The sequence below is a fragment of the Limanda limanda genome, chromosome 23 (genome assembly GCF_963576545.1).
Source record: "Limanda limanda chromosome 23, fLimLim1.1, whole genome shotgun sequence".
Classification (NCBI taxonomy): domain Eukaryota; kingdom Metazoa; phylum Chordata; class Actinopteri; order Pleuronectiformes; family Pleuronectidae; genus Limanda; species Limanda limanda.
The window spans coordinates 6,906,234-7,192,730 of record NC_083658.1 but is presented as its reverse complement, the minus strand read 5'-3'; the positions used below and the strand labels follow the sequence as shown (position 1 = coordinate 7,192,730).

The 286,497-nt window shown below is 42.8% G+C and overlaps 13 protein-coding genes, 1 long non-coding RNA gene and 1 pseudogene across 20 annotated transcripts in view; 6 read left to right on the top strand and 9 right to left on the bottom strand.

Annotated features, from left to right (window-relative positions):
• Positions 1-115,650: 115,650 nt before the first annotated feature.
• LOC132996584 (uncharacterized) lies at positions 115,651-118,636 on the bottom strand. Its single transcript, XR_009677121.1, has 5 exons — positions 118,589-118,636; positions 118,249-118,320; positions 117,397-117,460; positions 117,189-117,318; positions 115,651-116,703 (listed from the first exon to the last, which is right to left on the bottom strand). It is a non-coding gene; the product is annotated as an uncharacterized LOC132996584 (long non-coding RNA).
• A 1,665-nt stretch (positions 118,637-120,301) lies between these two features.
• Positions 120,302-125,935, bottom strand: kynu (kynureninase). 2 transcript variants are annotated; one of them, XM_061066892.1, is made up of 14 exons: positions 125,868-125,935; positions 124,916-125,097; positions 124,713-124,833; positions 124,539-124,621; positions 123,856-123,917; positions 123,440-123,511; positions 123,035-123,109; positions 122,675-122,821; positions 122,224-122,322; positions 122,071-122,144; positions 121,654-121,706; positions 121,402-121,487; positions 121,068-121,298; positions 120,302-120,789 (listed from the first exon to the last, which is right to left on the bottom strand). In XM_061066892.1, exons 2-14 carry the CDS (start codon positions 125,082-125,084, stop codon positions 120,670-120,672), a joined length of 1,392 nt encoding a protein of 463 aa, XP_060922875.1. In that variant the 5' UTR covers positions 125,085-125,097; positions 125,868-125,935; the 3' UTR covers positions 120,302-120,669. The 2 variants fall into 2 exon arrangements, with proteins under 2 accessions (XP_060922875.1, XP_060922874.1); XM_061066891.1 differs by having other exon boundaries at positions 125,854-125,916.
• A 5,868-nt stretch (positions 125,936-131,803) lies between these two features.
• On the top strand, positions 131,804-154,981 carry si:ch211-246m6.5 (von Willebrand factor D and EGF domain-containing protein). Its single transcript, XM_061067381.1, has 33 exons — positions 131,804-131,945; positions 135,237-135,421; positions 135,656-135,884; positions 136,022-136,087; positions 136,172-136,404; positions 137,698-137,787; positions 137,929-138,070; positions 138,710-138,924; positions 139,800-139,873; positions 139,969-140,245; positions 140,369-140,571; positions 140,659-141,560; positions 141,656-141,792; positions 141,890-142,051; positions 142,135-142,239; positions 143,544-143,658; positions 144,908-145,179; positions 145,488-145,707; positions 145,792-145,929; positions 147,988-148,425; positions 148,659-148,829; positions 149,635-150,011; positions 150,116-150,614; positions 150,778-150,873; positions 150,966-151,061; positions 151,298-151,393; positions 151,514-151,609; positions 151,701-151,796; positions 151,922-152,017; positions 152,249-152,344; positions 153,748-153,843; positions 153,940-154,037; positions 154,546-154,981. The coding sequence occupies exons 1-33, from the start codon at positions 131,849-131,851 to the stop codon at positions 154,564-154,566; spliced, it is 6,234 nt and encodes a 2,077-aa protein (XP_060923364.1). The 5' UTR covers positions 131,804-131,848; the 3' UTR covers positions 154,567-154,981.
• Positions 154,982-160,417: 5,436 nt separating this feature from the next.
• Positions 160,418-162,256, top strand: si:ch211-246m6.4 (transcription factor 15). The gene is made up of 2 exons (XM_061066780.1): positions 160,418-160,984; positions 162,221-162,256. The coding sequence occupies exons 1-2, from the start codon at positions 160,418-160,420 to the stop codon at positions 162,254-162,256; spliced, it is 603 nt and encodes a 200-aa protein (XP_060922763.1).
• Positions 162,257-163,828: 1,572 nt separating this feature from the next.
• Positions 163,829-171,153, bottom strand: bzw1a (basic leucine zipper and W2 domains 1a). The gene is made up of 12 exons (XM_061066779.1): positions 171,047-171,153; positions 169,525-169,598; positions 169,245-169,421; positions 168,715-168,809; positions 168,546-168,611; positions 168,131-168,266; positions 167,901-168,010; positions 167,582-167,752; positions 166,853-166,999; positions 166,254-166,392; positions 165,546-165,668; positions 163,829-164,469 (listed from the first exon to the last, which is right to left on the bottom strand). Exons 2-12 carry the CDS (start codon positions 169,586-169,588, stop codon positions 164,438-164,440), a joined length of 1,260 nt encoding a protein of 419 aa, XP_060922762.1. The 5' UTR covers positions 169,589-169,598; positions 171,047-171,153; the 3' UTR covers positions 163,829-164,437.
• Positions 171,154-172,574: 1,421 nt separating this feature from the next.
• Positions 172,575-184,228, top strand: aox5 (aldehyde oxidase 5). Its single transcript, XM_061067380.1, has 35 exons — positions 172,575-172,619; positions 173,287-173,344; positions 173,470-173,566; positions 173,763-173,871; positions 173,965-174,091; positions 174,377-174,444; positions 174,524-174,622; positions 174,709-174,789; positions 174,879-175,023; positions 175,193-175,285; positions 175,563-175,714; positions 176,679-176,772; positions 177,084-177,193; positions 177,731-177,915; positions 177,990-178,152; positions 178,246-178,335; positions 178,726-178,895; positions 178,989-179,115; positions 179,379-179,501; positions 179,589-179,685; positions 179,770-179,894; positions 179,980-180,113; positions 180,248-180,335; positions 180,435-180,521; positions 180,611-180,802; positions 180,916-181,146; positions 181,323-181,418; positions 181,511-181,639; positions 181,804-181,878; positions 181,965-182,017; positions 182,478-182,592; positions 182,732-182,797; positions 183,132-183,320; positions 183,462-183,629; positions 184,178-184,228. Exons 1-35 carry the CDS (start codon positions 172,575-172,577, stop codon positions 184,226-184,228), a joined length of 4,032 nt encoding a protein of 1,343 aa, XP_060923363.1.
• A 168-nt stretch (positions 184,229-184,396) lies between these two features.
• LOC132996489 (aldehyde oxidase 1-like) lies at positions 184,397-196,192 on the bottom strand. Of its 2 annotated transcripts, none has more exons than XM_061066777.1 (36): positions 196,094-196,192; positions 195,268-195,325; positions 195,025-195,121; positions 194,310-194,418; positions 194,093-194,219; positions 193,865-193,926; positions 192,731-192,811; positions 192,485-192,562; positions 192,173-192,253; positions 191,945-192,089; positions 191,401-191,493; positions 191,166-191,317; positions 190,972-191,065; positions 190,778-190,887; positions 190,495-190,679; positions 190,249-190,411; positions 190,102-190,179; positions 189,846-190,015; positions 189,637-189,763; positions 189,382-189,504; positions 189,129-189,225; positions 188,921-189,045; positions 188,492-188,625; positions 188,312-188,399; positions 187,912-187,998; positions 187,625-187,816; positions 187,131-187,358; positions 186,919-187,014; positions 186,575-186,703; positions 186,380-186,454; positions 186,248-186,300; positions 185,994-186,108; positions 185,834-185,899; positions 185,561-185,749; positions 185,263-185,430; positions 184,397-184,693 (listed from the first exon to the last, which is right to left on the bottom strand). In XM_061066777.1, the coding sequence occupies exons 1-36, from the start codon at positions 196,145-196,147 to the stop codon at positions 184,643-184,645; spliced, it is 4,080 nt and encodes a 1,359-aa protein (XP_060922760.1). In that variant the 5' UTR covers positions 196,148-196,192; the 3' UTR covers positions 184,397-184,642. The 2 variants fall into 2 exon arrangements, with proteins under 2 accessions (XP_060922760.1, XP_060922761.1); XM_061066778.1 differs by having other exon boundaries at positions 190,249-190,434; positions 190,533-190,679.
• Positions 196,193-197,698: 1,506 nt separating this feature from the next.
• LOC132996488 (aldehyde oxidase 1-like) lies at positions 197,699-208,957 on the bottom strand. Its single transcript, XM_061066776.1, has 36 exons — positions 208,832-208,957; positions 207,863-207,920; positions 207,624-207,720; positions 206,865-206,973; positions 206,649-206,775; positions 206,413-206,474; positions 206,111-206,191; positions 205,865-205,942; positions 205,635-205,715; positions 205,233-205,377; positions 204,685-204,777; positions 204,451-204,602; positions 204,230-204,323; positions 204,025-204,134; positions 203,748-203,932; positions 203,475-203,637; positions 203,328-203,405; positions 203,072-203,241; positions 202,670-202,796; positions 202,328-202,450; positions 202,141-202,237; positions 201,936-202,060; positions 201,603-201,736; positions 201,398-201,485; positions 201,002-201,088; positions 200,727-200,918; positions 200,239-200,466; positions 200,028-200,123; positions 199,659-199,787; positions 199,485-199,559; positions 199,337-199,389; positions 199,104-199,218; positions 198,944-199,009; positions 198,676-198,864; positions 198,400-198,567; positions 197,699-197,993 (listed from the first exon to the last, which is right to left on the bottom strand). The coding sequence occupies exons 1-36, from the start codon at positions 208,883-208,885 to the stop codon at positions 197,943-197,945; spliced, it is 4,080 nt and encodes a 1,359-aa protein (XP_060922759.1). The 5' UTR covers positions 208,886-208,957; the 3' UTR covers positions 197,699-197,942.
• Positions 208,958-214,853: 5,896 nt separating this feature from the next.
• On the bottom strand, positions 214,854-218,286 carry arl4ca (ADP-ribosylation factor-like 4Ca). The gene has a single exon (XM_061066849.1). The coding sequence runs from the start codon at positions 217,905-217,907 to the stop codon at positions 217,323-217,325; it is 585 nt and encodes a 194-aa protein (XP_060922832.1). The 5' UTR covers positions 217,908-218,286; the 3' UTR covers positions 214,854-217,322.
• Positions 218,287-218,835: 549 nt separating this feature from the next.
• On the bottom strand, positions 218,836-226,383 carry LOC132996458 (protein NLRC3-like). Of its 3 annotated transcripts, none has more exons than XM_061066738.1 (8): positions 226,043-226,383; positions 225,294-225,431; positions 224,709-224,923; positions 222,634-224,494; positions 222,103-222,276; positions 221,466-221,639; positions 220,920-221,093; positions 218,836-220,251 (listed from the first exon to the last, which is right to left on the bottom strand). In XM_061066738.1, the coding sequence occupies exons 1-8, from the start codon at positions 226,171-226,173 to the stop codon at positions 220,230-220,232; spliced, it is 2,889 nt and encodes a 962-aa protein (XP_060922721.1). In that variant the 5' UTR covers positions 226,174-226,383; the 3' UTR covers positions 218,836-220,229. The 3 variants fall into 3 exon arrangements, with proteins under 3 accessions (XP_060922721.1, XP_060922722.1, XP_060922723.1); XM_061066739.1 differs by having other exon boundaries at positions 222,634-224,491; XM_061066740.1 differs by lacking the exons at positions 218,836-220,251; positions 220,920-221,093; positions 221,466-221,639; positions 222,103-222,276 and having other exon boundaries at positions 222,630-224,494.
• A 1,655-nt stretch (positions 226,384-228,038) lies between these two features.
• LOC132996459 (NLR family CARD domain-containing protein 3-like) lies at positions 228,039-238,630 on the bottom strand (annotated as a pseudogene).
• Positions 238,631-243,719: 5,089 nt separating this feature from the next.
• On the bottom strand, positions 243,720-255,774 carry sh3bp4a (SH3-domain binding protein 4a). The gene is made up of 4 exons (XM_061067255.1): positions 255,651-255,774; positions 252,882-255,229; positions 244,123-244,311; positions 243,720-243,944 (listed from the first exon to the last, which is right to left on the bottom strand). Exons 1-4 carry the CDS (start codon positions 255,772-255,774, stop codon positions 243,720-243,722), a joined length of 2,886 nt encoding a protein of 961 aa, XP_060923238.1.
• A 21,891-nt stretch (positions 255,775-277,665) lies between these two features.
• On the top strand, positions 277,666-278,371 carry s100b (S100 calcium binding protein, beta (neural)). Its single transcript, XM_061067254.1, has 2 exons — positions 277,666-277,809; positions 278,222-278,371. The coding sequence occupies exons 1-2, from the start codon at positions 277,666-277,668 to the stop codon at positions 278,369-278,371; spliced, it is 294 nt and encodes a 97-aa protein (XP_060923237.1).
• Positions 278,372-280,426: 2,055 nt separating this feature from the next.
• LOC132996799 (small cell adhesion glycoprotein homolog) lies at positions 280,427-283,252 on the top strand. Of its 3 annotated transcripts, none has more exons than XM_061067162.1 (5): positions 280,427-280,502; positions 280,586-280,655; positions 281,132-281,237; positions 282,171-282,212; positions 282,411-283,252. In XM_061067162.1, exons 3-5 carry the CDS (start codon positions 281,144-281,146, stop codon positions 282,623-282,625), a joined length of 351 nt encoding a protein of 116 aa, XP_060923145.1. In that variant the 5' UTR covers positions 280,427-280,502; positions 280,586-280,655; positions 281,132-281,143; the 3' UTR covers positions 282,626-283,252. The 3 variants fall into 3 exon arrangements, with proteins under 3 accessions (XP_060923145.1, XP_060923143.1, XP_060923142.1); XM_061067160.1 differs by having other exon boundaries at positions 280,586-280,683; XM_061067159.1 differs by lacking the exon at positions 280,586-280,655.
• Positions 283,253-284,362: 1,110 nt separating this feature from the next.
• The window catches only part of gucy1b2 (guanylate cyclase 1, soluble, beta 2), a 5,789-nt gene continuing 3,654 nt past the window's right edge, over positions 284,363-286,497 (top strand). The window contains exons 1-4 of the mRNA XM_061067379.1: positions 284,363-284,371; positions 285,264-285,337; positions 285,431-285,525; positions 286,429-286,497. The exon at positions 286,429-286,497 is cut by the window's right edge and continues 92 nt beyond it. Coding sequence (XP_060923362.1) covers positions 284,363-284,371; positions 285,264-285,337; positions 285,431-285,525; positions 286,429-286,497 — 247 coding nt within the window. The remainder of the gene's footprint in view (positions 284,372-285,263; positions 285,338-285,430; positions 285,526-286,428) is intronic.

Below are 286,497 nucleotides of genomic sequence, written 5' to 3'. Positions count from 1 at the left end.
CATTTTTCGTAATAAAAGCTAAAATGTAAGCTAAATAAATACATCTAAGGGAAGTCCTTTAGATTTAAAACATACTTTCCCTCTGATTTATGAGTTTAAAGATCAAAACCTGCACCGTATAGTACATCTTTTCTACAGGTGGAGTGTTTTTTCATTCTCGCAGTAAAAACGTAGAAATACATTAGATTTCTTTTTTCGGGGGGTATGTTAAGGAGATGAAAGTGTAGGTAAAGTCGCTGTTAATAAGCCCTCAGACTCTCTGCGAGTATTTCTCATGGTGGCATTAAAGAGTCTTTAAAGAGTCTCGCTCACGTCCCCGGGGGAACTTTAAAGTCACATCAACCGCTCCTTTTATGAGCCCTTCACAGAGCAAAACGGATGACATAGAGCACGTTAAGATCCAATATTCTGCCGAGCTGAGTGTACATAAAGACCGACGCTCATCTGCTCCTGCTTATTTGCTCTTACAAGCATTGTTTTTCTGTATTAGATTCCCCGGCACAATATGGGCTCGTTTCGGAGTCTCCACTTTCTTTCCCGAAGAGCCAGAAAAAGTTGAAACAAAAGCAGATACAGGGTGGGTTTCTTTTTTCTTTCTCTCTTCCCTTTCACAGATCCATAGAGTTCATTAGCTCCCTCATAATCTGCCGATGTGGCAATAAAAAATGTGCACCAACAAAAAAAGCACCAGGCCTTTTCCTGACACGTCATTAAACCGTGATGCATGACTGTTGCTCGGAGTACTCCATCTAAGTTTTTCCAGTTGAAAGGTCAACAGGGAGACATGACAGCGCCACGGAATGGTGCGCTGTACGTTTTCTTATTCCCCTTGCAGTTAATATTTGTCAGTTTGAGCAAGGTGTAGAGATTTGGGTTTGATGTGACAAAGACTTTTACGGCGCCGCTTGTAGGACGAGAGCCGGAGCCGTCCTCCTCCTCCTCCTCCTCTCCTCCTCCTCCTCCTCCTCCTCTCACGGTGGCAGGAGCAGTGGGGTTATTGAGCAACTATGTGCAGCCATTTTAATAGACGTAACCTGTTTATCTGTAATAGTCCTTGAGCTCCTGTAACCTCGCTATAAAACACCCTGCACATTTTTCCACCCTCTTATCTGCAAAAAAACAAGTTGTTATCACAACATATGAGGCGTCAGCTGCTATCTTCCATCATGACGACTTCTAATGGCTTTTAAAGTAGTTACCTGCGAAGTCCTGACATTTATTACGATCATTTTAGAGGACCAACACGGCACAAAGGTCTGCTGCTTTCAGGAGGCGACATCATTATGAATTATTGTTTGCGACCAAGGTAGAAAATTGTACTTTGTGGCTCAGTTTCCCCCCCATGATAAATCAACCACTCACTGTTCACATCTCGGACTCTCAAAGCTGCTGAGCGTAGGACTTTTCACCCCCCCCCTTACACTCTGTTTACCCATTTCCTTCTCCCGCCGTGAAAAAGCTTCCTGCAGGTTCTTTGCTGCAACAGCCTCTTTCGACCATTTCTCAACCGCAGATCTTTGCTCTTCCCTGATTATTAGCGCCGCCTGAGCTGCTACTTCTCAAAATGTTTATCCTAACTACACATTGCCACTTCCCAGGAGTGAAAGGGAATAAGTGACAGGGAAATAACTAGAGAAAGGAGAGTGTATTTGTCAGTCGCTATCAGATGACTGTTAACATAGTCCCTGGATGTTTCTGTTAGCTCTGGGAGAATGAGAGGTGAAGCAGCACAACTTTATCCCTGACTGCATCTCCTCCGCTAAAGTAATCCTCTGTGTGGCGGCGGCGAGATAAGGCCCGCACACTCGCTCACGGCCCAGACGCAGCAGAGTCAGGAAGAAGTTGGCCGTCACAGCGGTGATGCTGGGTAAACAGAGGTGATCATTGCTCAAAGGAGGGAGCTGGAGTCTCCGAATAGCACACTGATCTTCTGTCAAGAGCCAGGGTCATGGAGCCGGAGAGAAATATGAACAAGCGAAGAAGAAGAGGAGAGAGGACGATAGGAGGGAGAGAAAATGGATGAGGGAAGGAATCGACGAAGAGGGAAGGGAGAAGAGAAGGTGACAAGAAAGATGGAAAACTGAAGGAAGGAGGAGAGAGAGAAGAAATGAAGACACGGAGAAGCAACAATGAGCGAAAGAATAAGAGAAAAGAGATCAAATTAAGATGGCGAGAAGTAAAGGAAACCAAAGAAAAGTTGGAGAGAGGAGAGGAGGGGAAGAGGACAAATTAGAGCTGAGAAAAGGAGAAAGTGGGAACGAAGATGGATGATGCACGAGGCAAAGGAAAGTAGGGAGGAGGTGGTGAGGGAAATTAATTTGAAGAAGAGAAAATGGAGTGGAAACAAGAAGTGAGCTGAACAAAGTTTCACGGGGAGAGGAAGAAACAATATTAAAAGTGGATGAAGTTACGCAGAAAGGAAAGAAAATGGAGAAGGAGGAAGAGGACTGCGGAAGGAAGAGAGGATCAGGAGGAGGAAGGAGAAGAAAGACAGGAAGACGTGCAGGGAAAGTGAAAGAGACAGGAGGGGAGGCCTCTTCTACCACAAAGAGTGTAATTAACAATAACAAAATCCTGCCTTCCCTTTACCTACTTCAGATAGTCGGCTGCGGGTTACGACAAAGCGTTACCTTGATGTACTGCAGCGCGCTCGCCTGCCGAGTCGGCGCCCGCGGTGCCCAGCTTTACCTTCTATTGCATTTTGATCACTCCGCCGCTCTCCAGCCCGATTAGGACGATTAATATTAATGGCTTGGCAGCTTCTCTCTGCTGATCAGAGCTCTCGACTGACTGGTTCCCAGCGTGGCGCCACACCTTGCTGTAGGTGACTGTCAGGTTTGATTATAGGCAGATTAAGGGCTCTCTTTCCTGCTGCCGCTGTTCGACATCCTCAGATAAGCAGCATAAGTGCCGGTCGGTTATTCACCGTCACAGAGGTGATTCACCGAGGTCTGACACTCGTGTGATTGCACGGGGCTACACCGTGAAAAGTGTTACATCTGCATACAGAAGGGTGACGTCTGCAGGGGTCAGGGAACCAGGTGGAACGTGACACTTTTAAAATACCTCAAGCACATTTTGTCCCTGGATCAAAACCATGCAGCACGTTTTGCTTGCGGTCCCAGTTGGTGATGTCACAGCAGGTAGATCCCATCAGCGTTAAGGCCAGTGACCTGCTGGGACCTCATTAATTTAGTTGCGGCCAGATGTGCTAATTCAAACTGGATAACAATGTAGCAGCAGGAGTTCTCCAGCTCCTGTGCTTCGGTGCGTATTTCACTTTAAAGGCATTTTTTTATAAGGATTTGATATGAAAAAACAAAACGTAATATGTTTCTCATCCCACTGATTGTTTTACCAGTGCAACTGGAGCTTTTACGATGTTATACTTTTATGCAAGCTAAGCATCAACCAAGATGGAGTTTTTATAAGCTTTGGATATAATAACGATGTCATGTCTCGTGGAGGTAGAGCGGAAATATGGTCGTTTTTTTTCAGTGTTTATTTCTTCTAGTGTGGAACAAAGGTTTTGTCTAAATGTAAAAAGTTCTGCAGCGGTAAAAAGGCCAAAGTCAACATCACAATGATATCACAGTTCCCAACATTTGCATGATGAAAGCCTAGCAGTTAGCCGACCCCTCACAAAGCCAGGTAAGGTGCAGCGAAATAATCATCCTGAATATTAGCAGCATATGTCTCGTTTAACTTCTCATTATGTTCAATTGTTCTTGCCAGTGAATGAATCGTTCCTTAAGCTATGGACAGAAACCTCTCGAATTTAAGCTTATTTAAAATATGAAAAAATAAATGCATAACAAAGCAGGGGTTGTTAATCAGTATTTAAATAGTTTGAACATATTTCATGTGAGAATCAGATTTCGTTAATGAAAGGTTAAAGTTACATTGAACGTTCCTAACGATCTACTTCATTTTGTACAAACAATTTAAAAATGGCGTGCGTCCAGCACCTGCCGTCCAAATCATTTGTAACACGTTGGCTGCTGACTCAGCGATTCCTCAGCCTCAGACAGACGGATATTTCCTTTTCACATGTTGCCGCTGCAGCTTCTGTGATTGGTGGATCTTTCTCTCAGTGGATCTTCCCTGAGATGAATGAGAAGTTGATCCATCTCGTCGTCAGGGTGTTTACATGTACGCAGGGTTTCTGATTCTTGGGTTTGAAGTGTGTCATGAAAAGTTGTCTGGATGTACACTATATAACTCGGGGTCTCCTAATCAAAACATCTAGTTCTATGACGTCGTGAAACAGTATAGAACCATTAAACACTGCTCCCCAAAGTCAGTTGTAGGGCTGCATAATTAGTTGCGTTTAAAAAAAGTTAACTTCTCTATGATTTGTGCTTTTTTCATCCATTTATAAAGACCTCAAATATCTTGTTTCCTTGTTTTCCAGGAAATAACTCCAAGTGAAAAAATCTGCCATTAACTGGAAACATGTTGGATCCCTGTTTCCTGATGTTAATCTGAAGTAGATCTGAGCGTAATGTGTGAAACACACCCCGCATTATCAAGTTAATACTCATTTCTGAGCCGAATTAGCTCGACTTCGGTCTGAGCCGGACCAGTAATTACTGTAACGGTGTCGGGTTGTGTTGCGGCGCTTGGCGTTAATCATGTGCCATCAAACCCCGAGCTCCTTTGAGAGCCAATCAGGTATCAGATTGCTTTGGGCATAAAGAAAACAAGGCTGAGTGAGCGAAGTGTCTGGCCGCTGTACACAACCTCATCTGTCTTCCTCTTGGCGGGGGGGCTGCCTGACCCTTGACCCCGGCAGAGAGCTGCAGCATTCATCACGACATGTTAGGTAATGTGGTTAACTACCTACTTCCCCTGTGGGGACCGGGGCTGTTCTGGGGGCTCGTGGGGCGGTTTTGTCTCCAGGTGGACGATCCCTCTTTCTGCCGGCTCCGACAAAGAGATCGGAACGTTAGGAAGCGATCTGCAGCGGTCGCAGGTGACAAATGAGTGTAGTCCATCATCTGGTGCTTTGGCGTGTGAGATGTTTTCTCCTCCCTCCGATTCTGTTGCGCTGCTGCTGCTGCCGTAAGAGGTGTTAAATGGCCTGTCGGGTGTCCCTCAAAAACTGAGCCATGACTGTGTGTCTGTGCAGAGTTTTTGAATCTGTGTTATAATAACTTCCTGCTCAATAGTTGACAAAAGCATCTCAAAGTGCAGGTCACGCTAAAGTAAGTCTACTTAAAATTTAGGGTAATTCTTGACACATACCATCACATTTCTTTGAATACAGTACCTGTATTTATAGTATTTATATCAAAACTACCACTTCCAAGATCAACAATGATTTTTCATGCTCATTCAAAAGCAACTTTTCCATTATAAAACAAACCCTGTGAGTCTTTTCTGATCTCCTGCCCCTATCTGCAGAATTGCATCATTATCTTGTGTCTTCCAAAGCTTTAGGCAACTTAATCCACTCAGTTCAAGATTGTGTTCATGGTCAAAATAAACGAATGTTGTCTATTGGTAGGAAAATGGATGCCAATTGCTGGTCTCTGGCAACCACCTCTAACTTCATCTTAAAAGGTTAATACACTATAACAAGTAAATTAACTTCAAATAACGATGACAAACAACCGTTTTTTACCAAATAATACAACTTGGTAGAAAATAATTCCTTTGTTCAGGGTGCGAAGGCCTAAAACGGCTATTCTGAGAGAAAGACTCTAATTTCCAACTGTCTCTTCCTGTTGTTTGTTTCCTCTACTTTACCAACTCCTATGTCATACCTGGCATAAGTTTTAAATTTCAGTTATTTTGGTCTGCAACCTGCTTGACAGCCCTGATCAGTGAATCAGCCTGTTTTCATAATCTGCACACACACAAAAACACATCCACAGATCAGTCAGAGTCTGTAGATGCAGGCGAGCTGATATCCAACTTTCCTCTTCATGTTGGGGAGTGAGCTAAGTGACTCAGATGCAGCGTGATGCTACTGTACGCACCAAGGACTTAATTGATTGTGTGCAGTTTCAGTGGCTTAGCATCTGGCGCTCGTGATAATCCCCCTTCTGTCCTGCATCAGTCGGACGTATTGATGAAGCACTCAGGTCTGTAGTGCTACATTTACTCGGCACATTAGCCCATTACAGTTATGGGCAGACAAGTAAGTAGAGACTCTTTACCTGAAGAGGGATCGTTTGTGTGCAGAGAAGCAAATCAGGCTGCGTGTTAATGCTCAAACCTTCCTCTCGGTACCTGTATTGAAATATAACTGTAAGAGACGCACATTGATCTTTGAGCTCTTCACATATTTAACGCTATCATCTTTTTTATAAATGAACATTTGAAGAGACAAAATGGAGCATGGGACCATCCTGCTCTTATGCTGTGAATCTAAACCAAAGCACAGAGGAGAAGGAAATGCTTCTCACACTGTAATGTTTGCAGATATATGGATATTGATTTACTAAATAGGATTAAGTGATACTTGACATGCACAGTTTGTATAATTGAAACAAAACCTACGTTCCCTTTCTGCCGAAGCAGAAAATATCTCCCTGTGGAACAAAATCAAATAAGAGGGATGTCTTCTTTTCTCCTTCTATGTATGAAAACTACCAATTACCAGTCTATAGATAAAATAGTTCTGTCTGACCCCATCATGACCCCTTTTAGTTTGTGTGGGATCACATATACTATTTTGCGTTCTCGAGATGTAAACATTATAATTCAAATGATTTCTGACAAATAGCTTTGTTAAGGAAATAATTAACATCTCACCCTTCACTTCTGTGTCAAAATTAGAATTTAGAGAGTAAATTCATATTACAACCGGTTTCTTTCAATGAGAAAATAGTGGAAATGCAGCGCTCTAAGTAGATCCAAAATATAGTTTCTGATTTCTTAAATTGCTAAAGGATAAAAACAGTAATACTTTCTTCTTCCAAGAACAAATAAACACACTGCACTGCACATAGTTAACAACCTAATCTTTTCACAGATTTCTATACGTCGCCACTTTGATGTATGAACATGTGCACTCGGGGGCATCTTGTGCTGAAATGTAGTGCAAGTACAGTCCATTCCGTCTGGGGAGTCCGTTTGTTGTCAATAAACAGCCACCTCAGGCCCTTTGGAATCTGACAAACACCACTTGATCTGTGGTGCGAAGACCATTAGGGCCCAGGTATATTGATGGCGGCGCGCTGCTGCACCCCGGCTGCTTCCATGCCGAGAGGACACTTGTTCACTGTGTGTTTCCAATCACACGCCGGCCGTGCAGCGGTGCCTAATGGCCTCGCGCCCAGCCGGTGGCTCGGCGCATGCGCCACCCGATCAGCCTCCCAGTGGGTGCAGTTTGGGGGGCTCGGGCAGATGGGAGACAGGGATGGAGAACAGGGAAAGGGGGGGCGGGATATGAAGGGGAGAGTGAGGGCGAAGGGACAGCGTATACGTGTGTGTGTGTGTGGTGTGTGTGTGTGTGTGTGTGTGTGTGTGTGTGCTGCCTCTGCCCATCCGTGCATTCAACATGCCATCCAGAGACCCCCTTTTGCGTACTGCCCATGCTTCATTAGGATGCCAGGATAATGGCCAACAAGCACGCGCCGTGACACCCCATTTCCCGAGCACCGAGCTCTCCAACCACGACAGATGTCGACAGTGCCGCCGCCGCCACTACTAGGGGCCTCTTTACTTCCTGCCCGCTTGGCCGTCCCAACGCCAGGGAAGCAGGGGTGGCTGGGGCCGTCTCACACACCAAAATATGGCGCCGTTGCCAATCTGAGGTGCTTAAGGTGTTTTATTTCAATTTATTTATTTCTTAGAATCTCCTTTTGTTGCATTAATAGCTTATTTGCTACTCAAGCACTTGGGAATAGAACCCCGCGAAGGATCATTATGTTTTGCATTCCCTGCCTCACCACTGGCGCCCCCTCCAAAAGCCAAATGATGTATCTGTAGACAAAACATAAACAGATGTTCCAGTGGCTGTTAGGTGTCCTCACCGGGGATGTGGATAAGGAGGAGGGGGGGCGATCATTCGACATGTGTGCTCGCGAGCATCAGGGACAATGTTGTTTTAAAAGGTGTTATTATGCCCGTGCAGCGGCGGCGGCGGCATGGCATGTGCACCGGTAATAATGTCGGGGCCGGATTTAGAGTGCTGTCACAGACGCATCAGGAGAGGGAGCAGGGGCCGCGGACCGAGGCTAATGGAGGCAAAACAACCTCCAGCTCCTGCCCCTGCTGTCCAAAAATCCGCTTTTAGAGGGAAAACACGGGCGCCCTCTCAGCGCTCGCACAACACGATACGTCAATATGAGAGGCAATTTAATCCCCTCATTTGAATATGCATCCTCCCTCCCTCTCCTCTTTGGCGTTTTTGAACCCCGACCAGATTTCAGGACCACGGGGGGAGGAAATTGTTGTACATTTCCTGGCAAATTGAGTTAAACGGACATTAAGTAGGGCTTTAAGAAAACAAATGGTCGTCTTTATCACAGGTGGACACTGATGGCTTAATGGGGGCCTGTGAGCTGATCGTATCACCGGCTAATGGCTTGACAGGATGCATTAAGGTTTTTGTGTAAAGAACTGGCGAGCAGGGGCCAGGCTGGATGGCGAAACGCAGACCTGTCAAGTGCTGCGTGTCCCTGTGTTTCTGTTTTTTTCCCTCCTGTGCGAGGAAGCAGATGTTTGTGTGTATACGGTGGACTGGCAGAGGGGAGGCCGGCAGCAGATGCCTGTACCGGTGCCAAGGTTCAGGATTGTACAGACGGTGCATGTTCAGAGACAGAAAGCTGCCGTCCCTCTGCCATAGGTGGCTCCCCAGCTGAACGTGCCCCCCCTCCTCCTCTGCCCCCCCCCCCCTTCTGCTTAACCACCGCAACGTCCGACCCCTTTTTATTTATTCATCTATTTGTTGAATTATTTACATTCCATCGCTCGTTTGGCCGTTTAACGACCCGCCTGGAGGCATGGGAGAGATGGAGCGTTTACTTCAGGGACAGATGACCGTTCACTTCATTTATTGGGGAAATAAAAGCAAAATGCTATAACACTATGGGCCTTTACAGTGTGTGCTAAAGCGCTAAAGAGCTTTGTTCCCAAATATGACACCCTTCATATGAATAGCTTCCCATGCTGAAGGTAGGTCCACCCTTTGAAACTACTCCTCACAGAGCATCTCCAGTCACCTTAACAGCCTAATCCACCAGAAAGCTAAACTAAACTACTCAAATTTCAAGTAGCATCTGAGCTTTAATCCAAAATGTGATATTATTCCGTTGAAACTCACATTGGAGTTGGTGGAGATTTGTAGTTCCGTGCCAAAATTATGTCAACCATCCCAATATGTGACGTGTGAACACTTCATTTGCACTTGAATGGAGTTCTTGAACAGACCGAAGCCTCTCACTGCTGAATCGTGAATGTCACACAATCACTTCTCTTCCCCCCCCCCCCCAAGGCACACGGTGAAAATAAAGGCCTTTTGTTCAGGTACGAAATCGTCACCCGGACCAATATTATCCTTTGCAGCGGAGGTTCATCTCATCTTCTAATTCTTTTATGATTAACATCTATTGAATGAATACACCAAAGTGTCAGAGCAATAATGGGGAACACCTCAGCCGTTCATTATGAGAGAGTCTGCATGTATAAGGTAGTGATGCGCTTCGTGGACATTAATAATCCCTGGGAGCACCTCAGCTGCTGCTCGCTCTCGCTCACCATCTCCCAACACGGCGAAGGATCACAGCCTCTCCTCTGACACCTCCCTGTAGTTTTGACTTGGAAGAGGAAACTTTTTTTTTCTTTTCTGCCTTTCCTCCTCCCCCCCCCCCCGGCCTCACCCCCACGGCTCTTTGGAAGGAGAGCTCTTCTTTGCTAAGGTACAGCTTGTTTTATTAACATCAAAAGCGCCCGTGGGAGACGGCAGTGATCAAATTCCCCTCTAATTAAAATGAACCTGGGTTGAGATTGTTGCGCTGTTTAATATGTACAGAACGCCGCTGATTGCACAAAGCACTCCTCCTTTTGTTGGCGCGGATAAAGCCGGCCCCGCCGAGGCGCCGACGTGGGCGGAATGATCGTACCTACGGAGCATCCTCGCGATCTGGGTGATGTCCTCATTGCCGTCTGATGTGAGACTGATGTCAAATGTGGCTGGTGAAACCTAAGCCTCACCTCGCCTTTAATTCGGAGGGTGATTGATGGACCTGGAGGCGATATTGCAGAACGCTCAGCTCACGTCTAGGTTGCCTCCTCCACCCTTTCCCAAGCCAGCGCTGGTTGGCAGCCCTTCCCTCGTCCTTGCTTCCCAGGATGCCTTCAACTTTCTCAGAGTTCAAGTTCACGTTGCACTTCGTCCTCCGCTCGCAGCGCGGGCGTCATCCTAATGGATTTGTTGCAACTGCGAAAGTTTTGCATCCTTTGGGGTCAAAGAGGGGGCACATCAAATTTGGCATATGTGTACGATTCAGGAACGGACAGCAACTTTTAAATGGAAAAGGAGAAAACTATATCCGTATTTTGTCAAGAGAGATTAACACAAGAAACCAGCAGAACGTTGATAGATGATGTTTGTTATCGCTACTCAGTGGCTACTTGAGGAGGTGAGATGGTTCTCTAATATTCAAACAATATCGGTAGTAGACAGTATGATGAGTAGTTTTTTAATCTCTAAATTAGCTATTGCTGAACTCTGATTGTTGGCTTTATGTTGTAAAAACTCTCCAGCGCACGAGGGTCAACATTCACCGACGGGACATCGCGGCTCCACCTGCGTTCTGCATGTTGCCTCCTGCTCGGGGGCTTAAGATTTAGGTTTGGGCTCAGGTTGCGACAGTGCGGGGTTTCGCAGAGAGGTGAGATGAGGGATACAAATTCAATTTAGGTGTTTCTGCCGATCAATGCCAGCAATCCAACCTTGATCTCAGGTTATGAATACCTGAGCAGAGGTTCCATGTCAGGCATACAGATGACACAGCCACAACAACAACTCCAGAAAATATAAATCCAATTCTTGGTTTGGTGATTTAGTTCAGCGAAGGTTTGAAGGTTTAATCCCTGTTGTTATATTTGGATTTGAGGACAGGTGCAGATTGAGGGTACGGTGTGACCTTTGACCCCTGCAAAGCTAACTACAAAGAAACCTCAAAGCTGCAATGAAAGACTATTTGTTTTCTAGCCTTGTTCTATCATTTGTCAGTGAACTCACCTTTTACTCGTAGTATTACATATTTGCAAAGTACCAAATCATCTGCAAACACAGTAAGTTAAATTATGGGATCTCCAAAAACAGGAGTAAACTTTCGAGTTCTCTTACGCAAGTGAGCACACAAATCGGTGAAAACCTGCTCCAGTCCTTACATGAAAAGAGTTGGATACACATCGAAGATATGTTCTGATAGGAATACCAACGCGTAATGATTCCGAGGTACAGCTTCACTCCTCTAACATCATTTCACAAACTTGTTTTTAATGATTGATTCGACCCAAATCCTTCGAGGCGTATGAGAAGCATAGAAATGCGACATGGATTTACAACAACAATAACACTGCTCAAAATCTCTCCTTTAGATTTACATTCAACTCATTTTACTAACTTTATCTTGAGAGGAAGCAGCAACACTGAGATCACAGAGCCACAGATTGGATATTCTTTATTTAGTCAGAACTGAAAGATCACGTCCTCGTCGCGGTCTTGCTCCAGAATGGACACCCAGAGTTGTTTTTTGGAAGACAACACTGGGTTAGTGTTTGTGAACATTTGTTAAATGTGCAGCACATAATCAGCACACTGCACCACATTCAGTCTGTGTGGATTCCCGCGGATTTGAATCCAGCCTTTGCTTTTTTACAGCCTTCCCACCCTGCTGTCAGACTCCGGAGCAGGTAGCTTGCACTCCATTAAACAAACACTGTGGCCCCTCACTTTTATTTGACATTTTATTTGGCTGTGACAAACGAGCAGCAGTTGGATTATAACATAATTTGTCTCCTCTTTATTACCGGCACAAAGGACACCATTCATTAATTATTCTGCCGTTGCCGCTCAACACTAACTGGAAAGGTCCCTCTTTGGACAGATGGTGAGGACAATGTTATTTATATCAATCAGTCCAAAATGTTCAGCGAGGATTACTATTCCTTGGACTGCTTTGATTTATGTCTCTGCACCTCACCCCGTACCCAACCTCACCAGCTCCTGCAGGGACACTTTAATCGAATGGGAATTGAAAACAGACTGGTGAGGCGAGCAATGTGTTTCGGCATGTTTATTTATACATCTTGCTCCTCTGTTTTTCTCCCCTCTTCGACACAAAAGTTGTTTTGCTGTTGTCTTAGCGGTGGGTTTAAGGTATGGTTGGTTAACAGAAGAGGCATGACAAAACCCACTTTTCCTCTAGTAATTATAAGTGTCTACCTGAGGCTGTATATACATATATATATGTAATAAGCACTTGCACCAGCAAGTCATAATGTTGTCATAATATAATTGACTAGCAGGGGTGGCACTAGTCTTTTAGGGGGCTGTAAACACGGGATCCCCAGGGGACACTATGACATTTTAGAACAATTACATCCTTTTAATACTACAAATCTCCTGTAAATGAACATGAACATGTGACACATACTGGTGGTAATTGTCTTGGTTTGAACATTTCATTGTTATATTTCCTGAAATCTCCTAGTAAGTGCCCTCATAACAAGAAAATATATTTATTATTTTATATATATAGAGTAAGTATATCATGGACATTTTTTTTATATATTCCCAGACATCTTTTTTGATCCTTTTGTTTACATCTGTAATATATAACATATATGTGATAATACTTACTCTACACCATTAAATATGAATGCAACAACCTGATTGTTGTATAGGTTTTTTTGTTTTATCCTGGTTTCTCTGTACAATAAGTAGCATAGTAAACAACGAATGCATGAGAGATTCCACATTGTTAAACGCCTGCATTTCTGCTGGTTTTCCTCCCGTCTCTGCCTCTAATGATGTACCTGCGTGAGGCAGGATGGAGAGTAAACTCACTTCAGTCACACCGGTTTGTAGGATTTAGAATAATGAATCTAAAGCTGCATAACGTGCTCGGTTAGTACAAACAGAGACAGGCAGGTTTGCCCCTGACACCGCCTCTAACAACTCATCATTACCTTTCTTCTCTGCATGCTAACCAGTCCCAGAGCAACACTTGGTAGCTGGGCGCCGTGATGTACGCGTCTGTGTGGAAAGAGAGAAAATATATTTTGTAATGAATGCCATTTACGAAGTAATTAGTTTTATGCAAACTAGTGAAGATGAAAGCAAAAATCTTTATAAATTATGAATCATGTTATAAGTTATCAGGGGTGCTTATCATCGAGTTAACGCACCTCCCCGTTAATTAAAAATGTTCACACGGAGTCAAAGGAGGGAGATAGTTCGCCGGCAGACTCATCAGGTAGCCGTGTCTCCGAGAAAACTGATTCTGAACCAAGCCTTTGTTCTCGCTGCTCACGCTTCAAATCTCAGATCAGGGCCGGCACTCAGGCGAGAGAGGTAAACAACAATAAGGTGGCAAGACAGGCAGAGAGGGGAAGGGAAACAAACGCCGACAGGTGTAAGAACATCATTAAACGCTGGCAGGAGTCGCGCTGCAGACAGTGGACAAAAATCACCCTGACAGAAGACATGAGCTCTATGTAAAAACCACTCTGGTTCCCCCTCTTTTCCCTTTGCCCAACCTACATTCTTCCAAACATTTGCCCATTGACTAGAAAATCCTCCCCGGGCCCCTGATGGTCCCTGGCTCGGTGCGAGGATGCCCAGGCGCTACAGCAACGCTCATAAAAACTCAATTCATCAAGACGAGCGTAATTTGCTCCGAACGGGAAGCGCCACAAAAGGGGGCGAGCTTGTCAGCGAGACAGGTGGCTGGAGATCTCGCTCTGATACTGAGCGATATGAATAATAGATTCTGCTAAATGTACGCCAGGACCCGGGCTGTAAACACAGCTGCCTCCTTTCCCTTCCAAAAGAACAGCTTGGCTGGATGAGAAGCCCGAGCGCTCTGTCTCCACCTGAGGACTGGGGGGGGTAGGAAAGGGAGGACGGGTGGGGGGGTGGTGGGGGGGTGATTAACTAATCAAATGCTCGGGCTAAATAGGAGGCAAGGAGAGAAAGAGGAGACAGACAAAATGAGGGGGGAGAGGTGTAAGTCAGAAGGTTTTGCTGAAGCGCTGAGCTCCACAAAGGAAGTTGATTAGGAAACTGATGTCAGTTTAAACATTTGAAGAATGAGCTTTCACTGGTTGAGCCGTGACATAAACAAGGACGGTCCCTAACTGGGTTACTTGCTAAATAAAAGTTTAAATTTTGACGTAGAAGCCATTATTAGCTTTCAAGTTTTGTGTTTGGATAAAATGCGGAATCAGTAAAGTCCATTTTATACATATATAATATATAAGTATCCTAAAATGTGTCCCGGACAGTGTCATAATCTGTACAGCATCTAACAGATATAGAACTACAGCTAAAAAAATATTTGGACTTGATCAAAACAAGGAGATACATGAGAGCAGTCCATCTTTCTTTTGTACAGACAAACATGCAGGAGGCGTTTGATATTCTGCAAAAAAGCTGCAATATTGTGATTATAATGTCCAATTCAGAGAGTGGAAATTTCTTTCCCCACCTTTTCTCACAGATTAGATTAACTGGTAATACCTTAAATAGATTCCTTATATTGTTAATATGTACAGAACGGTGCTGACTGCACAAAGCGATCCTATTTTGTAGTCGTGGATATTTATTTTACTTTTTGACAGAGGTGTGTGTGTGTAGAGAGAACTTTTATCATCCAAAATGAATTTGTTTTAATGCTCAGCTCAGTGTTGTTTGAGGTTCATGAAGCCGTTTTAGTATTGGATGCAGAATATTTAGTTTTTGTTTTAAGTTGAACTCAAATATACGCTATGCATCCCATAATATCAACTTTATCACATATGCAAGTAACAAAGGTAAAACTCTAAGAAAAGGAAACCCTGAACTTGTTTTCAATCAAACAAGCTCATGACAGCATCATCATCAGCAGCAGAAGTTTCAACACACAAAACCAGAAAAAAGGTTGTTTTTGTTATTTAGGGGAACTTCCCCTTTAAAATTGAGAGGCCCATCCTCGTCTTAATAATAATGAAGGCATCACATTCATTGCTTCAAGGAAGACTTTCTCTATGTTGGGGAGTATTTGCGGAGAATAAGGGATGATTAAAGTATTTATTCAAGGGGAAAAAGTAAATCTTTAATTTCTCCCTCCTGTCCCTGTTTTCGTGCGTTCTAAGTCAAACCCGGTGAATAATGCAGAGGCAGTGACTGGTGTTTGTCTTGGCTGCGACTTTGCGAGCTACAGTTCTGCGGGATGAAGTCACATGTTGCCAGGAACATCGTAGCAGTTTACTCACCGACGTGTGTACTCATGAATTATCACGTGCGTCTCGCCGTTGACTCACAATGGACTACGTTTCCTTGCTGATGTAATTTTCCCGCGCCAACCACCACCACCACCACCACCACCCACTCCCTGACACTTCATCGATGGCTGCTCCTCTGCACATTTGATGACTCCCCAGATGAAATTTAGGAGGGTTTTGCCCAGCCGAAGGTAATTAATTCTTCAATTAAAATGTTGTTAAACATTTTTAATGAGTAATTGGCACCGGGGAATCGGATACAAAACTATGTTTAACCAAAGACAGACAGACAACACGGATGTTTCAAAGTTGGTTTCTGCAAATCTGTTCGTTGACCCACTTTTTTTCCTCCCCAAGTATCGCACGGTGCAGAAATATAAATAAAAAATCAAATGTGAAGGGTCTCCTGGCACCGAGGATGTGTCCTTCATCTCAGGTGACTACTGCTTCATTTGGCCCTCTTTCTTCTTTTCTTTCCAGTGCTCCCTAATTAGGGCACGAGACGGCACACAACAACCTGAGATACACGGAGCGGCTGTGAAATATGACATCACAGCGCAGATCCACTTAACCTGATTTCACTTCAGTGTGAACAAAGACAAGGACACATAGACGGAGCAGAGCATGTTTCATTAATCACCACCAAGTGACACAAATAAAAACACTTTGGAAACTTGTCTTTTTAAACACACCAGTTTTCCTTCCCGACTAAAAGAACAATTGATATTAAAAGAAGCATTTAAATATCATACTGCATGTCACACTGCTGGATTATTATCTCCTTTAACTTACATATTCCAATCACTGAGCGGTTCCTACAATTTGCTGGAGGAGGAATGTTTGAATAAAAATACAAAGTCATGGGGGGAAATGTCGTCAAGTCAAAGAGACAGAAAAACAGCATTTAATCATACGATTTACTGACTTGTTTTAGCTTCTTCTTCACTGATTCACTTTAATATTCCTTTACTGAAGTTTAATAGGGCTCATAAGACTGATTTCACAGAACTCCCTGCTCAAAAACTCTCAAGACTGTGTTGTAGTTTGAATGATAGTTTGGAAATGCATTTGCCTCCTGATTGGTTCTTATCAGTCATATCTCGACTATCAGCATAAAGACAAAGCTAGCTAACACTTCTTGTTTGTAACGATTCCAACGTGTTGTACAGCTGTCCCTTGCCCCAAAAATCGAGTCTGAAGGAATTTTCCATGACATGCAATTCGTTCAAATATTTTCAAGAGGGGATGCAATAGGTCAAGCTCAAAGTGAGCGCCCTCTGCTGGATCACAAGGCAAAGGAAAAATTAACTTTATAATTAAAAACGAAACCTGAAAAAATACTAAAACACGTAGCAGTTCTGTAGCTTCTACCACCGGTGGCAGCACTGAGCTCACTCTTACTTTGTCTTTCTCCCTAATTTGCTCTGGTGACAGTAAATCGTGTTTGTTTTTCTTTTTTGTTACTTTGCACTTGACTAACATTTGAACGTTTTCATCGCCAGGATAAGTGGTGAGCAGATTTCAAACCGTCTGATCGTCATCAATATGGGCCCTGTAGTGAAAATCCTGAGATTCATTTGTTGCATTCCATCACTTCATCTTTCAGCTGCTTGAACAAATCTACTCTCGTCATCTCCCTCTTTAGCTCTGTTTCTTCCCCCTTCCCTACCCTTCTTGAAATCGACTCCAACACATCAGTATCTGGAGGAGTCCCTCTCCGTCTGCAGCAGGTGGAAACCATTTTGCTGCGTAGTCACGAGCTGCAACGTTAGCTAATCATGAAAAGCTAGATTGGGGAGCCTCAGTTCATTACAGCTCTGCACTCTGTAGGTTTTTGGCATTGTTCTCTCAATTAGAGACTTGTAAATGTGTTGCTTGCTTAATCACCCAAAAACTGGCCCCTAGGACTTCCCCCTAATGCAACCCCATTAAGAGGGGCCATCAAAACAAAAGATCGGCCTCTAATGGCAATAATCCCTCACTTCTGTCACAGTCAAAGCCAAACTTGTATCTTAAATGAGCGATGATGGATGAGAGCAGGCCTCCGTGTCAAAGACCTTTATTACTGGTGATGGATGCGCCCGGCAACGCCGCGCAGCAAACTTCGGCTGGGGCCCATCGCCCGTCAGAACCAGTCCATCCCAAGTGTGTCTCACTTAACCCGGCGTCTCTGGAAGTCAGATGGCCGCTCGTGGCGCTGAGGGGGAACGGAGGGAGAAATAAGGGCTTATCCAAACAAGCTCATTAGCACAATTAGCACTCGTTTCCTGCCGACGGACCCCTGGAGCTCTCCTAAAGTTTGACTACACACTGCGGCGACTCGGCTGACGAGTCGCTGGGCCGGGGAGAGGCGACGAGCAGCTGCTTTTACGGGCAAAGATATGATCTCGGGGCAGGTGGTGCTACTTGAAGTGTTTGCGGCGTCTTTTCGATCTGATAGTGATCTGCGATAGTGAGTATTTCTTTTAAATGTATTATTATTTGTAGATATTTTTCCTGGCGTTGCCCTAAATGTCTGTGAACGGGTTTCCAGATGGACAGGCTTTGCCAGGAGAAGCAGATCTCATCAGAATTAATCAGATGTGATTCGGCCCATATCTGTCAGTCATTACATCAGCTGTCAAGGTTGACTCTGAGAAAGGGACACATTTTTTTTACCTTGTCAGTTAATTTCCAGGCCTTGATGTTCACCTTATTTCAATGTAGGTCGTGGAAAATACACTGTAATACACTTCTGGCCACTTTGGATTGACTCCTTCCTGAGTTTGTTCCTGTGTCTTTTATCTACCAGATATCAATGAATAAGTGGAAGTGATATTATTCTTCTCTTGTGGATGGAACTGCTGTAATTACAGAAACATTATTCCTGTAAGACAAATTTCTTATCAAGTATTTCAGCCTCACTTCTTTCCCCCTCCTGATACCTCCGTTCCCTACGACCTTTGACCTTTGAATTCTTCACCATCTCTTCCCCCCCTAACCCTGTCCCTCTAGGAACTGGAGGTTTCCTCTTGTGGTTCATCTCATGTTCTTCAAGCTTCTGTGTAATAGCATCCCAGAGGGAATACAATCTAAAATGTAAATGTTGTGCATGTGAATATTTCTAAATAAAGCTCCCCCCCCCGCTCGCTGTACACCGAGCTGCAGCAGCCATTAAGGTGAAGCACACAGACACATAAACCCTCTAACGTCGTATTCTTCTTAATTATATATGGAAACCATTATATTCCCAAGGCAGCCCGGTATATTTAAAGAAACCAGAGTCCTTCCAACACTTCTTCTCTCAGGGATCTCATACTTAACAGGAGATCTGCTCTTAAGGGAGCCTCCTCTGGGCACGCAGGCTGGAACCAGCCAATCACAACTGTGGTGTTGCTACGCTGTGCCAAGGCCGCCCCAGCTCATTACATATATTTGAAGAGCGACACGTGCAGATGTGCGTCTCGGCAGACAAACTCTGCTAACATTCAAAGCGGCAGCGATATTTGAATTGCAAACAATCCAGGAAATATGATTGTCTAGGATGTTTGTTACCTTGAAAATGACATTGTAATTTTTAAGGTATGTAAACAAATCATTTTTAATTAGACAGTGAGCAGTGGTGCAAGGAGAAGCCACTTTAGCGTGGGGAATAAATGATTACAGATATATTTAGCTACTGGCTTTAAAAGAGACATTTTCTGCTTATATTCAGGTTGGTAACTTTTATTTGTCTTAAAACTTGAAAATGTTTTTATTCTCTTATGCTCTGATCACTTTCCTCAAACGGTCCATTGCTCCATTTCCTCTTTTCAGCCTCTGTCTGAAACACAGTAGAGCCCAGTCTGCTCTGATTGGCCAGCTCATCCACTCTGGTGTGATTTGTCAACTGCTTCCAGTACATGTAGGAACTGTGTGCGTGCAAATGTGATTCCTTATGATGTCATTGTGACGTCACGATTCCCAGGAAGTATGTAGTCCGGCCCACAATGTGTTTTTCTCTTCATCACGGACTTTGGGCTTTTTAACTTCAACTTAACACCACAAAATAAAACATATATCCCACTAGTGGAAAGAAACTCTCCTTTATCAATAATTGTATCTAGTTGTATCAATAATAAATAATAATAATTTAAATGCAGGCAGCACTTTTTGCTCTAGGAGTTTTGTAAAAATTCAGGTGTAGAATAACTAAAGATTCACCTGAATAGTCTGAAAACTGACTTTTTCAGACTCTGGCACACGTTGAGAAACTATTTGTCCTTTTCACCTTAAAAAAAAAATCAGCGTTACAAACTTCGCAGGGAGACAGACACCAGAGAAAAAGTATGAAAAGCGCCTCCTTCCAGCAGGAAGTGCCTCCACACCTCAGACTCTAATTAAAGGCGTTGCAGCAGCGAGGCTTTCAGCTGCATTAGCAAGCGTTTCCAGTGACAGGTAATAAAGCAGATTGGTTAATTGCAAATGAATGCACGCACACACACCCCCGTTCCATTAGGCATAAATAATTTGGCCACTTGGGTATGTGCCTCCCAAATTACTAATTCTTTTTGTGTCTCAAATTACCTATTCTTTCTGATGTTGCCTTAAGTTGATTAGCGGCTGCGCGCGACTCGCCATTGGCTTTTCCCAGGTTTTCAGCCTGTTTTTCATTTTTTCATACGCCAAAGACGTGCTCACATCGGGCTGTGGATTTGTGTTGCTTTTGTTTGTGCACACGCACGGGGGCAAGACACTTTCATCACTGGCACAGATGATAATTAATGCAGTTATTCCCAACTTGTGCATTTTTGGTGTGATTCTGCACAGGCTTCTCTTCTCACACCTTGCGTAGTTTTTGCTTGGGGATGTAGGATGAATATTTAATACAGTGGCAGCGGGCCACTTGCTTTGTTTTCCTCCGTCACACACAAACACACACATATCCAGTATAGATATTATACATTTTTTGTTTGTCTCTTAAATACATAAACATTAGACAAGTGGTTCCTTGTTGTCTGTGTTTCCTGGCAGCTGATTGTTCGTGATCCTGCTGATCAAAGTTTCTTTCTCTCCTGATCTTTTCAGAAGTCATTCTCTGGGTGTGAGTCTGATCTAAGAGGCGTGTGAATGTAGGGCAAGATGGGTCATATCATGTAAATTCCCAATGAAATAATCAATTTTTAATATTCAGCAGCCCTATTTCTGGCGTTGGTTGGAATTTTCTTCTGTTCTTCGTCTTGCATCCACAAAAAATGATCTGATCTCTAATGAGTTTCATTTTCAAAAACTTCGTCCCTTTCTGCGGGCGTTTTCCGTGCAGATTTCATATTGCGTTAGAGAAATGCAACATATGAGTTTTGCCCTCTTGATTTTTTTTTCATCACTTGATTTCACAATGCACAAATAATGACCTGCAGGCATGGCAGGCGATTCTGGGGAGATGCTTGTCCACGCTGCGTGTCAGGAATTTGCACGGCTGTCATTTAGAGATGTTGGCGTTGGGCGTCTCTGCATTAATTAGTATTTAATGTGGAAAAATGTGTATTCCATTTTGAGCCCACCCCACAACAGTATGTTGGGTCAATCCACTCGCTTGTAAAAAGTTAATCTTCCTGTCACATGACAGCAGATTACCAAGAGGTTATTAAGAGTTGGTGGGTAAGCTGAGGGTCAGTGAAATGTCCAGGATATTCAGTAAGCGGCAAAATCAGCCTTTCACTTTAGTTTTTTTCTAAGTTGCTCAATGTGTATTTTTCCGAATGAACGCAGCATCACTCTAATGTCATTTGACTGTGTTCGTGTCGTAAGGGATGGAAATTAGAGATGGGACGGATTCTCGTTTATTTGCCTTGAAACCACTCACATAATTTACATGATTTGCCCTTTTTAAATTTAGGTTTGATAATGATGAATGACGGCCTTTGGATGACTTAATGCCTCCTGATTTCTACGTCTTTTTGGTGCTAAACATGGACGCTGTATAATATGCATTTCACCCTCCCACTTCCTCCCGTTATCTTATCCCGTTAACTTATCTTAATATTATCTTAATATCTTAAAAACAAAGCTGCCAACCTGCACTTTTAAGGTAATTTAAAGTCGGAGTCTGTACAGTAGTGATCAAGGAGTTGAGGTCCTATTGCAAGTTAGTCCCTGCTGTCAATCATTAATTAAAACTCAAAGCTCATCAGAAATATGAACACTTGAACATAGGACAGCAACGACCTAAAATGAAAAGTGATTTCATTTCTACTGCTCACTTTTAGTGTGGCTGATGTCCAATCTGCTAACATGGAGGAGGCAGGATAACAGTTGTAATTACAATCTGGACTTCGACATGAAGGCTATTTTAAAGTTAAAAACTGGTAAATGGATTTGCACTAAAGATTTACAGAAATCCATCCAGTCAGGTTCTTTGAGCAGGTTCAGCCAATGGGAGTTAGAGCGCGTGATGCCCAAACACCTAGAAGGCATTACAACTACTTAACATTATTTTACTTTACCCACTTTAATTCAACTTTACACTCAGTTTGCACTCGACAGTGCTCTTGTCTTAAGCTGAGAACATTTTAAGACAGAAACACAAATCATTACTCATCACAGTGGAGCACTCTATGCAGATTTCATTTCCCTCTAAAAATGCAGCGAGACTTTCACCCGTCAAACTCCCAGTAGGTGTGATGGTGACCAGACCCCCTCCCGCTCTCCCTCTTGCCCCCCCGCCGAGCGAAGCCCGCATGTCGTCTCCAGGTTGCGACAGCCCCTAATTAAAATATCCTTCCTCATTATCATCGATTGCCCCGGTGCATTTTGGAAAACAACTGCAGTGCTGAGTCCTGGCAGTGGCGGCGGCATTGGCCAAATATAGACATGTGACACTGGTCTTTAGCCCCGTCAGATGGTCCCGGTCTGACATGAGAGCGAGAAAGTGGGGCAGCAGCCGAGTTTCCCCAATGGACGCTGGACCACAGCTCTAACACACACACACACATATTTAATACACACACACAAGACCGCAGATGGCCGGTGCCCCATTCCAGGGTCCATCAGCTTTAGAAAAAAAACCCTCACAAAACTAAAACAAACTTCCAGTCATTAACGGTATGATTTATTCAGTATTCTATGTGTTGTCCAGAAAGTTTCTCATTTGTAAAACGTGTGACAACATTTATAAATATTACACACTGTCCCTATCGGACGTAGTTTTACTCTTCTGCGTCATCTTTTCAGTCATTTTAAGAAAAGAAACTCTGTGAGGGATCAAAACTAACAACTATTAATAATATGTAGACAGTTTCCTGCTATTTTCTACTGGGCAGGTAGTTTAGTAAGGATTTATTTTTTTTGTTAAAGTGTCAGGACCATTGACTGTAAACAAAGATATGTGATGCATCTCCAATTCCTCCCGCTATCTAGAAATGAAGCCAAAAATATCCCAGATACAAAGCTGCCATCTTCTGCTGATGACGTCATGGTGTGGAGCCGACACACAACCTCGACCAATCGTGAGTCAGTCTCTTCTGTTAATGATGGCGTTTCACTCAGAGTAATATCATCGTGTAACGTATGAAAACCAAGCTTATCCAAAACATAACCATTTCAACACACATCATACCTAAAAGGACAGAAACCATCTTTGAGAAAAACAATATTCGACGTTCACCTTTTCAATTTAATCCCTCCGCTTACATAAAACTTTATAGGAAAAACTTTGCAACCAGTAGAGTCACCCTCTGCTGGCCACTCCAGAGGGTTTCAGGCACTTCTGCATATGTTCTTTCACTAGTAAGTCTACGTCAATGTTTAAATACAGTATTAGCTCTCTATGTGTGACTCCTCACATATGACACTCAGCTTTTCAAGCAACATTTACAATCAAAAATTATTATCTGTGCAGCTTTAAGAATCTTTGAGGTGCAGTAGCCTGTAATCGACCCTAAACATTAAAGTTTTAGTTAAAATATCTAGAAACAGGAGCAGGGCTCAGCACTGCAACATGTTGCCATCAATCATTCATCAGCCAACCTGGCCACTGACAGTTAATAAATCATTCATGGGAACATATTGCCTTCCATGAATCCTCTTTTCCTAATTTTAGATATTATTTTCGAGAAGTGTATGGGATGGCAAATGCCCCTCTACAGCCCCCTTTTAAATTCCAGTGTGCGTTTTAATAATCACGGCTTATAATCAGGCTTCATCCGCTTGATGGACAGATGGACGGACGAATGGACAGACTGAGTCAGGCAGACAGACACGCAGGCATGTCAGAGGAGGCACGCTGCCGGCTGGCGAGGCAGGAGAGAGGGAGCATCTGCCGGAGGGTTTGAGGAGCAGCCATGGCTTCTGCGAATCAGGATCTCCCCTGATGCCGGTGGCGGGCCGCAGCGGTGCCAGCGGGTCAGAGGAATCACAAATGGTTCAAAATATCATCACCAGAAAAAGAAAAAAGGGCAGATTTATCGAAAAACCTTCTGAGGCCCAAAAACATTTTGAACTACGAGTGATTTTGTAAAATGAGTAAGACCCAGAAAGTGAGTTTGGGAAGTAAAAGAAAAATCTCAGCAGGAGACGTTGGCGCCGTCAGTATCGATCTACTGCTCCATCAGCAGATAAAATAATGTTTATTCTTTCCTTTTGGGGGCAACGGGAAATATTCAATTTTACTTACTTTACCAGGGGAGATTAAAGAAAGGCTTCAAGGGCAGAGTCACACTCGTTCGAATTCCCCGTGCCCGATTGCATGAGCTTGCCCACTGAGTGAGTCTCCTCCCTGCTGGTTATCTATGGAGAGCCACGGAAAACCCGAGCGGGGGCGAGGGGGGGGGTTACCAAACACAGCCATGGCCCATTTGACCACAGGGGAGGCCTGTCAATGGCCCAGATAGTTCTGGTAATTTCTCGGCGTTGACTCTGCTGCTGCTGCTGTGTTTTACATATTCAGAGAGGGAATGGAATATGGGGGGGGACTCCCTTTGTTCTGGCGTGTGTGTGCCGGATCGCCAGGGCAGGGGCCGCGCTCTCCTCCGCGGATACGCCTTGAAGTCGAGAAAAAGGCGTAAGGTATGTTTGAAATACCGAGGAGGGAGGCAAGGAGAAGTAAACAGGATTAGCGCTATCAGCTCCGCTTGCGAGGGGAATGCACGCTCACATGAGAACGCAGCACAGCCACTGGAAGTGTTCGAGGATGCAAACGCATACGCTCACACAAGGAATAGCAAATGCAACATGAATAAGTAAAGCAATAAAGCATTCTCCTGATACGCCGGTCTCAGTCAAAGAAACATCACTCTGCTCGGACCATGTGGGCAAATAAGTGTTTTTCTTAATCTAAGTAGTCGAGCGAGATTCTGAATGGAATGATAATTGACCTTAATGCCTCACTCCTGTGAAGGCAGTGACAGCAGCTCGTGGCTCATGGTGCCATGGAGGCGCGGGAGGTGAATATGAGGCAGGCGCCGGCGCTTCAGTTGCAACAAAACAGACGATCAGTTAAGATTAAAAAAAAAAAAAGGCGCACTCGCCACTCAAAACGTCAAGAAAATGAGCGCGGCGGCGTTTCCCCCCCGCAGCGCAGTGAAGAATGAGCGTGATTTTCTGAAACTTGTTTCTGCGTGTTTTCTGAATATAAGATATCAGAGAGGCCGTTATTTTGAAAATCAACACCCACCACGTTCACTCCATCCTCTTCTTCCCCTGTCCCTCCCCCTTCTACAATACACGCGGCGGATGGCGCTAATTTCACAAACATCATCTCCTCCACGCCGAGTTCAGGAAGTTGATTTATAGACGGTGCTCGCGGAGTTAATTGCGGTGCATGACACCAATCAGTCTTTGGGGAGCTTTCTAAGGCGAGCGGGGATTGAATCGACACCAAGCGCAAACAAACAAACAAACAAACACATTCATATATCCCATATTTATTTATCAATGTTTTAGATTGCGCTCTGCCTCGGAGATTGCCCCCTTTTTCTGCAGAAGATTCAATAAGTTGACAGAAACATTGTCAGCGTCGGGGGTGTCGCTTTATATGGGTGCTGCCAACAAATCTGTCTTTGAGAAAATGGAAATGTATGTGTTAGGAGACCCCCCCCCCCCCCTTGTTGGATCCTCGAGAGTTGCTCCTCCACAAAAATGATCATCGTTGTGTTTCGCGAGCATTCGTCTTGATTATACAGACAGCAACGCTTTGATAATGATCTGCGGGAGGCGGTCGTCAGAAGTTTGTCAAAAAACACTAAATGTCAAATCCCCGGCGGTGGTATCTAACTATCTGGTGGTGTGACACAGGCTGTCACACACACACACACACACACACACACACACACACACAGACACACACACACAACCATTTAAACACACGCTCCCTCCTCCACTCCCAGACTTGGCCTGTGAGACTTCTGCCCCGTGTTGCCTCCTGCGCCTCCTCACTGTACTGCACAGGGATGCAGTGGAGGGCACGCAGCTGCAGACCAACAACAGCAGCAGTGTGTTTGTGTGTGTGTGTGTGTGTGTGTATGTGTGTACATGTATGTTCAGGGACATAAAAACACTGCAGGGACAATTCAGCACGTGTTGCAAAGCGGTCACAGACCTATCTTTGTGTTTGCATTTGTTTCTTTCATAGTGACTCTAAAGATAATCACTCCAACGTTGATTTCAAGCTTCTTGTTTGGATTCAATAAACAAATGAAATGATGTACATGCTGTGTTTAAAAGATTAAGATTTAAAACACAATTTGATGTACAGAAGGGTCAGTTCCTTGAAAGTAGTGAGAGGGAAACTGAGCTTCTTTTAGATTGTTTCTTAGATTTTAGATTAGTTAGTAAGTCATAGTTTCATATCATAAAGAAATGATAATTAAAATGGCTTCAGTGGAGCTCTCACCTCTGCCCAGGCCCATCAGTCCCCTTAAATTCAAGCTTCACCAAATTTCAGATTCCTTCACCATTTCTCTTCTAAACTTCCCCTCTCCTAGTCAGAGCACATGGGAAAATGTACTATCTTAAAGTGATTATTATTTATTCACACATTGTTTAACACAACTCAATCAGCTTTTGTGGGCCTACACAATCACACTTGTCACGCGCGCACAAACACACACAAACACACACACACACACATGCAAGGAGCTGCTTTTATAATTTAAATGTTAATGACATTACAGGTTTCACTTCTTTAGAACGACTCGATCACGCTCACAAATGTGGACTGGCAGGTACTAAACGGTAAACGAGTGGATTTCCTCTTTAAAATGCTAATTAGGGTTGGCTCAAATCTGGGAGTGTGTGTCTGTGTGTGTGTGTGTGTGTGGAAATGAAAGCACTTCACAGCCAGGCAGCCCACTGTATATGCATGAATGCTTGTGTGTGTATTTGCAGCTTCTAAATGAACTGCTCGCTTTCACCACCCCAATGCGATGTGACCTTTAAATGGAACTGACATCATATACAGGATTAGGTTTATTATGACGCAACCCAGTGCGACGCCAGCCTTTACTTACTGGTTTAATGACAAAAATGTCACTGTTAGTCGTCAAGAAATCCTTTTTTCTAGTCGCATGAATGTGTGCCGGCGACCCTCCTGCCCCTCGTGTTTATCCCGTCCCTACATATGGCCGCAGTGGCCGTGCCCGCCCGCCGCCGCCCACCCGCCGCTGACATTGACAGCCCCCCCCCCAGCTTCCCAGCGAGCAGGCGGCTAACATCTTGAGTCGCTGCAGAAACGTGGACCGACCCTCCCTTTTGGCTGACGTCCAAACTCTGTCTCGCATCTTCTGGGAGAACAAGAGGAGAAATGGAACAACTGGTTTTAATGAAACAATTACAAGACACTAATTATTATGTTAATGTTTTGCTACTCATCAGCCACCGCTAACAGCCTCCTGCACCTAGAGGTTCAGAGCCTGCCGTGTGTGTGTGTCTGTGTGTGTGTGTGTGTGTGTGTGCTTTTCCGCTAGGTGGGAAGATGGACGTTTTTCAGCAGGCAGCCGTGTGTTAGGCAGGAATGTGTTGAAATGTAAAAAGGGCCACAAAGCGCCGGCTGTTGTCACTGAATGTCAGGTACATTAATTCCCATAATGCTCAGCGCAAATAAATTAGCAGCAGGGTTGCCAGTGATTCAAAGCCATCAGTTTTAGGTGTGTGTGTGTGTGTGTGTGTTTGTGTGTGTGAGGAGAAGGGGGGGGTGGGGGGGCTCAGGAGACAGGCCCGGAGGCGAGAACACACGTGTGCACAAAACACACACACAAATAAACGCATGCATCATGCAGACACATGAATACACTCATGTATCGCTCTCCTTTCACACACACACACACACGGTCATGACAGGCAGCGTAGCACTGTGGAGGCCTTTGTTAATGCAGCAGCACTCGTGCATGTGTTGTGCATTAAAGGATTATTCCGCAGCAGGTAAAAAGCGTTTGACAACAGCGCTCTGTAAATAAACGTAAAACAGCCGCAGCGAACTGTACGTGAACGTGCCTGTAAAGCGTTTCCGACCTGCAGAGCAGCTGACAAGTCACACGTTGCATTCGTTCGAGGCTGTCCTAGGTATGATAGCCAAGAAAGAACCGTTTCTTCCCCTTTGACAGGATCAGTCAGGGATTCAGAAAGTGATGTTCTCTGAAACGCCACTGATGCAATAGATACAACCATTTGTCAGCTGTTAAAAATAATGAATATTCTCCAGTTTTAACTTCTCAAAATGCTGCTTTTTGTGTTTTAAATATAATTTTGAATTAAATATCCTTGGGTCTCGGACTCTTAGTCTGTCCAAACAAGCAATTTGAAGATGAGACCTTGCGTTTGGCTCTTTTTATACATTTACATCAATGGATTAAGAAATAATTGTTCTTTGAAGCCGTTAAATCTCCATCTCATCAAGTCATTTTTTTTATCTATTATTAAGTACTGAGATTTTAGTTTGTCCTTTCATTGGTTGTTACTTTACACTTCATAAAGAAACCTCTATTCACCTCCATCTGATCTGAGTTGGCATCTCAATACTGAAACAGCTCAAAACCAAATTGTCCATATGGCCGGACCTATTCATAAGGTACTGTAGTGTTTTTTAATTTGGGTGAACTGAGGCTTTACTTTTAGACTCTGATCTTTAACACACAGATTTATTTTTCCTTTCTGTCTGTGATAGTTTTGGTTGTTGCTGTTGCCGCTCTCGGAGCCAGGTCTCCCTCTGGACGCCTGCTTTACTCTCGGTGGGACTACCTGGCTGAATGATGGGTCAATGAAAGCGGCAACAATGTCCCAGACTGTCTGCCACAAGTCAGTGAAAGAGGTGATTCATGAACAGTGGGCACCAGGTCTTGGCTCGGACTCTTTGATTGAAACCTGTTTAGCCAGAACTACTAATTTCATTACATGGTGTCAGCGCACACTGAGCGGCTCCTAAAGGGCCGGCTTTGAACTCTCGGGGCCCAAACAATGACACAGACCAGTGAGGGGCCTGATGGGAGTGTGATGGGTCGGTGGTGGGTTGAAAAACAAACCCCACCGCCACCACCAACAACAAAAAACAGGAGGGGGACGAAGGTTTTTTTTCATAATGGTGAAGTCTGTCAAATATTTTGATATGTCCCACACACCATGGTGCAGCTCCTCCTGGGCTTTTTGCCTTTCAGTGGGGGGAACAATTGACTTTCTCCACGTTCAAGTCGTTTGCCTCCCCGCCTCCAGGCAAAACCTTTCATGAGGAGCCATGGCTTGCCATTGCAGCTGTTCCGCTGGGGTTCTTCCCATGGACACCGTGGATAAAAACTCTTTGAGGAAGGAGCTTCACTTGTGCAGCCTCGCAGGTTTCTCTGCTTCTTTTTTCTACTCCAAAACTTGGCTCGCAAGAAACTTGTGTGCTGTTTCTTCTTTGTTGGGCCAGAGTTGGCTTGGGCCTCATCTTTTTTTATCTCTTTTGTCTTTGTTGGTGTGATGATACATTCACCAGTACAATGATTAGTTCAGTCCAGAAGTTGGCTTGTCATTTCTGTTCGCTCAAAACATGGGCGCATTGTAAACAAGCTGTTTTCAGACTCCGGACATTTTACTGAAATTCTCCGGTGGGGCTGCATTAAAGAAAACCAGATATTCTCTGGAACTTCTCCTGCCCCCTGGTTGAATGTCGAGGGAGCCGGAGCAGGAAAATTCACAGCAAGTGAGTTGATGACGTTTCTTGACGTTTCAAATTTCAGAGACGACGAGAGTCAAGCGCTTTTGGCGATTCGGGCCGACGCCACCGACAACGTGCTGTAAACCCAAATGTAATTTCAGCAGTGGAGTTCATACACTGTGTGCTCTACCCAGGCTCCTCCCCTCGGCTGAATGTTCCTGAAAACCAAACTTCGTACCCAATTTACCGGATATTTACCGGAGTTCATGTTCATTTTGACGCCTTTGCAGGGCTCCAGACATATACTTGACAAGAAAAAATATTATTGTTCAGTTCCTGTGCTCCAAAATAGCACAAGTGACCCTGTCAGATGGACATTTTTAGCCTGGTTTCACAGAGTGAACATCCCCACGAGCAGAGAGACAGCCAGAACATGCACCATGAAGGTAACTTTGTAAAGTCCACTGCAGATAGAGTGGGCACATGCATATTCATGAGAAATTACCCGAGCTTGCCTGGCCTGATAGCAGGCCCCTTTCTGCTGCGGTATTAGGCCTGTAAAAGAGATGAAAGGCTTGTGAACCATCCCCACTTCCTTGGCCTTATACTGGGACACAATAGCCAACCAGCCACTCAATTAGTCTGCCATCTTAGACTGACTGTTTGACAGGTCTAGCTAATTGTTAATCCCGCCATAACTGTTTCTCAGTGTAATTAATCATGTAACAAAAGGGCTCTCAGTGAAGCAACCCTACCAGTGTGGATGTGTGTCAAACCCAGAACCGCGAGCTGAGAGGGAAGAAAGAATCGGGGAAAGGTTGTTCCATTTACGGCGGAGGTTGATCAACACACATTTAATCTTCATTTGCAACACCTTAGCGGCGGAGAGCGTCCTCGGCGCTCGCTTTTTTTACCGGATGTAAACAAGTGCGTGCGTGAGATCTCCTGGCTTATGTAAATGCGTCTCCGTGTGAGCCCCACATGAACGGGTTCCAGGGGTCAAGTACCATTCATCATGAGATGGAGTGTCATTTTCCCCACTTCATACGCAGGCAGCTGCTTAAGAGGAGCAAGAGAAAAGGAGGTATTCTTTGAGGGAGGAAAGAAAAGGCAGAGCCGAGCACAATCCAGTCTTCAGAGAGAAGACGGTGGGGAGGTGGGGGGGTGAATAGGAACACAAGGTGCCACTGTGTCAGAATTTAAATGTGAACACAACCGGTGATGTCATTCACCTCCCCAACCCCACCTCAAGTCATAAGACGGGCCGCATTCCTGGGAACAGCGAAAGGACACAAAGAGCCACCGTGTTTTGCAGTTTAGCAATAATGACTCATTTCTCTGTGACCCTTAAGTGATTTTGCTTCCTCGGTGTGTCCAAATGATGATTAATATCTGTTTTCTATCTCCATGCCGGATGGTGGCAGCGGAAAACAAAAGCAACTCTTGTTTGAATGGAAAAAGGAATCCTAGGTTCCCAGGCTATGGGACCTCATAAAGGCCAAATTAGATAATTTGAGGGAAAATTGATGTAGGTCATGTCTCATCTCCATCTTTTTCTTTTTTTCTAAGATGTAATGATAGGGATCTGGTGACCATGTAAGGTTCAGAGACTGTCCCTCGGACGCTGGGACAAGATCAAAATCAGAAGTCGAGGCTGAACCACCTCATCCGTCGCCCTTTTGAAAGTCTTTCAAACATCCTGACGCCGCCCGACCTTCCTCTTCCCACTGTGACTGACAATCAGCCGTTCCAATACCAGCCGCCAAATATGATTTGCTGCGTTATTGCTCCGCCAAAAGGAAGAAAACCTGAGGATTTTGAGCAACAAAACAAAAGCCTTGCGGGAGCCGTCGGCTGTCCCACTGGCCGATCCACCTCCACCACCGCTGCAAAGGACCAAAGCACAATACCGCACACAAAAACCTGCAGACAATAAACAGAAACAGTAGGAATCCTTCCCTAATTTGACTTGCTCCACAGGTGGTCACCAGCTGCTTACGAACAGGTTAGCGGGGGCCACAATGGCGGAGCGGGGATTTTTTTCTTCATTTTAAGTCAGACAATGGGCAATTGCTCAGGTCCCAAAACCAGGAGGTTGTTTCTCGCTCTTTTTCCTTTTTCTTTTCATTTGGCAGTGCCCGGAGGTAGAGTCGCAGCTCCACGGCTGCAGACAGTGAGGCCTTTTGTCTCAACGTCTGTGAGCAGAAATGGGGGCTATCAGAAATTCCCCCTGTCTTAGTTCACATGATTCAATGAGAGCCCTGTGTGTCAGTCTGAGGACTGTTCTTTTCTTGTCTATTCATGTCATACACTGGATGGAAAGACCCGGCTACGCTGATGGCTGGAGGCCTGTTTTTACTCATCCAAGGAGACAACAAACTCTGCAGAGCCCCGGCTGAATTTAACTCGTAATTATATGGCTCTTCCTACTGAATGGTGCTTCAGTCCAACCCGGATGTTTGAGATATGCAACAGTCATTCACTTAAAGACCTTGAAATCCTTTAAATTTGCTACCATACCTTGGCAGAAAATCACTGCTTCCAGATTAATCTTTTTCCATCTATAGCAGCTACCAAGGATCCTGATAAACAGATAAATACAGTCTTTTGTCTTTGACTGAAGAGGCAGAGGCAGACACGTGGTCAGATTCAGGGAATTTGTCTCCACAGAAAGATGATTTTAGGTAGAAGGATATCTCGAAGGCAGAGGGGCTTTTCCATAATCCCTGTCGAGATCTTGTGCTTGAAAACACAATCTGCAGTCCTGAGGCAAGCAGAGACACCTGACCACCCAATAAAAGGAAGTAAATCAGCGTAAATAACTGCAAAAAGGAAAATTCCACGTCCCTCTCGAGGGATCTGGGACATATATTTAGCACATCCCATAGTCTATATAAATATATATACATATATATATTTTTTTTTTAATTTAAGACATTAAACTCAATGGGCGACCACTGGGTTTGCAGCATTATTAGATCTCTGGTTTATAAAGCAAAATGTTAGTTTCATAAATTAGTTGTTTATGCAAATTGAGGATAATGTTGTCCAGAATTACAGCGACAATTGTTGAATTTGTCACTGAAACAGTCTTGGAAAGCAACAGTTTTTATTTTCTTGTTTTTCCTGGCAGTTGCTGGAAAACAAACGTAGTCGTTGGACTCCAGTAATGTCTATTCTGCCTGGTTCACAGCATATGAAACCACACATCTTCCAAACGTGTGTGAAAACAAAAGTGAAGTGTAGGAAGGATGACTTAATCTGGATCTGAGTTGGTTCATTTATCTGGAACAGTCCCACGAGAAAAGCAAAATGAATGTTTTTTAAATTTTGCATGAAAGCAGCAACAAATAAAAGCAGGAGGAGAAAAGTGTGGCCGGCCAAATCCACCAGTCCTCACACCTGCTTCAAGGCATCATTGAAGTTAACTCTAAAAATAACTCCTAAAACTTTTATTAAATATGCTCGACCAATAAATTGAGCTTCTATCAACTCTGTGGATTTTAACAGATAAGTTCTCAGGAAGAGATTTTCCCTTCAAAACAGTCAAATTAGGAAAAACACCATCAAATGTCCATATAAACAACAAAAGTAAATGTAAAGGAATTCTGATCATGCTTGTTACGACGTGAGTTCTGCAATTAGCAGATCACGTAATGTATATTTAATGTACTCTTATTATTTTTCACGTGGGACTTCAGCTGATGAGCTGTGGCAGCAGCGTGCCGTCCCTCCGGGTCACCTTAAGCCGCGGTCAGGGCGCCGAGCCTCTGCTCCCCCCGCGCTCTAAAATAAAACTTCCATCTCCCTCTCCGTCGCATCCTGAACTCGCCCCCACGTCCCTTCATTTAAATTCACACAGCTGATGTTTGTTGTGAGCAGGCGTTGTCAGAGAGGATAAAGAAAGGTTACCTGGTGTCTGAGAGCTAGATGCTTTACACCAGCAGATTTATCCACACTGATGTTTTGATGTCACCACCGACTCCTCGCGGCGCTTTGCTGTTGTAACGAACCAAACCCCAATCAAATCTTTGAAGTAGTCATGTATGCCTAAGTGCCGTCTACCTTAATGCTAAATAATTAGCAAGCGAGCACAGCTCACTGGGATTGCTACCTCAGGGCTAAACTTGCTTTTCCTGCTTTGATCATTACATTAATTAAATCTGGCTCCCTTGACAGGTCGGGGGCTAAAAAACAGGTAGGTGTCATAGGCACCTCGGCGGAGACAGAAGCACCTGGTGTGTGAGAGCGCTGCAGCTGTCAGCGGCGGTGCCTAAAGAGTCAGATGGCGGTGGCGTTAATTCGAACCGATGTCCCAAAAGGGGAGGAGAGCAACTCAATCGTAAGACACCCCGATTCTCCCGTCTGGAGGCGGGTGAGGCTGCAGCTTTGCGGCAGCTTTGGCCAGAGGAGGAAAGAAGTCATGTTGTCAGACCTCAGTGTCAGCTCGCGTCATAACCAGCGCCTGGGGGACAAATTAGAAGTGTGTTTCGAGAGATGTGTCAAAAGTGTTCTTGGTCCACATCACAGCAGAGGAATTGTGCGAAGAGGGACCTAAACCAAAGTCAAACGCCGAGGGGAGTCAGAGGGGGGACTCACCTATGATTTATTCTAATCAAAATGGCTGCAAACTGTGAATAGTAACACAACTGCATTCACGTGTGTCTTGTTTTTAATGCAATTATATATGTAGAGCTAGTTCAGGAGGTAAACATGAGACTGTGAACACCATATGGCAAAAAAAGACTTTAATTCTCACATGTTCACATTATAGTGACCAAATACTGAATCAAATGCCACAAGGGTGTAGCTTTGGTTCTGTGGTGTCTTTATGTGAATTGCCAATGTGGAATTTTGTCGTTGTACCTTCCACGTGTCTGACTAAAGAATTTGCAGTCTGTCAAAAGTCCCTGGCTCGTCAGGACGGCCTGGTATGTGGCCTGAGAGGCAAAACCGAGGGCAAACAACCGAGGCAAGAACACAAACCTCCTTTTTCGAGAAGTGTTTATCTTCCCATAACCCTCAAACTCGCTGAAAGTGGATCTCTCCTCCACAGAAGCCGACTCGGGCTGCAGGGCAGAGAAATCTCATCGTCCGTGATGAAAATGAGACAAATGACATTAATTTCATATGAAATAATGTAGATTTGTGGTTGTTGGATCCGCTCGATTTCAAAACAACGTCTCTTCTGCCTTCGCCCAGAGGCCTCTCCTCCACATCCTCATCCAGCGCCCCACACCACCGAGTGTTCAGTAGTAATTAGTGTCTTCAATATGTTTAACCATCCCACATACCTGTTTAATCAAACCGTTTTCTGGGCATGTAGTCAACCTTCAAAGGCAGCGTTTGAAAAGGACTCGCGGAACACAAAAGCAAGTCGTCTCTGAAGCTCCTTTTGATCTAGATCATTAACGTTTTGGAATCAGAAGTTGACATAAGGCCCGGTTTTGTTGCCGCACTCCTGGATCCGTTTCTGTGCAGTGGAAGTTGAAGATGTTTGGAAAATTGCTCCGATTATAGTGTTCATGTGCCATTTGATACCGGTTCCAAGAACAAGGGGAGCCGCAGCCAAACCAGACTACACCAATAAGAGCTGGCGGAACTGGCCGTCCTTTCATAGACCACATGGTCCCTTTACAGAGTGGACACATTTTATTATCATGGTAATCGACTTTGTAATTTCGGTGTGAAACAGCCCCACCCTGCCCCGTTCACAATGAAGGGATCTCAACACCAATTAAAGCAAAGTGTATCAAGGAACAATAGTTTCCGAAAAAGGACAATTGTAGTGGATTGAAAAGGTTAGAAGTTCGTCCTTGTCCGTCTTTAATGTCATGTTCTCGAGTAGATTTATTCTTGTTCTCCTATAGCAGCTCATTACAGCTCAAGCAAACCTAATACAACTTGCCACCAACATACATTAGCTGTTGGTTTGGCTGCGCGCATCAAAGATTGATTCCATTGTGGAAAAGTTGTTGCATTTCGGGATGTGTTCAAAGCAAGCGCATGGGCGTTCTTCATCGCTCTCCAGCAGGGACATCAAATGACGACACAATACGTCCTTGGACTTCACAGAGACGGTTTGGAGAGAGGGAAGCGCCTCCCACACTGAAGCCCACTCCATCTCCAAACCTTTTCAACACGAGCCCATCCTCGTCCAGCCTCTTTGAGATCGATCCTCTCGCTCATCATCAAAAATCACCACCGTGGACTCGCTCTCCTGTCTTCTCCGGGCGGTTTCTCCCGGAGCCTCCACGCGGCGACGCCTGCGCCCACGGGCAGCATTTCTGAAAAATCACAAGAAATTCATTTCCTCCCTGGATGGAAAATAACAAAGGCATTCCTCATGACAGGCCCCTCTTCCTGTCATCTGCAGGCCACAAGTCTACTGATCTATTAATAGAGACCCCTTCCTCTTTGCTTCTTTATCACAACCAGACTGCAGATCTCTCATCAGGTGATTCGATTAACAAATTACAGACGGGCAGGAAGTCTTCGTAGAGCTTAGGCAAAGGTAAAAAAACAGATATTTGGATGCTGTGCAGTGTGTGTCTGTGTGTTTGTGTGTGTGTGTGAAGGGGGGGTTGTGTTAGTATACACTATTAAATATTCAGTTTGATTACTCTTTACTCAGTAGCAGATTTCTGACCTAGTTCAGAGTAATTAGGTTTACACTGTTCAGCCACTTCAGTAAACAAGGCTCTTCTCCTGGTGAGATAACTTCTCGGCAGCTATCGATATCTTGACGCTAAGTCTCAGGGAGGATTATCTCCGATCTTAAGGAGATACCTATCTGCTATGTTGATACTTCTGTTTTAATAACATGCACTGTGTCCCACCGGAGAGGCACGGCAAGAGCTCGGTGCGCTGAGATGTTTCATCACATATTTGAGTGTCTTTATTCGCGTGTGCTTCATTCTCCTGGTTTCTTCAAACAAGAATCCACATTTGGCTAATTAATTAAACCCTGAACGACACTGTTCAACACATGTTTGCATGTTAGGGTTAAAGAAGACTGTCAACATTGAGTTTCCAAACTCCTCTTTCCTCTTATCCTCCGTTTGTGTCTTTCTATCTTTGGCAATTTGACCCGACGCATGATTTATTACGTTCAGATTACAAGGAAAAAACATGGTTTTCTTTGGAAAGCTTTTTTTTACAAGGGGATTTCAAATAGTTCTTCAGCCAAACACACTGCTGTTGCATTATTAATGTTATTTTCAAGGGAAATCTCCCTTCACCTTAATTCTATTATGGCAAGGTCTGAAATGATATAGCTATATATAGACAGATGCATCACATAATTGTGTGTCAAACTCTCTCTTGAACTTAGAGTTAAATATTAAATGAACAATTAACAAAACACCTTTCCCTAATTTTAGCACTTTGTCAGTTTGGAAAAGTTAATCGTCGATAAAATAATTTATGCAAATGTACATTTCTGCAGAGTGACAGACATTCGCTCCAGCGTCAACACACGAACACGACAAAATCTGCATTGGGAGATGCTGCAGTTCATCCGTCACCCATCAGCGAGCGCGTGCAAACTCTCAGACAGACGGTCGGTCGGTCGGTCCGTCACAACACTCCATCGTACACTAATATCTCGGGGCATCAGCAGCTATTCCAGAAGCAGAACTAACAAGTTAAGCCCAAACATTGGGCTTGGATGGCGGTGGGGGAGTTTATGAATGTGTGTGCGTGTGTGGGTGTGGGTGTGGGGGGGGGGCGAGGGGCATGCATACATCAAACAGAGACGGTCGGTCAATATTGGGGTATGGAGAATCAACACGCTTTTTTTTTTTTTTTTTTTTAAAGGAGAGGCTTATGCTCAAACATCACAGTGCCAGTTGCCGGGCCCGAGCGTTTCCCGAGGCCCGGATCGCCATTTCTCATTTGTTGCATTAGCGGCAAAGACGGCGTACAAATAAAAAATTTCCCTGAGCAAGGGAGGTATCTTTGCATACAAAACAAGGCTGTGTGTAATTTTCAACGGGGGTTGCGAGGGGGGAAATGAGAGCGTACAAGGGGAAGGGGGGGGAGGAAATATGCACCTTCATCAGCGCTGTGGACGCAGACAGGAAAACACATTTAGGGAATTAGCATTTTTGGAATAGTGCGTTTTTTTGGAGGCAAACTGATGAGACTGAGCAGTGTATGAGGACGGGATGAGAAAGTAACATTGTTCACGTGATTCAATTGCACTTTCCTTCCTTTTATTTTTGAATCACACCTAAACTAATAGGTGTCCTGGATACGCATTACAGATAAGTGATTCTCGGCATGAACAGCAACTGGTGCCATCAGGATTTAAAGAGAAAAGAATAAAACCCCCTCGTCCAATCTTTTCTGCCGCAAAAACAGACTCTTACTTTAGCTCACACTTCATTTTTAGAAGCCCAGTTGAGCTTTATTGGCTATTCTCCGCAGCAGCGACGCACACAAACAGCCATTCCTCTTCAAAATATTAGAGCTGGGACTAATTGCCACCACCTGCGTTATCACACAGGCTACTAAGCAGATGTGGGAGAACGATCTCGGTGCGGAAATCACAGCTGAGATGTGGAGTCGGGATCTGGCAGAGTGCTCAAAGAATCTGTTTGTCGAGCAGCATGGAGAAGAATTCAGCAGCGACTGCAAAAAAAAAACAGGAAAGAGAAAGAAATAAAATGCTGGGGAGAGTGAGTCCCTGCCCGCGATGTCAGATGACAGAAGACACCTATAACCACGGCATGTGGTCTGCCCACTAAATAGTACGCTGCCGGTCAAATATAGTGCCGGAGCTGGGGAGTATTTTTGGTGCCGGGTGTGTTGTGAGGCCTTCAGTAAACTCAAGGTTTTTTCCTTATGGGAAGATGTTGTCTGACATGTTATAGTTATGTAAAGGAAAGAAAAAGAACATATACCTTCTTCTTTAACCTCTCTTCATTCAAAACACATGGAAGCTCTCTGTGTAGGTCAGAGGTCGGTTTAAGAATTTATTGATCAATACATTTCACACCTGCATGCTCTCTTTGTGTGAGAGCAAGAAATGCAGCAATTTGGATAATCGACCTAAGAATTGTTAATAGGAAATAAAGTATTTTTACATGTTTATAATAACTGTGCACTGACTTTACTTCAGTAGGAGCTTGTTGAAGTTTTTCTTTATATCTGCAGCAAAAATATGAACAATTCAACGAATCAAATAACTAAATCTAAATTGTGTAAATAGCTTCTGTTAGACTAGGAGGGAGCTTGAAGAGTGTATTCCTCTGTCAGGGCGAACACACTATCTCTCCATGTTAAAGAAAGTGAAGAATATATATCCTGTATCCGGCCCTTTAAAAAGATCCAATTAGAAAATGTAATGGGTTCTTCCTTGGTTCATACCTAACCATTCTATAAAATGTCATAGGTTTTGTAGTTTTTTGCGTAAACATGGTAAAAGCCAAATAGCAACGAGCAAAAGTTTCAAAAAACCTTGGTTGCTCAGCTGAATCAAGCCAAAGATACAGTGACCAGATGAAAGAGTCGGTACCTAGAGCCCCCCCCCTCTCTGTGTCTGTTTTCCTTCCCCCTAGCTCTTTAAACACTTGTCACCTCACGTTCAGGATTTCTTGAGTAAAAAGGAACCAGTCCTGACGTACAGATTCTCTCTGGTTGGAGCTCCACTGCCCAGCAACACGCCGCCGTCGGTGCAACACTCTCCCTCCACCTCTCCTTCTTGTCATGCCAAATAGTGTTTTACAGCATCTGTTCATTATAGATGGCCGACATGATGGATATGGTCATAATATTAATGTAAGACTGACACAGCAGAGACATGAATCATGGCCGACTTTATTTCAAAGCCGGCGTTTCATTGGCCCATCACTAAAAAGTGATATATAAATGTCAGCGAATGGCAGTCGTAAAGCATTATGAAGTACATTTGATGGTGCATTTTCACCGTTATCAACCCGCTGTTATTTACTAATGTGTCTTCTTCATTTGACAGCCGCTGGGGACGGCCACGTCAGTGTCATTTGCGGATCGTGGACTTAAAGAGCCTCCATTTTTTTATTTAATTCTTCAGGTGTAGGTTTGGCGGTGACAGGATAAAAAACGTAAGAGCAGGATTAAAAAATAAAAAAAGGATGTTCTCATATGCAGCGTTGGCCTTTGGGTACGGAAGCCCGGGACAGACGTTAAATTGAAAGCATTCAATCAAATTGAAATTTCATTTCCCGTGTGTGTGTGTGTGTATGACGTACGACAAGAGGTCATCATTCTTTTCCAACCATTGTTTATTTTTATCATCAAAAAGGTGAATATTGTTTAAGAAAAGATCAATTACATTAAAATGAAGATGACAATAAGATATGATTCTTTCTCATTTTCAGACATATTTATCATTGCTTTCTAATTTAACATATATATATATATATAAATATATATACAGAATCTAAATTACTGCAGACTTCAGGGATCATCTTAGTTTTGCAAAACAACATATAATACTTTAGATTAAAAATATGTCGGGGCTTCCTGCTGGCCATCCAGCTGCAAAATGACCTCATGACCTATGCTGCAGCCAGCCACCAGGGGGCCATCAAGGCGCTTTGGCTTCACTTTTCCTAGTTATAATGTCGTCCATATTTTAATACTTATACTTATATGATGCTGCACATGTAACTCTACTGGAGGTTTACTCTGATGCTGTAGGGTTGAGGTCAGAATGTGCACAGAATGGATTATGAATTATTATGAATGTTTTGCTTCATATCGTGGTTTAAAATGGACTCGTCACACTTAGAGGCGTCCACACGAGGCTGTGAGTGGAAGGAAAAGGAAGAGGTTAGGTTTATTTTAATGTCTGTGTGACACCGAGTTTCTATGTGAATTAAGACATTTGTGTTCTGTGAAATCTTCTGTGAACAAGTGAAGTCAGTTTGGACATTTCTCCTCTCTGAGAACATCGAGCGGCAGATCACACTTCACAACTGAACAGCCTCAGTCCCAAATATTTGGCAGCAGCCTCCCAAAATCCATCCCCTCAGGCCCACTTGAACTTTGCATCTCTGCTGCGAGGGTCCCGTGGTCTCGTTCTCAGCCCTGATCACTGACTGATAATCGAGCAGTGCGAAACCTTTACAGCAAACTCCCCCAAAGCAATTTTTTACTGCTGTGTTCAGCATGAATCAGCACAGATTAACCTCTACCTGCTGGTAATTGTAAGCAGACGTGTGTTCCTGGGAAATACCGACACAGCCATGGAATGTATTTTCCGTTATTCATCTCCCCCAAAAAAAACAAATGTAACACACAGACAAACCTGGTATAAATCAATTCCTCAAACATGGATTTCATCAACGCTTAAATTCCTTGTTCATGAACCATTTCTAATGTGTCATATCTCCTGTAACGCCTTTTAAAAGCATCCAAATTGGGCCAAATTGATTCATCATCAAACTATTCCGCAAGAATTCAGACTTTTCTTGGATATTTATTAAAAATATCACCTTGAGCACTTTTCCCTTTGCTATTTTCTGACATTCTATTCACTGCAAATCAGCCCCACTCCTGCAAACCATACGTCTGAACCTAAAAGGGTTTTTGTAAGTGTTTCAGTGCACAGCCTGGATCTCCACCCTCATATAAATATAGATCTGCGCTGAGCTACTGAGTTCATGTCATTAAAACAGAGAACCAACATAAAGATATTGAAAGTCAACACAAAAACCACTGCTAAAAAAATATATATCGGTTAAAAAACAAGTTGTAAATAATGATGCTGCGTGTCAGTTGCACCACATAAAGAAAACCATAAATGTAGATAAGCAGTTTAAAAGTAAGGCACATAAAAAAATACAAAAAAGGGAACTAATAGAAATGACAAATGACGTGACAGGAAAGAAAGAAAAAAAAGTGAGGAAACAACGGCGGCACGTTGAATGAGCCATTAATCGCCTCATCCGGCAGACTGTATGTGAAACGCAGGAGGTTCCGTCTCGTCCTGTGATTGGCCGGCTCGTCGGTGACGCTCTGAATTTGGCGGAAGGTTCGTGTCAGTTAATGGCATAATCACTGCAACTTAAGTGGTCAAGTGGCCTGTGAGATGTGTGTGTGTGTGTGCGTGTGTGTGTGTGTGTGTTTATGAAAGAGAGAGAACAATCTCCCATACTGGATTCCCTCTGTCGAGTTACTGACTGCGGATAAAAACAATCTTCGTCTAATATTTTTTCCATGACATCAAGTAATGTAAATTACGATGGGGTGTTGCTATGTAGTCTGTAATTACACATCAACACCCCCCCTTTCTCCTCGTGATCCTCCTCCTCTTCTTCTTTTTCGGAGCGTCAGTGGTTCTTGTGTTGGGGCCTCAGTCTGCTCTGCCTCCTCCAGCTCCAGCTCCGTGCTCGGCTCCGCTCGGCTCTGCTGCTGCTGCTGCTGCTGCTTGTCGTGTTTGAAAGACGACTGCTGCACCCTACAGTTTAAAACCCGTCTCTCACTGTGGCTGCTCAGCCTCCGCACGCTGCTCGCCTCCTCTTCCTCTCCACGCTGCAAACTGACCAGGGCCGATTTCTCATTAAATAACACATGCAAAAAAAGTAGCCTTCATAGAAAAACAAAGATTTAAAAAAAATAAAAAATCCCAGCTCTTTGATTAGATTTTCTTGTGTTAAGCTTTTAACTGCATCCAGCTCTTAAATAATTTCTCCAATCTGGTTTCACTGGAGAGTTTGTGTCCTATAATGGTCTAACTGAAATATCAAGGCTCTTCTCTCTTAATGAGCAGAAAAATCTGGGTTAAACAGAAGAGATTTGGAATATTTTGGCAAGGACATGATCGAATTTAACAATATTTAACATCGGCACAAAAAATTGATGAATATTTGCAGCGCATATGCTCATTTTGGCCAAATTTATGACCGAATTTATGGTTTCTCCTCAATTAAAGACATTGAAATATGCTTTAATGTTAAATTTAATATGACTGTGTCCTTATAAAGTTTAAAATTCACAACAAAAACAAAATTAAACCCACATTTTTTATGTTTACCATGTTATAAATACACATTTATATACACATATTTGTAAAATTGCTTCACAACTCAGCACAAATACATATTCACATAATTCAATATCTTGAAATCCAATAGATAAAAGCTATGGAAAATATTTGCAGAGAAAATATAAAATTTTGATATAATTGACCATGCGGTTTCCCCCGATCATTTTCATTTCTGTCTCGATAAATGTTTATATTTGTCTTTAACCCCAGAGAAAGTCATATTTTTTAACAACCTTCTGACGCTTTCACAGCGTTCAAGTAAAACTCAATAGAAAAACAATTTAATCCTTCATCATCTTCATCATTTCTCTTCCTCTCGAAGTGACTTATATGTTGAATATATTATTTATATGTTGTAATAAGAGCTGTCGTTTCATGATGCTGCTAAAATATTTATCTTAAATGCTGAGTTACAACACAATTACACAAATTTGAGTGTGAAAATTACAGTACACACATATATTCACACACACAGCCTGATTTGGTCCAAATTGTTCTATTTCGATATGTTTGTTTCCTTTCCTCCAGGTTTGACTGGACTTCAGACGATGAATGAATCCTGTTTTCTTCAGGTTCACAACATTTTACCTTTTTTCTCTTCAGGTGAAATAATGAAATCAGATTGCGGAGAACTTGAACACACGTGTTTGTTTTTTTCTTCTTTTTTCTTCTAACGCACAAACAACACAACACCCAAACACTGGTCAGTCCATACAGTCTGGATGCCCCCCCCCCCCTCCAAACAGGGCATCAACAAGAGGCTTTGGCTTGTGAATCCTACTTGATTTAGAGGAACCCACACTACACACACACACACACACACACACACACACTCACACACACACTCTCTCTCTCTCTCTCTCTCTCTCTCTCTCTCTCTCTCTCTCTCTCTCTCTCTCTCTCTCTCTCTCTCTCTCTCTCTCTCTCTCTCTCTCTCTCTCTCTCTCTCTCTCTTCCTGACTGCCAGTATTTCTGAAGCTCTAATTGTACAGTTTGTCTACGAAAATGTAAATAATATGTTATGTTAGTTACCACAAACTTCGCACTGGAATACTTGAAGGTTTTCTTTTTATGAGGGGAGCTCAGTCCTTTTTATTTATTTTTATTTTCAGTTTTTTTCATAGATGTCAAGTTAAAACAACATTCATGTAAAATAAAATAAATGTCTCAACTGATTCCATCTGTAGTTTCTTTTCCAAAATGTTAATATTCCCACATCTGTCTTTTTCTGACTAGATTCAGTGAAACCTATGGATCCAAAAGACGACCACGGTTCTGCCGCTGTCCATCAAACTGCACCACAACCAGCGCGATGACCTATTTCTGACATGTGAGTTAAAGTGTGAAACATCAGCTGAGTGACTCGAAAAGTAAATGAAAGTATCGGCCACAAGCACTGGGCTTAACTTAAAAAAGAAAAAAATGTATCAATAACTTCTGAATTCAAATAGAAAGTTTTAAAATGTTCGAAAACACATTTTTACTGCAAATATTAGTTTTCGAAATGTTGAGTTCCGGTTTACAACCCTATCTTGTCAATTTACTTTTATACATTTGACTCTTTATTATGTAAAATTATCCATTCATCTCAAATATGCATTTATTCCAACATGAGCGTTACTATCTGCTTTCCCATCTAATCACATCACACCATTAACACATGTCAGATATAGATACAAAATATGCACAGATATACCATATTTCTTAATGACTGATGTTCAATCTGTTTCAATCTCTATGATCAATCTATTATCAACATATGTATAAATGACGTATACTAATCACATTATTATCATATAATATTAATAAAGCAGTGACACTAACATCTACACACATAATCACTTTATGTCTTCATTAGCACATAGCTGTAAAAATATGCACTCATTTGCATATATATATATATACACATGTGTTTTAACATCATATGTAAATCCATATACGCATACATATATTACTTCATATATGTATGATATGAGGTCACTGAGTCCACACTCAACAAGCTTTAAAATAACAATTAAAAAATAATTAAATATGAAATATAGCCAACAAAGAGTCAAACCTCTGCTCTTATAAAACAAAGATCAATATAGGATAGAATTTAGCAGCTTACCAGTCCAGGTCACACCAGAACTATGAGTCTGATTAAAAACATCTTGAGCCAAAATGGAAACGCTGCACACACAACTGCTGCAGATTCGGAAAACAACACAACGCAGAGATAGCACTGTTTCTCTGTTCTGGTGAAAAACCAGCCGTCAATCATGTGGGGAAAAGGTGACTTAGGAGAAATCGACCTCACAAAATTGAAATGACCGATCGTAAAAAAAAGATTTGCTACATATTTAAACAAAGTTGTCAGAGTCATAAATCAAGAGATTAATAAAAACTAAATGTATCACTTTGGAATTAAGTGTGACCTATCACATCTTTTTAAACACCTAAAAACATGTGTGGAGAATTTCAGTGATGCAGTTATGATGTGATAGTTGTTTATCTAGCTTGTAGTTATTATTTATGTATATTATCATTTTTTTTGTCAAATCTTGCAATCTAACAATAATATATGAGGAGCCCTGGAGATAAAGATAAGAAGCTCACTTACATTTTTTTTTTTTATTGTTTCAATCTGCTATAGAGCATTGATTTCACATTGAGTTATCATTACTGTAAGTGGATTTTCTGAGTGAATTTAGCTGCTGATCACTTTCCCAGTGACCTTTTTTGTGATGGCAGGTTCCTGGAGTGGTGGCTACAGTGTTTTCGCCGTCATTAGAAAACCACATCGGATGTTATTTTAAAGACGTGCAGGTGTCTGTTATCAGAGCTGGACACACGTCACAGGACTTGATTTATTGTTGATGTAGCTACTGAAAGAGCAAGATGGACAAAAAACTGTCTCTTTTACAAAAATGTGCTAAATAAAACAAAGCAGTTTAAATTATTGAAGAATAAACATGGACTTTAGGACTTTAGATGATTTTAAATAGACATTATCATAACTAAATACAGATTAAATGGGCTTGGGCCTTGTAGTTTTACTTCCTTCTAACCTGACCGTCATGTAAAGCTGCAGAATGCCCTTATTTTGTTGACAGGACTTAATTCACGCGATGTCCCCTCATTTGTCTCCATTTTGTGTCTCAAATCGTTCCCCGAGATTACCTGTCACTCGTGTCAGCGGTCGAAGTTTGGGATTAAGAACCCCGCGCTCACAAGGATATCTGATTGTGCAAAAGTTTGAATTTAATCCGGCTTTAGTGCACAACTGTGCAAACCAAATCTACGCGAGCGAAGATGAAGAGTCGGGGCGGAGGGGGGGAGGTAAAAGTTGAGGAACCGAGATGGAGACTTGACTTATCTGCGGCCGCCTTAAGTGAAGCCGTTTGGAGATAGACGGAGTAAATAGAAAACAGCGATTGTCGTCTCGCTCTGCCTCCCTCTCCGTAATCTGATTGGGCACGTTCCCCCGAATCGAGGGCAACGCCAAAACAAAAGATCACCAATCAGATAGAAGGGGCTCCCACTGAAGTTCTTGGCATGGTATGAATGCTTTGCCCTCTCATGTGCACTAGTATCTAGCAGTGAGATTCCCCGTGTCGCTTTTATGTGTTAATCGTCACCGCTCAGTGAGACTATTGTGCTGTGTGCATCGCCGGGGGAGGAAACTGCAAAAAAAGAGGAGTTTATGTGGGGAATGAATGCGAGCGGCGGAGACTGCCAGCACCATTTCACACGAGCAGAGAATTGCCTCATCCCCCCGTTGACGGAGGTCCAAGAGTGCAATGTGGTGCTCTGCCACCACAGACATCTCTAATTGGTGAGAAGGAAGATGGAGAGCAAATGATTTCTATATCGTTTATATGTCCAGGGCGGAAGGACAATTATCACCTGAAGCATCGGTCTTTTCTTTCACACCTCGGAGATAAAGACGAGACAGGTGTTAGAAGGCCCTGACCCTTCTGACTGGATTTACCTGTGATCCCCTGAAAAGTTCCTTAATCACTTTCACGTGCCCTTCTAAGCACCTTTTCAAACTCTGCATGTTTGAGGGAAAATTTGAGGGTGAAATCAGGGTTGAATTGGCCCGAGAATCCCTTAAGTTTATACATTAAAGCCTCAGTAAAGTCTTTGCATCTATTTTTAAAAGTATACACAGATGCTTTAGTTCAAATTCTACCTTATGTTTCAAAGTATAAAGTGATGCAATGCAAAACCAAAAGAGTGCATCTTGGGATGTAATATTTAAATTGATAAGCATAATTAAATGGTTCTAATTATGCTTTTTTAAGGGGAAATGTGAGGGTTAAATCAGGGTCTGAAGCACTCTTAACTCCATACCCTGAAAGATAACATCATGTTGTAAAAGGTAAATAAAACTAAGTATAAAGATGACGTGATTACATTTCATTTAAATGGTATTTAGGGATTAAATGTTAAACTCCACATATGTACTGTTAAAAGCAGATACAGATTATTCTGCATCAGTGATATCTAGGATTTAACACTGGGGAATCTAACAGTGCATCTATTGGATGACCTTGATATGTCACTTCTCTTCGAGGGGAACTCCACTGATTTAGTGTTGATTTGCCCCGAAGAGACAGAGTTAAAAAAGTTAAAATCATCCTCCATCATGCATAACAGTATTACTTCCACAGTGAGTGACACAGGAGAGCAAACAAAAAACATATTGTCTCGTTAGTGCTATTTTCTCAGATGTTAGGAAGCGTTATCTTTATTAATCTAATTTCTCAACGTCACAGAAACACAGATGCATCATTTTTGAATAGTTTAATTATCAGAAAACCTGTCCTGTCTGGTCACAGCTCTTCTATATCTGCATGTTCAGCGTAAAACAGTGACCTGACCGTTTTTTAAAGCTGTGTCATTGCTTCAAATGAAGAAATCAGGAATTTCTGTAAAAAACTCAGACTTTTCCATTTGTTTTATTGGAAACTTTGACAGTATATGAAGTAGTTTGAGTTTGGACGCTGGTTTGTTGTAAACTGTGAGTTTGCACTGATGGAACTAGTGCAGTTACTTAAAGGGGTTTAACTTGTGCTTAGAAAAGAATTCCTAGCTGCTGGAAAAAAACAAGAGAAAAGCTCCTCTGTTCAAGCTCTGCTCTGAATGCTGAAATCTCGTGTGAGTGTGTGTGTGTGAGCGTGTGTGTGTGAGTGTGAGTGGGTGTGTAAAGCAGATGCCATTCTGCTGATCTCAGTCCACATCCATCCGTCTACAAACCAAATCTTCCCGAGGGCCGACGGGACGAGCGGCCCTCCCTCGCTGCCTCTCTCTCTCTCGCAGGTCAAACGGCGTCCACACCGTTTCATCTCGTCTCGCGGGTCGGCCGGCGTCTGACGGAGAACATCTGCCCGCCAAAATATTCACAGGCTGCCGCAGAAGCAACATCAACAGTCGGTTTGTTTCCGCTGCCGCGCGGTGTCACCGACAGTGTTGAATGTTGACGCATCTGTTGTGCTGCTGACTGAGCTGCGTTTCAACAAGTTTCCATCTGATCTGCAGCGATTGATACGACCAGAGAATCACGTTTAGACCCAGATGCAAATCAGTGGCTGCGGATGTGTTCATAATAAAATAAAACATTTGACTCTTGTTTCTGTGGCAAAAAAAACATTTGCAATTTACAACCAAAATATAAAAATAACAATCACAAATATGTTATGATAAAATGTGAAATTAAAATAACCAACAAAACTATATAACATGTAAAAATATCATAAGTAAACCTTGTGACAGCCAAGAGATAAAATATGTGAAAGACAGTAAACAAATATTAAGGAAAACATATATTGAATACAGAGCTGTATTAAACATGTACAACATATGCAAATTAATATTATTAAATATTATTTAACAATGCTATAATGTATTTAAAAAATATAAGAAAGTATTTTAGGCTTGTAGAAAACATTTCTAAAGAAGAATATATTTAATATAATATGAGGCAAAATATGGAAATACAAAAGAATGTATATAGAAAATAAGTAAAAATATATTGCATGAAATACAATTCTAAATAAAATATAGGAGTATATTGCATGTAAAGACAAAATAAAGAAAAACACATAAATAGCAATTTAATGATCTTTGAAAGAAATCATTTGCTATCCAAACTTTTGAATTTGCAATTGCTCTGTGGTGCTTTGCACATGAACCTTGTAAGTGTCCGCAGCAGCAGAGCCGAGCGGAGTTTGTAAAAGGTTGAAAGGTTGCGTGGAAAGTACATCTCGTTACGTCTCGAGCTGCGAGAGACCTCGCTCGGACCAAACTAGTGTGCGGGAGGTTTAGAGGTTGCCCACAGTGAGCAGAAAAACTGGGAAACCATTTGACTTCACTGGAAATATACAGTCAATATTGTGCGAGGCTTTAATGGTCAAACATATGCATATTCTCTGCTTGAGCCCTCCTGCTTTGATAAGGCTGAAATGTATTCTGTATCATCTATCAAACAGGGAGGAGGAGAGAGGCGGAGACAGGGGGGGGAGGCGGGAGAACAGAAGTTAGGTTCTGCCACGGTACCGAGCGGTTATTTTATTGACGTGGGAAGACACAGGAAACGAGCTGCTTTCACTCTTGCATGTCGAGTCCTTCTGTTGGCGCGCGAATCCAAAACAATTTCAGATTTTGAGAAATACGGGGGCAGCTGGCGTTCCCACAGCCGCGCTGGAATTAGCCGTTTACGCGCTGCAACCCTATCTGCTCTGCACCTGGGCGACTAGCATGCAGGCCTGCACCTTTGACTCGGGCACACAGGGCACCGCTGCAGTGTGTGTCTGTGCGTGTGTGTGTATGTGTGTGTGTGCATGAGAGAGAGAGAGAGAGAGAGAGAGGGAGAGGGAGAATGCAGTGTGTCATTACAGGAGAAACTGTCTTCCTGCATGTTTGACATTTCTGTTTTAGCTGGATGTTAGTGTCAGTTCCATAAACATCGTGGACTTAAAAACTTTGAATTGATATTTCCTCCTGAATCTGGTGTTTCATTGTATGAGCTGTGTGTTGAACCGGAAAAAACTGATGATTTGACATAATAATCAAGAATAACATAGGTGAGAAACCTCGCAGATCTGCAGTAAACATGAGATTATCTAATTGGTAGGATAATGTTTAACAAAGGGACCACCTTTTTCTTTTTGGACAATTAAAATTAGTTTAACAGCCACAAAATTCCACTGCATTTTCAAATCATTTTCTCTAAAAATTTGTATTTAAATCATAACCTTCCTTTTGAAGGATTCAGATTCATATAAGTGCTGCAGCCTCCTGGCTGCGTGCGTTCTATACGTGTTACGACACCTGTTGTGCTAAAAAAGATTTTACTGCTCCTTCCACAAAGTTAACGACGACTTAGACTTTTACCCGACTACCGGGTTCAAGATTTTAAAACTCAGAGTACAGGAAGCCAAGCAAACAGATGTAACATAGCTTTTCTTACAAGATATATTTCTCTATCCGAAGCATGGTGCTCATTCCTATACCTGTAAATATAGATTATTTTAGTGTATAAGATTATGTAATGTATAAAAAAGGTTAAACACACTCACTAAAACAAAGGTCAAATCCACATCTTACAGGTTAATGAGCACAAATGGAATCTTTGGAAAGTCTCTAGTCTTTGGAAAAGTTGATCTAATCTCATCTGTTCTCCCTTTTTTAATGTAGATTTGAAAATAGCTTTGAAATACGGCAAATCCAAACTAGTCCCAACTCCTTTTAGCGCCACACAGTTATCATGGAGGAATCCTCCCGGACTGCAGCGACGCTGGAAGTCCATAAAACCTGTAATGAATGAATGTTTCATTAGCAGGACTTCATTAGTTTGGGTTTTAGTGGAACGGCTTTTTTCCTTTTTTTTTGTCGTAAAAGCACATTTCCTCCGTCATGCCAAAAGCCAAACTCGCTCAAATTCATTCTCGGTGACTTTGTCCTGAAAAGAACGCGCATTGGACCTTTATCGTATTGGCGAGGGAGAGGGGGGGCGGCGGCATTACAGCCAGGCGTGGTAAACAGCGGTGAGGAGGGGAACATGTTGTCGCCCGTGTTGAACATCTGACCTGGCTGGAACCTGCGGCGAGCGGCACAGCTGAACAGGAGGCCGTCTGGATGGGAGAGGAAGGGGTGGGAGGTGGAGGGGGGGAGGAGGAGGAGGAGGGAGGGAGGCTTGGCTGTACATGCTTGGCGACGTGCCCCGGTCCCATTGACCAGACAGCTGAACTAGCGAGGGAGGAAAGAAGGGAGCGAGGGAGAAGAGCAGGAAATGGATGGAGCCTCTGTTGTTGTTGTTGTTGTTGTTTTACAGGACAAAGTAATAATGTGAACAGTTATCTTTATTGAAACCTCCAGGTTTGTTGATCTGATCTAATGTGTGTGTGCACTCAGTCGAGTCCTCAGTGGAGATCAACAACTACGACCTAGATGTTTTATGTCTTTGGTTTCAACATCTTTGTGTTTTAGATGCTTTGAATTAAACTTTGACAGACTTGGCTTCTATCTCCTCTTCAACCCCTCGGCCTCACGACCTGCTTCGGATCATCCGCAACATACAACTCTGCGTCTGTCTGAAAACCTTGCGTCATATGTGTGATTATGCAAAGATGAGAGATTATTTTTCACCCAAGGCCGTGTCTTTATTTGTTTGTTTGTCTGCAGGACTTTGCAAAAACTTGTTGTAGGATTGGAAAATGGAACAAAGAAGAACCTTTCTAATATCAGGGAGGATTCAGGACATTTTAACAAATTTCTTGATTGAATTTAAAGGGGACTGTCTGGCCCTTGGTAAAGATGTGCGCTCTACTGAGTGTCATTCTAGTTCAAATATACTATTGTGCATTGAAATTTACCAGCGGCACATGAAACCTCACTGAAACGTGCACAGACAGTGTAGTAGAAGTTAACACAGCTAGCACTACGTCCCACCTTGTCCTCAGGAAATTACATTTGTTGAGTTTATGGCTGTTTTCCCATTTAAGAAACATAATAATGTGTGTGTCTGTGTGTGTGAGAGTAGAGAGTGAGAGAACATGAAGTATGAGGGAAAAAGTCCCTCCACATGTTTGTATTGGCTGGAAGTTTCCGTACTGTCACCCAGAAACTATCAATATTGTTTTAGTTGCAACGGGCAGATATGTTATTGCAGATGGGTGTTTCAATATTAGCATTCTGGGACTTGCCAGATCCATGAATTAGCAACGTTTCCTCATGGCGCTAACAGAACAGAACGTGGGTGGTGTTACGTTTCCTTTAAAAAAAGAAAAACGTATTTTAACGTTTGCAAACCAGACGTATGTATGTAAACATACAATCTAATAAGAGACGGGGTTGTAAAGTCCAACCTGTGTCCACTGACTAACTGACCACTGCTGCTTCTGGCACATCTCGGATTTAAGTCCCTATTTTATGCATTTTTTTATTTCTTTATTCCACAAAAACATTTTAACATATTGTCCGAAACCTGAAATATCTTTGTGTTGCGATTTTAGCTGCTTTCTACACACGTGCATCTGCGTTCACTAGTGTGTGTGTGTCCGTGCTCGTGTGTGTTTGTGCAGTGCGTACCACAGCATGGGCACATGTGTTGTCTCTTTCCTCGTCTGCGACTGTCAGTGTGCCCGCATGTGACTGCCTCCGCTGGGTCCCCGCGGGGGGCCGCTGGTGGCCCCGCCCACCCGGGGCCGGTTCCAGCCAATCAGGTGCTAATGTGCGGGAACAGGAGAGGGCTGCGCTGACAGATGGCGGGCTGACCTGGAAAACCTGCCCCCTTTTCAGGGTTCAGCGGTCGGCAGATGACAGGTATTATTTCATAACCCGAAGACTAAAGAGGGGTTGGTGGTGGCACACACACACTCACAGGCAGACACGCACACGCTCACTATTAGTTTGAATCATTAACTAGTTGCTGGCGGATTTCCTGTTGAGTCTTTGCATTCATTAGAGATGTTACAAATGTTTTACTGTGTTTTTAGATTCTAATTTAGTCTTAAAAACCCAAGAATCTCATGTTATAAATTAGAGGGAATATCTTTTAATGGGATTCATGCTTGGAAACCTTTGTTTTGATTCACCAATTAAACAAAATAGATATATTTTCCACGTATCTCTTTCTTTGACACCTGAAATACCTTTTTTTGAATAAAAAAATTAAGTTAAAGACAAAAGTATTCACATCTCCTAAATAAAGTAAGAATAAGTTATTATGCTTGTTTTTTTGTATGTGTAGTGCCTCTGATACCTGCTTTGCACACAGGCTTATTGGATGGATGATATTTTGAAATTTTTCATATTTATCTTTTGAGAAAATACTAGTTTGATAAGGATGCAGCAGTCAAGCCTAACACACACACACACACACTATGCACAGATTACACACTGTACTCGCACACGGTACAGATAATTTCACACTTAGCCATCCACACACACACACACACACACATTTATCTGAGGCTCCAACCAGCCTTGTAAGTGTGATGTCAGGGCAAATCTGTCTGGCAGAAAGTGCTTTTTGATGAAGTCATTCATAAATTTTAATACAACATGTCAGCGAACATGATGTATAGACTGGCTGCTCATTCATATTTCAAACAGTCTGCTGTTGAGAAAACAGCGGGGTTGTACCTTGCTCTACCTTAAAGTGCTGTGTGGTTGCGGCTGTCAGAGTGTGAGCCTAAGAGCCGACTCTGTTAGACTTTTATCACATATCAGCTGTCGACCATGTCTGACTGCAGTGGAAGAATTGACAGCTTGTTTACATGTAACCCCCCCCATTAAGGACCAAGATTCTATACATGCTTGGTAAAATGTGTTTTAAATTAAATCATTTATTTGCACTTAGAAATCCAAGTCATTTGCATCATAATTCACTCAACGTTGCCGAATGCTGGCTACCTTAGCTTGTGTTTGTGTCTCAATTCAGAAGAGGGCTTGTGTCACAGCAGCGTCACAAGGCTGTGCCATTTCGAATTTCGAATTTAGCTGGAGACTATTTGCAGCAGTGGATGACTACATTGTGGATGTTGTAGTTGCTGTATTTAAGTCACAATAGTGGTCATGGTCACAATAATGAGGGAAAGTTCCATTCTGTAAAACACTGAAGTTGTTGAAAACCTTCAAATTCCTCAATTCCCAACATTCAATGTGGGGTCAAAAGGTCAAGTAGACGCCAGAACAAAACCTATTCACCGTGTGCCGACGCCCTGAGCAGCTGAGCCTCGTATTGAATTCCCTTCCACATAACTCCGACTGATGCTCGCCATGCTGAGTCCAAGGTGGCTGATATCTGATTTTCCCAACCTAAGACGCTCGCCTTGTACGAATATGAGACACATTACCGGGCCATTAATTGATCCGGGCGCCGCTTTGAAATGTGGACCTCCCTGAGAATCAGGAATTAGGGCCGACTCCGGGGCCAATTAGGTGAGCGTCAGCCCGGCTCCTCTGTCGCATCTCAATCAGGCTGGACCGTCCACAGGTGAAATGCCAGACGGAGCCGCGGGTCGCCGCTGTGAATGCTAACGCCAGGCTGGGCGGTAATGCTATTCACGTTCCAAGCCACGGCATGCATACAGCGCAGGGGGCAGAAGCTAATCGTCTCTCATTTGCAGGTTTTACCTTTCATGAACCTGCCGCTGCTGCTAAACGCCATCGACTGATCAGAAACAGGTTCTCCTCTCAGTGTGCCATGCCGGCGTTTACCTTGCTCTTTCATCTCTGCCGATAACAGACGCAGCACGTCTGTGAGTTGCACAGAAGCAGAGATGAGGAGATAATTATCCCTCTGGGAGGATCCCCGCTCTCTCTGTCATTTTAGAGATTTTACTTTGTAATACACAGTTACTGAAAAGCTCAGGCTTTGATAAGAGTTATGAGAGACTGTATTGATTCCTGTGGGGGATTCTTCACTTTGGCTACTTGCACAGGGAGGTCAGGAGGTAGCATTTCTCTGTCTTGTTCAGTCTCTCATCAGTGAAAACAGTCTGAAGTTTAAGTTCTGACTTAGATGTCTCTCGTGCACTTCTGTCAGTCCTGAGAGAGGGATCCCTCACATGTGGCTCTCAGAGGTTTTTATGTTTTTTCCCCCCGGTGGTTTCTCCTTACTCCTGTTGAGGGTTAAGGACAGAGGATGTAGCACCTTGTGAAGCCCTATGAGAAAACTTGTGATTTCTGAATATGGGCTTTATAAATATTACTTGATTGATTGAGATCTGTCATATATTTGAGCTCACGTTATGTATATGAATTCTAGCCATTTGTCAATAATTCAACAATATCAATCGTTAGCATATTCACCTCCAATGAGGTGGGTGAGTTTAATAACAAATCACTTCTGCAGCTAATTGTTGATTTACATTACATTACATTACATGTCATTTAGCTGACGCTTTTGTCCAAAGCGACTTACATTTTTAATACACTCAACATTTTATGAGGGGCCATTTAGGGGTTCAGTATCTTGCCAAGGACACTTCGGCATGCAGATGGGGAAGAGTGGGGATTGAACCAGCAACCGTCTTGTTGGAGAACGCCCACTCTACCCCTAGGCCACACCGCCCCATTTGGTAGTTTGAATGGAGCAAGTCCTTATATCCACGTGTCAGAGTGTTCATACCATGCAATGTATCAACTATTTGAGAAGATGGTGTTAACAATATAAAAGTTTCCTTATCAAAATAAACTTTACCAGCAAAATATAGTATATTTGTTACTGCTAATTACAATATTCAGTTAATTTCCATTATACTGTGTTTCAGTGCAGAGAAAAGTGAGATGCATGTAGACATACAAGGTCAGATACACATAGTACAAGGACGGACTGAGGTGTGATTTCCTGTTCAGTTTCAGGGCAGCAAAAAATATGAAAGTATATAGTTATTTTATTTTTTTTATTAAAATTGTTCTCAGTGGAACAAAGATGGTTGTCAAATATGCAGGTTTTTAAAAAATTCATGACTTTATCATATCGGACTCATATTCTCCTAGATCAGTACTAATTACGACTGCCTGTCTGTCATGTTTCAGCCATATAATCTCTGGGAGCTGCCTGGACGACCATGTGCTGTGTTCAGATGTGTCCTGCATCTCTAAACCCTGTTGTAATCCCGCGTACAGCCAGCGTGAGCCTTAATTGAAATAATCCCTGCCGATGAGCGCGGCCTGTGCTGCACAAACCCCGCAGCCCGAGCCAGTTTCGTGATGGGTCCAGTTTAACCCACTGTGTGACTCTGACCTTTCCCTCGCTGCTCGCTGAGACCATCTGAACCCGTCCCAGTGTGGACATCTGGTCGGATACTGGGGAGGTCGTTTGATCCGCCTGGCTGGTCCCAGAGGCCTTTCAGACCCTCATAGACTTACAGTAGAGAGCTGATTGCTGCTGGAGGGCCGAGTGACAGCAGCACAGTTTCATATCGGGGAGGGAAAGTTATGACTGGGAACAGATTAATCATGCTTCCCCACATTTTGAAAATGCAGCTCAGTCCCTACTTCAGAATGAAATAAAAATAATCTACACATAAAACATGGAGTTTATCATGTGAACAGTGAATAATGTTTTGGATACACTTTTTTAAACTCTACGGGCCTTTGTTTAAAAAGGTTTATGTTCATAAAAAGGTTAACATAGTTTTAATCTCTATTTTTGTATAACATCAGTGTATGGACCAGCTGTCAGTTTTTCAAACAGTGAAGCAGTTGAACCAAATCCAACAATGTCGGTCTGTTATTTTGGGATGGTTTCTAATAATTTATACAAAATGGTATGGTACGATACAACACTGTGAGATGATAGGTTATGATATGTATATGTTATGATATATATATGTATACAGTGTGGTATGATATTATGACAGTGTGCTACAGTACGATACAGTAGGATATGATGCAGTACGATACGATAAGGCACAACTTGTTACGATACAATATATTATATTATGATACAATATGATATTTACAATATAAATGATACAATATAGCACAATACGATATGATATGATACCTACATCAAAAAGAGGTCGACAAGGGGGCAAGTTAAGTAAGTAGAGAAATAAAATAAGACAATAAAATAAAATAAAACAAAACAAATATTTACAAAATAACAGTGACATGCACATGATTTAAACTGTTCACTACAGACAGAATATTAGGGAAACGATTGGTGTAATTGTATTTTCCTGATATAATGACCATTCTAACATACAAATAATGTATGAGGATGGATGCTTTTGGTAGATTACAAGACAACTCTAAGAGAATAATATATTTATTATAAAATAAATCATTTGTTATTAGATTAAATGAAACTTTGAGATAAGATGTCGCACAAAAACTGTCTTTAGCTCCAAAAAATCCTCCACTGACTCCGAAGCTTCTCAAGACAGAATGTTGAGCTAATAAACTACGTGAGGACGAGTAAAAACAAGTAAAAACCGACACGTTGTCTGTTATTTTAAAGAGTTTAGACATGCCCACTGTGTTTAAACAGCACTGTTTATAATGCATTACCTCGGACTCATCATCCGCCGTGTGTTCCTCACTAATGAATGTGTTTCTCTCTCTGTATTTAGTTATTCTTCCTCCGAATGGGTTCGTCTCTGCCTCTCTTTCCTGCCACTGTATCTAAAACAGTGCATTAACATCTGCAGCCCATTTAGTGCTGCTGACACCAGGCTAATAACAGTGTGTGTGCGTGTGTGAGAGTGTGTGTGTGTGTGTGTGTGTGTGTGTGTGTTAGTGCGTAGCTTAAGCACCAGCCAACAAGCACAGCTGAAAGGTGTCACCGAGGCTCCTACGCCTCCTCTAACAGTTACTGATTCAGGGGGCGCTTGTGTTTTTTCTTTTTTTCTTCTTCTTCTTCTCCTTCTTCCACTTCTGTCTTTTAAATGACCTAAAGCTGCTCGCTCTAAAGGGACATTCAACTCAAATGCTTTGTGTGCTCAGCAGCCAGTTTCCAGTCTGGTTCTGTGGCTGTAAAGGCGGAGTCAATAGACCTGAGGTTGCCGCCGCCAACACCTGAGGGACTACTTTCTCGTATCCGTAGGTGAAATTGGTGTGCAGATGGAGAGGAGGGGCGGGTGTTAAAACCCGAAAATAAAACGAGTGTAACGCGGCGTCCACGCCCCTCGCGTATTCTCCCGTGCTCTCTCTTTGTCTGCATTGTTTTGTGTTTTCGTCCATTTGAAATTATTGATCTTTTACAAATATTTTTCAAGGTATCTTAATTACTCGCCAAAGAAGCGGTGCCTTGGCCGGCGGACAACACAAATAAGTTAATTTGCATTTCTGTGTTGTGAGTGTTTTGGCAGGCGCCGCGCCGGTCCAGATTGTAACCCCTATTTCTGCCTCCAAAAACCTGCCTTGGAGGAGCGTCCACGGAGGGATTAGGGATTTAGTGGGGAAGGTAAGTGTGACTACAAGCTTTGGCTCGCCATCTGCTCCCCAGCAGAGTTGAGGCCAACCTGTGCAGCCTGCAGCAAAGACCTGGGCACTGTGCTAACTCTGGCTCGAGCCAACCTGGCGCCCGCGGCCCCAATCACCAACAGTCTGCTGATTAGTTGTAAGAAGCACTCCATATGTAGCAAAGTTTTTTTTCCTCCTCTCTATCTGTGTGTCTGCCTCCCTTCCTTCCTCTCCTGCTTATGTATTCTCTCGCCGCATTAAATAAATATGGACGTATGCATGGGGGCTGGGTTTTTTTTAGCAAATGGCGGATCGCCTTGGGTTGTCTGGCACCGTAGAAACGAGCCTGTTCTTCTTCTCTCTTTCTCCCTCTCACCTCTGACAGAATACCAAGCCAGGGAAGGAAAGGAAGATGAAGAAGAAGAAATCCTGGCTGTTCTCCTCTCTTCTTCTCCTTTCCTCACTTGCTCTCTTTTGCCTGGCAGCGCCGGAAGACAGATGACAAGGGCTTGTGGCCGTCTGATCACCCCTGGGTGGGTATTTTCTAATTTATTTAACGGCAGCTTATTAACAAACAAAAAAACACAATGAAGAAGGAGAAAAAGTGGAGGAGGAGGCAGGATAAAGAACACAGGGGGAAGGCAGGTCTCTCACCCCAGCGGCCGGGCGAGTCAACCCAGCAGAGGAAGAACCAACGAAGAAGAAGGGAGAGGATGCGCCTGCTCCCCTGGTAGAGATACCCGAGAAGATCAAACGACACCGGAGGAGGTGGAGACACACACAAAAAGGAGGGAAAAAACACAAGAAACATAATGCTCATTATTAAATTGCAGCCATTCCTGTTGCCAGGAACCTATTTCTCAGTATTAATTATTCATATTTTATTTCAGTAATCCAATACTCAGGTGAGAGCGGCTGCTCATGATAGAACATGTAATTTCGAAGCTTAATGGCAGCAGGGCGGCCTGAGCAAGGGATTAGCAGCAGAGGATAAATCACTAATGGTTGTGAACGTACGGAGGCTTGAATCCGTCTTGCTTTGTGTTTACTTGTGTTTTATTGCACTATGTTGCTCCGAGGGAAACACTTTGTGATGACCTTTCTACAGAACTTGAGAAATACAACTGCAAGGGGGGGAGAGAAATAAAAAATCACACTTTCCAGGCGGAATAAGTAATTTCCTGATTTGTCTAAACAAAGACTTCATCAGCATCTTTTCTCTCCCGCTCTCTGGCTGACAATGAATATACAAACGCACAGAGCGCGGGACGCCTGACATGTTTGCAAATGCACAGACGGCCTGATTCATACAAATTATGTTTTTCAAGGAGAATAGCACCATCACTTACTCGTGATCCGATTAGCTGGATTCTCCTCTGCGCTTGAAATTCATCTCGGCTTCACCCCAACACCTCGATTTGTCTGCTCGATGAAACACTTCGCGATAATAACAATTTATGGACTCGCAGGAATTTGGAGAAGAGTATAAACATTCAGCGTTTATGTCAGATAACTGTAAACCCTGAGGCTCGGCCTTCTTTTTTATTTTATGCATCCAACATAAATGTCTCTGTTTGGGTCCCCATCGTTCTCAGACAGGCTGACAGAATTCACGCCTTCTTCTCCGTCCGTATTATTCACGGGGGGGTTCCAGAGTAAGTTGACCTTTTCTTATCGTGATGCTGGTTTTAATCCTGAAAATAAGGTTTCACATTTCCCACAAAATAAACTTCTATTCTATAAATGTATTTCCGCAGGGTTTGATTAAAACATTAGCATCATTGTTAGTCGAACAATTTTTATTAAAGGTAAATTTTGCTATAAAGGAACAACTGTATATGTCTGTGTGTGTGTCTTAGTCTTTTCCTTTTTTTCCTGTTTCAGTCCATTCAGCTCCTCCTGCTCCATCAGTGGCCGCTCCTTCAGGCCCTTGATGTTTTTGACCTGTGATTATGATGAGCAGTTACAACCAGCATCTCCCCCCAGAAAGAAGACATCAATAGATATGTTTCTTGTAAGGTAGTGATAATTATCTCTATTGCTTTATAAAGGTTTTTTATTTACTTAAAAGTTCTGCAAAGTTAAAAAGCCCAAAGTCTGCAGTTAAGGGAGCTGCTCTCCCCCACAGAACACACCTTGTCAGTGGTCCAGCTGATTCTTCCGCCTCCTAGTGATGTTACATTGGTTGTGGACAAATGTTAATGATGCATTATGGGAAACAATAGGGGCACTACATAGGAAAAATTCCACATACAGTCAGACACCTCTACATGGACATATAATGTCCTCCAATGTTGAGTGAATATCACCATTGCTGCAGCTCCTCGTTTCAGCCTCTGTCTGAAACCCTGTCTCTTAAAGGCCCCCCTCCTGATAAAGCCCACTCTGTTGTGATTGGTCCACTGCTTCCAGCACATGTAGGAAATACCAGCCTCAGCTCCTTCCTGGCTTTGGTAGGAGGCGTGTCAGACAAGCTAGACTGGCCTTATGCAAATGTGCGGCCTTGTGAAGTCACGCAGACTTGGATGTATAGGCTGGTCTACTGACGAGGTGTTCTTTAACTACAAGCACATCAAGGGTCAGAGGTCCATCCACAGGGAGCAGTAACGCCCGGGACTGTAAACACACTGTAGATGTCCCGTTGCTTTACAAATGCACGTGATGTTATGTGTGTTTGATGTCCTACTTTGTTTATATTTTTCATTTGTAGAGGCAGCGGGGAAGGTACTGGGCAGCCTCACAAGAAAAAAAGGCAATTAGGTCCTGGAATATGCACACATCTTGCATGCTCTCTGGTCTCCCACAAATTTGGGCAAAAAAAAAAAAAAGTAAAGGTCAGCCACGTTAGTCAGATTGCACTCGACAAATTCTAAAAAGGCTCGCTGGTCACGCTGAATGTATTCCCTGCAACATAATTAGCCCCCTCGATTCCCTGTTGTGCCGGGCTACCGGGTGTCTCAAAGCCCCACCCGTTCCCCCAAAATGCCTTTCACCTCTGCTTGCTCTGCGGTGATGCCCCCCCCCCATTCACCCCTTCCTCCTCATCCCTTCCTCTCCCATCTCACTGCTCTATCACACATTGTTGCTACCCTCAACTTGCTGCAGATGCAGTCGGCTGGTGCATAAATTAGTCATCAACATTAGCATTAGCCGGCGCATGGCACCCGGTGCCAACTGCTCTCCGAACGGCCATAAAAGGTCATGTTTTGATGACTGAATGCCACACAGGCACCTTGGCTCCCTGGAGGAGGGTTCCCCAGGTGCACGTGAAAGGTTAAAAATTACCTACCCGCCGCCGCCTGTCTCTGGCGAAGGAAATAATTAGGGGGTTTTTAGGGAGCGGCAGAATGGCTCGCTGTCAGATGACAGAGCGTTACCTAATGGTCGTATCTGGGGAAGAGTCAACCGGCCTGTCATTCTCTTGACAGGACAAATGAGCATAATGGTGGCAGGGAAATGGGCGCCTGTTCCCCCCTTTTTTTTTCAGCCAGGGAAGTGGGGAGGTGGAGGAGGCGGGGGGGGGTAAAATGGCAGCGCCTGAGCAGAATAACACAAGGATGTTAACCTTTTACATAAATCTGTTAACACGTGTATGAGTGCTGTTTAAAAGTGAGGCGTGATGCTGGACTCCGCCAAGCTGGGGTGAGCCTGGCAGAATCTGTACTGCTACTTTCTTCTTGAATTTATTGAAATGTACTATTAGGTTGTTGATGTTATTTTTTTAATATTGTTATTATTATTGTTGTCGTTGTTGTTATTCTAGAATATATATTGTATAAATAATAATAATGAAAAAAGCAGGATTTTTCAATTTGAGAAAATAAATTAATCAATTCAACATATAACATCAAGCGTCACATGAATGGAAGTACAGTCTTCGGTACCGCAGTGCTTTTAGTAAAGGCTTACTAATAAAAATATATATTAATTAATATATTAAATTATATTTGGCTGACGCTTTTGTCCAAAGCAACTTACAATTAGTACACTCAACATTTATAAGGGGTTAAGTATCTTGCCAAGCACTCTTCGGCATGCAGATGGGGATTGAACAGGCAACCTTCTTGTTGAACAGCCACTCTACCCCCTAGGCCACACCGTCAATATTTTGATTACTAGTAATAATAACTATAAATTAATTATTATTACGTGTGTATTATAATGACCCAGGGTGACCAATAGCAGCAGATCTACCAGCCAATCACAAGTGACTTTTCGTTTCAAAGCTCTGTGGTTTCCTCCAATGGTGAATCGAGAGATGTTCTCACGAGCGATTGCGCTGAGATTCATATGCTAATCCCCCCCCCCCCCCCGGTCCCCAGCGGCACGCCCCCCTCCCTAGCCCCCACCACTGCGATGTCGATTCGCTCCAATCTCTGGTTCACACGACAAACCACTAGGTGGCGGCAGAGCAGGTCGTGGCCTTAACACTCCTCCAGCCAACAGGAGAAGAAGAAATCCCAGGAAGTTGGAGTCCCAGCGGCTCAGGTTTGTCCAACTTTAACGTTTTTAATGGTTTTTACAACAACATGAGAACATTTCTGAAACTGGAGTTTATTGAATTCCCTCCTGTGACTGTTGGTTCCAGTTTTGCAGAGTCACAAACACAAGGAAGTGACTAAACACTTTCCCTTCAAACATGTGTGTTGATCCACCTGCATGAAAACAGCTGTGAGTTTGACCAGAGAAGAGAAACAAACAACAACAACAACAACTTTGTTTGTGTTATTGTGTGAAATGGAGCAAACTGGAGATTCATATTTCACTGTTGTCACTGTTTGTTTGTTTTGAAACCTGATTATTATTATTTTAGACAGTTTCCTGCTTTAATATTTGTGTTTGCTGTGTTTTGAATATGACATAAATCAGAAAGTTAAAATCAAAGTGATTTAGACCCATGTTACTCTTGTTTGAAGCAGTTTTGGCTGAATGAGCTTAATTTAATTATTTTGCAACCTGATTGATTTCATGTGATGAACATCGGTAGCTTAACTGTGGATGCAGAGTTGTTTTGTCTAATCTGGCAATTCAATTTTTAAATTAATAGTTTTGACCTAAGAAGGAAACCAAAATATGTATAGACACCATTATTATTTATCTTCACATCCTAAAATACATTATTTTTTTATTATTTGTACAAAGGGTCACATCGTGACACTTTTGGGCTGTAGCATCTGCAGATCCTAATGAAATGTATCGTCCCTGTTTGGTCACAAGAGAAACGCATGAAACCAGAATTTCATGCATCTCAAATGCTAATTAGGTGCGATATGGTCTGTGACCCCCCCCCCCCCATTTCAGCAGCATACCAATTCAACGTGCTGTTACATGAAATATAAAATGCATCGTGACAGTTTGTCAAAGCAAAATATCAACAAACAAATAGAGAATCAAAAGTTACATATACAAAATATTAAAAGGATGAAATAAGAATTAGGAGAAAGTGAGAAAGTAAAAGTCTGAATGCTTTACTTAAGCACCAAGCAAGGCACCAACTTCCTTCCAGTAAATATCAGGGTTGCAAGTTCAATTCCTCACAGTGATGTATGAACCCTAGAGCAAGGCACTACATATACAACTAGACTTTTTCTGGTCTTACCGAGGCTGTTTGTGTTCAAAATACATATTTTGTCTTGAAGATTTATGATGATCTTGTCCTGCTTTTACAGAGCGGAGGTTCGGGTTCACCACTGTCCACTGTGCACTGGGTAATCCAACCTACCTGAGGTCCCACCACTCAACTGCTGTAACGGTAAGATCTCTCTTTGAATACTTCATCGCATTCAGACACTGGAGTTTTTACTGATCTGTGTATTTTATATGAAGGTTACAATGAACTTTAGCTAATTATTCTTAAACAAAAACTTTGAGCACTTGTGAGAAGTTTCTAATCAAAATCATTATTATTAAAAACATTTACAAATATAGCACACAATGTCTAACTTTATTTTTAGAAATTATTATTAAAAAAAAAATCTATATTTTTAGTAAATTCTCCACCAACTTGTGTGCATTAAATTAAAGTGAGCAGCTCTGGTCTTTTGGAGGTGGGATTTGAACCCTGCTGTTACATCTGGCGTTAAATCCCTTTCTATATTTTTTCTAAATATGCTGAAATATGATTGAGTCTTAATTTGAGATCATTGTGTGGTCAACACCAAAATGCAGTTGGATGCTGGATTAGTCTCTAGCATGTTGGTCTTCTGTGGAGCCTGCTGTGTTTAGTCTCCTCTAAACTGATCTCCTGTCAGCTCTTCACACCTCTGATCAGCCTCAGAGGTTCCACCAAGCCTCTGAGGTGCAGTTAACACACACACACACACACACACACATAGCGGCGTCATCTCTGTATTCTTCCTGTGTCACATCCTGCATGCTAACAGAGGGGTTATTAACATAACAAACTTAAATGTCCTATATAGATAATACGTTTGCAGAAATGCAAACCGGCTCAGCTGACACTGTTTAGGCAGCGCCTCCAACATCTGTTTATGAGCACTTTGCCTAATGATATCATCCGATATCATTAACTGTGGCAGTGCGCGCCGCAGCAGCAGGTGCAGCTGTTTATGCCCCCCCGACACCTCCCCAACACACACACACTCTCTAAGAGAAAAGACTTTCACAGTCTCCTCCAGCACCAACACCAGTCCTTCCCTCCCTTCCACCCTATGAATCGCCAAACCGCTCATTAGGACAATTTTCCTCAGCAAAAAAAAGCGGCCCCTATGATTTCAATCTGTATATCACCTGTAATTGTAGTTTTTAGCAGGAGCTTGATTCCATACATTTATCAGGAGTAAACTGCGGCTGCGGGTGCGGGTACTGAGAGCACGCCTCTCGCCGCTGCCGCCAGCTGCACAGGCTGTTTTTAGATGCTAGCCGCTTTCCTCCGGGAGGCTCTCGTCGGCCTCCGAGTACGTGTTTGTGCGTGTGATTTTTCTGGGGGAGGTGGACTCGGAGCTTGGCGGCTCCCAGCTTTGTTTCATGACTTGATTCGCTCTGTTTAGATGCTCGAAATTATAGAAAATTGTTGAAATTATAATTTCTGGCAGCGGCAATGAAGCTGCCGCCTCTTCCTGACCGGAAGGCCAGGTTCAGGGTCTTCACAGGTTCTGTGGAGCCTGATTCGATCGCACGCGGCTGTAATTAGTCAGATGGTCCATTCAAATGTTGTGCGACACAGAGTTATCTGTTGCATTAGCACTTTACCCGAGGCAATTACAGTATTTATAGATCCAAAACAAACAAGGCATATGGCAAAATGATAACTGGCTCCTTCCCTTTCATCTCAGGGAAAGAAAGAAGGTATAAAAAGAAGAAATCAGCTCTCTGTTTTCAGGTGATTTGGTTTCAGTGTTGAATGAATACAGCAATTATTGTTCATGTTTTCCCACAGTTTGCATCTTAGACGTCGAATACTCGGGGAGGATTCTGCTCTTTTGCCACTGATCTCAGGTCTGTGCGTCTATGTGGTTTTGCAATTGGCTCAGATCAATTGATTCGTAATTGTAGGCGAATTAGTTATTTGATGTCGGGTTCTGATTTGACCTGGTGCAGTTGTGAATAGCCCCTTTACCTGTATTCTTTCTTTCTAGCCCAGTGAAGTGGGCTTGTCTGCGTTCCCACCTATCTTATTTTTTATTTCTGAAGCTATTAAAGCGTGAGACTTTTATTAAAAGCTGTGACATCAAGTGGAGAAGAGGCCAAACTTTTATTCCAGTATGTTCCTTTAATAGATCCCAAGCAAACAAAGATCAAAAATCCTACGATATATTTTGCATTTGTTATAATTCTCACTTCCTCTGTGATACTTTGAAACTGCTCACATCTCCGTCCGTCTCTCGCTTCATCTCCTCAAAATTTTAAATTTCTTGCTCTGACAGTTCTACCCCAAGATGAGCATATTGGCACCCAGAGGAGGAGTTTTATTTGCAGGCAAAGACCCCGACACTGAACCCGCTCTGAGCACTGAGGCCCAGCAGGGAATACACACCGACCACACACACACACACACACACACACACAAACATAACCATGTTGTTCACAACCTCATATCTGAGCTTGTTAATGCTATAGTAGCCGCTTACATGAACACACACCAAACGAAAACACACACACACGACAGATCAGATCTATCTGAACGTGAGAAAACACACATGCACACAACAAACACACACACACACTGCTGCTCCTCCTCCCAGCTGTTCTCTAAATGTTGATTACACAAGACACCGGGGGGAGCCCCCTCCTTCCTCCCCACTCCTCCTCAATCCGGTAGCCGGGCGATTACCCCACAAGGAGGCTGTGCAGGACCGGCTGACCCGAGGTGCTCGGTGACCCGGGGTTGGGAGTCCAGAGAGGGCCGTGGCCCCGGGGCCTCTTGGCTGGGCTCCTCTTCCCCCTTTCCCTTTCCCTTCCCTCAGCTCCGTGAGCAGCACATCTCAGGATGGGAGACATGGGCAGAGACAGCAACTGCCCGGGGACAACCGGCCGTGGAGCAGAACACAGAAATAAAGAATTTAAATCATAAAACTCCTCCACTGTCGAGACGCTCGGGTAACTTTGTGTCAAGTGAAACGGAGATGAGGCGGGGGGAGGGGGGGGGTGGGGGCGGAATTAAAGTGAGATGATCTTTATCCTACGTGATTTTTGTTCAGAGGAAATTTGTACATTTTCAGGCATTTAGCTGCAGCTTTTATCCTGCAGGAAAATAAGATTAAAGTACAAGAGGCAGCATGCTTATATGAAAATACTTTTTTATCAGTCTAAATCACCATGTGCTGCTTTAACAGAGTTTGGATTCATGTGTTGGCCTCGTAATCAACTTCTGTTAGCGACCACTGGGAGCTGCGGCAACGAAATCTAAACGTGAATGATCAGTAACGTCGGCGAGCAAATTTCAAAGTGCAGTTTAATGCAGTCATCTGAGTTTGAAGTCAATAACCTCGGCTGAGTTTGTTCTACAACAGGTTAGAAGGTCGGACTGTGAAGCAGACTGTTAGTGAGGCAGGTCTGCTTCTGTTGTTTAAATGCACATGGCCACTTTACACTAGTTTCAGCGCTTGATGCTTCTAAAGAGCTGGCAGAGTTTGTCTTTTTGTAACGGCTGTGAGCTTAATTTTCACTTCACAAATTTCCTAATGGGGGAACCTAAAGAAGTCTCTGTGCTTTAGAACCCCTAGGCATGAAACAGTGGAGCCAACATTGAAGTTAATGATCAACCCGAGTGCTGTCGTCAGAGTGCACGGCGGGAAAAAAATAGAAAAGGGAAGAGAGAAAAAAAGAAAAGCAGCCACCAGAGTGCAGAGGAAGTGTTGGTCTTTAATCCTGCAGAGAGTCTGCAACTTTGTTTTTTGGAGCTGAGACATGTGTGAGTGCGTTATTGTGGTGAAACTGAACTAATGAACAACAAGGCTGAAAACGAGTTCATTAAAAAATAGGCCAAAGTTTCCAAAGAAATTCCCGTTACAATTATTTCAAAGAAGGCTTTTCTGTACCATGGCTTTTTATGTTCTGTTGATTTCAGGACGATTTCACACCTGAAAGTCCGAACCAGGCTTCATGTCTTTGTTCCATTATTACCTTTGATTATTACCTTGCATGCGTACGTGTTGTTGTCATTACCTATGTGACCTGCATCTACACATACTTGACATCGATTGGTTTATAGCGTGTCTGATGTTGTGTTGTCAGTTGGGCTTGTAGTACTTTTTGTTGTTGTTCGAATGAACCAGTTAATTTGGTTGCCGGTTTGAAATTGTTACAGTTTGTCAAAGGCTGCAAGAAATCCTGGGAACTGCTTAATTTTCTTCTTCTATTGTTTGAGACTTAATTAATTAAGTCTCAAATCCTCGCAATTTGTCTGACAGTCTGAACAATTCCCAATTTTTCGGTTCTAAACTGAAATGTCAGATAAACCGGACCAAACAAGGTGTGATCGTGTTACATGATTTTAACCTCTCTTAATTTGGAATCATTACTTGTCACAGTTCACCATCATCACCTACAATGTATAAGATCATTGTAAGAGGACAGTTAGACGTCGGGTTCTGAACTGTCTGAATCTCTAACAGGAAGGAATATGTTCTGTAGTAATATCTCGCTTTCCCATTTTGGACTCGACACGCTGCACCGTATAAAACAGTCGCATTTTTACGCCTGGTCGTCCTCGTATGGTGAGATGAAACCGTTCTTCACGCTCTGCAGGAGCAGGCTGCAAATTCACTTAACAATGCAGGAAGTATGAATATTAAAACCCGCTCGACAGTGACTGTAAACCTTGGGTATGTTTGTGGCCCCCCCGGGGCTCTGGGGGGCCTCCACTGTCCAGCCGACTGGACGTCAACCAGGGCCGACAAGACAACCAGCAGCCGAAACCAACACGAGCTGGGAAGAGCACGTCCGGAGTAAAGTCAAATTAATGTTCTCGATTAAAAAACCCACTAAACTTGTTTTGAGTTGTCAGAATCTACATGTGTTCAGCATTCAGGCCCCGCATCAGCTGTCTCTGCGCCTCAACTTCCTGCCTGTTAATGTATGCTCGCTGTGCGTTTGCCCGACCTGTCTGAAGTGATTTCTGACGGCCTTGTTTAATTAGCTGCATGTGTGTGTACTTTTATACATATTCATCGGCCGCAGATTTCAGCCCGATTGATGTTGTAATTGATTCAGAGGGTTTTATAATTCCTGCAGAAGCCGACCAGGAATTTCAATGACTTTGCAATTTGGGGGAATGGAGACGTGGGGGAGGGAGGGAGGGAGGGAGGGAGGGGGGAGGGAGGGCATGGGGGGGGGTGAGGAGATCTGAAGGTGCTGCTTGTACACCTGAGGAAACGTGGGCACGCCTCGGTCGGTGTGATCTCTATCGTTTTACGGCGGAAAAGAGACGGAGAGGCGGCTTTGTTGTTCCTCTTCCACGAGTAAATTACACATTTAGGATTTATTAAGACAAGAAACAATTTTCAAATGGTGAATCTTTGGAAGCCTCCATGGAGATGTGCTCATTACTCTGTAGCCTCGGGCCGTGTTCACCGCCTCGAATGCATCCTTTTTCTTTTTTTTTCTGCCCACCCCCCCCTCCTCTTCCTCTTCCCCTCTGTCTGTATTTTTCGGCGCGGCGTTGCCATGCCTGACGCCGTAATGTCACAGTGGTTTGTTCAAAGCCGTGGCGATGATTTGGGCTCCCAGCAGGTGCCGCCCCGATGTCTGTTCAATTATTAAAGTGAGGGCCACATGGATGCATTACAGCTGCCGCACCCATTAGATAAAAAGACGATGGCTTTTGACACGGCGCATATTTCCTCTCTGCCTCACAAAGACGACGACGCCGCCGCCACGGCCCTTTCGAGTTGCTTCTTTTTGTTTTATTCATCACCGTTGAATAAAACTGTTTTCTTCTTTTGGTATGCGTGGAAATATTAAAGAGCCATTTGTTCCCTTTCAGTGTTGTGGGCACAAGAGCTGTTGTGATCTTTCTGATTCCCTCTCATCACACTGAGGTCATGTCAGCTCCTCGTCGTTCCCGCTACTCTTTCAAACCGCCCAGCAGCCCCCCCCCCCGTCGCCCAAGTCTGTCCATGAAAAACGGCTGCCGTGGCGATAAATAAATCATGTGGTGGACACAAAGTTAAACCTTGTCACAGTCGCTTCCAGCAGCTTCTTTCCTTCAGCTCAGATGTTTGTACTCTGATGACGAGCTAATGACCAATCAAAGTCCTCTGCGGCAGAATCGGGCAAAAGCCTGAAGCTAAAAGATGGCACCTATAAATTCTTTATTGGTTATTTCTTCCCGCTCCTTCATTCAGCAAAAAGAATCGCTTAAACTTTTCCTTTTGTGTTTAAAACTGAAAAGCAGGGTCAGGGGCACATGAGTAGAGCGTTTATAAGCAGAAGGATTCAAGTGGTTGTCTATACGGGCGTGAAGGCGGCGTGTTTTCAGAGGAAGATTGACAAAGACAAAAACGCTTGAGCAGGCTTTGTGTTGTGCTATCGGAGGTGGGGGGGGGGTGGCAGGTTCCATGTCCAATCTCTCAATAGACTGATAAAGAGTCGCCACAGCCTGGTCAAGAGGTCAAGGCTTTAAAAAAAGAATTACAATCACATGCAGTTGATGCTGTGGCCCAGTTCCTACTTATGGACCACTTGCTGTCAGGCTATTTGAAAACTGATGAATAGATCAATTTATCAATAGTTACCTTTCACATGCCACTAGTTTGTCTGTTCTGCTTTTTTTCCTCATCAATCCCAATGACACCTCTAAGAGTAAATATTGTTAATATCGTTAAAAAATCACCAAACAACTATTTAAAATCTCAGGTCCCTTCACATTTGTCATGTCAACCCCGAGGTTTTAAACCCACAACCATCCACCTCCACCTACTTCAACATTTCTGTATCTGTTTTATCAATAAGTACTTTTGATACTTAACCTTTTGCTTGTAATAAATACATATATCAGCAGTGAATTTTACGACAAAACATGAAACTTACAGTAGACGAGTGAATTGGCAGATTCGCTTCAGCTGAACTTCAGTCATCGTGTTTTTTTTGGACAGTTGGATTGTGGTTAGTTTGCTAAAGGTTTTCTCATGTGCAGTTATTTGGATTTCACTTTGTTTTCACGTGAAACCTCCAGAGACGTTCTGATATTTCATGATTCAAATTCAAACCAGGAGACAATCTGACATTGTCTCCGCTTGTTTTTGATATTCTCGTGCTTCTTGTGTATTTTTTAGTAAAAAGAAAATTAGTTGTGGAGTAGTATCAGGCCACACATGCAAACCTTAACTCCCACTCCAACGCACCCCAACCTCTCCTCCTCTTCCTCCTCCTCCTCCTCCACCTCCTCCTCCTCCTCCTCGTTTGATTCTTCACTGTGTGTTCTGTACATGCCAACAAATCCTAATTGCACCCCGCACTCTTTTCTTCCCACCGATGCTGCGCGCTTCGTGCCACCAAATTCCTTGTGTGCTAATTAGGCACGCAACCACGGTGGATACACTCCTGACAGGTGCTGCTGGCCTGCCGAGGTCACACACACATACACTCAAAAACACACAAACGGCGAAAGACAGAGCGAGAGAGAGAGAGAGAGAGAGAGAGAGAGAGAGTGAGAGAGACGCTCGTGCTCACAGCATTAAAAATAAATGGAGAGAGGAGAATAACGAGAGAGGCAAGACGTGTTAATTTCTAGCTTCCATCTGTTATTACATAAGCACTGCCAACAACGACGCATCTCTGGAAGAACGACGAAAGGGGAAGAGAGGAGGAGAGGAAGAAGGAGAGCTGAAAAAGCAAAACAACAGCCATCACTGAAGTCCTCCTGCATGGAGGAAGAATCCCTGGGGGAGGCCCACGGAGAGGAAATCAAATTGATCGAGCAAATGCAAACTTAAAGTTTAATCGGAAGGGTTTTGCTTCCAAAACACATAACCTGGTGTTCTTTCCTCGAAATGTGGCAGACAAAAAAAGCGGCGTCTAAAATGTTTGTTTTATAAGTTAAGGCCTCCAGAGAGTTGGAATCTTCATAAATGTTTAAAAGTGAGTTTTAACTTTTTCTTGCCCACAATTTAGTTTCTACAACTGGCTGAAAGGCAGAAGTAAAGTAAAGTTTAATTCCAGCCAGATTTTGTGAGAAATGCCGAGACAAAAGAACAGCTTCAGGAAAATGTTTCAGGAAACACGGAAACTAAAATACTAAAAAGGCCTTCAGGTAACTTAAACGTCAAACCTTGAGTTGTGATGCTTGAAGAAAAAACTCAACATTTCAGAAAATATAATAAAGTTAGATGATATAACTGTTAGCGCTCCGTTATTTGATTGATTGATTGATTGATAAGAGGATCCTACACTCATTTAGTTTGCGTAGTTAGTTTCAATCTACTTCTAATCTCCTCTTACTGGATGTAAACATTCTGTTTCCGTCATGTCCAAAATCTTTCATCATTTTGTCTCAAATCATCTCCTTCAGCTGTGACTCTGTGCTGTTTTCTCAAAGCTCCACATTTTCCAACCGGCTCTCTCCCACCGAAGCTGCCCTGTGAGAATAGTCCAGTGACTGTGAAGACATGGCGTTTGTCCTCTAAGAAAAACATTTTCCCCGGCTGAGGAACAATGGGACGAGCTGAAAACAAAGAGCTCCGAGGAGTGACGAGCACCTCCAAGGGTTGCTCGGGTCTCCTCTGCATGTTTGGCTTCGGGATCTGTTTCCACCGACGAGGCACTGGAGCCCGGGACGTGTTGATGTCCCGAGGTGGCGTTTGTTTCCTGTCAGCGACGGTGAGCGAGATGCAGCGGACGAGAACCCTGCCTCTGTCTTTGTGTTCGGGGGGGGAAAGACACCAGGAGAGGCTGTGAATGTCTCACATGTTTACAGCGGACGGTGCGGATTCTTTCCCAGGGCGGAGGGACGGTACTGTCAAGATTCTCGCTGCCAGAATATACACAAGCCCACCGTAGATCTTTGGAGCATTTCAACACTCCTATGGTGATGCTTTTGGACTGGAGGGAAGCTAAACAGCGCAGAAGCCTGTAATCTGCTCTGTCTCCAACCTGCAGTGTGGGAACGCACATTATAATTGTTTGTTCAATTATTTTTCTTGGACGCTGCACCTGCACTTCAATAAGTGAACTCCTGGGACGCGGATGCAATTAAAGCCCCGCAGAGCAGCGCTGACGCCTGTTTAAACAGCGGACACGGAGTCAGATAAATACCTTTTAGTGCTCAAGGTAACAAGCTGAGGGTGACAGTGAGAAGGCTCACAGGGAGCAATTTCCTATTTATTTGTCTTCTGATCTGACCTCTCCCTTGACAAGATTCCAGGGCTTTTTACCGTATCTGTCCCGCGCTCTAATCGAGGCCCATTACAAAAGTTCAGTGGACTGGAAGTGCCAGATGTGGGCGAAGGATGAAGGGGAGGCCGCTTCTCGGGCTGACCGCTGCTGATGCCCTTTCAAAACGTTACGTGAGCTTTTGAAATTTCACGGATAGGCAGCTCAGATGTGTGCAGAAATTTTAAATTGTGTTTTCTGACCTGCACTGGCCACTTTAATGAGATGGTTTTTTTGCAAAGTGAAGTGCATGAGGTGGGAGAAGTAGGTTTACACACGTTCTGAGTCCTGTAAAGATTAAAGCGCAAACAAAACATGGAGTTTGTCACCTTCACCGTCACTGTATGTGTCAGCATGTATCGGCAAATACTTCAATAAAATTGATAATAGATAAATAGATAGATTGGAGAGAGCTTTGCTCCTCATGAATGTTGGAGTGAGGCACCTTTTTAAAGACTTGTCATTACTGCGAGTCCCAGACAAGTGCCGTATTTGAAGCTTCACGTTTGGCATTTTGTTCAGCGCCATCTTGTATTTTGTTTTTATTATATTTGTAGGAGCGGGGGGGGGGTACTAGCTGTCAATAAGACGGTATCTATGACCTAATGTATTCTCTGCTTTATCATCTATTTGACTCTAAATGGCACCGTAATTTAGAAAATGATTATCATATATTTCAGAAGACTCAAAACTAGAGAGTAAGATTATTATCTCCTTAGGCTAATGTTGAGACTATTGTAAAACAAGTGGAGTCGCCTTCTGCTGGTCATTAGAGAGACTGCAGGTTTCAGGCACTTCCGGATTTGGCTTAGCTTTCTGCAACCAAGGTCTGCGTTTTTGTACACAGTCTGATTTCGTTCCATCAGTTTTCTTATGCGAGACCTTTTTTCTGGTTTATGGCCATATTTCTGGCACATCACTGCCACCTGCTGTAGGTTAGTGGCATAGCAGTGCTAGCATGTAGCATTGGAACCAACTGCAGTCAGCAGGGGCTCGTATGTGTGTGATGATCAATAAATCATTAATGAATTGCTCGATAGCATCCCCAGTGGTGAAAACCTTTACTGTTTATGAATATCGTTCCAATTTGACCTTTTGACCTTTGCCTTAAAACCCAATGACATCACGGCTGATGTCTAAACTTAGTCTTAAGTCGTTGGGAATGACCATTTACATTCACAGCATATTGACTGTTGGTAGGCGACTCGTTCAGCCCAGTTGCCGGTGAGTGTTTTACAGCTTGTTCTGCTCCACCCAGACTCACACAGCTATCATCCCAGCCATGCATACCTCTCCTGTAGCATTTCCATGCTCGCCGCCCCCCCATGCATTATTCACAGATACATTAAAATACCGGGCCAAGAGTGAGAGTTGCATGTTAAGGCAGCTGAATGAGGGGAGGTGCTGTCACAACAGCTGAAAGTGTCTGTCACAGAGTTATAACTTTTTTTTTTTTCCCATAGTTCCCCGGCAGTGCAGCTGCCTAAATGAGAGGGATTAAGTTAACTCCCTGCTTAGAGGAAGAGCAGGCCCTGGATTAGGGCACTGGGCATGGACACAGAGAGCATTCAAGCAAGAGCCACAGCTCCTTTTCTTTTTTTTGTAATACGTGGGGGAGAGAGGAGGCAGCGGTGCACAGCCCTCACAGGGACCCACGGCCGAGTCGCCTGAACAAATACATTGACAAGTGCAACGGCGCATCCACAACATGGAAAAGTGTGTCGGAGCAGGGAGGGAGAACACTGGCGGACACGCCGACAATCACAAATGCTTTTTTTTCCCTTTTCCCCTCCTTCAGTCCCACCCCTCAATCTTCTTCTATCATATCCTTAAATAACCTTGTTATTTGTCTTCTCTCCTCGAGAGAATGGCAATCGATGATATCCAAACCTATGTCCCAAAATTTATAACATTAAAATATAGTACAACATTTTACCTGAAATTATATTCTTTGCTATCCAAGCTTTATGGTTCAAACAATTTATACCAAGACCAAAGAAATTATCCTTTAATTGGACATTTCTTCTCAAATTGTTGTATTAAATCCTTATTTCAGATGTAAAACAGATCTCTTCCTCCATCTCCTCCACTGGTTGCATGATGTCTGAATATTCAGAGGTAAACGTGTGCACACTGCGTTTCTTTTTTTTATCCTGAGCAAGGAAGGGAGAAAAAAAAAACCTGGGAAGGACTGGAGATGAGAACAGGTGGCGAAACAGTGTGAGAAACACGAGGGAGAGAAACGACCGGCACCTGCTCATGAAACCCAACCTGGTTCCTCCATCGCATTCCAGCAGAGTTCAGCTGACTGAGCTGCTCAGACAGGAGGCATTCAATCCACTACACTAAATTATACTGCTGACAGTGTGACCGTACGAGAGAAACGGCTTTTATATCGCTGAATTGTCTGTATATCCGTTCCTATCTTCTAATTGCTTTTCGAGCGGTGTGTTTGTGGGATTAACTTAAACCTGCAGCTACTCAAACAGTTTCCAAACCTGCATTGTTCAGATACATGTTGACCAGCTTGCAGTTGTTTTATTCCTTTTCCTTTGCCACCTTTCTTGGCACATTCCAGCCACCAGCTGTGAATGGAACTGCATGAGCATGTAGAGGACGCTGACCTGTCTGATCCCATGCATGTGCATCCTCATAAGGATGGAAAACACTGCTCCACAGCCTACTAGTGGTGAAAAACCTTCACGGATTGCGTTTAACTTAATGAAATAATCAATGAATTAACACGTATCAATATTATCACATCTCAAGATCTAAATTTGACCCTTTACATCCCTAAGTTGAGTAAATAACTACATTGGGAATTCATTTTAAGTTATGTATGTCAATTTTTAAGGCAAGTCGATACACTAATGTTTTTTAACTCACGACTTAGAATCCCCCACACTGTTACTTTAACTTGAATCACTCAACTTTATTAATAATGTTTTAGTCCTCAGTCGTCATCTAAACGTTATTAAATCAATCCGCACATTCACTTATTCTATAGATAAGGGGCTAGAGGCCAGAAAGCCAAGATTCCAGCAATACCTCCCAATATCCACGTAAAATAAATTATTATTTACATAAATTTAAAAAATGGAACATATTGTAAAATAGACACATTCATCAAAGTCTGTATTAGGGTCTATGGTTGAAATGGGAATCAGTTTTTATCGTGTTTAACTTTAGCATCTCCAGTTCTCCTCACAGGTATTCAAAAATACATGTAGCATGAAATTTGTCATCAGCAGTATCACAGCCTCAAGTGGACGTGGCAGATTTCAGTGTCACTCACCTTAAAAAAGCTGACATGTTGTCTCAGTGTCATTGGGACCTGGTGATTTGAGTAAATAATTAACCAGCGCTGATCTTCTCTGTCTCCTCCTCGCTGCAGGGAGAGAGAGAGGACCGGGCCTCAGCCACGTCAGCCCCTGAGACATCCAAGCGGCCATGACACCGCGGCAAACCGGTGATGACGGATGCCTTTTTGTCTTGTGCAGTCAGGCCGGGTCGCAGGGACGGCGGACGACCGTAATTGCGCCGACAGGTGACACATCTGTAGAAACCAGAAGATGATGGGGAGACTACTTAGATCATGTGACCTGCACCTCACATGTCCCCTCCAAGTGCGGGTAAGTGTGTGAAGAGTTTCCCCGTGACATTAGATGACATTTAGGAAACATAGCGGTCTCCTTAAATTGATCAAAAGCCACAGTTTACATGGCAAATTCAATTTAAGGTTAAGATTAACTACAGATGAAGGAAGTCGTTGTTTCCTGAGACGGTTCTAACATTTTAGAAATAGTTATTTCACTTTTTAATACAACTCTTGTTAATGCAAGACTTTCACTTTAACACTGTGATCCAGTCTTACTATCAAATGCTCTTATCAAATCTTCAATTGCAGCAAATAGTCATTTAAAGAAATGTTGCATTAGAGTCCACAGATATAATATTACAAGTACAGTTTACCTAACAGGACAGAAACCAACTTTGGACACATTTCTTTGAGGTGTATCTTGACTTCTTTGTTTGGCCTGTAAAGACGAAGTTTATGACCTGTGCTGCAACCAGCCACCAGGGGGCAAAGACAATGCTCCGGCTCTCTTTTATGGTTTTTACATCCCTAAATGGGATATATAAACATATTAAAGTAGCTTTAGTTAGTAGAATAGATAGCGCCGCATGCAGATGGTCGTACAAATTATGGCTGAAAAATATGCAGACAACTGTGATTGTGGAATCATGGGCATTAATCTGCAGCTGCATCAACCTCCAGTGTCTTGATTTCAGTTTGCACTGTTGTCTTAAATATGATTGCATTGTTAAGATTTCCATTCTTTGGAGCTAAGAGGAAACTAAAACCTGCAAGCCAAAATTACCTTTAAGATTGTGGAAGGGGGTGTCTGCATACTTTTGGCCGTATATGCACATACTGTACAGTTATCAAGATTAAATCAGGTGGATTCAGCACATGTAGAAATAGAGGAAGTGCTGAACTCGAGGTGCATGAAGCTGTTCCGGCATCACTACACACTCAAGCTGCTTCTGACCTCTGAGGAGAACCTCCCTTATAGCGATCAATGAACTATCACATTTTAATATGTACATTAAGCCCAAGCTTCATTCAGTGCAAACTAATTATGACCAGTTTCCCTGAAATTATTCTTTGAACCCTGACACCAGGGCGGCGCTGTCATGTGAGCTGTTTGAAGCTGTTATTTGTGTTTTTACTTGACAAACTTCAGAGAAAGTGTGGAGCTCTGGAAATCTGCGGCACATTTAGCAAACAAATTTGCTGTTGAAAAAAAAAAATCTATATTCTTACATGTGGATCATTAGCTGGAAATAAATGACCCCCCCCCCCCCCCCCCCCCCAGTGCTGTTTTCTCACATCTCCACTGTTTCAAAGAGCAGCAGCTTATTTTGTGCCGTCAAATCCCCTCGTCGTTTATTAGTTGAGGGCGTCTGCCACGGAACCGAATCCCAAATCTTCGCCCCAGCTTCACGTCTCAAACACATCTAAGCCGGCGGAGCTTGTGATAGCCCTCTCCTCTGGATGGAGCGAGTAGACCCACAGGCCCAGGAACGAGATGCAGCTCGGTCCGAGCCCAGGGGAGGCGGGATCTTGTCCTATTTGTCAGAGCTTTCCATCGTCACTTTCCATCGCCGGGTGGGTGGGGAGGCGAACGGCTCTAATGTACTCGCTGTCTTCTTCCCCGCATGAGTGTTTTCTGTTTGGCTGCTGTCACTGAGAAAAGACACATAAGTACTCGCTCTGTGTTTCTCACACACACACACACTTTGTCTCTCAAACACACACTCTGCAGACGGAGCGATGTGCTCTCCAGGGCCGAGAATTCTCCCCTCTTTGTCTTTATCTGCTGGTAAATGTTGACAGACCACTGAACCTTGATGCCGGACTGTGACAGGCTTAGCTGTTTGTAAAGTGTTGGGGTGAGAAAAGAGAAAAACAAAGGGGCCTCTGGTGTGGTGGTTAGCCATCATGGCTGCTCAGCAGCTCGCAGTGAAAAGACCTCTAACTGCATCCCGGCTCCGCCGCGGAGGCGAGTGCTCGGCTGCGCCCGGGTCGGCCGGCTCGCAGACCATTAGGGAAATGGCTGAAGGGTTCTCGTGTTTCAAACCCGGCTGCACCGTTCAAATTAATGAGGGGATTGTCAACATATCAGAGTTGATGGCTGTGACGAGCGAGGCCCCAGCACGGATCCTGAAAACAAGAACGCTCAGGACCAAATTTACTGGAAACTATCTTGTCTTTGGCCTAGTTTGTGCTGCAGCCTCCAACTTTGGTTTTAAGTTTTGGATTCATTTATTCTAAATCATATCCTCTCTAAGTGATGAAAAGACTTGGTTTAGCCAACAAACTCAATTAACTGGTGTTAGACTTTGATTGGTTTCTTGTAGAGGTCTTAACTTCACCATCTAACTTGGTTTTTCAACCAAATTAAGTTATTAAGAAACTTTTAAAGAGCTGAATTTAAATCAGCTTTTAACTTGTATCTAGCCTTATACATTGTTTATTTATCAAAATCAAAACCAAGCATAACAGGACAGAAACATCTGATTTATTGACAGTAGGGAAAAGACTGAATCTATTTATTACTGTCAATAATGTTTCACATATTCAAGAATAAAGCTGCCGATATTTCTAATTACTTTGCTGAGCCAAAAGCTGCAAATAAATAGAAAACTCTCACATTTATCAGGGATTGAAGCACCAATGATACTCCATGAGGGTATATCTGACACGCATTTTATTTTTTGTCCATTAGGGCCCGAGGTTCTGTTTGAAATGGTGATGGGCAGAAACTGACAGACAGACAAGTGGGACTGGTGATGATGCAAACTCCTGGATCATCTAGCGTCGGGCGGACCACCATCGTTTACTGTGAGTAACCAAGTTTGCAGCCAAAACACACACACATTAATACCTGGTCACCAGACTGAGTTTGAGTGATATAACAAAACATTCTATGAAGAGTTAAAAAAGAAAGCTGAAGAAAAGGTTTATGCGGCTGAGTCAATGAGAGAGATGAATAATAATAAACCAATTTGTGCAGCCCTTTTTAAAACAGTTAGGTTTAAAATAGGATAAAAAAAAATGGACCAGATAAAATCAATTAAGTGTGCTAAGATCAATGAAAGGGTTTCGTAAAAAGAATAGTTTTGTCAACTGATTTAAAAGAAGAAATATCTTTGACTTCCCTACACACAGTCGTTGAACTTTTCAGTCCAGCTGTCCTTTATTCAGTTGTGTCACACTCTGCTTTTTGGCGATTCAACATGAAACGTGTGTGAAGGACGTCGGACAGTTTTTTTCCTTTTACCTTTTAAACCCGCCAGCTGCAGATCTGCCCGCTAAGAGTGTCACAGGCCGCCACCTCTGCTTGTTTGATATGCTTCCTCTACATTTCCTTTCCCAACTTCCTGTGGGAGCCGCGCTTGTCGAGCGGCGTTTCCCCTGTCGGGAATCACGTCTGAACGACCCCCCCGACGTGACAGTTCACGAAGACACAAAGACATAAAGGTGAGGATAGACAATGAGGTGCGGGGGATCGACCTACCGAGGGAGAGGCCACCCAGCTTTGACGATGACACCTTCTTCCGTCTAGGATGTCGCCCTGACACATCAGGGGGGAACAATGGAGGCCGGGCCCGGGAGGATGTAACTGAGCAAATCAAATCAGAGTCATCGGGGTTACTTTGAATGAAGATGAGAGTGTGTCGCACACACCTCTGTGCTGCAGCTCTGTGGCTCAAACGCGTTCTGCAGGGACCGAGGAGAGACAATTGGATTTCAGCTCAGGGAAAAGTGAAATGTGTCCATGAGTAAAGCACTGCCTCTCTGACCTTTGGGTGAAATGCACATGTAGTTTTTGGGTGAAACAATAAATTCCGGAGCTCAGAAGAAAGGAATCTTGAGAATCGAACAAACCAAACCGACTGGAACTCTTCTCTAAATGTTCAACCAAGTTTCAAGCATCATCCACGACATTCCCCTGGAAGAAAGTGTTGAAGAAAGGCCGGAATGGAAAAGAAGACAAAGTGTGGATCTGCCTCTTCCTTTTGGATTTAGTTGAGTTTTCTTGATCCTGGGGAGGAATCGTATGATTTACTTTTCAGATCGCTCCAGTCTCAACTGTTATTCTTCTTCCGCCTTATTTGTCAGGGTGCATATATCTGGCTTCTGCCGTCAGCAACTCCTACAATCGATTTTAACTGTTCATTCGTCTTCTTACTTTTTTAAATATTCAGCTTTTTCTGCAATTTTTGGATTCTATGATTGTAACTGGTGTGGTGACATCACACAAGTACCTGATGACATCATCACAAGACTTCGAGCTGTATTTTTAGCTGAATATAACTTTGTAGTTTATATTTAAACATAGATAAATACAAAATATCAACTGAAGCAAATAAATAACTATGTAAATAATGCTAGTAATGCTGACACGAATTTGACATGACATGCATTTTGTTCGGATTTCAATTTTTGTTCAATTTGTTACATTTCCAAACCCGAAATGTTTTTACCTTGCACTTCTCAGACGTCTTGGTGTCGTGATTGTCTTATTTTACTGATCGGTCACTTGGCTGTGCAGCAGGTCAAGCTCCCCCTGCGACCCTCTAAAGATGAGCAGTACAGATGGATGAATGGATGGAGATATATGGGATGGTCACAGTTCAAATTCTGCAGCCCCCATGACAGATATCATAATAGTTATATAGAAGCTTTACATGTCTCTTTATCAGTTAACGCTCTCAGGAGGAAGTGAGTTGCCGTGTGTCTGTTTTTACATCGGACTGATTAGTGACAGTGAGCCGCAGGGTTACACATACAGGAACGACCCCTCGCTCTGTTTGATCTAAACTCAGCTCCCGCTGGTGAAAACATCCAGGTCTTTAGATAACTCTCCCACCGCTGGTTTTACTGAGCTCATGGTTTCTCCTCCACATCCTGGAGGAAACTGTTTTCTCTGCACATTTCCAGGCCGGTCCACTTGTTTTCCCTTTTTCTCTCTTTCTCTCTCCATCTCGGGGAATTCACTTCACTTTAATTGTTTGACAGTCTTTTCCTGCCTTTATGACACGGCCGCTGAAGGTGCCGAGGATTTTTTCTTTCTTTTTTTGAGGCATTAATAACATTCCGCTCGACTGATTCCCCAGGGCACAACCTCATTATGGCTTATAGGCAGAAAAAATAAACTGTCTGTACCGCCTGGCAGCTTTTTTCCCCTCCTTTTCTCAGAGAAATGAGGAGTCGGTGTAAAGTGCCTGCTTATAAAACAGTCTTCTTGTTACTAACTAAAACACATGTCGGGGATTTTTATCTGTTTCCATGACAGGGGAGTGACTGGGTGGTGAGAGACGGCTGCTGTTGACGGCAGTCTGCACTGGGTGGCAGCACTGTGGGTGAGATCACAGAGGAGATGAGGCTCAGGGCTCAGAATATGTACAACAGACACATCAGAAAGGAACGATCTATATTTGAGTCCGTGATAATAATGTCATCCACCTTCTTTCCACAGTTTGCATTACAATTACTAAATAAACACACATTTAAAGGTTTAAAACACACTTTAATCTATATATAATCTAAGTAGAATCATTGAAATAACAATTTCAGGTCATTTTTATGATATCTTGAAAAGAAAATAGCATCAGTGTCAGTTAACTAATAAACCTGATTAAATAAAGCTTCCAGCGATGTACTCAAAAATTACCGAAAGCTTGATTGAGTCTTACAGATTTTAAATTTAATTGTGTTCAAAGATGTAGAGAGAGGAGGCTGAAGCGACACATTTCAGAGGCATGAAAGTAAACGAGCATGAATCATTAGTTTTATCATTAATTCACTCTATTTCTTCGCTGGTCCTTTGAACGCGTTTGCTTATATCCCTGTTGGGATTCGCGTTGCTCAGGATCTGCCGCCTTTATCTCTGTTTTACAACGTATAGTCGCCCATTTGTGTTTGCAGGAGATGCTAAAAAAAACTTGTTGTTAGTACTGAAACTAATTGAATTGAAGAAGCAGTCTATAAAATGTCAGAAAATGGTAAAAAATAGAAGGCTGCAGATGACGCCTTCAAATGTCCTGCTCTGTGGAACCAGCAGCTTGAACTGGGGAGTTCTGAAATTCAAAATACTCAGGGGATAAGGCATGTTATATCAAAAACATACGATCAAGTCCATATAACTCTATTGAACTGCTCTCAAACACACACTCAAAACGCCGAAACTTCATAAATATTACAGTCTTTATGTCTTAAAAAGTCTTAAATATGTTAAAATAATACATACTAGGTCTTAAATAAGTCTTAATTGCGACAACCCTCCTTATATTTCTGTAAGTTCTACCATGAGTTGGTTTTGAGGGAGTTTTTTCTCTCCAGTCACCGAAGTGCTTGCTCAATGTTGGGTTTGTCTATACATTTTACGGTCTCACCTTGCTATGTTAGGTGCCTTGAGATAATGTATATTATGATTTGTCGCTATACAGATAAATTTGAATCGAATATTGTTTTGTGAAACTTGTGTTTAATACAGTTAGACTATTATTTTGAAGGTCAGGGATGAACTTATGCATATCAGGACTGATACATAAATGATCTCCGGCTTCTCTCAGATGAATCTTAGGTTGTGTCAAATCAATAGTTTTTAAAAAGCATCGAATCAATTGTCAAACAGTCTTTTCATCTCACACAGTTTATTCAAACTGGAATCCGGCCAGTCCTGTGCTGCCGGACTCTCAGCAGACCGGGGGTCAAGTGCCTTGCCCACGGGCAACCGGGCAGCAGTAGGTTGGGTCAAAGAGTACGTCCTCATTGAGAGGGAGAGGGACTAGAAAGGGCAAACGTGCGGCCGACTGACAGCTGCTATGATTTTTACAAGTGAGATATTTCAACTTTCAAACAACTTTTCGGGAACCCGTGACCTTCTGGTCAAAAACTGGCTTCTTAACAAAGTCGATTTTTTGTTCTGGCACAAAAATCCGTGAAAGGTTACGAGACGGTCTCGGCAAAAGATGTTAATTTCTTAATTAAACATTTCATATGAATACTGTGGCCCCCAGTGAGTCTTCTCATGGAATAACATAATGAATGTGCAGGAGATGGAGCTGTTTATTCCTCCAAACTTTCAAAGCACTTTCTGGTTTCTTTCTTTAGTTCAAGACGACTTGTGGCAGGAAGAACATGTTTAAGGCACATTTACAAAAGAGTGCACAAAAAATAACATTAATTAGAATAAAATTGAATTATTTAAAGGTCGCAAAAATTGAGCGCATGTATCGGCAGGCCCTTGATAGCATGATCTCTACTGCGTCTAAATTACGTGTTTAATGCAAGATGATTTGGTTATTTTAACATCCCGTTAAAATGGGAGGAAGTGGTGACGCGTCGTCCATCTTTATTTACTGCCACTACTACTATTTACTTAGTACTACTACTGTTATTGTAAAATGTGGCTTAAAGGATATTACAAAATATCAAAAGTGGAATTAATCCACCGCTAGAACATGAAACAGAGTATTTCTCTCAAATGCTGTCTTCAAGTTTCCATGTGACAGCGCGAACAAAACGGCTGCACTCCACGAACCCTCTCCGCTCCTCCTGTTTGACAGCAGCAGCAGCCGGAGTTTGTCACTGCCTGAATGCACACAGTGATTGAATATTCAATGTAAAACAGATTTATCATATATATATATAGATAGATAGATATGTATACGACATGAGTCCTGTACACAGTGTCTCTTTTGCTGTCTGGGCTCTTTGTGCTGTCACTGTTTTAGTCGTCAGGATCCCTGCTTCTTCTTCACTGAGACAAATTCCTCTAAACTTAATGTCGACTCTGTTTCTAAAAGCTTTTCTTGCACTCAATTTATATTCATTCAGTGAAATTAAGGGTTTGGTTTGTCGGAGAGGAGTTAAGCGTCAATAAGACTTCAATCAACCAGCATGAATTTCAGGGAGGATCCCGGCAAGGTCTGCATCAAATCCCACTAATGTGCCTCCCACACAATTTTTAACATTACTGTTATTGAGTGAAGGGTTGTAATTAAAGGCAGGTTCACATCGATGAATATGGGTTATTTAGCTCAAAAGATAATTTCTGCTGATGCTTTACATAATCCTTCAAATATACAAGTAAGCCCTGCTCCTGAGGAAAAAATATAAATTAATGGAAAAGCTAATGGACATGTTGATGGCATTTCAGTAAACCTAATAAGAATTGATTCTTGGTTGTGAGAACATTTTCATTCCTCAAACCTCCCCCGTGCTTTACATGTGTAATGAACCTGCCCGAGCATTGATCAAAAACAAAAATTGGAGGAGTAAATCTGCTTAAAAAGCCCATCTCCCCCTCGCCTGCCTGGGCTTTGTCCTGGCAGCGAGCTGGCCGGCACTTACCGAGGTGCTATATGTCTCTTAAATGACTAAATTGCCTTCTGGCCCCCGTGCTTTTTTACCCCCCCTGCGATGGTTTGCGGGCATTAGTCGAAAGTTTTTCCCGCAAATATTTAATCCTCGCCGTGACTGACAATGTTGTCAGACCTCCGGACGGGTTTTACGCCGTTATTACAAGCGCTCCTCCGTCCGTGGCACTTTGGATTATTCAAGATTATGTTGTAATCCCTTTAATCCTCATTGCATTAAGATTTCAGTCAAAATACGGCAACAGTAAAGTAGCACTCAGAAGCAATGAGGTCTTAAGCGGGCGTCATGATTGGGCAGCTGCCTTCATTTCCTCCCTTTTTTCTCTTTATTTATTCTTCCGTCTCTCTACATTGTCAATAAGCTGAGCAACAGATACGTATTTGCTTTTCGGAAGCGACAATGATTTATTCCAGGCGGCGAAAGCCATCTCCAATCACCGTGGAGGAAAACACATATTTACCAGCTCGCGGCGTCAAGGCGAGGCAAAGACAAACCGAGGGCGGGGTGTGTTCACAAGAACACTGAGCATCCCGGTCTCCTCCAGTGTGTATCAGGGAACTTTTCTGATGAAATATTTGTCTCCGGCGGTGCGTCCTGTGGTTACTGTTCAACTCTTTCTCCCCCAACTGATGTTCTCCTGCTGCTCTATCCAGCCCTTATCTCTCCTCGCTCGACTTCCCGCCACGCCAGAGAGCCGCCAGCAGACTCCTGTCTCTGCATCTCGGAGTTGCATGAATAAAACAACCTCCAACTTTAAAACTATGGCTTGTTTTGCCATGTGTCTTCATGTGTGTATAAAAGACTAATCCACACGGTGCAGCTGCATGAGTCTTGACAGGATGCACGCAAATATGGAGCAGTTTTGGAATTTGCTCAAGCCAGTTTATTTAACTGGCTGTGGATCCTAATTTAATATTTGACCTGATGCAGCGTGAGACCTGATCAGATGTGTCCACACATTGTCACCTCCTGGCATCAAAAATAAACACCACAAACTGGTTTGAAAATAGTTCAAAGTTTGACAGGGAGGAAACTTAATACACTCAAAAGAATGATTTTGAACTCTATGTTCTCTGTCTGTCCAAAAATCCACTTACTGTCTTTTTCACATCACAGGGGGTTTCCTCCTCAGCAAAACAGAGAAAACAAAGTGAAAGAAAGAGGACGGTAACTCTTTATTAACTTTAAATTGATGTCAGGGTACAAAGGTTTCCATAGATACCATCTGTACAAGAGTATATGTCCATAGTCTTTCCCCCAAAAGTGTATAGATAGAGAACTTTATCAACTGTCCTTATATTGACAATGTATATATCAGGTAATAACTATTCACACAAATGTTCTATAACTTTAACAACAAATAGTACAAGTGCATCTCGGACTGGCTGTATAATTGTTGTTGTAACATTTACACTCAATCTTTTCCGTGTTTAGAAAATTGTAAATCAAATTTTGAGGATCAATTTTGTCTGACATTTTACTCCTGTATGAGTCAAAACTGTGGCGGAAGAAAACCTTAACTACATACGCTTTTTTAGCTTCACCACTAAAAGAAGTTTAAACTTATTTATTTGATTATATATAAAAGGTCACAGATTCTTATTCCTGATGTATGCAGAGAACCTAGAAAAAGATTTGTCCTGTTTTTTAGTTTCTTATCTGTACTGACGTGTTTTCACCGGTGTAAAGGGTACCATCAAGTCTGGGGGAGATTTTTAACAGCATCATCCTTAATGTGATCACTGACGCCCCACTGATCCTTACCAACCACAAAAGGAAACTGTCTTCGCCTCCTGGAGCTGTTCTGTGTTTTTCCTTCCCTTTTGCTTGATCTGGCAGATACTTGACGATTTTGCGCTGCTTTGTTTTGGGGGACAGAAATGCTGGGAGGTGAAAGGAGAAGCGGGTACTTGTCGGTGCCACGGCTCTCCCACTTCAAACCCTATAAGATCTGTAGTGCGCCTCAGAGTTAAACTTCAAACCAGCAGCGAGTGGTTGGGAGAAGATGAGCTGGATGATCCTGAGTGGAGCGGATCTTGTTGTTGGTGCTACGGGCCAGCCGCCTCTCTGTGTGTGTGCGCTCATGTTGGTGAGTTTGCATCGACATAATACTGCAGTGAGGTTAGCAGGAGGGTCGGCAGCCTGCGGGGGGGGAACAACCAGGCTGCACGCAGAACTGAATCAGAACAACCTTGTCTCTTGCAAACTGCTTTTATGCACCACTAATGTGCTTTGGAGAACTTGGGATGGCTGCCTGGATTTTAGGTTTCTTCCTAATCCAGGAGGTGTGACATTCTAACCCCTTTAAAAAGTTTGATGGAGCAGCCAGAGGTCAGTGTTGCATGTGCTAAGGTCAAGACTTTGACTTTGAGAAAAGAAGGTTCATGTCCTATCTGCCACATGTAGTTTAAGACCAGTAATAGTGTTCAGCTTTCGAACAAGTTTAAATTGTTGTGAAATTCATTGTGGGTTCCTTACAAATTTGGCACAAATGTTCACTTGGACTAAATGATGAACTGATTAGATTTTCTTAGATTTGTTCGGTGACGTGGTCTCAACAGGAGCTCTCTTCCACATATGGCTCTTGTTGTCTATGATGCCATGGCAACAAGTTATCAGTCACTTAATCTGTCACCTGATCAACTGGTTTGATTCCGGCGAGACAAAACCTAAAAATAATACTGCTGCGCCCCACGTATGGAGGCTTGTGTCCCAGTTGCCATGTGCTTTATTCTGTTCTCTCTCCATTTCACAATCCATTTCAGTGTCCTGTTAATAAAGGAAGAAAATGCCCCAAAATGTTAAAGAAAAAACCTATTCTTCATAATCTAAGGACAAAATTTGAAGGAGACATTGTTACGGCAGGGACAGGAAGCGTTGACTTTGCGTTGACTCGCACTCGAGAATAAAAGTCAGGAAAATCGGAGATAGTTTATGCCTCATTTCAAACTTAACAGTATAACACAAACATTTATATTTCATATACCATGCAGCACAGACACTGCAGGGCTTCGGGATCCGAACCACCCACACTGAAACCAATGGCACGCTAAGAACACACAGGCACATAAGTAGATGCCCCAAAGTTTGGCGAACTACCTCTTCCCTCTCGTGGCCTTTTGCCTTTGCAGAACATCAGGAGTGCACTCCGACAGGATGTCTGACTCGCTCGTTCTGTGTGTGTGTGTGTGTGTGTGTGTATAATGTGCGGTGGGTGAAAGTAGGTTACAGTTTGCTTTTAGGACATGTATCTCACCCCTTGACCCTGGCTTGGATCCTGCTCCCAGACCCCTTCAGCAGCAGCAAACGGTCGAGGCCTCCAGGACTCAGCTACTGGTGTCAGAGTGCACGGGCACCCCCGAGAAGCCTTCACATAGTGGCAACACTCAAATAGCCGCCCGCTCCTCCCTCCAATTCTCTCAGCCCACCACCCTACAGATGTTTATTTCTCCAGCTTGTCCCCGAACTCCGCTCTCGTAACGGCCGCCGTCCTCATCGTCGTCTCGGTTGTGTCACAGCAGATGAGCGCCCAATCGCCGCCGTTTGAGGCTGAAAAGGTTTGAGTCTCCATTGAGACAGCGCTCCGGCGGAGCCTCGGACGCCGCTGACATTTTGCCTTCGGACGACCCGTATCATGTTGACAAAAGCAACAGCGGCGGTTGAACCTCAGAGACTCATACTGTAAGACATGCTGAAAAATGTCCCCATCGTCACGCTCAAGGGTTAAAGTGACATGAAGCCGATTATAGAGTGTGTTTGTCCCCCATGTGTCCAACTGTATACAGTGGTGGCTCGTCCTGCCAGAGAATCTGCCAGTGCAGTTACATCATTTCAACTAGTTTTCAAAAGAATTTCCCGGATTTACTAATCAAGTTTTCAGTTGTTTTTTATTTTTATTTACTGTGACTGTGGTCACATGGTCTGTGTGGACGCTTTCAGGGACATGGATACAGAGAGGATCATTTGGGTGTTATTATCTCCGCCAAGGAATTTTATTTTTTGTCTATTTGTCTGTTACTTAGCAGGATTACAGAAAAACTAACAGCTTATAGTATCAGATGAGAAACGTCAACCTTTTTTTAACCTTTTTGGTTTGTATTGATTTTTTGTTTATTTTAAACTGCAAAAAGAAGAAGACATGTTTGTGATTTAGTCTTAAAAGTTGTTAAAATGAAGGGACTGGAAAGTAAAGTTACATCAGTTGATGTGTGAGGGAAATCTTGTAAGGTGAATGAATTATGTTTTTTTCCCCTGGAGACTGATGAAGTCTTAAGCAGACACATTTATTATCAATACCAGATGCTTCAGGGAGACCAGGCAGAAAGTATGAAGCCACTGTGACTTGGGGAGATTATAATACTCAAGGACAGCTCAGATTTGGTGATGGCAGTACAACTGTGACCTAGTCAACCATCAGTCTTCATGTAGAACAAATATACAATAATATCCAAACCTTTGCTCATCTTTCCAAACCGTTATTTTATTTTCTCGATCTGTCTCCAAGAAAGGTAGAGTTTCCTCTTACCTTACTGCATCTTTTTCTTCCTAACTCAAACTTGCATCCTGCAATAGAGAAATGCAACTTTTATCGAACGCTAGCTTCATGCATTCATCTTTAAATTCAATCATGACTTATTCTTCCTTGTATTCATTTCTCAACCACTACAGCCTGTGAGCGTTTAAATGGCCCCGAGCGTTGTTTTGGGAATTACAGCAAAGTTAGTGCAACAGGTTTGGAGAAAATGTGAAGTTTGAGTTCTGTCTGCGAGTTTGAGATTTGCAGTGCAGGGAAACGCAGGTCGTCAGTGTTTTTTAAGCCGGTTATCCGGAGAGCTTTCCAGGGAGCACTTTTGTGAAACGAGCGAGGTGTTCCCGCCAGCGCACTCGTGTTTCTTCCCCAGTTTATACGAGTCGCAGTATACACATGCCATAACACAGAAATATTTTGTCAATAGGCATATACAAAGCACTCTTTGGGCCACAGGAGAGCTATGAGAGTGTCCAATGTTTTTAAGAGGTCGATTCTGTGTTAAAAACAATGGGCAGTAAAAAAATCCCCTCGCTGAAGGAAAATAGCCACTTTTGCCGCGAGTGTTTACACATGCTCAGCTGGATCCGTCGGACCCCACCTCACTGCCGACCTGCGCCGCCGTACAAATAAACAGGAAGGCCACAGGCACTTGGACGGAGGCCACGCTCATAATTCACCAAAAGCAGTATATTTTACAGAGGGCCAGGGCGCTTTGGTGTGGCTCCAGCAAAAGGAATAAACTGTTAATCCTTAAACGGGCACGCTGGTTATGCGATACACCACTTAAGGTGCCATCTGAAAGCTCCGTACCCTTTTAGCACTGACCCTCCGCGCAGTGCCAGTCGATTGTGATGGAAGTTAAAAGAGAATTGTTGTCAATAGGGATTGTGTAACACGGATGTCTTAGTTGTTTGTTGCAGGCATAGTTGTGTGAAAGGGAGAAACTGAAGGTTTTGAAAGAAGGACACTTGAATTCAAAACTCTCCAAAAACAGCTGGATGCTAAATGAAGTTCTCTCCACAAAATGACTGTTTCCATCAACCACTGACTCCTACCACGTGTAATTCAGCACGACGTTGAAATGTGACACCTCTAGAGGGATCTCTGATTGACAGAAAGCGTTTATCTCGTTAGCGGGAAACAATACCAGGAAATTGCCTCTGAAGCCGCCGTTTTCAGACGCTTCAACTTGTCTCTGAGATGAGTGACTTCCTCTTTTTTTTTTTTGGTTCTTCATTCAAAAAGCCAAACTGTACCACAAAAGAGGAAAAAGCGTCCAGCTCTTCTCTCCTACACTCAGACGCTCAGATGAACGCGGAGAACATAAAAAGCAATCTTCAAACGCTATCTTTATCCCCCGCGGCAGTTTGAAGTGCTGAAATTAAAGTTGCATATGGATGCCATCGAGACGCGAGCCACTCGGGGAGATTAGGGACAACACAAGGCATCTGTGCATTTCTGCTCCATGTGTGTCCTGGTCGTCTGCACAGGCAGCTGACGGCATCGAGGGCCAACGCATCCACACAGATCAGGCCCCGATAATCTGAAATTGCCTCTTTTCAAAGATCTCTAAGTCCGGACGGAGCTACAGTGGAAAGCCACAGCAGCAGTGTCACATGGTTAATGTTACATGGAAGTTCTGAATTAACCCGCCAGTCAGCATCAAAACTAAATCCTCCTGAACGGTCAAGGCCTTCAAAAATAAATCCTCAGTATCAGTTTAATAAACTATCACTCTCTGAAACGAGTTTTTAAATTGTAATTTGTACCATATCTAATTTATTGATCATTTGTAGATCAGGATTATATATAAATAGATGATGTACATCCTGCAGCTTATGAATATGATAACTCCAGATGCTTTACTGTAGTGGGAGAGCTCTTTCTTAATGACCTGGGACTTGTATCATGGCATCAAGGCTCATTTTAAATTGAGAATTAAACCAAATGTAGAATTAAGAAACTTCTGAATATGACAAAGCACTTTGAAGTGCCTTGTTGAAATGTGCTATACAAATAAACATGTCTTGCCTAAATGACAAAATGTTTATAGAAAAGGGAATGTGATTTTTAGTGTGACAAATTCTTTTCAACTTTAAGTTCACAGGCCATCTCGATAAATACAAAAATACATCACTGCACCAAAGTCACTGGAATCAGTTTCATGTGATGTAAGACAAGGCCATAGATGGCAGAAGGTAGATTTATTAGCAGATATATATATATATAAATTCACAGATATATTACACTTTATGACGTTAAGTTGGAAACTCTAACATGTGAAGGTTCTGAATTTAAGCCAATTCAGAAATCCCTGAAACCTGTTTTCTCTATAATAACCAGCAGATATACAAGTTTTACTTCTCCATATTTCAGTCTAACAAATCCAAGTAGACCTGAGTATAATTGTGCATAATGTGTTATGCTCCGCAAGCAGCTGTGTCCCAAGCCCGGAAAAAACATTTCTACTCCTAAAAAATGTGACATGTTAAGGCAAAAAATGTACTTTCAAGACTTTGCATGACAAAAGTAGAACTTCCTTTGCAAATCAATAAAAACATATTGCTTTCTAAAAGCAAAAGTTATCTTAAAACATAATAAATTATTAAAAGAATCAAACAACAACATCCTTACGTGCAAAAAGTCCAAAATAATTAGAAGAAGTGATAAAAAGGTAGAAATTGCCCCAAATGGGTTCATTCAAATAGTTTATTCACCCGTCTTGCCCCAAAAGAAAGAGTTATGGATGTTCTGACTGATGAACCCACAGCTGAAGGTGCAGGTTCTGTGCTGCATTAGGTCAACACGGCCGGGCTGCAGGAAATATTTCACAATTAAATATACAACAGGACGTCGGAAAGGGGCTTACAAAATACACCTCTTTTGCAATATAAACAGGATTTTCATCTAAATTGTGTACACAGCCGCAATCGTTCAGCTGGAGCGCTTCAGGTCTTAGCTCACCAATATGGCAAACAGCATTGATGCGGCTATCAGTCACGCCGACCCCAAAGTAAATACAACCCTGCGATTCATCGAAGGTAACAATTGAGGTTATGTACGATATGAAGGAATGTAGAAGACTCCCCCCCCACCACCATTAAACGCTAGTTCAAATATTTATATTTCTTTTTGGTATAAATATAACAGAAAGTTTCACAGTTCTGGCATTGTTTGGAAGGACAAGGAACCCGCTCACGTTATAAATGAGGGCCCGGTGACAGGTGGTGATGCAAAAATGAAGAGTGTCTGGGCCTGGAGGTAAACAGAGCCCGTAACAATACGGGCCGACGTGTTTGGAAGCGAAGCTGTGGCATTTTTCACAGGACTGAGTTACAGCTTTATGGCCTCGGTGCGGCTGTGAAGGAGAAGTCCTCACACAGAACAAACGGCTCTTGTGTCCTGGATGGATTTCTTCTCGGCATCCACGTATTTAAACATTTCTGAAGGGATGGATGTGTGTGTGAGATCCTCAAAATTCACATTCTGTCCTGAGCAGAATCGCACAAACACACTTCTCCCCCATCAGCAACACAGACACACATTTTTACTTCCTCCACCTCATCAGTTCCCAACTTGTATCTGGACCTAATCCTGTTAATTTAACTAAAAAGTCAGCTAGTTCTGAACATTATTAATAACACAAATAATTGTGACCATAGTTCTTGAAATTCAGAGTTTGTGTTGTATGTAGTCTGCAAAGAAGATTGAATATTTTTAACTGGTTTTGGACCTCCCTTGTTTGGATGCCAATGTAGATTAGCAACGAGATGCTGTAGTCCACCATTGTTGATGCCGTGCTGTCGATGTTAGTGTTGCAGGGGATTCAGAAACGTAGAAAGTGATGTATACAGTGACGTGGTTGTATGATGGCTCTAGCTTGTGGGAAATCAAACTGGTTTGTTAATGGTTTGCAAGGTGAACCAGCCCGAGCATGGCTTTGATAATTGCTCAGCGCTTCATTAAAAGCGAGACGTTTTTCTTCCTCTCGCCGTAGACGGGGCCGGATCACATCAGAGGCCAGATTTGAAATCAAAAAGCACAAACCCCCCACACACACTTAGAACTTCTCCCTTTTCTCCGGCTGTGATGGTAAACATGTTCTGATTGGCTTTAGGAGGAGATGAGCGAGGAATCAAAGCCAGTTAATTTGCCCGGTTAGGAAAATCTGTCAGCGCTTAGAAGACCATAAGGAGGAGGCCGCTGTCGACTTAAATGTGACGTGATGTGTCCAAAAGCCACGACCGACCATCTCCATCCCATAGAGGAGCAGCCGCACTGGAGAAATTGTTCTTTTGTGGCACACAACCAACGGAATCGCTTTAATCAGCCGCAGTCTCTCGTATTCTTTATTTGCTCCAAAAGGAGAGAAACCTCCTAATACATGCTGCTCGTGAATCGAGGTTCATTAAGGTTTTGATGTGACTGGATAATCACCCTTCAAAATATAAGCAGAGCTGGTAAACATGAATTATCAGGGGAGGAGGAGGGGTGGAGGAACCAGGCAGCAGCAGCAGCAGGACCTCATTGGTAATGCAAAACTTTAATACTCGGGACTGAGGAGGCTTGACGTGCGGAGGTGTAATGTCAGCTATCGATTGATCGGCGGTCGGGTGTCTCGGTGTCAGGCCTCATTGACATTCTCTCGTCTTACGATGGAGGGAACTAGTTATATCTGTTTACGGCCACATGAATATTCCAGGAATTCCTCGTCCCAGCGGCTGCGGCTCGCTCTCCGTCTCTCCGGGAAGTTATCGTAACGGATCTTTTAGCCACGTGTGAGCCACCGGCTGTTGACTGTAAGTGCAAAGGCAATTGATCACCCTCCGTCCTCCCCCCCTCTGCGACACCTCAAACATGTCCCACTCTGCAACTTGTGTAGCATCCCTCACAGACCTTACTTTGAGGATGTCCCTCATGAGCAGCAATGTTTATGTAGCAACTCTTCAAACTTATCTTTTGACCCCAACACATTTGATTTTAGGATCATATATCCAAATAACAATCTTAATCCCTCTCCACCCAAACCTGCCTCTCCTCTGTCCTCCTTTCTGCGTCCTCCCCACCTCTCTCTCTCTCCCTCTTCCCCGCCCCCCCAAACGCTGACCTACAGTTTATCACATCACGTATCACACCTCCAAAACTTGCTCCTCATGCATGCACGCACGCCTGCACACGGCACATATGTATTTTCTCAAAACAAAATCCCAAACACCCGGAGCGAGTGTGTGTTGTTAGGTGACAAGTCAGCGCCACCTCCCCTCCCCGACATCCCCCCCCCTGTACAAAAATAAAAACACACAGTGAGGTGGCGGGGAGCGTCTACACCCCCCGGTCCATCGCTCACAGCAGGGGTTATTGATTGTGACGTGCGCTCGCAGTGCACCTTCCCAGTCGCCTGTCAGCCAGATGCATGCTGGCAGGTCCGCCCCCCACTTCCCCCCCCCTCCGCCCTTGACAGCTCTTGCACGGCAGGGAGGTTGTAGGGGTAGCTTTGGTGTTGGAGGGGTGGGGGGGGGGGGGGGGGGGGGATGGAGAAGGGAGGCGTTTGTCAGACAGAGGGAAAAAGACAGCTGGTGGGGCTTTGGCCCTCGATTCCTGCCCTCCCTGCTCTCCACGGGCCCTACAGAAGGTGAACCTCGACCCCTCGACCCTCCTGGACCCGGCTCTTGTTTGCGTCGTTGTCAGTGTTGCTACAAGGTGAGAGGAGCTGCCTGCACTGGTTAGCCTCTGTTTGAGGAAACCCAGGTCTGTCACAGTAGATCTTTTCTGGTTTTCCACCCTGGAAAAGCCCCTTAGGATAGTGATGAACCGTTTCAGTCTGTGCTCCACATTACTGTCGCTTTTCTCCGCCACGTTTAATACGACAGAACCCTCCCCTTCCTCCTCCTCTCACTGAAACACCCAACCAACCACCCACCCCCCACCTGCGCAGCTTGTTTAACGCCAGTGTCTCCAGAAGGTGCATCCCGTGCACACGCGGCGGCTGAGACAGGTAATGAGTTAGCTCGGGGGAGGCCGACATGACTGCACGCGTGCGAGAGTGTGAAATTACCTGACACAGCTTTCATCGACACAAGGTGCTTCCGCCGTCTGTGTGTTCGCAGCCGTGGGATTTGTACACACATGTTCACACAGAGAGAGAGAGAGAGAGAGAGAGAGAGAGAGAGAGAGAGAGAGAGAGAGAGAGGAAGGAGGAGGGAAGGAGGCGGGAGAATAGCATATGCCATTTGGTGAACACTTTAGTCCAAACGGCCTAATGGCACCGTGAGTGGATGATGAGACTCTTTTGGCAGCGTGAAAAAGTCCCTGTTTGCCCTCTGTGTCTAATGATAGCTACAAGGTTTGGGATATTTATTTATTCAGGAATTCCCTTTTAAAAAATCCTTTTAAATATCAATTGGACTTCAATAAATGTAGTTTTCAAAGTTTTCCAGCTGTGGCATCACAGCTAAATAAAGAGAGTACACGTGAGCGACAGAGTGCAGGTTGTGTGGTTCCTCCTCAGTCAGACTCGGGCTAAAATAAACAAAGTCATGCAGTATCACATCATGAAAAGAGCAGCACCTTTGATATCTCAGATTTGACAGATGTTGTGGATTGTAATTAATATATCTGTTTCTAAGCAGCGCTGTATCACACAATGTTAAATCCAGTCTATAGTATCAAAGTGTTTAACAGAAAGGTGGAGAAGCCGCAGTGGACCGTGATTAATAACCAGCACGTGCTGCATGGTACAACCCTGAAATACTAAATGGATCATAAGCAATAATCACCCCAGGGTTGCAGACAATAACACCCCCACCACCACCACAACCAGTATCTCCATCCATTCGTCTCGGAAAAGGAAATTACTAAATCCAATACAGTTCGATAAAAATCTGGCCTGTCTGGATCGGCTGCTGGAGGATAATGCAGCCTGATAAAGGCGCTCGTTTCCGGCCGCACGCCATCCGTCATCCGGGGGTTGCTCCCCTGGTCAAGCTGTCTGCTACTCCAATAGATGACTGCAGCAGTTCTGCAGCTCACTCCTCAGACTGGTGGCCTCAGCAGCAGCGGTTGCAAAGTTTATTTGTTTGTAAAGGACCACTCTGTATTGTACAAACTTTATGAATTATTAAGCTGCCTATTACAAGTCAGTCCAGGATCACAAGATAACCAGGTTCACTGAAACTTCCTGTTACTTTAGTCTTAGTCAGAAGCCTATTTCACTATTGTCAGCAAACTATATTTCAGTTTTTAAGTTTTTAAGCTACTTTTGTAATAAAAGTTACAATGTTAAGTAAAATCTATTTTGTACATTTTTAGTACACAAATTCAATTAACTTTTGCATCCCAGTTTAATTGAACTTATATTTTTCCTTATCAGTAAAATGTATATATTTTCATTCTGGTGTTTCACAGAAACTTTGTGGGTGGGCCTTACCCCCAGGTTGGCAGCCATTGGGTGATGTTGACATATTTTCAGGCTTTGGTTTCTCCCTTGAATCACGTTTTGTTCCTTTTTGGAAAAAATGTTGTCTCCAATTTGCCAGAATGAACTGTATGTGGTGGTACTGTGACCTCTGACCTTTTCCAGGTCTTACTACTGATGTTTTTTTTACGGTTTCCAGAAATGGGAGCATATTTCACTGTTGCGGCAGTTGTAAGTGGCTCAGGATGGGAGCTTCAGCTGAATAATCCAGATATAATCAACTCCACTGTTTGTCCTGCAGTCTGACCTCAAGCTCCTGTGTGAGCACAAACACAGAAGGGATGTACGCTCTCAAAAATACCGTTTAACAAGGGTTTCGAGAGCCTCTTAACAACTGAAGTTACTTAAGTAATCACTGAATGATTCCTTTAGGAAACTCAGTGTGTATTATTGAGACTTGTCTGTTTGTACAAAAGACCTGTAAATGTTGACATTCTTTTGTTTTAGAGTCTCGAAAAACCTAAAGGGCTATGAAGTTGCACGAGGATTCAGTGTGTAGAAATAGGACACAGATGAATACTAATTACCTATTACAATGCAGATTTACTTAACAACTCTTTCCATGCGGCCTGAGGGAGAACAGGATGTCGTCTTTTACTTAAGGTGCTGCCTGCCCTGTGCACGACCCGATGTTAAAGGGGGACAAATGTTGCCATGGTTAATGAGCAAAGAGAAGCAGAGCTCGTGTAAAGGTGTAAATATTAGGACTCCGAGACCAAAGGGAAATGGAAATGCAGGGTTATGAGTAAAGCAGAGTTTCACTGTGTAAAATTAAAAAGTGAAGGAACATGGGAAAGGTTGAAGGCGTTAAGCTAATCAACAATTGAATCAGTTAAGTCCCTAAATAAAATAAAAATTACTGTTAAACAATGACACCACATTTCTGGCATGTGTTTTGGAGATAGCTAATGATCACGAACTGCAAATTGGTAGGAATCAATTTTAGGTTGGGCCTGACATGAAAACTCCACTCAGGTTCATAGTAAAGCAGTTTTCAAACAACATGCTAGCCTAAGACTTTTTTTTACCATTTTTCTGAAATCACATAAAAATGTCTTGGAATAGAGAGTTTAGTTTGTTTGTTGCTGTGGGAATTAGTCTGGTTCAGAATGGGGATTATGGGTAATATCAGTTCAGTTGTTTTTCAGTTGAGTGATGGGGGGGGGGCTGCACAGTCAGAGCTCCGCTTAACAAAGTGATCAATTCTGTTTGGATGTGTGTACGAGAGATGAAGTGATTTCACGTAGAAAAAAAACCCAAAGTTCATCAAGGTCTGCTGCAGAGGGCGCTGTTGCTCAGTAAACTACATAGTGTTGCTTTAAAATGGATAGTCCATTATATAGTCTGGCATAATAACGTGAAAAAAGTCACATAGAATTTGTCTGGTATTTTACAGATTTACTCAATTTATCTTGGGCTTCAGATGGACAGTCTGTTCAAATCTGCATTTGCCCTGCAATCCTCTTTGTTTTTTCCAGCGCGGACCAACTTTGAGTGATTTGAGTTGAGAGGCCACTCTGGTCACCCGCCCACCCTTCTGAAGCCTGCCACCGCTGAATAATGTGAACGTCTCAATTCACTTCACGTCCCTGCCACAGCATTTCAAAAGACACTTAATTTCATACTTGTTTACGGCTCTCTCCAGAGATCTAAAGTTCAAAATCGCATGCATTTTTAATTCCAAATTAAGCCAGGGAAGGAGGAGGACAAAATCTTGTTCACTTTGCCACATTTTGACAAACATGACCTCCCCTTGCCGGGGTGGAGGGATTATGCGGAACAAAAGTTGGCCCACTCGCCCGTACCAGGGCTTAAGGCTATTGGGGCGACAGATTAGAATATCGTTCACCCTCTGGAGGAGATAAGAGAGACACAAGCATCTGAAAACGGTGCAAGAACATAATGAACTGGTGATCTCCCACCACCAAAGAGCACGTGTGAAGTTGAGATTCATAAAGCTTCAAAACAGTAATGCAGATTTGTGGATCGTCTCTGCCCTGGTATAAAAAGCTCTACTTATGCGTCTGCTAATGCTTAAAACATGATCTGGGTTATCAAAGGTTGGAGGAATCTTCCTGCTCATTGTCTTTTTCTGGAGGAGTCCACTTCCAGCCCCAACTCTCACCCTCGGCTGGGCTGTTTTGTTGCCACATCTCGTTTCTTATTATCCCAGATAATTACAAATATGTCAGACGTGTGGCCGTATGACGTCTGCTGACGCCGGCGAGCCGCGCGGCTGAAACGACACGGCGATGCATCTCACCCTCTCTCGCTCTCAATTAGCTCCCAGTGCTCCAGGTTAATGGAACTTTTGATTGGGGAAAACCCCTGGTTTCCTGGACGCCCGGCTTTCCTGCGGATGGGACGTATGGGGGGGTCGACCCCGTCCTTATCTTCTGCTGCACAAAGACGAGTGACTCTGCTGCTCCTGCTTCTCACTGTGGACAAGTACAGCACCAGGCTTTTTACTTGGCTTTCTTTGCATTTTGCACTAAATAATTACATTCAACACCAGTTGACCTGTCATCCTTTACCAATTGAGAAATGGCAGCAGGCAAACTTCTGTATGTTTGAAGAATCTAATTCTGGGATCAAACCAGTTCATCCATTGACCTGAACACACGTGGCGGCAATGTGTGTTTTCGATATAGCACCAACCCAACTGCAGATGATAGGAACTGAGCTGGCCTCAGGAAGCTTTCTTCCTGCTATAAATTTAGCGTTGAACATTTAAGTGGAACATGGAAGTTTAGGATTCAGCATGTGAGGGACTCACTTCTATCCTTGGCGTTGTTTCAGAACTAGAATCCGGTGTATTTGGGGAATGTTTGTTGCCAAATGTCTTTGTTGTTAAATGTAATGGCTCTTTAGGTTTGACCCAATTAATTTGATCCTTCAATAACTCTTTTCAATTGCTGTTGCCTGAATCCTGCATTTCTGGAGTCAGAGATACCTGCAGAAAGAGAGAGAGAGAGAGACTCAAAGATAACAGGCAATTCAAATTTTGTTAAAAATGACTATTAATGGAGTTGTTTTACCTCATTCGTGTCAAAACATGAGTTATAATTCATCGACTCTGAGTAATGACAGCATAGATTTTTGCCAAACTAGAAACTGAAGGTTGCAGCATTTAAATGTAATTTTTATTCTAGGTTTTTTTGGGAGACGTCAAACCGTCGTACATGAGTTATAAAAGTTTAGACAGCAGCTGGAACTGTGTCCGACTTTGTCCTGGATCCAGGTGGTGTCAGTGCACGCTGCAACACCCAGATTTCCAGGGTAAAACGTGGATTACAGCCGGTCCTGGCTCCTCAGTGGGCGGCAGCCTCGCACTGTTTCCTCCTCGGCGGCTGGGCAGCGAGGTCAGTGAGATTACTGGACACACAGTCAGCGCTCCAGTTCAGCATCGCTCCGCACAAACCTCCTCTGGCCAAACAAAATCCGCTATCAGAGGATGACATGAAACCCCGGCCCGCAGGGCATCCTCCTCCCTTTCTTCCTCCTTCCTCCACCGCTCTGAAGGAAACGCATCACTGGGTTTCACTTTGGTTTGTTTGCGGCCATGTTGGAGGCAAGGTGACAAGAGCAATACAAGAGAAACATTCCTGTAATTTCCAAAAAGAGCTTAAGGTGGAATTGTTCTCCATGGGGGAAAGCTGCCACCTCTCTTTCTTCTTCCCCTCCTTCCCTCTCAGTTTACCTAACTCGCCAAACCAAAAAAAAGGGGGAGATTTACCCACACACACAGAAACACACACACACACACCAACAACCCTCCTGAGGAGTGGCTGGCGAGCAGCGGAGAAATGCGCCCTGACAATCTCCCCTTCCCTCCGGCGGCTGGATGCCAGAAAGGAGCGCTGTTTCTTCTGAGAGATCTTTTACCGAAGATGCCAGGGATTAAGAAAGAAAAGACTGCAGGACACTGCTGTGTCACCTAGCATTAAACAGCCCTAAACTCTCCGGTTATGAGATACTCTGTGCAAAATAGGTCAGGCCAGGCAAAATAGGGATGGGGAAAAAAAGAGAAAAGAGGTTTTGATATCTTTTTTCTCCAGAGTTTTTAGCTTTTTCCTCTGAGCCCTGGTGTCTTGTGGACTCTTTTCTCAGTGGTTGGTGCCTGCAAACACACAAGAGGCGTTAGACACATTCGTTAGACACAGACGGATCAACTGTTATTTAGAGAGTATAACTCTTTGAATGTAAAAATATGAAAACAGGTCCAATTTAAGGAAAACTGTCAATTTAAAGTCAACAGTGAGAAAGGTTTTTTTTTGGAGTAGTTTGGAATTAATTTAAAGAGACATTAGTAAAATAAGTGAGATGTCAATCGAAAATTTGGTTAAGATTTTCAGATTCCAGGTTTAAGGCTGAGGTTCAGATCACACTCAACTTGTTAATATCAAATCTCTTTCAGAAGGTTATGTTATTGTGTCTTTTCTGTCAAAGTTCCACTCGTTGAGCCTGGAGCCAAATATACAAAATGAAATCGAACCAGTTGTTGATTCACTTTCTGTAAAGACGCGAACCACTCTAGAGTTGAGTTTAATTTGATCTTCACAGATGTGAAATGCATCTCGTGCAGATGACAAACTTTGAGTTTAGCTTTTTTGTATTTCTGATATTTCACGGAGGAGTGTTGCTGTTGTGTTAAACCAACGCAGGGTGGAGGTGCAGCTGACGTGTCTCAACTCTGACATCTACTATGTTTCTCTGCTACTTTAATTGAGACTCCCATGATGAGTTTTGACTTTGATTGCTTTCTGAATATTTTAGCTTTTACCAGAAAGCTGTTTGTTGACATACAGACCGGAGACATGGGGGGTGGTGGGGGGGATAAAGAGGAGAATATGTACATAGAAACAGTCTGATTGCAGCTGTTGTAGTTGTAGTTTACGCATCTTAATCACTAGGTCACCAGGATGCCCTATAAAGAAACTTGGTTGACAAAGCCACTGCTCCTCTTTCAAGTTGCGTCTGGTCTTGCATTTTGAAAGAAAAGCAGCCCAAAAGTTTCCCGTTGTCATCTCTGCAATCCGCTCGGCCCAGTCTGAATAATTCAGCGGCTGCCTGGTCGAATGCAAACAAACGGAATAAAACATAGATAGTTATGAGGCATAAATATGAACAAACAGCATCTCAAAGCATTAAGGAAACACGGAGCGTCGGGGGTTTGGAGCGACAGATGAGGACAGCGTGTTTGACTGGTTGGACGGAGCCGTTACCCCCCCACATCTCCTTCAGCCCCCTAATGATGTGTGGCCTGTCATAGAGACGTAGCCAAATTACATTCAGGACTACAAAGCCTTCATCCGAGGTTTGCTCTCTCTGAGCAACACCCTGCAAAACAATAACTGGGATTCAGCAGCTGCAAATTGCACTAAAATTTCCCAGTCTCTTTCTGTGAATTATTAATGAGAGCCAAACCAAAAAAGACAAAAAAAAAAAGAAGGAAAGAAAAGGAGGAGGGGGTCTATCTACAGCGTGCCCGAGCATTGGAGAATACTGTAATTATGCCAGGGAATGAGAAATGGAACAAAGTTGTTGGAGCCAGAAACTGAAACTAAGAGCTGGAAATTTGGAGCTGAGAGTGTGGAGAGAAAAGTAGATTTATTACATTAGCAAAAAAATGATCAACACACAATTAAAAATGGAGAACAGCGGCATTTGCATTTGTCCCCATCAGGTTTGCTTCTGTGTGAAAGTGAGGAGACGTGTGACGGGAGCCGGGATGTGTTTTATGTCGAGGTTTTAGAAGATTTTGAAAAAGCGTCTTGTTTTCACAGCAGGAGTTTGAACTCGAGGAAGTTAAACTCAAGTTTTGGCACAAAAAAGAATTCTCTTAACAGTGACAAAATGCCACCTGATGCTTAAAACCCCCAAATCTGAAAAGATCTTCAATGACGGTTTGTATCGTCTGTAGAGAAATCATTTTTAAAGTTTTACCATTTGGGGTTTGAACTTGGTAAAGTAGAATGAAGATGTGCTTGGATTTTGGAGACAAAACCGAAACGGAAATTGAACCTCAAAGTTTCTCATAGCAACTGCATTGCTATTTGATTGGATTGTGTTATCTTCTACATTATAGATCCGTGTTGCTTGTGAATGTTGTTCTGTGTTTTTTGCTGCTTATTTACCGTTAGCACTGTCACAACATGGATGCACATACTGAACGAGGTCCAGGGGACAGTGATTCTGAAAGGACCAAAAATTAAAAAGAGACAAAAGAAGATGCTGTTTCAGGGGGTCGTCTTCAACATGACGCGTCCATGCTGCTGAGTCAGCGGCAGCTTGAGTGACAGTTAACTACCTCTTAGCAAAAACCAAATTAAATCCCAGCACAATTAGAAGTCTGCTCAACTCGGAATATGTTGTTAAATACATATGTTGTGTTTCTTGAAAAGTCAGTGGGCTTACAAGATTCAAATTGTCAAGGGAACACCTTGAACACTCGTCACCTTCTGATTTCAAAATGTTCAGCTCAAATTTAGGTGTGTTCCTTTAAAAATTTGTTCCGTGCGACAGAAAAAAAAAAAATTCAGCGTGTTTGCATCCACACACAAACATACATCGTCGTCATCATGGTCGTGAGAAAATGCCAGCCAAAGTATCTCTCTCTCTCCAACACACACAGACGTTTCAACCGAGGGCCTGGCAAGAATCCTCTGCACACAGGAGGCAGCGTCGTCCCTCAGGGATCCATAACCAACCAAATACCTCCGAGAGAGAGAGAGAGAGAGCAGCTCGTTTACCCAGCTGGGCCACGACGCTCTCTCTCTCTGTGCATGTGTGTGTGGTGGGAGTAGGGGGGGCGAGGGTCGACCAGATGACACGGGCGACTCTCGGCATACTGGGGCTGAAATGAGGTTCACCACCTGATGAGGAGAGAGAGAGAGAGAGAGACAAATCTGGTCTAAAAAATGAGTGTTTAGATACAAGATATGGACAAAAACATTTGGACACCCAGACATTAGACACACAAGTGAAATCTGACCAAATAAAAATCAAATACTGTAAATAAATCATTACTGAGCAAAAAGTAGCTTGTTTTCTTTTAATGTTAAAATCAGGCTTCTTTGGAGGAAGTGTAGACATTTTTGGGGGGTTTAAAAATAACGTTCAAATCTGACTTATTTCTTTGTCACAATAATTAATAATGATATATTAATTGCGTACACTGCTGTCTTTGTTGTATTTAGACTTTTTGAGGCTTCTGATATTAAATTCCCTCTCTTTAATTTGTGTTGCAGTCGAGACAAGTTTCACCACGTCTGGGGATTTTCATGGTTTTCACCGAAATGAGGTGATTTTAATTTGTAGAAGATAGTTTACCTGACACAGTTCCTGTTAACTGCACCTGGTCGGGGTTAAAGGTCATCGTGTGTGTGTGTGTGTGACTCAGGATTTAAAAAAGCTTCGGTGTATTATGCTGCTTGGATTTCAGCTGTTTCCTGATGCTGTTCTGCCCTCTAGTGGCTACTTGGTGGAAGTGTCTCTGGTTGAATGATATGGTATTTTAAAGCATGAGATTTGACTTAATCTTTATTGCAGTACATTTTAACATTCATACTATTTAAATCATATTTTATTTATTTCAAGTCATATAAATAGATTGGGGGGGGGGTATTTCGATGCTCTGATTTGTAGGAAGATAAAATAACAAGAACATACTTAACTTTGCTCAACTGCAAATTTTAGAAAGATCCAACTGACCTGAAAACAATGCATAAATTTCAACTTTGAGAGGGTGAAGTCAAAAATGTCTTTGAATGTGCAGTAATCATTTATCAAAGAGGATTTATGATCTTAATGTTTTAATATAACCTGGCACGCAACCAGACTATAAAGCTGTTAACTAAATGTTTTGGAGTAGAACAATAAAAACTAGAATGTCTCTCAGATGAGCTCATACCTCACCAAGGCCCAACAGTCTCTTTAAATAAAATCAAACTGCGTCAAATTCCACATGCTCATAAATATCAGTCACATAAACATGTCAGATTTATTTCATCAAGACCCATGAATTATTCTCTGAGAAATCAACAAAAATGTGAGAAAATAAAGAGAGTTGCCCTTGATCCGATACAAAATGTGTTCTTCACTGACCCACATCACATCCCTCCACGGAAATCCATCTGCTAATTACAATATAATCACACAGGAGCGCAGTTCATTTGTATAGCCCATATGTAGAAATCCAATTTTTTCTCATGGGGCTTAATCCTGTTTAAAAACAGAGAGACCTGGGTGAAGCCGTAACTACCTTGGCAGAGGTAACTAAAGCAAAGTACCTCAAAACTAAACTTAAGTGCAGTATTTGAGTACAAAAGACACAAGTTACTCCATATGAAATGCAGTGCATCTATTTTACGCTTTGTTACACTTATTCCAGGGTACCTGTTCCGAATGAAACCTATTAATTTGTCTATCAAGGATAAGGTACTTTGTGTCAGATGAGTACAAAACATTTAACATTTATCAACAAATGATTCAGCAATTATGATTCCTGATTCATCTCAGCAGCAGATTAAGTAGTTGAGATAAGCTCCAGCTTTAGTGCAGCTAAACACTGACAATTGTATGTGTCAGTGTCTAAAACCAGTTTTAAAGTCAGAATCTGTGAAAAGTAAATATACGTGTTTGTGTTTTAAACCTGTCTCTCCCATTTCCTCCTCCTCGCAGAGTTCAAGGTCGCCGAGCGGCTATTTCCAGCTCGTCTTCGCTGTGATCTGTGTCGCAAAATGACAAGGTAACGCAACTCGGGGGGTCAGCTGTGTTACAGGAACGCTTCCACGGATCGGCAGAGAGGAAATCAATCCTGCCTGACAGTGTCTTCAGGATACTCTGACCTGACTGTGCCATGACAACTGCACACACACACACACGTGGGGTAAGAGAAGACACGTGCATAGATAAACACTCGAGCTCACAAACAAACACTTGTAGTATTATACACAAACATGAGCTGTAACCAAATATAGCTCCGTGCAGCTGTCTGTCTAACACACACACAACCTCTGTCAGCTCGGGTTTGTCGCCCGTCCTGTCAAGGTGCATCAGAGAGACGAGGTGTCTGCCGGAAAGTCCATCACCGACTGACTGCTTCTGAAAACTGGAGCCGACGTTGTCAGGGAGGAAGGAACCAATCGTTAAAGAACGGGGAACAACTTCAATGCGAAGGTAAGTTCAACTGACCAACAGCGAAACACATCCACAAAAGAGTTGGCCCGTCCTACAGACAAATACAGTTTGCTGCCTTAGATTTCCATTGTTTCATAGTTTTAGTTGGCAAGATTGGTGATAAATATCCTTTTTTTTTACTAATGTACAGTTCAGTATTACTAGCTTGCTGCACCTGATAATTCCAATTTAAATGTGCAATACGTAGCTTTGGCCACTTGGGGTCTCTCCATCAAAACAATAACTAAGACTGAAAGAGAAAACATTCTCCCTGTTCCAAATTGGTAGATCATCAAACTCATGTTCATCAAGCTGCTGTTGGTAGGTAGAGAGTGACTCGTTCCCTGCAGCTGCCAGGTGTCGTCCTACAACACGGAGCGAGATAACGAACCGCCCCTGTCCCTCGGAGGCTGTAATATCTGGTGTCTCTGTGGCCAAACAATGCCTGTAAGCGCTGGCAGCCATTAGACTCACTCCCAGGTCATTGAGCATTCCCTGCTAGCTAATTACAACAGGGCCCGGAGTTGTCTGCGCCCCCCCCATCTCCACCTCCTGTCTGGAAACACACGGGCATCTGTGGAGGACAGTGGGAGGGTCGCGCAGGGGTTGCAAAGGGGGACGCATTTCTGACAAATGTGCCATCTTCATAATTAGCTCGGAAGCAACATATGAAACATTAAACACGCCGGGCGCCGACGACAATCAAAACATTTCATTTGTTGTCAATTATTCATTACTTTGAAGGTTCTGAAGGGGTCGTTAATATGGAAATAAGCCTGCGATGCTAACAAGGTTGTAGTATCTGATTCCAAATCATCTGAGCACAGAGCCCCCGTCCTCCCTTTTTTCTTTTGGGCTAATATTTTGTCTTTCCTATTGTGACTTTGTCTGTTATTCATGAAGTCTGCTCTTCAAACAAAACCATTTTCTGACTTGAAAAACAAGCTGCTTTCATTTTTGAAGTTGAGCTCAACCTTAAAATGAAGTTAAACCACCTGAGACTGATGTACTCCGTTTTAAATGTTCTGGTTTTCTTTTGGACATGTCTTTTTTGTTGTGTTTTCTTCCCCCGGTGGCTGACGCGGGCAAAGTAAATTATATTGCAGCTAAACTATCAAATATGAAAGCGTTGTAAAGCCAGACATTCTTGCCAGGAGTTGAACCTGGTTCTTCTATCAGATCTGACAGATGTGTTAGCGATACACCACAGGAGTTCAGGAATGGCTTCAATCCAACGCTACTGTAACTTAACCAGTGTTTTTTAGGCACGTTAAATGGACATTAGACTGAAATTCACTCGTCATGTACTCTGCACTATGCCGACGGATGGGTTGTTTATATTGTTTCACTCCACCAAAGACTTCTGGAGTCTCAGGGATCAACGGCATTGCAACCAAATTCAATACAATAGCTGTAACTGGGGACTACGTCTTCAAACTTAAAATAACACAAAATGCCTCCATAAAAGCTCGTTGATTGGATCATAAATCCTTTGACAGACTTGTGTGGCGTTCACCAGGTCGAGTGGTCGGTGCACGAGAACCTGAGCCACACTCCTGTCGTCCTGAGGGTTTGTGAGTCAGGGTCATGTTGTGTGTCTTTGTGACTCATGTGTTTGTGGTTGTGTTGTCGTTGCAGCAGCACAGAGCCTCTTCCTCCATCAGCATCATCAGAGTCTGATTGCGGCATTTTCTGAGGCGGTGATGTGCCACGTTTGCCGCAGGAAGCTAGTGGGATTATCCTGAGAGACGGAGAATTTCTGGACCTTAAGGACGAGAAAGAGTGATTCAACGTTAAACACCAGAACTGTGGAGGACTTGGGTGACTGCTGCCCTCTGGTGGCTGAAGAAGGCTGCATCATGGGAACAACAGGAGTTTGGCTTCACCAGTCAAATATATTCATCTGATTCTCTGTTGTCGGCCGAGTCGTGATCCCCTCTGAGTTACCATCCAGACCCTGTGTGTGTGTGTGTGTGTGTGTGTGTGTGTGTGTGTGTGTGTGTGTGTGTGTGTGTGTGTGTGTGTGTGTGTGTGTGTGTGTGTGTGTGTGTGTGTGTGTGTGTGTGTGTGTGTGTGTGTGTGTGTGTGTGTGTGTGTGTGTGACGATTACTAATCTGTGGTTAATATTTATTTTCTAATTCATGCGCAATAGTTAGTTCACTCACTGTTTATCTGAGTGGATTGAGGATTTCTTCATCTGTGTATTGACAGTTATGGTGGAATTACAGTAGCAATTGTAGTAAATAGTGACTCACTTGTTATAAATAACTCCATCTGTGTCCGTGTTGAAAGTCTCATGTCTATACGATGGGTTATTTAACTGTAAATCAATGTGTTTCTGTTTGTTGACATGTGGTGTGTGACAGTGCGTGTTGTGGACAGCAGAGGACGCCAGATCTCTGATGTCTTAGTTTTACTTCAGAGACAGATATCTTACGTTTTACGTGAATGAAACGTTTATTTTGTGAATTTTAATCAGCAGGTTTATTGGTTCAGTTTGAGAACCAGGTTTCGTCTGCAGATTACTACATCATTGCTTACTTTTATTATATTGCTACTATAAGAGTATGATGCTTTATTATTCTGATAATAATACTTCCTGTATATATCATATATCTAAAGCCTATATATTCACAAGTGTTTGTTACTAAATATGATTTCAATAGTACATCAAATAATTGGAGAATTGTTAAGTCAACTTTATGTATTGGCCCATAAAAAAAGTAAATGTTTGTACGAAAAGCAGAATTAAAGGAGAAATGCATATTTGGCCTCGGCCACTGAGGTGCGGAGGTGGAGCGTGCCGCGTCACTTCCGGGGCTGAAATGTTTATAAACGGCCCCCCGCGGCTCCTCGTGTCTCCTCCACAGAAGTGACCTGCTCATCGGCTGAGGCGGGACTCGAACCTGTGTCACCTGTGATTGACTTGTAACGCGGTGTCTGGTGCTGGTTCCGCAGCTGCAGCTTCTCTCGCCTCCTTCAATGAATTCATTCAGATTCTGTGACTGAACCACGAAGACCATTGCTGAAGGTTTGGTGTCGTTTATTGTGAATCTGTGAAGTTTCTGAATATTGAACTGAGTCGAGGAGACAAAGGAGAAACTCTGCTGCTTTTCATTGTAGCATCGAGGAGTTGCTCCTGCTCAGCTGCTCAGTGAAATGTTTGTCACTTCTTTTATGGTAATATTTAATAGGAGCCGGTTGTAGATGCTTTAAAGTAAAAGTACCTGAATTAACCTTTTGTTTTTCTCTAACTTTCTACAGTGAAACTACCTGAAACCTGTCGCACAGATGGAGGAGCTCGTCCTGAACAATAGTTAAGTGATTTATCTTCGTCACCTCTAAATGATTTATTCTTTAAATACTACTCAACAAATAATTAGTGCTGTAATGTAGAAGCTGTCTTATTTCATTTGATTGTACTTGTTAATGTCTTGAGTGAAAAATAAAGCAAAGTTGAAAATTGACATGAACCTTTCAGCGTTTGTGCTTTTGACCCAAACTTCACTCCCACACCCGTTGATAAGTTTGTCAGTAGAATAGGAGATTAGCTCCATGGTGTGTTTCTCAACAGATTAATTTGATAAATGATAGGAAAGCAGTTGAAATGCCCGAGGCTGCATTTAATTATTGTTAATTGAAGGTGCGCTTCAGAGTCCCAGCTGGACGGATCCCCTCAGTGACGAGCAGTGATTGACACAGGTGCCCCCCCCCCCACACACACACACGGAGTCTGGTTCTGGAGATGTCTTCCACCTGATGAGGCGTCTTCTCTCCACAGTCCCCACAGTGTTGCTCATATGGTAAATCAATCTGTTCAAAGTGATTTAAAAATGTTAAAGAGTTATGATCTAAAATTGTAGCCGGTGATGTCGTCCTTGTCTAATTTTGAAGGGTGGACCTTTTATGTAAAGAACCTTGAGATAAGTTATTGTAAGTTGCTTAAGATAAAAGCATCAGCTAAATGAAATGTAATTAAATGTATTATTTGGAGTATATAAGTCAAATTGAATAGAATTCTAAATTAAACCTGAAATGAAAAACTGCAGTGTCTGTTTTTGATTTGTATTTCATGTGAATCTGAACAGCAGTGATTATAATTAATTAATTAATATATGTAATGATATAAAAACACTGTAAATATGTTTAAGGGCTTTTCATTCACTATATCAAAATAAATGTGTTGTGTTCTGCAGATGCAGAAGAGAGAGAGCGTCCCCGGAGGTGAAGGACTATGATGAAGACATCGTCCATCCCCTGAAGACGGACAGCGGCTGATTGAACAACAATAATCTACAAGTGGCATTTAATGCACATTAATGATAAGCCTGTTTGTTTGGCAGAGACTGATATAAACCAGCCTGTGATGAAGATAGAAAAGTTTGTGTTCATCCAATCTGGTGTTTTCTCATGAAACTGAATTTGTTTTTGTTAGTGATTATAGACGAGTTTGACAGATTTACTGAAGTGCTGTTAATGTTTCTATACATTCCAATGTAGAGTAACTCAGACGTCAAAATAAAAGCTGTTGTATTCTGCTCAGCACGACAGCAACAGCATGAATGTGCTGTTACTTTGAAGAGAACTTGCCAAACAGGAAGTGACTCCATGAGTTTTGTCATATTGAACTAACCATGTGTCCAAACGGCAAAAAAATAAACAATGAACCTTGTGTGAGCTCTGATGAAGCTGAAGCTATGAACAGTTGAGATGAGAAGTGTGAGAATTCTCAGGTATCTGAATGAAAGCTCTTAATATCGTACAAAGCTTGTTAATGTTATTTACCACAAATGGTCAAGGAAGTAAAGTACATTTACTCAACAACTGCAGTAGTTTAATGAATTTATTTATAATTTTCTTACAGTGAGACTCGAGGCTCAGTAGTGGACTCGATGTGAGAGAGAAACAAGACGTCGCTCTTCAGTACGACTTTGAGGTACTTACAACTCAGAAAACTACATTTATACTGCACCAAACTCTTATCAAGGTTTCCAAAGATTCAGATGAGTTCAAGTGATGTGGGACAGTGAAGCTCCAGTCTGTTTATTTCCTTTTCCATAATCATATAATCCTGTTTATTTAAATAAATTAAAAAACTCTCGTAGTTTTATACAAAATAAGAACACATAATTAAAAGAAAAAGAGTTGAGAAATTAAAAGAAATAACACAGAATGCAAACAGTAAGTCTTCATCCTCTGAAGCCTTTTCTGCCAAAGACATGAATAATGTTTTTTTTGCTTATCATACAACATTGTATGCAACAACAATACCCCTCGTGCATTTAAGATTGGTTAACTGGGTAAATGTCAATGTGTTGAGGTGTAGCCTACTCTCCAAATAAGAGTCGAGATTTTGCCAAAGTAGCCAAAGAGAAAACTGTTGGACTAATGTCAGCTTAAATAACTAAATTAGATCAACCGGGGTCCCCCTCAATAAGCCCCGGGGGTTTCCTGGCCAGCTCGACATCTCCACTAAATCCATCACCTCAGCTGCTCCATTGTAAACCAACATTAAATCATGGATGTAAATCAAGTCCCTCAAACTAAACAGTGACAAATTGGACACGATTGTCCTAATTGGTCCCAATTTCCTCACTAAAACCAGTCCCAACTTGTGCTTGACCATCATAGCTCCACTCTTTCTCCCTCCGCACACGTCCCCAACCTGTGGAGTCAAGTTTGAACCCCATGTGAACCAAATCAGCTACACCTGACTATTTTCACCTAAAAAACAAAGCCTGTTTTAAAGGTGAATGATTTTCCTATTGAATTGTGCTGGCATGTTTTTTTAAGTGAGGTTAAATCTGCATTTGTTGGAAATCACTGAAAATTTAAATGTAAGTCTTTAAACTAAAGAAAGAAAAACAAATGTACATTTTGAAGTCCCCAGATGCAGCACCTTGGGGTGCTTTTTCTTTTTAAACCTAGCCAAACATTACTGTCTTCATCTTTCCAATTTTAAAATACTGAGTCAAGCGCCAAAAATAAGCTTTGATCCCCTCCAGAATCGACTGTTGAAACAGTATTCTCTCATTCAAAGTACTTGATAAACTACATAACATCTAGAACTCTGCTCCTCTCCCCCCCCCCACAGACCTGCTCCACCACCACACTCCATCCTGTCCCATCCACTAAGCACCAACAACAACAGAGCCTTCTCCATAGCTGCCCCCCCCCGCCGAACCCCCTCCCAAAAGACACCTGAGACTGCACCAAATGTTCCAATCAAAACTCACGGTTTCAGAACTGCTTTGAATGTGTGATGTATGTTGTTTTATTATTATTACTCCTCTGGGAGAGGTGAGTGGAAAGAAAAGAGGGGGAACTGGGCTTCTATAGGCCTGGCGACCAATAGTGTTATAAAGTTGTGTCCAGGGGCAGGTTGAAAACCTTGGTGCATCCTGGGAGACCGAGTCCTTGATGTGTGGCCTGAGGGGAGCAGCAGCGCCCTCTGGTGGAAAAACAAGTGTCATCCACCAGCGTCTTCCAGTCGCATGAAGGTGGTCATGCACCAGAAGTGTGGGGCTGCCCTGAAGGTGGCTTTTGCCCCTTCACGGATGAAAGTGGCAGTTGTTTTGTTTTCCATGGTGGAGGCAAGGCTCTTGAGGAGTTGGTTGTGAGGCCAGGTGAAACCTCCTTGTGTGAGGCTGACTTTGCAGCCTGTCGGGACGTGTTGGAGGGAGGCGGCTTCTTCACCCAGCCACTGAAGAAGATTGCTTAGTGATGGAAGGATGTCATATTTAGCTCCACAAGTCCTTCCAGCTGATCTTCCTCCTCTCCACATAGTCCCAATGTGTCCACCCCACCTTGCTGCCTCCTCCTGTTGGTGTATTTCCTCCATCAGCATCTTCCTCCGTCCTGGTGCTGTGGCTGCAGCTAGTGGTTAGACCCGAGGCTCTTTTGTCATTCACCTTCCAAGTGTCTTGCCATAGGCCAACCTCATGGGCATTGTCATTGTTTTCCTCCACTTTCCCCAAAACTTTACCTCAACTTTGCCAGGGCTACCTGGCAAAGGTACCGCTATGTGACTGCTCCTAGAATGGGACCATGATTTTCTGGGGGGCAACTGTGGCCACGTGGGACACAAAACCTTTTGTGTCCCACGTTGGGGTTTGTCGTTACACCCGCATGCCTTTTGGCCACAGTCCCTCCCCCCCCCCCCATTGTAGGAGCAGTCATGTACCTGGATGACATAGTGCCTCAATGTCCTCGTCAGCCACAACTTCACACAGAAAAGTGTGTCTTTGATGTGCTGTATTGAGTCATTGGGGGGTTTTGCCTGAAAGTTGATGTTGTCAGCCCACGCCACTGTAATGTGGCGGCTGTGCAGCATCTCCCTGAACTGCCTTGAGCAGCTAAGGTGGCATAATTCCTTGGAAAGACAGCCTACTACTTGCGCTCCATTCCCCATTACTTTTAATTTGTGATGTATATTGTGTTGATATTATTATTCCTCCGGGAGATGTGAGTGGAAGAAAAGAGGAAGAACTGGGCTTGTATAGGCCTGGCGACTCCATCGACCAATAGTGTTAGAAAGTTGTGTGCAGGGCCACAGTGACCGATGGTGTTTGAAAGTTGTGTCCAGTTTAAAACCTTGGTGTGAAGTAGAAGCACCCTGGGAGACTGAGTCCTTGATGTGTGGCCTGAGGGGAGCAGTAGTGACCTCTGGTGGAAAAACAAGCGTCTTCCAGTCGCAGGCTACCGAGGTGCTCATGCACCAGGAGTGTGGGGCTGCCTGTGGTTGCTTTTGGCCCTTCACGGATGAAGGTGGCTTTCAATGGGTGGATTGCAAATTTCTGGTAGTCGTTTTGCATGGTTGAGGCAAGGCTCTTGAGGAGTTGGTTGCGAGGCTGACGTTGCAGCCTGTCAGAACGTGTTGGAGGGAGGCGGACCTGGAACAGAGGGCACCTCCTGGGCCTTCACCCAGCCAATGAAGAAGATTGCTTGGTGATGGAAGGATGTCATATTTAGGTCCATGCTCCACAAGTCCTTTCAGCTGATCTTCCTCCTCTCCACATAGACCCACCCCACCTTGCTGCCTCCTCCTGTGTATTTTCCTCCACCACCACCTTCCTCTGTCCTGGTGCTGTGGCTGCAGCTTAGTTGTTAGATCCGAGGCTCTTCCGTCAGTCATCTTCCAAGTATCTTTTTTCCTCCATGTTCTCCAAACTCAACCTTGCCAGGGTTACTTGCAGGTGCAGGTAACCCTGGCAAGGTCCAGGACGGAGGAAGATGCTGATGGCACTGCATCCTAGCAGCTGCAACGTTACAGCTTTTGTGTCCCACGTTGGGGTTTTGTGTTCCATCTGCATGCCTTTTGGCCACAGTTTCCCCCCCCCGAAAAAATCATGGTCCCCATCTTTGCTGGCATTCTAAGGGCACTCACATAGCGGTACATGGTGTGACACTGGCCATCCATGACGAGTGCCTCACTAGGGTCCTCGTCAGTCAGAACTTCACACGGAACGGGGGAAAGTGTGTCTTTGCTCTGCTCTATTGAGTCAGTGGGGGGTTTGCCTGAAAGTTGATGTCGTCAGTGCTGAAGTGCCTTGAGCAGCTAAGCTGGCATTGTTCCTGGGAAAGACAGCCTACTATTTGCTCTCCCATCCCCAATACTCCCCAGCCACTGGCCTGCTGCGAGAGATCCTGTAAAGGATGGCACTTGGACGTCTTCCTGCTGCTGTTTGTGAAGTGAAGGCAAAGCTCACCTTTGAGCTTGGCGAGAGCCACGATCCCGACCTGTAATCTGACCCATCTCCAGCTAGGCACTGAATGCTCTGAGGTGTTTGCCTGCTGGTCCCCTCACCTGCACAAAAGTAGTCATTGGGGGAGCTGGCTTTTGTACGTGTATGGATGATACTACCTATACCAGACGTGGCCCTGAAGTAGAGTTTATCCATTTACTCCCCCTTTGAGATGTCCAGCTTGCATCAGCTCAGGACCTTCATGTAAGACAGGTGGCCCTTGAGCCTGTGCTGTTCCATGGAGTCATGAATGAGCAGTCCTGCTGGAATGTTGTCTGTGTGGCTTGGGGGAGTCTGCATGGTTGTCACCTAGGCATTGGGAACGTGAAGCAATGCTGCAGGGATTTTGTGTGTTGGCAAGGTATTGACAAAGATGCACAGTCTATGGTAGAAGACTGCACAGCCTGCCTGCTTTGCCAGTGGGTAGACTGGCCTACTGTCAGTGGCCACCGCAGGGTCGGTTCCAGCTTGTGTGGTCACATACTTCCTTGCCTCTGATTTTGCGTGGTTGGGCATGTCTTACATCTTCCTTCCAGATAACGGTCTGCAGGCGACTCAGCTGAGTTTGCAATATTTGCCTTGCTCCACACCCTACTGCACTACTGGCAGCTCCCCAGCTTTGTGTGGATTGTCTTTGGCCATCCACAGTTGCAGCAGTGGTTAGGTTGGCGTCAAATGAAATGACAGGAGAGACCACCACCATTCACAGTTGGGACCACATCCTGGTTTCTAAGGTGACACTGCCCCCGTTACCTGTTTAGACTTTGACACTAGTCAAACTACCCAGAACACTCGGTTAGGGTACGAGTTCTGATGTGTGTTAGTTTCCTTATGGGGGGGAATGTTGTGGATCAGTTATTGTGTAGTTACTGCTTTATGTGAGAGTTCTGTGTGTATCAAGCAACCGATGGAGTGGAAAAACAATTCCTGTAGTCAAAGAGCAACTGGACAGCACAAGACGTGCAGAATTTTAATGGACTCGGCAGAGTTACACAGTACATTTCATTTGGCAGAACAACAAGAGTCAAGTAAGTACAAGTTGATGGCAAAGATCTGATGAAGGAGTTTGGTCTCGTCGAGTCAGTCGGACAGCTGCTGGAACCTGTGCCTGAGAGAAAAGACAGGATTAGTAGGGTGTCATTTGCAATAGAAAGGTCTAGGACATGGAGACTAAGTGTTAATGAGGTGGTTGGGGGCAGGTGAAAAGGAAAGCTAATTTGACATAAAAAGGGGAAGAGTAGGTCCCCAGGGTTAAGATATTTTGGGCCCTGTCTTTATGAGACTGGGACAGCTAGTTTGTGGAGCCCAAACCGAGTCAGACAAGCACATAAGACGATAGAGTTTGCGTGAAAGTGTTAGTAGGGTGAGGAAATGTATTCTTTCTCTACTCACCCGGCAGAAAAAGGCCACATGTCTGAGAAGGTCAGACAGACCTGGCAAGCACATGTGTGGTGACATAAGAGGATAGGGTTTTGAAGGCCAAGAAATGAACATTTTCTCCACTTACTTGGCAGAACAATGGTTAGACAGACCTGGGTTTGGGGCCTGCAAAGACCTAGTAGAGAAATGAACATGTTCTCGGGTTTGGAAGAACAGTTAGGCCACATGTCTGTGAAGCTAGCACAGCATCTCTGGACCTGTTGGGAAGTTGGAGGTTAGACAGAACTGAGAAATGAACAATTTCTGCACTTACCCGGTAGAGTACAACCAGGGTTCCGGTTGTCCAAAGACGAAAGCGAGTCCCGCGCCACCCCGTGTCCGCCCCAGCTGACTGCAACGGCCGACTGCCTTATCTACTGCCTTGACTTCATTCTCCGAGACTTCATCGGACGAGGCTGAAGCTACCGACGAATGAACCCCAGGCGCGTGGACCCTACACTGGAGCAGACGCTGAAGCTGACGCTTCAAAGCCTGCCTGGCTCTTGTGGGAGCTGAGGTGCATCCTGCCAATCCCACCACTGCGGCTGACGAGGCAGCCCTAGCTGCCATTGGTTCAATCCTCTCTTCCCCACCTGCAAGCAATACGGACACATTTGGACACTGATTACGCGCTTCATGTCACGTGACTTTGAAAGTTATTTATACTTTGACTACTTTCACAATAAATACTTTGATCAAACTCAAATGTTGTTTTCATTCATGTTGCCTATGTCTACTTTAATGTCACTACAATGCTATCTTGTCCCTTCCTTTGAAGGGTGCTGCTTCAATGAATTCAACTTGTTATTTGAGGCTAATACTTTCATTTCATCCCGCTTAAGGTACAATAATCACAACAGTATCTCATTTGAAAACTGCTTCAAATTACAAAGGCATAGCCTAGTATATTGTTCAAAATATGATAACACTAAGGTTACAGTATGATGTTGTTTGGAATACTGCTGTCACCATTCTATGACATTCTCATCCAAATCAATAATGTTAACACTCAAAACCACACACTTTCAACATTATAATACCCTGGCTTCCTTCAGGGTTCACAAGAGACTCCACTCACCCAACTACTGGTGCAAACTCTGCTGTTCTCTAAGATCAACATTCACACATGATTTTCTTTTCTCCACCAACTGTATCGCCAGCGTTTCTCTCAACCGCTTGCAGCTCAAGGCGTTGACAGAACCCACAACCTGAAAACAGCAATCGTCGTGTGAGAGTCCAGGGTAAACTACAATAACACAAAACATTACAAATCTAAAAGGACTCACCTTATGCATTCTTATGATCAGACACTGGTGGAGGACATGGCAGCAGTGATGAAGGCAGGGTTACCTGGGAAACATCAGTGAATGAACCCACTTTTTCCACAATTCAACAATACTTCACTTGTTAACATGGACTTTTCAGTTTTCCTACAGGAACTCTCATACAATGTTGATAGCAACTAAGAAGTAATGGCCATCTTTCAGGATGAATCAACTCAGCTCCAGCCTCCCTACTTAAATGACAAATATCAACAAACTAGCTGCTTTTGCTCATTCAACGGAACCCTGACCTGCAGCTCAGCTCCTGGACAATCACTCCATATGTGTGTGTGTGTGTCTATCCATGGATATGACAATGTCTCACACGCACCACTGTACTGAGTATGTCGACAACTATGCAGACAGGATCGAAGATAAAGTATAAAAAACGATATAATTCATTTGCTGTATTATTTGACGGCTACCTGGTTGATCCTGCCAGTAGCATATGCTTGTCTCAAAGATTAAGCCATGCAAGTCTAAGTACACACAGCCGGTACAGTGAAACTGCAAATGGCTCATTAAATCAAACAAAAACAGCGCAAGCCCTTCTCCCAGTGTCGCAACTTGTCTTTAACACTGACATCAAGGTACAATAGATGTCTGACTATTGCATGTCTGCAATTACATTTAGAACAAATAAATAACACAGAAAGAGACAAACATAAGGACAACCCCCCCCCCCCCCCCATACGCCGGACTGCTGTTTATGCCTTTCTTTTACTTTATCTTGTCTTCATTTCAACTGTGTATTATCTCCATGTACTAACTACACCTGCAAGACAAGCATGGTGCAGTGTTGTGAGTTGAAAATACCTCAAAGTCGTACTGAAGCGCAATGTCTTGTTTCTCTCACATCCAGTCCGGCTCTGGGCCTCGTGTCTCCCACTGTAAGACAATTACAAATACAATAAACATCTATTTAAATAAATTCTGCAGGACAGTTTATTCATTGACATCTCAACTCTTCATATCTTCAGCTTCATTACTGACTTGGATAAATACAGACTAATTATATTCTATTTCTTTAGAAGCAGGGCCTCTGCACATGAAATAAGGAATCCTCCATGAATTACTTGAGTCACTAATGACCAGGTCTCTTTTTCAAACAGCTCCAGCCAAACACCTTTCAAACTGCCACAGCACTAGTGTTCACCTTGAGGTGTCCATCATTGTCTTTGTCATCCTTCACCAGCGCTCTCTTCTGCATCTGCAGCACACAACGCATTTTACATATGGTGAATGAATAAACACTCATCAACCAATACATAGGTATTCATACCAGCAATGATGTAGTAATAAACCACCCAAGACTTACCTAATCCTTTCTTTCATTTTTCGCGTTTTCTTTTGCACCTGTTTTTATATTGGTTCTTCTGTCGCGGCCAACCTGCCAACAGTACGCTCCCTCAACTTCTCCCGTCTGTAGCCTTTCACGCTTCAGCTCCCCGACAATTAATTACTGACATGGAAAGGCTACCTTAACAACCTGTCGACTCAGAGAGACGTGCCCTCAACAAGCCTGAGGCCGGGGCTGTTTGGGGTAATTAGTGTGTAGCTCTCAATCCCCATTACAGGGCACCATTTAGTCCCCACACATCACAAGGGAATAACTACACAAGAAGACAGGTGATGTTAAACGTCACAATAACTTTGTTATTTAACCTGCGAATATCAACTCACTAAAGGTAGAGTCGCGTCTCAATTATTATCCATTCACTCAAGTTGTATCTGGTGACACACACGGATCCATTTACTCATCTAAAGCTTTTGTGACAACGCTTCAGGTGAGTTAATGACTTTTCGTCTGTGAAAGCTTAACAAATGAGGACATGGAGATGATAGACAAGAATGACAAAGACAGCACTGTGTTTTCTTCTCATCTTTGCCCAATTAAACATTATGTTAAGACCTAACCTGCCCAAAATTCACTGTAAATGTGGCCTGCACACATACATTTTGATGTAACTATTTAGAATCCCATGTTTTACTGCTTTTGATGGGCTAATCATAAATATATAATCTTTCAAACATGAATTTTTGTCTCTCAACCCTGTGTGTGTGTGTGTTAACTTGTGGTGTAAGGTAAATCTGCATTTTAAAGCTCAAAGAAAGACAATACACAGCCTCTCAATTATTTATTCTCACATCACCAAAAATAAAAGATGACAAATGCAAATTTTGATCCATTCCCCAGCTGGCCAGCCTACTGCTCATTAGTTTTAAAGAAGGTTAATCCATTTAGGTTTTTGCATATTGATATGCCAATTACGTCTGATCGTGGAATAGGCATCCGTCAAGGTAATAGTGCATACACACGCCCGGGAACATTAGGGACAAGTCAACGTTATAATAAAGTAGCTGTTAATTGGTGAGGGGAGGACTGTCGGCTAACTCATGTGTGTAATGTTCAGGGGTGGGGGGGGGTTCCGCACATTTCTTTCTACCCCCAAAAAATACATTTGCAAACCTCATGCTGGGAGATGTCTGGGTATCGAGTCCTAATGCTTCACTACAAACATGAATCACACCAGCAGGGAACTGTGTTTTAACCCAAGGCATCAAGTTGTCTTTGGAGACAGAAGATGCATGAAAACTCATATACTACTATTGCTTGACTCCGACAATTGCTGATTTTGAATGTAAATTTCATTTGAATGACGCAAATTTGGCTTTTGGGTCCTCATTTTACCATTTAGATCACAAATCTTGTACAAAAGCTAATAGTTATGTCTGGAATCACCCACTACATTGTGAGTTTGCCTTTTTTTATTCTCACGGAATGTTTACTACTAATAAATTTCCCCTTTAACATTTATTTTATCCCATCATACATTGCACTCACACTGAATGAAAGAACACTAAATCCTTGACAGTTGAAGCAAATGCTTCATTTTTTTTTATTCTTGTGTGAAAACATGCTCAATAAATTGCAAATGACATGTGATGTAATATGTTCTGACTAATGATGCAGAGTTTCATTTTAAAAAGAGGTTTTTGGTTAATTAGCCAGTGAGCTCACTACATTGTCCTGACTAACAATGACATGTCTCCACTTCCTCTCTCCATCCACATATGGACATGTACACTTAAATATAGCAATTATAAATTGAAGTAGTCATTTACAGACAATAATGTAAAATAAGTCCAGTTTTCCTTCACATCTTCTTATACCTCTGTGCATTTGCAGCAGTCCAAGTTCATTTTCACAGTAAACTTCAGTCCACTCCTCTTTCTTCACTCGCAGCTGGCAGTGAGCGCACATCCCAGTGTCTGTATGAAGGTGTGGACGTCCCTGAAGGAGTTGTAGAGCGGCACCGGAGCGATCCGCAGCACGCTGGGCTCCCTCATGTCCAACTGAGAGACAGGAAGCAAGTGTTACCACGGTCTTCATGTGTTTCCGTCAAAACACATATGCAGGTTAATCTGATTCACAATTCTATTTCCTCCTCACTTCTCTTTAGCATAGACACTATCTTAAGTGTTTAAGTCCACAAAACACTTTGGGGGTCTCGAGAGAGTCACTTTGGCTGCAACACTGTTTACCCCTGAGACTCCACATCACCCACCCCTCCATCAGCTTGCTGGTGAGTACGTTTGAAACTCTAAAACTCATGAATAAACAAGTTACTCACTGCGATTCCTCTCTTCTCCAGCTCCTTGAAGACCTTGGTGATGGGGACCGAGAAGGAGAGCGAGAGCTGGCAGCCTCTTTGCTCAGGGTCCGAGGGCGTGATGATGTGGACGTGGGGTTTCCCGGGCTGCGTGGGGTCCTCGGTGTAGTAATGCCGGATGAGGTACTCCAGGTAGCCCGTCAGGAGGAGGGACTTCCTGCGCAACGCCTGCATACTGGTCTTGGCAAACACCTGCCACAAAATAAACCACATTTAAAACTTACTTATTATTTTGGCTCAAGAAAATAAAGACTAACATTACAATTTCTGACAAGAGCTTTAATCAGATAGTTACCTGTAGACTGGCCTGCAGGGGGCAGACCAGTAGGATGGGCTGATTGGAGAGTCTGAAGCCGCTCACACCGGGCTGCAGCTCCAACACTGACAACAGAAAACAACTGGTGCTTGATAATTAATTCAAATGAATGTCAAATGTGTCATTTCCATTGTCACCACAGGATGGCACACAACAACTATAAAATCCATGTCTTTGCTGCAGAAGCACGAGATGATGTAGCACAGTTCAGGGTCACATGCAGTAATTTACCGTTACTCATCTGGAACCGCGTCTTCAGGTCGTGACCCCACCATCCCAGCAGCCTGGCAGAGGCAAGAGAGTCAACATTTCAATATTGTAAAACCATTGTAGTACAGCCCATGTTCACAAATCACAAAGGGAATTAACATGCATGAATAAAACATCGATTTACTACACTACAAATTGGTATATTAATGTTTTAGAAAGACTGACAGTGAATTGAACCTCTTCATATATTATGAAGGACATCATCAATTTGATTAAAATGGAAATACTTCAACTTAAAAACACTATAAATAATGTTTACCTTAAAAGCAGCTTCATTTAAATGAGTATACCGGCTGCAGAGGGCGCTGTTGCTCAGTTATCTTGTGCTGCCTTATTAAAATCAGACCAGTGACTCGTGTTCTGTGTGTAAACACTCACGCTGGTCGGATGCTGTCTTTATGCTTCTCGTGGACAAACGCTCCTGCAAGGCCTCCGGCGCCCGAGTTCAGATACTGTGAAGACACTTCACAGATTCAGATAACTAACCCACACAAATGATCAACACACAAAGTACAACCATGGAGTTCCCACCTTGTAGGAGCACCAGCAGGCAAAGTCCACTCCCCAGTCGTGCAGCTTCAGCTCGGCATTCCCAGCAGCGTGAGCGCAGTCAAAACCCACAAAACAGCCCTGACCGGCAAACAGGCCAAGGTCAATATGTGTTTATTGTCTGACTTGCAGAAGCGCCTATAGACTGAGGTTAACGTATATTTGCCTGACCAGTTAAAATTTTACGACTCTGTTGCAATGTCTATTGGGACAAGGCCAGGTTGATGTTATCTATGAGACACAGACAGCATCAAACAGGACTCAACAGGATACACCAGGAAAAGTTACTAGTTTTGTACATTTGTTTCCTGTTGGAAGATAAATAGTAACAATAACAGTAATTTGAAAGAAACATTTATGACAATTTCATTAAATGATTCTGTTATTATAAAAAGGTCTGGATCCTCTGGTTTGCGTGTTTGACAGGTTTTACCTTCCTCTGCCCAGCCTCCGTGATGGCGGCCATGTTGAACAGCTGACCGGTGTAGTACTGAACTCCGCTGAACATCACCATGGCGATGGAGTCGCCCTCCTTCTCGATCAGCTGCAGGATGTCCTCCGTTCTCAGGGTGTCTTCTCCCTGAGCAGGAAGCAGAGTCATCGTCACGTTTCATCTGTATCGGACAGAACTTATCTGCAGCCATGTTCAAAGTGTTGTCTCCATCGCCCACAACACTGGCTACGCTTTTATTTAGTTTAATTGGTGTCAATAACCTGGGTTTGAAATACAAATTGTTATTTAGTAACAGGGGCTCGACGTGGATGGATGTGTGGTGTGAGATCTGGAACATACCGGTCTCGGTGAAAGCAGCAACATGCTCTGCTGGGGGTCGAATCCTCGCAGCCGGATCTGAGACTCCACAGCGTACTGGAGACACAAGACAGAGAGAGAGGAAATCAAGACTTGAACTGAGGAGACCAGACAAGTCACAGAAACATTGGGATGTACAAAACTATTGTGGAATATTTTCTTGGTTTCTGGTGCTCTACGCTTTTACACCTCACAACTTTACTTCTTGTCCATGAAGGTTTATTCATGATATCAATTATCCCACAAACTTCAAGGAAACAATACTTTTATGTTTGATGCATTGTAATGGGAGGTTTAGAAACGTGCCTTGAAATAACATTTTATGATTGTATTATATTGAAGTCATCATCTTTCTCTGTATAACCTGTATAAATAACAGTTACTCACGTGGTCTGAAGGAAAAGCTTTGTCCTCCAGGAGGACTTTGTGTCGAGCTGCTGTGGGTTTGTAGAAGGCCAGCTGCAGAGGGACAGCAAGTGTTACACTCAAATTAATATCTACATTTACAACACAAGGTCTGTTTATTAAAAAAATACAGAGTTAAAAGGTAGACACACACATTGTGTTGGTTGAATTTAATGTGTCTTGAAACTTGACATACAGATATTGGGGGGTCACATTTCTTCCTCACTTCTTAAGGATTATTCTAAAACAATATTTAATAGGAGCAAATTATGGATGCTTTAAGGAAAATGTTGTAAGCTACTTAAAATATTTAACACCTACAAAGAAATATTCTGACATTTTTAGGACCCTGAAGAAACCCTGTAATATTTTGTTCTCCTAGAAGAGAAGTTTCTCACCATCAGAAGATGTAGATTAACCGTCAGGCCGTTCATCAGTGCCACCTCTTCAGGTTTAGCTCCTGTGAGAAACAACAGAAGACAGGAGTCATGTTTTCATTTCATCAACACAAGTCGGTAATTTCTAGAAACCTGACATCCACTGATGTTTGGAAAATTTCCAGAAGTATTATCAGAAAATAATATAACCTAATTATGTCACAAAGGAATCACTGTCCTGCTCCTGGTGAAGTTTTTACAGTAAAACAGTGAATAAGTCGACTGTTGATTGAACTAGTTGCACTTCATCAACTTGAAGGAAACTGATACAGGGGAATCCCATGTGCACATCTGATGGCCTGTTTGTTAAAAAAAAAAAAAAAAAAAAATGTATACCTTCGTGTGAACTTTGGACTCTACAAAAACAGCCTCGGATGCACACAGAGCAGTGACCTTTATGAGCGACCTCGCATAAAAAACACGACAAAGTTACCAAACAGATGTTTGTTTGGTTTTCATTAGTAAGTCACTAACTCCACTCACAAGCTCATTTTTGTACAGTGGGAGGAAGTGCAGACGTGCCGTACTCAGTTCTGGCTCCAAATCTCTAGGATCTCCAGCGACCATCCACTCCATAGACTGTAACTGCAGATGGATGACGTGCCCCCCCCCCTTAAAACAGAGTCAGTTTAAGTGTCTCTTACCAACAATATTCGCCATGAGCTCCTCTAAGTTGTTTTCAGCCCACGCCCACGGTCGCGAGCCCTCTGTGTGACCGTGAGTGCCCCTAGAAAAAAAGAGGTTGTTTTAAAGCTCCAACAAAAAAACACCTTGATCTCAGACCATAGGTAAATATGGAGTTAAAAGTGTCACCGTACATTTTCGCCCACTTATCCAGCTCCTCCTCCAGATACTTCCGGGCCATTTTGGGCTGTAGGCCCAGCGAGTTCCCCACCAGGTAGATGCACTTCTTGTTGCCGTCGACCAGCGAAAGATCAGCTACAGAAACACGGACAAAGGAAGGAATCTCTGTAATCCACGATTCACCTTTGTCTTCTGTAACATTCTCTCTTCTACTCACAAGGAGGCAAGTCTGCCATTTTGGGCACATGAAAGTTCCCCCTGAGATGCCTCAGCTTGTCATGCTTGTCCAGGTATGAGGCCACTCTCGCAGAGGTGGCGCTGCAGCCCAGCAAGGCCGACACCTTCTCAAGGGTTTCTCTGGGAGTGGAGCAGTTCAAGAGATCCATTGCGGGGGGGGAGCTGGGAGAGAAAATACACAACGTTTAAAATAAACTGCCTTTCTTGCCGAGAGGAGATCTTTCCTCCATTGAGGGACGCTTTAGAGTGCAGGTCTGAAAGCAGTTGGACATATTTCAGTGAGATCGAGCAAGTTTTACATGAGATTTTAAAATCACTTTGAATTCTGAAGCTTTTTTGGAAGACTTTCTTTTGGGCCACAACTTCACACTGGAACCATGGTGTGATATTCTTCAGCGGTGTTGTTAAAAGCTTTGAGTAACATTGCTTGGTCAAAGTTCAATGTTCAGACAAAATACTTGTGTAACCCCAATTTCACGCACAGAAACATTTACTAGACTCTCTGGCTCACAAGCAGGATTCAGCAGAACTTTATTCTCTCCTATCTGCAGCACATGTCCAACTTCCAATGTCACTTTTATATCTGTCCCACCGTAAACAACGGCAGGTAGGAAACAAACTTATTCTTGCTGGCAACTTCAATGGTCAACAAATATCAAATCAAGCATCAATTACTAATGTGCAGGAATTAAGAATAGATTAGTAAAATCAGCCAAAAGTTCAGAGAGACATTTTCCTGCTGCTCTTCTTCAACTTCAAATCCTTTCGAATTAAAAGCCACTTTATAACTTCATGGATAATTTGATATCCTACATGAAAACACTTTTCAAACTGTCCTACCTCACATCTTAATATAAAATACAACAGGTAAATAAATCAGTCTGCACAAAGACCACTTAGTATTTGATAGAGTGATACCTGCAGTAACTCACAGTCAGATCAGCTTCCTATCCAGAGACAATAGTCAAACTGAGTCTGTCCTCTGCTCTGGAACTGTCCTTTAACCTCTGTATCTGTGTGTGTCTGCGCAGGTTTGAGTTAATCATTCTTCCATTGAGCTAAACCCAAGCAGAGATACAAGCAGAGCTTGACATGTACTTAAACTATAACCTGGATCAGGCTAATAACTCCTGGTATTTAATGTCCTCATGTGCAACAGGCACTCAAGCTCCAGTTCCCTGTTTCTCGTGCTTTCACTTTCCAGTGTGACAATCCTAAACACAAGCAGGGAGAAGTTCCACACAGCTGAAGCCACAAGCATTCACCTGCACCGTCACAATAACCATATTGTCCCCAGAAATGGTTGTGATGAAGGATAATATTGTCCTCAGTTTGAAACCATTTCATACCACTGATATAATCACAGCTTTAGAACATGATCGTTCAACTTCACCCTGTCAAAGAGCATGGAACTTAAGGATATTCAGTCTGACGTTTGAATGAGGCTTACAAATATTGAAATATCCTTGATGAATAAAACAAAAAAATAAACCACTCACAACCACAATAAATCAAATGGACTCTCTGGTTCTGTTGAGGGAATGTGCCCTTGAATTAATATGAAACATCTGGCACAGGATAAATGTTTCCAGCTTAGTAAACAGGATGTGCTGGTTATGATTTAAATTAGATTTTATTTTGGTTTTATATTAGGTTCATATTACAGCATTTCCATTATTAAGAGTTCATTCAAGAGCAAATTTTATTAACAGAACCAGAGAGTCCATTTTAGTCCATCAAGGAAGTGATTAATAATAATCGGTTATTTATGTGGCCCTAGAAGGATTTTATGAAAATGGCTCCTGATCTATGGCAATCACATTTCCACTAGATGGCAGCAGAGTATCATAGTTATTGGAGATGGGGGCTGAGACACCAATATACTGCGCTTTAATTACATACACTATATGCAGTAAATACACAAGAGCATTGTAGATTACACTCTGAAGACTTTAGGGAACCGGAGTTTACTCGGGTATTATTTCACTCCATTTCAACAATATAATTAATACTTGACATATTGATTTCTACCACCAAAGTGGTGAATGTTGTTCATCTTCTCTTTAACCTTCTTTTCTTCTGCCTCATTATTCATCTCTTTGTCACAGCTCACTAAGCCGTCTGCTTTCATTCCATCACATTAGCTGGAGCTCCCACTCCTGCTCAAGTTAATATTTTCCATCCACATCGCATCAAACTCTGCTGGAACCTGAATTAAAACACACAGTCTGAATCAACTGTATAATTTGTTTTGAAAACAGATGAAATATTCACTTAAATTTGCCTTTGAGGGGCTAAATTCTGAAGAAGGAGCTTCTCAATACAGTTTTGAGTAGTTTTTTCTTGTAATGACCTATATTGGAGTAAAATGGACTCTTCCTCACAGCAAACTGACAACAGAGGACCCAGGAATGTGTCCAGATGAACTCCTTCATTAACCCTGACACCGGTTGTTTATTGGCTTCTTATCAGATCGACGGGTTGCCTTGTATGTGAACTCCTGTGACTCTTCAAGATATATAATGTGTCAAAATCACACTAGACATTTAGTATTATTCTTGAAATTTGGATGTTTGCGTACATATAAAACTATGTGTGTGCTCATGTGTTATATATGCTCATATAAAATCACCCTCAAGTATAATTTAATTCAGCATCTTTTCAGTTTTCAGTGAGGAAACAACAGGTAAGTTATTTGGAAGAAGACTGGTCAGCATTTTTGTTGTTGCTAATTATTTTAATAAATACAAAACATCCTGCTTAACATATTAAACTCTGATTGCAAATTTTGTTAAGATTAAGATAGAAAATCTATTGAGCTTCAGCAAAAAATTCCCTTTATTTCTATGAACGGCTACGTACAGGAGACTGGAATAACACCATGAGCAGAAATCCTGTTCTGTCTAGCATACAGCCACAAGGAACTACTCTCTGGAGGACATGTGAGTCCACGATTTCATGTTTTCCATTATGGCAGTAAAAGGAAAAAATGCTGCCATGCGAATAATTTGTTTAAATTAATTGTCTGGTAGTTTGTACATAGCCTGGAGGTTCCCCTCCCTGCTTCCTGCTTTGTGGAGCTGGTCCTGAGCAGTCAGTTCCTATTTGCTTTCAAACTGTACATGCTGCTGATTAACCTTCTTCTCTCACGTGCTCCGTTAAAAACAACTCACCTCAGACGTGACCTTCAGGAATAATTTTAAAGAGCCAGTGCCCTCTGGGTCAAGCTGATTGACCTCTGACCCTCCCCCTCTGCCCTCTATGTTTACAGATGCTTAAAGATCATTTTCAGGTCATGTTCTTTCCTCAGCGTTTTCAGAAATCATCTGTGTTTCCCCCGAAAGCTTGAGACAATCATTTTCAAATTAGCGGACATAAACAAAACAACCACTGAAAGGATTGTAACCTTCAGAGATGACGAGTCACTTTAAACACAAAAGCAGCAAGTACAGTATATGATCCGTTTCCCAAATCACACTATGGTAAGAAAACATATCTTGACAGCATGTGTTGTTAAGAACACGGGTGAGGGGATGTTTGCATGAGGACCAGTTAAGAAATGACTCATGGTTTTTAAAGAGCGCAGAAACAATATGGTTGCAAGATGTTTGGGGGCATTGGAGCTGCAAACACACCGCCTGTATGTTCTCCCCTTGTTTTTCTCACAGTGCAAGAGGCCGGTGTGACATCTGGAAGCACTCAGGAGGCAGGACTGAAACCCCCCCCCTGTTGTTTCTCAGGGCAAACACACATCAAAGTGGCTGATAACGTCTTCTCTCTCTCGTAAAGGTGCCTCAGCAGTGACCCACCAGCACAGCAGCCTCAAACCGTCTAGTCTGGGGGGGGGGGGCTGGCCTGTTGCTTTGAGACACATGTGGGACTAAGTGCGAAAAAAGGCTGAGAAGCACAGGCAATGTGCTGGAGCAACTAGATCAATAACATCACAATAATTAAATGAATAATAATGTCCAGGAAGTTGGGTCTGGACTTTCATCATCTGCAGTTGTTTACTGGTTTTTAATAACTTTTTTTCCCCTGATCTGCCGTTCCAAACATTATACTCTTGAACTTGCTGAACCTGATTCTGGTGCAGCTTCAGTCTCTCTTTTGGTTTCTACCATAGTTGAAGGTGGTGTTGAACAGGACTATATTAGGCCATCGAAAATATTAGAAATAATATAATGCTGTTCAGAACTACAGCATCCTCCACTGTAACCTCAGTAATAATATTTAACACATTGTTGACAATAACTGGACTCAATGGGCATCATAAAAGTGGAACCTCGTTGCGGAACATTTAAATTGATTAGGAGCGGGGAACCTTTTTCCTTTCTAGCACCATTTTGGTATATATAATATTTATGTACTTATTTATAGAACATATATCACACTCACCTCTTTATATGATGGCGGGAACTGCTTTTCTCTGAGGAGATGTCAGATGGTAGCAGTGATGATGCTACCATCATCATCACTGCTACCAGCTGGTTCTCCAGGTCAGGATAGACTGATAGATGATGTTCTATTCATCCCAAGCGGTTCCTCTTGGGTGGAGCCGAGTCTTTGCCAGAGAAAGATCTGAAAAGACATGTTTCATGGTGGAGATCCTCAGCTACATCAGATAAATAAATAAATAAATCCACATATCAATCCACTTTTGTTTACCTTTTGCTGGCCACGCCCCCTCGGCCGCAGGTACCATGTGACCTGCAGAGGAGCATCGACCCCCCCTGCACACCACGTGCTTAAGTTCATCACGTTCTCCAGTTCTTCAAAACAAACACACATGTCCACAGGGTCGGTCTCCATGTTGGTGCCAGAGACCTTCTCCACGGAGATGGACATCACACCTGGCACTGATTGACCTTCTTCTTATGTAATAGTGGCAGTCTCACCAGCTGCATACACAAAGAGCGCCCTCTACCGACGAGATCGTTCCACTGACAAGTTTGAGAGCCTAGTTGTCTGTACTGTCAATGCTATGACACCATGTTCTCAGTATAATCATGTCTGATGTTGGTAATACCAATAGAAAGAGGGATGCATTTCCTCTGACTCCTTCCTTGACCATTGGCTGGCGTAAGGCTATTTTAACTTCTTAAACCGCAAAGGCCTTGGATTTATACATGTGAGAAGCCTGGTATCAAAGAAGGCCTCCATTAGAATCTGGGTCCAAGAAAAATTCATTACAGTCTGGTTTTTATTTACAAAGCCATGCTTAATAAGCTACCATTACAATATATGGACCACCTCACTTGGTAAAACTGCATTCCAGATACCATGCTCCTCATAGTTGGAATAAACTTCAGGACTCAATTACGCTAAATCGTTTTTTAACCTTGGAACAGTTTAATTAAAAAAAAATTTAAAAAAAATTTAGCTGATGAATGCTTCTGTTTTTCTTGTTGTGGCTATCTTATCCCTTTTTTAAGACCGTTTTTCTTGAGATATTGTAGCTTCCCATTTAGAAAGTGGAGATGCCTCGGACGTTTATGATGCCAACCATGAACCGTAAGATCCCCAGTCGTACCTCTCCCCTCACTACCTGTCTAATTAACAATGGAAACATATATCTTTAAAAGTCAAAGCCTCAGTGCGCTTGAAGTAAAGTGTCGGTTAGCATTAGAGACTTTCTCACAGTGCTGCAGTGGAGTCTGAATGAAAAGGCGAGAGCATGGAACACCTGCTGCCGCACTCGGGCCTTTGATTTGCTGGAGAGGTGTGTTTCTTTTTGTCTGTGAAGCCGCCAGCACCTGATATTTACTCCACACAGCGGAGGCCCACCTTCTCTGTTTCAGCTCGGCAGGTTCTCGCTCCCCCCCACACCCCCCACGGTGAAGTCATCTCAGTCACAGGCTGTTTTCAGCCATGAGGAGATAATGAACTGAGAGAACAGATTAGACCTTTTAACTGCTGGGTGGTTAGACAGGCTTTTCATCTTCTGGCAACAGAAAGGAGGTCATTAGCTGTGAGTTTCTCAAGTCACATTTTGGGAATTGAAGCATCAGAATCTTATGTAGCATCATGTGGGTTAGATCCATTTAGTTGAGGATTAAGTCCCAATTAACTTCATCCTTTCTACTGTAATAGTGTATTAAATGGTGGTTTATAGGACAATAAAACATGACACAACTTTGTTAAAAACATAAGATTTTTATATTCATGGTTCTGTGAAATAAAGCCTGACTGGGGCTAACATCTTCGACAGTTGTTGACATGCTCAGGCTCAGGAGTTACAGTGGGTCGTGACCTTGAGCAGGATGCTGACCCCCAAATTGCCTATATTTCCCCCTATGACCACGGATGCACTGAAGGGGGTGGATGGCAAAACTGTATTTAAAAGTGCTTTGAGTGATCATCATCAATATGGAAGTACAGACCCTTTATAAGTATAGACCATTTACAACATGCTTTAAAGTTAAGTGTACTGAGAACACACAGCTGCTGCAGGGTTCGTGTCCATGTCATGTAGTCACATGTGTATTTCTCTCACACGTTGGGGACTCCATGCAGTGATCCTTTAATTTGCAGAAGAATGCGTTTCTAACGGGTCATTTCGGCTGAAGACCACGATGCTACGTGTGGAAAATGCTCTGACTTGACACTACATAGGTTATCTTTGCTCATATTTACGCAGGGATCAGTTTCGTGGGGGATCAAAGAGGACCCACCTACAGCCTGCCCCCCCTCCCCTCCACTCTCTCCCACCTCCTGTCTCTGTCCTCTTGTGCGCTGCGTAAAGGAGAATCCTCGCTCCGCAGCCAGTCCTGCGCAAATCTGACTCTTTTCTCCAATTGCTAAACGCGAGCGACAGGATAAATAGGGGTTTGCGTGACTTTCCTCACTTTTTTCTTTCCTCCCTCACTCTCGATGGGACCAGAGGACTGAGGCGAGCCAGCTGCATCACTTCACCATGGACTGGACACATGGATCCGTGCGCCTCTCGCTCCCTGGATGTTTACGCATCGCGCTGCTGTGGTTCGTGCAACTACAAGCGTTCGCCCAACATGGTAAGTGAACTTTAAACTTTATAATAGCTTAAAAACAGAGGAGGCAGGTTTGCGCACAAAAAGACAAACCCCCGTGTCCGCAGAGTTTTTTGCAAAAATGTCCAAGTGTTCCCCAGCTGCTGCGAAACAGATGATTTTTACCTATAGGATAAAAAGAATACCTTTTCATCTCCAAGATCCGGGGTGTTAGAAGCAGGAGCAGATGTCTATTTGAGAACATCTTGCCTGATAGAAGCAGCAGATTGTGCAGAGTTGGCCTGAGCTGCTGCATTCCCATCACTCAGCGGCTCCAGAGGTTACACGGACCTTCACCAGACACAGGAGGACAAGACAGACAAGGACAAAGACAGTTACACACACAGGAAGCAACAAGAAAAGATAACAAGGGTATTTCATTTAAATTGAACAAAATTAAGGGTGATTGTCAAGTAAAGACATTCAAATTTGTGTTACATTTCTTTAATTGATAATCAACAGTTTATTTGTCAATTAGCACTTCAACAAATGAGCAGGAGAAAAAGTCCTGCATGTGTTTTATTCTCCACTATGCAAATTAATTTCAATAGAAAACAGTTTGCTTCATCATGATCCAGGAAACTATTGTCCTGTTAACTCATGTCCCATCTTGCCCTCATCTTCCTGCCACTGCCGCATACGGCCATAAATTTAAAAATAGAGGATTGTAAAAGTTGTGCAACACTTTTATGATTCAAGCACGAAAAGCTTTACTTGAGTTTCATCCCTTGGGTTTTTATGTAAGCATGAATCCTGTCATTATTCAGCTGCAGTAACAGGCAGTCACTGTCCTGGTCAATCCAACATGCTGGCGACTATCCCACACACATCTTTGTCTCCAGGGCCCAACAACAACTGATCAAAGCAGACAATCGTAAACGTTAAGTCCGGGCGTCGTAAAACTGAGTCCTCCCTGCAGCTTTGCAACAAGAATACCAGGGATTTCTCTGCCACAGCACATGGAGGGGGAAACACTGGGAGAGATATGATGATAAAAAGCCAAAAGGCTGCAAAAAAAGTTTTATTTATCCACCTTTGCCAGTTTGCTTTGTTTTACTGGTTGGTGTATAAATACCTGCAGATGAAAATGAATGCTATCTCTGGCTCGACAGTTGTGTTGTGCATGGCCCTTGTTAAATAAACAAATAAACTAAACCTGTCTTCTACATTCTTCCTCACGTATTAAAATGCTTTTAACGCTGCTGAGCTTTCAGCAGGGCCGTAAATAAAGAGTTCCACAATCTACTATGAAGCCAAATATCTCAAGTGTAAAAATGGTTACAACAATTCACAGGATAGTTGGAATATCACGTGAAAACATGTGATTTACTCAGCAGAATTTCTACGTCCCCTCCTGCCTCCTGCATTGTCTACTTTGGCTCCACCCCTCACCTGAATGTTCCGGACATCTTCTTGTCATTGACCCTTGAAAGAAAAATTCCACACAACGTCTAGACCCACTTCTCTGGACATTTCCTACAAATCTTGGCAACAGCTTAAAAGAATGAAGTCATCATGAGCTGCAGTCTAAAAACTCTGTCCATGCTTGATCTTTAAAAACACATCATTCAAACGCTGCTCTTAAAAGCAGATAATTACGCCTGTTTAGTGTGAATCATAATGAGTCTTAAATCATGTAAACGATTTGTGATCTTTAACCCTCTGTGTGCCCGTCTGACGCTGTCGTTTCTGTTTGGCGTTCGGTGAGTGACAGGCCCTCTGGGAAAACAGACCTGTAACCTCCGTTATGTTAACACCACACGCTCCCAAATTAATCTTCTTTCCTGAGAAACTGGAGAATTCCCTGTGGAGTCCCTGCACATCTGGACCGCTGAGGGGCCTCCCTCCCAGTGGGATCTCTTCCACCCAGGAGCCGCTTCATTAGCTCACCTCCTCCCACCCCCCTTTCCCTTCCCCTTTCCCCTGCGGCTCTGTAAACTCATTAAGCCGCCAATTGGAACAGTTTAGCCGGCAGCCAAAGTCACGCCGATTGTCCTCCTCCTCCGAGAAATCCCGGTTGTTTGGACAACCTGTGACCTCGGATCTCGTCAGGGGAGCCGCCAGACGAGGTGAACTCGCAGACAGGCGACCGTGTCAACAAAAGCGTTTGCTTTCAAGGGGCTGTCAACATGGAGACCGGACTGTAAGACAATGTTTAGGCTCGGGATCACTCGCAGTAACTTTGCCCGATGCATTCAAGGCTTTGACGTCCTAAATACCCTCAATGTTTGTTTTCCTTGCCACCGCAGCCAAACTCAAACAGAGGAAAGGGAACAAGGTTTGTCCTCAGGAAGTGACATGACAATTTGCTCTTTTTGTCATGGGGTAGTTAAGAAAGGCCTCTGTTGACAACCTCAACCCATTTCGCTTCACAGATGCATTTACTCCCCCGGTTGTTTCAACCACCAGCTGCAGGCGGTGTTTTAGACGCCTCTCAAGCACCATTGGTGTTAACGTGCCTTCGGGCGCGCTGAGAGGCGAGTGGCTCACAGGAATGTCTGTTGCTCTCAGCAATTTAGATAACCTCTGTTGGTGGAACAATCCTTCAAGTCACCTCTTGAACGAGGCCTCACACTTTAGAGTCACCTTTTGCTACTATTTCTTCTTGTCCACTTTGATTTTGAAGATTGTCAGCAAATTCACGACTCGAGACGTATAAACACCCTCCTGAAGATGCTCGATGGCTTTTCCTCTTAATCTGCATCCAACAATAGTGTCAGCTTATTTAAAGTGTCAATTTATGAGCTTTTATACAGACTATTTCAACCAGAGATCATAATCTTCATGAGCAGATGGAGTTTTCCAGGATGACAGAGGTTATGATACCACCTCATCATCTATGGCCACATTTATATGCGACAAGAGGGAAGCTACCCAGAAAAAAGCTATTAAGTTCACCATGACATAAAAACAGTTCCTAAAATTTGAATTCCAACGGCCAAGAATAGAATTTCACACTTAAGTATTTTTCCTCCAGAGAGAAAACTTCTCTTTCCACTAAGACTCGTCCTGTACACAGCCAAGAACAGCCCGACCCGATCAGAGATAAAGACCTGATACGATCACAGCCTGTGATGGTTTCCTTGCCTCGTTGTTAAACTGTCTTCTTGTGTTCCATGTCAGTAAAAGCAAGAGGAAACTGATGATTCTGATTAACAGGGTCAAACTTAAAACACAGAATACGAGCCTCGACTTCTTCTCCTCATTAAATTGTCTTTTTCCACATTTGGACAAATGGGAAATGCTGATTTTCTTCTTCGTCCTTGTCTTATTCAGCGCAAGAGTGTTACCCAGGAGGCCACCGGATTTTGCGTGACGCCTACCGGAGCATTGACTTTGACTCCACAGAGATCCAGAACACGGCCATCCAGGACCTGATCTGTGACCACTCCCTGTCGCAGGGCTGGTACAGATTCAAGATCAACAACAAACCGGCGGAGATGCCGACCACCTGCGTCGAGGTAACACTCCAGAAATAGCAGATGAGCTCTGCCAAAGTAAAGCGATTTGTCTCACTTGTTTGTTTCACTTTGCCTTGACTTAAATTGACTGAAAAAATCTCTTATCTCTGCCAAAACAAGCCTCAGACGTCCTCTGCAAACAACAGATTGGTATAATAAGCACCTTCAGCACAGCTGGAGTTTATAATAACCCATCACAGCAGATAATGACTATTTCCATCCACCCCACTGCAGATGAACCGCTGCGGTACACAGGCCCCAGTGTGGCTGTCGCTGAAGGACGCCTCCCTGCCGCGGCCCGGAGAGGTCCGCCAGCTCTCCGCCTGCGCCACCTGGCAGTTCTTCCACGGCAGCACCAAAGACTGCTGCCTCTTCCGCATCCCCATCACGGTGCGGAACTGTGGCGAGTTCCTGGTCTACTACCTCCAGCCCACGCAGGGGTGCATGGGATACTGCGCTAAAGGTCAACACAAACCTCATTCTTCATCTTAGAGAAAAGCAGTTTGAGAAACAACTGAGCGATTCGGTCAAACGCTCCAGAAAAACCGAGAAAGGAAACTTGGAATTTGTTGCGATTGATTTGTGGATTTCTTGTTTCAGTTTCTCCCAATTTGGGGCCGAGACTCTGCCCAACAGGCGAGGTGGAAGTCAACGGCCAATGCAAAGGTAAGGTTTCAAAAGGTCAACTCTTTTTACTCAAAGTACAACGTTGTTTATCGTTGAACGAAGAGAAACAAACTCTGTTTTCAGCTGCTGTCCCATCCCTCCCCTCTCGGCCGGTGATCACCCCGGAGCTCATCGGCCACAGCGTCCACCTGAGGTGCTCCTTCATCCCGCCGCCCTGGAGCCAGCCGCTGGTCTTCCAGGTGGTTTGGGCCAGACACGTCGGCCACGGCATGAAGGCTGAGATCCGGCAGGAGACCACTGTGAAGCCCTTCTCTCTGGTGGAGATGGACGGCGTTCACTTCAGGCTCGGGGAAACGGTAATTTTGCTGCTGAAAGTTTCACAGTAGGCCGTAGATCACGCTGTCGTCCTTTCGCCTGAGTTCATCCTGACAGAGCAAAGCCAGAGAGACAACGTGTGTCATACTCGGATAAAACAAGGCAAGAGGAAGATGGAGAAGTTAAATCAGTTGCAGGTTGGAAAAGCCGAGCTCCACATGCTTCTCATTGAAACCTCTCCGTTCAACTCGTCACGTTCAATTCAAGTGAAGGTATTTTACACGGACGGAAGCACAGATTCACACTGAAGCCATTTCTTTTGACGCTTTGCACCGTTTTATCGATGCACAGATCTCGCACAGTAGGAACTTCTGCTCCTGCTCTAGGACACTTCTGCACTCGGCTTACAACTGTATCCAGCTGCAGATAAGTCATGCAGAGTACGTGCATGACAGCAGTCAGGTGGGCTTCAGCTGTCTTTTAACAGAAGACAGCATTCAGTCAGATTTTGTAAGCACGTTATATTTGACGTCAGTTTGTTGAGTCGGACACATCTGAACTTCTCTTTGATTTCAGCATTTAGCAGCTGTGAGAGGGGCGGAATCTTGAGATCGAGTAAATTCAAAATTGACAAGCTATGAAAGTAAAAATCTCTTCAGAAGGAAACGAGGAAGACCACTGGAGAAACCACACAAATATGTATGTTGATGGAAAACGACAGCAACAAGACAGAGGCTCCTGACTGCCCTCATATCCAGGAGAAATCATTTCTTGCCGGGAATCACTAAGATTTCCAATGGGATGCTGTTTGAATATGAGGTGATGTCACTCTTACGGCTCGCCCCAGAGCAGCTGTGCACCACTGCGCTGCCATATTTGGACACCAGGCTTGTATTAGTTGTGTCTGGAACGTGTTGCCGAGGGCTGGGCTTGCTCACGGGGCCCATCTTTAACACATGTTGATACTGCAGCTGAGTAGGGTCAAAGGTCATCTCCATTTTCTTTCTCTACCCTGTGAGTGAGTTAAATGTTAGTGCTCCTCAAGCCGGGGGATCAGAAGGGGCTCTGCACTGTGGGCTGCACCGGGAAATGTTTTAATAAATCACAAATACAGTGTCAGATGTACATTGTTTGTCTTTTTTCATGCATAACAACCACACATGCTGGGAATTTAAAGTAATTATTCACTTGGAAATGTTCTTGAGAGCTTAAAACGATTTTGTTCCATGAATAGACACGATAGCTGGAGAAGACATTAAGGAGCTCAGTGAAAGAACATTGTTCCATTTGAAATGTGGCGCGACAAACGTTCCTGCTTTTATCTGTCCTTGCAGTTCTCCTGCAGTGTGTCGACTTTCAGAGCCAACTCCAGCCGCACCAGATCTACACCGAAAGAAAGCGAGAGTTTCTATGCCGGATTGAAGGTAAACATTCTCGTGTTATGTTTAAACTCCAGTTTACGCCCGGATGAAAGGAGGCATTCCCTTTATCCACTGGCAGAACGTGAAAGTAAACCCTGTAGCCAAACTCACCAAACGCTTGTTTTCCCTCTTCTCGCACTTCAGTTTTCTCCCGAGTCGCTCCACATAGCAGAGAACGGGAAGGAGCACGAGGTGACCGTCCACAGCACGGTGCCCATCCCCTGCTACAACACCAACCAGGGCCACCAGTGTGGAGTCCCTCTGGCTCTGAGCGTCCACGATCCAGGTCAGAACTACAGGAGAACAGAGCATATCAGCTGGGTTAACCATCTTAACAAGTGTTGAAGAGAGAGAATACTGGTTTTGGCAGTAAGATGGAACAATCTTTAAGCCTTAATATTGATTATTATTTCAAATTCTGACTAAAACACAAATGAGAGGAACTTAAATTAGCAACTGAGAGCCTGAATTCTCATTAATTCATTTATCATAATTTCACAGTCAGTATAGATAAGTTAGTGACGAACATCGTTTTACACCATGAACTTAAACACCATTAAACTTTGGCTTCTAATTGAAGGCCTGTTTGGTTCTAAGTCTTTTTAACATTTACAGGACTAGAGGCAACTGACCCCAAATATACATTTTTAATGAATGTATTTAGTAAAAACAAAGATGCCCTAAAAAGGAACCTGTTGGCTTATTAAAGATGATTAGAGGGTCAAGACACCGTCCTCACTCGTCTCCCCTGCTGCTGTTGACACTAAACGTCCTCCCTCCTGCTCTGGTTTTTCCGTCTGTTATGCTCCAACTTGTCCTGTACATCATCACATCAAAGCTGGCCCGGGGGGGCTTTTACTACAGTTCTACAGGCAGCTGTGTGCCGTCCGTTAACACTAACCTAACTCTGTGTTGACACCCACAGACAGTCCTGGACACGAGGCCTCCGATGTGGCGCTGTCCGCCTGCCAGGTGGAGGTCCAAACCACCGCCTGCAGCAATGGCAGCTGCGGTCGGTCGTTCTTCGTCACCGCTGTCACCGATTTCGCTCGAGATGGGAACCGTCCCAGTCTGATAGGGGCTCTGCCGGGACCCAGCGCACCACGACTCTGGAGGAACTACATCCCAGTGTCGTTAAAAGTGAGTTGAGTCCGTGCAGAGGTTCCAGGGATTGAAAGACATAAATTGTAATTCCGGCCCTTAAGAGGAGTCCAGACATCGAGGATCCTTGTTTTCTAAGGGTTCATGAAAAAGTTCATACTCCTCTTGAGGGTTTATAAGGGAACTTTACAAGGGTTTTAGAGGAGGAAAGATGAGTAGTCCCATCAAACCCCAGAGAAGCTTCCTGTGCTCCTGGAAGTCGGAGAAAATTGGAATTCGTGGCATCAAAGTTGCTTCAGACTTAAGGAGCTTTTTAGGGCTTTATGTCGTTTTAACAGAAGATGCTAAAGGGAAGCTTGGGAAGCCTCGGTAGATTTTACAGGCTCTTTGAGGAGATAAAAGTACTTAATGGTGTTACAAAAGTAATTTTCTTGCATGGATTCTAGGGTCTTGTGTTGAAGACGCCCAAGGGGTCATCTGGTGTTTTGCGATCCCTGTTGAGGAATCCTCTTAAGAGGGCACAAGGGTCCAAAACTGAATGAAGAAGCAGAGGACTGATATAATTATCTAATTATAACTTTAATTAGAGAGTATTAGAAAGGCTGTTCTAATTACAGGTCTCTCTGTCATACTGTGTACATATACACCAAGTTATATAGTGCTTTATTAAGTTAGGGGGGAGTGTGACTGACACAAAGTTTGAGGAGCGCTGCTCTAAGTGGTCGTTAGTTATGTCCACACAAGTCATTACGTTATGTAAGACATGATGTCAGGCCTGCAGACACTCTGTCTCAGAGGCGTCCTCAGAACAGATGGGAGTGTGTGTGCACGGTGAAACATCAAAAGCTCAAGGTTAGAGGGTCGCAGGGTGGGCCCCCCCCCTAAATCTTTGTTCTCCTGACCTCTGCTCCCAGGTCACGGTCCAGGACGTTCCCACTTCCATCTGCTACTCTCTGACTGACCCACATGTCATTACCCTGGATGGCAGGTAAATTTACTCTGTTATCAGTTGTCAAGTTTAATTAAATAAATAGTTGGTCTGCTCCCAAGTATTGACGTACTTGCATGTCATTCTGTGTGCAGGCGTTATGAAAACCACCAGACCGGCACCTTTGTACTTTACCGGAGCCATGTCAGGACGTTCGAGGTCCATTCCCGTCAGTGGGACTGCGGCAGCCGACACTACGCCGTCGCGTGCAACTGTGGCGTGGCGGTGCGGGAGGGGAACGAGGTGGCCATCTTTGACATGTGCAATGGGCAGCCGCAGGAGACCAGACCGCAGCTTTCCCTGAAGAGCCTCGGCGATGAGGAGGGCACTCGGGTCAGGGTGCTGGAGTCCCACCAGGGGAAGAAGGTCACCGTAGGTACCCGAACATTTTGACACGCAGTTTGCTTCTATGTCTGAACCACGTCACATCAAATTCATGTTGCTGCATGAGGAGATTCTGTTAATTAGCTGCTGGATGTGACTCTCCTCTTGTAGTTGATCTTTCCCTCCGGGGCCTTTGTTAGGGCCGATGTTGGCGATTGGGGGATGAGCCTGTCCGTCCGGGCGCCCAGTGTCGACTATGGCAACACCAAAGGCCTCTGTGGCACCTTCGACCACAATGTCAACAACGATTTCCACAGCTCTGACGGTGTCTTCTATGGACCTAATGAGCTGCATCGCTTCATACAGGACTGGAGGTCAGTAAAACTACCATGTTTACTGTCTGACCTCATTTGGCAGAAACGAGTCTCAACAAAGCTCTTTGTTTCTTCTGTGTGTGTTAGGATAGCTCCAGGTGAGAGTTTATTTGACAAGACACCTCCCGGGACCACACCGGAGGTCAGGAGGCCGTTCTGTCAGTGCCGGAACGAGTACAGCGCTTCTCATCATGCCGGCAGAGGGATGAGGAACCTGTACAGTCCCTCCGCTCATGCAGACTGCATAGCTTACAATAATGTGGATTACACATCAGTCTTCCCCTCCATGGACACGACGGTGGAATACATCAAGAGTCCTGGGAGAGAGGAGAGCATCCTGGATATGACTGACTTTAATAGTCATCCCCTGGAGAGGAGGCACCTTCGGTTTCCCAGTGAAAACGGAGACAGTGATGTTGAACTGGACAGTGAGTTCAGGGAGGATCATCTGCTTTCCGTGGACAGAGAGAGGAGACAGGCATCATTTGAATTCCAGCCTGTGTTTGCTGCTCAAAGCCTCAGTCCGGCGGATCTGGAGAACTTGTCTTACTTTTTCCCTGAGGATCACCTGGCCGAGGCCCGACCGCAGATCCAACCCCAGTGGCCCACCCCGAGTGGCCTCACCTCGGCCAAGGCTCTGGAGGTGTGTCAGATGGCTTTGTCCAACTCCACTGTCGGCACGGTGTGTCGGGGGCTGCTGGGACGGCGCCTGGACGAGGCGGTGGGTCTCTGCATCCTGGACCTGCAGCTCAAAGACGATTTGGGCTGGGAGGAGGCGCTGCTGCCGCACCTGGAGAACGAGTGCGAGAGGAGGCTGCTGGAGAACAGGACCCAGAGAGCTTTGGCGGTGGCAGGTCCACCGGGAGTGTCTGGGGAAGTGGTCACAGCTCTGCGCTGCCCCAACTTTTGTAATGGGAACGGAGAGTGTACAGAATGGGGCTGCCAGTGCTATCCCAGCCACAGCTTCTATGACTGCAGCCTGGCCATCAGTGAGTATATGAGTATTTTTCTGGTGATCTTCAGGTTTGAAATTATCTGCTGAAATAACCAATATTCTCCCATTTGAATGACGTTATTTTCTCAGGCCAGCCAGTGGAGTTAACTGATCTGGAGAACAGTGGATTATGTGACATCCGCGCGTTTGAATGTCGCAACGTCCGAGTGTTTGGCCTCGGCTTCATCGACTCTCCTGACCTCAGCTGTCATGCCACCAGACTGAAGGTGAGGCAAGGCGAGGTCACATACATGGCTGTGAGCCTTAAAGATGAAATTATATATATTTTTTGTATTAATTCCTTCTGAATTTCTGCCTCCGCAGTACATGAATGGAGTTTGGGTCGCAGGAGAAAAACAGAGAACCAAAGCCACCTTCCTAAGCTCCAAAGCTCTGGACTGTGTTGTCCCGTCGTTGAGCAACACCGCCGTCAACACCGAAGATTTCATGATGGACGACAAGCCGTACGCACGCTGGGAGATAAAGGTAATGTCTCAGTAGAAATGTCTTTTCTCGGGTGACGACTCTTTTGTCGGAAGCAGTTCACAAAAATACCTTGTTTCTGTCAGGTGACCAACGACGGCTCCCAGTACAGCCAGGCCAAGGTGCTGACCATCTACGACGGCGTCTGCCAGGTCTGCGCGGCATCGCGCTCAGGACTCTGTAAGTTAAAGGTAACTTGCATATGAAAAGTGAAATGTTTTTTCTACACTGAAGTTGTTTATCTCCTCCACAGTGAATGACAGGGACCACGGGGGCATTTTTGCACAGTTTTCTGACTTAGGTTTCCAGATTGAAAGAAACGTGCAACAGGTTTAATTGGTGTCAGATGTGCTGCCTTACAGCAACACTTATATTAACCCTGTCGTATTAAAAATGCAGCGCACACAATGGATTCTAAAGTACGAATGTGGCAGTTGCTGATTGCTGCTTGAGTCAAAGAAGGTGTTGGAAGCAAACGAAAGCTGAAACTGTTACATCGAGCATATTTTGATGAAGTATTTAAACACATTTCATGTACCTCCGAGATTTCTTTCATAAGAACCCCGAGCTCCAACACTTGCGTATCACAAAAGAGTTTTCAAACCGACACTGTTTATGTATAAATTAAAATTTTACCTATTGACTACTTTTACCAGGGACTTGGGCTTTTAGACATTGCAGAACTTTCACATTCACAAAAAACTATAAAACACACTAGAGGAAAGAAAAACCCAAACACATAATTACCCTTAAATAATACAAATATGTTTGTGAGTTTCTATATGGGTGTTTTTCACTTAAAGGTATTTCTTACATTTAGTCCACTGAAGATATTTGGTCGACTCAAGGAGGAAAATCCTCCTCATGGTTAAGAGAAACTAAAAAGACACTACAGGCAACTTTTCACCTCCCTGACTTCTTTGCTTTCTTCTTGTTAGTTCAGCCATAATTCACATGAAGACTTGGACTCTCCAATGTTTGTTTGTTTGAATATAAACAGAGCCAGTGGGTGTTTAGTGGGAAAGCGTGGTGAAGTGTTTTATATGCTCTGTGAGGGGTGCACCACTCCAATGACTAAACCAGAGAAGAGTGATTTCCCATCCTCGTAACACGCAGCAGCTGATTAAGAACTTTACAGTCGTCAAACAAAAATATACAGGGGGGGTCCTGTTGTTACTGGAACGGCTTTTTATGGGAGAGCAGACAGAAAAACATGTCATCTCACCAACAACCAGGAGTTAACACACACAGCTGCAGCCACACAGACATTTGCATGTGCCAAAACCTGGAGCAAATTGAATTTACTCAAGAGGAGATGGAGCAGATGATTTCCTGTTTCTTACCTGGCAGAGAAATCCCCTCGCAGGGAAAACAAACATGTGTTTTATAACGTTGTCGTTCCTGCTGTTATCATGTCAACCGTTCCAAAGCAGCATTGTAAACATGAGTACGCAAACAAACCTTGTTTCTGTCTCGCTCTGTTTCCGTTGGCCAGGAGCGAACGTGTAACATCGATGGGATGTGTTTTGCAGAGGGAGGCTCCAATCCCAGCAGCCCTTGCCTCCTGTGTGACCCGGGCACCTCCAAATTCACCTGGTCTGTGAACCAAGGTACTGACACATTAGCATGTTTGTGTCATCGCATGAAGAACCTTGAAGTGAAGCATGAAGTGTTTTTAGACGATCGGTTATCGGCATCACATTAGTCTTGTTTGCAGTGTGTTAATAACAACGCATGCTGCCAAAATGCATCATAAGTAGCATTAAATGAGTGTTAACATAATTAAGACCTACCTAGAAATATTTAAAACCTAGTATGTAGTACTTTTTATGGACAAAAAATTCAGATTATCGATATTTGATTAGATTAATATTATTATATTGATAATTGATAGCATACAAATAGAATGGAGTGAGGTTTCTTTTCCTGGATCTGCCCCCTGATCCATATATGTAATGGATTCTTCCGTGGGTCATGTCCCTCTCCTCCACACAATTTAGTGGGTAGTAATATTGAGTTTGCTTTGCTGTTTCAAGATGTCAAGGACCCTAGGAATAAAAGATAGGTATGGAAGTAGTGAAGCAGTGAATCTGTGCTCTCACTATTTATGTGCCGGTACAATATGCTATATGAGCGAAAGAGATTGTGAGTGTTTTCTATTCCAACTGTCGCCGGCTAATGACGACCAACAACAGAGGAGAAGAGCCTTTCTCTCACTGTGTTGGTGCCGTGTCACTGTGGCAGCCGTCCAACTGCGCTCCTGTTTGTCTCCATTAGCAGATCAAAGCAGTGGAGGTTTAGGTTTCCCAGCATGCCGTGGCCTGTCGCTCAACCACCAGGGGAGAGGGGAGGGGAGACTAGGGGGGGGGAATCACATGGTTGACTTTCACAGCGACACAGGCGTCTGCCTCCCTTACCCCCAAACAAAGCACCAATCAGCTGCAAAATAATGAAACAGTTCACGTCAAGTTCAGCCTTAAAGGAGACATATGATGCTTTTTTCAGTTTCTTCCTCTGAGTAGTGATCTGAGTAGTGGGTGGGGGGTCGGGGGGTGCTACATTATCTTGCTGAAATGGCCGTTGAGAGCAGCAGCTGGAAAGAAACACTGGAAACTCCTCCTGCCGGGGAGAGAACGGGTGTTTACGACGATTCTTCCAGGAACAGCCTGGACGGATGTTTTTGCCTGTGTTTAAAGAGTTTACTTCAGGACAGGAAGCAGATCCTGTCCTCTAAACACAAACATGTGTAGGAGGAGACATAATAATACAGACAGCTTCTGTTTTTGAGTGGAGGTTTGTATGGATTGCATAACAAATGTATTTCAGCTGTAGCTTCTTCACCTTTTTCCCGTCTGGCAGTCAACGAGCCACCGGCCTTCCACCGACCTCAAAGTGACCTGCGGACATTCGCCGGGGAGAACTTCGTCTTCCAGTTCGCGGCCTCTGACCCCGAGGGCTCGGCGCTCCTCTTCCAACTGGAGGAGGGTCCGGCGGGGGCTGTTCTCTCCCCAGCAGGCCTCCTTATCTGGAGGGTCCCGCTGCTTCCAGGGGAGAGGGGCCGTCAGTCCAGGCGCTCGTTCCGCTTCACGCTGTCCGACGAGTGCAACGCCCAGAGCACCTTCACTGTGGAGGTAGAGAAAGGGAGACAGATGAAACTAGGAGGGAAGAAGGAGGGAAGAAGGTTTAATATCTGGTAGAATTATTGTAAATTAGAATTCATGGTTGGAAATTTAGTGAGAAATATTTAAACTTATGAAAATCAGTTGGAATGATGCAGGAAGCAACTGGAATTATGGGAAATGTGGCCTTAACTTTAAAATACAGTAAAACTCTCAGTTCTGCTAGATAAGTGGAAGCCTGTCTCGAGCAGAGGATACAGAAAAACATACGAATGCAGCATTGAAGAAAAACTCTGTCTCTTTTTCTATCCCTCCTCCAGATTGACGTGGTGCCGTGCGGTTGTCAGAATGACGGCACGTGCGTGACCGACGTCAACTTCCCCGCCGGCAGTGGGAGACACCTGTGCGTGTGTCCCGAGGGTCGGCAGGGTGACCTCTGCGACCAGGACATGGACGAGTGTCTGTCGGATCCGTGCACGGCCGGAAAGTGCGTCAACACGGCCGGTGGGTACAGATGCGAGTGTCCTGCAGGGTTGAGAGGTAAGAGTTGACGAAACTGAAATGGATCTGTACCCCCGAAATTCATGTTGGCATCCCAGTTACAGTTTCCTGTTTGTTTGGCAGGGATGACGTGTCTGGAAGATATCAATGAGTGTGAGAGAAATCCCTGTTTCCCTCGAGTCCAGTGCTTCAACAGCTTTGGCTCCTACAGCTGTGGTCCCTGCCCCAAAGGCATGCTGGGAAATGGGACGAAATGTGTGGGTAAGTGATGTGGGCATTTTTGTAAGGTGTGTTGTGCCAAGACTGAATCTGGTGCTAACACGTTTCAGAGACAGTACGTCATTGAGCAAGGCACTGAGAAGAGAAAACCAACCGGCTCACTTACCATATGTTTCTCTGTAGAGTCTTTAATTTACGAGTCATTCAGTTGCAGGTTCGATAAATCTGGAGTCCAGTAGTAAGATCTGATGGAAAAAGAGCATAAAACAAAGTCTGATCGTGTCTTCATGAGAATAGAATGAGAACATTTCACGTTCCTCATCTTTAAGATAAAAAAACAGAAGAATTACACTGAGAGAAATGCCTATCGGATCAAATCATTTCACCATCTTCTGTCTTAAAACTGTAAATGAGAGACTTAACTCCAGATACAAGTTGATGTTCAGTTATCAGTGGACGTTATTAACTTTCGTCAAGGATGTGATGAGTTTTGGTTTGCTCGTTATTATCAGAAAATCTGAAATATGTTTTTGTGCACATAAACCTGGATCCCATTAGCAGTCAGAACAAGTGCTTATCAGATCCTGGTCTACTCTGTTCTCACATTCTGATCTCACATAATAAAAAAATAATATCTCTATGTATTCATCTCAACAGCCAGTTCCAAATTAATTTCCGATTATTTACATACAACCCCCCCGAAACACAATGCTTCTGTTGTTGCAAATCAGAGATAAGATCCATTATGGAGACGAGCATCAGCTAAACTCCCGGAATATGATTGCTCGCTGCAGCCGTGCTGCTCTGATCCACATTCAGCAAGACCCACGGAGGTTGTGCAGAATGGAAACCAGATGGCTGATGGCACCTGATACCACTGCCTCCCTCCATGTGCTCATTTTGCATCACAGCCACTGATAACTGGAGTTAATACATTAGAGGAATCCCTGCTGCTGTGGGAGAAGGAAGGTTTTTTTTTCTTCCCCTTTGCTCCTAGCTAAGCCTTTGTGGGAATTCACAAAGAGTTATGCTGTGATACATAAAGTTTGTAGCTTGAGGTGGTCCGCGGCTGTCGGATGTCGTTGGAGCTGCAATGGTGCTAAAAAGTAAAATAAACTATGTGGTAGTCAGTCAACAAAAACATCCGAAGAAACCCGGTACTTTAAGCTTCTTATAAATAAGCTTCTCCGAAGACTGAGACCTTTTGAGTAATCAAACGATTTCAAACCCTGGCATCTAAGCAGGGCAGCAATCAAAATGACAGTGTGCATTGCGAGACATGACTGTTCCTAATGGAAAAGTTGGCCCTCAGCAGAACACCAGCACAAATCACTGTCAGTAACATATTGTTTGTCATTTTTATGGACTCGGGAGGACGGATCCTCGGATTTCCTCTTTCCTTTGTTTTATTGCTTACTCCTCAGTCCTCTGATCTGCTTGAGCCAAAGGACTTTGGTTCAAATTGCTTCAGCTCCTTCTTCACTTCAGTGTAAAAAAGGGCCGACTTTCCATGTCAGGGGCCATTGGAAGGGTTGTTACCGTGAATATCCTAAATCTTAAATGTCCTGAGTGTAAAACAAGCTGTGATGAGGATTTCTTTCACTGTCAAAACCACACGAGTCAAGAGTCAATAAATTCAAATTCTAAGTTAAGACCAGACACAGACTCATAGAATTTAGATGATTACACACGAGTGAAAACATCACTAGGATTATTTTATATTCATTTTCTGCCAATAGATCCCTTTTACCTAAATCGTACAAACTGAACCTTTGTCTAGATTATGTTTTTTTGTTTTTCTGCCAAGTCTGAGGTCAGAAATGTGTCCTGCTCGGATTGTGGCTTGCAAACCTGTTTATAGGCTGTGAGTGGTGATCACGCCTCGTTGCACTCCTTACACAAACACGTTCCCAAGTTCCAACTCTTGCTGGGCGTCTCATTAAAAGCAACATGTTGACCTGGCAGTTTTTTTTCCTTTACTGTACCGTGAGCACAGAGCGTAATCCTTCACTTCTTTGCTATTGGATCATGCAAAGTGAGATAAGAGCATCTGATAGAGGCATTACATGATAAACAAAAATATGTGTTTCCCTTAAACAGCAGTCGCAAGGCCGGCCATCATCACTCCCACATCTGCTCCTCAGATGACTGTCTCCAGCACGCCAGATGTTCTGCTGCAACTCCCCAAAAAGACAGACATTTTCCGGAAGACGATTCCAAGAATTGACCTTAGTCGATCACAAGCCAAGACCACCTGGAGAGAGACTCCAGGAATTAGCCTGAATCCAAGCCTCACGAAGGCAGCAGCCAACAAGAGCATCACAGCGTTTACATCAAGCGTCTCCCCAACAACGACTGATGCTTTGAAAAGAAACCAAGGACTTGACTTCCAGCTTCCCAGGACAAACACAGATATCATAAAGAACATCTCATTTGTTACACCGGACCAAGTCGGGGCTGATCAGCCCAAAATCAGCAACACAATATTAAAGACAGCCACTGCAGCCCAACCGACAGGAAGTGGTAGATCAGCTACAGGTAAGCCAAACGTCACACTTGATTTTTCATAAATAAAAACAACTGTAACTATGGAGGGTGGTCAGAGGCGTTATAGGAACACTCAAAGGAGTATTTACCGCTCATTTATCCTCCTGTAATAGGAAAACACAAATTTACTGGGAGAATTGCAATAATAAAACCCACAACAATCTGATAAACTATGATAAAGATTCGGCTCCTGTAGAGCACTGACCGCTATTTCTTTCCTCCAGGATCAGATCCGTTGCCGCCCATCAACGTGTCGGCGACATGTGCCAGCAGGCCCTGCTTCCCCGGGGTCCAGTGCATCAACCGCAGGCCGCCGCATGTCGGCTACGTCTGTGGCCGCTGCCCCCCCGGCCTTTACGGCAACGGACGCGTCTGTATGAAGAACGCCAGGGCAGGTACGGGATTCACCTAATTTGACACTTTCAAAGCATGCTGAAGATCAACTGACTTTACCATTGGTTCACAAATTCCTGTGACATGTGCATCATTTTGTAATTGCAATTTTTTCAATTTCTTATCCTTCCTGCCTTTGTCTGAAGACACACACAAAAAATAAATAATCAGGCAGTTAATATCTGCATCACATGTGGGGCCAGATCATATCTTATTTATATGTACTGTTTTGGTTTTTCATTGATGTTGGTTCCCTTTGTGTGTGTGTCTTTTGGTTAGAAAGAATGTTTTTTAAAGCAGCACATAAATCAGCATGAGTGGTTAGAGCCTGCCTGGTTGTAATAACCACCTCGGGTACTTTTCGAATCTGCATCCGGCCGCAGAGCTTCAAAAGAAGACCGCTCAGGGTTTTCTGTCTCACAAGGGGAGTTTAGTAACAGCTCAGAAGAGACGATGTCACTCCGACTTAAATCCCTTCACTGTGTCTGTCTGGAAAGTTGCAAAGCAGAACAGATGTGCAGATGAGACTCAAGACAAAAATCGCGTAATCACTCCATTTTGATGAGTTCTACTCAAGTCAGTGCTTGTCAAAATCTGCCCGTAACAGAAAAGATTGAGTGAAAAGTGAAGCCAAAGTGTCTTTATTGCCCCCTGGTGGCTTGCTGTGGTACAAATCCTAAACCCTGGCTCTCCCATGTTAGCAGATGGGACATTGTCACAGTCCTTTTGTTCCTACAATACAGCTGTAATTTGCTTTGAAGGTATGACTAGACAAACATTGCTCTAACACCGTTTGTCTTTCCTCAGCATCCAATCACCTCCCTCAGCAGCAGACCAGCCGATCCTCGCTTGGAAGTATCAGCAAAGTCTCGCAGCTCCACCTGCCCGACCTGCCGTCCAGACACAGCATCAAACACCTGTCCTCCTTGACTGTCACAAGGAAGAGCCAAGATAATACGCCACGCCAGGTTCCCTTGTCCGGAAGGGGGGGTGGCACTGGGAGGAGAGAGGCAGTCACTGCTTCCAGAGGTGTGACCAGAACATCAGCGAGCGCCCTCCATGTCACGGCAAACACTCCCAACAGCCGCCAAAGTCCCAACCCCAGGTCAGAGGCCAAGACATACATGACGACTCGCATCGCTGCCTCGAGAGAGGTTGTGGTTCCTCGTGTGACCGTCTCCCAGGTGAGTCCAACTTGTCTACACTGTCCTTCATAAAAGAAGATGTGCGTGAGGACATGAGCATCCTATAACCTTCCTGTCATCTGTCTTTAACCCTCTCTCTGCAGGCTGCAGCCGCACTGACTGCTGTCACACCTTTAAGGGTAACGCCTCCGGCTCCACACCTCTCCACTCGGGAAGTCACGCAGTCAAAACAGGCCACTAAGCCTCAGCTCGACCAAGTGGTATCAACCCATGGCAAACCCTGGACCCGTCCGAGACCAGCGCTCCCACTGACAGCCGCCCTGACCGCTCTGTCCTACTCCCTGTCTGAGACCGAGTTCTCTGCCGATGGGGACGAGGCTGAATCTGGACTTGAGAACACAGATATTCCCCGGATGGTCCCGGCATTGACCTTCCCAACACCGGGCAAGATGGCCCCCCCTTTACAGAGAGTGACCTCGGTACAGCCAGGTGGTCGGAACGGACAAACGACCCAACAACACGTGCCGACATGCGCCAGTATGCCGTGCTTTCCTGGCGTCCAGTGTGAACCAGCGGTGGATGGTGGCTTCAGCTGTGGGAGGTGTCCTGTGGGATACACCGGTGATGGACAAGTCTGTCGAGGTACAATCCCCAAATTACACCCTAACGTCTAAGTGCAATCAGTATCAGCACCAACATAAATCTGGAATTTTTATATTACACTCAAAATATTACTTTAAAAGATCGTCTAAAAAGACATACACAAGCATAACATCTCCATGGCGCCCCCTGTGTGTGTTTTAAGCTGTTTGCAGGCATACGTGTGGCAGGAACATGGTGTGTGCCGCGCCAAATACCTGCCGCTGCAAACCAGGCTTCACTGGATCTGACTGTCAGACAGGTAAACAGATACATGTCTTGTATTCTATTGTATTTATTATTATTTCAACCATTTGCATGAATCAATCTTTGGGTTTTCTCGTGTATTCTTAGCCATCTGTGATCCAGAGTGTACGAACGGGGGCGTCTGCATTGCTCCGGGTGTTTGTCAATGTCTGAGAGGTTTTCATGGAGAAACTTGCCAGGAAGGTGAGTGTTATTTTCCAGTCTCCTGGTTACTCTGATTTCATTTCACTAAAAATATCCATAAACACATCTACATCTACATGGATTTACATCATATACACTTTGGAAAGCAGTTATTCCTAAACCTTTGCGCATGGAAGAAACTGCATTAATATAAGATATATATAATCTTTAATTATCACTAGGCGTAGAACTGAACTGTTATAAAGGATCAAACTAACAGAGGTCCATCCGTGCAGCTCTGTGTAGGTCACCGTGTGAAAACGGAGGCACCTGTGTGGGTCTGCAGACTTGCTCTTGTCCCTATGGGTTCGTTGGACCTCGATGTGAAACCAGTGAGTTTACAACCTAAAGAAAGATGATGTTTGCAAAGGCTTGTGAGAGTTGTAGTTGCTAAACGTATTAAGTTTTGTGCTTAAGAAACGAGGAAATTGTTATCTTTCTGTTTATTATAGTGGTGTGTAGCCGCCACTGTCACAATGGAGGTCAGTGTGCGTCTCCGGATGAGTGCATGTGTCTGCAAGGCTGGACTGGACCATCCTGTGAGACTGGTGAGTGGGTCTTTACTTTGTATGTGTGTGTGGGTGTGTGTTTGTGTGTGTGTACCAACCTCTAAGTTCTGAATCTCTCTCTCTCCTCTAGCTCTGTGCTCTCCGGTTTGCCTGAACGGGGGTTCATGCTTTCGGCCCAACACCTGCGAGTGTCCTCATGGTTTCTATGGAGCACAGTGTCAGAACGGTGAGTCAGCAACTTCAGTCAGCCAATCAGATTGTCACTTTTAACGTCAATACAAGCTTCCATTTGTTGAAATTTTTGTTCTTTTTTGTATTTTGGCACATTTTGTTTTCCTTTTCCTCCTCCAGCCGTTTGCAGTCCTCCCTGTAAAAATGGTGGCACGTGCATGAGGAACAGCGTGTGCTCCTGTCTGCAGGGATACACCGGGAGGCGCTGCGAGCAAAGTACGACCTCATCATCCCTCTCCTCTTTTTGCTCCTGCACTACTTCCCATACCTCCTTTGATTCTTCCTCTTCCTCTCTTAATATCTGTCTCGCTGCGGCATTGCACTGTCCTTTCTCATCCTCCTTAAGTTACTTCCATTATATGAAACCAAAAACTGCTCCTTTACTTCATATGATCTTCAACTCTTCTGTTCAGGCTTTTGATTCTGTCTCTCTTTCTCCCTCTGCAGGTGTGTGTGAGTCCATGTGTATGAACGGCGGCAGGTGTGTGGGTCCAGACGTTTGCGATTGTCCGTCCGGTTGGCGAGGGAAGAGATGCGATAAACGTAAGCGCAGCGATACAAGAATCGAATAAAAATGCTTCACATTTACAACGATATCAAACTCCAGGCCAATCTGCTGTGCCAATCGGACTTCACCTCCGTGTACAGACATTCTCACCGATTTCTCACCAATTTCCTAGGGAATAGTTTATCACCATGCTGTATATACATGAATTGAGATCATATACAATCTGGATCATAATCTGGATCTGCGCCAAATTTCACCTGTACTTAGATATTAGCAATCTTCTCATGTCTGATTTTCTTTCTCTGCATTGTTTCTTGAGAAATTAACAAAAATGCAGAAGAAGTCCCTATCTCTTCAAAAAAATAACAAATCATTTGTCATTTAATCCAGAAGACTAAAAAAATATACATCACATCTCTAAATGGACTTCATATCAGAAATTGATCAGGATTCTGGATTTTGACCATCAAACCTTGTTATCATGTCTCAGTCACACTTACCAAACTGAGGCAGAGGCAGGTGAGGTCACACTCTCCAGCTCTGTAAGCGTCTGAACCCTCCGGGGTCGGCTGACAGATGCTTTCACATAGGAGCTGCACATGTGGGAGCCATCAGTTCTCATGTCTGCAGTCTGCTGTGGGCCTGACCCTGTGGTATTCTACTGAGGCTGAAAAGACACACATCTAAATATCAGGAGGGGGGAAGAGAGTCGACCACAGATGATCTGTTAAAGCTCAAATCTGCAGCTTTTGTTTTGAAGGAGGTTTGTTGTTAGTCTCCACTTCCTTGTTCCTCGGATCACACCTGTCACTCATTAGGATGGCCTGTTCAGAGTCACGAGCGGCCACACCCACTTTGATGCAACATTTGGTTTGACTGATATATGTTTCCTTTTATTTCCTCCTCCAACATTTTTAATTTCCTCCTGCGGCCTCCCAGTGGAGACGGACACAACCTCCAACACAAATAAACAGCAACTCAGGCCCAAACCCGAGCAAGTGGGCTGAAAATAACACGGAATTTAAGGATGCTAATTAAAAAAATAGAGGATTATATAATTATAAATATATACATTTACAAATGAACGAAAGATGTGGAAAAATTGCTTTGTTTAAGAAATGTGAGAAGAACTGCTGATCTGCACCAAAATAAAATGCATTCCTTCCTCAAGTTAGTTTTGTACTTTTTGCTAAACAACAGTAAATTTGGGGGTGGATCCAGGATTTTTTACTGATTTCCTAGGGAATTATTCATGGATCTTGATTACAAAAAACCGAAACATATCAGGTACATTTAGGAGACTGATATTTAAGAGGGTTCAATTTGGTGTGGCTGAATTAAAGGGGAATGTTGGGCCTTAGCGGAGTTACGTTTAAGTCGTTACGTCCTAAAGCATCCGCACAGCTCTAAGGTTAATAGCTCTTGTGTCGCCTCCCAGCCAGCTGTCTGCAGAAGTGTTTGAACGGAGGAGAGTGTGTGGGTTCCAACACATGCCACTGCACCCCCGGTTGGCAAGGCATGCTGTGCCAGATCCGTGAGTATGACAACAGAAGCACAAACGTTTTGTTGCTCTTGTGTAGGTTCTCTGTGTTCCGTTCCTGATTTATGTTTTTATCTTGTGATTACACAGCTCAGTGTCAACAGAAGTGTCTGTACGGGAGTCGATGTGTGCAACCCAACGTCTGCGCCTGCCGGAGCGGATACTCTGGCTCTCTCTGCTCCAGGAGGGTAAGAAGATGAACCTGAGCTTCATGAAGGCTTTTAACTACATCTACAAAGTTGTTTTTTTAGAAAGGGGAATATTGTGACTGCGGTATTTTTCCCAGCTGGTCTGAGATTCACACATGTGAGAGTCAGAAGATCGGCACATGAGGGAAAAATGAAAACATGTGAAAATGCCTCCAATTCCGTCACAGATGATGAAGGCCAGCGAAGAAATCTGAGTGGGAAGAACGCAACTACCATTGTATCTGTGCAAACAAACAGACAAATATCTAACCTGTGTGTATTTCTGCATCATTGGGCTTTTCAAACTTACCATTACCACTGAAAATCTGTAGGCAGAGCAGTTTAAGGTACAAATTCCTGAGGAGAAAAAGAAACAGAAGTTGTGTATAACATCTTCAGATGGGGACATTTGTTTGGGCTTTAACTTAACATTTTTGTACATCTTTCATATTCCGTCCTCCTTTTCTGTGTATATAACCTCGAAAAATCCTGGGTTTTGTTTTTTCAGCTCCTGATTGCCCACGGTTGAGATCCACTTTCATGCTGCAAGGAGCGAACGGCTGGAGTCCCATTAGCCCCAGTAGGTGATCCGGAGCCGTCAGCACAGTGCGTCTTCAAAAGAGAAAACCTTCACCTATCACCCGAATACTGTTCAAACCAAGCAGAGTCCCACTTCTCCGCTCTAGATTAGCTCATAAACTGGACGCAGGGGAAACAAGGTTTTTAAATCCTGCACTAGCACCCAAAATACCGCAAATCAACATAGTGATAAGTGATATATCCTGTAAACTTCACCAAACAGTTTCGCCTCCAGTCTAAGTCCTAAAACAGGCCAGTGAGAAAAATGCATTAGTCCTCAACCTGGATTGATCAGTTGATATTTTATTCATCCATAATCGCCTGCAGTGGAGATCCTTATCATCCTGGAAACTTTATTTGTTTACTGCAACTTCCATCAGGTTATACTCTCCAAACCTCTGTATGAATATTTATTTATTTGGTTGTTTTATACTGTTGCATATTTCTTGTTGTATATATCCTAATATCTGTATAATCTGTGTTATTTCTTATTAAAGCAGTGTTTATCGGTTGGTTTGTAAGAAGAGAAATAAAGATCTGGATATGGGATCGATTTCTGGAAATGTCCTTGAAGATATTGAGGGTATTGCTTCCTGCAATGGGTAATCAATAAATTATTAATACAGTATAGCAAGTGCTCCGAGGAATCATCAAAGTCAGCGAGTGAAACAAAAATATAAAAAGATACACCCAAGTGCAGATTCATCAGTTTGTGTTTTCCCTTATCTTAACCGACCCCAACTCGGTCAGGTATGGTCTGATCTGTGCTGTGACATAAAGCGGCGCCACTGGGAGACACGTGCAACGCGGTCAGACCAGTATAGATCCTCATCAATCAAGACGCCCAGCTTAGGGGATGAAGGGAAGTGTCAAAGGGATTTTGACATTGTGATGGAGAGATTTTCCGACTGAGACAACCAAAACACATCGGCTGGAGCTCAGGAGCTAAAGCGGGTCGTCTGCTAACCTTTTACAGTTGGCGGTTCGATTCCTCCCTGTGCCAGCGGTGTGTGATTGATGTATGATAGACAAGTGCTGCACATGTGTGTGGGTGAATGCTTTGAGTGAAATCAAGACTATATAAATACAGACCATATATACGTAGCAGTGATAGAAGAATGTAGTACCTTACCTTTTGTTTTCACACATGGTTAGAAGAACTGCATCCGCCTCCTTAAACCCATAATCCCTTGTTAATGGCGGTTCATAGAGCTAACGACCTCCAGCAGGGTCACATCAGGGACGACGTGTTAGATCACCTGAAAAGCATAGATTTCAGAAAAGATTATAGCACAATGTTCAAAAGCGCTGATAACATCTGTCTTTTCTGATATCAGACAGCTGTTCCTAATCTTTTCGCGACACCATAACATGTTATTAGTTTGCTCAAGCATCCTTTAGATTTATTCTGGGATTTGCTGTTTATCGGCAGCAGCGGCGGCAAGGGGGCATTTGACTTTGCTGCAGGAGCCGGACAAGTTCACGGCCAGAGGGTCAAGGCAACAGGGGCTGCGAGGAAATGAGGATTAAGGGATTAACTGAGGCCGTATTAGCTCCTCGCCAATTAGGGTCCCACACTGGCTCCTGCCGCCGCTCGGCCGAGAACTAAAGAGCCATTTGACTTTTTTTGTAACAGATTAGGAAGAAACTGGATGCTTTGCTAGCGCCGCAGCAGTAACAAGCTCGGTCCCATCTCAATTTTGGTAAATCACTTGTATCGCCTTGTCCTAAATTATCTTATAAAAACTTATCTGTAATATTTCTGCTTAACAAATAATTCTTGGCCCTTTGATTAAGAATGCTCCTGCAGGTAGGTGAACTTTGACCTCAAGCAATTGCTACTCATCTTCAGTTTGCGTTGCTAAGTTACTGGATGAAAAAATGATTCACCCACAGTTCGATATTTTGCAGGAAAGAAATAACACAAACCTTAGAAATTATCATTAGGGTTTTACTGCCCTCTGGTGGCGCTAGATATAATATCAAGTACATACAAATACTGGATTTAAAAATGTTGATATAGTACCAAACGTATTTATAAGACAATTCAATCAATCAATCAAGTTTTATTTGTATAGCCCACATTCACAAATAACAATTCGTCTCATGGGGCTTTAACATTGTGTGACATCCTCTGTCCTTAACCCTCAACAAGAGTAAGGAAAAACTACTAAAAACCCTTTTCACAGGTAAAAATATGTAGAAACCTCAGAGAGAGCCACATGTGAGGGATCCCTCTCTCAGGACGGACAGAAGTGCAATAGATGTCAGGTGTAAGAAAACATCATCAGGATTTTTAGCAGCATCCATGAGGCTAAACATTTTTCAATACTATGTGTCAGGCAGTCCCGCTGCAATCACAGTCTCTGGCCAGCAGCCAGCAAGACCACGATCCAGCATCAGGATGAGATCCACTGTAATCCACAGTCATTGTCCACCGCCGCCAGTTAGAATCCATTATCAGCTGCCGCCTCGGTCGTGGTCCCTCATCATCCGATGCCAACGCGACAAAGGATCCTCCATTACAACGACGATCAGCTGGCACGATACAGAATCCACCGAACTGGATCCACCATTGCGACCTCCGACACGCGATCCACAATCATAATCCATGGTGCGGCCACAGCTGTGGCCCTGCATCCGCGGGCGCTAAGGCACAGAAACTCCGGGAAAGGGGGTCAAGTTAGTAACATGTACTGATCAGATAAGAATTATCTTGATGTGATAAATATGGAGAAAAAGGAAGGAGAAGCAGGAAAGAGAAGCTCCGTGTGTCTTGTGTCATAAATTCCCTGTGCGTCTTAGCATCATCAGGGGTTTTTGCCATTTAATCAAATTTGGAACATCGCACTAATTAGCTCTAACTATAAGCTTTATCAAAAAGGAAGGTTTTGAGTCTACTTTTAAACGAACAGAGCGTGTCTGCTTCCCTAACTGAAAGTGAGAGATTATTCCACAGCAGTGGGGCTTGATGGCTAAAAGCTCTGGCTCCTACTCTACTTTTAGAGACTTTAGGGACAACAAGTAAACCTGAGTTCTGGGATCGTAGTGCTCTAGTAGGTTGATATGGTACGAACATCTCTTTAAGGTAAAGAGGTGCCATATCATTAAGGGCCTTGAAGGTGAGGAGGAGAATTTTAAATTCTATTCTAGATTTAACAGGAAGCCAGTGTAGCGATGCTAATACTGGAGAAATGTGCTCTCTTTTCTTAGTTCTCGTCAGGACACGTGCTGCGGCATTTTGGACCAGCTGCAGAGTCTTTAACGACTTGCTGCTGGAGCCTGATAATAATGAATTACAATAGTCCAGTCTCGATGTAACAAAGGCGTGGACTAGTTTTTCTGCATCTTTTTGCGAAAGGACATGTCTGATTTTTTAGATATTACGCAAGTGGAAAAACGCGGTCCTAGAAATTACTTTTAAGTGACTATTAAAGGACAAATCAGGATCGAAGATCACTCCCAAGTTCCTGACTGTGTCATTGGAAGCAAGGGCAATGTCATCTAGCGCAGCTATATCATTAGATAATGTATCTCTAAGGTGTTTAGGGCCGAGTATTATAACCTCTGTTTTATCTGAGTTTAATAAGAGAAAATTGCTGGTCATCCAGGTTTTTATGTCCTTGAGACATGCTCGAAGTTTAGTTAATGATTACTTTGATCAGGTTTTATTGACAAATATAACTGGGTGTCATCCGCATAACAGTGAAAATTTACCGAGTGTGTCCTGATAATGTTTCCTAGTGGAAGCATATATAATGAGAATAAAATTGGGCCGAGCACAGACCCCTGTGGGACACCATGGTTAACTTTGGTGCGCACCGATGACTCATCATTGATTTGAACGAATTGGGAGCGATCAGCAAAATAAGATTTAAACCAGTTTAAGGCCGTTCCTTTAATGTTAATTAACTGTTTTAGTCTCTCTAATAAAATTTGATGGTCAATTGTGTCGAATGCTGCACTGAGATCTAACAGAACGAGGACAGACACAAGTCCCTGATCTGAAGCTATTAGAAGGTCATTAGTGACTTTTGCCAGGGCTGTCTCTGTGCTATGATTGGTTCTAAACCCAGACTGAAAGTCTTCATATATATTATTTTCCTGGAGAAACACACACAGCTGATTGGCTACAACTTTTTCTAAGATTTTAGATAGGAAGGGGAGATTAGATATTGGCCTGTAATTTGCTAAAACCTCTGGGTCTAGGGTGGGTTTTTTGAGTAGGGGTTTGATTACAGCTATTTTAAAAGACTGTGGTACATAACCTGATGATAATGACAGATTGATTGTGTTAAGTAACGAATTATCTATTAGGGGCAGAATTTCTTTAAGTAATTTAGTTGGAATCGGATCTAAAATTTCAACCAAGTTGAATTAAAACCATGTTTCTATCTGGATTTGAATGAATATGACAACACAACACGAAGGTTGCTGTGAGCAGCTCACACACACAAGGCATCGTCCCCTGGCAGATATTTATATCCACTCCCAAAGATGGCACTGGGCTAGATAGAGGAGGGGGTGGGGGACGGGGATTGTATGTGTCCATCATGATGGGCACAGACAGAGACGTGACGGGACGGGTGGGTCCACCTGGACTGCTCAATCAATGGAAGCTCATAGCGCGAAGCCAAGGCCACGGGGTGACCCTCAATCTGGAGGTCAACACGTAAACACCGGCCACCCACAGTGTGTCCATCAAGTTCATCAGCAGATAATCAAAGTGGTTTTAAATGAGGAAGATGTCACACTCGTCTAAAACTTGGTCCAGTTTAGATTAGGTCCAGAAAATGGATTTGTGTCCTTGACGACGAGTAGATGACAACAATAGTCTGGTATCCTGAACCTAAAATAATGATTTATGTGCAGTCAATCAGGGCCTTAACAAATTAATCTCTTATTCTTCAGTTGTTTTATTTACTTTAAAGCAACACTATGAAACTTTCACTGAGCAACAGCGCCCTCTGCAGCCACATGTGAATAGTTCTGCTGGGCTCCATGTCCAAGCTATTAAGGGATTTTCATATCAGTGGATATTACCCATGATCTACCTGAACCAGCATGGCTGCTGCCAAAATAATTTAGCCAAACTGGAATTGTTCATATTTTAAATATTATTTTGTAATCCCAGTTGAATATTGGAGATAAACGCTGGCTTGTAATGGCTTCTAACTGTTTTTAACTGATCTCAGTTCAGCATTACCCTTGAACTGAATGGACCTGTCCCCAATCAGGAAAATATCAAATCCATCTTAATCAAACTGCTGTATTTCAATCTGAATTTAGGAGAACGTCCTACTTATAGGCCTAAATAATGATTTATTGTCTAATAAATGGACTAGTTTTGGCTTTTATTGAATTTTATTATCTTTTCTGTATTTTATACCAATCTACTTTCTTACAGGCTCTTCGCCACCATCACAAAAATTTAGAAGATGACATCTTTCACTAACAAATAGGATTGGTTTTGATATGAAATGAATGATATCGGCCCCGCGGGGAGCCCCACGTCGACCGAGCCTAATTCCGTGTCCTCCAGGCCACAACAGGTGCCCCCCCTCCGGCTCCACCTGTCTCCCCTCCTCTGCAGTGGCCTGGCGACCTAGAAAGCAGCCGTCATTCATTACTGCTGGTATGTCGATCCACCGGGGGCCGGCCGGCTCAAGCCCCCTCGGTCACCGGATCGGCGGCACCTGCTCGGCCCCGGGTGCTATTTTCACCCTGAGGATAAAGTGATGTGCAGCCGCCGCCCGCCCGCACGACCCCAGCAGCTCCAGTCCGATCACAGCAGCTCCAGGATGAAGTCCACCGGCAGCGAGCCGTGCAGCGCGCCGCCCGACGGCTTCACCTCCGACCTGGACGAGCTGGACAGCAGCGGCAGCGACAGCTCTGACGGAAAGTCCACCGGCGGCTGCAGCCCGCGCAGGGAGCCGGGGGAGGCTGCGGGGGACGCGGGAGCGGCCGGAGGAGGCTCCCCGAGGTGGAGGAGGAGGCGGAGGCGCAGCAGCAGTGGAGGTGGAGGTGGAGCAGGCGACGGGGACACGAGTCTGCCCGGAGCCAGCAAGCAAAGGCAGGCGGCCAACGCGCGGGAGCGGGACCGGACGCACAGCGTGAACACGGCCTTCTCCGCGCTGCGCACGCTCATCCCCACCGAGCCGGCCGACAGGAAGCTCTCCAAGATCGAGACGCTGCGTCTGGCCTCCAGCTACATCTCCCACATGGCCAACGTGCTGCTGCTGGGGGAGGACTGTGTGGACGGGCAGCCCTGCCTGCGCTACCAGAGCATCCTGCACGGCACCGCGGCGCTCAGCGCGTCCTCCCTAAGGCCGATCTGCACTTTCTGCCTCAGCAACCAGAGGAAACTGGTGAGTGAACATCAGCAGGAACTCTCCTGCGCCACATTACTACTGGGGGGTGATTCCTACGCTTTAACAGAACCCAAAGGTCGTGCGTTAAAGTTGTTTTTACGCACGAACAGAACGGAAAAGTCGTGCGTAAAAGTTGTTTTACGCATGAACAGAACCGAAAAGTCTTGCGTAAAAGTGGTTTTACGCATGGACAGAACCGAGAAGTCTTGCGTGAAAGTAGTTTTACGCATGAACAGAACCGAAAAGTTTTGCGTAAAAGTTGTTTTACGCATGAACAGAACCGAAAAGTCTTGCGTAAAAGTGGTTTTACGCATGAACAGAACTGAAAGGCCGTGCGTAAAACCAAGTGTTCCAAAGTCACAACATCTAGGAATAGTGTCCTCCTAATAGTAAACCTAGTGATGCCACATTGTCTTTGTATTGGAAATATAAATGCTTGAGGAGATGTGGTTCAAACACGATTTGGATTGACTGAGGTGCCACCTGTTGCTCCAGTGATTGACAACACAAAATGAAAACATGCTGTGGTGCGTTCAGGGCTTTGTGTTTTTGCAGCCTGGGTCATCAGTTGAACTCAATGTATTTTTTTAAGGATAAGTCTTCATCACTCCTCAAAATAAAATATATGTATCAAAATAGTGATGTGTTTGTTGTTGGTTTTCTTTATAGAGTTAAACTATTTAGGATTTCGCTCATGGGGGGTCCTTAGATCAGTAAAATATAACACTAAATCAATACACATTTATACTTAAGTGTTTGCTTAGTGAAATTATAGAGTGTAACTATTTGAAAATATTGACAAATCAAACCAAATTATGACAATACTGGGTGAAAGATCATTTCATCCTAAATATGTCCCTTTGCATGTTAAACTGTATTTTCACTGTCACATCAGCAACAATTTAAATTTTTCCTCACACGCTGGACAAATTTGATTCATCTTATGAAATTTGCAACTTGTAATTTCTTGTTAATATCAATTTTATAATCGGATGAGGTATAATTTCATGTTTTTCTTACACAAGTCAAACAGACATTTGTTAAAAATTAAGTGCAGTTGTTTTTTAAACTGCCTCGTTCTCCAAGGTTCAAATATTTACTCTACTTTAACTGTGCCGATTCCTAAACAGTGAAATCTGAAATTGACAAATGTTAAATTTAGGTGATATTTGCATTAGTAGGTAAGTTTCATGTCACAGTGCTTTAAAGTGTTTTGTTTCTTTGCTTCCACAGCTCAGAGATGGAGGGAAGCACTCAGCAGCTGTGTGAAGCGAAGCGGCTGCGGACGGACGAGGAGCAACTCGTCTTGATGTTTGTTTACATGTAGACACGTGGCGTAGAAACGCACCTGTAGGACTCTGTACATATATAAATAATATGTAAAAAATTTTTGGATTAGACTAGAAAACCACAGACAGGACTAACACTGAAAAAGCACTTTCTGCTCACGTTGGTGTGCTTCTGGAACCGTAATGTTTTGGTTGAGCTGTAACTTGAGCCAGTGTGTAAAGCTGCACCTGATGGAGAGGGGGGAGGGGGGGTGTATTTGGGCCCCAAAATAGTACTGACCCCCCACACTCTCCATGTCCTACTCCTAAAAAAAACTACCTTGTCGCCTACAGTCACATGAAGGACAGTAAAAACCTGCTACTGCAGCGGTTGCTGTCAGTTGAGTTGATGCTGCATTCAAGTGCTGTCTGAAATATGGCTATTACGCAGGGTGGGGCCTCTTAAAGAAGCACCAACCCATCTATCGCCACTAGTGGTGAAGAGTTGGAGCTTCAGGCTATCTCTGCTTGATAACATGTAACATATGAACCTCTCAGGAATCAGAAAAGTGCTACCTCTGCAGATGTGTTTACTACCTGCTCAGGCCGCAACTACGACGCAGAGAATCTTAAAACACACCAAAAAAAAAAAAAAAGGTGTCTCCATCAGGAGGTTGTTTTTATGAGTAGGCATAAGACAGATCAGGGCAAAGACTGAAATAAGACTGAAGGACAATCCTTGTAAAATTTTTAGAGGAAAATTTGAGCCTCAAAATCTATATAAAGTATCAATAGAACTTTAACTCAATCTAAAATTTTGTTTTGGCCTGAATTCAAGCTGAAATATTGAGCTAAATATATTTGCAGTGTCGTAAAATGTTTACTTTTGCATTGTTGCACAATTTCTGTATCACTTTGAAAACACAACACTGGATGTTTTTTGTGCTCACATGAATGTGGGATGTCCTGGCATGCAAAGTACATTTGGGTGCCTTTCGCACTTTTTGGGGAAAATATATCAACACAATCCTTTTTACAGTTAACTAGATCCCGACAGTAAACAGCAAATGTGGATGAAAACTATCCCAGGGAGATGTTGCACACTACCTCAGACCTATTTTTGAATATGAAGGCCTACCTCTAAATCTACTGTGTAACACGACTGTATAAAAATGTACTTGAATACCTGACGATTGTGTCCTTTGCACATCACAAATACTGATAAGCTGCTTGAAGAGAAATGTATTTTTGTACAATAAACTTGAAATTAAGTAACGGTCTGCCTCATTCAGTGGATACAAATGTTTTTTAAGAGAGGTTTATGCACACTAAGCAGTGTATTGGAAAAAACCTGAAAAGATCTAATGCAATCCAGGTCAACAGCCAGAAAACCTTTTAAGTGTGGCATCAGATCTTTCAAGCTATTTCTAGTCACTACTTAGAGGCTACAAACACTTCACACCAAAAATGTTACGCATTATATCTTCTAAAAAGCTAAATTCTAGTTTCATAAAGGGTTTGGAAGTATAGTCGTCACCAATTTTCTATATAAACACAATTTCATAACACAATAAGCATTTCAATAATCTTTATTTCATAAAAAAGTCAAATTGGTTTTATATCAGATTAAAGAAAGTAGAACCCTATAATTATCAGTGATCTGGCGAGTCGTCTTACAGGGGGGGGTCGTCTGACAGACGGACCAGAATGACCTTGACACGCGTTACAGGTTTCAGACCAAACAGGAGAGCCAAAAACTTGTTTGGGGCAAAATAAAGCTTAAAAATAAAAAAGGGGGAGGATTTTTTTTGGCTGATTCACATCAACACCTACTCTGCCTCGTAGCAGTCGCATGGCAAAAAGGCAAACTTGAATCTTAACAAATTCTAGTTGAGTACGAGCTGCGGCCACCGAGATCCCGTGGAATGTTTTGTATCCAAATTACAGAAGGCATTACAACAATAATACCGCGATAATAATCAAGAGAATCCTTAGGTTTCCACTTCCACTGTCGGTTTAAATAACCTTTAGATGCCATTGAGTGGTGGAAGGGTGCACGAGTGTGTTTGGGGATAAAGAGGTAACGGGAGGTAGAAGAGAAAGAAGGGAAAAGACATTCTACTGCTTCTTCTGCTACTTGGGGGGGAAAGAAAGAAAAGAAGGTAATCCGGCGACGGAGATCTTAGTCGGCCTCCTCTTCCTCCGATTGAGACTCTGGAAAGAACAGGAGAACAGGAGATAAATACAGTTAATCGAAATTTCCAAACATTAAACAGTTTTGATTCGATAGAGAATTTGGTGTTTTCATTAATAAACCATTTCTCAGACAACTGTGTGAACAGCAATATCCTGACTACTGACCTTTTTGTTTGTTATGCGATTTTTACGCCGATTTTAGATGCACGACCAAGTTTAAATATTTTCAACTTTTCAGCACAAGGTGTCGAGTGCTCATTGATGTCACACTTGGCCCAGGCAGCCGATCAAATCAAGCAAATGCAGGCTTTACCAATTCCTGTTTTGACGCCTGGTAGACAGGACAGTGACAAATATAGACCAAACAATGAAACTACATATATAAACAATGTTAGTGGTACTTAATTATGAGGAACTGTATAATTCAAGGTCACCCCATCATCAAAAGCCAGTGGCTAATGCCTGCATGGTGTTGCTTTATCAGCCAGGTGAATTTCTTCTGAGTGTTGCACAGTTAACTCGGCCGATGAACAGGCAAACATTACCTAGCTACCGCATCACGTGTCAAATTAAAAAACAAGCAAACAGGTCTTCAGATAATGCTGTTTACGTGACAGTGTCTTATTCAGATCATCGTCTTGATCTGGTTGATATCGGAATACTGGCATTGATAAAAAGTGCCCATGGTCAGAAAATAGTCAACAATAACCATGACAGGACCTTTCGCTTAAAGCGACATGTTCAGTTTGCTATTTTGAGACGAAATGCAAAAATATTCACTTGACGGCCACGTCAGATAAATCAGATGGACACAAAATACTCTGGTTTCAGCTCCATGTGACCGTCGGTCAATTATCTTCATCTTAAATCAAAGATTACACGATAATGGATACTACCAGGAGGTTAAACAGGTCTAACTCCAAGATTAAGAATTCCATCATCTTGTGTGTACTTGCTCACTGATACTAAGGTCATGAGACAAGTAAAAAAAGCTCTACCTGGTTTATTCTTGCTGTGACAAGTCAAAATATGTGTTGGGGTAAAAAAATAAACAGGAAACAGCCCCGAGCTGAAGGTGTGTGTCTGTTATTTACCTTCCTCGGCGTTCTTCAGCCAGTCGACAAATTTTTTCATCTGCTCGAGGAAGAAACCTTTCCCCTTGACAAGGTGGGCTTCGTTGTACCATTTCAGAATGGATTCTTCGTTTAATACGTCGGCTGTGAGAAGAAGAAGTGACATGTGTCAAAGCTGTGCACACATTAACTTCAGCATAGGGACAATATGAGGGAGATATGCAGTTACCTGTAGCCAATTCCTGATTTTTCTGGTTTAAGTATAAATAATTTAGTTTGGACGTCTGAGTTTAATGACAAGTTAACAGAACAACTTTCAAAGTTGTCAGATGGCTGTCGTGGTCACACTACATGACCAGCTGGCATCAGGGGAAGATACACTTCCCGATGGTTCACTGGGAGAAGCCTCCAACTAGTACATCTGGTACCTTTACCCTTAACTGTGCTCTGATTGGCTGTAGTGGTTTTATCTACATATTAAGACTGCTAGAAATCTAGTCCGAGGACTCAAGCAGAGACGATGCAAGAATCGCAACAAGCCAGACTTTTTTTGTTTTGTTAAACGAAAGAGCGTCGGGGTTATAACAATTTAAGAAATGCTGAAAAATTACTTCATACTTCTCAGTGTTACAAGTGAACAGACTTCTCATAGTCCTAAAAATACTAAATTAGAAAGTAGATAAATCATATTAGGTTACTGTGATGTCGCTCTGTGGGTGTGACACAAACCTTTGTAGAGGAGCATCACAATCTTTTCAAAGGCCTTCATGAAGTGGATGTTGTCGTAACAGTACTCCTGAATCTTCAGCAGCAGGGTGACCTCAGACAGACCCTGGGAGGTGAAGGCTTTCAGCAGAGGACTGTATTGCTGTGAGAATAGCGGGACATGGATAAGAATTAGGAAATTAGATCGATTTAGGTTCTTCAGGTTTGAAACTGAAGCAGAGCTTGTTATTCCTTCCTGGCAGATTTCAACAATTGAATATCACAAACAGTGAACAGTCTACCAGAGCAGCAAGACAGGTTTGTACAGGTTGCTGCACTCATCTCAACTACAGGAAAGCTTCCAGATTTTGCTGTTTTCTATTGATGACTTGCTTTATTATAGACTAATCCAGTAGTCAGACTTGTTGCAATCATTCTTTCTCAATTGTATTAGGTAGACAAATATTGAACATTTCATTTGCAGTAAAAAGAGCAAACAAGAGCCCTTCATATCGATATTTCCAAGTGATGCACTTCCATGTTTGACACTAGATGCCACCAAGTCCTACAGTGAACATATATACAATAGATTTTCAGGTTGTACGTTTAAGTTCATGTCGTACCTTCAAGTGTTTGATGGCTTGTTCGGTCACCAGCTCTTCCTTCTTGTTCCACTCCACACCGCTCATCACACTGGTCCAGATCATGCTGATCATCGCCTGCTCAGAGAGGCCGGCCTTCTTCATCTCATCCTTGGTGTAGACAATGATCTAAACCAACAGGGACACAAACGGGTCAGCGCAGCAACGAGACTCTTCTCACACTTAGCTTAACTGTTGGCTCCCCCTTCATTTAAAACATACCTTCTGTGACCTTACACCTACATAATCTGAATGAATGCAGGTTTGAATATTGCAGAAAGCCTCCATTATACAAAATTCAATCAGGATTTGAAGCAATGTATTTTATCCATGTTCCCTTACAGCTCGAAGTTGTTCAGTAATAAGGCTTGTTCAGACAGCGACTATTTGGCAGCTGAGTACTTGTTGCCCAACTTGAACAAAGCACTAAAAGTATTACTGTTGGGCCTCTTTTAACACTGAAACTGCGAACTTGTCATCAACTTCATGTCTCATTGTGCAGACACTGCCATCGCTCTGTTCACTAGTTAATGCTCAAGCATATATAAAATATCTTTGCTGTCGAAGTTAGAATAAAAATAGGACATTACATATTATAAGACAAAAAACAAATCAGTATGTTTACAACAAACTTTATATTGTCCACTTCAGTACTGTTTGTGCTGTAGCTATAAATATGAGAGGTTAATCTCGACCCTTAAGCCGCCTCACCTCTTTCTGAGGTTCCCCGTGTGCCATCAGCTCCTCGAGCTCCTTCTGCAGCTCCTTGCGGTAACCAATGGCTTGCTGGTTTCGGGCGTAGTCGGATAACTCCTTCAGCCCGGCGTCGGTGAAGTACTTAGAAAAATGTTCACAGCTCCGTTTGTTGGCAGGGAAGAGTTCCTGTGGGCCAGATATATTTTTTTAAGTTAAGTTAATTTATACAAATAAAGTGAGACAACCTTGGTTTTCCTCAAAAGAATTGATTCCACACTTTAACAAACAGCAGACAATTTTAACAGCCATTTTGGATTTGTAACAGATAACCTACCATCAGTCTGTTGTCCATGCCGACTTTGCGGAGACTGCCAGCAACAGAGTTGATGTCCTTCTCATTGATCCATGCCTTGAACAGCTTGACAGCAAAGGCTGCAGATACTCCTAAGAAGAGAGAAAAGGTTGGTTTCCTCAATCCTTTTAACTGAATATACACGAGCGCCAGAAAATAAGAAAAACCCTGAAATTTATGAGACAAACAATGTTTTCTCCAAGTGTCCTCACCTTCCTTGACGATGTTCTCGTTGAAGAGGCTGTTCAGGATGGAGGCTGATACGTTGCCGTTGGCCAGCAGGATACCAGTCAGCATGGCCAGTTTGTTGCGCTCAGACTCAGTAAACCCTTTCAGAAACAGCAGCAGCTACAGGCACAGAAAAAAAACACGTTTGTTGTGTGTGCAAGTTACAAAGGTTGTTAAAGTTCAGATGGTTTATGTCCCTACAGGTGAAGCGATACTTTCCCCGAAGAGAAGCATGCCTTGCATACTCTTCAATCTTTATAACAAGTCATTATTATCTCAAAGCACTAGAAGATAAACACTTAAATTGTCGAACTTGAAATTGTCAATTGACATCTGATTGAATGAAAGTAAGAAACTTTAAAAAAGGCAATAACTTAATGTATTATATTTAAACCTCACCTTCTTGACCTCCTCCTCAAAACCCTTCTCCAGGTACTTGTAACGCCTGATCAGCTTGTTAAAAACCTATTGTTGACAAAGAAAAGAAACATTAATCCAAAGCTCTTACCCGTGCAAGTCATGTCCTCTTAAAATCTACGGATATGTACAAACAGGAGCAGATTTTTACCTGAGCATAAGCTTGCATCGTCGGCAGGTCTTCCTGTGCCGTGAAGACGCAGAACACAGTGCGGGTCATGTCGTCAGACAAAGTCCCGCCTGGGGCTGTAGGGACGAAAATAACAATCTCAAGTCAAAAAAAAGCAGATGCATGGACTCAACATCAGGCACACAACACATTAATATGAATGTTTTTTTATTGGGCTTCCAGGAACATGTTAATAATCAAATATGTGTTTCTAATCTAAAGAAGCAAAAAAGTACACATTTGAGAAAGTGCCTGACCGATATGGATTTTATTGGGAAAGATATCAAAATTATGGAGTGAAGAATCTTCAAAACTGATCAGCTTATATACATTTACTTTCTTGCACTTTTTTCTGTAGGTTCAAATTCATAGTCCATCCAGCAATGATGGTGAACTACTCTATAAACTAACTTAGAAACGTGGTGTCGGCTTATTCAAACTATTCAATGCATTTACAGACATCAGTTATCGTATGCATACATGCGAGTAACTGGTATATTATGGAAACTCACCCAGCATTCCGCCAGCGACCAGGATGTCAAACAGTGTCTCTGCATAGCGGCGGTAGTCAAGCTTGGCGCCAGAGGCATCAAGGAACTTCGCAACGGCTTCCAAATCAGTGCCAGTTTGATTCAAGCCTTGTACGATACTTTCTTGAAACTGAGTAGGGTCAAATCTCTCCTTTTCATCTGTGGAGAGCGCACATGTTTGAAAATTAGCCCCCTGGGACAAGGCAAGATTTATGCATACAAAAGCAGAGGAACACAAAATGCAGCGACAATGAACACTGACCTCTTTTCCGCGTTTTGAAACGCTGGCCGGTAAGCGTTGGCTTTTGCTGCTTTTGATTATTCATAAAAGACACCCTGAGAAGAAAAGAGATAGTTAATGTTTACTCAAGCCGTGCAGATGACACAACTTAAAAAAGAGTTGCTCAATTTAATTGTGCTATATATCTCCTGCATTTGGGTGTAACCTTGGCATGTATCAAATCAGTATCAAGTTTGACAGTGTAAATCATTCCTGCAGCTCCAGTTTGACAAAGTTGAAAGCATGTATTCAATGGTGAAAACAAACAAAGAAACTAAACCAACAACTGCCAGAACTGGTGCCGTCTCCATATTTATTCTTAAACTATCAATAGGCAAATGTCTCTTCTCAGAAACAAACATTTTTTTGTTCGTTACAATCTGCAGAAACATTGGATATTCACATTATTTCCCTTAATAAAAAGTAATAGATTCTATAAAACATTTTTTTATTTTTAATGGAAAATTCATATCTGTGAGAAACCCACCTATATTCGGTTTGCAATGAGATAACATGTAGAAAACCAGGAAGTACTCGTAATTGGTACAAGTAGAACACATTTGGGGGGGGGGGGGGGTCTTGCCTTTTCTTTTTGTACAATTTCTATTGTTAAGTTTATTTTCACTATCCTAACATCACATGACATTCACCTGCATAAAAATTGTAATTGAAAGTGTAAGTTAATGTTTGCCTGCAACCACACAAATCTATTCAAATAATAAAGTGTGTCAACGTGCACAACAGACAACACATCTCTGGCAATTCAATGCAAAACTCACATTGAATCTTAAGCTTTAAAAGCTGCAGAAAACCTCAACTTCCATATTTAACTTAAAAGGCAAATCCGAGCTTTTATGATCACTACTGTGGTTTCATAATGGCGACAGTTAGCTTGAGAGCTGTTTTGATGAATGCTAACACAAAAGCACAGAGTCAAAACAAACAAAAGACAATGGAAGGAGGCCCAGTGGAGCCGGGCTAACTAGTCCGGTCCTGCAAGTTACAACTGCCGCGACATGTGCGCCTATGGACCACGACATTATTTTTTTATAAGTTTAAAAATATAAGGATACACATGTTCTGCAATGCAATAAGGGGTCTTTCATATACAGTTAGCTAATTGCGGGTTAGCATCGGCTAACTCCGGGCCTCGCCATGCGCCGAGCTAGCCCTTGTTAGCATGGGCCCGCTAGCCACATAGCTAACCGGGTTTGGGTAATTCCACCACTGCTCACACCGCAAAAACCACAGTGTTGACACAGTGTGCGGTGAAACCCCGCATGGTGTCGAAATAATTCTCAAAACCGGGATTAACACCGAGAAAGGAGGGAGTGAGGGATGTAAGGAGGGTAATGCTAAGCTAGCTGCCAGAACCGGACGAGAACCCACAGTTCGCCCTCGAGCCGCGTCCGTCACTGCATCAATCCGGGGGGGGGGTGAAAACCCTCGTTTTAAACTTCCCCGACTGGAAACAAGATTAAAATTAAATTAGGAGAGAACTCACCGAAATTAATGCAGATATAAACCGGTTGTGAACTAGGAGGGAATCCGAGCAAGTGTCGAGTGTCTCAGCGGACCAAACAAAAAGAGCTTCCGTCAGGGTGTGCGTAAGCTCCTCCCACTGCGCATGCGCACTTTAAAGGGGCTTTCCAATTCCAAAAAAAAAAAATATGTACATGCCCGCGCACGCAAACACGCACGCGCACGCACACATACGATCCCTTCTCTCTCTCTAACATTTATATCTCCAGAGATGCAGGTTAACAGTTATTAGTATTAACAATATTACTTATTACTAATGACTTATTTTATGAACTGTTGCTGCTATCGTTAATAATCAATATCACCTTCACACTGTTATTAGGGCCAGTGTGAAGGGCCAAATACTAAGTCAGCTGTACTTTCCGGGCCACAGAACAGTCTCGGGGCAAATCATATCAAGACTGCCACGGTGACCAGTTTCTTAAGTGTCTCTGTGCAGTGACCTTTATCCAGGCTTGATTTTTTGATGTTGATAGAGAGTTGAGCTGTTGTTAAAACGATGTACACCAATCTGGTACAAATGAATGTGGTAGGACTTTGCAGTGACGTCAATGGAACATGATACTGAATGACTGAAACTGGTAAACTGCTTTCTTTTCAGTGAGTTACAAAGGTTACAAAGGAAGTTGCCTTTAAACATTGTGACATAAAGGCAGTTAACATTTTTCATTATAACCAGTCAGAGCTGATGTTGCACAAGTGTCTCTCTCTCTCTCTCTTTCTTTCTTTCTCTCTCCCTCCCTCACCCTTCCTCTCCCTCCCTCCCTCTCCCACCTCTCTCTCTCTCTCTACTCTTTTTCATCCAACTTTCAAATGAGGGAGTTTTTTCTCTCCATTGCTGCTCATTGTGGGAACTGTTGGGTTTCTCTATAAAAATGTTGGGGTCTTGACCTTCAATTTTAAGTGCATATATATATATATACTGTATATATGACTACGATAAGTAGTCACATTTCACCATGATATTCTGTGTGCAATACCTTCTGACTTTTCCAATTTCTCTGGGATTTAGCACGCTCCAGGGTCAGAGAAGGCATTTCAAATAAAGGGTACTGTATTTGTACTGCCGTCTCTGACCCTGGAGCATATTAAATCCCTGAGAACAGAATAGCCATGGATAGTCGAAACAATCGAATCAATCAATGAGTTGATCACCAGGAAATCCATTGGCCACAATTCCCACGCTCTAGATTCAGTTTGTTACATGCAAGGTCTTATGCTTTTCTCTGTTGTATAACATACATGCAATATAATTGGGAGATTAAGCAAACAAGATGATTAAGATATGACCTTTACTTCAAGAAAACAGTAAATAATAACAATTAACAAAAAAAAGTAAAGTTAAGTAATTGGAGCAACTATTCTGCTTTGGGGCTCTGGAAACTGGAACAATTAGAATTGTCAGCCAAAGGGACGACATGTGACATAAGGGGGAAGATTCAGTACATAAAGACCTGAGAACCCGGAGCTTGACATTCAACCACATCAGCATGTCTTCACCAAGTGAGCTGATCTTCTTTGTCAATGGAAAAAAGGTGAGAGCATCAACTATTTATTCCAGTAAACTACTTTATTGTTTTTTCTACCCTTTCCATGGATTGCTGGTCACTAATCCCTGAGTGCTTCAACTCTTTCTAACATTGATATTTGTGTATTTTTTGGATTTTAATTCATGTGTGACTTTATTGTCTGTGTACGCTCTAGTTTGAAGTCTCACTTTCGATGCTTAAAGCTGAAGTTACAAATACCTAAAAATCCCTCTAATGCTTGTTTGTGTATAGTTCTAAGAATTGTTTCAATATTCTGAGATTAATTTATGATTTGAGGCTTCATGATTAACACGGACTGGCTTACTAGTAAAACTGTGCGGTTTCTGTTGGACAATGTGATGCATTTTTAAAAAAAAAAGGTTATTTGGCCACAAGTCCTTCCGATTATACGTACATAAATGTATATGCATGCTGTCACCTGATGAAGGGCTGATGCTACGGCTGCTTCTATGTTCAACATATTTTATTTCAATTCTTCTTCTCATTTTTTGACTTTGCTTTACTCCTTACACTGTGGCATTGTAACATTTTATTTTTTTATTTTTTTAAGTTTCATTTGAAATTGGAATCTTCTATTTCTCTCTCTTGACTGCTGTTCTCCATTTCATAATTTGTAACTTTGTTTTACCTTCTTTTCCTTCCTTTCTTCCAGGTGGTGGAGAAAAATGCGGATCCAGAGGAGGTGCTGCTCAGCTTTCTGAGGAGAAGAGGTTGATTCTATTCTTCACCCATTTCAAATTAAAGTCATAAACCACCTCATCTTATAACCACAATGTTAAACAAGATAAGGAATTAAACAAATTGCAACAAATTTATTTCTCGTCTTTTCCACCAGCTGGTCTGACTGGGACCAAGTATGGCTGTGGGAGCGGAGGGTGTGGAGCCTGCACTGTCATGGTGTCCAGATACAGCCACCACCAGGAAAGAGTCATGTATCCTTTTTTTGGTTCTTTCATAACAAATCGAACCTGCTCACTTAAAACCTCAGATGTTCCCTCCTTTTGAAGTGTCCTCAAAATGGTTTAAGTGCACATGTAACTATGCTTTCACTTATAATCTATCTGAGCCTTTGAAAAGCAGGATTTTCTGAAATAAGAGTTGTGCATCCGTGACTTTTAAACCATGCAGACACTACACTGTGAACGCCTGCCTGCAGCAGATCGTCACCCTGCACTGTGCTGCTGTGGTGACAGTCGAAGGCATCGGTAGCACCAAGACCAAGCTGCACCCCGTCCAGGTAACACCTTTCTCTAATTCACCACTCGTTTTACTGTACCCTATCAGACGTGAAGAGTCTCACCTGATCTATGTTAATTTTTCTGACCTGCAGGAGCGAATCGCGAAGGCTCATGGGACTCAGTGTGGCTTCTGCACCCCGGGGATGGTGATGTCCATGTACACCTTGCTGAGGAACAAACCTCGGCCCTCCATGGAGGACATCAGGGAAGCTCTTGGAGGTAATAAAAATAAAAATAAAAATGTGTATGACAAGACCGTACAATCCTTGTCAACATCAATTAGAATGGATGGAATTAAGAAGATTTTTAATTTGATAAACTATGTTGTGTTGTTTGAGCTTTAATTTGCATTAATAAATGATTTCTACAGATAGACAGGATTCAGCAGTGGACATTTCACTAAATATTTTTACTTAAGTACTGCAGCAAAGTACAACCCAACGAATGTGAGTATTTTCCAGCCCTTTTTTATGAGGTAATGACCTTCTGTTTTTTATTTTCCAGGGAACATTTGCCGCTGCACAGGCTACAGGCCAATTATTGATGGATTTAAGACTTTTTGTGATAGTGAGGTAGGTTCATCGCTTATGACCAATTTTCCATGCGGTGCCAGAAACATCACAACACTGAAACATTAACTTTTTTCACCAGGTTTCTGCCTGCTGCCAAAATGGAGGAGGAGGAGGAGGAAAATGCTGTATGGAAAATGGAATGAACGGCAGTAAAAGCATGAACATTGAGGAGAGTGATGTATGTCCAAATGTTGAAAACACTTTTGTGTGCTGTAGTGTGACTTTATTTGTATAATAAATGTTATCTTTTCTTGCCTTCGTCAGATTTCTGAAGAACTTTTCCCAATGGACGATCTTTTACCTCTGGATCCTTCTCAGGATCTTATCTTTCCTCCAGAGCTGCTGGTGATTCTTTTGTATTTTGCCACAATAAAGACAATCACACTGAAATTGTGACCTCATGAACAGAGTAAAAGACTTTCCTTCCGTTGTAGATAATGGAGAAGAAACTCAGTGGGGATGCTCTTTATTTCCAAGGACAGAGAGTGAATTTGGTGGCTCCCTCTGAGCTGTTCCACCTCCTTGAGCTGAAAGACGAACATCCCTCAGCTCCACTGATTGTTGGCAACACAACTATTGGTAAAGATAAACTTTCCACTTCCCTTCACTTGTATGCTCGTATTTCCCCCCAATAACGTCAAAGGATAACCGTATTATTGTAGGGTGGAGAGATTCAGTGTGGTCTGCTTTGTATTTACTTTGTCAGCTGATTACACACATTACTATCTTTACCATTTTTTCTGACCAGGGCCAGAGATGCTTCTAAAAGGAGTCCACCATCCACTGCTCGTCTACGTCGGAAGGATTCCTGAGCTCAGTGCTGTGACATGGGGGGAAAATGGTGGGTTGACATTTATTTTTTGTTGTTTATTCTAATTAATGCAAATATCTATGATATATATTCCTGATGGAGAATATCAACAACCTTCCCGTTATAAATGACTTCCACTCATTATATTGGAATATTTGATAATTTTTAGTCGGAGCTACAGCTTCAGAAACAATGCATCGAGGAAACAAGGACAACATTTCAAACAAGCACGCTTGCTCAAAATCAATATAGACAAATGACCGTTGCCCCCCCCCACACATCTACGTCCCCCTCACCTGTCTGGCAGGTGTGACAGTTGGAGCCGCCTGCAGCCTCAGCACATTGAAGGAGGAACTGGAGAGGGCCGTGGCGGAGATGGATGAGTCGAGGACCAGAGGATACCGGGCGCTGCTGCAGACTCTCCAGAGTCTGGCAGGGAAACAGATACGCAACATGGCGGTAGGTCCCTGATTTTAAATCTGCAGCACAAAATAATTTGAATTAGTTTACTTGTGAAGGCCAATGACTTCACTTTATCACCAAAATTATCGTATTAATAATACATCATGCTAATATAGAGCACTTTCTGAAATGTGTGAGAAGTATCAAAGCTGTTATAATGCTGTAAAAACAACCAGAGTTCAGCCAAAGTCCTTTTAACCATAGCAAAGACAAAATACCGCAAGAAGTGTCAAGAGACAGATTCAATAAAAGATAAACAAGATAAAAATGAATTAGATTAGTGATAAACGTAACACGGTCATAAGACAGAGTCAGGCTTTATTAGAAGCAGGATTAAAACGTTTTTTTATGGATGTTAAATAAGGTTTTAAATAATCAGTAGTAGGACAAGACCTAATGTGGAACAGGCGGTTATTCCAGAGCTTTAGGCAGCAAAAGAGAAGAGGTCAGCCTCTCATTCACACGAGTGAGGGAGATTAAAAAGAGTTATTGTGAGGAGGACAGGAAGACCTATTGACCTGGGGGCAGAATATGGGATCAGGAGATCATTAAAATAGTGACGGGAAAAGCCATTGATAGGTTTGCAGACCAATAGTAAAAGTATTTTAAATTCAATTCTAAATTTAACTGGGAGCCAGTGCAGGTTTGCCAAGACAGGAGGATTTTTTTGCCTTGAGCTGGTAAGAGGTGGTAGAAACAGCTGCAGTCTGAACAGCCCATGTATACTGAGTTCCAGTTATCTGGCCAAACAGAAATACAAACGTGAAAGACTGTTTCCAGGTCATTTTCAGATCCTTACGACTTCAATCTAAAATATAATGCTTGGTCGCCAAATAGAAGTGAGGGTCTCCAATATTTGTAACCAGAGAAATTGAGTTGTTTTGTCGGAAGATGGGTCGAGTGTATTGTTCAAGCTTCTGACCGAGGGATTAGGTACAAATATAATTTCTTGCCTTTGCAGACAATTGGTGGGAATCTCCTCAGTGCAAATCCCAAATACGACCTGAGCAGTGTTTCGGCTGCTGTGGACTGCACACTGCACGTCGCCTCCAAAGGTAAAGTGGCTTATAAATGTCTTTGCACCTTAGAACCAGAGACTGTAAATAAAGCAGGACACCGTGACATCTCCCCGAAGCTGAAGCCAAATCCTTCTCATATGTTTCCACAGCTCCTGTTCATATTTTTTGTTATTTCTTGTATAATGATCACTTGATGAACCATAATGACTTAAAGGAAGTAAATCTGTGTGACTAATGGATGTATCACACCCTTAATGTCCTAAAATAGCTGGTAGGACTCACAATCCCATTGCAGATGTGTGATAACCCAGGTAGTCTTCAATGTTATCTTATGTGTTTCTATCCAGATGGGACGAGAGACATTCCCTTCAATGAAAAGCTCTTCACTGCCTTTGGGAAAACGGCCCTGAGGCCCAATGAAGTCCTGCTGTCCATCAACATCCCCTGCTCCAAACCTGTGAGACGTGCTGCTTTAACATTCCTACATCACATGCTCCCTCTTCTGAGAAAACTTCTGACACTCTGACTTAAAAAGAACCGATTTTATGTGACCTGTGACCTATGACCGTGACTTTGCATGACAACGAGTCATAACCATCAATTATCCTGGAGCAAACCATGACTTAAGGATTGATTCTCTACAAGTTAGAAACAAACGTTACAACGTGACCTTTCTTAAAAATAATCACAGGGATGAATTCTTCTTCAGTTCAAGTGATTTGCTCGGAAATAACTCCACTGTATTAAAAGAAACTCAAATTGTAATTATTAGGCTAAAAGTGCAAAACATACAAAAAAAACACCTTTCTAGGATTTGTGAAAATTCAATTAGCAGATTCGGATTTGGTGGATTTTAGCAGAAGTTTGGTGTCTGCAGAGAAAAGTTTATAAATTTGCAAAATGAATGAAATGTGTTTGCAATCGACAAAGAAATGATACACAGATCTACAGCGAGAAGCAAACACTGGCCTTGTGACACTGTGACTCTCCTCAGTGGGAGATTGTGGCAGCTTACCGACAGGCCCAGAGAAGAGAGTTCGCCTTCTCCATCGTGAACGCTGGAATGAAGGTGGTCATTAGGGAGGGAACCGACATCGTGGAGTCCCTCAACATCTACTACGGCGGCGTTGGACCAACTCTGGTCAGACCGGGACGGACGTGCCAGCAGCTCGTTGGACGGTATGTTTGCATTTATAGATTTTGCTGCAAATGCTAATCAGGGTCGTAACTGAACAAACTCTGGTGACCTCCAGGCCGTGGGGCGAAAATCTCCTGGCTGAGGCCTGCCACTTCCTAAAGGAAGACGTGGACGTGTCTTCGTCAATCCACGGAGGGAAGGGGGAGTATCGCAAGAGCCTCGTCTTCAGCTTCTTCTTCAAGTTTTACATGCAAGTTGTCCTGGAGATGGGAGAGAGGGTGAGGAAACTGCAAATAAAAACCATATACTCGTATGTCAAAAAAAACAAAACAATTTTACATAATAACTGATCATTTCAATACTTCTTTTAGGGTGTTTCAGACATTGATCTTCCCCTGGAGTATCTCAGCGCACTCAAGCCCTTCAAGAACGAAGCTCCACAGGGTCAACAGTCCTACCAGGTCGGATTGCAGCGAATGATACTGGGCCTGTGTTGCCAAAAGCTACTGGTTTATCTAATGCCATAATATCACCAGAGAAAACTGTGAATTGATTTTCCAGTGGGTGTTAATGTTCCAGTAACCAAATAATTGTTCTGTTTCGTATAACCAGAGAAAATTCTTCTGGTGTTTTTTACGGTCACATATTATGCAACATCTTAATATTTCATTTAAACCTGATTTAGTTCCCACGGACAATAAAAAAAAGAAGACACTGTTTGGATGATCACCTACAGTTGATGCTGGAGTCGAACAAAGTCTCCTCTGTGCTCCGTGTCACACTGCTGTCTCTGTGGCATTTTTTAATCAGATCAAACAATTTCCCCTTCTCTCCCCGCTCCTCGTCCACAGCTTGTGTCGGAGGCCCAGCCCTCCGCTGACCCCGTGGGGCGACCCAGCATGCATCAGTCTGCTTTCCAGCAGGCCACTGGTGAAGCCAAGTACTATGACGACCTGCCACCGGTCACAGGAGAGCTCTTTATCTTCATGGTGACAAGCACGAGAGCGCACGCTAAAATCACGTAAGTATCATTTTCTTGGGAGTCACAGCTTTAGGCTTTAAACCATTAGACAATATGTAATCACTCACAACAATGACTCTCTTCATGAACCAGTAAGGTGGACCCGTCGGAGGCCCTGGAAATGCCCGGTGTGGTCACTGTGGTCGCGGCCGGAGACGTTCCCGGGGCGAACGTCAGACTCTGGTTCAACAACCCAGAGGAACTGTTCGCCACAGAGGAGGTGCTGAAACTACTCATCACACACATGAGCAGAGAAAATACATGATTTAAAACATATACTCATTTGGGGAGATAAACCAATTTAATTCTACATTTTGGAGGGTTATTTGTTTACATTTAAAGATAACATTTTGTATTTTAAGTCATGCCAAAGACAAAACAGAAAAATTAAGATAACGGGCATTATCAGAGCAAATAGTTAAGTATGCCTGGTGTATTTTTGTATTTGTAATAACAGATTTGTGTATTTAAAAATGCCGGCAGGTGTTTTGTGTGGGTCAGATTATCTGTGCCGTGGTGGCAGAGAGCAGGGAACAGGCCAGGAGAGCAGCCCAGAAGGTCCTGGTCACCTACCAGGACCTGCAGCCTGTCTTCTTCACCATTGAGGTTGGGAACTTGTATATTTTTTCAATGTCTGTGAAGGCAATAAAAGGGGATTCATTTGAGCCCTGTTTGTCTTGTTTTATCCTCCAGGACGCCATAAAGCATGAGTCTTACTTTGAACCCAAGAGGAAGGTGGAGAGAGGGGATGTGGACGAAGCGTTAAAGACAGCTGAACATATTCTGGAGGGTAAAATACCTGCACAGGAACATCCTCCAATCTCTAAACACATCTTCTTGCTTTTTGAAGTTTAATATGTGGTTTTATGTGCAGATGAGATCTATATGGGCGGGCAGGAGCACTTCTACATGGAGACTCAGGGGCTGATCGCTGTTCCCAGAGGAGAGAATGAAGAAATGGATTTGTTTGTGTCCACTCAGCATGGTGCATTCACTCAGGTGAAAAGAAAAAAACAATACCTCTTTTCCTTTGTAAGAATAACGTTCTTTAACTCACTGAGTTGGTTTCGTGTCTTCGCACCAGGAGCTGGTCGGCATGGCGCTGGGCATCGAGTCCAACAAGATCACCTGCCACGTGAAGAGGCTGGGAGGGGGGTTCGGAGGAAAGGTGATGAAGATCGCGTCCCTCTCTGCCATCACTGCAGTTGCAGCACACAAGTGAGAAAATCAAAACAGCCAAACTGGGATTATAAATGAGCAGCAGAAACCACCTCAGAGTACAAAAAGAAACTAGAGGCCACCGCAGCCAGAAGATTTCTGTAACTTGTGAAATGGGATTTTAATCTCTCCAGGACTGGGAAGGCCGTGCGCTGCTGTCTGGACCGAGGGGACGACATGCTGATCACTGGCGGCAGACACCCATTCCTCGGAAAGTACAAGGTAAAAAAATCACCATTTTAAAATCTCCACTTATGTCATAGTAGTGTTTCATGGTCGGTGAAACAATAGCTGGTGAGAACTGTCCTGTTTCATCTCCAGGTTGGATACAACAGCGACGGCACCATCGTAGCCGCCGACATCATTTACTACAGCAATGGAGGATGCACTCTGGATGAGTCTTCATTCGTGAGTTAACAGAAACATGGACATCAATCCAATCAACTTAAACTGAACTGAAACTCAAATCTTGGGGTTTTTCATCCTCTCTGTTTCAGATTATGGACAAAGCGATCCTCCACATGGACAACGGCTACAAAATCCCAAACCTGCGAGGTCGGGGCGTGGTGTGCAAGACCTACCTGCCGTCTAACACTGCGTTCCGGGGCTTCGGGGGGCCTCAGGGCCTCATGGTCATCGAGAGCGTCCTGCACGAGGTGGCGGTCCGCTGCGGCCTGCCCCCTGAAAAGGTAAGAGGTCACCAGGATGTAGCCGTGGGATGTTTCAGTCCTAAAGTGGTTTCCAAAGAAGAATTATAGAATAGTAGATCAAAACCTCTATGATAAATGATTTCCTGCTCCAGGTCAGAGACGTCAACATGTACAGGGAGGAGCTGAGCTACACCCACTACAAGCAGCCGTTCTGCCCCACCAGCATGGTGCGCTGCTGGGACCAGTGTCTGGACAGGGCCGACTATGAGGATCGGCTCCGAGCAATCCAGCTCTTCAACTCCTCCAACCGCTGGAAGAAGAGAGGCATCGCTGCCGTGCCGCAGAAATTTGGCGTCGGCTTCTCCAAAGGTTTCTATAATCAAGTGAGTCTTATAAAGTGTTGATGTTGTTGAGTTTTTCACACATTTGCTTTTAAAGCCTGTCAAGGATTGTAGCAGCTTTGAGGGTACGATACTAATAGAAGGATATTCTTTTACATTTTTAAGTTGATATCGTCTGTGCACATAGACTCTGGCTTTCATTCACTTGTGTTTCCCAGGGTGCATCTCTGGTGAACATCTTCAAAGACGGCTCGGTGCTGGTGACCCACGGAGGGACAGAGATGGGTCAGGGCATCAACACCAAAGCCATACAGGTGAGATTTAAGCTCCTGTGTTCTTCGAGATGATGGTAAAGCAAAGGACCAATATGTAACTGGTTCCACTGCATTCTTCCCTCATGTTCCAGATAGCGAGCCGTGTCCTCAAGGTCCCCATGTCTTCCATCTTCATCAAAGAGACGTGTACAGGAAACGTCCCAAACGCTGCACCGGCCGCGGCCTCGTTTGGCACCGACGCTGTGGGCATGGCCGTCAAGGTACCTGCTTATTTTGAAGAAACGTTTTCAGTGACAGAGCAGTGGAATGTGGACATTTCCTTTGAGATTAATCTTCCAACTTCTTTTTAATCTCAGCCATATCTTAGATTGGTAGGTAGGAAGGTAGGTAGGTCGGTATTAGTGATGACGTGTTTTTTTTTCAGGATGCTTGTGAGAAGCTAATGAGACGCCTGAAGCCACTCATGGAGAAGAATCCCAAAAGCACATGGAAGCAATTGGTAACTGATCAAATAGCACAACTATAAATGTATTTGACAATGAGAATGTGCGAAAGAAAGCTTACATTAAATTTACCTTCTCGCAGGCCAGTGACGCTTTCTTCCAGAAGATCAGTTTATCTGCAACTGGATTTTTTATGTAAGTAAATTATTCATTAAGATCTGATCTTGGCACAGTAATGGAAATTTACTAAATCACTTTTTATCTCAGGCTTACAACAGACATTTCCATCTAGGGTACAGCTCGACGTAAACTTTATGGTGCTCCCACTGTCTAGCATGTGAGCCCATTGTCAAGAGAAGTTGATCCTGAGGTCTGTGTTTGTCCTTTGTTCCAAGAACTCAGCTGACTGACACAACACCCTCACCACACATGGTGTCTATATAGTGTATTTCCTCTTCAACAACATGTAGGATGCAGCCTATAAGTCACACCTCTACAGACAAAGAACAATGCACCCCCCCCCCCCCCCAACCCCCACCTTGCCTGTGTGATCCTTTTACAAATAAACTTACAAATTATATATTTCCACCACTGCACATCAAATCCAACTGGTTTCTAAAAAGTGAAGAGCACTCTGTGTGTGTGTGTGTAACAGGGGACCGGCCACCAACGTGGACTGGGAGAAAGGTGAAGGTCAAGCGTACTATTACTTCACCTACGGTGCATGTTGCTCTGAAGTGGAGATCGACTGTCTCACTGGGGATCACAAGGTATTTCCACTTTTTACTATTACTTATACAATACTTCATTCTGAATTTTCTAATTCCCATTTTCATCGTACATAGTATAAATGCAATACATTGTGAATATATAAGTAGTAAACTTTTTTCACTGTTTTGTTTGTTGTAGAACATTCGGACTGACATTGTGATGGATGTTGGGAAAAGCATCAATCCTGCTTTGGACATTGGACAGGTACTCCTCGTCCTTCATCATGCTCCTCCTCTTCCTTCTTTTTCATCAGAATCCATTTATTATTATCTGGGAAATTAGCAAAAATGTCCTATCTCACAATGTTAACGAAAATGAAAAGTAAAAATCCTTGCTCTGCCCCTTTGTCTGGGTCTAAAACTCCTAGAGTTCATTCTTGGCCCATGTCCCATTCCTTCACCAAGTTTCCTGGAAATCTGTACAGTAGCTTTTGCTCATAACAAATATGTGTCACCCCAGTGACACATCCTGCCACAGAACAGAACTGTATTAATGTGTTTCCTGGACAAATCACATCAGTGTCCGTGACGTTTACCAGGTGGAGGGAGGCTTCGTCCAGGGCGTCGGCCTGTACACCATCGAGGAGCTGCAGTTCTCCCCGGACGGAGTCCTGATGACCAGAGGACCGTCTCAGTACAAGGTGCCATCGCTCTGCGACGTCCCAGCTGAGTTCAACGTGCATCTGCTCGCCGACTCCGAAAATCCTCACGCCATCTACCTGTCCAAGGTAACACATGCGACCAGCCTTAAAAGGACTTAAACCATGAGGAGGATTCTCTATGAATACATTGATAAATCTCTCCTGAATGTGATCCAGGGTATTTCTCTGTGAACCTTCAGTGCTCTGCTGTGTGTCTTGTTGTTCCAGGGTGTAGGTGAGCCTCCAGTCTTCTTCGGCTCCACTCTTTTCTTTGCCATCAAAGCAGCCATCGCAGAGGCTCGCAAAGAGAAAGGACTTGGAGACACGTTTCCACTGAGCTCCCCAGCTACAGCTGAGAAGATCCGCATGGCCTGTCAGGACCAGTTCACTGAGATGGTACGAGCAGGATTAGGACTGGCAGCATATTTTTAAACCGAGCCAGACATGAGATGTTTGAACAGACGAACTGATGTCAGAGCTGAAAACGAAATTATCCAGCAGAACCCAAACTGTATTAAATTTGTTCAAACATGTCGGTCTTCACAATTCACTGTCACAACTCATTTAGGTTCAAATGTGAAAAATTGCAGAAACTGGGCACAACCACTGCTGACCTCAGTTCCATTATACAATCACAGTGAATGCTGTGTACATATTTAATAAGCTGACCAAATAAATACACTTTACAACAAACCATTCTGAAAAAGAAATTAATCATAAACTAACCAAACACCACAAATGCATAAATTCATCAGCCCAAATGAGGTAATCACCACGTGAGTCAGCAGGGGGCGCTGTTGCTCAGTAGACGTTACAAAGTGTTTAAAGCTTCACCACCCACCATATGTTTTCACCATAGACTGTATATGTTTTCACCCAGTGATTTCTCCTTACTCGTATTTTTGCCAACCCCTGATGAACACCTCTTCCTGTTGCTCTTGCAGGCCTCATCTCAGACGGACGGGACGGCGACTCCATGGTGCATTCAGGTGTGAGCGTCCTCCACAAGGAGACAAGTCAGGGTTAGTTTACACACGATGATGGACTCTCCACTGTGGCACCTCTAAGGATATTGTCATCAGTTAGAGCCTGTTTTCTGTGGTTGTGTCCTGCTGCTGAATGACAACAATTCAAACGATGGTTTTATTTACTATATTCAAATATGTGTTGGAATATATATTTATTTATTCTGTTGCAGATGAGCAAAAACATTCATATGGACTGTGAAATCTACTGCTTGTAATACATTCCTTTCACATTGAGCTTGGTGTGATTTTGATTAGTAGAAAAGGTAAAATATCTTATTAAGTATTAAAAATATAACCTTATCAGGTGATTATTATGAGTTACATTCAGTTCACAGTCAGTCTTTCTTTACTTTGATTACAAAGAAAATCGCAGTCCCAGTTTTAGATGTTCAACGCCCACGGTTTGAACGATCCTGGTTTGTCGGCTGCAATCTGGAATCAAAATAAAACAACAAACAAATATATACGTTAACAGAAATAAATGGCAAATGTATGGCTGTCATGTTTAAATGCTAAAGTTTTTGTGTGGCACTAAGTTTACTTTTCTATTTAATGGAATAGAAAGAACTATGAAGTGATTTCATGTATACGTTTATTTGATTTTCTTTTTTGAAGATGACTGACCTTATCTGAAATAAATTGATATTGTCTACCTCTCAACTGTTGTTTAATCTGGATTCCACTTAGAAATAGAAAACAACATAAACAAATAATAAAGTATTTAATTCAGGTAAAATACTGTGGATCAATGGGGATCAAGAAAGTAGAATCTAACAGTCATAAATGTGTTTATTTGATCCAACTATACTTTCATATATAGTGTGTGTACATCTAAGTTTGGTGGTAATTGAATTTTTAAGTGGAAACAAAAAGTCTTTAATTGAACCTTTGTAAAATAATATCTGTGGACACCCTGATTAAATTGCAACTGTTGTTAAAATCCACGTCTGGTGTCAGAGTAAATGTCACAGACCAGAGTGATAGTATTTTACTATCACTACCTTCTGAGTGAACGGTGAGGCACAGGCCAGACAGGCCCTCTCTGCTGTCGCTGGGCTGTCCAGGGGAAATGGGCCAGTGAGACCGGACTCTGAGCGAGCGGCAGCCACGGCGTCCTTGATGGCGAAGAACACCGAGCTGCCCAGGAAGAGGACGGGTTCTCCTATTCCCTGCAGCGACAGAGCACCACCGAGGAAAGTTAATCATCAGAATTTGCAAACACAGTATTTTACGTACAGAATTACGGGAAAAGGGTAAAAAAGAAGAAGAGAGAGAATGAAGTAAACAGGTAAACAAAACCTTTGAGGAGTAGATGGCATTAGGATTGTGGGAGTCTGACAGCAGGTAGACGTTGAAGCAAAGCGGCACGTCGCACACCCCAGGGATCTTATACTGGGATGGGCCACGAGTGTACAGGAGCCCGGAGGGAGAGAACTTCAGCTCCTCCAGAGTGTAGAGACCCAAACCCTGCATAAAGGCTCCTTCAATCTGAGAGAGGGAGGGAAGAAAGGGGGAAATACATGAACGTCCATAAGATTCAGACCAATATTTAAAATATAAAACTGGTCTCACCTGTCCGATGTCCACGGAGGGGTTCACACTCCTTCCGATGTCGACCACAATATCTGTCCTCAAAGTCTACAAGATGAAAAAAGTTAAATTCTTTCAACCTCGTCTTCAAGCCTACAATTCCCATTACGTTGTTTGAAGGATGAAATCTGTTCGTTCTGACCCTGAAGTCTCCGGTGAGGCAGTCCAGCTCCACCTCACAGCAACACACCCCGAATGTGTAGTAAGAGTACGGCTGACCCTCCATCTTCTCCCAGTCCATGTAAAGGTCTGGACCTCTGAGGACAAACAGGAATCCATCATTGACCCTCTTCAAACCTGGCATCAATGTGCGTCTGCCCAAAGATGCGCGGTAACGCCAGGTATGAAGAGAATCACTGTTTATTGGTTCATCCAGTAATTATTTCAGCGTCTCACTTGTAGAATCCAGTGGCTGACAAACTAATTTTCTCCAAAAATGCTGCCTGGACCTGAAAGACAAATTCATGTCTCTGTGGATGGTGTTTAAATGCAACATTTGTCCATGTGATCCTTCAGGATTAATCTTACCCAACTCTCCCATGATCCTTCAGGGTTCTTCTGCCTGACTGGCTCCAGTCGCTGGTACAGAGTCTGGCAGGCATCCTGAACCAAAGAATAGGAATAAGATTACACACATCTTTTTTCATTGCCAATGTGTCCTTTCCATATGAGTCCCAATGCAGCAGTGATACAGAAGATCTCACTGCGGGACCTGGACGTTACCTTGACTGCCATGCCGTTGGCGTCCGTGCCAAAGGAAGCAGCGGAGGGGCAGGTGTTGGGAACAGTGTTGGTGCTGGTTTCACTGATGTGAATCTTAGAGAGCGGGATGTGAAGCTCTCTGCTGGCAACCTAACAGCACACAGGGAACAGATTGTAAGCCTATAAATGAATAAAATGTTTGGTAATGTGAAATCTGGGCTGACACTAAACCAGGTGATTTTAAGATAACGTTTTCAATCATTACATGAAGCTGCTTCTCTGTTTTGAAGGCAAGAGGACAGAAAACTTTGAAAGTCACAGATGGATATTGTACCTGTGATAATTTTAACTGCACATGTAAGTACCTGCTGCATTTTAGTGTGGATTCCCTGACCCATCTCTGCCCCACCATGAGTTACCAGAACAGAGCCATCTTTATAGATGTGGACCAGAGCCGCTGCCTTTCACAAAAACACACAGGAAAAATGCTGTATAAGTTGAAAAAATGTTGTAAAGTACAAGTAAACCATGGTGGATGCATCTCTGATAAAAAAATTAAAAGCTAAATCCCAGAGACCTGATTTAAGAAGGCATCAGAAAATGCGATGCCATATTTAATGGGGATGATGGACATGCCCCTCTTCTTCCAGCAGCTCTGTTGGTTGAACTGGTCGACGGCTTGGCGCCGGTTGCTGTAGTCAGACTTGGTCTTACACTCCTCCCAGCAGCGCAGCAAGTTCTCTGGGCTGAACTCAAACTTGTAGTGGGTGAGTGACACCCCCTTGTACATGTTGGTCTCCCGAATCTGGTGGAAATATTTGAAAAATTGATCAAAATCCGATCTAAGAGTAAGATATCAACCTGAGGACGCTAGATGTAGGGGTGCTCTTGGTCTACACCACGACCTACTGGCAATAGTCTGTAACTGCAAGGCCAAATTGTTTTTGGTATTTCTTCAAAATAGCATTTTCCAGAGAAGCATTTTCTAATTTACTGAATGTTATACTGACTTCCAGCTTCCACATATCAACCTGTGCAAGATAAAATTGCATCAAGTCTGCAGAATATGACCTGGTCAGCAGGGCGTCCCAGCACCGCAGCCACGTCGTTCACCATGTTCTCCACAACCATGATGCTCTGGGGCACGCCGAAGCCCCTGAAGGCCGTGTTGGAGGGAAGGTTGGTCCTGCAGGCGGCGCAACGGCCTCGCAGGTTGGGGATGTTGTATGCGTTGTCCATGTGGAGCAGAATCCTATCAACTAACTGCAGAAAGAAGTAAATCAATGAGAGCATTTTTACGTATTTGTGGTTTGAGAACTCTGAGGGACTTGGAAGTAAAAAAAATCCCTTTCACCAACCAGAACAGATTCATCCACAGCGTTCCCGGCATTGGCGTAGTACTGGATGTCTGCCGCCATGATCCTTCCATCGTTCATGAAACCAACCTGAAAGAAGCAGCAAGCAACTATCAGGGTTTCATTGAATCTTTGATGACTTTAAACCACAACTCCTCCAATAGCTAGAGCAACCTTGACCAAATCTAATTAGTTAATCCCCTGAGTCCAGCTGAATATTTGTGCCAAACTTACTCCTTAAAGATAGTTGATCCAAATATTAATTTGATCATCTCGTTAGTCTTGGAATAAACGTTTATCCTCTCAGAACCATCTTTTGATCACTTTCAGGGAATCGGCCACAATTGGATTCAAACACTAATCTCGAGAACCTCCCTGAATGAAAGCTTGAGTGTCTTGGTACCTTGTACTTTCCCAGGACAGGATGACGACCTCCTGTGATCAGCATGTCCTCACCCCGCTCCAAAACACACCGGACTGCACGATTTGTCCTGGACAAAAAGATGTAAAACACCAACCATCACAACTTTCTAGCTTTTTAAGATTTCATTTCATTCTAATTTGTTTTTAACCCTCCACCTACTTCCACGAAGCCACAGATGTGATACAAGCCAAGATGGAGGTTTTAATAAGCTTCCCTCCGAAGGCTCCGCCGATCCTTTTGACGTGACAGGTGACTCGGTTTGACGGGATGCCCAGTGTCTCCGCTATCGCATCCTGCAGTCAGGAAATAAGACACAAAGAAATACTCTTCATCTCCGACCTCACTCTTAGTCATGTTATTAAACTTTCAACATTCATCACACAATCTCTAAAATATCTATAAAATACATTTAAGGTGAGATATGTTCTATTTTTTGTCTTTGAAAAGAGATAAATTATTGTTAAATGTTTTAAAACTCTGGGGAAATCAATGAATTCCAGTTCAGCAATTCCAGTAGATCGTGTGTCTCCAAAACTGGGAAACAAATCTAAGAAAGACAACTGCCAGTGTCCAGGCGTCTCGTTGCACCTGAATTAAAGTCGGCCATTGAGTGGAAACGTAAGCGTTGAACTCCGTCTCCTCGCCGACAGGAACAACCAGCATGCTCTGAGTCTCCATGTAGAAATGCTCCTGGCCGCCCAGTCGAACCTCTCCTGAGGAAAACAGTTACAAAGACAGTCAGTCTTTAATCGTCCTCATGATTTATGTACAGATACAGATAGAAAAATATATTTACCTTCATGAACATTATCGACACTTTTAAAAGTCTCGGTTACATTTCCAATCTGTATCATCCTCTGTGGCTCGAAGAAAGAGGATTTCTCAATGGCTTCCTGTCGCAGCGGAAGAGGACAAACACCATGAGGATATTAAATCTCCAACACTGAGATCAGAGACATGTAGATTAAAGGGTGAATTTATTCGGAAAAGGGGTAGGGTTTCAAATTCCAAAGTAATGAAAGGCACAAATATATCAGGCTGATACAGACCTCTGCGGTGAACACGGGACCCGGCAAGTCCTCATAGCTGATCTTCACGGCTGCTGCACCTCGCCTGGCATGAACCCGTGTATCAGCGACCACAGCACACAACATCTGACCGATGCACGACACCTGAAGACACATATCAGTGGAGGTAAAACCACCGTTGGCAGATATTAAACAAGATAATCACAAGTTTCTGCTGGACCTGCTTTTCCCCCCCAGGTGTTGAAAAACAAAAACACACAAACATATATGCTCCACCTCTGTCTCGGCGAGGAGCTCCTCGTCATATCCAAACATCGCCTGGACTTTCTTCCCAGGAATATCTTTGGCTGTGATGACGTCGAAGACACCAGGAAGCTGCAGAGCCTCGCTCATGTCCATCCCCCTGGTGGACAAAAGACACATTAAATATAAGGTGAGGAGATCTAAATGAGACGGCGAGTCAAACAACCCGAATCGTCACTTACGTGATTTTAGCGTGTGCTCGAGAGCTGGTGACCAGAGCCAGGAAGAGTTCTCCGTCTGTTCTGGGGATGTCGTCGCAGTACACGGCTTCACCTGTGGCCTGGCTGATGGCAGAGCGATGCATTATGGGACGGCCCACTGGGTCCTGGTTGTTCTGGTCCTTCGGCACATGCTGGAGGAGGAGAAGAGGAAGCTGTCAGCTGTATTTCACAATCTAACTCTTGTTTTTCAAGATGTAGAGATACAATAAGTTTGGACCTGGAACTCCTGCAGGCTGGACTGGATCTCTCTGGGTAAAGGCTGCATCTTCTCGGGAAGCTGATCTGTGATCACATTCTGTAAAAGGGAAAACTCTTCTCAGGTGCTTGTGTCAGCAGTATTTACAATGTTGCATTGAAGATTTACCATTTCTCTGAGCTTCTGCAGGATCTCCAGGTTAAACTTGAAGAGGAAGCTGAGAGTCAGTGAGCGCCGGAACTCCACTTTCCCTCCGGGAGTCGAGGGAGGAAGGAACAACTCGTCCAGGAGGACGTCATAGGCCTGGCCGAGGACTTCATCGTCCCATGGCCTGAGGGAAAGACAAAGGGAATCCTGAAAGTGTGTACAGATTATACAAATTATCCCACATTGAGTGATAAAGGTCTCACTGACCTCGTGATGAGAGCTGCGCAGGTTTTGGTAGCACTCACTGTGGTCGATCCCATTCCTCCAAAGTAGATGCTGACGTCCTGGACCACTCGAGATCCCTCCGTGAAAAACACCCTCATTCCTGTTGTCACAGTGGCGAAGGAGCTCTCCTTTCTCGGAGCCTGACGGAAGGCTCGAACAAACTCCCCCTGCAGGACAAACAGGAAATTATATCCCACTTTTAATTTGTTTCACACCATTGGAGCAAAGACAAACATTATGTGTGCAAACGGAAGAGTCTTTGTACCTTTCTGGAAAAGGGAATGAAAACCGAGAGAACAATGTCTTCAGGTTTCAGAACTGTTTTTCCAAAGCTAACAAAGAAATCCTGATGCAGAGGGATCTCCTGTCTTCCTCCTGGTGGATTAAACTGCTTGTAAATCAGGATTCAGAAAACCTAGAAGCCGACACACGTTTTAAAATTTCTCAATAAAACCTCACCACTGGAAATGACACTCAGTTTGCAGTTCCCTGCAGCCAAAACTGGGTTCAGGTCGGAATTGGGGTACGCGCTCATGATGTTGCCTCCAAGGGTCTTAATATGGAAAAACAATATTGAAAAGGTATTAATTCAAATCGGTTAAAACCAGGAAAAGAGAGAAAAACCCAGGAGTGTAAGAGTGAAGTAGACCTACAGCGACGTTACGGATCTGCTGGCTTCCCAGGTTCCCCAGCTGCTGGATCAGGGCTGTGAAGAGTTCGGTCTTCTCCTCTGGAAACTGAGGACGCAGCTTCTCTAGAAGAGAGCGGACCTCGGACAGACTGCAACCCGCTCCCAACCAAACACCTGCAGAAAAAATCATATTCACTGGTAAACACTAAAAAGACTGAAGTCTTTTGCACTGTTAAGCACAGTTAGAGTCTGTGTACCTTGTGCCGTCTGAGTGACCTCATACAGCTCCATCACGCTGGTCGGGGATATGATCAGCGGATGCACCACGCCCTTGAACTTTATATCGGGACCTTCGACACAAAGCAGAGAAAACACAGTTTAATTAACTGGGTCACATTTTTGTGATCGTTATCACAGGGCCAACATATGGTGAAAAATAAACACTCATGCTCACATTCAGTTTTAACCATATTTAATCATTTTGGTTAGGGGTTAGGCCAGGGAACGTCTCAGGAAATTAAGTAAGGAAAGAGGAGCCAAAAATTCATAATGCCCGGGCTCTAGAAAAAGGAATCATCCTTTTGTTTAGAAAAGCAATAAATATTATCAATCAATAAATTAATTAGAAAGCATATCTTCAAACTAGGCCCATATTCACAGTGTTCAGCCTGTGGTGGATCAGAATAGGCTACATCACGTGTATGAGTCTGAATGACTCTCATCTACCTCCTAAATTGATGCAACAGACAAAGTGCAAACATCAAATTGAAAAGGATGAAGTGTTTTTTTTGCAACGTTCACCTATGTTGGTGTTTCCCATGAGCAGCGGAGCTTTGGGGTTGCTGCTCTTCAGCTGCACCAGCTCCTCCAGAGAGGCAGGGAACACGCAGGTCATCCTCTCCCCGTGAAAGGTGAGTGTCTGTGGGTTCCTCGCCTCTGCCATCAGCTTTGGAGAGAGAGGGACGTTCTTATACAGCGATTATTACATTCACGCAAAGACCTTGTGTGAAACTACATCTGAGAACTTACGATGAGTTCAGGAGGGAAAATCAGCTCCTGTGTCGGGTCCAGTTGCACAAACTCATCCTTGTCAAACATTCGTGGATTGTCCTGGACACAAGGAGGAAAATAAGTTACATAAAGAAAAAAAGGCAAAGAAGAGAAGGAGTTGGGTTAAGACAAAGTAATTATGGAGAAATGTTATTCAGCAGAAAGCGATAGATCATAAATGAGGATCTGAAAGAGAAAAACATTAGGAAAGAAAGTGTGGGTAAAAATAGGAAATGTAAACAGACTGGAAAGAAAACAGAGACGATTTAAATAAGAAATATATGAACTCACCTGCTCTGGTTCATCAGTGTCCTTCTCTGCATTGAGGCAACAGTCTCCGGCCCTATTGGCTTGACAGCAGTTGGTTTCCTTTTCAATCAATGAATCAAACTTTATTTGTATGACACCTTTCATAAAGGTGAGTGCAGTTCAGGGCTTTTCACAAACGACCAGAAATAAGACAAAACAAATAAAGGCAGAGTAATATATTTTAGAAGGGGGCTAGAGAAAAATAATATTTGTAAAATATGAACTCACCTGCTTTGGTTCTCCTTCAGTATTTTTCTCTCCATCGAGGCAACAGTCTCCAGCTCTATTGGCTTGGCAGCAGTTTGTTTCCTATCCATACATTCATTCATTCATCCAATTTAACTTTATATACATACATATTTAATATGCATAACAAATGCAATAACATTTTAAAAGGAATAAAAACGATGATTAAAACATTGATGGAAAAAATGTCAATAAAGGGTATAAAGACATACATATATTAGGGCTGGGCAACGATTAAAAGTTTTAATCGCGATTAATCGCATGATTTCCCTGATTAATCACGATTAATCGCATTTGTATACGCAAAATCCAATAATTAATTAAAAAGTATTAAAAATGTTCTGCCATATGAACGGACGTGCCATAACATTTGTTGTGCAAACACTTTTAACATCAGCATTTAATACAGTAGCAGTTAAATAAAATATTCAGTGTTAATCTCAACTTAACAATGTTATCAAAGCAAATACAAAATTAAAGCTCAATGCCACTGCCAGGGCATTAATGTTATCCTCTTCGTTATGAAAAATGTATACTCCTCCCTGCGTCTAACGTAGTCTGCCGAAGCCTCGCTCCGCTCGCTGTTTCGTTGAGTGATTTGCTGATATCAACTGTGTGTTTTGCATTGAGGTGATATTTTAGACTGGAAGTACTCCGGTGATAAGAAAATTCACCTTGGCAGTGGCTACAAATTACTTTGGTTCTGTCGACTCCGCCGTCTGGAAGAACTTTAAAATGAAAATGGCCATGCAAAAGCTCCGTACCCTTATCCATGGTTGTTTATCCGCCAATTATTTTATTTTTTTCCGGTTCCGCAGCAGTCAGCAACAGACTTTCACAAAATAAAAGCCTGACTTTCCCAATAAAACAATAAATAATCAAACCTGAGTTAATGCGAGATAAAAAAATTGTCTGAGTTAAATAAGTGATGAGTTAACTTGCCCAGCCCTAAAATATATATAAATAAATTAATCAAATGGACTTAAAGGACCTTATACCTTACACAAGGACAAAGTGTAATATTACACTAGGACAAACAGGTCTTACCAACAGAGTAAGATAAGAATCTGTGATATGATTATTATTATGCGTATGATGTGCTGCTGAGCTCTGTACCTGACAGAAGGTCCTGCAGCCATCAACAATGGGGAGATATCCAGTGCACCGACACAAATTACCTGAATAGCACCGATACACAGTGATAAAGTGTTTCAGATGTATGCTTGTTTACCTTTTCAGTATCGACAACAAATGGTTATCTTAGTTTTTCTCTTTTCTATGGCGCCATCTAGTGTTCATTAAATGTTACGGTTTTATTAATGGGACAAAACAAAGCAAACGAACCAGCCAGAGCCTGGGTGATGTCGTCCATGCAGGGCCGAGGTGTGTTCCTCAGCAGCGTGTACATGGACATCACCATCCCCGGAGTGCAGAAGCCACACTGGGACCCATGAGCCTTCGCTATTTGCTCCTGTAAACACAACAACAGCCGATTTCAAAACCTAGTCAAAGATTTATTCACATTACGTAGCAAACAAACAATGAATGATCCAGCTCTGACCTGCACGGGGTGGATCCTGGTCTTGGTGCTGCCGATGCCCTCCACCGTGGTGACTGCGGCTCCATGGAGCTGACACAGCGGCAGGAGGCAGGCGTTCGCCGAGTAGTGTCTGAGGGTAACGTGAGGGAAACTGTGCTGATCTGACATGTGATGCATGAGCATTCAATTCTATTGGAGGGGCGAGAAAACAGATTTAACTATAGTTTGCTTGAGCTTTATTCAATGAGGAGTCGGTGTAGTTATATTTTGTAGGAACACCGTTATTTTAAAATATTTTATTTTTAAACCATATTATTTTACTTACAAATGTGGCCTGGATCCACTTGGGTCCCCATTTTTTTCATAGCGTTTTTTTTTATTAGTAGTATAATTAGTGTTTATGTATTTGTACGACAAAGTATAGAGAACAAAGTGATAATTTTACGAGAATAAAGTTGTTAAATTGTAAAAATGGGTGGTTAGCTCTGTTGCCCGTCAACAAGAAGTTACCAGTTCAGATGGGGTCTTCCCTTGTGTGTGGTTTGCATGTTCTCCCTGTGTTTACAGCAAATAACAGATTGTATCTGTCAGCTGCAAATGGAGAAAGGATTAGATTAAGATTTAAGGCCCAAAAAAAGGTTGTTGGCTTGAGTTATCGAGACTTGAGAGTTTGCTTGTTCTCCCTGTGTGTGCGGGGGGTTTTCACCTGGTCCATGTGGTTTGGGTTAAAGGATACATGATGGTTTTGGTGGCAGGTTGATAGCGAGACACCATGACGGTGCACGCGCCGCAGCCTCCACCCCCGCAGCCATACTTGGTTCCCGTCAGCCTCACTAGAGTCGCAGTCAAGGGAATGATCGACATGGTGTAAACAGCAACAGGTCATATTGTTTGGGATTTACGAAACGGAATAATACAGCTCATGTATACAACTTTATTTATGGCCGTGGATTGAAAGAGTTAAAGTTGGGAAGGATACATTTCTCTCTGAGGAAGGACAAAAGCATCGTCTCCGGGTCGGCATGGTTCTCCGTTACCTGTTTGGACAGAAAGCACAAAGATACAAGAGATTTGTTATTCTACAAATACTGTACATGTACTGACACAGAATCATTCTAAATTTATTTATATTGCACATGTGGAAAGAATTTGTTATGTAAACTTGTTTTATTTGTGATTTAATGGGTTAAAGGGTCACATCCTGTTCAAAACTCCCACATGGTTCCTAACAGTAGAACAGGAGGAAGATGTGGTGCAACTCAAAGTAACTATATGATCAAATTACCTCAAACTGTTAATTATCATACAAAATAATACTCATTTTAAAGTGAGTTAACAATATTGGCATGCACAGTATGACATAAAACATAAAGTATTATAGACTGGCCACTGTAGTTGTTTAATAAATCACTCTAGCTTATACTTATTGCTAAGTAATTGGTTGAACCTGGAAACAATAAGAATGCTTTACTTCAGAAAAAGTACTTTATTATTGTTAAAGTATTTTTTTTATAATTATACATCATATCAGTTAGAAATAGCATTTTACCCAAAACATTATCCAGCACAACTTTTCCTTAATGTTTCCTGTAGATAATATTTTCAGCTTTTGTAGTTTAAGAGCTATTTAAACAATTGAATATTAAATTCAATGGATGTCACTGCAAATATAACTGAGCTACAGCTCAAGTTTTTTTTTTTTTTTGGAGGGGCCTTCTATTCCTTCAGCCCGTTCCCGTTACTCAGACAGACGAACTTACCGACGTCACAAACAGACACATTCACCAGATAAACAGGGAACGCACCTTGTTCCCGTTGATGAAGAAGCACAACGCGTCTCCTCGGTTCCCTGAAGACATGTTTGTTGTCCCCTGCGGTTCAACTGAGTCCAACACCCGCGGACAGGAGAGTGAAACTAGCCGCGACCCTTCCTACTGCACGACCTTTCAAAATAAAAGACTCAGACGTGGCTACATTTTACTTTTGTTTTTTATAAATTGAATAATATTATATAACTTTTCGCTCTTGTTTCTCCCTTATCCTCCTTTATCTTCTCCTGGAACTCACGTTGCTTCTTATGATGCTTTCTCATCCCCTCCATTTTCAACTTAGTATATTTGTATAAGCTAAATCCTTATATATGGAAAACTGAGTTGGCAATAAATTTGGCTCTGATTTTATTTTATTAACATACAATATCTCTATATTTTCTGTTCCACACTTTTCCTCTACCTCTGCCTTGATGTCCTACTTCCAACCTTTTGTGTCCTGTGCAACATCAGCAAAACCAACATTTCAAATGGAATCAGTGGCGAAAAATAATATCTATAGAGTCTCTGTATTTCTATTGGTGGAAGCAGCTTATTACATTAACTGTAATTCTAGTTCAGCACCTGTGTCCACATATGTGTGTTTCTCGTCTCCTGCTTATCAAACTATTTGTTCTCTGTTTTTTTCCCTCTGGTGTTGATCTTTCTGACGTAAACATTTCTAGGGTGTAGGCGAGCCTTCAGTCTTCTTCGGCTCCACTCTTTTCTTTGCCATCAAAGCAGCCATCGCAGAGGCTCGCAAAGAGAAAGGACTGGGCGACACGTTCCCACTGAGCTCCCCAGCTACAGCTGAAAAGATCTGCATGGCCTGTCAGGATCAGTTCACTGAGATGGTACGAGCAGGATTAGGACTGGCAGCATATTTTAAAACCAAGCCAGACATGAGATGTTTGAACAAGCAAACTGATGTCACAGCTGAAAACTAAATTATCTAGCAGAACCCAAACTGTATTACACCTGTTCAAACATGTCGGTCTTCACAATTCACTGTCACAACTCATTTAGGTTCAAATGTGAAAAATTGCAGAAACTGGGCACAACCACTGCTGACCTCAGTTCCATTATACATCACAGTCAATGCTGTATATCCAATAATTTGACCAAATAAATACAGTTTATCACAGCCCGTTCTGAAAAAGAAATTAACCATAAACTATCCAAACACCACAAATGCTTATATTCATCAGCCAAAAGGAGGTTATCACCATGTGAGGCAGCAGGGGGCGCTGTTGCTCAGTAGAAGTTACTAAGTGTTTAAACTAAGTTTTACCCTCCATCATACGTTTTCACCCAGTGCTTTCTCCTTACTGGTATTTTTGCCAACCCCTGATGAACACCCCTTCCTGTTGCTCTTGCAGGCCTCATCTCAGACGGACGGGACGGCGACTCCGTGGTGCATTCAGGTGTGAGCGTCCTCGGTCCACAAGGAGACAAGTCAGGGTTAGTATACACACGATGATGGACTCTCCACTGTGGCACCTCTAACGATATTCTCATCAGTTAGAGGCTGTTTTCTGTGGTTGTGTCCTGGTGCTGAATAACAACAATTCAAACGATGGTTTTATTTACTATATTCAAATATGTATTGGAATATAATTATTTATTCTGTTGCAGATGTGCAAAAACATTCATATGTACTGTGAAATCTACTGCTTTTAATACATTCATTTCACATTGAGCTTAGTGTGATTTTGATTAAAAGAAAAGGTAAAATATCTTATTAAGTATTAAAAATACAACCTTATCAGGTGATTATTATGAGTTACATTCAGTTCACAGTCAATATTTCTTTACTTTGATTACAAAGAAAATCGCAGTTCCAATTTTAGATGTTCAAGGCCCACGGTTTGAACGATCCTGGTTTGTCGGCTTCAATCTGGCAACAAAATAAAACAACAAACAAATATACGTTAACAGAAATAAATGGCAAATGTATGGCTGTCATTTTTAATTGCTAAAGTTTTTGTGTGGCACTAAGTTTACTTTTCTATTTAATGGATTAGAAAGAACAAGTGACTTCATGTATTTCTTTATCAGATTGTTCTGAATTAAATTGATTATGTCTTCCTCTCAACTGCTGTTTCATCTGGATTCCACTTAGAAATAGAAAACAACATAAACAAATAATAAAGTAATAAATTCAATTTTAAGTTGAAACAAAAAGTCTTAAATTTAACCTATGTCTGTGGACAGCCTGATTAAATTGCAACTGTTGTTAAAATCCACGTCTGGTGTCAGAGTAAATGTCACTGACCAGAGTGATAGTATTTTACTATCACTACCTTCTGAGTGAACGGGGAGGCACAGGCCAGACAGGCCCTCTCTGCTGTCGCTGGGCTGTCCAGGGGAAATGGGCCAGTGAGACCGGACTCTGAGCGAGCAGCGGCCACAGCGTCCTTGATGGCGAAGAACACGGAGCTGCCCAGGGAGAGGACGGGTTCTCCTATTCCCTGCAGCGACAGAGGAACACCGAGGAAAGTTACTCGTGAGAATTTGCAAACACAGTATTTTACGTACAGAATTACGGGAAAAGGGTTAACAAATTAAACAGAAGAAACCTTTGAGGAGTAGATGGCGTTGGGATTGTGGGAGTCCGACAGCAGGTAGACGTTGAAGCGAAGTGGCACGTCGCACACCGCAGGGATCTTATACTGGGAAGGGCCGCGAGTGTACAGGAGCCCGGAGGGAGAGAACTTCAGCTCCTCCAGAGTGTAGAGACCCAAACCCTGCATAAAGGCTCCTTCAATCTGAGAGAGGGAGGAAAGAAAGGGGGAAATGCAGGAACGTCCATAAGACTCTATATTTAAAACATAAAACTGGTCTCACCTGTCCGATGTCCACAGAGGGGTTCACACTCCTTCCGATGTCGACCACAATGTCTGTCCTCAAAGTCTACAAGAGGCAAAAAGTTAAATTCTTTCAAACTAGTCTTCAAGCTTACAATTCCCATTACGTTGTTTGAAGGATGAAATCTGTTCGTTCTGACCCTGAAGTCTCCGGTGAGGCAGTCCAGCTCCACCTCACAGCAACACACCCCGAATGTGTAGTATGAGTAAGGCTGACCCTCCATCTTGTCCCAGTCCATGTAAAGGTCTAGACCTCTGAGGACAAACAGGAATCCATCATCGACCCTCTTCATACCTGGCATCAACGTGCAACGCCAGGTATGAAGAGCGTCACTGTTTATTTGTTCATCCAGTAATTATTTCAGTGTCTCACTTGTAGAATCCAGTGGCCGACAAACTGATTTTCTCAAAAAATGCTGCCTGGACCTGAAAGACAAATATTGATAAATTCATGTCTCTGTGGATGGTGTTTTTGTTTAAATGCAACATTTTTCCATGTGATCCTTCGGGATTAACCTTACCCAACTCTCCCATGATCCTTCGGGGTTCTTCTGCCTGACTGGCTCCAGTCGCTGGTACAGAGTCTGGCAGGCATCCTGAACCAAAGAAGACGAATAAGATTCATACACATATTTTATTTTTTCATTGCCAATGTGTGTGAAACAGAAGATCTCACTGCGGGACCTGGACGTTACCTTGACCGCCATGCCGTTGGCGTCCGTGCCAAAGGAAGCAGCGGAGGGGCAGGTGTTGGGAACAGTGTTGGTGCTGGTTTCACTTATGTGAATCTTAGAGAGCGGGATGTGCAGCTCTCTGCTGGCAACCTAACAGCCCACAGGGAACAGATTGTGAGCTTATAAAATAATAAAATGTTCGGTAATGTTAAATTTGGTGAAATAAAACAAAGACAAATCTGGGCTGGCACTGAAACAGGTGATTTTAAGATAAAGTTTTCCATCATTACATGAAGCTACTGCTCTGCTTTGAATTCAAGAGGACAGAACACTTTTAGGGTTACAGACGGGTATTGTACCCGTGATACTTTTAACTGCACACGTAAGTACCTGCTGCATTTTAGTGTGGATTCCCTGACCAATCTCTGCCCCACCATGAGTTACCAGAACAGAGCCGTCTTTATAGATGTGGACCAGAGCCCCTGCCTTTCACACAAACACACAGGAAACATATTGTATAAGTTGAAAAAATGTTGTAAAGTACAAGTTAACCAGGCGGATGCATCTCTGCTAAAAAATTTTAAAGCTGAATCCCAGAGACCTGATTTAAGAAGCCCTCAGAAAATGCGATGCCATATTTAATGGGGATGATGGACATGCCCCTCTTCTTCCAGCAGCTCTGTTGGTTGAACTGGTCGACGGCTTGGCGCCGGTTGCTGTAGTCAGACTTGGTCTTACACTCCTCCCAGCAGCGCAGCAAGTTCTCTGGGCTGAACTCAAACTTGTAGTGGGTGAGTGACACCCCCTTGTACATGTTGGTCTCCCGAATCTGGTGGTAAAATTTGAAAAATGTATCAAAATCTGATCTAAGAGTAAGATATCAACCTGAGGACGCTGGATGTAGGGGTGCTCTTGGTCTACAACACCACCTACTGTCAATTGGCTGTAACTGCAAGACCAAATTTCTTTTGCTATTTCTTCAAAATAGCATTTTGAGAGAAGCATTTTCTAATTTACTGAATTTTATACTGACTTCCAGCTCCCCCATATCAACCTGTGCAAAATTGCATCACGTCTGCAGAATATGACCTGGTCAGCAGGGCGTCCCAGCACCGCAGCCACGTCGTTCACCATGTTCTCCGCAACCATGATGCTCTGGGGCACGCCGAAGCCCCTGAAGGCCGTGTTGGAGGGAAGGTTGGTCCTGCAGGCGGCACCGCGGCCTCGCAGGTTGGGGATGTTGTATGCGTTGTCCATGTGGAGCAGAATCTTCTCAACAACCTGCAGAGGGAAGAAAATCAATGAGAACTATGTGGTGTGAGAACTATGAGAGACTTGGAAGTAAAAGAATGACTTTCACCAACCAGAACAGATTCATCCACAGTGTTCCCAGCATTGGCGTAGTACTGGATGTCTGCCGCCATGATCCTTCCATCGTTCATAAAACCGACCTGAAAGAAGTAGCAAGACACCATCAGGGTTTCCCACAGCTCCACCAATAGCCGGATCACATCAGAGTTACAACGTTTCTTTCTCAGATTGTTTCATTTGAAGAATTTTTAGGGATCTGGAATAACCTATCAGTGGTCCTGACATATTTCATTCAACATAACACATGTACGAGGTCAATGAGACCTTTGACCACTGAAATCTTATCATCAAGTGAAAACTAGTCCAAATTTAAAGAATTTCCCTAATGGCAGACTTGAAATAATCACTAATCTTGAGAACCTCCCTGAAATGAGAGAGTGTCTTGGTACCTTGTACTTTCCCAGGACAGGATGACGAGCTCCCGTGATCAGCATGTCCTCCCCTCGCTCCAAAACACACCGGACTGCACGATTGGTCCTGGACAAAAGATTTAAAACACCAACCATCACAACTTTCTAGCTTGGTATGATTTCATTTCATTTCAATTTGTTTTTAACCCGATTGTTGTTTTCCCAGAAAATATCGTCCACCTACTTCCAAGCAGCCACAGATGTGATACAAGCCAAGATGGAGGTTTTGGTGACCTTCCCTCCGAATGCTCCGCCGACCCTTTTGACGTGACAGGTGACTCGGTTTGACGGGATGCCCAGTGTCTCCGCTATCGCATCCTGCAGTCAGGAAATAAGACAAAAGCTTTCAACATTCATCAAACAATCTCTAAAAAGAGGAAAATAATTGTTAAATGGTTTAAAACTGTGGTGAAATCAATGAATTCCAGTTCAGAACATTCCAGTAGATCTCCTGCCTCCAAAACTTGGAAACAAATCTAAGAAAGACAACTGCCAGTGTCCAGGCGTCTCGGTTCACCTGAATTAAAGTCGGCCACTGAGTGGAGACGAAAGCGTTGAACTCCGTCTCCTCGCCGACAGGAACAACCAGCATGCTCTGAGTCTCCATGTAGAAATGCTCCTGGGCGCCCAGTCGAACCTCTCCTGAGGAAAACAATTACAAAGACAGTCAGTCTTCAAGTTTCCTCGTGATTTATGTACAGATACAGATAAGAGATATTTACCTTCATGAATATTGTCAACACTTTTAAAAGTCTCGGTTACATTTCCAATCTGTATCATCCTCCGTGGCTCGAAGAAAGAGGATTTCTCAATGGCTTCCTGTCGCAGCGGAAGTGGATAAACACCATGAGGATATTAAATCTTCAACAATGAGATCATAAATATGAAGATTTGGACATGATCACAGACCTCTGTGGTGAACACGGGATCCGGCAAGTCCTCGTAGCTGATCTTCACGGCTGCTGCACCTTGCCTGGCGTGCACCCGTGTATCAGCGACCACAGCACACAACATCTGACCGATGCACGACACCTGAAGACACACATCAGTGGAGGTAAAACCACCGTTGGCAGATATTAAACAAGATAATCACAAGTATCTGCTGGACCTGTTCTTTCACCCAAGGTGTTGAAACTGAAGGATAATTAATAGTCGTGTGTCAAACAGTCCATAACTATTATTTAAATATTCTATACAAATAGTTTAAAATCCACACCCTAAAACAAAAACACACAAACATATATGCTCCACCTCTGTCTCGGCGAGGAGCTCCTCTTCATATCCAAACATCTCACGGACTTTCTTCCCAGGAATATCTTTGGCTGTGATGACGTTGAAGACACCAGGAAGCTGGAGAGCCTCGCTCATATCCATCCCCCTGGTGGACAAAAGACACATTAAAAATAAGATCAATAGATTTAAATGAGACGGCGAGTCAAACAATCCGAATTGTCACTGACGTGATTTTAGCGTGTGCTCGAGAGCTGGTCCTGACATATTTCATTCAAAATAACACATGTACGAGGTCAATGAGACCTTTGACCACTGAAATCTTATCATCAAGTGAAAACTAGTCCAAATTTAAAGAATTTCCCTAATGGCAGACTTGAAAATAATCACTAATCTCGAGAACCTCCCTGAAACCTCCCTTACGTGATTTTAGCGTGTGCTCGAGAGCTGGTGACCAGAGCCAGGAAGAGTTCTCCGTCTGTTCTGGGGATGTCGTCGCAGTACACGGCTTCACCTGTGGCCTGGCTGATGGCAGAGCGATGCATTATGGGACGGCCTACTGGGTCCTGGTTGTTCTGGTCCTTCGGCACATGCTGGAGGAGGAGAAGAGGAAGCTGTCAGCTGTATTTCACACCTAACTCTTGTTCTTTTAAGATGTAGAGATACAATAAGTTTGGACCTGGAACTCCTGCAGGCTGGACTGGATCTCTCTGGGTAAAGGCTGAATCTTCTCAGGAAGCTGATCTGTGATCACATTCTGTAAAAGGGAAAACTCTTCTCAGGTGCTTGTGTCAGCAGTATTTACAATGTGGCATTGAAGATTTACCATTTCTCTGAGCTTCTGCAGGATCTCCAGGTTAAACTTGAAGAGGAAGCTGAGAGTCAGTGAGCGCCGGAACTCAACTTTCCCTCCGGGGGTCGAAGGAGGAAGGGCCAACTCGTCCAGGAGGACGTCATAGGCCTGGCCGAGGACTTCATCGTCCCATGGCCTGAGGGAAAGACAAGGGGAACCCTGAAAGTGTGGTTTTCATTGTTGCTGTTTTAAAATAGTACAGATTATACAGATTATCCCACATTGAGCGATATAGGTCCCACTGACCTCTTGATGAGAGCTGCGCAGGTTTTGGCAGCACTCACTGTGGTCGATCCCATTCCTCCAAAATAAATGCTGACGTCCTGGACCACTCGAGATCCCTCTGAGAAAAACACCCTCATTCCTGTCGTCACAGTGGCGAAGGAGCTCTCCTTTCTCGGAGCCTGACGGAAGGCTCGAACAAACTCCCCCTGCAGGACAAACGGGACATTATATCCCACTTTTATTTTCTTTAAGAGCATCGGAGCAAAGATAACCATTAAGTGTGCAAGTTTTTTTGTACCTTTCTGGAAAAGGGAATGAAAATCGAGAGTACAATGTCTTCAGGTTTCAGGGCGGTTTTCCCAAAGCTTACAAAGAAATCCTGATGCAGAGGGATCTCCTGTCTTCCTCCTGGTGGATTAGGAAACTGCTTGTAAATCAGGATAAAAAAAAACATTTTCTCTAGAAGCCGTCACAGGTTTTCTAATTTCTCAATAAAACCTCACCACTGGAAATGACACTCAGTTTGCAGTTCCCTGCAGCCAAAACTGGGTTCAGGTCGGAATTGGGGTACGCACTCATGATGTTGCCTCCAAGAGTCTTAATATGTTAAAACAACAATGAAAAGGTATTAATTAAAATCGGGTAAAACCAGGAAAAGAGAGAAAAACACAGGAGCATTTCTGACTGAATAGACATTGGCAGTGTAAGAGTTAAGTGGACCTACAGCGACGTTACGGATCTGCTGGCTTCCCAGGTTCCCCAGCTGCTGGATCAGGGCTGTGAAGAGTTCGGTCTTCTCCTCTGGAAACTGAGGACGCAGCTTCTCTAGAAGAGAGCGGACCTCGGACAGACTGCAACCCGCTCCCAACCAAACACCTGCAGAAAAAAAATATATTCACTGGTAAACACTAAAAAGATTGAAATCTTTTGCACTGTTAAGCACAGTTAGTCTGTGTACCTTGTGGCGTCTGAGTGACCTCATACAGCTCCATCACGCTGGTTGGGGATATGATCAGCGGATGCACAACGCCCTTGAACTTTATATCTGGACCTTTGACACAAAGCAGAGAAAACACAGTTTAATTAACTGGGTCACATTTTTCTGATCGTTATCACAGGGCCAACATACAGAAAAAAATAACCACTCACACTCACATTCAGCAATTAACCATATTTAATAATTTTGGTTAGGGGTTAGGCCAGGGAACGTCTCAGGAACTAAAGTAAGGAAAGAGGAGCCAAAATTCCATAATGCTAGGGCTTTAGAAAAAGGAATCATCCTTTTTTAAATGTATTGGCTTAGTTTTTAGAGTATAAAATGTTTAGAAAAGCAATAAACATTATCAATCAATCAATTAATTAGAAAGCATATCTTCAAACTAGGCCCATATTCACAGTGTTCAGCCTGTAGTGGATCAGAATAGGCTACATCACGTGTATGAGTCTGAATGAATCTCATCTTTCTCATCAAATTGAAAAGGATGAAGTGTTTTTTGCAACGTTCACCTATGTTGGTGTTTCCCATGAGCAGCGGAGCTTTGGGGTTGCTGCTCTTCAGCTGCACCAGCTCCTCCAGAGAGGCAGGGAACACGCAGGTCATCCTCTCCCCGTGAAACGTGAGTGTCTGTGGGTTCCTTGCCTCCGCCATCAGCTTTGGAGAGAGAGGGACGTTCTTATACAGCGATTATTATATTCAGTGTAAAGTGTAATTTTGCAATAATTTACTTAAAACTGAAAGCAATGAAAATATATGTAAAAAGCAGGTTTCCGATGACATTGAAATTAATTGTAAGAAATGTGAAATTTGTTTATTCAATATTATTGTCAAAGGGTTTGATTTAAATTAGCCTCTTCTCTAAACGTGCTGACACCAAAGAGCTTGTGGGAAACTCTATCTGGAAAACTTACGATGAGTTCAGGAGGGAAAATCAGCTCCTGTGTCGGGTCCAGTTGCACAAACTCGTCCTTATCAAACAGCCGGGGCTTCTCCTGGACATAAGGAGGCAGAATTAAATAAATGTGAAAAAAAGTTACAGAAAGACAAAAAAGGCAAAGAAGAGAAGGAGTTTGGTTAAATCTACAAGAAATAGAAGCACAAAGAAATTATGGAAAAAATATAAAGAAATACAAGAACTCACCTGCTCTGGTTCATCAGTATCTTTCTCTGCATTGAGGCAACAGTCTCCGGCTCCATTGGCTTGAGAGCAGTTGGTTTCCTGTTCAATAAATTAATCAAACTTTTTTTGTATGACACCTTTCATAAAGGTGAGTGCAGCTCAAGGCTTTTCACAAACGACCAGAAATAAGACAAAACTAATAAAAGCACTGATATATATTTTAGAAGGGGGATAGAGAAAAATAATATTTGAAAGATATGAACTCACCTGCTTTGGTTCTCCTTCAGTATTTTTCTCTCCATCGAGGCAACAGTCTCCGGCTCCATTGGCTTTGCAGCAGTTGGTTTCCTGTTCATACATTCATTCAATTAAACTTTATTAAAATGAGACAAAACACATAACAAGTACAATATCATTTTAAAAGCATTAAAAATTATGATTAAAAAAAAGATGGGAAAATAATCAATAAAATGATAAAGACATACAGTAATTTAAAACATAAATGTACTAAAATAAACCAACAGAGTAAGATAAGAATCTGTGATATGGATCTGGATATAGCTCTGTACCTGACAGAAGGTCCTGCAGCCATCAACAATGGGGCGATATCCAGTGCACCGACACAAATTACCTGAATAGCACCGAAACACAGTGGTGAGGTGTTTCAGATGTATGTGCTTGTTTACTTTTTCAGTAAATAGTGTATAGACAACAAATATCTATGTTTTTTTCATTTCTTTGGCGCCATCTAGTGTTCATCAAATGTTCAGGTTTGATTTAATGGGACAAAACAAAGCAAACGAACCAGCCAGAGCCTGGGTGATGTCGTCCATGCAGGGCTGAGGTGTGTTCCTCAGCAGCGTGTACATGGACATCACCATCCCCGGAGTGCAGAAGCCACACTGGGACCCATGAGCCTTCGCTATTCGCTCCTGTAAACACAACAAAGGCCGTTTTAATACCTAGTCAAAGATTAATTCACATTACGTAGCAAACAAACAATGAATGATCCAGCTCTGACCTGCACGGGGTGGATCCTGGTCTTGGTGCTGCCGATGCCCTCCACCGTGGTGACTGCGGCTCCATGGAGCTGACACAGCGGCAGGAGGCAGGCGTTCGCCGAGTAGTGTCTGAGGGTAACGTGAGGGAGAACTGTGCTGATCTGACATATGATGCATGTGCTTTAAATTCTAGTGGAGGGGCGAGAAAACAGATTTAACTATGGGCTCAGTATGCTTTAGCTTTATTCAATGAGGAGTTGGTGTAACCATATTATTTTACCTACAAATGTGGCCTGGATCCACTTGGGTCCCCATTTTTTTCATAGCAGTTTATTTTATTTTATTAGTAGTATAATTAGTGTATATGTATTTGTACGACAAAGTATAGAGAACAAAGGGGTAATATTATGAGAATAAAGTCATAATTTTACGAGAATAAAGTTGTTAGGTTGTAAACATTGGTGGTTAGCTCTACTGCCCGTCAACAAGAAGTTACCAGTTCAGATGGGGTCTTCCCTTGTGTGTGGTTTGCATGTTCTCCCTGTGTTTACAGCAAATACCAAATTAACAGCTAATAAAATACATAAGTGTAGAATATGACATTTTAAATTTAGGTTTAATAATTGTATCTGTCCACTGCAAATGGAGGAAGTATTAGATTAAGATTAAAGGCCCAAAAATGAGTACTTGGCCTGAGTTAATGAGACTTGAGAGTTTGCATGTACTCCCTGTGTCTGCGGGTGATTCTCCAGGTTCATGTGGTTTGGGTTAAAGGATACATGATGGTTTTGGTGGCAGGTTGATAGCGAGACACCATGACGGTGCACGCGCCGCAGCCTCCGCCCCCACAGCCATACTTGGTTCCAGTCAACCTCACTGGGGTCGCAGTCAAGGGAATGATCAACAGGTGGTGTAAACAGCAACAGGTTATGTGATTGTTAGGGATTTATGAAACAGAATTATGTATACAACTTTATTTATGGTGGTGGATTAAAAGAGTTAAAGTTGGGAAGGATACATTTCTCTCTGAGGAAGGACAAAAGCATTGTCTCCGGGTCGGCATGGTTCTCCGTTACCTGTTTGGACAGAAAGCACAAAGATACAGGAGATTTGTTATTCTACACAGAGCCGACAAGAAAAGCTAACACAGGAGAAATACTGTAGTACTTCTAAACTTCATTATATTGCACATGTGGAAATACGTTGTCATGTAGACTGGTTTAATTTGGGTTTTAATAGGTCACATCCTGCTCAAAACTCCCACATGGTTCCTAACAGTTGAACAGGAGGAAGATGTGGTGCTACCCAAAGTAACTTTATGATCAAATTACCTCAAACTGTTTATTTTCATACAAAATAATACTCATTTTAAAGTGTGTTAACAATATTGGCATGTACAGTATTACATAAAACATAAAGTATTAGCCACTGTAGTTGTTTGAATAAACCACTCTATCAGCTTATACTAATTAATAAGTAATTGGTTGAACCTGGAAATACTTAGAATGCTTTACTTCAGAAAAGTATAAATAATTTAAGAAAAATGACTGCATTTCAATCAATGTGATCTGGGTTAAATCTGCCCCTATATTATTGTTACAGTATTTTTTTTTTTTATATATATATATATATATCATATCAGTTAGAAATAGAATTTTACCCAAAAACATTATCCAGCATTATTGTAAATTAAAAGCAGAATATCAGTGGAAATCGAGACATTTAACAACTTTTCCTAAACGTTTCCTGTAAATAATACTTGCAGCTTTTGTGGTTTCAGAGCTATTTAAACAATTTAATATTAAATGCAGTGGATGTCACTTCAAATATAACTGAGGTACAGCTCGTCAAACAATGTTGTCTAACAAGTTGTTTTTTTTGGGGGGGGGGGGGGGCTTCTATTCCTTCAGCCCGTTCCCGTTACACAGTCTGACGAAGTTACCGACGTCACAAACAGACACATTCACCAGATAAACAGGGAACGCACCTTGTTCCCGTTGATGAAGAAGCACAACGCGTCTCCTCGGTTCCCTGAAGACATGTTTGTTGTCCCCTGCGGTTCAACTGAGTCCAACACCCGCGGACAGGGGAGAGAAACCAGCTGCGACCCTTTTCCGACTGCACGCACTTTCAAAATAAAAGTCTCAAACTTGGCTACATTTATTTACTTTTTTATACGTTTTTTTTATAAAATGAATATTATTATATAACTTTTCACTCTTTGCTCTTGTTCCTCCCTTCCCCTCTCTTATCTTATCTATTTTTCAACTTAGTATATTTGTATAAGCTAAATCCTTCTATATGGAAAACTGAGTTGGCAATAAATTTGGTTCTGATTTTATTTCCTTAACATATAACGTCTCTATATATCCTGTCCAACACTTTTCCTCTAATTCCTTTAAAGACTTGATTTATTTACTACAGGCCCACCTGCAACCTTTTGTGATCTGTGCAACATAAACAAAACCCACATTTCAAATGGAATCAAATAATATCTAAAGAGTCTCAGTCTGTATTTCTATTGGTGGAAGCTTATTACATTAACTGTAATTCTAGTTCAGCACCTGTGTCCACATATAGGTGTTTATCATAGTCTCCTGCTTATCAAACTGTGAGTTATCTGTCTTTTTCCCTCTGGTGTTGATCTTTCCGACGTAAACATGGCTACATCTGCTCCACTTTCCCCTTTTCCACTTTTACCTTTGCAGCAGTTTTATAATGTTTTAATAATTAACCTGACCTCTGCTCCATAGAGTAAGAGTGTATCATGGTTAAAGATAAATCATTCACTGGTTTAATGATTTATTTTTTCCCTCAAAGGCCGGATCAGTCATTTGATGATATAATTCGCTCGTTTTCCAGTAAATAGCTGATAAAAAAGATACAAAATGGAAACAAACGCAGTAGGTTAGTCAGACAGGGAGTGTATGGGTGGAGTTGTTCCATAAGAGGGCGCTAGAGGCAAAGACAATTTAGGAAATGTCAGTTCCGGAAGAAATTAATCCAAGTAAAATGGGAAGAAATAAAAAAATGGCTTAAAAAATGTGTTCACCTATATATTGATTTAGTTTTCACTTATTTTTGAAAAGTTCAGCATCAATTATTATATCATTTTTGCACTACATTTTATGTTTTCCATAGTTGTTCATTCATTTTTTGAACTGTTGTTTTGTGATCTGAGGGCTTTCTCATTTGTCGTTGTGTTTTCTTATTTGTTGTTTTATGATCTGACATTGAGATTTGCACATGGGGGCCCCGGTGCAGTGCTGATATTAAACCTGATAGCACAGCCCATACAACAGAGTGTGGGAAACAGCGTTGCAGGCCCTCAGTCATCCCTGTCCCTGTTTGATCTGCCCTGAGTTTATTTACTCAGCTTGTAACGCAGGTTAAACATAAAACATCTTCACCTTTTCTCAGAGGATTGAGTTTCTTTCACTTATTGCACCAGGTTTCATTCCTGAGGATAAAGAAATCCCCTCGAAGACAAAGAAAGCATATCTTATTTTACAGTCCGGCTTCTGCTTTCACCTTTCAGTTTCTCATTAAATCACTTTTGGGGCAGTGTTGGGTGTTTTCTAACACACATGGTCACAGGCGAGCACATTCCTGCTCCGGGCACAGACAGATCTGGTTTATTTACACAATTCACAGCATGTTTGGTTTAGATTTACAGCTTAAGATGTCGGTCGAAAGAGCCACAGACCCACAACACACACCTCAGGCTACTGAAGCTCACACAGTTTCCAGACTGTGAACTCATGTCGTCCTGCAGGGTTGTGCAGGGAAAACTAGCAAAGTGCTGTTTTAAGTTCTTTTCCACAGTTAAGTTTGATATTTATAGTTCAAAGTGTTTTATTTGTCATGTATACAGTCCTGTGCAGCTAAATTCTTTGCGCTCCATTGCAGTGGTGCAAAGTCTCCTTCATTAGCTGATATCTGACAAAAACGTTTGGAAATTGAGGTAAGTGCAATGTTCTATGGGTCAAATACACAGCAGTGCTCACATGCACTGCTGTGTATTTGAACAGGCCCAGACCTGCTGTGCAGAACATGTGGGACTTTGTTTTTTCCATCATCGTGACGTGAAGTTATTCTGGGCCGAGTGTCGTCAACTATCTCCTGTCATCTAGTGAAAACAAAAAAATCTTAAATCTAGAGGGTTCTCCCTCCTCCTCTTCCTTGTTTATGATACAATTCCTCTTGTTGATCAGTGGTCTGTCTCCTGGTTAATCTCTTGCTGAGGAAATGGGGCTTTAAACCCAACAAACCTTTTCTTTTGGGATTTTTGCCATGATTGTGATTTAGAAGTATTAAACACTGAATGTCTAAACATAAAATTAATCTTTAGGTGGCACTTATCTTTGGAAACGCTGTTACCCAGCGGAGCACGTAGAGCTGAGCAGCTCTGCCAGCTTTCAGCCACACTGGACGGGCAGTGGGAGATACTTTCCCTCCATAAGTACAGCGTACGTGAGCCAAGTTAGGGAACTATCACTTTTATTGACTTATTTGGAAATTAAACTTTCAGAGCACGAGGATGATGTGAGGAGAAAATGTCCTGAGTGATTGGAAAAAGTTTGTGGCTTTGACCCCAGTAGATGATGTAAGTTCAAGGAATTACGTCAACAGTCCAGTGAAGTCATCTTTCTGCTCCTCTTAAAGCAACACGTTTTTAGCCCAAACCGGCAACTTGATTAAAATCTGTTTAATGGAGAAAGAGAATGTTTCCTCTTTTATTTCCACTCCTCACCCTGAACCCTCTGTGTAACTTTGGTGAGTGGGTCTGACTGATAGTTGCATCTTTAACTGTCAGAATCAGGTTCAACAGTAATGCTAAACTGTAGATCAGTTAAAAACACTTAGATCTCCAATATTCACTGAGGAAACTTTTAAAATATGAAGAATTCTAAACAGAGTTTGGTGGATTTGTTACAGCAGCAGCGTTTCTGTTCCAGGAAGCGAGGTATCATGGGTAATTAAAGACTTCACTTCATTAAACGACGACAAACAATTGTTAATTGAAAATAATGTGAAAACCCTGGCAGGGATATGAGTGTTCCAGCATGTTCCAGTTTATTTTGGTGTTCCCAGCATCCTCTGGGAGGTTGCTGGGAGAGAGGGAGACCCGCCCACTGGATTACAGAGGTGAGCTTTGTAATTTAACATGTTAATGACACGCTCCAGCAAACAGCTGCCATTAAAGTTATAAATCTGTCCCCATGTCGCTCTGAATTTAAATCTACTCCTCACTTTTACACTTTTCCTGCGTCATACAAACCTTCGGCTTCAGTTGCCTAAATTAACCTTGTTTAAAAATCTAGACTTAAATTTGAGCCTCAAAATCTTAAAATCTTTCTTTTGTCCCTCGAATTAAGTTTTATTTTGTTTTGTCCGAGACCTCCATGCATCTTGACTGTTGTTCTTGTTCTTGCCTTGAAGGACTTCACTTTAGCCCTGAGTTTAAATTCCATATTCCACGTTTTAACCCTTAATTTGACACAGAATAACTCGTGGATGACTCTCATTTAGTTCCTCTTTCCCAGACTCCCGGCCTGTAATTAAAATGATAATGAGCCGCGTTTCAAAGAGGCCTCGGCTTTGACGTCAGCCGTGACTCTGGTTTCACCCCGACACACTTCTGGCAGGAGCAAACGCAGCCGGATTAGCCCCGGCCTGAACTGGCTCGCACTGGGAGGGATGATTCAGAAGCAACTGGAACAGCAGCACATCGGTGGAATTTGCATTTTAATGGGACGAGTTCATTTCCAAAGAGTTATTGATCCATTTCAAGCCAACGAATAGGAATGATGGTGTATTCAGAGAGGATTTAAAAAGTCAGAGAGCTGAACGAGGGACATTCTCTCAACCAACACTGTCTGATTTCTATAGCGATGCTTATCTCAGGTCTCACGTTGGGATGCTAGAGTTTAGCTGTACATCATAATAGTTTAGATTCAGACCAGAGTGCAGAGATAAAAACCTACGTATCTGACTTTCTAATATACATATATATATATAAGAAAAGAAACTGGAACTTTCATTCCTGAAAACTGATCTTTGTGGCTCAAATTTACATCCTTCCATTATCTATACTGCTGATCATTTAAGGGGCTTAGAGAGAGTTGGAGCCAATGCCAGCTGACATTGGGCGAGAGGCCATCACAGGAGAACACACTTAAGCTGCTTTAAGACATGCACTGAACTCCAGAGAACATCTGGAAATCCAAATGAGGATTCAAACCGAGCACCTTGCAGCTTAGAGGCAATAGTGCAAACATCAGAGACGCAAAGAACAAGAACCGAGTAAAACTGGGGACATTTAAATCAAAAGCAGAAAAATCAGAACCATCCGTTTGTGCCGTCGACTAAAATCTGCATCTGACATTGTGCTGTAAAATGTTCAAATAGAGATGTTTGGCTCCTGCAGTGCCCCTTCAAACGCCACCGGATGTTTTGAGCGCGTTAACGTTGGCATTCAAAGCTTCTGTACGCTCAGCAGAAAAGCGACACTCATCCTGGAAGGCGAGGGCGGACGTGTGAGGGATTATCACGCAGGAGAAACAGATCAAACGGAAGATCCCATTCGCAGCCACCCACAGAAACAGAGAAGTGGAAGGAGGAAGGAGAGGAAACAAAGGAAACAGCTGAAACATCTCCGCTCTGTCAGTGGTTTGAAAAGGAGAAGCCTGATCGACTGAGTACGGATATATTTGTCTTTACATATATGGATGTAAAGTACATCAATGAAAGGAAGAAACAAGGCTCTGGATTAGAATAAAGATTTAAAAATGCCTTCAAGATATAATAAGCAGCAATTCTTCCTAAAAAATGTAAAATGGAGTAGAGCTACTTTATATTTTTGTGTTCTTTTATATGCATTACATTTGAACATGTTTTTATTTCCATCTACATTGTATCTAAAGCACTTTAAGCTGCATTTTCTGTATGAAATGTGCTATACAAATAATGTTTATCATCATTATTATTATTATTATTACTGCTATGGTCCTTGTGGGTCTCGTTATTCAACCGCTTGTCAGATCCGATCAAAACTTAAAACATTTATTTCCGGGTACTATGACGTGCAAGACTTGAACCAGTGACCTTTCTGTCTGTAAACCAACTCCCTGCTCCGGCTTGGTTTGATAATTCACATAAATCAAAACGCAAGCACATTCTTCTTCTTCCAGACCTTGAAATCCCAGAGGAGAGATAGAAAATAAATAAAAAACGGTCTTATTTTCAGGAGCACATTGTGTGTAGAGTGCAATTACACTAAACTGTCCCAGTGGAACAAGTAAATAATCAGTGGTTACACTTTGACACGACATCAACTCCCCTCTCGTGATTCTATGTTGTTATACAAACCATAATAATACGGCTGTTTGGCTGTAAACAGCTATGGCACAAAGGTAAATTTGGCACAAGGAAAAAAAGAGTAAACAACCAGGAGGAAAACATGTGCTTTGGATTGTGGAGACAATTTTTAAGCCTCGATAAAACACTCGCGTGATTTTTCAAATATATTCATGAGATACATACTGTAAGTTGAAATCTGACCGTTGGAAAGACAATGGAGGAAGTGAATTCAATTAGTTAAATTTAATTTAATTTGTCGACCATAACAATTTGGGAGGGTTTTAACCTTTCCCCTTCCATTCCCCATGATGGAATTTCTTAAAATTTGGTACAAATGTTCACTTAAGATGAATTGGGTAGAATGTGATGGCCAAAGGTCAAAGGTCAAGGTGGCTTCACAAACTTTTTTTTTTTTTCCCGTGAACATGATATCTCAAGTCTCCCTTTACGGAATTTCGTCATATTAAGACCAGTCATCACTATGACTTAAAGATATACTGATTTGATCTCGGTGGTCAAAGGTTAATAAAAATGTAAATATATTGCTTGAGTTAGCAAATAAGCGAAGATAGTGGGTTTATACTGTGATAATATTCAGACCTGAATAAATCTTTGGAAACAAAATACAAACCAGACAACGAACAAGCTCAATTACAAAGAGTTTAATCCCAAAAATACTTTTTTTTCCTCCCCCTTTTGGCATGTCATACATTGTTTGGTCTTGCTGTATCTTGGCTGTAACACTACACTGTATAATTTACATTGTCTGAAATTGTGGCTGTCATGCAAAGTCGGATCACAGCTCGACTGATCACAGGAGACGGATTTGCCACGTCCACGTCGCATTTGTGCCCGCAAACATTACATAGTGACTGCAAAATAAAACCATTAATCACTGCCCCCTGGTGGCAAGTATAGGTATGATGTCGGAAATTTCGAGCAACATGCTGCAGTGTGTGGTTTAGAATTATTTGCGGACATAAAGCTGCAGCATTTGTCTTGTTTTCTGTTTTGTTTTGACATGAACGCATTAGATGAGTCCATTTGAGACATTCAACAATTCTTAAGACTATAGACCAACTTCTAATGTCAGTTGCTTCATACGAACTATTCTTCAAGCTGTCACTTACGCCTTAAACATCTACTTAAAATAGGGAGGGCTCAATGCTAACACTGTTGTGGTCAGGGGATAAATTTGATTCAAACATACACAAGGTTTCGGTTCATCATTTAACTGGAGGACAAGTTGAGGATAAAGTTTCATCCAATAAGAGAAAGGGTCATTGTGTAGAAGCAGCTGAACAGGTTCCAGCCTGTTGGTTGGTTTCACTACGTCGTCATTACTGGAAGACACTTTCCCCCCCGGTCGCCGTCATGTCACCGCCAGCAGGTCGACACAGGGCGGGGGTGCACGCACATAAACGTTCTCGACAACTCTGACAAACAGCTGATTCACAATTAAAATTATAAATATGTTTTTTCCAACAATCCTGACCTTTTAAGTTTATCTGAATTTATGTTTGAAATATTTTCCTTTTATGATGACGACTACGAAACGTGTTCTTTTTGTCATCAGGAAAAAAAGTATGAACATTTTGAGATGGCGGATGATATAAACAGTGAAATCAGACACTAGGGAAAAAGGAGAAGAAACTAGGACTGAAATAATCAGTTGATTAAACATTAATCTTAAGGATCTCCTGGTCAGAAGTGTATAGGGAATTCCACTTAAAGCAAACAAAGAGTAGTTACAGCCTCAACTTCAACATTCACGCTAGATTTAGATTTACTCTTCAAACTAAAGGATCTGTTCTATAAAACAAGACAAGCTATTGTTCACATGTTATCTTTGTTCTGGCCATGAAAGTGGTTTATGTGCAATTATTTGTCATCAAATTGCTGCCGTCGGAGATTATTTGTAGGACTTTCTGTAGCAAATATACCCCACTGGAAACTAGGAAATGGCAACTGCTTATTTTTCATGGAAGAAAAGCAGCATCACCACAGGAACAGCTGAACAATCTCACTGTAAATCAGGAGGAGAACCATGAGACGAGTGCAAAGAATCAGAGGAAGCAGAGATAAAATGGTCAATACAGTCCCAGGCAGACATCTGCTGTGTTGTGTAAAGACAGAATCAGCTGTTCACAGAGCTGAAGAGCTCAAGGAGGGGGGGGATCAAAGAGGGCCTCTCTGGGATAAGACACACAGCCTGGAAAGTCAGGGGTTGGTCACGGGGTAAGATTCAAACACTGCCATTTTGCTATTCACTTTCAAAAACAGCTTGCTTCCTGCAAAGAGATAATTGGTGTAATAAATGCTACAGTCTGATTCGTTCACTTCTGGATTTATATTTTCACCTCAAAGTGGCAGGGAGGGGCAATAAACTACCAAACCCTGGAGGATGGAGGAGACAGAGCAGTTTGTGTGTCTTCCCAGGGGAGTCGTCTTTGGCGTAACACCATCCCACGGCTCTGAACACCAGCCTGTGCACCAGTGCGTCCCTAATCCCATTTACAACACATCTGTGCACGGCTCACACCAGCACCACCAGCAGCAGCAACAGGGAGCCCTGCCAGTAGGTCTGCACTCTCTATACCACATCTCTGCTCTAGCAGGCCCCCTAATGAAGCAATCATATTAATATCCCCCATGTCAGGGACTTACCACAGTTCATAGACACACCACCTCCCTCTACAGGAGCTACGAACAGTCGTCAATCAAGGCAAACATCACTATCTTCCCATGGATTTGTTCTGATTATTTTGAGAGTTCACATCACAAGATCATCTACTTGTTTACTGCAAATAAAGTCAAAGAAATCAGGCGTTTTATCTGAGCTGCGTCCCTCTCTTACATTCCTATTGGAGCATATGAATGTGGATGAGTTTATACTGCGTGTGGCATCACTGTATATATATATTTTGCCATCATTCATGGAGACTTGCAATGTTTCTGCAAGTCATAACAATGATATTTATGCTTCATGGTGCTTGTTTATCTGCTACGTATTCTATCACTTTAAAAATATCATTAGAATCCATCCTAGAATATTTCTATAGATATGATTAATCTGGTTATTTTTTTGCCACCCAATCAATCATCCATAAGTGTCATCACGGCCTCTTCTTCTTCTGCTTCAGCGACTTCCTCCTCTTCACTATCATCTCATACAGTTTGTCCATGCCCTCGTCCAGACCCTCTCCTATGATGGCGCAGGCCGGCTGGACGTGGTACGGGGTGGAGGGGCTCAGCTCGCCCAGGGCCAGCTGCCTCTCGATCTCCCCGACATCCAGCGCCCGGGGCAGGTCCTGCTTGTTGGCGATGACCAGCAGCGGGGTCCCCTGGTTCTCCGAGAAGCGGGTGATCTTGTGCAGCTCGGTCCGGGCCTCCTCCAGCCTCTCGGCGTCCACGGAGTCCACCACGTACACGATGCCGTCCGTGCAGCGGCTGTAGGGCTTCCACAGGGGCCGCAGCTTCTCCTGGCCCCCGACGTCCCAGAAGTGGCAGCTGATGCCCCTGGAGGCCCCCGCGCCCCCCAGCCGGATCCGCTCCGTGTTGAAGCCGATGGTGGGCACCGTGTTCACGAACTCGTTGAATTTCAGCCGGTACAGCACGGTGGTTTTACCTGCGGAGTCCAGCCCCAGCATGACTATGTGCAGGGACTGGAATGCAGCCAGGTTGGAGAAACTATTCCCCATCTTGCAGGCTGGGGAAAGAGGAAGACCACCGCAGGAGAGGCTCAGACGTCCCCTGAGTGATGCATAGCGGGAGATTCCCCTGGTGATGAGTCAAATCACGTTGCCCGGCGGCACTCCGGCAGCCAGACGAGCCGCAGCATCCCTGGACTCTCACCCCAGCAGCAGCAGGCGTCCCCCGAACCAGCCGGATCCCCGCGGTGCAAGGGCACGTATCCAGTGCGCACCGCTCTCCAAATGCGTAAATTACGCACGGCGGAGTGTCACATCGTGTCCGTGGATGTGTTTGCGTCCAAGTGCGTAGCCGCTCTTGCAGTAAAATACACACACACAGACACACACACTCAGGTGATGGTGTGTGTGACCAGTGTGTGACGCGGGGACCAGCCTCTCGACGTTGTCATGTAAAGATGCATCAAGTTACGCATGGGAGTGACAAATGTGGGTTCCGGTTAAACAGGTCCCCCCCAAAAATAAAAGTCTCGTCCGTTTCAGACGAGACACCTTTGTTGCACAAGCCGATCGGTTGGTGGAGGCTCTTATTTTGAAAAGTATCCATTCGTGATGCCTGCAGTGTTTCCTCTGCGCACTGAGCAGCCTGAGCTGCAGAAAGCCTGACACCTACTGGTCAAATATGATAATAACTTGTCCCACTAAGGAAAATTACAATTTGAGATTAAAATAACAACACTGTATGTACCGCATATTTAGTATTATTCTCGAAATAAGATAAAAAATATAATTAGTGAATTTAGTGAAACAGAACACATCTTAATTAATAAAAAACTGGAACCTGTTCAAAGAATACTTATATAAATCAATAATTATATGTTGTACATGTACAATATGCATAAACATAGACCTGCAGTAATTTAACATTTATACCACTAGATGGCAGCAGTGCATTTTTATTTGCAAGGTAACAGTAAACTGAACAATAAAGCTGCAGTTTGAAAACACGTTTGCGCTGATGTTTTATTTTTAACAAATTTTCACTTGATCCCAGTCACAGGTCTCAGGTTGCACAGGTTGAGGCTGTAGGCAGCAGAGTCTGTGCTGAGTTAATGTTTGAATGTTTCCCTGGAGCTCTGCTCTCTGGGGCTGTGCTGAAGGATTGATGTCAGCAGTGTCAGGTTCAGGGCAGGAAAAGGAAAACATGAGAAACACTCAAAACAAACAGTAATGTTTTGTCTTTGCATAAAAACAATTTAATCGTATTTTCCTGTGTAAACTCACAACTTATCTGCGATTTCTAGAAGTTTGCATCCTAATAGAATTTCTGTGTTTCAATTCTACTCGCACACATTTGTTCATAGCTTGGAATACAAACATGCACTGGTGACTTTATCTGTAAGCATACAAGACATGAGAAGTAAAGTTTTCTTTGTCTAAAATCTTTCTTAACAAAGCTACAAATTGCTTAACAAAAGGAGAACATGACACTCCCTGCATCCGTCAGGCGGCGCTGAACCCAGCCTACTAATCATAATGGTCCACGCCATCAGGTGACCACACAGTAACAAAATAATACATTACATGTCTGGTAAATGATTCAGAAACAAATTACCTTCCACATTTCATAAAGGTGCAAAAAATGTATATCGAATTTTAATTTCTTGAAGATATTTGGTGAAGAATCTCATCCAAAAGTTACCACTTCGTAACACGAAAAAAGCACAACAGGTCTTATGACACAAATTGGACATCTTTCAATAAAGTGGGACTTCACCCTTAAAATAAACATTTCGTTGAGAAAAGTGTGCATAAAAAGGCAGAGAAATAAGATAAATACAAATATATATGACTATATTTATGTGCATTATTAAAATATTTGTTTAAAGTGCATTAAATACAAACCCAGATTTGGCAATATTTACATATTTACAAGGCATACGACTACAGCTACTAGTGATGAAGAACAGATGGGGTCTTTCTGGGTGGAGCTTTACAAGCGGTAAAGATCATGAATTGAGGAATAGGTCGAAAAAAATGTTGCAAATTCACTCAAATCAATTTAGAAGTGTTGATCTTCAGATGTGAGTCAAAGGACAGAGCAGCAGAGCAGATACACTGATGATGCTCTGTCACATCCACAGGAACACACAGGGAGGATGGTGGACCCCCTGTGTGGTTGATGACTCCCTGTCAGGCTGATGTCAGAGCAGCTCACCTCCTCTGGACCTCTGTCCCCCCCTCTGCCTCCCAGCAACAAGGCCCAGTCAGAGCCACTCTACACACAAGCTGCTGCTGCTGCTCCAGCCTCTGCGGATCATCAGGACACAGCTCAGCCTCTGTCCACACGCACTGTCCTCTTCACATTCACTTTCACAAAGACAGCGGCTGCCATCTGTTGAGAGAAGCAGACAACAGTGTTTAAAGAGACTCACTTCATCAGCTGTGACTCATTGACGCAGCACATCCAGAATAAAGAGCAGCAGGAACTTCAGTCCTGTTCAGAGGTGGAGCAGCTTCCTCTCTGCTTCATGTGCCCAAGTGGCGCAAGATTGACGTAATGGTTATAAATGACGAACGTTTGAATCCCAAGCTGTGGCCTCAATGACGAGCTTTAGTTTGACACACACTATCTGCACTGAATCTGAGGACACACTGTGGTGGAAACCTTTGACATCACTACTCAATAAAAACACATGGACGTATTTTCAGGAACCTGACTGAGTGCATTTGGTATCTTGTGACCAGATGAGCCTGGAGCAACTGGAAACAGAGATTGAGATGTACAGGGTTCGTTTAGTGGCGTTAGATCGACTTAACCAACCAGACATTGATTTTAAACTTCTCTTATCCTTCCCTTTAAGAAGAATGTGCACCAACAACTGGAAGAGTAACATTGGTCAGTAAGCGGAGCTTTTATACGGGTTGTTCTCCAACTTAACCTGGTGATTTACCACGATAAGTCAACATGCTTCATAGTACAGACCTTGGATCATAACTGTGATACTGATGGTGTTTAGCAAAATACAGATGAAAGCAGCGTGACTCCAACCATCTACTGACCTCAGAGTCTCCAGTCGACAGTCTGAACTCTGCTCCAGATCAAGCAACTCCTTCACTCCTGAGTCCTGGAGGTCGTTGTATCTCAGATCCAGTTTTCTCAGATGAAAGGGGTTTGACCTCAGAGCTGAAGTCAGAGAAGAACAGCTGACCTCTGACAGTCTGCAGCCATTCACCCTGAATAAAGAATCAAAATTACCTGTAAATTAAACTGAGTTCATGTGTGAAAAAAACAAACATATTCATGTCAGCAGAGACTCATAACATGGAAGATAAATATGAAATCAGACATGTTGGAATAAAAACAGTCCTGATTCAACAAAAATATATTATTTGGACCCTGTCCTGCAGATCAGTTTAGGAAATCCAGAACTAAACATAATGGATTTTAACAAGTAGCTGAATATCTTAAATGTCACAAATTAATGGATGAATGGATTCAAGTTATGTATGAAAAGGAATTACGTTAAATCAGTATTTAATTAGTTAATTGGGTATAAAGGCTGTATTATAGATATGAGATCTAGAAAAGTCAGCCAATGAACTGACTTCAGAGTCTCCAGTCGACAGGTTGGACTTTGTAGAAAACCACACAGCTCCTGCACTCCTGAGTCCTCCAGGTCATTGCCACTCAGATCCAGTTCTGTCAGATGAGAGGGGTTTGACCTCAGAGCTGAAGCCAGAGAAGAACAGCTGATCTCTGACAGACTGCAGTGACTCAGCCTGGACAAAGAAATGTGAATATTAGAATAGAATGTGTCCTCCTGTTACTGTAGATCGTCATCATGTCCACACAGACTCAACATGCTGCTGAACGGTTCGTGACCTGGAGATAAACATCAAATTAGACTTATCAGACTATAATTAAATTGATCCTTCTTCTGTCTTTGTTTAGACTGTTTAAAGTAGGGATGGTTCCTGACAGTCACTTCCTGTTTGTTTCTATACTGTCCAACGTGTTTCAATAAGAATGTGTCTTATTTTTGATAACCTGAGGAGGACGAGTGCTCGGCCTCAGTCCACATCTTATACAATGACACTTTATTAGTGATCAGGAGCAGGTGTATGCAGGTGAATGGCACCGGGCGGGTGAGGGACAGTGACAATCTACTTAAATGTAAATGAATAATGACGAAATAAGAAAGAAAGTTGGAACAGTGAACGTTCAAGGATTTAAGGATCTGACCTTAGAGTCTCCAGTCGACAGTTTGGACTCTCCAGTCCAGAACACAGCAGCTTCACTCCTGAATCCTGCAGGTCGTTTGTACTCAGATCCAGTTCTCTCAGATGTGAGGGGTTCATCTTCAGAGCTGAGGCCACGACTTCACAGTGAGTCTCTGAGAGTCGACAACAAGCCAGTCTGTAATTAATGAAAGTATCCAAACTGTTAGATTAAAATCTGAAAACACAACATTCGTACAACTCGTGATGATTTGACCCTAACCCTGGTAAATCCCCTTTTTGCCTCATGAACAGGCTAACACCTTTCCTTTAGACTAGCAGATGAACTCATTAGATCTGGGTGGTCATTTAAACCTGTTCTTTCTTCTTGAACATGATATCTCTAGTCTGTCTTTAGGGAATTTATTCACATTTCAACCAGTTGGAGTCAAAGATAAACTGATTAGATTTCAGTGGTCAAAAGGTTACATTGGCCTCATATTAGATATTTTGAAAAACGACTCATCTGCACTGATTGAATATGTTATTGACTCACAGTGCCTTCCTGTAGTTCCTCACAGCTGGGATCAGTCTTCGTCGACCCTGGTCTGATGTGTTGAACTTCTTCAGGTCCAACTCATACAGAACCTCATCTGACATCTGCAGCATGTAGGCCAGAGCTGAGCAGTGGATCTCAGAGAGTTTCTCCTTTGATATGTTGTCTGACGTCAGGAACTGTTGCATCTGCTGATGTACTGAGCGGTCGTTCATCTCAGTCAGACAGTGGAAGATGTTGATGCTTCTGTCAGGAGAAGTTTTATCATTCTTCATCTCCTTCAGGCTGTCGATGACTCTCTGGATGATGTTTGGATTGTTCTCTGTCCGACCCAGCAGGCCTCCTAAGACTCTCTGGTTGGACTCCAGACTGAGGCCGTGAAGGAAGCGGACAAACAGGTCCAGATGACCATTTTCACTGGTGAGGGATTTCTCCATGGTTCTCTTCAGGAGGTTAACCAGAGGGTGAGAGAAGTCAGTCGGTCGGAAAAACTTTGAAAGGTAACAGCGAAGACGGTTCAGCATTGAGTCCCGGGATTGTAAGTCTTCTCCAAGGAAGCTATCAATGACATCTGTGTTCATCTGGGTGTAACACTGGAACATGTAGACTGCAGCCAGAAACTCCTGAATGCTCAGATGAACAAAGCAGTAGACTGATTTGTGGAAGCTCACACTCTCTCTTCTGAAGATCTGAGTACAAACTCCTGAGTACACCGAGGCATCTGTGACATTAAGGCCACACCGCTCCAGGTCTTCTTGGTAGAACATGATCTTTCCTTCCTCAAGATGTTCAAATGCCAACCTCCCCAGCTTCAAAAGAATGTCCCTGTCAGCCTCTCTCAGCTGCTGTGGAGTCGTCTCGTGTCCCTCACCGTACTTGTTGTTCTTCCTCTTTATCTGAACCAGCAGGAAGTACGAGTACAGGTCAGTCAGGGTCTTGGGCAGCTCTCCTCTCTGGTCTGTGGTCAACATGTGCTCCAGAACTGAGGCACTGATCCAGCAGAAGACTGGGATTTGACACATGATGTGGAGGCTCCTGGACGCTTTGATGTGTGACATGATTCTGCTGCCAAGCTCTTCTTCATCGCTGAATCTCTTCTTGAAGTACTCTTCCTTCTGGGCGTCAGTGAAGCCTCGTACTTCTGTTAACCTGTCAACACATGTAGGAGGGATCAGATTGGCCGCCGCAGGTCTGGAGGTTATCCAGACGAGAGCCGAGGGAAGCAGATTCCCCCGGAAGAGGTTTGTCAGCAGCACATTGACTGATGAGCGCTTCCTGACATCAGAAACAGCCTTCCTGTCGTGGAAGTCCAGAGAAAGTCTGCTTTCATCCAGGCCGTCAAAGATGAACAAAGGTCTACAGACATGGAGCATCTTTGCCGTGAGCTTCTGTAAAGCTGGATGGAAAACACGGAGCAGCTTGAGAAGACTGTACTGCTCGTCTTTCACCAGGTTTAGCTCCCTGAACGAAAGCACAATCAGCAGACGGACCTCTTGGTTTTCTAAACCCTCTACCCAGTCCAGAGTGAACTTCTGCACCAAGAAGGTTTTTCCAATGCCAGCGACGCCATTGGTCAGGACGACTCTGATTCTGCTCTGCTGGTCAGCTAAGGCTTTAAAGATGTCGTGGCACTTGATGGGAGTGTCCTGGAGGCTCTTCATCTTGGACGCTGTCTCAAGCTGCCTCACCTCATGTTGAGTATTAACCTCTTCGCTCTGTCCCTCTGTGATGTAGAGTTCAGTGTAGATCCTGTTGAGGAGGGTTCTACTTCCTGTTTCATCAGTTCCTTCAGTCACATGTTCACATCTCTTCCTCAGACTGAGCTTATGTTCATCTAAAACCTCCTGCAGAGCATGATCTTCTGAAAGACAAGAAACAATGTCAGACTTAGGACAGAGAATCTGCTGATTGTTTTCATCAGATACAGAAAAACTACAGAAAATAAAAGGGTTTTAACTTTGTGGGTTTATAACGATTTTTAAATGTTGATGCTGTATGAAGTTACAAAATAAAACAACATGTGCTGTTGTCAGAAGTGAAGACATCAGCAGACACATGTAGAGTATTGCTCTGACCGGCTGTCTGAGCTCCAGCATCTGTTGTTGATCCTTGTCCACACTGGGGACAGGAGGAGTCTCCTGAAGAACCACACTGGTCCCAGTATGAGGTGATGCACTGTCTGCAGAACCAGTGTCCACAGCTGGTGGAGACTGGATCCTTTAGGACGTCCTGACACGAAGCACAGCAGGACGACTGCTCCTCCTCAGAAACATGAATCTTCGTTCTCTCTCTGTGAAGACATTTCCCAATAACTAAAACTGTCACAGTGACAGGTTGTCATTACTTCTGTCAATGAGGTTTTGTTTTCACCCCTGTATGTTTTTTTGTGTGTTGGTTGGTTTGTTTGTTCGCTAGTGGGATTATAACGATTACCAGTAAACTTGGTTGGACTATGTGGTCTGTGAACCAGTGTGAGACATTTGGTGCAGATCAAAAATAAATATCTGTATCTAGTGGATTTAAAAAAGGTTTCAATGAGGTCCGAGTTCTTCCTTCTTCTGAGGGATTAGTTACGAATTTCAATGAAGCTGTGTCCTAATGCAGGGGCCACATTAGTAGAAACTAAATCATCTTCAGATCAGTTCACAGTAGTTTCTTACTTTGAATGTGAGGGTCCAGGTTCACTACTGAGGTCTGGAGGACGACGTTTGGACATGTCACTCTTCATAGACACACAGCTGAACACTGTAGACTCTGCTCTGTCCTCCACTTCCTCCTCATAACCACTCATCTTCAGTCTGAGAGGAAAAACAAAGACACTGACTGCGAGCTCAAACACACACAATGAAGCAAGGTACGTAATACATTTTTTCATCAAACATAACAACCCTCCTACACCGTTTCCCTGTTGTCACGGTAACCTGAGACAATTGTAGGTTCAATGTGTTGGACTGTTCTTTTACTGACAGAAGTTCATCCTGAATCTTCGAGTAGAAAACTGACTCAAGAATCTCTAAGAGTCAAATTATATTAATGAATTATATCAATGTTGCTCAAACACCCACCAGCCTCAGACTTCACATGTCCTCCCTCTGCAGCTTGCAGATAAAACAGAGTCTGAACACTTTCACTTTCAATGTCTCCGCCTCCTTTCTGCATTTACTGGAAATCACATGACTCTGTGTGTGTGTGTGTAATCTGAAATCTAATCATTTTATCTCTAAATTCAAGTGTAAATCGGTTAGAATCTTAAGAAATTGTTGGCAACTTATTGGAATACAACAGAAAAACTAACTGGCCAATTGACCCACACGTCATTGGAGGGATTATTTACCCATCAAGCCTGGGGAGAGCCACTGAGAGAGAGTGGACAGTTTGGTGGTTCACAGGTTTGTAGCAAGTCTCTTACTTTGAATGTGAGGGTCCAGGTTCATTACTGAAGTCTGGAGGACGACGTTTGGACATGTCACTCTTCATGGACACACAGCTGAACACTGTAGACTCTGCTCTATCCTCCACTTCCTTCTCATAACCACTCATCTTCAGTCTGAGAAGATAAAAACAATGAACTCACAGGAATGAGGACAAACAAGTCACACACACACGACACGTATGATTCTGAAAACACTGTTTTGTTATTAAACACTTTGTGACGAAGATAAAAACAATGAACTCACAGGTATTAGAACAAACAAGTCTGACACACACACGCAACACACGACAAACGACACACACAGAAACACGTATGATTCTGAAAACACTGTTTTGTTATTAAACACTTTGTGACGAAGATAAAAAAGTGAAATTGTGAGTTAACTCTGTTGAAGGCACTTTGTTCCACACCTGCTGTTTACATCTGTCTCTGTTGATCCGATGGAAACTACGTGTGTCACCAGGCGTGAACTGACAAACTTAAAGCCGTGTGATCAGCAGATGGATGTTTACACCAGGCGTGAGAGTGTGTAAGTAAAACTTTCATAAAAGGTGTTTTAACAGTCACCTGCTCAATTTTCTTCCATCTGCTTATTCAAGTTAAAATTGAGTCCAACACTTCCTTGTTCTCATGCGCCATGTTGAGCCAGTTTGCACAACAATAAGAGAGTCCAGTTCATACACATAAAAATGCAATAGTTATAGTTCAACGTAGTCCATTTTTTGATGGGAGGGTTATGATGTAGATGATAAACTTACGATCATGTGTTCAGTTAATAATTGATGTAGTCTTATATTATCTCAGTACTGTGTGCAATTGTGAATAATCTGGCTAGGCTCCACAGGCTAGACACTCCCTTAACAGGTATTGGTCTGTTGTATGATTCTCGGAACACGGAAAAACCCTGCAACATTGCATCATAAATATAATACTGACATCTCACATGACATGGTTCCTGCAATGTAACAAAATGACATTTGACTAATACATGTAAACAATAAAGATGTGAAATGGCAATTTAGGGGTTCAGTGTCTTGCCTAAGGGCACTGCGGCATGCAGATGGAGAGGACTGAGGATCAAACCGCCGACTTTCTGTTTGGGGGACGACCGCTCGACCCCCTCAGCCACAGCCGCCCAATAAACAGAGTCAATACATCAAGGTAGCATGCTTCAGGCAGGGAAAAGCTAACTCACCACTTCACAGAGTTTTCATCCCAGAGGAACTTTGACCAGGGAGGAACGTGTGCGTCAGTCTAAAACAGCACTGACTCTGTCTCCGTTTTAAACTGAAAAATGAAGGTTGATGTTTTTGTGGTGTCGTGTGGCAGCTCCTCCTCCTGAGCTCCTCCCATTCACCTGAGGGAGTAGGTTCACCTGCAACAGGTGTGTCGTATTGTTTAATGACGTTGATGGTGCATCAGCGCCACCTAGTGTGATGGGGTTTTTTGGTCAGCAGAAATACATGAATACAAATAGAAAACCCTTCCACTTAAATCCTCTTTATTGATCCAGTTTCTTTTAAAAACTTTATCTTTCCCCTCCTCAATACTGAACACAGGTTCTTTAGGTTTAACACTTACACACGTCCTTCCCCTGAGCCACATTCACACAAATTAAGTTTGAACAAAGCACACTAAAGTTAAAACAATAAAAAAAAACTCACACTTCAATCAACTTTTAATCTCACTGATTTTAAAGTTGAGGAGGAAGCTGTAAACCTTTTCAAGTAAAAACATTATTCAAATTATGATTCTGAATATGAGCAGAATAAAATAAAGACAGAGTTGAAAGCTTTTTGTTAAAAAAAACAAACTCACATCTGGATCAGAGGCTGCGCTGAGTTAATGTTTGAATGTTTCCCTGGAGCTCTGCTCTCTGGGACTGTGGTGAAGGATGATGTCAGAAGTGTCATGTTCAGGGTGGGAAAAGAAAAACATGCGAAACACTACAAACAAACAGTAATGTCATGTCTTTGCATAAAAACAATTTAATCGTGTTTTCCTGTGTAAAATCACAACTGATCTGCGATTTCTAGAAGTTTGCATCCAGATAGAATTTCTGTGTTTCAATTCTACACGCACACATTTGTTCATAGCTTGGAATACAAAAATGCACTGGTGGCTTATCTGGAAGTATACAAAACATGAGAAGTAAAGTTTTATTTGTCTAAAATCTTTCCTAACAAAGCTACAAATTGCTTAGCATAAGGAGAACATGACACTCCCTGCATCCGTCAGGCGGCGCTGGACCCAGCCCGCTAATCATCATGGTCCACGCCATCAGATGACCACATAGTGACAAAGTAATACATTACATGTCTGGTAAATGATGATTCAGAAACAAATTACCTTACACATTTCATAAAGGTGCCAAAAATGTATATCAAATTCGAATTTCTTGAAAATATTTGGTGTAGAATCTTATCTAAATTTAAAAAATCACAACAGGTCTTATTATTAGAAAAATTGGACATCTTTCAATAAAGTGGCCTTTCACTCAGAATAAAGCAAAATTGGTTTAGAAAAGTGAGTGTAAAAAGCTGAGAAATAAGATACATTCAAATGCAATGAGAAAGGCCACTTTCATTCAACATCTTCATAAAGAGAGGAATTTCATACATTGACATTCTTTTAAATTGAGAGCAACTGTCAGAGATCATTCTCCTATGTGAGAATTTTGGTGCTGATTGGACAGATACTCTCAGTGGGCACCATCCAACATAAAATAAACTCAGTGGGCACAATAAGATTTCGTAGGTGGTGTCCAAATGCAAAAAATCAAGCCTAATTTAATTTTCAATCCAAAATGGCAGATTTCCTGTTGGGTGTGGCATAAAGTGATAATACTTTTTTGTGCATCTGGGCATGATACACATGGGTGGCAAATTACTTCTTTTCTTCCTCTACTCTAGGCGAAAGTAAAGGGGTAGGAAAACCCTCATCGAAAATTTAAGGGGCCATATCGAGCCATTTTTGGATGCATGTTCCTGAGGACAGTAAAATATGTAACTTTCCACCTGACTATATTTATGTCCATTATTAAAATATTTGTTCAAAGTGCATTAAATACAAAGCCACAATTGTGCAATATTTACATATTTACAAGGCATACGACTACACAAATTCACTCAAAACCAATTTAGAAGTGTTGATCTTCAGATGTGAGTCAAAGGACAGAGCAGCAGCAGAGCAGATACTGATGATGCTCTGTCAAATCCACAGGAACACACAGGGAGGATGGCGGACTCCCTGGCTGATGTCAGAGAAGCTCACCTCCTCTGGAGCTCTGTCTCAACTCTGCCTCCTACACACAAGCTGCTGCTGCTGTTGTTCCAGCCTCTGTGGATCATCAGGACACAGCTCAGCCTCTGTCCACACGCACTGTCCTCTTCACATTCACCTCTACAAAGATCGCGGCCGCCATCTGTCGAGAGAAGAAGACACAATTGTTTACAGAGACTCACTTTATCAGCTGTGAGTCAGAGATGCAGCAGCTTCCTCTCTGCTTCAAAAACTAAACCTGAAGTTAACCTGCTAACCACACATCCTGCTTCATAGTGCAGACCCTGGATCTTTACTGTGATACTGAGAGTGTTTGTTAAAATACTAATGAAAGCAGTGTGGACTGACTCCAACCATCTACTGACCTCACAGTCTCCAGTCGACAGTCTGAACTCTGCTCCAGATCAAGCAGCTCCTTCACTCCTGAGTCCTGCAGGTCATTGAAGCTCAGATCCAGTTCTCCCAGATGAGAGGGGTTTGACCTCAGAGCTGAGGCCAGAGGAGAACAGCTGACCTCTGACAGTCTGCAGCTATTCAACCTGAATAAAGCATAAAACTTAGCTGTAAATTAAACTGAGTTCATGTGTGAAAATAAGAAACCTAAAAATGTATTATTTGGACCCGGTCTCTGTCCTGCTGATCAGTTTAGGAAATCACAAACTAAACACAGATGTGTTTTAACAAGTAGCTAAATATCTAAAATGTCACAAATTAATTAATGAATGGTTTCAAGACTTCTACAAAAGTCTGTCAGTGAAGTTACGTCAGAGTCTTCAGTCGACAGGTTGGACTTTGTAGAGAACCACACAGCTCCTTCACTCCTGAGTCCTCCAGGTCGTTGCCACTCAGATCCAGTTCTGTCAGCTGAGAGGAGTTTGACCACAGAGCTGAAGCCAGAGAAGAACAGCTGATCTCTGACAGACTGCAGTGACTCAACCTGGATAGAGAAACATTAATATTTGAATGTGTCATCCTGTTATTGTGGATCGTCATCATGTCAGCACAGACTCTCAACTTGCTGCTGACCTGAAGATAAATACCAAATTAGACATGTCGGACTTTTATTTAATTTATCACCTTCTTCTCTCTTTGTTTGGTCCGTTTAAAGAAGGGATAGCTCCTGACAGTCATTTCCTGTTTGTTTCTATACTGTCCAATGTGTCTTATTTTTGAAACCCTGAGGAGGACGAGTGCTTGGCCTCAGTCCACATGTTATATACTGACACTTTCTTAGTGATCAGGAGCAGGTGTATGCAGGTGAATGGAGTTGGGCTGGTGAGGGTGGACGTAACTGACAGGCTGGGTGAGTGACAATGACTGAGGGACAGTGAGCAGAGCAGAACAGTGAAAATCTTATTAAATGTAAATCAATGATGACGAAACAAGAAAGAAAGTTGGAACGGTGAACATCGAGGATTTAAGGACCTGACCTTAGAGTCGCCAGTCGACAGTTTGGACTCTGCAGTCCAGAACACAGCAAATTCACTCCTGAATCCTGCAGGTCGTTTCTACTCAGATCAAGTTCTCTCAGATGTGAGGGGTTCGACTTCAGAGCTGAGGCCACGACTTCAAAGTGAGTCACTGAGAGTCGACAACCAGCGAGTCTGTAATAAACAAAAGTATCGAAACTGTTAGAATAAAATCTGAAAACACAACATTCGTACAACTCGTGATGATTTGACCCTCACCCTGGTAAATCCCCGTTTTGCCTCATGAACATGTTAACTTAAAAATAGCTTTCACTTAGACTAGCAGATGAACTCATTAGATCCAGGTGGTCAAAGGTCAAGGTCACAAAACATGTTTTGCCTCTTTAACATGATATCTCAAGTCTGTCTTTAGTGAAATGTACTCACATTTCGACCAGTTGGAGTAAAAGATAAACTGATTAGATTTCAGTGGTCAAAGGTTACAGTGACCTCATATTATTGTAAATGCAATATGTCAGGAACCTGAAGGCACTGACACTGCACTGGTTGGCGGAGGCGTACAAACACAGGGTGGTAATTCTAGTTTGACAAGATAGGAGAATCTTGTCAAACTAGAAAATATTTCCTGCTTCTTCAGTTTAAAAGGAAACTGGAGAAGAAGGAAATGATTATCATCCAAAACACTTTTTCAGTGGTTGTCTCCTAGCTGTTTGCTCGGAAACAGACTTTCCATGTGGAAGGGTTATGTATTATGTATCTGTGTATGTATACAGAGACACACAAACTATAGCCAGTAGCCACTTATCCAAGACACTTAATTTCAGTCTCCAATCAATCTAACTCTTTATCTTTGGGTTTGGGGAGGAAGCCATGCAGACACCACATCCAACACAGAAAGGCTGCACTAACAGTGTTGACCCCTGCAACATTATGCTGCCCAAAAAGAATGACATTGATTTAACGTGTTAATGTGTATTTGAAAAACGACTCATCTGCACTGCTTGAATATGTTATTGATCATCTCTGAACTCACAGTGCCTTCCTGTAGTTCCTCACAGCTGGGATCAGTCTCCTTCGACCCTGGTCTGATGTGTTGAACTTCTTCAGGTCCAACTCATCCAGAACCTCCTCTGACATCTGCAGCATGTAGGCCAGAGCTGAGCAGTGGATCTCAGAGAGTTTCTCCTTTGATATGTTGTCTGACGTCAGGAACCTTTGCATCTGCTGATGTACTGAGCGGTCGTTCATCTCAGTCAGACAGTGGAAGATGTTGATGCTTCTGTCAGGAGAAGTTTTATCATTCTTCATCTCCTTCAGGTTGTCGATGACTCTCTGGATGATGTTTGGATTGTTCTCTGTCCGACCCAGCAGGCCTCCTAAGACTCTCTGGTTGGACTCCAGACTGAGGCCGTGAAGGAAGCGGACAAACAGGTCCAGATGACCATTTTCACTGGTGAGGGATTTCTCCATGGTTCTCTTCAGGAGGTTAACCAGAGGGTGAGAGAAGTCAGTCGGTCGGAAAACTTTGAAAGGTAACAGCGAAGACGGTTCAGCATTGAGTCCCGGGATTGTAAGTCTTCTCCAAGGAAGCTGTCAATTACTTCTGTGTTCATCTGGGTGTAGCAGTGGAACATGTAGACTGCAGCCAGAAACTCCTGAACGCTCAGATGAACAAAGCAGTAGACTGATTTCTGGAAGATCACACACTCTCTTCTGAAGATCTCAGTACAAACTCATGAGTACACCGAGGCCTCTGTGACATTAAGACCACACCGCTCCAGGTCTTCTTTGTAGAACATGATGTTTCCTTTCTCAAGATGTTCAAACGCCAGCCTCCCCAGCTTCAGAAGAACGTCCCTGTCAGCCTCCGTCAGCTGCTGTGGAGTCGTCTCGTGTCCCTCACTGTACTTGTTTTTCTTCCTCTTTGTCTGAACCAGCAGGAAGTACGAGTACAGGTCAGTCAGGGTCTTGGGCAGCTCTCCTCTCTGGTCTGAGGTCAACATGTGCTCCAGAACTGAGGCACTGATCCAGCAGAAGACTGGGATTTCACACATGATGTGGAGGCTCCTGGACACCTTGATGTGTGAGATGATTCTGCTGCCCAGCTCTTCATCGCTGAATCTCTTCTTGAAGTACTCTTCCTTCTGGGGGTCAGTGAAGCCTCGTACTTCTGTTACCCTGTCAACACATGTAGGAGGGATCAGATTGGCCGCCGCAGGTCGGCAGGTTATCCAGACGAGAGCCGAGGGAAGCAGATTCCCCCGGATGAGGTTTGTCAGCAGCACGTTGACTGATGACCTCTGTGTGACATCAGACACAAGCTCCCTGTGGTTGAAGTCCAGAGAAGGTCTGCTTTCATCCAGGCCGTCAAAGATTAACAAAGGTTTACAGACAGCGAGCGTCTCTGCCGTGAGCTTCTGTAATGTAGGATGGAAAACACGGAGCAGCGTGAGAAGACTGTACTGCTGGTGTTTCACCAGGTTCAGCTCCCTGAACGAAAGCACAATCAGCAGACGGACATCTTGGTTTTCTAAACCCTCTGCCCAGTCCAGAGTGAACTTCTGCACCAAGAAAGTTTTTCCAACGCCAGCGACACCGTTGGTCAGGACGACTCTGATGCTGCTCTGCTGGTCAGTGGAGGCTTTAAAGATGTCGTGGCACTTGATGGGAGTGTCGTGGAGGCTCTTCATCTTGGAAGCCGTCTCAAGCTGCCTCACCTCATGTTGAGTATTAACCTCTTCACTCTGTCCCTCTGTGATGTAGAGCTCAGTGTAGATCCTGTTGAGGAGGGTTCTACTTCCTCTTTCATCAGTTCCTTCAGTCACATGTTCACATCTCCTCCTCAGACTGAGCCTATGTTCATCTAAAACTTCCTGCAGAGCACTTTCTGCTGAAAGACAAGAAACAATGTCAGACTTAGGACAGAGAATCTGAGAATCTGCTGATTGTTTTCATCAGATACAGAAAAACTACAGAAAATAAGTTTTTAACTTTGTGGTTTTATAACAATGTTAAATGTTGATGCTGTATGAAGGAACACAATAAAACAACATGTCAAGGTCAAGGTCAAGGTGCTGTTGTCAGAAGTAAAGACATCAGCAGACACATGTACAGTGCTGCTCTGACCGGCTGTCTGACCTCCAGCTCCTGTTCTGGATCTTTGTCCACACTGGGGACAGGAGGAGTCTCCTGAAGAACCAGACTGGTCCCAGTATGAGGTGATGCACTGTCTGCAGAACCAGTGTCCACTGCTGGTGGAGACTTGATCCTTCAGGACGTCCTGACACGAAGCACAGCAAGACGACTGCTCCTCAGACGCACGACTCCTCTTTCTCTCTCTGTGAAGACATTTCCCAATAACTAAAATGTCACAGTGACAGGTTGTCATTACTTCTGTCAAGGAGGTTTTGTTTTCAACCACGTATGTTTAATAACCAGTAAACTTGGTGGACGATGTGGTCTATGAACCAGATCAGGGGGAGGGGAGTTTTTTTTTTATTTAGTTTTCATGAGATTGTGAAATTTGGTGCAGATCAAAAATAAAAACCTGTATCTAGTGAATCTACAAATGGTTTCAGTGAGGTCCGGCCTCTTCCCTCTTGTGAGGGATTAGTTACCAATTTCAATGAAGCTGTGTCCTAATGCAGGGGCCACACTAGTGGAAACTAAATCCTCTTCAGATCAGTTCACAGTAGAAACCGTCTCTTACTTTGTGTGTGAGGGTCCAGGTTCATTACTGAAGTCTGGAGGACGATGCATGGACCAGTCACTCTTCAGAGACACACAGCTGGACACTGGAGACTCTGCTCTGTCCTCCACTCCCTCTTCATAACCACTCCTCTTCAGTCTGAGAGGACAAACACAGACACTGACTGTGAGCTCAAACACACACAATGAAGCAAGGTACGTAAATACATGTTTTCATCAAATATAACAACCCTCCTCAAGTCTCAGGTTACTGTTGTCAAGGTAACCTGAGACAGGTTTAATGTGTTGGACTGACAGAAGTTCATCCTGAATCCATTAGTAGAAAACTGACTCAAGAGTCTGAGAGTAAAATTATATTAATGAATTATAGCAATGTTGCTCAAACACTCACCAACCTCAGACTTCACATTTCCTCCCTCTGCACCTTACAGGTAAATCAGAGTCTGAACACTTTTCCCTTTCAATGTCTCCGCCCCCTGTCTGCATTTACTGAAAATCACATGACTGTGTGTGTGTGTGTGTGTGTGTTTTAAAATTAAAACTGCTGTTTGTAACTTAAATAATGTAACTTTTTACAGACAATAATGATAAAAAAATATATAAAAATAAAGTTTATCTTCATTTTTATAGATAAAAGAACCAGCTTATCCACTGGAAGTGGAACTAACAGGTGACCGTGTTTTACTAAACATCTGGTCTGTAGTTATTGATTTATTTTTCTTCTGATCAACTAATGATTATTCATTTTTATTCAATTTCCATTCTTCGATCTCTGAAATCGAATCATTTAATCTCTAAATTCAAGTGAAAACTGGTTAGATCTTAAGAAATTGTTGGCAGCTTATTGGAGTTCAACAGAAAAACTAGCTGGCCATTGACCCACAAGTCTTTGGAGGGATAATTTACCCGTCAAGCCTGGGGAGAGCCACTGAGAGAAAGTGGACAGTTTGGTGGTTCAGTGGTTTGTAGCAAGTCTTACTTTGAATGTGAGGGTCCAGGTTCATTACTGAAGTCAGGAGGACGATGCATGGACCAGTCACTCTTCAGAGACACACAGCTCAACACTGCAGACTCTGCTCTGTCCTCCACCTCCTCTTCATAACCACTCATCTTCAGTCTGATGTCGCAGGAATGAGGCCAAACAAGTCTGACACACACACACGACAAAGGACACACACACAAACACGTATGATTAAAAAAACACAGTTTTGTTATTAAACACTTTGTGATGAAGACAAAAAGTGAAATTGTGAGTTTACTCTGTTGAAGGCACTTTGTTCCACACCTGCTGTTAACATCTGTCTCTGGTGATCCGATGGAAACTACGTGTGTCCCCAGGCGTGAACTGACAAACTTAAAGCCGTGTGATCAGCAGACAGATGTTAACACCAGGTGTGAGAGTGTATAAGTAAAACTTTCATAAAAGGTGTGTTAACACTCACCTGCTCACTTTTCTTCCATCTGCTTATCCAAGTTAAAATTGAGTCCAACACTTCCTTGTTCTCATTCTCCTTCTCCGTGTTGAGCCAGTTCACACTTGAAAACAATAAGTTCAAAGTTCAGTTCTTACACATAAAAAAAATGCAATAGTTATAGTTCAACATAGTCCATTTTTTTATTGGGAGGGTTATGATGTAGATGATAAACTTACGATCATGTGTTCAGTTAATAATTGATGGTGTTTTATCTTATCTCAATACTGTGTGCAATTGTGAATAATCTGGCTGGGCTCCATTAAAAACCTGACCTGTATAAGCACATACAGACACTCCCTTAACAACCATTGGTCTGTTGTATGATTCTCTTACACGGAAATACCCTGCAACATTGCATTATAAATACAATACAGATATTTCACATGAAAAAAAAACAAATGTACATTTTTAAGTCCCCAGATGCAACTGCAGATGTGACAATGATTGCAATGTGACAATGTCATTACACTAATACATATAAACAATAAAAGATGTTAAATGGCAATTTAGGGGTTGAGTGTCTTGCCCAAGGGCACTGCGGCATGCAGATGGCGAGGACTGAGGATCAAACCGCCAACTTTCTGTTTGGGGGACGACCGCTCGACCCCCTCAGCCACAGCCGCCCAATAAACATAGTCAATACATCAAGGTAGCAGTCTTCAGGCTAACACTAACAGGGAAAAAGCTAACTCACCACTTCACAGAGTTTTCATCCCAGAGGAACTTTGACCAGGGAGGAACATGTGCGTCAGTCTAAAACAGCACTGACTCTGTCTCCGTTGTAGACTGAAAAATGAAGGTTGATGTTTTTAGTGGTGTCGTGTAGCAGCTCCTCCTCCTGAGCTCTTCCATTCACCTGAGGGAGGAGCTACACACTTTGTGACGAAGATAAAAACAATGTACTCACAGGTATTAGAACAAACAAGTCTGACACACACACGCAACACACGACAAACACAGAAACACGTATGATTCTGAAAACACTATTTTGTTATTAAACACTTTGTGACGAAGATAAAAAAGTGAAATTGTCAGTTAACTCTGTTGAAGGCACTTTGTTCCACACCTGCTGTGTATATCTGTCTCTGGTGATCCGATGGAAACTACGTCTGTCAACAGACGTGAACTGACAAACTTAAAGCCGTGTGATCAGCAGACGGATGTTAACACCAGGCGTGAGAGTGTGTAGGTAAAACTTTCATAAAAGGTTTGTTAACACTCACCTGTTCACTTTTCTTCCATCTGCTTATCCAAGTTAAAATTGAGTCCAACACTTCCTTGTTCTCATGCTCCTTCTCCGTGTTGAGCCAGTTCACACTTGAAAACAATAAGTTCAGAGTTCAGTTCATACACATAAAAATGGAACAGTTATAGTTCAACATAGTGCATTTTTTATTGGAAGGGTTATGATGTAGATGATAAACTTACGATCATGTGTTTAGTTAATAATTGATGGTGTATTATCTCATCTCAATATTGTGGGCAACTGTGAATACTCCATTAAAAACCTGACCTGTGTAAGCAGACACTCCATAAACAATCATTGGAAATGTCCTGTGGTGTGACGGCCCGTCACACCACAGGACATTTCCAATGATTGTTTATGGAAAACACAGGACATTTTCATCCTTGTGGCCATTTTGAGTCATTGCTATACAAGACTGACCTTAGCTATTATGCCAACTGAATAATAACACCGTTTAACCTTAATGTTTAATTAAATTTTTACACATTTTTTTTTACACATTATTTTTTACACATTTTTAACTACAGCCGTCACACTCCAGGACTCACAAAAAATGACACATTCATTGTCTGACAGAAAGAGTGAAATTTATGAAATTAATCAGAGGTTAACAGTCACCTTTCAACATACACAGTACATTCCAACATCTGGGGGGCTTCCTGGTAGTGGGATAAACTAAGGGCCCCTATAGTTGTCCATGTAACTGCAGTTTCAAAAATCTGATTTTTCATGTCACGCCACAGGACAGCATTTGTGTTACAAAAGTTATTTTGCTGTAAATACTAATATACTAGTTTTGTGCATATTAAAACCTAATATTCATAAAGTCATTATATACAATATTATGCCAAGGCAGTTATTACCTGCTCCAGATATTTCTGGTTTATTTTGTTAATATGTAAGTTTAATGCTTCACCTATGTTACGGTCACACCGCAGGACATTTTGCGTATTCACCTTAAAATATAATCAAAACATAACAGACATTTCATACAAAATCATAAGTTTAAAACAAAGTACCATAATATGCATAAAATCCATGTGTTGTTTAAGTGGTTAAATGCATCTAAATAAACATTCACACTTAATTACTGAAAAATCATGCGTCATGTCATCCACCCTAATACATGTAAACAATTAAAGATGTGAAATGGCAATTTAGGGGTTCAGTGTCTTGTCCAAGGGCACTGCGGCATGCAGATGGACAGGACTGTGGAGCAAACCGCCGACCTTCTGTTTGGGGGACGACCGCTTGACCCCCTCAGCCACAGCCGCCCAATAAACAGAGTCAATACATCAAGGTAGCAGGCTTCAGGCTAACGCTAACAGGAAAAAGCTAACTCACCACTTCACAGAGTTTTCATCCCAGAGGAACTTTGACCAGGGAGGAACGTGTGCGTCAGTCTAAAACAGCACTGACTCTGTCTCCGTTTTAAACTGAAAAATGAAGGTTGGTGTTTTTTGTGTTGTCGTGTAGCAGCTCCTCCTCCTGAGCTCCTCCCATTCACCTGAGGGAGTAGGTTCAATGCAACAGGTGTGTCGTATTGTTTAATGACGTTGAAGGTGCATCAGCGCCACCTAGTGTGCTGGAGTTTTTTGGTCAGCAGAAATACATGAATACAAATAGAAAACCCTTCCACTTAAATCCTCTTTATTGATCCAGTTACTTTTAAAAACTTTATCTTTCCCCTCCTCAATACTGAACACAGATTCTTTAGGTTTAACACTTACACACGTCCTTCCCCTGAGCCACATTCACACAAATTAAGTTTGAACAAAGCACACTAAAGTTACAACAATAAAAAAAACCCTCACACTTCAAACAACTTTTAATCTCACTGATTTTGAAGTTGAGGAGGAAGCTGTAAACCTTTTCAAGTAAAAACATTATTTAAATTATGATTCTGAATATGAGCAGAATAAAATAAAGGCAGAGTTGAAAGCTTTTTGTTAAAAAAAACAACAACAACGTTTTAAATAGGGATTGAAAAGCAGGATCAAATGTATGAAGTCTGGGGGACTGGGAACGACCAGAGGACGACTGTAGCTGTAGTTAGATGGAGCCCAGGCTCATCCGAACACTACATGGCAAAAGCTGACAAAACAATACAAACTTTTTAAGTTCCATAGTAACATTTTTTTGGTAATTTTATCTATACTCCATTCCAGCATCTTTGTAGCTCCAAGCATGGATTACTGAGTTTGTGACTCCTGCAACCTCCCAGCGAACTGGCACCGAGCTCCAATTAGCCACAAATTGTAAAACAGCCCCCGTGTGGCTAAACAGGGCTTTTAAAGGAAAGTAGCAGAATTAGAATTAGTTGTAAATAAATGAGGAAAAGGGGAAAAAATGCACACAAGCGACAACAAATGCTGAGTCATCAAGACCTCACTAATTGCTCTCTCTGTCCTCCTCCCACATTGATTCCCCCTTTTAATGAGTGTGTGTGTGTGTGTGTGTGTGTTTGAGATCAATTGAACAAATTATAAACACACACACACACACACACACACACACACACACACACACACACACACACACACTAGCTTTACAAGACTACAACTCACTCGAACTGCCCTCCTCTCTCTCTCTCTCTAACTGGGCTGAGTCGCCTGAATGTCTCTCGCCCCCACACAGTCTGGTCTTGCGTCTAATTTATTCGGCTGTCTCCTCGCCGTCTCTCAGGTAACAGCCGAGGAGTGGATGCTCAGGGACACAAAGTGGGCCTCCTAACAAGCAGCTGAAACCTCTTCTCTGGAACAAGCAGGGGAGCAGTTGGCAGGTGAGAGGAAGGTGGACGACGTGAAAATAAATCTTCGGTTGTGCAGCCCAGTGGAGAAAAGGGACCGAGAACCTTGCAATTAAACTTGATGCGATTCAGTTTCTCTGCTTCTTACAGAGAGTAAGTTTGAGGTCGAGCTTTGTTCTCTTTGTGCTTTTCAAACTCCTCTTTGTTATCAAATGTTGCTCCGGTGATTTATTTCATCTCACATACAGGAAGATACTTTACAGACAAAAGGAAGCTTTTTATTCTTCCTAGCTTTTGTTAAAATCTCACTCTAAAAAACCCACGACATAGATTTTACAGCATAGTTTTTAAAGACATAAATACTCATTTAGGTTAAATTTTGGCCTGATAAAGGATTATTAAGGGAGTTACTCTTGTTCCACGTATTTCCAATATGAACCACAGAACTGAAGGCTCAACAGTCAAACTGCACCAAATTCCACATACTCATCAATATGGTTTTCTTAAAGGTCCATGCAATATTTTTTGCTAATGTCCCGTCAAAATCTGCTCAGTAGTTTTTGCGTTATCTTGCTGAAAAAGCACCCACACAAGGTAAAACTGTAACCTCCTTGGGGGAAGTAATAAAAAAGAAGCCTATAAAGTGTTTTTCATATGGCGCTTAAAGTTGACATGAATCTAAATGATGCGGTAAACACAGGCTTAATGAGTCTCATCAATATTTTATCCCCAAGCTGCTAAAAACTCACAGGCTTTTTATTTCCCCGACATATAATTGGGAGCAGGATTGATGTCGTCGTCACGGATTTGTCTGCAGCATCATTGGAATAACTTTCTGACAAATGCAATTTAGAAATCACAACATAGTCTATTTGAAGATTGTTAGTCTATAGTCAAGTTTGGAGAAATTGCAGAGGATTTTATGGACAGAAACATAGACGCAGATATGGGGGAATAAAATCTGGAAGAAATCTGTTCAAAAATTATCTTTTCATGCAGAAAAGATCAAACCCCTCCTCGAGTCGTGTCAAGTGATAAGAACTCTGCTTTGCCTTCACGCCCCCAATGAAAACACCAGCTTCAATAGCTTTGAGAATATGGAGATTAACCTGTGTTTATTTATCTTCCTCTAAATATTTCAATCTCAGCAAAGGGAATGTTCATATTTATAGGTTATTTACTCATTTAGAAAAGTATTTTAGTGGGTAAGATTGAAGATGGGAAGCTGTTGCCCCATTAGAAGTAAAGGAATTCAGGCTGAATGATTTCAAATGTACACAAAGTGAAATTATATCTCTTTTATAGAGGCCAATTAATTAAATAGATCAGGATCCTTAAAGCAACTGTGATACATGTTTTTGTAACAATATAACAAAATAAAAATATGAAAACAAAACAGAGTTACCAGGAGGACAACATCAGTGAATGTGAGTGTGAGTCATTGAGAGGCAAAGGATGGGTCTGTCATGGTGGCCTGTCTTCTGAGAGGGGACGCATAATATGCTTTAATTAACTGTAATAAACACTGTGTGTGTGTGAGTGTGTGTGTGTGTGTGTGTGTGTGTGTGTGTGTGTGTGTGTGTGTGTGATTTGTTTTTCTAGAAACAAGACCACATATGGATGGAGTTGTGCATTCATGTGTGGCGTTTGTGCATGACTAGGTGTATGAGATCATTTGTGCGTGATATTGGGACATGTTTTCTGTGTGTAGTGTGTCTGTGTGTGTGAAATTCATGCTGATGTCACACAACACTCAACACAACACAGTCACTTTATAAACGCTCCTTTGCAGAAAATCCCACGGACATGATTCACAAGAACCACTGCTTTGCTGCACCTCTACAGATTATATAAATATATAAATGTATTTTAAATGCACACAAAATGTACTGTATATACACACATATATATACATGTATATTATATTATACACAAATATAAGGTAAATGGACTGTATTAATCTAAACTTATTCGCCTTTTATCATGAGTAAGTTCTTGTATTCACAGAAAACACTTTGCGCACAGTGATTTGCATTTTTCCTTTTAATTGATTTCTTCTGACCAGGAACACTGAACAGAATTCAGATCGGCGACAAACCATCACAGTCGATACAACAGGTGAAGAATGTGTCAATACTCAGTCGGCATTCAGTACAAATATATAAACTCTGTGCACGTTGTCTGTACAGATCAGGTTCAGGAAACAAACAGATACAGAAACACAGCAGCAGCCACAAAACAAACAGGAAAGGAAACGAATCAGACAAACAAAGAAAATCCCAAAACATTGAGCGCGTCTAAGCTGACTATTCATGCAGAGACGATAAAATCAAAAGGCTCCGTAAAATACAAATTCAACGAAAACTGGATCATTTCTGTGTCGTTTTCACCAGACACCAGGCAAATGAAGAAGTGGACTCAGAATTATTAACTGCACAGTAGAGACGGGAGGGAAGCTGAGATGATGCAGGTGGGATGGATTGAGGGTCGAAGGGAGGAAGGGTCATGGGGGGGATGGAGAAATTAAAGAAAAACAGATATTCAGTGGTGTGTGAAAACTAAGTTAGAGGTTAGAGGAGTGGATGAGGTATTTTTGGTGCAGGAATGGGAGGATTCCTGTAGGCGTGGCCTTTTCCTCCTAAATCAGAGAACTCAATAAAGAGGAAGTCGAACTCCACTTCCTCCAAACTTAAAGCCAAACGGTGATCGTGGAGTCAAGTCACAGTGTCAAGGTCCCTCAGATGCACTCGCTCGACCAATTGCGAGTCAGACAGCTGTCAATCAAGATGTTACTTCCCTTTTTTACGTCACCAAACAACAAATTAAAACCAAAATTATCAGAAAACAGGAACCGTGTTTGAGACAAATATATATGAGGTATATTTTGACTTGTCCCATCCACTAACATGGAGGAAGCAGGGTTTACATCGTACACTGAAGCCACAATAAAAATTATTTGATTTACTCTATAGACGTCAGAGATATAAATAGGTACAAAAATAAATGTACGATAATAATTATCTAGTTGTCATGGTAATATACATTTTCTTAAATTAACCTGTTCAAATATTTATTAGTATTTTGGATTAATCAATTAAAAATGTTTTTGGCAAGAAAATCAGTGTTGAAAGTTCTCAATGTGTGAATGTATGAAAACATTTTTAAAATCATATGCTTGGCCAGCAGATGGCAGCCTAGCAGAAACAGATGATTAGGACTGGAGGGGAAATTAGTTTTTGTTTAAAGTTTGACAGGGCAGGCAATCAAATCAACTTTCAAAGATGAGGAAAAGGTCAGAGGTCACGGTCCGTCTGGTTATGTACAGCAGTGGTTGAGGTCTCTGATGTCCTGAGGTCCGAACACAGAAAATCTAACAAAATTTTACATCAATGGAGAGATAGAGACAGGAGAAGGAGAGATACATGGATAAAGAAAAAGGGTGAGGTAGAAGGAGAGGAAGCTGAAAAATTTAGTAAGAGGCAGAAAAGAGAGAAAGAGGCAGATCCTATATTTTCTCATCGCCGAGCCAGAAATCGTCCATTGGCGTTTTTTACAGTGTTGCATCAGTACTGATCCAAAAGACCAGGATGTGCCTATCAATGGTTAAATCTCTGATGTCCGTCCCAAACTTTGTGTCCTGAAGGTGTCCACTATAGATTTACTCCCCTAATGAGTAAAAGCAACACTGAGTTTCCACGTCGTCGCTCACAAGCTGGAGAATAAAATCCTCAGGAGATGAGATTCCCCACCTGGAAGCAAACCCTCAGACAGCAAAGTCTCCGTACCCGGTCGGGCAGAAGGCGGCACTGCGGAGTGTGTCGAGGCAGTTGACGAGGATGAGGGCGCCGGTGAGGTGCTTCCACCTCTTGGTGATGGGGTTCCTCATCTTGTCCAGGCCGACGTGGAGCTCCTGGATCACGTCTCGGTAGCTGTCGCCGACGTGGGCGGCCCACGTCAGGAGGAAGTCGTAGGCGGGCTTCCACATGGACTGAAGGAGTCGGGTGGCAGTCAGAGAAAAGGAAAGAAGAAGATTTATTTAGTTAGTAGAAGGATGTGGTGCAGGTCAGGGAAGAAACCATAACATTTTGGGGCAGATCCGGATCAGAAAGTGGATCCAGGAATGTTTTTTCATAAACCATTGTATAATTCTATCCCCGCCTTCTCACCTCGTTGTCCAAAAGTCCGTTCTTGTCGCGGTGTGGCGCCTCGTACGCCTCCATCTGCTGCCTGGACACTCGGGCCAGTTTCTCAGCCAGTTCCCTCCACCGCGCCGCCACCTCTACCGCTGTGGTCAACAGGACGAAATCCATGACCAACCGGGCAACCAGACCCTGGCAGTCCATCTTCAGCAGCGCCTGGCAGGTGGAGGAGAGAGCAGGCAGCAGAGGAGTGAGGTTTGGATTACAGAAAGCTTGAATTTATGATATGGCAGAACAATATGTATGTAGACAATGAGAAGAGGTGTGATTCAGAGTTTTCACTTTAAAACTGGGTTAGAAAACTAAATTTATCTCCATCCGCACAAGCACTTTTAGTCCCCTTTGGTAAGAAAACACCTTTTCTACAAAACATCTGCATTAGTGTGGACAGGGCGTAAAACAAAGAAGTGTAGATAAAAGCCTAAGATCCCCAAGAAAGAGAGAGTGTCCGTTTCCTTGAGGCTTGCAGCAAAGAAACCCCCCCCCCCCCCTCCCCCCTGCAGAGAAGCTGAGAGGTATCACCACAGGACGATGCAGCACTTTGAAGCTTGTGTACGTATATGTGCGTGTTCCAAGATGTGAGAATCTGCAGTAGATGAAATCCCCTGCTCGCTGGAAACCAAAAATCCCATCTCCTCGTGGCCACACATACACACACACACACACAAACACTAGTTATTCTCCAGTGAAATGAAACACCTCAGCGGCCGCCGTGCGTCTCTTGCCTACATCGTATTTTCCACTCAGCCGCTTTTGTTAATGCCCTGTATTTTTTAACCTTGATTTATTCAGGTTAGATGAGTAAGAGCGTATTCACAGCGGCAGCCTGAGGGACGCAGCGGCTCACAGGAGAGGGTTAAGGATTAGATTCACCCACTGTTTCTCAGAGGAAGACTCTTCCTCTCTGTAACAAGAGCACCTGACGTATTTATGTTTGCTTTTCTGCCTTTGGGACTAGTTGAAAGATAAACAACTAATCTCAGAGAGGTCATGATTTTAAACAGAATAAATTAATGATAATTAGCCGGAGAGGTGAGAATTGAAATTACAATTCTTCCTATGCAGACTTTATTTTGAAATTGAGGAAATTTTTACCCCATGAAGCCTGGAAAAACAAGGTGTTTCAAATTTCCAAAACTTGGGAAAGTGTGGACTGCAGGCCTATTCGTGGCAAGGTGGATGCATTTTCAAACGAAAACCTAAAACAATTAATTCCACCTCCTGCTCTTCTAAATATGATTACTTCTGGTTACAAAACTCCAAGATGGCGCACGACACAATGCCGAGCTCTAGGCTTCGCAACGGCAGCTTTAAAGCCCCAGGGTGACGTCAGTTCCCCCCCCACAGCGCCCACTCGGCTTATTAATGGCTTCATCAGGACGGATGTATGTTGAGTTCAGTGGTGCGTGAAACTCCTCATCACCGAGGACTTCAGAGGCGATTTGTCTTAGCGGCCTTCAGCCAGAGAATAAACAAAAAAAAGATGAATCCTGAACGCAACACAATGTGATTCATCCCTTCTTACCACTGATAACTCAAATCCACACAAACATCCATAAATCATAAATCCATAAATCAGGCAAATTCATAATACTTGTCCAAGAATTCATCTAACGCTGACCGGCACATGTTAAGAGATCTTATTCAGTTTGAATGGAGCTGCTCTCATCTTTTATATAATTTCCAATCATTTTCTGCTTTTGGAATATTATTTTTAAAGAAAATGCTGATCTCTGGGTTCCATCTCCACAGACATCAATGAGGACAATGTTTTTTAAAAAGCATCTCTTATCACATCTGCTTTTGATTAATTTCAAGTTCTTTGCTTTCATGAATAATTTCAGCGATACCAGGGTTTAGAAGCACTAAAAAAATAAGTGTTCGGTGCCATGCCCCAAAAAAATGCAAAGTGTAAATCAAATAGATTCTGCTCTTCCTTCACCAGTGGAGCCTCAACTTAATTTAATTGAGCTCGAGTGGTTTCAACAGCTTCAGCCTCTCTGTCTGTCAGCTGCCGCTTCAAAGCAGACTGGCACACAAACACACACACACACACACAAACACACACAGACACACTCACGCAGTCTCCTATGACCCAACCACTCTAATCTGAATCAAAAAGAACCACCTTTTTAGCTGATTTCTCTCCATCTATCAAGTTCAAATTCATGGGGAGCAACAATATGTGAACACAGTAACAGATTATAATGAACTACAATGACACACTAGGAAAACAAGCTTAAGGAATACAATGACAAGAAAACCTGATGATTGAATCCATTGAATTGAATGTGCTTTAAGATGGTATCGGGCAATTTCTGTCATTTATGTAGAATTCTACACATTTACATGCTTTGCTGTAAATGGCATGTAGAAAATACTTTAAATGGCAGTGAATAGTGAATTATAGATGGATATTTTAGCCTCGTACATCAGTGTGTGAGGTGTCATCAGAATATTTAAACCTTGACTCTACACGTTTGTATACTGCAGGTCCAAAAAACGTAATGTTCGATTTATTCTTTCATATAAGCTGAAAATAATTTATCATTTCAGCTTTTTGTAAATCTATATTCACCTCTCTCTCTCCCTCCCTCCTGCTCTATCTCTCGCCACCACCTGGCTGTCGAGCACTTTGGCCTTCCATTGTGATACTGTGACGTCTGCTGATTCAGGCTTCAAACACAGGTTTCAGGCTAAATATAGAGCCGGGCCAAGCTATCCACACACACACACACACACATACTTGAGCCGCCTGCTTTCTCGGAGATGAGCATGATGTCTTCAAATGCAAATCAGGAGATGTGCCCTTTAAGCCGGAAGGGATTAAAGGCAGGTGACTCAATGAGAAACAGGAAGGAGTTTTTGCTTCAAAATAAAGGTCAGGGGTTCAGGAAGCGCACGTAGGCACAGTCATTAGAAAAGTGTTGTCAGCCTCTGAGACTAAAAGCTGCACCAGATGGTAATGAAGGGTCACCATCACGCACAAGGACACTTCGCCAGTTGATGCTTCAGTTCCAGTTGGAGTCATATAAATGGAAATCAGGGAATATTCGTTTCTGTTGGGAGTGTTTTGGAGAATATACAATTTTACCATCTACATAAGAATTTACTTTATTTTACTGGTTAAGAGATATTCTGTTGTTTATAGTGGGGGAAACAGAAATAGACTCCTGTGGTACCAAAATACTGGTGTTTAGAAGTTCTGATGCATCTTGAAACCAATAATATCAAAAACAATAACAACTTGAATCGTGTTGTTTTCCCCATAAAAAAACCAGAGTGCCAACAATTTGAGTTACAGCTGCACAGGCATTATGCCGTCCCCTGTCTGTTGCCTGGTTTTGGTCGATGTTTCCACATTGTTAACCAACAAGATGATTCTGGTCTATTAATAGAAAACCAGCTGCTCCGTAAAAGACGACAGTGTCTGAAAAACAGGAGATAGCGGCGACACGCAGGACGCCGGGAGCAGACGGACAGACAGAGCTGACAGCTGACCGGCCCGCTGTCAGCTAAATGAGCCTCGCTTCCACAATACTCAACAGGGAGGAGGGAGATGGGGGGGGGGGAGCAGGGTGGATAATGATAGTGACAGGTAGAAAACAAAAAGAGAGGAAAAGGAGGAAAATATGGGGCATCAAAATGTCCTTTTAGACTTAATTTTTTTAAATGCAGTTGTATGTGATCGCTGTATTAATGAACAATGTATTTTGATGTATTTACATATGGACAGCAACACCCCATATATGTACAATTATTGCTGGATGAATAAGTCTTAACTGACTATTTGTTCAAATGCATGATTGGCACATCTTAAATTGTTGTTATGAGAGGCAGATGTGCATAATGCAGATTTATAATTCATCTAGCTCTTGTTCCTGCGGAGTTTGAAAAGGCCTAATGTGAGTAGCTATGTGCTAATGTGGGAGTTGAACCAATGTCAAGTGTTGAGTGTCTGAGAATTGACCTCAGAAAATCCGATGCTACTTCTGAAAAAGGCAATAACAAAAAATAGCCCAGAGGAAGAAATATCTGAAGGGTAAAGAATCATCAGGCGGCAGGGAAATCAACTCTTCAAACAAACACCTTTAAACTCCCACAACTTGTAGAAATAATTCAGTGTTTGTAAGAAAGGAAAAAGCACTGGCGGGCTTGAGCCAACATTAGGATTCAGGGTGGGAATTAAAAGTGATGTTCTTCATGTTTCAACAAACGGCTTAATTAACAGTCTAGAGACGAGTGTGCATAATAAAGGGGCGAGAACAGTCAGGAGACAAATTAAACTCAAAAAACCAAAACTCACTAAATGAATAGAAGAAGAAAAGCAACCCCATTCATCATCGTCCATTTCGCTGACACACCACAGCTCTGTATTTAAACTATAAACTTTAAATGCTCGACCTGCTGCTGTTGTGGTCGAACTCTAAATCAGTTGTTGAACAGCTTTGCTCCGCAGCAAGAAAAAGTCAGATTACTTAGAAAAGTCCTTCATGCAGTTTGAACTTGGCTGTTTTATCAATTTAACAATCTCAGCCCTAACTCTCCTTGCTCTGTCTGATCGGCCGCGGATGATCTTTTGTTTCATGGTCGAGCAAACCTGCAGCAGCCAGGTCGGAATAATCAGCCTGGCTGTTAAATAATCATCACAAAATTAACATGCTGTTTATTTATTGGCTGTCCCAGAAGATTGACGAAGCTGTATACATTTATGAAGAAGTCTAATTTTCGGAGCTGCTGTGGGTTAAAGTTAAAGGCCTTGGTTGTGGAGGGGGGTCTACGAGCAGGGGATTGATACGGCCTCGGCCGGAGTGATTCACCTCCCCTCTCTGCGTGGATCTATTATTAAACGACACTCTCCTGGCCTTTCAGCCACAGACAAGCACAAGAGATGTCTTTCTCATTTGGTCCTCTGCCTAGTAACTGGAGCCACCGCGTTAAAAGATCTGCCGGGGCGGTGTCGGATGCCCCGCCTGGCCTCCAGCTCGGTCCTGATCAATGGCTGCTCGCATTTCACATGGGAACACCTGTCTGCTGTAGTGTGGCTGAGAGGGGGGGGGGGGGGGGGGGGGGGGCTCTGACGCTGAACAGGGCTTGTTCTACTACAACACTTCATTTTTGTTTATGTTCCAGACTGAGATGCTTCATTAAATCTCAAGTGCAGCATCTCTCTCTTTGAGAAGAACTTAAATTAAAATTCTACGCCGGGCAAAAGCTTTTACTTTTATTCCTTTTCGCTTACGACAAGTTAAGCTTGTTGCTTAAAGTGTCAACTGTGTTTTGACGTTTGTACTTTTACTGAATACAACAAATCCTAGCGTTTTTTCCACCATCAGGGTATGTGGAGACATTGTGGTCCTGCCGCAGTATCGAAGTCTCACCTGACAATTCACCCCATTTTAATATTATTATCATTTAATTATCAATCAAAAACCAAACTTCAGAATCAATCAATACTACAGCCAGCCAGCAGGCGGGCGATCAATATGCTTTGGCTTCACTTTTAGAGGCTGGCATCTCGTCCATATTAACAAACAGTCCACTCCTTCCTAATGTCCTAGATGAGGACACGAAGGCTTCACAGCCAAAGACACAGAGAATTGTCTGTATTGTTGTTGTTATCTGAAAAGATCAGCTAACAACCCGGGGCTAAACAAATTAATTAAATCAGCGTAATGAGGTGAGGAAGATCACTTTGTTCAATTTGTCCACTTTAGAGTAGAATGGTCCATCCCCTCTTTAACCAACACCTCTCCCCAACTAACTAATGCAAGTGGTTTGGCTCTTTTATTACAATGTTTGTCCTCTGTTCTTGAACTAGACACTTATTTTTAACATTTTGCAGAGTAGTTTGGATTCGGGTCGAGCAGATAAAAGCCACATTATTAAGAGGAAACAATGAAGGCCTTGTTTGCTAATCGTGGATTAAAGCCTGAGGTTCTCAGTGTGTAAATATTTTACCGAGTAAGAATTATATAAAATGGGCTGTTTTGTTGTTGAGGAAAACTTTTTGCCGTGATTCAGTATGACTCACTGAAACTTGCTGTAGCAGCTTGATGGCAATTTAGTGATCTATGGGGAGAATGTTACAGGACTCACAGATAGACACAAAAACACTTTCACAAAATGGTTTGGAATAGGTGAAATACAACAACTAGCTGAGCAGTGACTTTTTCACAGCAAGAGAAAATGGATTTTAGAGTTGTCTGGAAATCCAGGAGAGAAAATCAGTTCAAAACAAAGCAAAAAAATCATCACTATCACGTAGATACATACAAATTGCAAATGTATTACCAGAGTAAATTCTGAAGGCAAATGTCACAATAATTCAAGGTTAGACGCAACGCCAGTCTTTTTTATCTGTGGCTGCATTCAGCCAGGGAACATTATACAAGGGTTACATTTAATACAAGTAGAAACCATGTTCTGGTCCAACGTTTGCTGCATGTCCTCGAAAATTGTACCACTATGTGGACGATTCTTCCATCAAGGTCAACAACACAACTTTCTACCTCGTTCACTGCTTCAATAAAGAACATCTGAAGCCACTTTTGCAGCCCTTTCAAGGTGGAAATGGTGCTCTGCCTCGTGTGGGTGGCGGATTTAATCAGTGAGGCTTCATCCATATTATAAAAATGGAGCATTTTTAAACTTAAGCAATCTCATTTCACACAATTGTTTTATCTGTGTATCAGTAATAATCCCTGTCCAAAACAAACTCACTATAGAACGTAACGAACACTGAGAACTACAAATAAGAAACAATGGTGAAAAGTAAAGGCATGGATTTCCTTTCTTGGACCAGTGGCATTCTTAATGGTGTTCGGGGGATTCTCTGTATCTATACAAGTGTGTCCTTGTTTCACTTTCTTGCAAATATCAGCAAAACGGAACTTGGCTGAGTCAAGGATGAAACCAGATAGGAGACAGTAAAGCATACTGCAGGATAAAGAGCCTCTGCAGGAGGAGTACGTGGTCGCCAGAATAAAAGCTTTTTTATGAAACATAAAAGCTTCCCTCTTTAGCTTTAGACTCGGTGAGATTAAGGGGGAGGTCACATGACTTAGAAACAGGGGGAGGGGGCAGCCGCCTGTGGATTGTTCCGAGCAACAGTGTGAACAGCAAATAAGTGCCACTCTCATTTATCTTCACAGCTACTGTTTAGAAAGGCACTTTACCCCCAGCTGCTGCTGACGCTGCCAGCTCGAACCCGTGGCCACAATGAGCATGTCAACGCACGCTTCATCAACGCTGCCTGGATAAACAGCAGTGGGAAAATGTATTTTGTTAAAGTACTTTTTGAATAATGGTGTCTAACGAGGGGAATGTCTCAGGACAGTTTTTTCTTCCCCTCAGGGTGCCAGCGCTGTCGGAGAAGAAAAACACACCGAGGCCTGTGTGTGTCCGTTTGACAAAGTTGTTTTCCCTCCAACTCCAGATGTTAAATTTTATTCATGTGCTTTTTCCTTTATAGGCTTTTCTCCCGCAGCCCTCCTGCCCCTCATTATTCATGTGATGGCTGTTCCCGCTATGAGCCGCCTCGGGCTGAACACAAGTTGTTTAGCATTCGGGTATGAGAACGTGAAGATTCAAATCAGATTGTGTCACATTGGATGCTGGAATTATTTCAGGGATCCAGTGAGTCAAGTTTCATTATTCAATATTCAAGAACTCCCAGAGACAATCACAGCCTGTAGATTAACCCCCTAAATATACACCACATTGGAACAGGATGGGTTTTGACTTTAAGATTAAGTTTAAGTCCACTACCGTGTCACCTTCTCTTTGTACTCATCATGGTTACAGTGCACTGATAAATCAGGCTCAGGGCGACTCTATCTGTATGGGAAATTGGATTTTTGTTCTTTTTAGCTTCAGCAAGGCTCAACTAATGACGCAACGACCAGCTGAGAGACACTGATAGAAGTTGTCTCTTGCTTGCTTCATAATGTAAATCATTTAAGTGTCAGCGGCAGGGTCACGGAATAACATTTTAACGTCTTTATATTTATCTGGGACGTAAATGCTTGTAACAGTTGGGAGGATACAGGAAAAGAAAATCAATTTTCTTTCATGACAATTGCAGCTACATGCAAATATTATCTTTATCCAGCTTCATGAATGTGTGTGAATGTAATTTAAATTTCAATCCATCGTTTCCACGTTTAGCACAGGCAAGTAAAGATGATAAGATAAGATGATAGACTTCATTTGGTCGTAAGAGCCCACATAAAAACAAGTCAGCACCCCATGCTTTGTCTATTGACTAAGGACAGTCCCTCAGCCACAATGTCAACATTTTAAAGCTCATGTTTATGGTTTCAACCTTTAGATAAAAACTTTGTGCTGCCTAAATAACAGTGGAGATTAAGAGGAAGAACATAAGGGAAATAGGAAGCGACTATTAGTGCCTTGCTTAACGACATTCTTAACACAGTTGTAAAACAGTTGCCCTTTCTGTTTTCCTTCGGCATTTCTAAGCCAAAAGACAAAGATTAGACGTCTAAATAATACAACTGGTTTGTTTTAGGTGCAACACAATATGGGAGAAAATACAAAGGGATTTCTTTCAAGTCAAAGAATCAAAATTAAAGGCTTATGCCGAGTCTGTGGAATTCTTTTGTGGTAATTGCTTGTTACCAATGCCAGAAAATATTTGTAATGCTCAGGTTTAAAACATTGTGACTAAAACTTAAAAATGACTGAACAAAACACTTTCTTCTTACCATCATGAGTTCCCTCTGGAATGACTTCCTCTCCTTGTTCTCCATGTTGATACACTCTTCTTTGAGTTTCTCTAGAACTGACGCCACCCGCTCTGGCTCGTTGTCCAGCTCTGTCCGGCAAAAATAATTCAACGGCAAATTCCCGTACCCCAGGGCGTCTGCAAACGCTCTCCAGTTTCCCACATTCTCCATTAAAACCGTCCTCACAGTTGCATAAATGTACGTAAGAAACTTGCAAGGCTTCAGGATCTGCTCCAGTAGAATGGTGGTCGTCAGGTCTGGCCCACACCAATAAATGGGCTTGACCTTGCCCAGAACCAAAACGTTTTTGGCATGGACAAGACCCATCTTCCCCTGATAGTATCCAATGTACCACTCCTTGGTCCGCAGCTGCCCTCGCAGTTTGATTTTCTCCTCACTGAGCAAAGCAATAACATCCCCTTTCTTGTACTCCAACAAATAAGTGCTCTTGTGCTGCCTGATCACCGTTTTAATCAACTTCCCAAATTTCAGGCTGGTTATGCAACGGTCCTGAAACTTTGGGTATTTGGAGGTGACAGCCAGTGGTGAGAGGACAATCTTATCCACCTCTTTCTTTTTCAAGAACCTTCTCTGACTGGATGTCCTCGCTCCAGTCTTTGGTGGTGGCTGTGGCGTTTGGACACAGAACTGGGTGATAATACAGTCCAGGGCGTCCTTGACTTGAACCCTGAGAGTGAAGTCTGAGATGCTGTCGGGGTTGTGTGATGTTATCATGTATTGGAGCCTGCTGACCTTCCCCAGTTTGACCTGAAATCCCCGAATCAGGCCAGCGCCTTCACTCGCCTTCACCTGGTAGTTGGACATGTTGGAATACAATCCCACCTGGAGGTCCTGAGGATAACCCAACACATACTGGTGCTTCCCCCACAGCTGAAGGGCCACTGGTGGAGTTGAACTGGCCTGCCGGCCCACCTCGCTCACCAACAAGGTCTTGGGGGCACAGTCGTGTCCAAACATGGCCACGACTGTCTTGAAAGACGGGTGGATGTGCTTGGGTCCATAAACACCCAAAGTTACTTTCCTTTGCACATGGTCCCAAACAGTCATATTGTGGCTGAGATACTGGGACTGAGCAACAACAGCAATATACATGCAGGGTTCTAAGCTGTCCAGCTGCACCTGGACTGTTTCTTTGTAAATGTAAGCATTAGGAATCGGTGTGTAAGGCCCCTCTTTGCAATCGCTCCGAACACAAAGGACTTCAGCAGTGTGACAAGTGTCTTTCTTCACAGTTACTGCTACCTTCATCTCCAGCGTGATGAAGGACTTGGTCTCCATGTTGCTGAGCTTTATCTCCACCACAGGGCTCAAAGTGGAGCAGAGGTCGGTGTTAAGCTCCAGTGGAGGGTCCAGTAAGGCTTTCATGGAGATCTGCTGGTGTTCTCCATTGCTGACGTGACCCTCGGGGATGTGCACGCTGATATGGGTGTCTGGAAGCTGAACAACTCCTCCATTACTGTCCAACATGCACACTATGTTGGTTTCCACCGGCTGTGTCTGGCCCCACCCGGGACTTTGGCCCAGAGACTGGAGGTCGTGACAAGACCTGGCGAGCTTCCTGTGGTTTAACCAAGCAGTCCTAAAATCCTCCCTGCTCTGAAACTGCTCTGGTGAAGGAGCCTTAAGGCCCGTGAAGAATCCCGAAGACGGTAAGGTTGGATCAGACTGTGCCTGCAGAACAGACAGTTCTGAGAGACTATGAGAACGTTTACTCCTGAAAAACGGATTATCCCTGTGGAGGTTTGGTACAACTTCCTGGTTTGGGCTGGTGGGGGTGGTGGTGTTAACATGGCAGCTGCTGAACCCATTCATTGAGCTAGTGTTGAAGTTGGAGCAAGATGATGGTGAGGCCAAACCGTCGAACAGAATAAGGTCTGCTGAGTTCCTTAGACCCACATCTTTGCAATTTTGATCTAAAGAACAGATAAGTGGGTTCGCAGAGAAGGTGCTGTTGTTGTAAATCGGGGAGGGTCTAAGGGTCACGCCTGTCCACTCCCCCAAACCCCCAAACTCCTTTGACCCATCCTCATATCCTTCCCCGAGACTGTCGATCATCCCACTGTCGCTAAGCGAGGAGTTCCTGAAGTTGACCGCTTGGACGTAGGCGGCTGGGATGTAGCCCATCTCCGTGTTGTTGTGGGCGTACCACCACTCTCCCCCTGATGTGTCCAGCACATAGAGCCGATCGCCTTTGGAGAATTTCAGTGTGGTGAAGCTGTTGGGGCAATAATCCTTGATGGCAACCACTTCCTGTGCAGCTCCAAAGGAGGAGGAAGTGTCCAGCCTTAAGGCACTGGGAGAAGGCACTGGAAAGGAAAAAAGACATCAGACCACATCACAATTTTATCTCATTAAACTATTAATCATAGTCTTCTATTTGTCTTGATTGCAGAGTGTTTGTAGCTTGTTTGGACCTATTTTAGACAAGTGCACTTATTCTGTCACTGGCAGATTATCATCAACATCACCATCTGAAAGCAGCAACAACATTTACAGATCACTGGTTAAATGTATGAGCAGATGAGCGGCATAATATCCTATTTTTAGCCCGCCTCATTGGCGTATATAGAGCATGTAAACAAAGCGCTAATTCAATCGCTGAAGTGAAAGAGCCAAGAACAAAAATAGGGTTATGATTAATTTAAATAATTAAAACAGATTGTTTCAATTCTATCAATATTGACAAATTGAAACAATACTTGGACAATACGTGATGGAAACACTGACCTTTGACATCGTTGAGACTGGCCCCGGTGACCCCTTCACTGAGGTCGATGAGTGTCCCCTCCGACTTGCAGCGAGGGAGGACGTGGTTGTTGTTTGTTACTCTGATGATTCGATGGGCAGCCATGGCTGGTACTTATCGTAGCATTCTCTCATTGGCAGCCTTTCATCTGGAAAGGGAAACAAACACAAAGGATTTCACGGTGGAAGCAGCCAGCAAATATTAAACACATCTGCATTCAGCCGTCTGGCTGATGCTCCGTTATGGAGCAAAATCCAAAAGCAATACTGCAACGTGAAGCGTTATTTTCTAGATCAGTAACATAATAAGCAGCAGCAAAGCTCAGAGCGCAGCAGCAGAAAATAAGGTTGACAAATGTCACTTCTTTCTTTGAGTTATGAAGGTTGTGCTGAGGAGAGAAATGAGCTCCCTGCTGAACGTGGAGAGAGATGATTCAGAGGAGGAGTAATCGAAAAGCAACATAGAAACAGAATCAGGAGAGATCTAAGTTTTGAATTAAAGTGTCGGAGGTCAGAAACAGTGTTAAACACGAGGAGAGAATGTTGTGAGCAAACTTTTCTATTATGACATTACAGTTATTAATATGCAGCAGTAATCAAATCTCTTAGTTAACATTATCCTTTAATTTGTATGAAAACACAAAGTCGTCAGACGACTGTAATCTGATTAAAGTGGCTGCACTAAACTGTTTTGCTCTAAAAATTTTGTTCCCTTCAGTCGCAGGAGACTTTATTACTCAGACAGGATGTGGCAGAGCGGCGACAGCGACAACGTTTGCATTTGCACGCTAATTATGCCATTTTAATATTATTAGAGGCAACACAGATTGTGGAAGCTGCCATGTAAATTACTTTCACTGATCATCTTAATTAGAGCTTCAACGTTTGGAGCCAAATTTCCCCCAATAAAATATTTTTTTATTCGTACGCAGTCTGTTTCCAACAAGTCATCGTGCATCCTGTTTTCAGTCAAACCTGAAAAAGCCACCCAGAAAATAATGAGCTATTATTAGTAAGGTTGGATATAAATTATTCAGAGTCTTTCAGCGTTGAATGCAGAGCTTTTAGTCTTCGAACAGCTGGTCAGAACTTCCCTCAAATAAACTGTCTTCACACATCCATTCAAACAGCCCAAAAAGAACAGAAATAGGTCCTTACCATAATTAAACAGTAATAAGGCTGTTGCTTTTCAGTCAGTTAGAAAAAAAGGGAACTAATTCAACATTGGAGATCAATTTCCATTCCATTTTAAAAAAAATGTGATATGCAGAATATTCCCATTTTGAACGTTGATTCCCCCGAGGACAACTTTTATCAGATGAGATAGAGGAAAAAAGTTCCATTCCTTTTCCTTCCCTCAGCAAAATGGTCAAATAGAGTGAGCGTCACAAATCGCAATGAATTAAGTACAAAGTCTATTTGCATCTGAACATGAACGTGAAGATTTCACAGGAGGATGCTCTTCCAATGTGAAACAAAAACATGGAAACACGATAAAAGAGTTCCCAGTTTTGCATTGTTTGTAAATGCACTTGGCTGATGTATTAATACTTTGGTCTAATCAATATTGAAATCTGTTTCTGATCACTTCCTCCTGCTGCAGCCGAGCTGAGTTGTCCTTGTTTATTGGCTGCATCTGTTCACCTGGGAGCTCGTGCTGGAAGCCAGTCAAACTCCACCGAGGTGACATTTAATTTTCATCCTGCACCGTCTCCCCTCGTCAAGGGAGCGTGTCACCCGTCGATAAAAAAAAAAACAACTCCTCCCGCTTGAAAGTGAGCACTTAGCAGGCAGCCGGAGCGAGCCTGCAATCAATAGCAAGCCGACAGACAAAGACACCGTCCCCCGCTATATTATAATGCCGAGGTGATCCCTGGTAAATGCAGCAGGAGGTGAGGATGGATCTGACAGATGCAGGGGGGGGAGATGAGAGGAACTGGAAGCTGCTGTTCTCTGCGACAGGAAACACAGCAGGACTCCTCTGAATGACCTCTGCAGATCCACAATCAGTCTCCTGGAAGCTGAAACCTCGTGTTATCAGAGAAAACATCACAGCTTGGGGGGGAAAAGAGTCACCAGACCCAACCATCTGAACACTTTGTATCTGTGAAAATAGGACTAACACAAAGTATATATAGCGTTCTGAGGAATGAACTCCATTTAACTTTCTATTTACCTCATATAGGCAGAAAATGTCAATAACAGAGAAGGGAAATGCTTAAAAAATAGGAGCTTTCAGGGGATGTGCAGCAAAAAGCTGGAGGGCTCTTGGGTTAGTCGTTCTCAAAATAGGTAACAGGGATATTTCTTTACCCCGCCGCTGCACTCAGTGAAATTATTAACTTGTTTTAGTCAGGCTGACAGGATAGAGGAGTGGGGAGCACGGCGGGGAGTCGAAAGTTTAATTAGCCGAGAGTCTGCCCGACCTAATCCCTGTATGAATGTTGCTATAATAACCATTTCCAGCAGCCATATGCACACAGAGTTTATCGCTTCCCCATCGCAACTGTTTAAATGAGCAGATTGCAGGATGGAGAATGAGACACGCGGAGCTGCTAACGTGTGGCTGTAAAACAAAATCTATCATGTCAAAGATTAAACTCAATCCCTAGTATGTGATATCTAAATTTGATCTAGCACTGAATTCTGTCTGTCAGCGTTCAACAGGCCGTAATCCTGGATCAAGCAGGGAGGCTGAGGAGCTGAAAACTCTTAAATCACAAATCAAACAAACCAAAGTCAGCTCAGCCCGAGTGACAATTCTGCACTGTTGGTTTAAGGAGATTGTTCACAAAATCTACAAATATTAAAACCAAATAGACAGGTTATAATATCATCATATCATCATACAAATACACAGGTTTTCTCACTCAATATGTTGTGTTTCTTCTTTTTAAACCAAAAAGACTATAATACTGAAAAACTGAACACATTTCGGATTAGAAACACTCTGTCAGCTCTGAGAAGAACATGCAAGCAAGTTTCAGAGATGAAGGACCTTCGTGTCGACATTTAAACTTTAACGTTTTCCAGTAGAGTAGTTGACCACTTTGGAATCAAAGATGGACGACACATCTCCACTTTCCTGACAATTAATGACATAATGTCATAATTGTCTCTCATGGACAAACTACTGCAGCTGCAACTGTTTTTTGACCTTCTCTTTTCCCAATGTGAGAAATCGTGGCTGCAAATTTCCTCTGAACGTATCTGCATCTTAAAATCTATGAGAATATGCATTTTGCTCTGTCATTCCTCAGATTGTGATGGTGTCCCTCATCTTTGCAACTTTCCTCAAGAAAAGCCCTTATTGCTGATGTGCCTTTGATTCAGGAGACATCTAATAAATCAAAGATAAAGCTGTTACTAATTTAGAAAGAATGATTAAAAATGAAGAGCAACTTTTTCCCTTGAAGCTGACACTTCTTCCTACTCTGTAATATAGAATATGATGTCATAAACCTGCCTTTATTAAAGGCTCAAAGTGATGTTTGTTGTAAGATACAGAAAAACGTTCTATTCCTGCAACTTTATTAAATTTTCAGGTTTTTTGTTTTTACCCTGCAGACCTGCTGATATCTAACCTGCAGAAACAATGAATGAATAATAAATAAAAGCTTCTACTTGGCATGTGGTCAAGTACATTAGTCTGCGGCACTGCTCTGCCCCAGCTGCGACTGTTCATCATCACAGAAATTCATCTGAAAAATATTACATACTACCCTCGCTGGCCCTCCAGGTAGATTTACAGGTAAATAAGCCTGAGAAGTACAGAGTTTTAGTGCCGCTTGCACCTGGGCACTGAGGGAAATTCTTCACGAGAAGAGAGGTTAGGGCTCAGGAAGAGGCACTTAGGAGCCAAGTCAGAGGGTCAACTTCAGGCCAGCAGGTAGTTTAATTTGCAACATTTCAACATTAATGCTGTAATTTAACTTGCACGTCTATTTTCGCAGGGAAAAACAGCCGGGAAACAAATCACAAAGAACAATGTGATAAAACGTCTTTCAGCAAATGGACTGAGCCTGAGAGTCTGTTAATGTCATGAATTCAAATGTTAAAGCAAATAACTGTCACATTGACCAGCATTTATAATCCCATGAAAAGGGCTGAGCAATTAAGTGTGTTTTTAACTCGTCATGGTTGAGCGATGCTGTGATGCAGCATGTAAGACATTTATGTTTGACTTTTAGAACTTGTTTTCTTTCAGCTCCACTTAAATTTATGTATTTCACTTAAAGCCAGAGGCAAATTAAACTGCCGTTTATTCACGGACATCATCTTCTTTTCAAATACCGTTAGATTTATATTAGCATGTTTAAGTTTTCTACCTTCGAGGCAGCCATTAGTGAGTCATGTGGCGATGCAGCTGACAACATGACGTTTTTTATTCAATCACAGGTCGAAGGGAAGAAATAGAAGTTATCTGGTGAATAGCATGAATTTGACGAAAATTTAAGCCAGGGAGGACCTTGTCCTAGAGTCCTTGAAAGCACCAGTGGAGGCAGTAATCAAAACAGTCCCTGCTTGCTTTGGAAACACAGTCCTCACACTCTCAACAGGATCATCACGTACAGATACAGTCAAGTTCAGGTTTTATAAACAGGTTAAAATGTTACGATAGCCAGCTAAGACTGACTCGCGATTAGTGAGCCGATGTATGACTATTTTAAATAGGTTTGGTATTAGTTATTTGATTTTAAAAGAGCACTAGTGCGCAGAATCTGGGTTAATTTTCTGAATAGTAGGAGGAAGTGAAGACACATCTTTTCTACAGACATAAATTAAACCTGCAACAAGTAGCCACGTTAAAGAAAATTAATCAAAAGCATGTGAAGTCTGTCGGCTATTAAAATTAATATTTGAACGTATTGTTCGCATGCACCTCAGACTAAAGCTCATCGGATGCTGCTCAGGCTTCAAAATCCCAGTGGGAGCTTCGGATAATGACTTTAATCAGTTCATTATACTTGTTGATGAGATTATTATATTGTCTATTATACCGTATCTGTATAAATATATGTAGATCAACAGAGCGTGCAGAAAATAAGATGTCAGTAATGTATCGAGACAAATATATTGAGGAGTAGTTTAGTAGTTACACCGTAAAGGACTGTGTGCTGATCCAAATCTATGTGTGTGTGAGTGTGTGTGTGTGTGTGTGTGTGTGTGTGTGTGTGTGTGTGTGTGTGTGTGTGAGTTGTGCTGAGTGGCCTTTCATTACAAAATGGAGTGCACCTTCACGTGGAGCTGGAAAACGATGACATGCTAGTTTTCAGGCTAAGCCCTCAGGGGTGGAGACAACAGCTTGTGTGCGTGTGTGTGGGTGGGGGGGTCGGGGTATTTAGCGACACTTTCACATCAGTTTGAGGTCATACATGTGTAACATAGAGGAGGGAGGAAGATTTGATCAAGAGGAGAAGTGAAGAAGAGGATAATATTTTTTCAAAGTGGAAGAAATAGAGGAAAAGTAGTTTCATGAAGGGAAGAAAAGATGGAAAATTTAAGAAAGCTGAGGTAGTCTGGAAGAAAGGGATGCAGACATGTTGAAGGGAGGAAAAAAAGAGAAGAAGAGGAAGGCGGTAGGAAGAGGAAACAACAGTAAAGGAGGAAAGAAGGCAAAAGAGTTGCTAACTAGAAAAACACAAGAAAGTTACCCATAGACAGTGTGTGTGTGTGTGTGTGCGTGTGTGTGTGTGTGTGTGTGTGTGGCTGCCTTAAGACAGAGAGAGAGGATTTACAGCTTATCAGATGACCTTATTGCCACGTGTGTACATGTGACAGGGGTCCCTAATTGTCAACTTATCATCTCCAGTCGTTTTCACCTCCATCTGCTGCAGACAGTAGCTGTCTATGCTAATTTAAGAATAGCCATAAATATTGAACACTCTACAGTTAACATAAAGAAATGAGAGAGAGGGGAATAAAAAAGAAAGATGGGACGGCGTTTGGTTTACACCTATAATAAATACTGGGGAGAGAAAGTAGGAATATTATAATGGTATAACTGGAAAACAGAAGAATAAAACCATAAAAAGAAAAAGGAGGGTAAAGGAGGGTCTACCCGAAGTTCAGGCTGGGAGGCAGAACTTCGGAGCTAAGGTACGCCTACCAACACACACAGACATCGTAAACATGCGTTAAGCTCGGAATTTTCTACCCCTGAGTCCGAAGTCGCAACTAGAACGCCACCTCAAGTCGGAATTTCGACTCAGAAGGTCGGAGGAACCTCATAACCCCCAACCTCAAAATCCAAGATAGAGTGCGTGATAATTACTATGCCTGAAATATACAGCGTAACGCGTTATCATGAACATTTTTGCTAACAACGGATAGCTGTCAACAGTGCTATCAACTCGCATTATTTGGGTGTGACGTCAGAGTTTTTAATTAGTTAATGAGGGAGTTTTTTCTCTCCTAATTGTGGGAACTGTTAGGTTTCTCTATAACTTTTAATGTCTCGACGGTAATATGTAAAGTGCCACAAGATAATGTATATAAGGATTTGGCGCTATACAAATAAAATTGAATTAGCATCGCCAACGGAAACGTCTACTTTCTCCTACATCACACACAATACCCACAAGGCCACCGTCTTAAAGGGCCAGGCTTATAAAACGTTCATTAGTGGTCACTGATGGCGGTGGGCTGTCCAACACACACACACACACACACACACACACACACTTGACTTTATGTAAGAAAGGTCCTATATGGTGGCCTTTCAACCCATGAAAGAGGATTTGTTAAGGAATTTGCTCATAAATTATATCAAAACCATATTTCATAATAAAACAGACATATGATTTAGTTTACAGCTCAATAGACACTATCACATAATAACATTTAACATTTCCACATCACCATTAGAACACATGCAGGCGAAAGCATTAAATAAACAGAATGTGGACTAGGTCTAACTTCAGAAACGACACTCTTTAAGTAATTCTTTAAGTAATAATAACATATTATATATTCATTAAGTAAGGAATAACATATTATACAGTCGTAGGAGACGTGAGTGGAGACGAATTTTCCTCCACACACTGTTCTGTTAAATCAACAGTGAAGCTGAGGGGAATATTTCGTTTAAAATATAATTAGGATGAATAAAGTGTAAATGTGAATGTGAATGTGAACTGACCTCTCGCTGGCTGGGAGCCTGGGAGACGCTGATGGAGACCCCGCGGTCACTTCTCCTTCCTCCTCCTCTCGGGTTCTCCTCGCGTCATTTGTCTCCAAGGTAGAGAAACACGAACAGTGGAAAGAAAGAGTGGAAATGAAAAAGAGAAGAAGCGATAGTTTCCAGTTTCATAGAAGTTTCTCAGCGGTGACAGACGAAGAAGAGACGCAGAGGAGGCGATGCTGCTCCGCTCCGGTCAGCCGGAGGACTGGAGGAGGAGGAGTAGGAGGAGGAAGAGGAGTGGGAGGGCTGGCGTGTGGGGTGAAGAGTGGTGACGTCACGGAGGGGGCGGAGCCACACACACACACACACACAACACACACAGTAGCATTGACTTTATTCATCACTTCCTAATCTTGTGATTGATTTACTGGAGAAACCCACTCAGCAATCAAGTAATCTATTACTCATTACTCTATTAGTTGTTTTATAGATTGTGTGTGTGTGTGTGTGTGTGTGTGTGTGTGTGTGTGTGTGTGTGTGAGTTTTTTTTTAAATTAAGGCTCTTCCTTTGCTTTTGCATCATGCTTTGATGAAAACTTTTTCAAATGTTCTGTATTTTGAGATTTCACTAAAAGGGATCACAAGTATCACCAGTTACTTCGATTGTACTGGATTTGGCTAAAACACAGTTTAACCCTGAAACTCCAGAAGTGTTTTGTGGACTAGACGAGTCAATTTAAATTTTTGGGTGAACTATACCTTTTAAATTGCTGAAGTTCAGACATTTTTCTGTGAGGGAAGGTGTAAGAAAAGACAACAGTTTAAACCAACACATCAAAACACGGTGCATTCTCTTGCTTCATTTTGATCGCACACATTCCAAAGGATGCTGACACCATTGGTTCATCACGTGTCACATTGTAGTGGCTGTAAAAGAAAAACCAATGAGTCGTGTGACATCTCTCCTGCAGCATTAATTTAAGGCCACCTTATCGCCTTACTTGACACACAGAGACTAATGTGGTGTAAGCCGATTCCTCCTCCACTCCCCTGCTGCTCCTCTCCCTCTCTTCCTCATCAACTTGTCAGCACACTGTCACCATCAATTAGGGTGGTCCCGCGCTAATTGAATTATTCACCTCGGCTCTTCTCAAAATCTACTTTATTTGGGAGAAACAGGATTCAACGCTACAAACTGCAATGGAAATCAGGTTTTACCACTTCAGTTGAATTTATATTTCACTTATCCGGATTTAGAATAAAAACAATAAACCTGCCTTTGGAGTAAATAATGACCCACCAATGACCAAGGCTGTATGAATTGTTCTGCGTACCGAACAGCCTCAATAAATAAAGTTGAGTGGAGATGAAATGGCTCGTGCAGCAGGATGCTCCTCAGATTAATGAGGCTCAGTTCATTGGGAGTTTGGTGATTAAACGCCACCGGCGAGCAGGAAATCCCTCCGCGGCTGCCGGGGTCTGTTATTACAAATAACACGGAGCATCGGAATGATGTTCTTCTGTCTCTAGATGTGAAATATGCATGAATTAAAAAAAAACAGCTTTAGTTGGCTTTTTGAGAGTTGATATAATTGGTTTCTTCCATATAGAAATACAGCTTTCATCTGTCTCACCTCCTTCAGCTGGACCTGATTCTAGTAGTTCAAGCCGCTCCTGTCAGTCAGTTCCACTACTTCTCAAAGAAGATTTCTATTCCAAGTCACTGAACCTTCAAACTCATTTTAAATCAAGCTGCTGGTTTGTGAAAAGTTGCTTAGTGTTGCTTTAAGTAACGTAAAAAAAAAAGAAGCGTCTGCTGCCGTCAGTGTTTTCTGAGGAAGAGGCATGTTTAGAGTCAGCCGTCACTCTGAGAAGTCAGAGGCCGTGACCTCTGTTACTTTTCTTTGCATCATGTGTTTGACAGAGGGTGAGTGTTAAGCAAGTTCTCTGTATTTTAACTCTACGGACTCAGCAGCTGCTTCACGGCTTAATAAACATCAAGTAGAAACACATTATGATGAAACTCCTCACACTTTTTTGTCAGTCCTGGTCGTGTCTCTCAGGATACAGTTCTCTTCCTCCAGGGCAGCTTAGATGCAGCCTGAGCGCTAAAACCCAGATCCAGTACTTGAAGTGGCTGCTTCTTAAACTCATTGCATAAGATGTTAACAAAAGGCCAAGAGTCCAGTTCACTTAACCTTCTTCATATTATTTGTTTGGGGCGATTCTGAAAAAAGCTGTCAAAAGAGGGTTCTCCTCCTCCTCCTTCATAGACTATTCAAATAAGATTACATCCAAACACTTGGGACTGTCCGGAAAATCGAGATGCAAAAAATGAATATCTAAACAACATTAACAAAACAGAAACATCATCACTATCATAAAACTTGGTGGAAAAGGGACATGGGCCAGGAAAGGATCCATTAAATCTTGGCATGGATCCGAACAAATTGGTAGAATCAGGTATTTTATCATCACCTTCTGCCATATTAGGAGATTTTGACATTTTCACCAATAACCCAGAGAATAACTCATGGATCTTGATGAAATAACAATCCGGCATATTTAGGAGACCGATATCAATGATTTTTCTGATGGTGTGAACTTCAGACACTGAACTGCACTAAATCCACCGTCACATACAGAAGATCAAATCAAGAGCGATGACCTCCGAGGCATCGATGAGTCCACTGAAGCTCAAAGGAAACCACACTGTGTGCTCTGCCAAGGGAAGCTGTGGAATCTGGACTGAGAGAGAAAAGATTCCAACACGCTGCAGCGAGGAAAACTAACAGCGCTCCCAGTGACGCCGGGGGGGCTTTTAAAAGGCTGCACCCAAAGTTTCCAACAAGGCAGCTAATTAGACCAACAGCTGGAGAGGAGCGAGGAGCGACTGCTTCTTATGGCTCGAATTAAAATGCATCATCCTAATTAATCTCCTAAGTGAGGCCATGTTTTTCTTATCCCTCTTAACTTCAAATTAAAGTGTCTTCGCTTTATTACAATGGCTTTTACTGCGAGAAGCTTGATTTGAGTTTCACATCATCCGAAAACTCCCTTTCTTTCATCTGCTATACGTCTTAATGCTGCACCCAAAACTTTTACGTCACATCCTAAAAGCCGTCGGGTTCTAGAAGACAGACCCTTCTCACCTGTCCTTTTCCGATAGCCCGATGGAAGCCATGTGATTTATCTATCCGCCCTCCTCGTGCTCTGTGGTTCTGCTCTGTCAGGGGACGATGGAGATGTGATGGATATCTATGAGGCGAGTTATGAAGCGGCCAGAGATCAGTCAAGGCTCTTATATTCTTTCCGCAGGCCTAAGTCACCTTAGACCCTTAAGAGAAGGATTTCTCCTGCTTTCATTTCACAAATGCATTTTTGTAGAAGATACATGTTTCTCTCAGGGATTCAGAATCAAGAGGGCTATAGATTAAACATTATCTTGGCAATACCATTTATATATATATTATATATGAGGATCAGGTTTTTGATCATTGCAATCGCACTATCAACCTTCCTTCTCCTTTTCCTTGAGCTTAATGTTTAATTATCTTTATTTTCAGAATAAAACCCGCTCTGATTGAATCAAACCTGCAGACTCCTCCTGAGAAGTTTGGACCAAAACACTGGGAGACGCATAAAGAGGTGAATGTTTTTAACGCGGCCGTTGCTGCCCCGAAGTTCAGCCTCTTATCCGAGGGCCAGACTGGATTTGACGCGACCATTCATGCAGGGTCTGAATGGGAACTGTGGTGAATTGAAAAGCAGCCCTTCTATTCACCGCTTCATCAAGGAGCCCCTCGCTATCAGCACAGCTCACTTTGCATCAGAATAACAGAGCGTCGGCCTGTCAGCCAGTTCGGTTATGGGAAGAAACACCAGGAATTTGGTTTTAGTTGCTGCATGAATGCAAAATGCAGGAATTCCTGAAAATGTTGGGGGACAAAGAATTTGATAAAAATAATGGAAATACCAGCGAAGAAAAGGGAAAGGCGGCAGAGCTTTGGTTGAAAAGGAGGATTTGTGTTGTCCTCAAAGAAAAAGGGGTTATATGGTAAACAAGTTGTGGGAATGAACTTGTAAAACATACTAGAAAATGTCAGAATCATCATAGTATAAGGTTTATTCAAATAATATTCCTAATAAAACTCAATGAAATAAGAAAAATACAAGATGGCAAAAATCAGATTGTGGTTAAAAGACAAATCTACAGCAGCAGTGGAGTTCTACAACTGTAGTTCAAACACACAGGAATAATATTAACACGCAGGAAATGTGGGAGTTTTTCCAGGAGATTTCATCTTCAAATGCTCTTTTTCTTCGTCCCATTACGTTCCTGCATCTCCCCTCCCCCCCCTCTGCCCTCTCCTCTCATCCTCCTGCTTCCATCTGTTCTCTCACCACTGCTCCACACTTGAGTCTGCACAACCTGTTCACAGGAAATTACTTATTCATCATTTCCTCGGTCATAGCTGGAAAAGGGCATGGATTAGAGGACTGTATCTTCAGGCAAACACACACACACACACACACACACACACACACACACACACACACACACACACACACACACACACACACACACACACACACACACACACACACACACACACACACACACACACACACACACACACACACACACACACACACACACACACACACACACACCTGGAATCTGCAGCCTCTTCTGTTCCTGCGCAGCATTTTTTAGGATTTAGTGTTAATTCCCTATGATAAACTAGAACATTTGCATTTAAGCAAACCATAAATCATTTCACTAATCCAGTGCAGGTTTAGATAATGGTCAGTTTCAGGAAAAAGCTGAACAGCCAAGAACCTTCCATCAGTTTTTCACTTTACTTTCCTGTAGTTTATTGACATTTTATTCATGACTCATGATCTGTTTGCAAAGCGAGACCCTGATCTGCAGAGTGAACTTACAGAGAAGCCCCACCCGGCGGAACATGATGGAACCAAACGATGCTCTTTTCTGAAGGGTGGCCTTTAAATCCCTAAATCCCCAAATCCCTGGTTACTAAATGATTACCGTTTCACAGCCTGGGTGCTGAAAACTTGTAAGGAGCGTGAGCAGGAAGGGATTTAGAGTTTCGCTGGAGGACACTTCAGACGAGATACGACGCGATTAATAAAAGGTTAATGATGGATTTTCTCCCCTTCACGAATGGAAACAGGGTGCAGACGATTCAAATTCATCTTGGATGAATCGTTTCCTGAAGATATGTAGAATAACTTTGTCGAATGGCCGCTTGAGGTGGAGAAGCTTTGCTATAGGGACATTTTTGATAGATTTATGCTTTTGTAAAAGCTGCTCTGAAAAACTAATTTGCAGAGACACAAGGAAAAACTAAAACTTCTTTCTGCCACAGAAACACAGGCATGATTAATCAATCTAATAAATCCACCTCAGTGGGTCAGAGGTCTTGTCCAATCAGCAGCCACGTGTTTTCAAATCCTGTCGTATTAAAAAGGCAGCTGACACAATGGATTTTAAAGTTCTGTTCAAATGCAGCAGCTCCTCCTCGGTGGTCACAACATTTATTGACGTTACAAGTATATATTCCAGACGACAAAAGCAGAGACTATAAAAACAAGTTTATATCGATACATAAAATGAGCGGTGTCAAAGTCATAAAACCAAACATTTGGGGAAACTTTCAAACAGCTCTTTTTATTTATATATGTCAAAACAATTTAACCATCACCAACAGCCTCAGCTGAACGCAGAATTTGCTGCAGCTTTTAAAACAGACTGAAGATCAAATGCACTTTTAAAAGGTGAACCCTGTGTCTGACTGTTTATTCCGCTCTGGTCTGAGGTGATTACTTCAGAGCAGAGACAGACACTTTACAGCTGTGGGCTTGAATCTCATCTGGGGCTTCACCACCAACACGCAGCGATCGATCAATACACACAGTCCGTCCATGTAATGTGATTCGGCACCGTAGAGCTGAGTCCTCTCTGTGGGGTCTCCATTGTAAAATCATTATCCCTAAACACATGCCATAACCCACTTCAATTCAACACCAATTACCCACAAGCCCCCTCTCTCAAGGGGCTCACCATGGCAACCTGAGCTGTCCGACTGCATGGCGTGATTGCGTGAGTGGCGATAAATGAGGTTCTGCCAGAGTGAGCGATTACTTATTCTAATTTATTTATCTCAGTTCTTTACCTGGTTAATTGTGACATGTGGATTGTCAGGAGACAGACGTATGTGTGTGTGTGTGTGTGTGTGTGTGTGTGTGTGTGTGTGTGTATGTGTTTGTGTGAGCGCTCTGTCAATTTAGTTCATAAGATTTTTGTTTGATTGTTGGGACAGTGTGAATTGTGTAAATCTGGATTCCAGGTCAACATGTGACTTTACTAAATGAACAATTTCATATGTAACAGTTCAATGTGACTTAACAGACTTTATGGACAAAACAACTAATAGTCCAAGTTATCTATGATAATAATAAAACACTGAAAGATCACTACACAAACTTCACAGAAAGATCCATTGACTTGAGGCCAAATAAAAAATTTGAATTAGTAGCGGGAAGCTGTCAAATTTGTCTGAGGAAAACTTCTCATGGACTCGAGAGGATCGGAAGCGTTTCGAGATTTGCTCAAGGACGCATGGTCGTCCACGACAACGCTGGCGACCTTTCAGTGGCAGGAAGCGCCCTCTCCGTTCTCCTCTGATGTTGGCGTTCAAACGTCCTCCGCGGTGTGGACTTGAAACGGCAACGAGAGCTCATTGTGCATCAGCCAGGGAGCTTTTCAGCGAGATTAAACACTACTTGATTAACCCGTCTGTCAGTCGCACAGCTCAGCCGTCGGCCACTTTGAAGTCCAGAGAGTGAAATGTAAATCACAGTGTCCGGAGATAACCGCTAGATGAGGAAATTAGCCACTAGGTTTGACAGGAAGCGTTCAAAGTTTGGGGTTTCACTTCACTGCCACAGCCGTCAATATGATGATGCCTCACTTCTTTAAATCATGTCACACGGGAATCTTTAAAAGCCGAGAGTTCAAAGTTGATATTGAACTCTTTTTGCAGTACAGTTAATAGACCAGGCTCCTCCAGGTTAGCAGATGGGCCATGAAATATATGTCTCAGAGATGGTTTGTATCATTTTTGAAAGTTCCCATCACACTGATTGATGTTTAAGTTTTCATGTTTCTGATTTGGTTTAAATTAGTTATTTGATGCTGTGAAAAATGAGTTGAGTCGTCGTGATTGAGTGGTGATTGGTCGATAGCTTATATGGGTGGGACCTTGATACCTTGGCTGCTCACCACAATCACCCGTTCGTATATCTGGGATATTTTGGGCTTCATCTTTGTACAGTGGGAGGAAGTGAAGACAAATTGTCGATCCTTATTTACAGTCAGTGACACTTATCAGTAAATATATCACTGCTGCTCCGTTAATAAAGGTTTTCTCCTGCCTTCTCCAAACATGGTCGCCTGCCAAGAGTTCCAGCCATTATTGTTTTGCTTCTTCAAGGCTACAGTTACTCACTGTTGGAAAGTGAAGAGACAGGCGGCGGCGAGAGCAAACATCGGTGTTGCTCTCCACCACAGGAGATGGTTCTTGGCGAGGAAATTAATAAAGTTTGATGCTGAACTTGTGAATGCAAACATTGGCTGCGAAGCAATAAAAACCCTTTCAAGTAGCACATTATAAAAATTCCATAAAAATACAGTTGTTGTTGTTCTAGTCCTTGCGGAGTTTAGCATTAATGTTCACCAAAGCCTGATTAAAATATTATTTTCAATGTCTTCTCCAAATTCATCATTGTTCAAAAGGTATGAAATTGGTCTTTTTAAAGTCCTAATTTTACACATCAGCCGAGTGAGGAGATCCGCTCAAAGAAACAGGCTCACGTCTCTGAACCTGTGTTTTCTGTTACAAATTAGAAGTCACACCTCAGCGTTATTTCCACATCAGTAATCCGATCCAATGACTGACACGCGTGGAGCTGTGCTGTTACTGTACGACCTGACGGGGGGGGGGGCTTAGCGATCACCATATGGTGTTGTGGCTGTCAAGAGCTGTTTTTCGGTGGAGAAGATAAGCTCCGGGTGTTTTTTCCGTCAGACTGAACGTTCGCTGCAACTCGGGCAAAACACAGGAGAGGGTGTCATGGCCGCTGCAGGAGATCACTTTACTTTTAGATTTGCGATTTGCTGCGTATCGTGAATAAGGAGATATTTTAATTCCTGTATTGTTGTTGAAGTGTCTCACATTAGTTTCAATTCAAATAGTCGATTCGAAGTCAAATTTCATATTGAAAATGTCGCTAATGACACACTTCTAAATTCCTAGATTCAGTAATTGTTGTCTTGTGAGCTCTTCTCAAAGCTTTTCTCGAAACATCCTGACCTGGAGTCAAACCTGTCCGAGGTGAGTCTGCCTTTTCTGGCTCGGCTCAAACAAACTCGTCACTGGTCTGAACACCTCCTCCTGGACGAGGTCAGATTAATCATGCCTGAAGCGACGCCTGCTGCTGACGACCGAGGAGCTTTTGTCCAAACACGGCGCTTCCTTCCTCTGCGGCAGGACTTCCACCAGCAGTGAGACCTGTCTGTGATCGGATTCACTTAATTAACCGACTAATGAGCTAAAAACTGCTGCGGTGACCCTGCCAGCATTTGTCAGACAATGACGTTGAAGGGATGTAGACGTCCGACGTTTGGCATCACCTACAATCATGGACGTTATCTTCCTCAAGAATGTCACACGGACAGAATATGAATTTTACACATGAACACTAGTTTTTAAAGTTATTATTAGGGGACCGGTCGGCTTATTCTTCTTCCCAGGGCCCACTGGAACCTTAATGGAGCCATACATCAAAATAAAAAAATAGAGTGCTGTATAAACTACTACAAATGCCCCAATAATGTCTGCAAATGAAACTCAAACCATTTGTATTAAACATAAACAAATATGTAATCCTAAACTAACTTATAAATAATGCTTTGTTCATTTGCTGCCTGCCTGAAAACCACAAGGGTAAAAATGTGTTTTGTTCGAACTGTGTAAATTGTCCCTCAAGGAACACAAGAGAAAATAATTAAATTCAATAAATAATAAGTGAAAACGAAGTTATGAAAGAAAACAGAAAGTTGTTTCTGCAGAGTTATGTTGGAGATTTAGATCCCTCAAGAGTTTTTGGAGTCATTAATAAAACTGAGGATGTCTCTGAAGAATAAGATATTAAAACAGATAATTCATCCAGTCATCATTCAATCAACTTGATTTGTCCTTTCAAAAAGTGAAGGCATCCTTCGAACAAGGTTTAAAAGATCAGCGTGAGACTGAACAGCTTATGATGCACGTTGCTGCTCGTAGTGATTCATCACTGACCTTCATTCAGTCTGTAAACCTGTTTGTCTCCGTTTATTTTCCCGTCAGTGAAGGTAGTAGATATGTAGGCCATCAGGTGTGTGTGTGCGTGTGTGTGTGTGTGTGTGTGTGTGTGTGTGTGTGTGTGTGTGTGTGTGTGTGTGTGTGTGTGTGTGTGTGTGTGTGTGTGTGTGTGTGTGTGTGTGTGTGTGTGTGTGTGTGTGTGTGTGTGTGTGTGTGTGTGTGTGTGTGTGTGTGTGTGTGTGCGCGTGCGTGCGTGCGTGCGTGTGTGTGTGTGTGCAGGATAGAACGCTCTGATCTGATCCAGGAGCCTATAATCCGATTGGGGTTGGGGGTGTGAGAGTGGAGGCAGGAGAGGATTATGGGATTACGGAGGGTGAGATGCAAAATGAGATGGCCACTCTGCAGCTGGCACGCTCAGGGTCGTCGCAGTGGCTCAACACAACACCCAAAAAACGATGGTCAGTCAATGACACTGCATCTTAAAGAAGCTAAAATCTTTTATTAGAATACAATCTAACATCCTTTTGCCTCCAGATGTTTTCTTAGACATTTAATTCATGTGAACGTAAAGCATTTCGGCCCTTTATATAGTCTCATGCAAACACTAGAATACAATCAACACAATCTTTGTCCCTGAGTTCCCTAATACCACCTAGAAACAGATAGGAGCTGTAATTAACCTACAAAAGTTTCTTGAAATGACTGTGCACATTTCTACCAATTCACTTTGAAGCAATTCCAGTTATAGCAGGAACTCTAGTTGGTCAAATTTAGGACAAATTTGACCAAAGGTTTAAGCCCTTTTTACTCAGGCAGTTCAAGGGCGCAATGGACTTTTATTGTGCCTCACTTTTTCTTAGAAATAAGCCCTCGTGCTCATTTGTTTCATAGTGCCTTGGAATAAGTTATTCATTTCAACCAAAAGTACTGGATGCCAATTATTTTGCTTTGCCTGACATTTAAAAACTTAGGTAATTACACTAATGATCAGTTAAATCCCTTGTTTCTCCCCACACAAGTAAAAGTGTCTGTGATGAGGTTGAATATGTGTTTATATCATAAATTATACAAGTTTCTAAGTAATACAATTTAGTTTTTCAACATCTAACCTTGGTACAAAGTGGAGATACCTCCCCTCAGTTTGCAGAGTTGTTGTCACGGTTCAGTAAAGATCAGATTCTGAGATTTAATAACTTGCCAAGATGAATGTTGTCTTGTAGCGAGAGAGTGGAGGAGACAGAAAGTCATCCACCCCGCCCCTGAGACCCAGGCAACAACGGACGACCTTCACAAATCACCACAGTGGCTTGATTGCAGCCATAACTCAGAGCAACACCCAGCAAGGTAACACTCCCAGCAGAACTGACCACTCACAAACCACTCTCCACCTCGGTGTCACCCAGGTTCATGTCAGTTCGCTCGCCTGCTGCAGTGTGAACAAGCAAAATGAGCCCAGATGGGATTTGGGACTTGAATGACAGATTGAGGATTAAGCTGTGATCAGCAGCCAGACATACGCTTGCTTTGCCAGGGAGTAGCCCAGTGGAGGGAAACACCGGCCAGGACGGGCACGTGTTACCACCTGGCACAACGTCAACAGGGCTCGCTTCAGTCACTTTCATGGCCGAAGCCAGGAAGAAGGATGTTCACAGGAAAATGGCAGCAATGGTCAAAATATTTGAATAAATAAATAAACAAACACTGGAGTATAATTCTGGTTTTACTTTAAATTACTGCCATCATTCACATATTAATATCTAATCTCCCTAGTTTGACTGTCTTGTAGCGCCACCTTAAGGTCACATTTTCAAGTTAGATAGTCTTGTAACTTAATTTTTCAAGTAGCAACAGGAAGTGAGAAAACAATATTGAGCAAAACTGAGTACTAAAGTAGAAGATGCATTTTTTAAAACAATAAATGCAGATGTTTAATGCCGAGTTAAACATCTGTTTCATATTTCTAAAGCAGTAATGAATGGAGTTTTTTAAGAACGAGCCAGAAAATATATGACAATAAGGTTGTCCTTATTCTGCATTTAATTTTATTTGATGTTTAGTAGGATTATGTTAGATTGTGTTTTCAAATTGCCCCCTAGATGAAGAAACGAGGAATTACAACACTAACCTTGAAGGGGATACAGGAGTAAAACCTGCGTCACATTACGATACTCAGGATTAATTTGACCATTTTGTTGAGTAAATTGAGGCAAAGTTTTCAACTAGAGTCAGTTTGTGTTGAAGAATTATTGTTACTGTTTTTATGATCTTAATCTCAATGAAAACACAATTTTATATTGATGTTAGATGAGTTTGCTGAGAACTTCATGATGCACTGCTGCCATCTAGTGGTCATTTAGCACTATGACAAGTGCTGGAGAAACAATCGCTGGACACTATTATAAATATACATATCTTTATATAAATATTTATTTCCTTTAGTTTTTTCCCTTCCAGAGGGACTCGAAACTCCTGAACTGCCAAAAGTCCCTTGTGGAATAATGAGGATTAAAGGTCAGAGGTCACGACCTCCTTGATGTTAGAAACAGAAGAGCGAATTTAAGAATGAAAAAAGAAATCCTAAAAGAAAAGGGAGAGAACAATAACACCAGTAACCTCTACATGTGTTTGTGTGTGTGTCTTCCTGTGTGTTTTTCTCAGGTTGACCCATGATGCCAGGCGGTGACTCAGCGGCCTGGCAGACCTTCTCCAGACCAGCGGGAGGCAGTGACTGGTTGCCACGGTGACGGATGGGTTCGAGGAACCTGGCTGGCTCTGTGGACGCCCCGGGGCGTTTGAGGACGCCATCTCCCGGGAGCAAGTATGCCGAAAGAGACACAAGAGGAGGAGAAAGAGACGGGCACTGTGAAATATCGAGGTGTAAAATGTGTCAGGGGTTTTTGTTGGGGAAACTTTTTATTCATTGAAAATACCTTTTATTACCTCATTCACTTGTTTTAATTCAACCTATGGATCAACTTCTCAGGGAGAAGATGAACCAAATTGAACTTTCTTATATTTTAATATAAAAACACAATCTCTTCCTCCTACCTGTGGTGGTAAGATAACACAAATATAAATAAAAACAGCCTTTATTGACTAAAGTTAAAAAATGAAAAATAAACCTTTTTTATAAACCCCAAAACTATTAAACTTCTTAAGCTTTGTGCATAAACATTATATTCTAAATTAAACTATGTCACAACTGTGTCTTGCGTTCAAGTCTTGTAATATTTTTAACAATAATATTACTTTTAAGTCAAATGCAAGGTAACTCTTTTGATCTGTTATTGAAACCAATTCATTCAATTTGACACCAGTGAGACCGATTGAGGAGAGAGAGACATGATGGATGAGGCTCTCTCGCCCCTCGGCTGTGTGACTCCAGATTTCGGCCCGTCTCCCTTGCACAGAGTTTCAGTGTTTGGAGCAAACAATGACACACAGTCAGTAATCATGCGCGTGAGGAGTGAATGTATTTATTATGGGACAAAGAAACAGTTTATCGTGTCATAAATGGAACTGTTCTCCAGACTGAAAATACAGAGTGGATGGAGGTCAGGGAGGGCGCTGGAATTCAGCACATTGACACACACACACACACACACACATATAAACAGTATATGTGTATTTTGAGGCATTGGGGCCACCATAGAAAAACTTGGCTGGATTTATCCAAAAATGTGTTTCTATATTTCATGTCCTTTATGCATAAATTTAAGTTTCACATTGTTTTCTTTGTGTGAAACTCACCAAATTAAATTGCATTTGTAAAAAAGCATTTGAGTTACTATCCCTAGATACTGAATAAACATAATATAGCTCTTTTTCAAAGCTCCATATGTTTGTTTACAGCAAGAAGCACCGGGACAACTGCACTTCAGCCCATTTGGCCGGAGCAGCAGTGTTTGTGAGCATTGGCCACACGTCTGGGCGACTCCAGCAGTGAAAAGGCCGTCTTCATTAACATGCACGACCATCCACTTCCTCTGAAACGGGCCTTTGTCGCCCAGCAGATGCTGCGACACAGGGAAACGAAGCCAGAGCCGGATCACAGGGGGACGCAGGTGGAGAAATGCACAGGGAGGTGTTTGGCACCTTTTACACTTGTTATGTCCGTGTCATCGAATCTTAGATCACATCAGAGGTGCTTGGCAAGGGTTTGTAAATGCACTGTACCTCAACTAGAGAGTACCTGCTGCTCCTAGGAGTCATTGGGTTAAATTTTTTAACATTTCCCCTGTATGATTTGGTGGGTGGAGCCACTGTCCCGCTAATACATCCTCTCGACCAATCACGATGTTTCACCTTATTCAATGAACTTATCAGGAACTACCTAAAATGATAGAAACTACGATGATGTGCACTTTGACTTTTTAGTTTGACACCTGTCCCACCCATTGACATGGAGGAGAAAGGGTTTAGGACCGATACACTGAGACCAGCCACCAGGGGGCGATGTGGATCATTTGGCTTCACGACATCGTCCTCCATCTTTATATGCAGTCTTCGATTGCCCTCAATTCATCCATTTCACTCATTAAACCCAATTAAAGTACCATGAGTAATAGAAATACTGTATTTTCTCATTATTAGGAACAGGGATTTTGTTATTGCACTTGAAGGATTTTAAGAATCCGATCAGTGCTGCAGCAGTGGAGTGAGGGGAGGTGGACGGACGGGATTGGTCAGCGACAGACTGGCTGACCTCAGCACCCCCACCCACCACACTGCCTCAGTATAAAGCCTGTGGTCCATCCTCAGCCTCGGCTCTCTGGATACGCAGCACACAGCTTCTGACAAGGCGAACCCTGAGGTGAGGTCATCTGCATCATCATCTAGAGGCAATGAGAGGAAATTCACTAAATATATTTGTTTTTGTGCCAATGTCTTAAGATTATGATTTATTTTAAACTTGTGATCAATCATCAAATAGTTTGTGCTCTTTATCTCATGTTTTTGAGAAGTGCATATCAAGTATTCTCAAAAGATTTGATGACTCACTTTGTTGAACTCTCATGTAGGTAAAACATGTCTTGATGGAAGAATTTGAATTTGTCAAAATATTCTTTGTCATTTATTCAAGATAATTTAAATTCTGTGTAATATTGTGTTTATTATTTTCAGTGTTTGGTACTTTTTTTATCTTGCAGCATTTAAGTTATCTAATAAAAAAACTAAGTTATTCAATTCTCTATACAGTGATATAATGAAATGGATACCACCTCTATGCTTTTGCTTTTTAAAAAAAATAACATCATGTTAGACAGTAAATTGTAACAAAATTATAGGAAGTAAATTATGGAAAATTATTTCCATGTAATATCTGTTAGAAATATGGTGCAATAAGATAATGAGCTGTTCCTAAATGGACATTAATCTCAGATAATTAAGAAAAAATTGGGACTTTTACCACTCGAAATTGCAGCAGTACAACAGATTTTTATTCTTTTATTCATTTCCATGTTGAAGGAGAGAAAAAGTCACAATGGCCATGACCGACCTGGAGACCTCCATGGCGACCCTGATCGCAGTTTTTCGCAAGTATTCGGAGAAAGAAGGAGACAAACACAAACTGAAGAAGAGCGAGCTGAAGGAGCTGCTGCACGACGAGCTGCCGGATCTGATGACGGTGAGAAGTCCGAGGAAACAGGTTTTAAATGAGCAGAGAGAACATGGAGTATATTCATAAACTAAACTAGTATGCAAACCCTTTAAAGAGGTTGAATTAAAACTTCACTGGAAACTATACAGAGCTATAATTCATAATGGAGTAGAGTTTGTTAAGTTGTTTAAGGACATAAGATGAGTTGATGACGGAAAGAAATATTTAAAAGCATGAATAAAAGAACTAAAGGACGGAAAGAAGAAAATAACCCTGATGATAGAAGATAATGTTAGTTAAAATACATTGAAACAACTCTTTAGTTGTATTTCTTAACTTAAATTGTATTTGAATTCAAGACATTTTGGTTAAATTGTGTAACTTCTATTAAAGCACAGATATCTATGTGGTATTTGTCCTGATCCTAACCCGTCTGCAGCACGTGAAGGACCAGGCCGAGCTGGACACCCTGATGGAGAGTCTGGACACCGACGGCGACTCTGAGTGCAACTTCCAGGAGTTCATGACTTTCGTCTCCCTGGTTACCGTCTGTTGCCACGAGTTTTTTTTCGAGCATGAGGACGAGTAACTAGGCGGTGACCTTGGACGGGATTGAAAGAGGGGGCTTAAGTAAATTGTTACAAATAAAGAAAAGAAGCAAGAAGCCCGGCAACGCAGAGCCTTCTCGACGCCCGGGCAAAACCTGAATCTGGGCTCTCTTTAACAACTTTTAGATAGTTGGCTAGTGAAGGATTAAAAATGTCTCTCTTCTGTTCTAGCAGTCAACCTTCATTTGAGTATAAAATCTATAAATGGCTAGCAGAATTTGGATGTGGCTAGTGACTTTTTTAATTCACCAATCATATGCGTTTACAAAATCTTAGGAGGCCATAACAGACGAGCCAAAACAGTCACTTTCTAGAGATCCCTCCGTGTGAGAGACCGAGTTGATTAAAAACACTTGATTGTCTTGTGGAAGTTTCTAAATGTCTTGTGAGTTTGAGCTGCTATCGCTGCTAATTTGGTAGAATCCGGTCAAAAATGTGAAAAGTGGCCGGTACAATTGCGAAATGGCTTGCAAGTTTCTTTCGTTAGGTAACTAGTAAACAAATAATGATTAGAAGCATTTCAAATGTTGAGTTGGCTGCTAAAATTATCCGAAAATGTTGCTTGTAGACTAGATGAGTTTTTCCTCCAGCTGTGATGCTTGTTAAGAGTTTGAATCCCGTAGAAACTGTCAAACAATCTAAATAAACTCTCCATGCAGAGAAAACGTAGCTCTGAATGTGTTAATCAAAACAGTGTGGATTAGAGAAGTCTCTATTGTGATGTGAAGATGGACGTGTGTATTGAAATGTGCAGATTTGCTGGTTTGTTTGGACGTTGGCAACATGATTAAATTATCAATGTGTCACTGTGAGTTTGTCTTTGTGGGATGAAGCTAATGCTCATATTCAAAGGATTCGTTAAAATCATAAACTGAATAAACATGGACGAAGCGTCTCCACTTTTTCTGCTGCTCTGTAAAAAGATAAATATAAAATATCCACTCCACACAAACAGAATTCAGAAAGTTCCTCACAACTCATTTTAGCAAAGAGATGAATGATTGGTTCTTAATTGCTCCAATTTAGTTTACTTTTAGATTTGATTTTTTAAAGAAGTGGGTTTGAGGCATTTTCCTATTAAAGTCTGCTTTTGATAACAACATTTGGAACAAGAAAGTGTGACATTGCTTTGCCATTAGTCAACAACACTTTAGGGGCCATTTCCCTTGTGAGCACATGTAGGGGGATTCAAACATGTGCCATGAATTACTTTTACCCGGTGACGCCACATTTACAGCCCAAATATTAGAAGTCAACCACAGGCCTTAAGGCAACAGCAGATCATATTCCATCTTTTTCTTTATGTTCCATGCAACCACACTAAAACATCCCTGAGAGGTGAAGGGAAGTTCCTGTCTCTTGAACCCAGAAGTAACTCTATTCGGAGGAGAGGTGGGTGGAGTCGAGAACCCTGCACGCCCACCGACACCAGCGACCTTCTCCCATTGGATGGTACTTTCCACCAATCTCTGTGCCCATGCCCCAATGCATGGTGTTTTGTGTATTTGATTCTAAATGGACCATAATGTAAAAATTTAACATGAACATTGAACTTATGAAGAAATAAGTGAGAAGTAGAGTCGGCCCTGAAACCAACTGGAGTCGCCTACTACTGGTCATTTGTGAAAGTGCATGAAACCAGTTCTCTCTCATACAATTTATTTGCACAGAACTTCAACCACATGTCCTTATTGAATTATTATGTCCAAACCAATGGAATCACACATGTCCCTTCGGCCTCCACATGTCCCCAAAATTTAGACACAGCCATATGTAAAAACAGCAGCATGCAAAACTATAACTACTATTAATAACCAGGCGGAAGGAAATATGTTTAAACACACACAGGGTAGTTTGTGTGTGTGTTGTACAGCGTATGATGTCAGAGGCGTTGCCAGCTGCACAGCTTCAGACATCTGCAGGCTGTTTAGCATCAGAGGGGGAGTCAGCCGCACGATTGGCCGACAGGGGAGCGGAACTGGACCCTGGGGACTGACACCACACCCATCTGAGTGTGTGTGTGTGTGTGTGTGTGTTGTACAGCACATGCTTCCTCTTCATCTTGTTGTTCTTCTTGGTGAATGAGGAGCTGCCTGCAGATTCTCAGAAGTGGTAAGTTCTTCTTTTTTGACCTGTTATACAGATTAAAGTTTTATTGTTGTCTTTTGTGATATTTTACTTGATGCATTTTGCAGAACAAGCTCCACTTCAGATCGACAGCCACTTACAGCTGCTGTATCTTTGTTTCTACTTTGGTCACATGAAGTAATGAGTCAATAAAGTCATCTTTTCAGTTAAGAATTAGAGCAGACTTATGTAATAGGAGATGTGTAAGAGGAGAGGAAGTTCTATCCTCTTTTGTTGTGGTAATAATGTTTTATTCTGGCATACAGAATACAAATCTCTGTGTGTTTTGGTGCATTCCACATTTGTTTATTGGTCCCGATGTGCAGCTGTGAGCAGCTGGATGACAGAAACAATCTGTGACACTTCTGATCCAGTTGTGGTGTCGTGATGCAGAGGCATCAACCCAGGGAGCCGTGGTTAAATTTCCATAAAAACTGATCATTTTGGAATAAATGTCTTTTGCTTGAAAGACAGTTTTGTTGTTTACCCTCCCCTGACAACTAGTTGTTGCAGAAGATAAATGTTCATGGTGCTCAGAGGATGATCCCCAGACTTGTCCTCTCTACCAGCAGTCACTCTTTCACAGTCGTGCCAATAAAGCTGTTTCTGTTCAGGTTGATGTCAGCATGAACGCTTCCACAGCTTCAGTCCCAATGGTTCCAATGGGGTTGGTAACCCATGCTCCTACTCCAGAGGCTGTGACCAAGATGCTGATGCAGGGTACGTTCATGAGCGTTCACGTAGACGACCTGATGTGTTGTGAGCGTAATTTACACACAACTGCAGAGTACTGCTTTGGAGTTATCGGAGTATTTGATGGACGAATGATATATGGTCAGACGTGATGCGTTAGCGTACGTTCAGTTAAAAGTAAGTTAATCTCTGGCCTCGGGGTTCAATAAGAATATGTTCTGTAGTTTATAATCATGCTTCAAAACAAACCAACAGGGGTGATTAAAAAAAACCACTTGAGTACCATTTCATGCATTACACTCTTTAAATTATTTAGCATTTGCATTGATTTGTTTCTAGAGTTTCTTCTTTTATCAGCTTTTAAAAAAAATTCTTGGGTTTCAGTAAAGTTCTGATTAACTCTGTCATCAAAATGTGATCAGAGCAGAAAGTTCCAACTTGATGTAAACACACACAGGGTTTCTGGCCCAGCTGAGGTGTGTTGAGCAGGGAGTGTCTTATCAGTCTTGTGCCAGAGAGGAGCATGGGAAGGAGTGACGCCTCCAGGGTCTGTTGCCGTGGAGATAAAGGCCAACACACCGATACCAGCTGGTCCTGGTTTCCACAGCAGGGCCGGAGAACAGCAGTCTAGGGCCCGGCTTTAGTTTTACACCTGAAAAGTATATTTCTAGTATCGAGGAGCATTTCTGTTTCCCCCAAATATAAACTCTGCTGAAGGAATCTTATATTTTCAACCTTTTCATCTCGTAAAAATTTCCTACACAAGTTTAACCTCCTGTCCAACTGTATGATTTATCACTTTTGAGAAGCTGTTTGATGGTTTTAAGTTCAGTTACAAAAAAATTGCAACTTGTCGACCCAATTTTTATTGAAACAAGATGACGATGGTGATTTAAAAGCTGAATTAATGAATTAAAGCTGATTTAAATTCTACGTTGAAATTCAATTTTTGTTTTTCAGACGTCAACTCAGGCAATGGAGAACTTGCAGCCTTGATTGGAGGTGAAAGTTTAACTTCATATTTTATCTACTAAATAAGAAGTATTTTGTATTCATGAAACAAGGAAAATCTATGTAATTCGTTGCCCTTAATGCAATTTCTTTGTTTTCATGCCTCTGTATTTCCTGTTTAATGTTGTTAGAGATGTGCATCGATCTGATTGTCAGGTTTTTATGTTTTCTGTGTTTTCCTCCTTGCAGGGATCGTGGGTGCGGTGCTGCTCGCGCTCATCTGTGTAATTGCCGTGTTGATGTGGTGCCTTTCCAGACATAAAGGCTCATACATCACCAACGAGATGGACGACGATGACGATATTGATAACGACGACGAGGAGCCTTTCTGCTCCGATATGATGCTTCAAGCCAACAAACCTCTGATGATCGATGAAGATGAAGAAAGTAGGATGGAGACTTGATGGGAGCAGTCAGGGACAAATGAGTTTTTATAGCTTTTTTATAGTTGTGAGAAATGTAAGGTTTTAATTTACATTTAAATTTGCACTTTGATGCCACCAATTGCCAGCAATTTAATTTTTATTATATTTATTGGAATCCAAGGCTAAATTCACTTTCCTAACCAACATTTCTAGTTTATGTTGGTTCTCAGTCCTCCAGATATTCATCACTGTGAGATACTTTCAATGTCTACTTTGGCAGAATAACTTTAAAATGAACTTGCACCCAGAAATCTTCAGGAAACTCATTCACCAGAGAGTTGCACGTTGGAACCTCCACCTGCCACCAGATGCTGCTGTTTTCTCAAACGTGATAACCATCCATCAGCATCTTAACTCTTGAGTGCCGGTGTTTTTTCCCACCCTGGTCATATTTGTGATCATATTTTAAGCTCTTAACTAACTGCAGACTAACTAAATGCTGACTAACATACAACTGTCATGAATAATTTCCAGGAAATAATCCATACCAAGAAATGTGTAAACATTTAGACCAGAGAGTTGATGGCAATTTTCTTAGTTATTAAAATACCCTGTGCATCTATTTACATTTTTATAAGAATAAAGTTCACACGTTTTGATAAATTGTATATGGTGCCTGTGTGTGATTTATAAAATGTTGCAACTCTGCCATCTAGTGGGTGAAATAGAGTCCTGCACACTTGATTTTGTGCAGGACTCTATTTCCTTCAAGTCTTCAAGCATTTACTCTTTTACACAATATATTTAGAGTATTTCTAATGGTTAAAGATATTAAATAAAGGCAATGGAGTGAATTAAAACAGCTTAAACTGTTAAACTTTAAGTGTTACATCGTATTAAAGATATTTCATGGTACAGGTCAAAAGAGAATTTTTTTTAAAAGGGGAGTGTTTTTGTTCTTCTTTGATATAGTAAGATAATTAAATGAAGCAACATCATTAAAAGGTGTCAAGTTCCAAACAAATTGGAAGATCACAACAAAACCTAACTGACTAAATTATCTTCTTTAGTCAAACATAATAAAAAGTGAGCTAAAGTCCAACATCTCTGCCTGTTCTTCATCTGTGAGTGAGAAATAAACCACTTTATATACCCACCCACTAAACACATACGAAGCTTCCTATTGGATAATTGTGTCCGTCAGTCATCAAGCTGATTCGTGTCACCTGTGGCTCCACCTGCCTTCACTTTGGCAATAATCATCAGTTTCATGTTGTGGATCCTTGTCAAACTGTAGCTTTTACTAAGTTTAATTACATTTTATTTTGTTGTTTTTATATGCAACCTCATGACTCTCCTCTTTGTTCAGTATAAAATAAAGCAGGAACTAAAAAAAAAAGGATATAAATATAAAAACAAAATGCAAGGAAGACAACAAGGCTTGTGTCTGTTTTAAAACAACAGGAAGCCGAACAAAAGATCCACATAGAAATCAAATAGTCCACAAAAGGTTTCAAATAGTTGGAACACAGAAGTCCTAAAAAAAGCCTCCTCCTCCAAATCATATCAAAAGTCATTTAAAGCTGATCCTGCCATAGATACCAGCTTCAGCCATCGAGGGGAAATAACTGACACTGGTTATTCCCAATTTTGTTTATTTAGTAGTGAATTTGGTTTGGTTTTTATCAATTTAAATCTATTTGAATGAACATTATGCTCTGACGTCTTTTTCACATCTCTCCCTCAGGATGTAGAACCAGTTAAATATCAGACACGATGATGACAGTCAATTTAACCAACTCCCACTAAACAACGGAGCAACACTTGACATCTCTGCCTCCACAACCACCTTTAAGTAAGCGTGTAGAAAGTGACAGGCTACGAGAACGGGTGGGAGTTGAGCTCGCCACATGTGAGGTCGAGCGAGAGAGAGACAGAGCTGTGTGGATTCTCTTCTACATTTGCTCCTTCGTGGTTGTAGAAGTCAGAAAGGTGACGGCAGATACAGAAATGGTGAGTAGCTCCTATTGCCACAGATTAATAGATGTGTAATAATCTGAATTAAATGGTTATTTAGGCAAAGATTTAACGTTGCTGAAAATGTTGGTGTTGCACTTTTTAATTCAAAAGTCTCCTTCAGTGTAAGAGCGTAAACATTTCATTATACAAGGGTGAGCAGTGACACAGTTTCCCACATACTTGGTTGTTACAAATTTAAAATGCAGCTTCTGAGAAATTACTTTAAATATTGAAATGTGATACAAGCTGTTGTTGATGCTTGGGAGGACAGTTAAGTGGGTTGTGGTATTTGACAAGTTGCACCCACTGATGCATTTTGTGTGTTGATAACTTACAAGTGCTATAAATACTGTCTGTTTACACAATCTCTATTCAAAATACCAATTATGAAATAAAAAATGTAAATTCTACACTTTCCAGGGCAAATAAAGTCTTATATATTAAGTTTTATTCAGTTATACAAAATTACAACAGTACGTTAAACACAGCATGTGAACAACAAGTGCATATTAGACAAACTAAAAGCAACAGTTTTATCGGAGATTATTTACTTTGTTTTTAAGGCCTTTATATTATGTAAGTTGTGAAGACATAAAGTCTAAAAGCTCATTAAACAGAATGTGAAACTAAGCTAAATAAATGTTTGTGTTCTCTGCAGTACGGGTTCATCAACAGCTGCCTCCAGTCCCTGGTGATGGAGCGATTCGGCCAAGAGACGTGGGACAAACTGAGGTCTGCACATGGATTATAGTGGAAAAGACAATTGTCATGATGCTCAAGACGTTATGCTGAGATGCTGTAACGCTTGTGCATGTTTTTGCGTAGCTCTCTACCCGGGGTCCAGGACACCTTCATGACGTACACGGTTTATGATGATATCCTGACGCTGAGCCTGGTGGGAGAGGCCTGTTCACTGCTGGGTGAGAGTTCAAACTCCTCTGTCCATGAGAAAGTTTGATTTAATGGTGTCGCTATGGCTCTTATCCAGTATCAGTTTTCTAGTTGTCTAATGATTTTGTTCTTTAGTCTGCAGTCGACCTGGACCATACTTATGTCATTTATCCATTTGTTCCATAAATGTAGGAGCTGTTGTATCTGTTCTCAAGTACAGCATCTCATATTTATTCTAAAAAATGTTTTTACACTTTAAAACAAAGACAAAATTAAAGCATGTGCAGTGGGTGCTCGAGGTGTGAAAACTGCTCGTCTCTGTTTGTCTGTCGGGTGTTAACAATGTCCCAGATGAAATCCAACAGGTGTCGCCCAATGGACATTTATAAAACTGCCTCAACACAGAGGGAGAATAAAAAAAAAAAGACGTCACTAATTAAACAGTGCTGCAGATGCATGATCAGACTCCACCGATCTGACCCGGTTTGATCTTTGCACAGCAGAGCCGCTCCAGTATTGGCTACACATCATGCACGTCTGTTATGGTTTATGGTTTGGACATAGACAATTACTCCAGTTCAGAAGTTCCTCATCACATTCACACACTTGGCAGCTGCAAACAGCTTTGTGCTTGACACATAAATTATTCCCTGACACATATGGATCACGTTTGACAGACACATGGATGGATGGAAACACCCGGACCTCTGGGTACAGATTCATAAAACATAACAAGGATTGTTTATTCACAGAATGTCAACAGCTCCTCCTATGGGTCTGATTATCTGGACTATACATCCTTTTGGGGAATAGGCTGTAATTGAATATGTGCTCAGCACCAGCGCGTTAATGAGACACACACATGTGCAGAGGGAAGCCAGAGGACAAATTGATAAGTGCAACATGGATTTAATTTGCTTGTGTGTTTCCAGGTGTCTCTGCGGACGTGTTCCTGAAGCTTTTCGGAGAACACTTCTTTGTTTTCTGTAAGAAAGCGGGAT

What these genes read in the sequence shown, in the direction of transcription:
- kynu (XM_061066892.1), bottom strand. Translation starts at nt 125,084, where the DNA reads ATGGATCTCTTGAACTGCTCCACTCCCAGAGAAACCCTTGAGAAGGTG. An exon ending in CTGGATAAGTGGGCGAAAAT is followed by an intron (nt 124,622 to 124,712) that starts GTACGGTGACAC and finishes CTTTTTTTCTAG; the next exon opens with GGGCACTCACGGTCACACAG. An exon ending in GCGGTTCCAGATGAGTAACG is followed by an intron (nt 121,488 to 121,653) that starts GTAAATTACTGC and finishes TTCTGTTGTCAG; the next exon opens with TGTTGGAGCTGCAGCCCGGT.
- si:ch211-246m6.5 (XM_061067381.1), top strand. Translation starts at nt 131,849, where the DNA reads ATGGACTGGACACATGGATCCGTGCGCCTCTCGCTCCCTGGATGTTTA. An exon ending in GTCATTACCCTGGATGGCAG is followed by an intron (nt 139,874 to 139,968) that starts GTAAATTTACTC and finishes TTCTGTGTGCAG; the next exon opens with GCGTTATGAAAACCACCAGA. An exon ending in TGGATCTGACTGTCAGACAG is followed by an intron (nt 150,874 to 150,965) that starts GTAAACAGATAC and finishes GTGTATTCTTAG; the next exon opens with CCATCTGTGATCCAGAGTGT.
- si:ch211-246m6.4 (XM_061066780.1), top strand. Translation starts at nt 160,418, where the DNA reads ATGAAGTCCACCGGCAGCGAGCCGTGCAGCGCGCCGCCCGACGGCTTC. An exon ending in TCAGCAACCAGAGGAAACTG is followed by an intron (nt 160,985 to 162,220) that starts GTGAGTGAACAT and finishes TTGCTTCCACAG; the next exon opens with CTCAGAGATGGAGGGAAGCA.
- bzw1a (XM_061066779.1), bottom strand. Translation starts at nt 169,588, where the DNA reads ATGAATAATCAAAAGCAGCAAAAGCCAACGCTTACCGGCCAGCGTTTC. An exon ending in CGAGAACATCGTCAAGGAAG is followed by an intron (nt 168,011 to 168,130) that starts GTGAGGACACTT and finishes CTCTCTTCTTAG; the next exon opens with GAGTATCTGCAGCCTTTGCT. An exon ending in AAGCCATCAAACACTTGAAG is followed by an intron (nt 166,393 to 166,852) that starts GTACGACATGAA and finishes CTATTCTCACAG; the next exon opens with CAATACAGTCCTCTGCTGAA.
- aox5 (XM_061067380.1), top strand. Translation starts at nt 172,575, where the DNA reads ATGTCTTCACCAAGTGAGCTGATCTTCTTTGTCAATGGAAAAAAG. An exon ending in AGGGTCAACAGTCCTACCAG is followed by an intron (nt 178,336 to 178,725) that starts GTCGGATTGCAG and finishes CCTCGTCCACAG; the next exon opens with CTTGTGTCGGAGGCCCAGCC. An exon ending in AGCATGGTGCATTCACTCAG is followed by an intron (nt 179,895 to 179,979) that starts GTGAAAAGAAAA and finishes TCTTCGCACCAG; the next exon opens with GAGCTGGTCGGCATGGCGCT.
- LOC132996489 (XM_061066777.1), bottom strand. Translation starts at nt 196,147, where the DNA reads ATGTCTTCAGGGAACCGAGGAGACGCGTTGTGCTTCTTCATCAACGGG. An exon ending in AATGGCCGACTTTAATTCAG is followed by an intron (nt 188,626 to 188,920) that starts GTGCAACGAGAC and finishes TCCTGACTGCAG; the next exon opens with GATGCGATAGCGGAGACACT. An exon ending in AAGGATCATGGGAGAGTTGG is followed by an intron (nt 186,301 to 186,379) that starts GTAAGATTAATC and finishes TTTGTCTTTCAG; the next exon opens with GTCCAGGCAGCATTTTTGGA.
- LOC132996488 (XM_061066776.1), bottom strand. Translation starts at nt 208,885, where the DNA reads ATGTCTTCAGGGAACCGAGGAGACGCGTTGTGCTTCTTCATCAACGGG. An exon ending in TCATTCCCTTTTCCAGAAAG is followed by an intron (nt 203,933 to 204,024) that starts GTACAAAAAAAC and finishes TTTGTCCTGCAG; the next exon opens with GGGGAGTTTGTTCGAGCCTT. An exon ending in TGCAGAAGCTCAGAGAAATG is followed by an intron (nt 203,406 to 203,474) that starts GTAAATCTTCAA and finishes TCCCTTTTACAG; the next exon opens with AATGTGATCACAGATCAGCT.
- arl4ca (XM_061066849.1), bottom strand. Translation starts at nt 217,907, where the DNA reads ATGGGGAATAGTTTCTCCAACCTGGCTGCATTCCAGTCCCTGCACATA.
- LOC132996458 (XM_061066738.1), bottom strand. Translation starts at nt 226,173, where the DNA reads ATGAGTGGTTATGAGAAGGAAGTGGAGGATAGAGCAGAGTCTACAGTG. An exon ending in CCTGGACCCTCACATTCAAA is followed by an intron (nt 225,432 to 226,042) that starts GTAAGAGACTTG and finishes TTTTCCTCTCAG; the next exon opens with ACTGAAGATGAGTGGTTATG. An exon ending in CCTGGACCCTCACATTCAAA is followed by an intron (nt 224,924 to 225,293) that starts GTAAGAAACTAC and finishes ATGTCTTCACAG; the next exon opens with AGAGAGAACGAAGATTCATG.
- sh3bp4a (XM_061067255.1), bottom strand. Translation starts at nt 255,774, where the DNA reads ATGGCTGCCCATCGAATCATCAGAGTAACAAACAACAACCACGTCCTC. An exon ending in CAGTCTCAACGATGTCAAAG is followed by an intron (nt 255,230 to 255,650) that starts GTCAGTGTTTCC and finishes TTTCCTTTCCAG; the next exon opens with TGCCTTCTCCCAGTGCCTTA. An exon ending in ACGGACTTTTGGACAACGAG is followed by an intron (nt 243,945 to 244,122) that starts GTGAGAAGGCGG and finishes CGACTCCTTCAG; the next exon opens with TCCATGTGGAAGCCCGCCTA.
- s100b (XM_061067254.1), top strand. Translation starts at nt 277,666, where the DNA reads ATGGCCATGACCGACCTGGAGACCTCCATGGCGACCCTGATCGCAGTT. An exon ending in AGCTGCCGGATCTGATGACG is followed by an intron (nt 277,810 to 278,221) that starts GTGAGAAGTCCG and finishes ACCCGTCTGCAG; the next exon opens with CACGTGAAGGACCAGGCCGA.
- LOC132996799 (XM_061067159.1), top strand. Translation starts at nt 281,144, where the DNA reads ATGAACGCTTCCACAGCTTCAGTCCCAATGGTTCCAATGGGGTTGGTA. An exon ending in GACCAAGATGCTGATGCAGG is followed by an intron (nt 281,238 to 282,170) that starts GTACGTTCATGA and finishes TTTGTTTTTCAG; the next exon opens with ACGTCAACTCAGGCAATGGA. An exon ending in ACTTGCAGCCTTGATTGGAG is followed by an intron (nt 282,213 to 282,410) that starts GTGAAAGTTTAA and finishes TCCTCCTTGCAG; the next exon opens with GGATCGTGGGTGCGGTGCTG.